Raw genomic sequence first — 288,358 nt, forward strand, 5'->3', positions numbered from 1 at the left:
AACCGAAGGATAAAAACCGATTAGCAAAGTAAAGTATTTAAACAAGATCGCTCGCTAATCGGGTCTTCTCTCTCTTTGACCTCGAAGTAATCCACAAAATCCATTCGAGATACCACAGAACGATTTTACGAAGGATTATACTGCTAGAAAAGGCTTTCTTATGTTGGCTACAGACGAGACACATAGAGAACATGTACTAGATACAAACTACGGATAAGTATTTACATTTAATACACCTACACATATATATATTCTACACACAGACACATATAAATCTTACTGTATATACATACATACTTATGTACGCGTTATTACCGTTATACGAACACAAAGATACTAATTACAAAATAAAAACGTTATTTACTAAACATTTGTTTAACTTAATTACCTAATCAAACCCCTGTTTTATTCTCCTTAATAACAATGACCACATATGTATATATATACACCTATGTACACACATGTTTATATAATTAAACATATACACATATAGAAACATGTTCAAATGCATAATTATATTAAATCCGTATGAGACTAAAAATACATGTGCCTATATATAGCATACATATAAATATATATCTATATTATATATATATGTATATAGAAGGAGTTATATAGTAAATATGTAAAGACAAGAGCACGTTGTTCGTACGAGCGTGTGCACAATGGGTCTCGCCGTTATCGTTGCCCCTACCACGTTGCGACGCGGCAGTAGCTGTTTCCCCCACCACCACTGCAAGCTCGGCACCGAGTGGGCCGGTGGTGGGGAGTGCTGCGCCGCCTCTACCAATCACTTTCCCCTCCCCACCCCTTTTACCTAACATCCTAGTCTTCCTAGTGCTCATCGTCCTCGTAGACGACGCAACGACGACAACGTACAACGAAAACGAAAACGACACACGAAAACGACACACGAAAACGACCAACGACGAACAAGCTTCCGTGCCTCACGGGCTATTTTCAAGCGCGGGAAATAAAGCGCAGTCTGCATTTTTAGCTTAACGGCCGACGGTCAGCAAAGCTCATTTTCGTCTTTCCGACGACGACGTGTCGTACTCGAGTGGTGGGAACATTCCTACTTCTCATTCGTACAATTTTCTGGGCCTTGTTTTTTGTGTTTTGGAATTTTGGCGATTATTTGAGAATGGATATTTGAATTATTATTTAGATTTTATAAGATTTTATTTGATGTCAGTATGTTATTGTTTTTCTTTGCAATAAATATAAATTCATGTAAATCAGTTGTTCCCAAACTTTTTTGGTCCACCCCGACGTTGTCCAGAGACCACCAAATCATTTTTAATCTTCCACAGACTCCCTCGATGATACTGGTGATCCTTGAGGGTCCGTAGGGGGACCACTTTGGGAACCACTGATGTAAATTATCCCCAAAGAAAAATCTTATTATTTGTTATATAAAAACATTAGGAAAGTTGAAGAAATTCTGTAAAACTATACCGGCATATTAATACCATCCAATGTGAAACTTAGGAAAGATGTTATCGCAGATAAAACAACAAGCGGATTTGTAAAGAGATAGAGAGAAAGGAGTTAGAGTTCAGTTTTAACGTAATGTTGGAATTAGTAATAGTAGTAGTAGTAGTAGTATCTAGCAACCATTTCGCACCGTATATAGCAGACATGAAAAGAGAGAAAGATTAGAGTAAAGAGAGAGAGAAAGAGAGAGAGAAACAAAAAGAGAAGGAGAAGGGAAGTAGCAGGGAATGGGTAGTTGGAAACGTGGGGTTAGAGTCGCCACCAAGTGAAGTTCTCGAACGAGCACGACTCTTTAACACGCGTTACGGTGTAATTTCGACGGCAGGGTGTCTCTCTCTCTCTCTTTCTCTCTTTCTCTTTCTCTTCGAACGATATTCCACAGCAACGAGGACGCTGGTCGTCGAGTCTCGAAAGTTTTCGCAATGGTCGGGGTGGTTAAGAGCTCGCCCATTCGAGGTTGGGAGTAAAAGAGATAGAAAAAGGGAGAAAGAGATGGGCTGATGCAGGAAAGTAAAAGGTAGGGGGAGGGGGTGTGGGGGAGGGAGGTTTCGTAGGATGGTTGGGATAGCACGGGGCGACGTTAATGAAGGAAAAATCAAGGAAGACAACGGCAAAGCCAACGACGGGGGTGGCTTGCTTTAATATTTAGATTCAATTACGAAAAGAAAGAAAGGCATCGTTATGCGGCAAATTGTCGGTGAAGGAAGGAGAACCGGCACCAGCAGCGGGAACCCTCTGCGCGAAATCAGGGCCTGGCTGAAAGGGCGGGACTGAGGAGAGTGGTTATAGGGGAGGCTGGAATAAAGGAAGCTTGCAAAAAAAGGCACGTCGTTTAGATCTTCGTAAAAGGGCTCGTAGAATATACCTAAGATTAGTGTCGGTTGAATTACCTAGAAATAAGGAAATAAAAAGATGATGATCACGACGATAATAAGATTTAGAATATTTGATGACTCGTTATACGTTATCTTCGATTATTATTTTTATAATATGTTACAAACGATTAGAGAAACGATTTGTTTCTTCACTTTTGAATGAATCAAACAGATACAAAGCGTCAAAAAAAACAATTGGATGAAAAGTAATCTATAAAACGTTCATTCGATTGGTGATATCGTATAAAGAATAAATCAGAGGTATTGGAAAACCGATGAAAAGCTATTTTCCACGTGTATTTTATCGCGATACGTACGATCAGTTGTTACTCTTAGTGTTAGAAAACGACGATCAAGCTTGGAGAAGCACGAAAAGCTTGCTTCACTTTCGTTCGACGATTATGCATTCGTGCAAGCTCTCGGAATAATCGATTCGATTGGTTCGCGTTACGCTCGGAAGAATCACACATCGGTTAAAGATATTTGGCTCAGGTTTCTTCTTCCTCTTCTTCTTCTTGTCTGTTAGCATGGAAAATCTAAAAGTCTTCGAGAAGTGTCTTTCGACGATGCTTTGTGGATGGAAACGCGCGAATTTTAGCACGTGGCTTTTTCTTGGCGTTAGCCAAATCAACAACAAGGTTAAACCTCTACGTTAGAATTACGAGTTTACGAATCTTTGGCAGCGAGCTTAACAACCAAGGTTGAATCGGCCATGTGCACGCGAGGCCCTAACAGAAACACCCTCCCTCCTCCCACCTCTTCTTCTTTTCCTTCTACTCTTCTCTTTCTATTTAATGCGTGCCACGTGTTACACGAGTTTAACTTCAAATTATCTACCGTTCGTATGTTATTATTTATTCGAGATATTTCAAAGAAACAACATCGGTGTCATTTTTCTTTTTCTTTTCGTCATTCGAATTGTTTCGTTAATATAAAATAATATTTCAGATTATAACAAAATATATATTTATAACATATCATTATTATTTTTCTTATTTTTTATTTTAGATTATTTTTAAGATATTATCTCGAATAGAGATATTTGCGATACGCTGCTCGAATACCTTTTATTACTTATATCGAATAAATAATAAAAAAAAATAAAAAATAGTAAACCGTCGATAAAAAGTAAAATATAAAAATTCGTAAAAGATGTTAGATTTCATTTGTTACGTATGCCTTTCCTTTCCTATCCTACCCTTTCCTTCCTTCCTTCCTTCCTTCCTTCCTTTAGTCGAAGACGGATTGTGCTCGAGGAAATGTCTTGAATATAACCGAGCTTTTTCCACTTACACGCATTCAAAGGAGTCTGGACGGGCGAAATGGCTAAAGGATTGGGGAATGGGAAGGTTAAATTCAGGCCACCCCCGTAAGTATACAGACTGTAATCTATAGCGAAGTTCGCGTTTACACAAATACAAGACACACATACATAGATAGATTATATAGATACCTACTACGTTGTATGCATATATTGTACGCTATGCGCCTATCGATTCGGTTTTTCGGGTGCAGGCCTCGTTTCGGCATTCTACTCCTCCGCACACACACTCACATACACACAAATATACATACAAAAACTCATATATATATATGTACGAGTATAAACGATTACTCGTGATCATATAAATGTATGTACGCGTCTGTGATATCCTATTAAAATCATACACTGGCAATTGAAACGCGAGAAACGATTCTCTTCCTTTGAATTCTTTGAATTCGTTCAACGAGTGACATTTACAAAATGGAACAATCGTGAAAATTTATTATTTGATTATTAATAATCTGGTAAATTATTATTGTTATTATAAAGAACAAATTAGAAATTATCTAATCATAAATTACAGGTATCGATGCGTAAAACAAAACAAATTTACAAACAAAGATACACAATTCCTTTCTTCCGATCATTTTCATGTACACATATCATATGTAGATATATTATATGTACACATATTATATGTACATGTATTGTACATATATATATGTAGATGAAATCAATTTTATAGTTATTTTCCCAGTCACTAAGGTACACGAAATCTTTCCAATATCCAAGTAGATATAACGTAAAGGAGTTCGGTAAAGGTAAGTACTCCGACCGTTACCTTTAATCGAGCAAGATTCTTCCGAATTTCCTCCCTTCCCTTTCCTTCTTCTCCTACTCCTACTCTTCCCCCTTCCCTTCTCTCTTTCTCTCTCTCCTGAGGTAAAAAAATTCTTCCTTCCTTCCTTCTTTACTTACAACTCAATCGTAGATAAGATTTATCGTTCTCCCATCCGTTTCTACTACGAATAGAGAGAGATAGATAGATAGATAAAGAGAGGGAGGGAGAGAGAGAGAGAGATTTGGAGGTTCAAAAAGAAATTCGGCATAAATCCTATCCAAGTTCTTTGCCTCGAAATTTCAACGTCTTGCGGAGGCTCGACGGGAGACGAGAAAAGCGTACCCCACCCCATCCTGCCACTCGAAAATAAGAAAAAAGAAGAAAAAGGAAGACGCGAATACTCGTTCGTTTACCATCAAGAGTATGGTAAGTATACTTATATGCATTATATGTATATAAATACAGGGTGTCCGAGGTTTCTTCGCAATTTCTATATAAATTGTTAACGTATTCTATATTCTATTTAATTAACAGAAGACTAACTCGAATAATAACTCGTCCAATTAGATCGCATAACAACACCCTATATTAGATTTGTATTTGTAGGAGGAGGGGGAGGGAAAAATGTAAAAGAATAAGTTTATGAAACTGCGATAACTAACGCTCGATGTTACAACTGTACAACGAATTAGGGATGCAGTTGTAGAAATGAATAAAAATCTACGAGAACGTCGCGATGTCAGAAACAGCATACCGCATATACTGTGTCAAACTTGTATTCATATATACTCGACAGACATTTTCAACAGTATATTCGAATAATTTTGCAATGTTATATTCATTCGACTTTTGAATAAAACCTACAAATGATTTATATTTGCAATAACACTTTTCTATTATTTTCGAGCAACTATATACCAATAAAATCTCGGACACCCTATAGACAACACGTAGACGCGCGTAAGAGTGCGTTGAAAAGTTCGATGCGAGATTTATGGTGTTCCCGTAGCGAGTAAAAAGCCGGAATAGAAGAAGAAAAGGAAAAATGTAAGAAAAAAGGAAAAAGAAGAAATAAAAGAAGGAGTAGAATAAGAAAAAAAAAGGGTAGAAGGGTGAAGGGTGAAGGGTGAAGGGTGAATCTCAATTCGTTGGAAAGGAAGGAAGGAAGGAAGGAAGGAAAGAAGATGAGCGTCACAGATGGAAAGCAAAGGGTGGTAAGAAAGGGATGAGAAAATAAAAAAAGGAAAAAAGAGAGGGAGAGGGAGAGGGAAGATGGGAAGAGAATGGAGAAGGAAAAATCATAGTGGGCCGGGATAGACTGGGAATATATTTATTAATTTGGCAAGGATCCCGAGTGTATAGCTGCTGGCCCCTTACGTTACTACGTTATGACGCGAACAAAGCGACTCCGCGATTTCTTTATAGGCAATTCCGGGGTCTGCATAGAGTGTTGTAAATATTACAACCTCTCCACCCTACGAGGTCGACCTCTTTCACCCCTTCGAAAGACATTTTCTCTCTTCTTCTATCTATTTATCTCTATCTTTTTTCTTTTTTCTTTTTCTTTTTCTTCTTCTTCTTCCGCTTCTTTTTTTTCTTTATTCTGGAATGTCTCGTTTAACCTCTGCAGTTAATCGCGATAAAAAAATTTGTATTTTTTATATGTAATTTAAAGGGTTATTTTAACTTATAATTTTCTTTAAACAAAAAAAAAATATATATATCTTTGTAATAGAGTTTTACGAGATAATATTAAATAATTTCTAATACGAATAATTTAATATATATAATAATATATATAAAATATTATATATAATAGCCCACCCCCCCTCTTTTCGTAACTTTCTTCTTTGTTTCCTACGATATTTTTCTCTCATTCATTTTGATATTCCTTTTCATAGCGGATGTCGTATCACCCTCTCGAATATCTCTCATCTCTTTTTTCCAGCCACAACCACCTCTCAAATTCTTGTAGAAAGATATACCTAAGTACGTACGTACGTCCATTTCTTTTTCCTTCCTTCTTTTCGACTTTTATGACCGCCTCGAGCAACACACATCGCGACTTCCGGTTGCTCGTTCGTTCGTTCGTTCATTCGTTCGTTCGTTCGGTCGGTTACTTGCACGCTTGCACGCTTCCTTGCTCCCATCCCTTTTTCACTCGGAGAACCCAAATAGAAAAAAAAACTAAGAAGTTACGGGCTTTGTTTGTTTTGGCTATTCGCGACACCACCGAAATGTCCCTCTCTCTCTTTCTCTCTGTTTTTTTTCTCTCCCTTTCTCTCTTTGTCTTTGTCTTTCGCGTTAGTCAAGTTTTAAATTTAGAGCTCTACATTTTCGTACCAACAAAACTATTATTATCCAACACTTGATGATCATTTTCTTTAAACTACGTCGCGTACATATGAATAATACGAAACATCAAAATTATTTGTTTATTTTTTTATTTGTTTATTTGCGAATTTACGATATTAACACCCTGGTATACTATATTTAATTTGTGATAATCTTCCTACCCTTATAACATTTTTATAATTAATAAAATAACTGACGCTTGAATTTATTTCCGAGCTTAATAGTTTTATATTAACAAGAAAAAAAAAAAGAAAAATCAGGTGCGCGTGTGTTCCATCATATCGAACATAGTTAACGACGTAAGCCTATAAATGGAAATTTGTCTTTTGAACAGCTGTCAACGGGTGAAATCGTCGAAGAAATAAATTCTCGTAAACGATACGAAGCGCGAAAAGAAAATGCTTCGTCATAAAAAAAGTTACGACGATCTACTTGTTTACGGTGATATTCTCTCTCTCCCTCTCTCTTCATTTCTATCTCTTTTTATCGTTCTATATTTATCTGAAAAAGAATAAGAAACATATGCGCTATCCTATTTCCTATCTAACTCCTGTATGCTAAGTTTGTGTGTGTGTTTGTGTGTGTGTGTGTTGGAGTATCAAAATTTACATATTAAGTGCACCGGCTCTCTCTTCGTCTTCGTTTGTGGGTCAACAATTGAAAAACGTAAAACGTAAATTAACTTGCTATTAGTTTCCTGACCACGAACAAACTTAGCATAGATTAAATTATCTTACGACAAATTCATCGTATAAAGTAAAAACATACCGAAGAAAATAAGTTATTCTTCTTCGAGTAATTTGTTCTTCTTCGTTTTGCTAAATTATATACCTTATTTTATTTATTTTCTAATTTTCTAATTCATTTTTATCCCATTATTATATACAATTGTATATATAGAAATAATGAAAATAATAAATAATTACAAAATTATCGTCACTTTACCCTAAAATTCATATATTCACTCTACAAACGTGAATTATTTATCCGAGAACATGATCTCGCAGTAGGAGCCCAATAGATTAGAACGTTGCCCCTTTTTCTTTGCCATACTTCTCGACGTATCACAATTCGGAATCGCCTATGTCATCCATTTTCATTCCTTTTCTCTTCTCCTTGGCTGCAACCAAGCTTCGTACAATTTTATACTTCGCGATTATCTCCGACTACTGCTACCACTACTCCTTTTTTCTTTTTTTCTTTTCTTTTTCTTTTTTTTTCGTTCGGATAAGCGGAGAGTAAATTTTTGCGATTTACCCCGATAACGAAACAATCGAATTTAATCTTATAAATAATCTTTCTTCTCCCCTTACCCCCAAACCCCTGTCCCCCCATTATCATTGTCCGTGAACCATTTATGCATATTAAAATATACGGGATGTTTTGAAATTATGTTAAAAAATATGTTCGAAAATATGTTAAAATTTTCTATCTACCTACCCCCCTATAATATTATCGAAATGAGAAAATATCTTTCCCCTTTCCCCGTGTTGCCGAATAAAATAAAAGAAAAAAAGAAAAAGAAAAGGAAAAGAGATAGAGAGAGAAAAGTAAAGTAGAGGATGATAAAAATGGTCGGAATTTCATTCGACAAAAATGCATCTACATTTTCATAACTTTCACGAAGCTCCAACGATTCGATTATTCTACTTTACCCTCGAGCCTTTTCTATTATTCCCAAACGAAACGATAACTTTCGTCTGCTCATATTTATATAAGTATATAAGTATATACGTAAATACGTATGTGTGTGTGCGCGCGCGTGTGTGTGTATGTGGGGTAGACCAAAGGGTACCGAAAAATATCCTTTCAACGTAGATTATTATTATCATTATTATTATTATTATTATCATTATTATTATTATACTAAAGCATCCATTTTTGCTTTCTTTGTATTTCCATAATGCTTATGAAAATGCGAGATATTTCGGAAATAAAATTCATTTCAATACCATTCGTCAGTTTAGTTTGTACGACCCTAATCACAAAATTATCGAATATTAATTAATATGAATTTCATACGCGTGACGAAATAAAAAATAAATGATCGATGTAAAAATGTATAAGACGTGTGTGTATATTATTCGATAAAATCAATCATTTTTGTACGTAATTGTAAGAACAAAATTATCGAATAATAAATATCAATTTGATCGCAAGGAAAAAAGAAAAGAAAAGAAAAGAAAAGAAACGGAAAAGGAAAAAGAATTGATGTTGAAATTTGTAAATTATACGTTTATTTAAGGGTACGATAAACGATGTAATAAGAGTAAAATAGAAGCGTGTTATTCGACGATAAGAACACTTAACTCGCGAGACGGCTTATAACGTTATATTATACATAAGTACATAAATACTTTGATTTAACCCACCCAACGAAAGAGCGATCTTCACAAACGGGGGTTGAAAAAAAAAAGAGGAAAAAAAGGGTAAAAAAGGAGAGAGAAAGAGAGAGAGAGAAAATTCTCACCCACCCATTTCTTGCATGCAACGAATCGAGCACACTGAAGAATGCTGTGGATAAGTGAGTGCCAGTTGCGAATCGCTTTGCGAACTGTGGAAATCACGGCCTGGAAGCACTTACGCCGTTGAAAACCAATTACTTTCCTTTAGCGATTGTCATTCCGCTTCTTTCTTTTTTTTTTTTTCTTTTTTTTTACCCTTACTTTACTTTTTTTCTCTCTCTTATTCAAAGACTACAAACGACGAAACGAATAGGGAAAAAGAAAAAAAGAAAGAACGGGATGATGAAATCTAATTGAATATGCAATTATTTGTACGAATTTTTATGATTGTTTATTCTTTTTAAATGATGTATTCGTATTAAGTAATATAATATGTTAATTATATAATTTGTTTTCAACCCTTTTTTCTTCATTTACGAATCGTACGACGAATTATAATAATAATTATCAAAATCATATTTTGTCGTTTTAAAAAAGAACCCTTTCAAACCTACGAGTCGAATATCGAAACAAATCTATCAAAGAACGTATCGAACGATCTGAAGTACTACACCATGTATATGCACGTGTATGTGTGTGCATTTGAACGCTCTCTAAACTATATACATCACTTTCGTGTTTCGATAATAGAAGATAAGATAAGGACGCGGTTTCAGCAGGAATTCGTCGATTTGCACGAATCAACAAACCACATTTCAACCATTTCGATCAGACCCTTTTACTCGCCTACTTCAACTATTTCCTACGTAGACTAGCAATAACGAGAAGAGCATCGTAGTCGAAATAGACATCATCGCGTATTACATAGACGAATAAGAATCTAACAAAATCATAGTGCATCATAATCTTTCGACAAGATTATCAGTTTCATTGTATACCATTCGGTAACCATTCAGTAACCATTCAGTAACCATTCATTGACATAAACAAAGGTTAGAAATAAAGAAGAAAGGAAGGACACGTTTTAGGTATTAACTACTTTCAATTGAGTAGGGTCTTCGGTAAAAGTGAGGTTACGTCGAAGCTTGCGATGATAGGGAAACTAAAGACGAAATGAAGAAAGGAAGGAAGGAAGGAAGGAAAAGTTTTCGTCCTAGTCGAGCTCGTTAGAAGAATGGGGCTGACACTGTTAGCGAGTGGTCAAGAGGGGCCATAGGTACAAGTTTTTGAGAGAAAGAGAGAGAGAGAGAGAAGAGGGACGCCGGTAGGAGGGATCTGGATCGGAAAGGGTGGTAGAAGGTCGGAGGATGGTAGATGGGCAAGCGTGCGGATGCGACGAGGGTTGCGAGCGACCGACTCGGAGAACGGTGGTGGTGTCGGGGTTGCCGTTGGTACTGGTACTGGGTACGAGTACTGGGTACTGGTGGTGGTGGTGGCCGTGTGGGTTGCTAGTTTGCATAAATTTAGGAAATACAGGGTAGAAAATCGATATCCGCATAGAGATTATAGATGGTGGTTGGTAGGCGCCGCGTAGCCGCAGCCTCCGTCGCGACGGCGTATGCGCTACATGTCTACTCTCTCTCTCTCTTTCTCTCTCTCTCTCGCACTCCCTTTGCCCTTCCATGCCTCTTCTCGACAACACCCACCCTCTCGAGTCCTACCATCCATCTTTCTCTCTCTCTCTCTCTCTCTCTTTCTCGTTGCTACTCCCGCCGCCATCAGCGTCGCCTCCGCTGCCCGAAACGTTCCTGTGTATATACATAGATATATATATATATATATATATATGTATATATATATATTCTCAACTCGGATACTTCTTGCGGGTGTTGGTGGTGCATTCGAGCCATCCTCCTGGCGCCCACCCCTTTCCAACGTACCCCCTCGCTCTTCCCGTTCCTCCTCAACTGTACACTAGCGGTCCTCGTACACGTTTCGCGTCCTACAATCCTTCTCTCTCCCTCTCTATCTCTATCTCTATCTATAGTTCTCGTTTCACGTTACTATCTCCTTTCTCGCCGTCCGTTTCTCTCTTCCCTGCACTGGAATTGAAGTAGTCGATATCGTCCTGCGGCCTGTCTCGAAATTAAGAGAAAACGGCCGACGAGTCGGACCTAAACCCCCTTCCTACCCTCTCCATATTCCTCCAACCCCTCGCTCGTTCTATCTCTTTTACTCGTTCGTCCATGTCTAACACGCCGCGTTATGCTACGGCCTCCTCCTCCCCCTTCTTCACCTTCCCCACCTCCTCCTCCTCCTCTTCTTCTTCTTCATCCCTCGCGTCTCTCGTTTTCCAGTACGTAAGCACGGCTTACTTCTGTACTTCCTCGTCGCGCTCACCAAATTTCCTGACCAACCTTCTCTCCCCCCCCCTTCCTCCTCCTCCTCCTATCTATCCATTCGTTCCCATCCTACGAGGGATGAAACGAAAAAGGGAGGATGCACTTTTCGCGACAACTGGGAAACGCGCGATTCGGTGCAGGGACATTGACGATGCTTCCTTCCTTGTTCCTTTTCTCCTTTAGTTTTCGTTCCTTTCATTGGACACTTTTCAACGTAAAAAAACGTAAAACAAACGACAAAATAAATAATAAAAATGTAGTATTAAAATGATAAGAATTTAAAATGACTTTGTTGTCTTATCAGTACACAATATACTTTTTCATTGTAATTGAAGGAATTCATGAATGAAAATGTCGAATTTGTATTATTTTAAATAAGAAGAAGAAGAATATACAGAAGATAATATACATTATATGCCGATAAAGTTCACAGTCCATGTACTTATTTCTTTTTTATTTCTTTTTTTTCTCTTCCCAATAGGATTCGCAGAGAGACACGTGCAATTCTCGCGCACACGCACACGCACACGCGCGCGCACGCATACAGGTACACGCGTATGCACGGGAAGGAAGATCAACGATGCATCGTAGCAGCACTTGTGATTCACGTGCACAAGCATCACTCTCGTGGCATCACTCGAGAGAATATCAATAAGTTCGGTGTTTTATATCTAAACTGCGAAAAACGTATCGACTCTTTCGATTTTTCTTTCTTTCTTTCTTTCTTCTTTTCCGTTCTTTCTGTTCTTTCTGATGTTTTTTCTTTGTTGTTGTTGTTGTTGTTTTTTTAAACAAGAAAGCTACGTACGTGTACGGTGTAGGCAAAGACGAGAAAGTACGGAGTTACGGTTTTGCGATGCAACGAGATTTTTAGGTCGACTCCGAGCTAACGCGGCGATTGTGCATGAATTTTAAATTTGTCACTTTGTCTCACGTGTCATTCCTTACTTTTTACTTTATTTTATTTTATTTTATTTCCCTATCCTCCTCCCCGCCCCCGTCTTTCTCATTATTAATATTATCTTCCTTTTCTTTTTCTTTTTTGTTGTTTCTTTTGTTAATTTTCACGATTGTTCATAAGTCAGAAAAAGTATAAGCGAGTATTCGAACGGTTAATTATGACCAAAAAAAAGAAAAAAGAAACGAAGCAAATGCTCCTCCCCAAAAAATATATCAAAAATATTATAAAATGAAAAATATAAAATAAAAAAAAAAAAACATCTAAATGTCTAAATGTAAATAAAATGAAAGTTGAATAATTGCTATAAAAACACAGGTAAAAATATATAGACGCGTATAACTCGTGGGATGAGCTCGTTACCGACGTTAGTTTGCATATAAGGCGCGATGTTCGTAAGAATTATGGTCACTGACCTTCCTTCTTCGTTCATAATTTCAAAAGGCCTCCGGATAATGGGAGAACGCCGTTCGTTGGTTCGTTCGTTCGTACGTTCGTTCGACCGAGAAGACTCCGTGGGGCTTCGTGCGTCGCAGATTAAAACGTGGTTCATGTAAAATTCAAACGCTAACACCGATCTTTATGCGAAAGTTCGAGTTATTAATTTATTTCGAAGACGCGGCAAATCTGTGACGCGATTTAAACGATTCTTCGACCTATTCTTCATTGTTTACACCTTCATTTATTTCGTTGGATTAAATAAAAAATAATTAAATAATATTATTATATAATATAATTAATCTTATCAAAATATATAATCGTATAATATAACATAATTACCCTAATCCAATCGTAATACTCAAATGTCCCCTCGTAACGTTTAAATCAAACGAACTTACAAAATTGAAATTAATCGAACATTAAAAAGTTCAACTTTCGACAAACAAAACGATCAAATTTATTTAGAAATAAATAGAAACCAAAGAAAAAGACAAAAGAAAGAAAGATAGGAAGATAATAGTGTAATAAAAACGAAAAAAGCTTTAAATAGAGAATAGTATAATTCTATTATCGAGAAGATATTCCAAATAAGCGTTGTAATACTCTTACATTGGATATCTAAACGAATCTATATCGGTTCATCGTCGTCGTCGTGGTAGTCGTCGTGGTAGTCGTCGTGACTCGACGAAAGTGGAAACGGTTTCAGGGTTAAAAGCCCTGCAGTATCTCGTAATCGGATTGTAAGCCGGGTATAGGAGGATGCGGAAAAGTGTCCGTCGTCCGATCAATTACTTCCGAGTAAAAGAAAACTAGAAATCGAGCGGGACGGGGGGGTTAGGGGATACCTTTTATTGGTTGATCGTACCGATAACCATCGAGGGAAACAAATAATACCAAAAATGAAGATAACGACGACAAAAATATCCCCTTGCCCAGCTTAAAAAAAATCGAAGCGAGTATTTCGCTCGCTCGTTGGCAAAAAAATTGTAAAAAATAAGACAAAAGATTTGGAAACGAAAATACGAATGGGAAGAAACCAAAAAAAAGATAAAAAGAATCGGGGGATGATGATAGATAGCTGAGGGTTATGGGAGAGGGGAGGGGGGAGTATTGGGAGGAAAAGGTAGTTGGTTGTAGTAGAGAAACAAAAAAATAGAAAATAAATAAAAATAGTAAAAAGAAAGAAGAAAGGATTGGGTTGGGTTGCGGTGGTGGGTTCTCGAGTGGGTTCTTTATCCGCACGTAGGACGATATCATCCTGTCGCTATGATATCGATCCTAAACTGCGAATCCTTTCATAAACATAGATAGGTAGATAGATAAATAGATAGATAGATAGATAGATGATCTTCATTCGTAATTTCGGCTCGTTCGGTTCGTTCGATTCGTTCGGAGTTCGTTCAGAATTCTTTCGGTTAGGTTTCGTTGGGTTTCGTTCGTTGATTCGTTCGTTGGTTGGTCGGTTCGTTCGTTCGGCTCGTTCGTTCACTAAATACCGCAGCATCGCGGAATTAAAATATTGATCGAACACCGTCGCGAGGGAGAAATACGAATTGCGGTGGATAGAAGAGAAACTCGATGGGTCCGCTAGCAGCACCGACAGAACCACCAGAACCAGAACCAGAACCACCAGACGACGACGACGACGACGAGCGAACGAATCGAGAGAAAAAACGGACGGAGAGAGGGAGAAAGATGGAATGATAGGAACGAGAGGGGAACAAAAATAAAACAAGCGATTGCGGTCCAGCCGAAAACGCGAATGTCAGTGACTCCGCGAACGAACAACCCTCGACCGAACCAGAACTTCCATCCAAATGCTCCAGGGATTTCGTCGGATCGAGAGAGAAAAGAGAAAAGAGAGAAAAGAAAATGAATGAGAAAGAGAGAGAGAGAGTTTTACAAATCTTCAAAAACCAGTCATCCATCCATCCCTCCCTCCCCCACCTTTCTCTCCACCCTTTCCAACTTTTCCTCCCACTCACCTACCACCACCTCCACCACCACCGCTATCACCCAAAACCATTGTCAACCATCGCCACTACATCACCCAAAACCATTGTCGACCACCACCTAACACCCCCTCCCCCCACTCTTTTTCCCCATAATCTCTTATCTAACTTCCCCTTCTCTTACGCGATAGACTAATTATGCTGAATCGTTTAGATAAAAGCATCGAACGAGGGTTCGGAAGGTTCGGAAAGAAAAAAAAAAGGGGGGGTTCAATTAGATGCGCATGCCTTCGAGCCTTGGTGTTAATTTTCAAAAGAAAACTTCTTTTTATTTTTGGTCTTTTCATGCTTTTTCATTGGACTACTGACTCGACTCCTTCTTACATTCCGCGTGTTTATATTCCCCCGTTTTCTTTCCTTCTTTTCAGATTCTTATCTTTTTCTTTTTTCTCTACTGAAGAATTATCTTTCGCGAATAAACGGAACTTTTTCTTATTTTTCTTCTTCTTATTTTTCATCCCCCTTTATCTTTATCTTCGATGATAATGTTTAAGTTGAGTTGAACGAAACTTTCCATTTCTAACTTCTTTCGATATAATAATTTAACTTTTAACGTTTATACCGCGAGTTTTCGACAAACTTTATTCGAGTAAGATTTTTTTTCCCATTTTTTCCCTTCTTCTTCTTTCCCCCTTCTCATGAGAGAGAGAGAGATATATATATTTTTCGTTATTATTTTAATTCCGATCCTACGATCATAACTTTTCTCCTTCCTTTTATTATTGTTTTAAGTTACTCGAACGAAAATGAATTCGAATAACGATGTTTAATGATTCGATCATTTTTTTTTTTAATAAACTTAATAAATAAATTATATTAATAAATAAAAATACAATAAATTTACGATAATTTATAATTAAATATAAATAGGAACGCGTTTGCGTGCTTTTTTAAAAGAAAAGATTTTCTCGTATTTTTCTTCGGTGTTTTTAGTTTTTAGTGAGGTTCATATTTGTCACGGTATTTAACAGGATATAAAGAAGATCTATATAGTTAACGATAAGGTTGGTTTAAAGAATCAAAGATAAAAAAGAAAAAAACATTGATGCGAGATAAAGAGAGACAAAAAGAGAGAGAGAAGGAGAGAGAGAGAGAGAGAGCTAAAGAGTTTGAGAGACCTAGCACGATGGCACGTCACGAGGTCGCCTACCGCCAAAAATAACTTCAAACCTGATTATTTTTATTCTTAAGCGCGCGATATTAGCGAGAGCCTCGCTACGTGCTCGTTTCGCGTTAGAGTTTTTGCTAAATGATCGAACCGATCATTCTCCTAATCGTACGAAACTACAAAATAAAACAACAAAAGATATATAACATATTTTATATATTATATTATATTATATATATATATAATATAATAAAAAAGAAAAATATAAAGTAATTCTAATACGCAAACACGCGTCACCTCGTTCAACTGTCGATTAACTGAGAGTCTTCTATCTCGCTCTCTCTCTTTCATAATATTTCATCCCTACCGTCACCTAAACAAATTATTTTATTCCCAAACAATTCGAAAAAATCCTAAATTAATTCTAATCGTAAGTAAAATCAATCTTTTTTACCCTCGAGTATGTATTTCTTTGTTCATTTTCTATTTGTAATTTTGTTTTGTCTGTAAATTATTAGAGGGGGAAAAAAAAAGTTACGTTTGAAGGTAATTAACTCACCTGGAGCTCCTCCTTACACTGACGTTCCTCTTCGAGACTCATCCGTTTCTCGTGTTTCTTATAGTAACGCCTCTTGGCGGCTTGTAGATTAAACCACGTGTACGAGAAAGACTTCACGAATGGTAGGAGGGCCTCAATGAATGGATGGAACTCATCCTGCAACGCAAACAACGCGCAAACATCGTTTATACATTTATTTATTTCTTACCTTTCTGAATTTATTTCAATAGAAACGATCGAATCGTTGAAACAAATTTATTATAACCGTGTTCTCTTTGTTTCGTTTCATTTTTCTTTCTTTTTTATTCGACATGCGATTTTCCAAAACAAGATTTCACTCGAATCACCGTATCGTTCATTCTTTCGTACAATTAAAGCGTAATCATATTAAACAGGTTTCTCTAGCATTAGCATAATCTCTCGATAGCATTGCGAATAATTAGATTTCAATATTATTATCGATTTTTAATGCGTGCTTGATTTGGATCGAGAAAAGAAAACATTTAGGAGGGAACGTGTGATTTCATTCGAAGGATTATTGTATAAAATGAAAACAAAGCTTTAGATTAAATCAATTTTTCTCTACTAAAAATAAATAAACGTAGTTTAAATATGAATATCTAAATGTTTCGATTAAAAGTATTCCACGAAGTTTTCGCAAAGAAGCGTACGAGAGAAAAGTTAAAAAAGTTGTACCATAGTTCGAGTACCGTCGGGGGATTTGAATTTCCCGCGCAGGGTTTATCGATAGAGGTTAGGTTTCATCGATGGATAAAATTCGAGAGTGATGCAAGCTTATTCAAATCGTGCGGGAGAAAAATAAGTAAATATAAAGATGAAAGCGTACCAAAAGAAAAATATAAAGAAAATATTGTGGAGGATGAGAAAAAAAAAAGAAAAAAACAAAATGAGGATGAAAGGGATTTAAAAAGGGGATTGGAGGGATGAACAAAAAGATAAAACCATGTAAAATATAATAGACAAGAAAATGTAATAAGAGAAGAAGAAAAAAAAAACACGAGTGCGTGTACTACTTATGTACGCGCGTAAGAAGTTATACTACTTTGGCGTACACGTGAATAATACCCCAAGCCGGCTATGACGCGACTAACTTCATGCCGTTAATTTCATATCGCTGTGCGCGCGCATCGTAAATACCGACGCTAACTTCATTCTGTTAATTTCGCGTCGTTATGCGCGCGCATCGTAAGAAATTAACTCTCGTCATTTTTTCCCCTTAAACGGGCCAAAAGAAGTATAACTTCGATTATAAAGGTAAGGAAAAATAAAATAAAATAAAATAAAATAAAATAAAATAAAAGAAAAGAAAATAAAAGAAAAGAAAAGGAAAGAAAAAAAGTGGTAAAAGCAACGACACCAACCATCGAGTATTCGCAAGCACCGCGACTGTTGTGGCACACTACCGTCTGTCTGTCCCTCCGGTCGTCCGGTTGTCAGAAGCACCGATTCTCGTAGTACCCGTGACGATACTCCTCGTCGCGATACTCCTCCGCCACCCTTTCGCAGATCGATCGTGGCCTCATCTGCACGCGCGAGCGTCAAACACTCGCGGCCGGAATAACGCGTCAAACGTCCCTTTCCTTTCCGTTAACGTTTTTAACGTCCTCGTACGGGACGATTTAACGATCAACGAATATCGTCTCGAATTTTGTTTGATCGACGATTATTATCGATGTACCAAACGAATAACTTTTTATTGATTTTTAACTGGTGATTGGATTCGACGATGAGGGGTGGTCGCGTACACCGATGCACGATTTAGAAAAATCAAATAATAATTATTATTATTTATTGTTATTGTTATTGTTGTATCGTATATAGCACACATTTACGTATATGCATATACAAATGATGCGTGCTATAGATTCTAACTATCGATCGATGATAATCGCGTACACCAATGCACGATTTAGAAAAATCAAATAATAATTATTATTATTATATTGAAAATAATATATATATGTATGTGTGTATGTGATTAATTTTTCTTTATAAAATAATTATCCTTTAAGAATCATATTACAATGAACAAAAACAAAAAGAATAAATATTAATTTAGCCAACATTTATTTCTAAATCGGCACGAACCTCTCGCAAACGATCTAATATAATAAACATTAAAATTGCTTGTATAAAAATTCGCGTCGATTACGAGATAAAATTGATGCGCGAGTATATAGAAAAACAAAAAGAAAAGCAAAAAAAGAATGTAAAAATCGGTAGGAAGTTTCAGGGCAACCCCGATAATTTGACAACTCGAGCAACTCGATTTGTTTGAACGAAGCCAAAAGAGAATCGTGTCGTCGGTGTTCATGTTGCTTTGTCACCGGTTAAACGGCAGCAAAAGCATGCTCGGGAGGTCGAGCCTTTAAGAAGCTCGAAAGTCGAGCAAAGCAATGTGTGTGCACGCGTGCGATCTTTTCTCTCTCTCTCTCTTTTTAACACACACACACATACAAACGCACAAAATTCTCATCGACGACGTATATACACTCGCACAGAGGAACAGAGAAACAGAGAAAGAACGAGAGAAATAGAGAGAGAGAGAAGAGAGAGGAAGAGAGAAGAGAGAGAGAGAGAAGAGAGAGAGAAGGAGAGTGACTATATACGACGTCGTTATTTTCAGACAGCAAGGAAAATCGAAAAACATTAAGAAGCTTCGTGACGACGACGACGACGACGACGACGACGACGATGCTCGTCGACGTCGTCAGAAAAATTCTTCTTCTTCTTCTTCTTTTCTTCTTATTCTTATTCTTATTCTTCTTCTTATTCTACTTCTTCTTCTTCATTTTCATCTTCTTCTTCTTCTTATTCTTCTTATTCTTCTTCGTTTTCTTCTTCTTCTTTTTCACATAAGTTACTCGTACAAAAAAGAATAAAAAAAAACGAGCCAATCGTTCGTTTCTTTATCATAGTTCTTACGGGGTGGCGAGTTACGAAGTTGCAATAAAAGTGTTTTAACCTTCGAACCGAGATGCCATAAGTGAATTTTAACGTTACGAGACAAATATGTGGAGGTGTCTCTCGATCGATTAGATTAATATCTATCGAAAGGTAATATGTAAATTAAACGAAAAGAAATGAAAAGACAAAATTTCGATGAGAGTAAATAAAATCGATCGAAAATTCCGATTTGTTGCGTTGGTCAGCAAAATTACACTTAATACGAAGGTCACTCGTGTTCTCGATGATTCTCTTCTCTTCTCTTCTCTTCTCTTCTCTTTTCTCTTCCTTTCTCTCTTAGGCTGCTAACATTTCGCATCGCACGCGCACGTTTAGATATTCAACGAGAAAGAAAAACAGAAAAAAAGAGAGAAAGAGAAAGAGAAAGATAGTAGCCGAGGTTCAAAAACGATTTCGTGCCACGAATTTCGTCGACGTCTTCTCTCTCCCTCTCTCTTTTCCTCTTTCTCTCACACACATACACATATACACATAAAGAGAGAGACACACACACACACAAACAGGATCTTTTTTAGATCGCTCGGTTAGCCGACGAGGTGTACGATTAACCCCGTTCTTCTTATGCACCTACGAGTAACACGTAAATATCGATCTATCGATCTATCCCAACATTTTTTTTCTATTTCCTTTTCTAACATATACACGCAGACACATAAATATGTACGTGTACAGCGTAGAAATTAAAATGAATAAAAAGAAAGAGAGAGAGAGAGAGAGAGAGAAAGAGACAGTAATAAATGTTACAAAATTCAAATAACGATAAAAATGAAGAACAACGATAACGACAATGACAATAACAATAACAATAAAAAATGAGTATAATAATAAAAAGAAAAAAAACAAGAGAAACGTACCAACGCGCGCGCGAGCACGAAACAACGATTCGATTAGGGTTATCGAATTTACCGGGATCGATGTAACGATCGATCGATCAAAATATTACGCGAAGTATATAACAATGAAAAAGGTAATAATAATAATAATAATAATAATAAAATAATAGGACGGAGAGAGAGCAGCGACACGTTTGGAGAGAATGGGAGTACGACGTCGGTCGTCGCGACGACACTGAGACGCCGGCCGTCGAGACGCGCGTATCTGCTCAGCTTGTGGACGTAAGGGGGACGCGTGCGGGACAAGTCGGACGGCACCAAGCGCGCCGGCCAGGTACTACGGGCACCCCAAACGTTTATTAATAGACTCTGTCCTAGCTTACTAGATTTGCCCTCGAACCAAACCGTTCCGACAGAGAAACAGAGAGAGAGAGAAAGAGAGACAGAGAGAGAGAGACTTCTCACCTCCCCCTCCCCCTCCTCCTCCTCATTCTCCTTCTTCCTCAACACCAAACCCCTCTTTCTTCTTACCCGCTATGCTATAATCTCACACCTTACCTTCCTCCCCTCTGCTAACTTCTTCCTCCCCTTTTCCACCTTCTCTTCCTACTTCATCATCATCGTCTTCTTTCTCTTTTTTTCTTTCTTTATTTATTTATTTATTTATTTTTTATTTGTACTCGTCAATTAATTCGTTGATTGGCTTTTGGTTTCGTTTATCTTTACTTTTAACGTGTTGCATTTCTTTTTCTCTTTGTTTTTTTTTAATATTATTAATAATTACAATATTAATTATATATAATTATATTTTTAATTTGATTCTCGCGCAATCATACAACTCTAATTACCCACCCCCAGGTGTAATTTTTATTCTTTTTATTCTCTTCGCGTATCATTTTTTACTTCTACTTTTTCCCGATGTTATTTTTGTTACGTACGTATATTTTGTAATCATTATTTTAATGTACTTACACGCGTAAATGCTAATATTATTATAAATGTAAGTATTATATAGTATAATATAAATATATACGCGTAAGATTTTTGTAATACTTCATCGATCACGAGAAATTCTTTTAATCTACGTGTTGTGCCAACATAATTACAGTAGTTTTTGATTTCGACACTGTTTGATATTCTTCGAGGGACTCGTTCCAGAACAAATAAACCCGAGTCGTGTATATTCTAGTTCTCCCTTTAATTCATTTTCTCTCCCTCTCTTTCTCTCACGCGCATTCACAATTCTTTTTTCTCTCTATCTCTTTTCTTGTAACGAGTAGAATAAATCATTTTGTACAATTTTTATCGACCACCGAAAAATCGATATTTTCATCGAATTAACATTTAAACGAACGATCGATTATTTTTAACGATTCGAAGCAAATCAATGGAATGTAAAGAGAAAAAAAATAATCTAAATCATTTATAAATGATGAATAAATAAATAAATAATTTAAAAGAATAAAAAAAAGAAAGGAAGAAAAGAAAAATATTTTCTATCGGCGAAGCAATCGATCGTTCGATTCGAGAGTGGACGCGCGTTAAACGGGATGATCGTCCCTAACGAGAAAATCCCAAAGGGTAGGACACCCAAGAGTGGCGACGATTTAGGATGTACCCAAAGAAAAGAAAAAAACTAAGGGGAGAGAACATCTATGAGAAAATTCATTCTTGACACGTTCGAAATCCCACGATAGAGGATTTCCTCTTTTACACATATTACGTACTAAACTACGGTATTCTTAAGGTCCTACTACAAATTTTCATGTTTTTACGTCGAGGAAGGTCTTAAAACAACGACAACAATAAAAGAAGGGAAAAAGAATTAAAAATTGGAAACTCGATAAAATAAAAAAAAAACTGGTGTGTGTACTTATGTACTTATGTACGGGAAGAAGAAAAGAAGACAACTTCATGCCGTAAATTTGAAATCGCTTTGTCGCGCGTCGTAAATACCGACAAACTTCATGGTGTCGTTTTTCCAGACGCTCGGAACAAAATCACTCCCCATTACATTTTCCCAAACGCGCCAAAAGAAGTATAACTTCAATAAAATAAAGAATCATTTAAATTAAAATTGGTGTTAAAAGGACGAAAGATTACTGATTTTCCCTCGATCGAAAATAGAAAGAATAAAGAAAGTAAGAAAGGAAGAAAAATAGATAGATAGATAGATAGATAGATAGATAGAAAGATAGATAGAAAGAGGCAAAAGGGGGCCAAGAAAAAAGAAGGACAAGAAAAAACCATTCGCATTGTTAGTATCAAACAAAGCGTCTCACGGCGCCACGGTAACTCTCTCTCTCTCTCTCACTCACACACACACACACATACAAATCCAAGGACTATATTAAAAAGCAACGTAAAAAAGACAATGTAGGTACTTTCGGTGGGTAGTTTTCGACCCTTTCCTTCCATGCAACGACACGTCTCCTTCAATCTGGAGAATTACTACGATAGAACGTCACGCTTTCGTTGAATAATAGTCTAGAATATCCTTGCATTTAAAAAGGAAGATAGAGAAAAAGATATGAAAGGAGAAAAAATGATAAAGATAATGTACGACAAACCAACCGACCGACCCAACGAAAGAATAAAATAAAAAGAATAAAAAAAAAAAGAAAAAGAAAGAAATAAAGAGAGGGAAAGAAAAATTCTTCGGAGTAAAAATAATCTGTAGAGAATTCGCGAGATAGCCAATGAGAGAGAGAGAGAGAGAGAGAAAGATAAAACGAAGGACGTGTACATTTCGTCTAGTCTCGAATAGTTCTTGGAGCCGGACATGGTCCGAGCGAGTCAAAGAAATGGATGACACATGGAAGGAGGATGGAAGAAACGTTTGCTTTCAAGTGAAAGAAGAGACGTGAGCGACGGAAAACGACCGAGAGAATGAGAATAAGGATGGGAAGAAGAAGAAGAAGAAGAAGAAATAGACAAAAGATAGAATAAGTACGAGACGGAATAAAATTAAATAATAATACTAAAAATATACGAAGAAGAGGAAGAGGAAGGAGATAAAAAAGGTGTAACGAGAGGAAGAATAATAAGAAGAAAAATATTGAAGAAGGTAGAACGAGAAGTGGATAAATAACGGGAAGAAGAAGAAAGTAAGAAAAAAAGGAACATGGGATGAGAAGAAGATGACGAGAATATCGGGACAAGACGGGAAAAGATACAAAAAATGGTGTTTTCAAAGAAGAAGGGCAGATTGAGAAAAAGATAGAAGTAGACGGGATAAGAAAAATAATAATAAGAAGAAGAAGAGGAAGTAAAGGAAGTGAACTGCTACCGAAGAAGGAAGAAAGAAAGAAAAAAAAAATAATAGGAAGAAGAAGAAGAAGAAGAGGAAGAAGAGGAAGTAAAGGAAGTGGACTGCTACTGAAGAAAGAAAGAAAGAAAGAAAGAAAGAAAGAAAAGAAAAGGAAAAAGAAAGAAGGGAGGCGACCACGCGGCTGCTGCCACTGAAGCCGATCGATAGCCAAACTCCTCTTCGTCTGGCGGGACATAACACGGAACGAGAAGCGTAGAAGTTCAACGTAGACGAGGAAGAACCTGGACTATGCATGCTTACAAAGGTAAAATAAGAAAAAGATACTAACAATGAGAAATAAAAGAGAATACAACGGCGAGAGAGAGAAAGAGAGAGAAAATACATCGCGATACGCAACCACCAACGAGGTTTTTCTTATCGGTACACTCATTTCTCTCGAAAGATGCACCCCTATGTTCCACCCCCACCCCCACCACCACCCCACCATTCTTCATCCCAGTAACCCTCTCCTATACTCCACTGTCCTCTTTGCTATCTCCTCTTCTCGTTAGGTTCGATTTTTTTTACCCTACGAAGCAGGTTTCCCTCCCCCCCCACCCCGGCCTTGGTATGTATTTTTCTTTTGTTTATTTTTTTTATTTAAAAAATATGAAAAATATATATTAAAAAATATATATTTGAGATAGAAGTAGAAATAGAATGGAATATGATCATTTAAAAATGATGTACACGTGTATATGAAGTTGGACGCGTGTGTATGTATGCGTGTGCGTATGTTTAATATGAAAACAAGGTAAAGAAAATGATAAATTAGAAAAAATACTATCGGTGTAATCAATTTTTCAATCATTCTTCCCCTCTCCGCCATGGACCATCGACAACTCAAAGTCCAACACACGCGAGAAATATTCTTCCCGTTCGAAACGATCGGAGAGCAAAGATAATTACGTTCCGCGTTCTCCTCCTCCCTCACCCCCTCGGCCCCTCTCATATCCTCCCTCCGTAAACTTCGAAATACGCGTCACCCCAAAAATAAGTGTCCCGTACGAGACGCTAACGAGCGTTCTAACTTTGTCGAAAGACGACAAAGTGAAGATGATGATGATTATTATTATTATTGGTCCGATTATAATTCACATCTACGTAATTCAATTTCGAACTATTTTTTTTCCTCATTTTTTTCGGTGGCAAGTTTAATGGGGTAGGGGAAGGGGAAGTATTTTAGATTTCGATTGAAAAAATTTGGAAAAAAGAAAAAAATATTTTCCACGTTGAAAAAATCGAAATGTTTGATTCCCGCACGCGTGGACACGTGTTTCGCGTATTATATTAATATTGAATAGATTTTTTAAAAGGTATGTTCTTTTTATTTTTTCTTTCCTTTTCTTTTCTTTTCTTTTCTTTTCTTTTCTTTTCTTGAAACCACAGTTCTTCGAGATAATCTTTATATCGCGGGAAAACAGCTGACGAGTTTGACGGAAGCGTTGCGGTGTGAGCTGTGCTACTTCGATCGAAAAACAACGAACGCCACGCGAAATTATCGAGCGTGTTCCTTTAAACGTCCCTACCAAAAACTTACAATTAGATTTTCATATACGTACGCGTATATGTGTTACGTGTTTCGTATTAGAAACACGCTCGATTTGATTTGAAAATTTATTTGAATTTACGAGAATAATTTAAATGCATTATAATAATGAAATATTATTTAATAATTACGAATTAATTTATGATTATAAGAAACTAAAGTAAAATAATCCTGAATACTTTCGACGTAATACGATAACAAGGATGATTACGTAATGTCCCCCGATTGGTTGCCGCAGAGAGATGCGCACTTTCGAGAATCACATTTTCGGCAATCCTCCTCCCCCCGTCGCTGAAACGAAACCCGAACGAAAAGGAAAAAAAAAGGGGGGGGAAAATCGAGCCGATCGACAAAACATTTCAACGAGGATAAAACTCGAAAATCTAAAGAACGAGACATAAAATTTAGAAAATAAAATATCCGACAAGAAATTTCATCGAATATCGAAAATTGCAACGACAGTAATCCCCATTTGAAAAAAATAAAACAAGAAAAACAATCGAACGTGTACTCGTATAAATAAAAAAACAAAAACAAAGAAAAATTGTTAATTTCGTTATATTTATGAATTGATTTAATAATTCATAAAAAATAGAATACGGGTAAGAATCGTTAAAGGGGTTTATTAGGAGCACGAGGATTTGAGTATGGTTGTTGGATGGTAGCGCGGACACGCGGCTCGTGATTCGCACGTGTTCTTCGCAACGAAAGGGATGCAGTGTTACGGAATAATTATCGACATATTCTATTAAATTGTTGCTACGAGATAATAATACTCTAATTCGATAAAATAACAATAATAATAATAATAAAACTAAACAACAGATTATACGAAAAACAAGGAACAAGATACGCAAGATTAAAAACATGAAAGATAAAAAAGTATTTACCAAAAAATATATGAAAAGATGAAAATAAATGAATTATAATAATGTTATAAAAATAATAATGTTAACGCTTTATTGACCGCTCGTAGTTGAGGCTGCCACTCATTAAATACCGACTTAGTCGCGCGTGCATTTACTCCCAGTACCGGCTAATTTTCCAACCGTACGAAAACCGTCGATAGTTAAAAGCCGATTAATAGGCTACCGGTCGATAAGCGTTGACAATCGAAAAGCCGATAAATAGGCTAGCGGTCGAAAAGCGCTGGCAATCGAAAAGCCGAAAAATAGGCTGGCGGTCGACAAAATGTTAATAAAGTTAAAATAAATGAATGAAAAAGATAAAAAAAAGAAAAGTAAAAAATAAAAAAACACACGGAAACACACCTGTCCTACGGAAGGGGCCTGCAGGTAAGTCGAGACATCCGGTTCCACCATGCAGCTCCTCAGGGTATCCGGGATGAACATGAGTAGGTGGGAGGAGGACGGTGGCGGTCCAGGTTGAAGCCGGCTGACAGGAGCTTCTGGTTGAATGAGGAAGTCAGCTAGGATTGAAGATGGTTCCTGCTGACGACGCTCGTAATTTTCGGCGAGTAGCGTCGTGGCCGTCGCGACGCCGCGGCCAAAGCCGCAAAGCGCGCGTGGATCGCGGAATCGACGGAACCGATGGGCGACTGACGGAAGAAAAACCGGGCTACGCGATTAAAAAGAAGAAGAAGAAGAAGAAGAAGACGATGGGAACGGGAACAGCAACGTCCGATAAACGAATCAAATTTGATACACTGACCAGATTGAATTTATTACAAAATGATGATGTCCTGTTTAAATTGACGAAAAATAATAGAACAAGGACAACACCGAGTTGATCGTTAACGATTTCACCACGACAAAGTCTCCTTCTCGTTGTTGTCTTCTTCGTCTTCTTCTTTTCCTCCTCCACCACGACGACGACGACGACGACGAGCACCACCACCACCACCACCACCTTCTCCTCCTCCTCTTTCTCAACGAGTATGCTGTCTCTCAAAACGATCAAATCCGACAGTGTTGGTAATATCCCGGTGAACGACGCACCGTTCTCTTCCCTGTTATTATTGTTGCCACGCTTATGTTTATTCTTCTCGTCAAACTTTTCGGTCTTCCCCTGATAATAATAAACGTTTGTAGTAGTAGTATTAATAGTAATAGTAGTAGTAGCAGTAGTAGTAGTAGTAGTAGTAGTCTGGTGTAAAGTGATGCTGCGTTCCTCCTCCTTGTTATCGTCCTCGTCGTTGGTGAACCTTTGGTTGTCGGGTGGTGGTGGGACACCGCACCCAGGCACACGCATCCTATCTAACGCGAGCCACAACTCCTAACTCTCGACTTAGGCCCTCTCTCTGTTTTCTCGTGCCGCACGCAAGACTCTTTCTCTTTTCTCTCTCTCTCTCTCTCTTCGTTTGTCTATCTCAACCTATGCACCTGTCTCTGTCTTTCTCTATTTCTCCCACCCCACCCCTCTCCTCACTCTCTCTCTCTCTCTCTTACTCCCACTACCCTTCTCCTCCAATGAGTAACCCTTACGTGCGCGAATCTGTCTCTGCTTCCCTCTCTTACTCCCTCCCTAGCCCTTTCTCTATTTATCTCTCTCTTTCTCTTTCTGTTTCTGTTTCTATCTCTCTCTCTCTCTCTCTCTCTTTCTCTATCTATGGTCGTGCTTTCGAGTAGTAAGCTCTGGCTCAACGGTGGCGTCAGCAACGACGGTGACGACTCTTGTTCTCTTCTTCCTCTCAACTCCTTCTCGTTTCCCGTTCCCGATCGGGAGACGCCAGGTCCCAGACTACGCCGACTCCGAGCCACAACCGCTGCGTCGGCGTCGGCGTAAAAAGCACGCGGCGTCGCGCAAGCTCGACGCCGACGCCGCCGCCACCACCACCACCGCCACCTCCACTTCCACTTCTATCACCAATACAACTATAGTCATCGTCGTCATAGTTGTGTCGATGAAAGAAAAAGAAAGAAAGTTGTCCGAGGGATGAAGATGAACAATTTACTTACATCTATGTGTTTGTATATGTTTGTATATGTAAGAGAGAGAAAGATTGAAAGATGCAAAAGAGAAACATATATGTAAGTGTGTGTATGTGTGTGTGTGTAAGAAAGAGAAAGATACGTTAAATGTATATGTGCTTGTGTAACAGAGTGAGAGAGAAAGAGAGAGGGATGAAGAGAAAATACGTAGATGTATATATATATACTACATGTATGTAAGAGAAAGAAAGAGAAAAGAAACGATATCGGTCAAAAGAAAAGCTTCTATTAATCACTAGGAAGAATTATTTTCTTTCCCTTTATCCCTCGGTATGTTGTTATTCGTTCACCGATACCAACGAACGCGATGAGACTCTTTCCTTACCGTTCTTCTTCGTTCCTTCGTGTATTTTTGGGGACTTGCGTGAAGAATTAGACTCGAGTCAACTTCGAAAACCACGAACACTTACTTTTAAAACGAACATCATCACCAATCAAGAAGACCAACATCGGCAACTTTGATTTCATTTCGAAAATGTCTTCTTATATTTTTTTTTTCTTATTTTCTTTTACATACCTACAATTTAAATCGTACGAATCATATTCTCAACTCTGATTGGTCGAATTCTATTCCATGCAAATTAACTTGAACGAAATTTAAAGAAAAATTATGTATATTGCATCTGTTATTATATAAATAATTATTGTTAATGTAAATTGTGTGTTTTTTTGCGTGAAAAATATTTATTTTTGAATAAAACCTGAAAAACGATCAATGAAAATTCGTGATATTAATCGATAATCGCGTTCACAAATCTGATAATGACTCCATCTTGTTTTTTTTAACATTTCTTCGATGATTTATTTCGTACGTATATATCTAATTAACGATAATAATAATTAGCGGAATAAATTTGGAATCGTACGGTATTATTTTTGCTTTTATCAAATACTTGGAAAATTTCTTGGAAAATTCTTCCGTTATATCCACTTACCCTTCTTACGAATTCAAATATGTCCACTGTTAGACGCGCGCTCCATTATAAACTACCTTTTCGCGTATGCGAGACATTCTACTGCAAGTCTTTAGAAAATACGCGAGATTGACAAGTGTAATACTAAGCTTTCTCGCGTGTTGCAAATATCCGTACGTGTCGTGCACGTGTATTTGGTCCTTGTACGTGTCTACTGATACAACGTCACCTTTCAAAGAATGAGAAAGAGAGAGAAAGAAAAGGCGCGAACCGTTTCGAATTATCTTCGGGAGAGTTCGTATTCGGAAAACTCGCGAATCGACACTGACCGAAGTCAACGCCTGATTGGTCACGAGAACCTCTTCTATCTACACCCTTCCACCAATATGGAAATAGGAATCACCTCGAACGTGATGGATTCCACCGTTCGAAAAAGATACCTTTGTACAAAGTGTTGCCTTCTTTAAGGCGTTTCCAAACTCGCGTAATTTTTTACAAATGATCGATAGAAATAATATTATCGATTCACATTCTTTTATTCTTATTTACATTATAGTCGTTGAAATATTATTCGTTATAATAATTAAATAAAATTCATAAAAAATTATATAAAAATAAAGAATTAAGATTAGGAACACGAGTGTTTTACTCTCGTGCGCGTTAAAAAAAGTAACTTGTTATTTTATAATCAAATTAAATAAAAATTTATAAATCATTTTCTTTTCGTCTCTTCTATTATGCTTTTGTTAAAAATATTATCCTCATCTTTTCTTAAATATCCACTATGTGGATCAACGCGTAATAAATTCTATGTGTCTAACAATTAAATAATATACATATTAGATTCATTGATTTAAAAAAATGTGCCTAGTAATATACCTCTTTTAATTTTAAACTCAATGACGTACAAAAAATTATTTGTATACCTTAAAAGTGTACAAAATTTAGAAATAAAAATGAAAATGGTAAAAAGTAGCAATGACAAATGGCGGGAAAAAATGAAATATAGAGAAAATACGTTGGATTAATTGTTATAAGTGGATAATAAATATCCCTTATTACGTTAAATCTTATTTTTCACGCGATATTCAAATGAAAGAATTAATTTTTTCTTTTTTTTTGTCGTCATTGTTAATTACAATAAATACAATTAACGATTTTTGTTAACACTAGTATTTATCGTTTGTATGAAAGTGTGTGTACGTGTATGTATATGCGAGTGTATTTGTGTTATTAGAATAATTATAATTATACAGTCCCTTCATTCTGTTATACTAAATAATGTTTGGCAGTTCATTGACGCTTAGTTAGAATATAATTATCGGTGGACGTTAATTTTCTTTATTGATATTTAAGTATGCTAACGTATCAACACACGTAGTCTTTTTTTTTCTTCAGGATCGTGCGTCAGAGGAACCCGCTCGGTAAATATTATATCTTTCCATTATTTAGTGCAATTTTTCAATCTAACTATGTCATAATTTTCATAATAGCTTCTTCCTCGTCTTTAAACGACGATTACGACAAATACGATACTTAACGGTATAAAATTACAAGTAGTGTACAGAAAGTTGTTTTTTCTTTTTCTTTTTTTTTCTCTTTTTTTTTTATATTAATTAACTAACACGATAATATCTATGTTCAATAATTCTTCTGATAGTAGAAGAAGTTTGGAAGAATGTTTTTTTTTTTTTTTAAATGTTAAATCGATGTCTCTATAATCTAGGAATAATTACCTATTTAAATGTATTATTGTAAAAAATATACAATGCAGGCAGAGACGATGTAACATTCATTGATTCTGAGATTAAACCAGTCTAGAAGAAATCTTCTTTGCAGCTTTGTCTATCGCTTCTTCTTCTTCTTCTTCTTCTTCTTCCAAGAAGCATTTTCTCGAGTTCTTTCTTTTTATTTCATATACATTGATCTATTTTTTTCTTTTTTTTTTCCCCCTTACTCAAAATCCTTTCTTAATTTCCTTCGTTATACAATAAATAACCGATCAAAAGTCTCTCCTTTGATACTTACGCTCAATCTTATGTCAGAATTATCATTTAAATTTCCAAATAAAAATTTGAATTCGATGGGAATTTAGTTTGAATGAAATTGAATCGAAGGTTAAGATATTTTAGTTTGGTGAGAGGGATCATCTTGAATAAATTATTATAACATTCATCATCATTTTCTAATGTTGGTTATCGAAGATAATTTTTTTAACTGCATCCTTTTTTTCACTGCCTTTCGTTTATAGACACTTATCCATAACAATCTGCACTTTGTGGATTAGAACTAAAAATAAAATTACCATTAAAAAAATAATTGATAACATATTAAACAATTATCGTGTTAATATAAAGATAATATATTTTATACCAACCCTCTTCAAAAATTCTTCCGCACAAATACGAGCTCTGGCGTTCATAGAAAGTTTCATTTCACTGATTTCTCTATCAATTTCCTCCATAAAATGAATCACAAAGTCTACTATCTTATGTTTATACATTTGTTCTACATGAATGTTTGTGATAAGAAAACTAATGTCATAACCCTGTTTAAGAAATAAACACAACAAAATTATAATTTTTTCAATAAAATCTAATCGATTGATAACGAATTAAATTGTTCGATAAATTCTACGCAGTTTTTGTCGCCACATTTACTTGGAAAAAAAACTGTGCGAACTTGTCGGAGACAAGGCTAATGTAATTTGAAATATATTTACCTCTATAGGTTTTCTCCTAAGTATCATAAAATGTTCCGCTCTCATGGTCATGAATCTTGTGAAGTTATGACAGAGAATCTTTTCCAGATCGTCCGCTTGTTTAACAGCGATACTTATTCTCATACTATTTATACTTGATTCTATTAATACTTTCTCCTTATCGTTTCTGCTGATCAATATAGGTGTTAACAAAAGTTCTTTGCTCGCTCTTACTTCTACTTCGGGTTTATTGTGCTTCTCTACTATTTGGGAAGAAAAGTTTTCAAGACACATCGCAGCTGTGAGAGTACGTCTCACCGCCATGAGATAAGGTTTCAATGTTCCAGACTGTAACGTAAAGAAACAAATATATTTAAAAAAAAAAAGAACTTAATAAAATTTAACTTAAACATTTATTCAACAATTACGGTTCCATTTACTTTATAACGTTTGTCATATATTTTTTTCTTATAATTATTTCATGTAATATAATGACAATATATAAAGTAGAATAAAGTTATCATAAATAAGAGATACTAAAGGAAACTACATACATCCTGTCTTATTGATAAGGTATATTCTTTTCAGATATACTGCAACATATTTTTTTATCGTTAAAATTTATAAAAAATATCTTACCATTATTACAAAAGGATAACAAACTTTGAATCCTTCTTCTTCCTTATATCCTTATGATTTTTTCAACTATCTCCTCCTTTTACCAAAAATATATGTTAACACGTGAAAAATGACACATTACGTTCCTTACATATCACAGGGTTGGGTTCAGCCGGTTTGATTCTTACAATAAAGGAGTGTTTTCATTGGACATATCGCGCTACTTAAGAAGTCTTTTCCTATTGGTCAGTTTATTTTCGATTGGACGATTCTATCTAAATCGATACACATTTATCGAATTTATTACACATTTTTACAGTAAATTTATTTATAATAATATATATTCATTATTTAATTTATTATTATTTAATAAATGAGGGCTTTTATATTTACGAAAATAAATGAAATATTATTTTCAAGTAATTGCGAACAATGGTTGATATCATTGGAGCGCCATATTTGAAATCGAACCAATACGAAACGTTTGATTGCTCATAAAATAAAAAACCGCTAAAATTCAATTAGTAAATTAGGACATTCACTAAAAAAATTGGTTCTTACAATTAGAAATACAATATTCGTGATACAGATGCTAGTGATATAAATTTGGCACATAATAAAAGGTAAATAATAGTATATAAATAATTATAAATATAGTAAATATATATATGTATAGATTTCTAATACGTTAATAAATATAACAAATATTATAAGGCACAGTCTTATTTGAATTGGTATTATCGTTGATTAATATTTTGAGTATTATATATAGATATTAATTAATATTATTGCAGTATTTTACTAATGCTATTATTATTGCATATAAAATGAGTTTAACATGTTGACTGCTGTGTAGGTCATCGGTTACCTCAACACGACCATTAGTAAAAATACATAATTAGAATAAATATCGATTCTGATAAATTTTTAAATAATACCATTGTTTTTATAAGGGTTTAAAGAAATATATGACGTACAGAGTATGTGAGAATAATTTTTTGTTTACAAAGACAATATACATTTTATTTCGATACATTTCGATGACAATTAGACACAGACACAATTAGACACAGTAGACAAAGAAAATCTAAACAAAAACAATCAACACTTCCTGATTCTTTTTTTAATTCGTGATTACGTCTTTTCTGTATGTAATTGCTTGATAAAATGCAATCTTCAATATCAGAACATTGTACTAAATAACTTTGCCAATTTCATCCTAAAATCAGAAATTAAAACATTTTTCTGAGTTACTTGTCTCTATAACATAATTGAATTTACAACTTAAGTACTTGCTGAAAACAATCCATTTTCAGATTCTTGCAAACAGAGATCAAATTTCGAAGAAAATATATAATATAAAAATTTTCAGAAAATATTAAACAATCTGTTGGAAGTTCTTCGAAGGGGTTTGCGACTATTATAAACTATGAGTAAATGTAATATATTTTTTTCTGGAACTTGATCTCATTGGTCTTTGTACAAGTCTTCTGCAAATAAAATCAATCGCCGTGGTCAGAAATGATTCGTTGCTATAAATTCCTCAATCTTTTCCGTATTTAGGAACAAATAATCATAAAATGGTTTACAGCTCCTCGACGGTCACTGGTGACCTCAACATAAAAAATAAACAAAACACAATTATACAACGCCGTTATCAGTTGTAAACGAAAATTCAACAAAATATACGTCCCATAATAAAAAATTTGTCTAGGCGTGGCAGACAAATCATGTGAAAAGCGCTTGGCAGTGAACGTGTTAAATAAATAAATTATACTACGCTGTACACTATTTCATGTATAATAGCAATAAATATATGATTACACTTACTACGAGTCTATCTTTTGATATTATAATTGTACACAAATCTCACTACTTGATGATTGAAGACCCCTAGTATTCAATATCACTACAACGTTAAATGATCCACTTATACTCTTTAGACCGCTTTATCGCAATCATTAACTGGTTCTGCAGGTGGTTCCTCGATTACTAATTTTTGCAATAGCTTTTTTGTAAATCCAACGATAGACAAAATTAAGAAAAATACAAGACATATGAACGTTGACAAGTCCATTAAGACTTTAATACGTGGATATGATTCCATAGAATGCATATAAATGATCCATGCACCGTGTAAAAAAGTCATATAAGCTCTTAACAATTTCATTTCTGGCCATACAAGTTCTAAGATAATAGCAGATTTTTCCAAAGATTAGCAAAATTAGCAATCAATACTACGGTAATTTTAGAAGATGTTTCATAACCCCAAAAACAATTTTGTTCATTAATGAAAAAAGCTAATAATAATATTATAAGCTTAATAAGCGCTTCGCACCCTTTATTAGTAAACATGCTTTCACATTTCATACAAAATTTAATATCCTTTTTTATGATCTCGCCCTCTTTTTTTTTCAATGAAAAGGAACCTTTGGCATATTCATAGCACCATTTAACTCCAAATCCATAAAAAATACTACAGATTAGAGCATAATACGATAAATTTTCCTTCGAAACCATGTTAAAGCTCGTATCCAGTATACTAATTTAAATATTCGTTGTTTCTGGAATGTAAACAGATATTAATATCAGTCTATACACTTTAATTATTAAATGTTTTCTTTATTACCGTGATTGCACAGTAATTTTGTTCTCTAATCCAATTTTAAGTTTTCTTCAAATTACGTTAAAAAGCAAAACTTTTAGTTCCATTTAAATGTTATTCTTATTTATAGTAAACTTAAGATAAGTGTTTTTTTTTTTTCGATAAAAGAATGATAACTTATTACCACGTGTCTTACAAGGTTATATGCAGCAGGACAAGGAGCACAAAAAAATTGGTATAGAACCTCTACAGCTGAAACAAATGAATAAGTGCATTTAATTGCTAGCTATTTGCTTATTTAAAATCCATAATTGCTAACTTTATTAATAAATTATTTAATTAGTTATTATAATTGAAAATACAATAAACATTTTTTTTTTATTTCTAAATAAAGCAACGTAATTTGCAAGAGCAGAAAAAAATGAATAAGTGCGCTAAACTGCTAACAAATTGCTAATTTAAAATCAATAATTGCTAACTTTACTAATTAATTATTTAATTAAGTTATTAATAATTGAAAATACGAAAACGTTTTTTCTTATTTCTAAGCAGAGCAATGAAGTTTTCTAGTGTTTTTTGTTTTCAATCAATCGCTTACTTTTTGTTTGTCCGGCTGCTCAACTTTATTTTATTAAATATTTTTGATTTATCGTTAATAAGTTGAAATTAATTATTACACTTTGAATAAAAATTATGAAATGGCAACGTCATGAGTGGGAGATATGTTGTACGCATGCGCAGCCACAAATTCAATGCGCATGCGCACTTTGAAAAAATGAAAATAAAGTTGGTATACCTGCGGGGGGATATATTTAAACTTGATTTTCAAAGTAACAACCTATAGGGTAGTGAAAAGAAATAAAAATTTTAATTTACAAAATATTTACCTATTGTTTATACATTATGAACGATTAACCTATTTCTTTTCACTACCCTATAGGTTGTTACTTAATAATTAATTCAATAATTCATTAATAAAGTTAGCAATTATGGGTTTTAAGTTAGCAAATAACTAGAAATTTAATGTACTTATTCATTTTTTTTTTCAGCTGTTGAGGTTCTATGCCAACTTTTTTGTGCTCGGTCAATGCTACCAATGATCAACCCACGCATGAAATATAATACAATTATTTTCAAGTCGTGCCCTTCCTTATCGACACTGCACCGAAATTTTCAAGTCGTGCCCTTCCTTATCGACACTGCACCGAAATTTTCAAGTCGTGTCCTTCTTTATCGACACTGCACCGAAGATAAATACAGTAGCAAAATTTGTCGATAATGTTGCGTGTGACACGAAATGATAAAATACAATTATATCTTCTCTATTTTAATTCTCCTTGATCATCTACAGATAATTTATCGATAATATTATATTTATAAAAGATGACACTACTCACATTTTCAAGGTAACGTTATATACATTTCTATTAAATTAATTTTCATAATTTAAAATTAATCGAAATCGGATTCGTATAAATAATTTCTAATTAAATGAAAATAATTACACATATACGCACAGATGTCCTTTGTAAATACAAAACATTAGAGCATGAATTAAAAAATGAACGGCGTAGCAAACGTTATATTTTTATTAATCTTAATAAAAAGAAATAAAAAATAAATATTATATTAATTAAAACATCGATTATATTTTTAATGCATTGAACTTGAAAAAAAAAATGAAAAAAATTACATCGAAGCGTTATATCGACAATTTGATTGTAATAATTAAAATTTGAAATAGATAATTCTTTAGAAAAATAGAAAACAATGCTAACAATTTGCGAATAATTCTTCCATGGATGTTTCCAAGAATTCAAATAGAGCTTTTCATATTTAGATGTATGTTTCGATTATCATTATGTAAATTGACTCAATACTGTGGTGTGTATTTACTTACTTTGCATAGGACACATGGGTTTATGTTGCGTTTGATCTTTCAAAACATGTGTGCGTACGTGTGTTACTGTATAAATAGAAATTTAGCAATATTGGTGGTAATATTAAAGAAAAAATTAGTATGAAAAAAAACATCTCTCTCTCTCTCTATCGAATACTATAATGAATTTTCAATGAATTAAACTATTTTAACTCCACTTATTCGATCGTACAGTGATTTTTTAAACGGATGCTTGATTTTGATCATTATACTTATATAGTAATTATAATATTAAATTTGAGTTATATTAGGTGTAGAAATTAATTTGATAATAATTTCGAATAAAAATCTTGTAATTCATTTCGATTCAAATACTAATTTAAATGTTATAATATTTAAAAATTATTTATATATTTCTATTAGATTATAATATATCACCGTATTAACGCCTCGTATTAGTGTAATTCTTTTGTTATTTCCATTGTAACCAAAAATATTCACACATACGCACACACATAAAATATATTTACCCAGGTTATAATGTGATCATAGTGTTACACACAAATTTCTTTTATATATAAAATAATATACACATATAAATGTATGTTGCTTGTGGTCATAGATTTTGGTATCGCACTAGAGACTAATACACGGATTATTGCAAGAGGTTTGATCGCATCTGTCATATACAATGCATTATTATTCCATTTCTATACTATATTTCCCTACATCCGATTTCTGCGACGGACATGGCCGTGTACGTTGATACACGTCGGCAAATAATCCCGCAATAGGATTACGTTCTCGACGATGGTCGACAAATGAGAAAATAAGTAGATTTTTTCCTACGAATAAATACCATTCCATTTAATATAGCAATCTTCGAACAACGAATACTAACTAATAATCATTTATATTGCTTAGTAATTTTCAATTTATGACATATCATTGGAATCTGTTCGTTAAATATGACCGATAAATTATTTTTTTTTTCAATATTTAATTAAACAACAAACTTTAGTATTTTATTATCGATAATACTGACATTATATTTGAACGCTCAATAGAATATTAAACAATTAAAACAAGTGTTTATTTGATTAGATAAAAAATACTAAACGATTCGACATTACTAATTGACCAATCCAACGTTACATACATTTTTCTCAACAATTAACAAAGATTTTATTTTATTCTTTTTGAGAATATTTTCTTCATGAAAATTGGAAAGAGTTGTTGCATCGGTAAAAGGAACACAGAGCATATTTTTTCCATTTTCATTTCGACGGGACAGCGAAAGACGACGACGACGACGAAGGAGTAGAAGAAGAAGAAGAAGAAGAAGAAGTAGAAGAAAAAGAAAGAAAAATAGAAAAGGGACGGTAGGATCGGGGGTGCAATTCATATTTGTCCGTAGGCAGCAGCGGAATTGCACCTTTAATCAAGATTTCTACCAATTTGCGAGCGCCGACGGCGCGAAGACAAAGCCTATTGTTGCCGTAACTGGTTGGGGCTTCGAGTGTTCCAACGCAACGACGAAAGAGAGAGAGAGAGAGAGAGAGAGAGATGCGTGTGTATACCGGGTGTACTTTACAATCGTTCTACACGACATGCCCAAAGCAAAAAAAAGAAAAAAGGGAACTCGGAACTAAAGAGAAATACCTAAAAACTAACTTCAACCAATTTTTCGTCAAATTCTTCCGCCGCCAATACCAGAATAAGTTCAGGACAACGATCAAATATTTAAACAATTGGAAACATTAAATATATATGAAATAAAGATAAGTTAAATGATTGTCAAAGATGTAGCGGTTCGTTTGTCGAGAATAAAAATTGAACAAAAGAGATAGGAAGAAAGAGAAGGAATAATAATGGGGGAACTAAAAGAGCGAGTTAAAGAATGTAAGTAAAATAAAGGTAAAGTAGGAAGGCATACATCGAAGAACGGGTACACCCGTTATCCGAAAATGTAAGAGTACGTGTGCCTTCGGTCGTCTCTGTTGGGTTAGGTCCGAGAGAGGGAGAGGAGTACGCGAAGAGAGAAAGAGGGAAAGAGAGAGAGAGAGAGAGAGAAGAGGATTCTGAAGCGGAGGCTGACGCTCAGGGACTGCCAAGCTAGTCGCTTCGCATCCCAGAAGCCTCCTACCCCACCATTTGCTTCCGGCTAAGCCCGTTGCCACCGCGTCCCAAGCAACTTCAAGCCACTCGTACTTCTGTTTGTGTTTGCTAATTGTGAATTGTCTACTTCTTGCCGGTTGGTGCCCTGTGTACGTTTGTTGGGAAGGGATATGCCGAGGAGGAGGAGGAGGAGGAGGAGGAGAAGAGGGTGGAAGAAGAGAAGAAGAAGGAGGAGGAGGAGGACGATGATGACTACGACTACGACGACGACGACGACGAGGAGAAACGCTTGAGAAGGCCCGCGTGGTTCTACGGGAAAGAGAAAGATAGAGAATAATAGAGAAAGATGAACAGACTCGTAGAAGAGAAGGTAGACACGCCGAGTAGAGCTAGGAGGATATCGCCTACGAAATGCCTCAGACCGAGGAAAAGCATCCCCTTGGGATCCCTACTTTCTTCCTTGCACACCTACACCCTTTCCCTACCCCGTTTATCCCCCCGTTTTCCCTTCGCCTAGCTAGTAGTTGTGGTAGCAACCTATCTCTCTCTCTCTCTCTCTTTCTCTTCGTAGTTCACCCCGCAGACACTCGAGTTTACCTCACTAGTCGCTGCTTACACGAGTACCATCCGCCAAGAGGCACCCGCGAGCGAAAGGGTACCAATTTTTAGCCAACCCACCATTTCCCTCGAGCTATCTCGAGCTCTCTCCTCCTCTTCCTGCCACGCGTCTTCCATCTCTTATTCTTTTTCTTTTATTTTATTTCCTTTTTTTCTCCCTCATTTTTCCTTAGAATCATCGTCATATTTTTCTTACCCTTTGAATATCCAGACATCACGATTCTCAAGGGCCACGATTAATATCTCGATTCTATTTTGTTTGTAATCGTTCATCGTTATTACCATTTGTCCTCCTTCCCACCTTCTTCTCCTCCTTCTTCTTCTTCTTCTTCTTCTTATTTTAAGGACAATTTTCGAGCCGATAATAAGACGAATCTCAACGAGGACTCGGTGTCGACTCGTATCATTTTATTGAGAGGAGACCAGACAGAATCTCCAAGGGAAAAGCAACTGAGAGGGAAAGATAGAAACAGAGGGAGGAAGGGCAACGGGAATGGGAAAGGGAAAGGGAGTTATGGGGTGGAGAAAATCTGTTGACTCTACCCTCTACTTTCAAACGAACGTTTCCCGACGTCGAATATATCCCGGTCTGTCTATATATTTCTTTCCTTCTTTTTCTTTCTTCTTTCTTTCTCTCTCTCTCTCTCTTATACAAACGGGGGACATATTGTTTGGTTCAGTAATTCCTCGCGTTATTTCCCGTGTTTGCTTTTTATCATTGTAAACCGATATAGATTGTGTCCGAGGCAAGCAAGTTCCCCAGAGTAGTGGCTGGGGTGGAAGGGAGGGAGAAATTTATTTAAATAAAGAGTACCGGTTTGCAAGAGAGAGAGAGAGAGAGATAGATAGATAGAAATTGATGGAAATAAATAAAAATATAAAAAACAAAGGGAAGAGAAGAAAAAAAATACATGAATGCAGTAGTTCGCGCACGCTGTAAAAGTGAAAAAAACTTTGGAAAACTAAACTTCCAGAGAACGAGACGAATGTTTACATTTTATACTACATATATTATACTATTGTATATTGGGTTGGTAATTGAGTGATTGCGGATTTTTTGATTGGCAATTAAGTGAATAAGAATTTTTTTTGGTTGGTAACTAAGTGAGTGCGGTTATTTTATTAATAATTTGTCGACAACATCTCAATTTCGACAAATGACAAATGACAATTTCTTCCTTCCTAATTTTTATATCCTCTCTCGAACCCCCCCTCCCTCTGATTCTTCCCTCGTAGCTTTAAAATTAGGACAAAAAAACTTGTAATTAAACTCTAGCACACACTCGCGCACGGATATCCATTTAAATATGTTTTTGCGCGTGTATATGTAGGTATGCGTATGAATGGTTCGTTCGTTAAGAAGAAAATAATTTTTACTTAATAATTAAATCATTTCTATAATAATATATATCATAATAATATATTTATATTAAATATATAATATAAATACCAATATTAAAAATATTATATTGGTTGAAAATTGTCTTCTTATTTAATATAATTTTTTTTTATAAATATTCAAATTTCTTTAATTGTTAATTTTGAAAACTTATCTCAAAACCCATTCTCGTATATATTGTATATATTAAATATTATATATACCATTTACGTGAGTATACTCGAGGTGTTTGAATAAGTTGAAGAACAAATACATCCACACGTACGTACGTGTACCTACCTACGTATGTAAGTATAATCCAATTCATCGCGAGCTCCACGTGGATGAGTTTGAATTTAGAAGTTCGAATTGTCTTTCGAGTGGTTGCGTGCGACGCCATAGGTATCGAACACGCTTGTCATATGGCAGGGCACGTGCATCGACGCCAAACTTGTCGCGGGGCAAACAACATAGAATAAAACAAGTCTTTCTCTAAGGGCCGTCTATCTCCAACAAAACTTCCCCATTTGTTAGTGGTGTCACCCTATTAAGAAAAAAAAAAAAAAGTAAAAGAAAAAGACCAATACAATTAGGATGAAAATGTTTAGCTTTAAATGAAATTTTCATCTACTTGCTGATAATTACTTTGATAATTACTAAAATAAAATATTATTCGTTGAATTTGGAAACAAAATTTCATACAACCCGTTCAAATGATATCTAACGTATCACATCTATCTAACGTAACTATTCTTAGAATAATTATTATGCGATTAATTTGGAATTGAACGATCCTACGATTTATTTTGATTACGCGTGCGTGAAGATAATTAAATAAATTATAATTTAATATTATATAGTAGATATATAAATTAGTTAGAACAAATTGATAATGAATAAAAATAAAAATAATATAAAAAAAAACGAACTAAGTATAGTCGAATCAAATAGGGTAGAATGAAGAGATAAAGAAAAGGGGTTAGCGTAATCCAAGGTAAGAAAAGGCGTCGGAGCATTGACTGCGTCCTTGTCAGGGAGTGGGTGTAAGTGAATGAAAGTGGATAGAAGATGGTGGATAGGAAAAAGAAAAAGAAAAAGAAAAATAAGAAAAATAAGAAGAAGGTGTGCTGGAGCCAGAACGAAGTTGGCTGTCTCTGATATCTGTTACCAAAGATCTCTCTCTCTCTCACACACACACACATTTATCTCACTCCGTCGTCTTTAACAGAAGCGAGCAGGTAGAACCCGTGAAAAGGTAACGCGACTACGCCTCGCAACCACCCCCTGAAACCACCCTAAAACCAGCCTTCCCTACTGGCAAAGTATTAAACCAGCAGCAGGAGCAGCACCCTCTAGGAAGGAAGAAACGAATCGGGGGTGGAAAACGCCCTCCGATTGGCGTGGTCGTCGCTAAGCAGAGAGGAGGACATCGCGCAGCCCCATTGGCTCTTCACGAATCCATACTCCCTATTCATTCGCGATCCCATTCGTCGACCTCTCGATTCGAAATCATCTCCTCTTACACCACCCCCCTCCTCCTCATCCTCATCCTCTTCCTACTCTTCGTCCTCTTATTTTTTTTTTATTCCTCTTTATCCTACCCCCCACTCTCTCTCTTTCTCTTTCCGTTTCTGTCCGTTTCTGTCTCTCTCTGTTCATCGGGTACGCAATTCGCCCCTTAGAGCCGCCTTTTCAAAGGCTTTCACCTTTCACCCCGACGTTTCCAAGTAAATATCTTCCTAATAAGCGTACACGCGTTCGCGCGAGTATGTACACACATACATACGTTTAACTCGTTTCCCTATCTATCTGAAATAACAAGATTTAACGAGCAATACTTTCTTTCCTACTCTTAATACTTTTTTTTTCCTTATTCAATGTATAATTCAGAAATAATATACGTTATAGATATATTATTTAAATGTTAATTATTTCATTTTGTATAATAATTTAATTTAAATATTTATCTAAAATGCTTATATGGGTGTTCATACACACGCACATATTTTTTCGAAAAACAATTTGCCTCGCGTATTATACTCGTGCTTCTATGTGTGTGTTCGTTTGTTTGTTTGTTTGTTTGTTTGTTGGTTTGTATGTGTAAATAGAACTGTGATTGGAACAGTTGTAATTTAAGGGTAAAACATGGTTAGAGCACCGTCTGATCGATAATTCGAGAAGAACTGAAAGCAGATAAGATCGGTTACGGTGAATAAAAACAGAGAAAGAGTAACTGTGGCTTCTACGAGATTGTGTCAGAGTTCAGAAGGATCGTAGAAATTCTCATGACGAAAAGGTAGAAATAAAAAAAGAAAAGAAAAAGGAAATAAAAGGTAAGACTTTGGTCGGTTGCCTGCACTTTTGACGTCGGGGCGTTCGGTGTCACCTCGTCGAGTTCATTTCCCAGAAAAACAGACAGACAGACAGACAGCAAGAGAAAGGAGAAAGAAGAAGAACAAACGATGATGGCAAAAGTAAAACAGAGAGAGGTAAAACAGGATAGAGATAGATTGAAGATTGGAAAGAGATGGAACAAGTAAGAGGGTGTCACAGGGCACAGACGGGTGTCGAGCAACCACGGGTGGGCGTGGTCTGCTGTTGTTGATTGCTCCGCCCCTTGCCCCGCCCCATTTGATGTTCCTTCAAATCCTCGGCCTCCCTTTTTACCATCACCACCATCACCACCACCACCACTAGCAGCAGCAACAGCACCAACGACACCAGCGGCAGCGGTTGCTGTGTCAAACAAGCCTGGGGAAAAGCTCGTTTGAGTTCTCGGCAGCGGGCACTGAACACACACCACGTTAAATAGTCGTCGTTTCTCTTCTAAAACCGAACCACCATTTTTCACCGGTTTTTATTTATATTCGTTTGTTATCTTCTGACAAGGATTATATTTTATAAGACAGTATCAGTTCGGATTTTCTTAAAATTAGGGATTCATTTATATATCTGAGATTATTTAAAAGCTCGTTGTTTTCTTTTGGGATTTTTCTGTTCTTTTTTGGTTCTTCTCTGTTTTTTTTCTGTATTTATTATTTCGTATATAAACCGGTGATGTTAAGAAGATTTTACGCGAATCGAATTAGTACGAGTTACTTGTTTCTGTGTAATTAATTTTTCATTCATTTAATTTATTTATTAATTTTTATTATTGTTGTTATATTGATTTTCTTGTTTGTCTTTCGAATATTATCGAGAAGAAGTTTCGTTTTATTTTTTAACGTTTTACTTTTGGAGGAAACTAAATCGATAGAGTGAAATTGTGAGAGAGAGGGAGAGAGAGAGAGAAAGAGAAAAAGAGAAAGAGAGACAGAAGAACGTTTTGAGTTGTTTTCGATAAGTGAAGAAAATCAGAGATGAAAAATCCAAATGGTTTTGAAAATATCGTGCGAGATCGAACGTTGAAATCCTCGTCGTGCTGATCCCGAATGATTTCGAGGATGTCGTGAATCTACGTGCAATTATTTATTAACTATATAATAAGCCATATTAAAAATATCTATTTTTTTTTGTTTCTACGTGAGAAGATATTTGATTGTTCGAGATTTGCTTCTATTTCACTGGGAATCGTCTGAAATTTGAAACATCGTTGGAATCGAGGAAGCGCAACTTTTTAGAAGACGACTTTTTTGGATTGATGAAAGTGTCCGACGTTAGGGGAGAGAGGAATGGTGTTGTGATCACGACGGCGTTGTGCAATCAAAATTCGTCGGATCTTCGCCGGTTCTTCTTTGATTTTGTAAGTACCTTCGAATAGGTATTTTATATTTTTTTTTCCCTTTTTTTTCGTTAGAATAAGCATAGGATTGTTACACATCTATTTGTATAACAATTTTGTATTATTTTTCTATTCCGGATAAACGTTAAAAGAAAAGAAATCGATGAAATATTCGTCAGGGATTTTTTATCACATTTTTTTATCGAGAAAACAAAATTTGTTAAAATCAGAAATGAAGTTCCTATCTAAAAGACATTTTAGATAATTATTTCTCAATAAAAATATTAAAAAACGATGTGATAATAGAATTGAGTATCAAATACAATTGGTATCTGCCCAAAAAACAAATTGAAATTCTTTTCGTTATACAATCCAATACACGCAGTGGATAAAATTATGAAATAAAAAATATAACAAAATATTAATGACGAATTATTCTATCTTTGTTGAATGTTTTTTTGTGAATTATTCTATCGTCGTTTATTTTCTTTTCGCCGATCAGATTTACGTGAATATTATTAGGCTCATATTTGAAAAGAAAAAAAAGTAATAAGTATTTGTACTATGTTGAAATGAATATAATATTTTGTATTCTTGAAATTTAATTTTTATAATTTTGTTCCGACTGTGTACAATGTCGTAAAAAAAAAGAAAATGAAAAAAAAGATGACTTTTCTCTGAAGAATCCTCTGATAAGCTAAATAAGAAGGTTAGCCATTACGAATCTTCAGACACAAAGCTAAAGAAGAATTAAGTGAGAATTATGGGATCACTCAGCTTAGCAAAATTAGCCAGATTTCTTAATTGGATATAACAGGGATTATACGATGGAGTCTCTCCTTGTCCTTAAACCCGAGAAAAAGGAATTAAATCACCCGACGCGTTTGATAAAGTACAATGGCCCAAAAGAAGAGTTCTTGGAATCCTTTACCAATAAGATGAACGAATATTTTTCAATTAATCGACTAGGAACTATTCCTATCACATTCTTTCTCTTTCTTTCTTTCTTTTTTTTTCTAATTAATCATGATTATAATCATTAATAATTATGATTAACAAATTATTGTGATCAAAATATTCTACAATTATCATATGTTCAGAATTATCTAAATTTCCTATATATATAACAATATAATTTACTCAAAATCTTAAATCTCAATCTTAATTTTCTCAAAATTCCTAATACTTTCAATTAACTGTTGAATTTTGAACTCACGCATGTGAAAGTTTCATCAGAAACATTTAAATCCCATCCTACGTTAGGCTAATACAAAACTTTTCTAAAAAACTATTAAAATACTTAATTTTTTTCTCAATGTTTACAAAAGAATCAAATATCAAAACCTAAGAAATAAATAAATAAATAAAAAAAGAAAGAAAGAAAAGAGTAAAACATTTCAAAGAAAAAAAAACACTTAGATCATTATCTTATAAAACCCCATAAAAGAAACCTACGACATATGTATTAGTTATACTTGGTATGGTGTTTCGAAGTATTGTTAATGGAACGGCGGTTCTGTAGTACCACTGGAAATTAGCGAACAATTAGTTCGGTTTGGCGATGTTTTATAAACACGATGCCCATTGACGAGCTATTATTTTGAAGGATTCATCGAACGCACACGGTTAACAAGTTTTCACCTACATTAACACAACACCAAAACATTTTCTATATATTTCATACACACGTACACACATTTATACATAAAACAAAACCATATATGTGTATGCCAACAGACACACACACACACACACATATATATATAAAAATACATAATACAAATGCATATTGAAAAGAATGGTTTTCGAGTACTATGAAAAGTATCAGAGTAGTATTCGGCATATTCGTCATAGTAGTTGCATTTGTTCTTGTCAAGAAGTATACTAAACTCAGGGTAGTAGGCCTTTCGAGTGTGTCGCCTGCTTGAAATAAAAAAAAAAAAATAATAATAATAATAATAATGAAAAGGAAAAAGGGCTGAGGTGAGGGAACGGTTAGAAGAATTTAGGAGGAGGGGTTGGGGAGGGTGGGGTTCTCCTGTTGTAGTGTTTCGTTGCGTTTGAAAGAAGGAGGAAGAAATGGTGGTGGTGAAGAAGAGGAGGGGGGAGGAGGAGGAGGAGGGTTGTTCGTTGAAAGATGGTTTGGGTGTTGCAGCCTCTTGAAAACTCGTACAAACACTTGGAGATAGGGTGTTCGTTTTCTAGGACGATTAATATCCAAATAAGTTCTTCTTATTCTTCTTATTCTTCTTGTTTTTCATCTAATCGATCATTTATCGAACCTATTCGATCATTCTTACGTTATTTATTTGTTAATTGTAACGTTGGGAAGAAAAATGTTAGATTTTGTTCTTTTAATTTGATGACAATCGTGAAATGACGCGAGAAATGGTGGAAAAATTAAAAATAGTATACTAAAAATGAATATAATATAAAATATATATATATAAAAATTAAAATAATATTAAAAATAATATTAAAAATAATATTTAGTTACGTGTAAATAAAAATATATAAAAAAATCAAAAACTAACGTTGAATGTATATTTTAAAAATAAAGAAAAAAGCTATAAAATCGTTAGATCAATTTTATAAAACGTAATCAAATGATTAAATAATAAAGTTAAAAAAAATAAATCGTTCATAACATAAATAAAATATCTTTCTCCTCGCCAAAATATTGGAATAATTCGTAAAAATAAATATTCCGAAAGATCCAGTATAAGTATCATCCGATATAATCCAAATAAGAACGTGCCCGAGAACGATAAAATGAAAAGAGACAAAAATAAAAATAAAAATAAAAATAAAAAGATGTGGCAGAGCGAGCAGACGTTAGCGACGGGTAACGAGGAGGCGTCAAATTTGTCAGGGAACGTTACGAGGGCACCTGACGAATCTACGCAAGCTGAAAAAAAAAAAGAAAAAGAAATAAAACATAAAAAATAAAGTTCGGTTCAATATTTGAAGGAATCGTCACGCGATTACCGTGCTCCTATCGCCGGATCGTGGATCTTTTATTTTTCACGTGTCCGTCAACATTTAAAAGAAGAAGAAGAACAAGAAGAACGAGTAAAAGAAAGAAAGAAAGGAAAAAGAAGAAGGACATTAATTGCAGACGGTTTACTACCACACACACGACCATTCGAAATACGAGCAAATAAATATTTTCAAAAACGAGATATCGGTTTATTGGCTGGAGCAGCCGGTTACACGGAAAGCCTGTTTTATCCTTCCTTTAAAGGTCTAACTTAAACCCAAATTTTATTGACACGTCATCGAACGTGTTTACTTCATTTTGATAATATAAATTTATACGTCACATAACTATAACGAATATTAAACTAAATTCATGAAAGAAGGATTATTTAACACCGATGATACACATATTTTGATACATTATATTTTATTCCAATCTTTACAAACTTTCATTTATCCGTATGTGTGTCTGTGAGTATTTGTTTGTGTGTAAAAAAAAAGAAAAAATAACAGACACATTTTTTATAACGCAACTTGAATTAGTCTCCTGGCCAAATTCGAAATAAATATCATCCTTGGGAGGTACGAAATAAAATCATTTTTTTTTTATTTTCTCTTTTTCAAGAATGATTTTTTTATATTTTTTTGTTTCATAAGATTAGAATACTTTTTAATTCTTTCAATTGGAATCACTTTTGTTAACACTTACAATTAATAATATTTGATTACAAACGCGAATCATTCGTTTTAGTATTCAAATTTGTTTATAAAACAAACCATTTGGAAATTTGTTAGTCAAATATGTTAGTTAGGTGAATAGTTTAGTATGATTTATAAAGTATATGTATGTCATCGTGTTTTTATGAAAAGAAAAGATTTTTCGAAGCGAATAGTACCATCACCATAACTACCATAATCACCACCACCATCCCCACCCTCATTTTCTTCGTTCTCATCGTTTTCTTGTCTCCCTCTTTCTCTTTTTTTCTTTCTTTTTTTTTTCTTTTTCTACTTCTATCTGTTTGAATGTCAGAAACCTAGGTATTATTACGCTACTTGATTTCGCATCGAGCCAGCTGTCTCCGATTATTCGCCATTGAAGAAAAAGTTTCGGGGATTTTCGTTCAAAGGGAAGCCCGCGATCCTCCGCTAATATTTGAGGAGGCCATGCACCATCCTATCCGATCGAACGTTGCATCCTGATTGTCGATATGTTGGTTCATGACCCACCCCGGGGCCTGGATTCTTTTTTTTTTCTTTTTCTTTCTTTTTATCGTGGTTGATTCAACCGTAAAATAAAACGTTAAAGGAAGTTCAAACGAGTTTCATTTTTGGAATATAGTTTCGTGCATATCATGAAATATATCTATTCGAATGGTGTATGATGTAGATATTTGAAAAACATCATCATCGATTATTTATTTATATAATAATTAATAATCAATAAATATTATAAATAATATAATTAAAATTTTAATATGAATTTTTATTTTTATATTTACTTTTATATTTATATTTTTATATTATATTTTATTTTCTATTCTATAAATAGAAATATGAAAAATATATTTTACAAACACATGAATTGATCAGAAAAATGTATCGTACGCAAATTAGAATTGATCATTAAAGAGCACACGATTATAAAACATTTAGTTTTTATTTTTACTTATAGAAAATGCTAGTCAAATTTTGCACCCATCATATTACATAAATATAAAATATTTCTCTGTGCAAAAATTATTTAAATTAAATTAAATTATCTCTAAACAAATTATTAAATATAAAAAATAACAAAAATATTAAAATATAAACCATAATAATAAAAAATAATCCAAGATATGTGTGCAAATAAGATAAATAAATTTACGATCGGATAAAAAATATGAAATACTATCGGTTCATTTTTCGGTACGGGGCTTTATATTCTAGTGACTTTTAGTTTACCCTTTCTGCCTGTTATTTCTTCCTCGAGCTTCCCCCAATAAACCTTAGTCGGCAAGGATCAGCGATGGTTAGTCAGATAACACTTGCAGTGTTACGACGTTTGCACCGGCCCAACTTAGCGAACGAGTAAACGGGGGTGCTGCCGGGGATGGGAGGGAAGGAGGAGGATGGTGGGGGTGGGTGTCGTTTCAAATGAGAAAGCGCGTGTATGCGAGCGTGTAGAAGCTCGTCGAAGCGAGGATGGGGTCGAAGGTGGTTGGTATCTTGTTGGAGGGTGAGAAATACGAGCCGGTTGTGAAGCTTCTCTTTCTTTCTCTCTCTCTTTCTCTTCGTTTGCGTGTACGATCGAATTGAGAATGTGTGTGAGAGAGTGAGAGAGTGAGAGAGGGTGTAAAAGGGGGTTGCCTCGTCTGTTAGCACCCCCTTTTCGCTGTGCTCTTTAAAAAATTAGCTTTCCTACTACGCTGACGATTAGCATCGAATAATTCTTTTATGCTGCCACATCTGAACGATCTCTTATTTTGCGCTGATGATATACCTAAGCTCATCATTTTCAATTCAAATACCTTTATCAATCATATTTGTATTTGTATTTGTATTTATGGATTATTGTATTATAATAACTTTCTTATAATAATTTATTTAACGAATTTATTTTTTGTTTCCTCTTTTTATTAATATAAATAGTTTGTTTAAAATGAAATATTTGGAAAATTGTGCGTGGAAAATTCGTAAATGATCGAGAAAAGGGTTCGTTCAAGGTTCTCGAAAATTCTCTGAATTCTAACCTCGGAATATATAACTACGTATGACTCGTAAAATGTAATTTTGAGGGCAATATCGAAAACATCCTTTTAAGTGGAGTTAATCCGATTTCGTGAGCCGTATGTTCGCGTTATTATTACAAAATAGTTCACATGGTGCACTCAGGTTGGCAGAGGGTCAACGTCGGTTTTATCAAACCCTCGGTGATGTGCACGTAACACGCCCATCGTATATAAAATTAATTATCCTCCGTTTGACCGGTCAATAAAGACTCGATTCGATCATTCCCTCTCTTTCTCTCTTATTTCTACGAACGAGTCAATCCTGATTGGTTCAATAAACGTCACGCATTGTTATAAATTATTCTTAAATAATTATTATTTATTTTTTTAGTTTCTATTTTCTCATTTGTATTTCTCCAAGATTGTCAGAACACGTTTTGACACAATTAATTAAATAATTAATTAATTAATTTATTTATTTATTGTTTATAAAAGAATTTAAATTATTTCCATAAATAATAAATAAAGAAAGAAAATAATCATTCAATTGGATCATATCGATTGACTATAAATAAATAAACCTTGAGACTCGTTAATTGAATGAAATATTATAATTGGTAATAAGTTGAAGCATGGAACACACAGTTAAATTCACGAATGCACTTTTATTGGTCAAATTATACGAGTTTCGGGCAGGTGAACTTGTCCAAGTTATTCTTGTTAAAAAATTTTTAAGTCGTCGTTTATTCGAAATAATTTATTTATTTCTTCGTTTACGATTTTTTTACCTGTCGAGCGTGTTCGTGTTATTCATACAAATTGTTTTCATTATAGAAAATGAAATATCATAATCGCACTTTCAACTTACAAAGGACAATTTTGACAAATATGTATTTTGTATATGGATATTCAATTTTGTACGTATAGGTGCCAACAAGAAATCGGATTTGGGGTGTTGTAGGAGTGTTCAGTCACGCTATGGAAATTATGACGTATTACACGATGGCCATTTCAACGTTGCATGTGGCTGAAGCATGCCGTGACTAATAAGCACGGAGGAAAACCAGCTTAACATACATTAAAGCCCTTTTATCTATGATGTTTGCTACTTACTATGATTCCATTCTAATCCTAAATAAATTCTTCGAATATTTATTCTAATCCGAAACATTTTTTTACTTTTTCTTTTATTTTTATTTCTTTTTGTTTTTTTCTACACACAAGTATTACGATCTTCAATAAAAACAATTTAATTCGAACTAATATAATTATCAATTAACAATAATAATATTTTTTTTATTATTCTACGATATAATAATCTTGAAATTAATTGCGATAAATTATCTTATTATCATCAATATTTTATAAATATAAATTTTTTATATTTGTATAAATTATATTATAATATTATAATATTTTTCTGTACATTTTATATTTTATATTTTTATAAAAATAATTATTGATTTTATTATTATTCTTATAATACAACTTTAAGTACCAATTGTTTTCGTTAGAAAATAAAATTACGGTAGGCAGAAAGGAAGAGGAAAAAAAATCATAGGAAAATACGATAACCCGTAAAAATTCAAGAGAAGCAAAGATATATATATGCATAAAAAATAATTACAGCGTGAAATTCTTTTCACGGTCGGAAAGTCCTCCAGGCCCGATTCGAAGATCGCGTTATCTCGTTCGCCACGAGACTGCTAATTATTCGATGCTTATTCCTGTTATCTCGATTATTTTAATTAACCTACCACTTCGCTGTATGTCCAGGTATGAAACAAGACCACCTACACATATGCATATGTTATACATATAATTACATAAACATATATACACACACATACATACTTAAGTGTATAATATACATGTAATATTATGTAATACGAACAAGAATGGAACAAAAAAAACAAGGTAAATGTAAGAAGGTCTCGTTGATTTGTTATTTTAATCTTTTATCGTACATACCTTTGTAACCTTACTATTATCAAAAAAAAAAAAACAAAACACAGAATGGGATTTCCCCTTTTCATTTTGTTTCATTTTTTTTTTCTTTTTTTTTTTTTCACCCGTGACATATCTCTCGCGTGCCTGTCATCGTCTCGTTGCAACGTCCAAATGCAAGAAGAAAACGCTATTTATTATTATTATTATTATTATTATTATTTTAATCTCACGTTTTGCAACGTATTATGTTAAATGTCATGAAGCCGAGTTCAGATAAACGATCATTAATTATACGAGTACTACTATCGATCTACTTGCATGCAAGTCTATGTACACAAACACACGTGTAATTACATATATTTACATGTATTCGTATAAGTGTATCTATATACCGTGTTAGTGTAGTTAACTTATACGTATGTAGATGTATGTGCGCGTATTAAGAGGTGTTCGTCGTTCATTAACACGCAAATTTTCGCTTTATAAATGCGTGCATTCATACTCTCTCTTGCATTTTAATATATTTTGAATTGATTAATAAATAATTCTTGAATTTTTTAATAATATTTTTATTCGAATAAATATATTATAATCGTATATTTTATTCAAATTATTTAATATAATACTGTAATGTATATATATATATATATTGTTTATGCGTTAAAAAAATTTAGGAAAATCATTAAAAAATACGTCGTCCTACACCTATTGTCCTCATAAGAACCCATGGTCGTCGTGCGATAGGTCGAAAAGTATGTTTCTAACCGATGCTTACCACCAGTTATAAATGTAACAGAAAATAAGAGAAAGAGAAACGGGAATAAGCAGTAAAGAGAGACAGAGAGAGACAGAGAGAGAAGGAGAGAGGGAGAGAGGTGTACGGTAGAGAACGGAAGTTCATGCTTATTCACTGTGAGCAGCACCCGAAAGGGCGACTCTGGGTATAATTTACGTATAAATTAAGCGGAATGAATCAACGGCGAGAGCGATTAATCGCAATGACCTCTTACCGCGATAATAACGACGCTCGTTCTTGTTTACGAGGGCTAAACGAATATATTAGCTTTTTCATTAGCACGCCACGTGGACGTTTCAACGTTAACTATCTCTCTCTCTCTCTTTCTTTTTTTCTTTCTCGATTAGATATCAACAATTAGCCAAGTTGGTTCTTCCAGGTACCAAAATGATGAGAACCTTATAATTATAGCAACAACATCAACAATAGCAACAACAAGTACTACCCTTCTTAATAATCTACTTTCCCAACACCCTTGCAAACCAAATAAATGAGATAAAAAATCCCACTTTTTATACCTTTCAACGATCTTTCTCGATTAGATATCAACAATTAGTCAAGTTGGTTCTTCTAGATTACCAAAATGATGAGAATCTTATAATTATAGCTACAAGAACATCAACAACGACAACGAGTATCACCCTTTTTAATAATCCATTTTCCTAACACCCTTGCAAACGAAATAAATGAGATAAAAAATCCCACTTACAATAATCATCTACTCGACTCAATTATTACATTATACCTTTCAACGATCATTTTCTCAACTATTAAATTATTATGCCACTTACGAGAGAAAACGATAGAACAGAAAAAAAAACATTTTTTCAAATTAAAAGAACGATTAGGTTAATTTCAAGTTCGCACGACTGGATAATAAACTAACGTACGCGTAAAATACAAGATGGCCAATGGCGGACACAGATCAGGGGCCACAGGAAGTGATTCTATTCATGAAAATGCGATTCCCATAGTTCTCCCATGCTCGAACGAGTACCTACTATGTACGGAAGGGGAAGAAAAGCGTACGTGTACTGAGGGTGGCGGGGGTGGCAGGGGGTTGGTTGAGAGGGCTGGATTACACGAAGTAAACAGCCCGTGAAATTACCTTTTAAATATTAGATTATGATTAAATGTGTATCTACCTCGAAGGCATTAAACGTTCGGTACCAACCACCCCCTTCCTCCTGCTTCCCACCCCCCTTACTCCTCCCCCTTTTTCCTCTCTCATCGTCTATCTTTATTCGGACGATTCATAAAGCCAATGGGGGTGGAAGGTGAAGGGGTGGAGGGGGTTAAGTGTGGGGGGGTGGTTTATAATGACGGAGGGAAAACGCGAGAGACAGAAAGAAGCTCGAAAAAGCAGCCCTTCGAAGCTCCAGGACGATATCAATCAGCTCTCGGCATCAGATAAGATTGGTTGCTCAAGAACCGGAGTGCTTGCTTATATTCAAAACTCGGATAAAAAGCTTCGGAGCTTTTTATTCTTTTCGTAGGTTATTTGCATTAGCGCGTATCTCGTTGAAACGATGACGAGCGTAAAATGACAGGCATTAACGAGAGTCCTCGATATTATTCCTGGAAAGGTTTTTACGGCTAGACGTCACACACACACACACATTGTTAATAATTTATTCATTTAAACGTATATTTATAGGTTTAAACGTTGTCGTTGGGATCAATTTAAAATTTGTAACGCGGCAATATTGTTCCGGGTAAATTGTTGTTACGTTTAAATCGTCTTAGTTTTTTTTTATTTGACAATAAAAAAATGTTAGGATACGTTATTTGTTTGAATATAGTATTTGTTATTTCAATATTATATAAAATTCATTTAATGTTCAAATGTAATCGTTTAAATATCTCGAAACAAGAAACATATGACTTAAACCACTTTCATAATTATATATGTGCACTCATTAATATATACATTTATATTTACTTATATATTTTAATTTATTAACATGACATATAAACCGGGGAACAAAGTTAAACATTATTTGCATCCAATTATAATATTTATAAATCTTTTTTCAAGACCACACTTAATATATTCCCGCCAATAATTAAAATGACAAAAAAACAAAACAATACTCCGCGTATCAAAATACCCGATAAATTTGTGTAATATAAAAAAAAAAAATAAAAAAATAAAAAAAAGAATAAAAACGAATAAAATAATAATAACAATAAGAACAATAATAAAAAGCCCAAGAGTTAAGACCCAGGTTTTTGTTAGCGTCTAATTAGTATCGTTAACTCGCACCGGCATCATAAACGCCCGTTGTGGCACCTTCGGGCAATAAATTTGCCAGCTACTCCCCCGTTAGATTTTAAAAGGCTGTACCTTTACGTACGTAAATACGTAAAAGGTGAAGAACCATGATCGTGAATACGTGTGCTCGAGCATTCACGAGACCAGGTAAAAGCAAGCAAGCAAGCAAGCAAGCAAGCAAGCAAGCAAGCAGGCAGGCAGGCAGGTGGTTATATCCGGCCGGTGCTTTCAACTCCGTGTGCATATATATGCATACATATGCATAAAAAAGAATGCTACCCAGTGGTAATACGCTACAAAGTAACACCCCCGCTGCTTCCCCCTGGAATCACCCAAGTCTGGCCCTAACCCTGTCCGATCCATCGTATACCCTACCCACCCTACTACTCCCCCTCATCCTTCTTTTACCTTTTGTTCTTATAAAAACCTCTCGTAAAGCAGCTAAACTTTACAGCGTGAAGCGCAAGCAAGCATATGCATTGCTCACTTAGGAAGATTGATATAAGGTGATACAGTTGCAAACTCGGTTGGCAGTATACTAATCGTTAAAAGTATTACTATGTGTGTGTGCGTGTACGTGTTTATGAGAGAGCGAGTTTTATTTCAGTTTCCGTGTGTGTAGTATGATTGTGTTAAAGAAGAGAAGAGTATATATGTATATGTATGTGTATGTGTATGTGTATATGTATAAGCGATGAAGGTAACGCAACGTGCGTGAACATTCGCAATTAGGCGACAAGACAGAACGACTCTACTCGAGGGGTAATTCCTGTGCGAGTCATGGAGAGAAAATTCAGAGAGAAAGAGAGAGAGAGAGAGAGAGAAAAATTTCGGTTTTTACGATGGGGCACCTTACCCTGAAGGCGCGAAGCGGAAAACGAGTGCTCGGAAAAATATTTATTATCCTATACCGACCCCTCGTCCTACTCTCTTAACGTGTATTCCGTGAATATATTAGATAAATGTAAAACGAAAAAGAAGAACACGGAAAAAGAAAGGTAACTGAGAAGAAGAAGAAAAAAGGAAAGGAAAGGTAAGATGACGATTGAGATTTTTATTTTTGTTTTCTTTCACGATTATGCTAATATCGGGTTTTGCGTGATACAATTTTAATGACTGTATTTAGATGAATTTAAATTGAGAATAATCGACCTATCGAGACGATTCAATTAACAGTAGACGTGTTAAAATGACTGGTTAAAATTGACTCGTCTAACAATTTATACCATCATTTTTACATTCCATTCGAGGTATCATTTTTTATTAAATTAATAAAGAATAAATTATTAATTAAATAAATAATATATAAAACGCGATCGGTCTCGTGTTCCAAGTAATAATTTGAGGATTTCGGTATTACCGTATCGACCAACAAGTAGTTTTCGCGCGAATCATTCCCCCCTTCCCCCTTTCCTTCTTCTTCTTACTTCTCTTCATTCCTGTTTCTATTGGTGCGCGAGAAAGCGACTCCTTCGTACCGTTTAAGGGCCGCGAGAAGCTTCAATTCTCCGGGGAGAGTTTGTCAAGTAAAAGCCACCCCTTCTAACATTGGACCGAAGGGTTCTACCACAATACAAGCAATAACACGTACACCATAGACCAGCCTTCTACGACGCCCAAATCAACCCCTCTGCTATTTCTTCTTCTTCTTCTTCTTCATCCTTGTCGTCGTTCTCGTTGTCGTTGTTGATGATGTTGTTCGTCGTCATCGTCGATTTTCTCACAGTGCCACGCGCACTCACTTACCCTTAATCGAGTAAAGATGATTTCGTCTTAAATAAACTTCTCATTTCTCAACCAGCATCGAGTCGCCGACCAATAGTATTTTACTACCCTTCATCATTCAACCTTCACCCTTCACTCAAACTACTGTTTCCTTATTTTTTTTTTTCTTCAACCAGCATCAACTCACCGACCAATACTATTACAGTTCATCGTTCAACCTTCACCCCCTTCACCCACCACCACCCCTACTGTTTTTCTATTTTTGAAGTTATACTTCTTATTGGGAAAATGCGATGGGAGTGATTTTTTTCCGAGCGACGCCACGAAGTTTGTCGTGTTTTTCTCGACCCCTCGTCACGTTTATCGCATAAACTGTCGAGTGGTCACTTTGATTACACGATCAAACTCCCTCTTCCTTCCTTACTTCTTTCTTGCTTTCTCTTGTTTTCTCTTACTCTCTCACTCTTTCGTTCTCGAGGTAGTCACTTCTCTTCAGACTCTCCCATTCTAGAGTTCAGCGAATTCAATTTGAACCACAAAGGAAACACGCCCGTACCTACTTACGAAATCGTACTCTTACTTATAGCGAAACGCTCAAATTCACAAACTTATCGAATTTTCTGGATCAAGTATGTTTCTTTTTTTTTCCTTTCTTATTCACTTAGCTCGTTTGTTGACCTTTCGATAATGAAAAAAGAAAAATTTAAATCGCAAAAGAAAAAAATCTTATTTACAGCAAAATGCTCAAATTCGCAAACTTATCGAATTTTCTATTGGCTTTTCGATAATTTGCTATTAAAAATTCAAATTCTTATCTACCTTTGGGAAAATGTTCAAATTCAAAAATTTATCATCGATCTTCTTATTAATTTTTTACGTCATAAATCTAAAAAGCATACGAACAAATTCTCACATAATAACGCTTCTCAACAAAACGTACGAATTCGCAAACTCGTCGAGTTTAGCAGGCATCCTAATTATTTAGTCTTCTTCATCTTATTCTTCTCGTTCACTCGGTTCGTTTGTTGACCTTTTGAAAAAAACGTAAGCAACCCTAGTAGAGACACACACACGTACATACGCGTTCTACTCGTAGACGGTTAAAGAAGAAGAAGAAGAAGAGTGAAACAAGGGAAAAAAAGAGAAAGAAAAGGAACAAAAGACCGATTGCGAAAGGCGAGCTGCGACGGTGGGAGGAGTAGACGGTATTATTCATCGTCGAGCGGAAACGCTTGGAAGGTACACCGACTTCCGGCCACGTGTCTACCCACGAAGATGGACCAATCGGGTACTTCGTTCCAAGAGAAGATTCGCCGAGCGCTTTGGCACGCGCCCTACCGATCGAATTATTCAAATGGAATTCACGACGCGAACGCAACGCTTTGCCAGCTGTTGTTCCTTTTACTTTTTAAAACTAACTCGACGATTCCCAATTTTTTCGATGACTATTTTTACGAGAGATCGTAGAAAAAATCCAGGGATGGGGGGACGATTGATCTAACGATTTAATCTTATTGTTTTACTTTTTTTTTTTAATAAAATCTGTTTGGTTTCCTTTTTTCGTCTTTTTAATATTTCGGAATCAGATAAGAATTTGTAATCATTTATTTTTATAGTGTCAATGAATGTAAGATAAGAAACCGTATTAGAATGATACGAAATTATTCAGACAAGAAAATAATAGTTCAAATCTATCTACAAAATAGAAACATTACGATCGACACGAATCAAATCAGATAAAAAGTAATCGATAAAAGAATCGAGTTGAGAATTTAACACCGGATTACTTTTCGGCATTCGAGGGTCGAGTCTTAGCACGTTTAAAAGGTGAACGTTGTTAAAGAATAAAGAAAAAAAAAAAAAGAAAAAAATAAGAAGTACAGTACGGGGGGGGATGACGAGACGATGGCAGGGTGCGAGGGTTACGAACTGCAAGGGCAAGTTGCGACATTTAATGCGTAATATCCTATTTAATCTTCGATGAAAAGCACCGTATGACGGTTTGCCTTGGAATAAAGAAGGTTCCCGATAGAAAGAAAGAAAGAAAGAAAGAAAGAAAAAGTAGAAAAATATATTAAGAAAGGAAGAAAGAACACAGAATAAGAAAATTTAACGGGGGTAGGTAACCAGAAGGAGGAGGAGGAGGAGGAGGAGATGGTTAAGGGCATTCAGACGTCTCGACCACTCGCGAGAATTCAGTTTCTCTGTCTTTTTGTTCCGTCCTTTTCTCTCTTTCCCCAGCAAGATCGGCAGAAAGCCCCTCGAGGGATTGGGGGTGGCAGATGGCAGTCGTCGGACCAGTTCTTTCCAACGCGTTGCCCTAACGGAATGCTGCTCGAGCGGATACCCACTTATTTTCGAACAAGGGACAGAGAAAGATTAAGTGACGTCCAAGAAGTTTTTACCTATATACCCCATAGACCATGGTACGAGGCCAAGTTTTAAGTGTCAACCGGGAGGAAACGGTGATCAATGTCTACTTTAATTTAAGGATTATGCTTTTATACTTAACTTTTAAACGAAACATTCATTTCTTTTCGATTTTTTTATATTATATATTATTATTTACATATTATATTATAATTTATATTACGCACCGTTTAATAGCACATTCAAATGGCGTACCACCGGTATGAATTTCTAAGAACAAATTTCTACGCGTATCGATATTTCTTTAAATATTTTCATTTTATTTTCTCGAAATAATCGATGAGAAAGTTAGCTTGGAAATAGTTTCAATCTTGTAAAGGTGTTCGTGATCGATTGGAAGTACTTTACCCTCTCAAAGGGGTTGCTCGTTCTCTTCCTCCTCGTTCCTCCTCTTCCTTCTTCTTCTTCGACCCTCCAACCCTCTTACTCTATCTCCATCTCTCTTGAAATGGCACGGCTCGTTCCCCGAGGAATATGTTGTTGGCGGATTTGACGTGCTTATCAATAGATCGCGGATGTAATAGACTGCACGCACCCTAAATCGAGCACATAACTGATATCTGATAAGGAACCAATAGTCTGTGACGTGATTTGCATGCGACCATCTCGTTTATTCTTTTACATCGATAATACCACCTTCGCGCGAGGTTTCCATCTTCTTTTTATTCTTTGCAAAATAGTTTCAAGACACGAAGAAACAAAACTTTATCGCTTGACCTAAACTATTTTACGATAAAACGTGTTTTAAAATAACACCCACTAAAGTTCAAACTATTTCTAAATGACACGTTAGTATTATATATCGATACTATTTCTATAAAAATATATCATTTGTGTGCCACTTATTACAGGGATTCGTGAATTCATATTTAATCGAATAAAATTACATATATGAATTTGTCAATAAAATTATGTTTAAAGAATACGTGAAAATTCAATCTTCGTTAATTGATTTTCAGATTTCCGATCCGTTAAAACTTCCAAAACATGTTTCGGATTATTTCTTTTAACATTTGAATTCGATCCGATCGTTTACCAACGGCGATCCGATATCCTTGAATCCGATCGTCTGGGTTGCGTCGGGGCACGCGCCACTCGAGTCGTTTGGTCCCCTTCCCCGCCTTCCTCCACCCCCCGTCTGTGATTCATTCATCTTAAGATGATTTCTGAGGACACGCGGATAAGTATAGCCAAGGTAAACGTAGAATAAGGAGAGGCAAATGGCACGCGAGACTTCCGCTCGCTCGCGCCACCCTTCTCAAGGTAAACCCATGCTTCTGCATTGTCCCACCCGCCCCCCGTTCCCCTTCTCTGCTACGCGCCAAGCTGGTATCGAATTTTCGAACCTATTCTTCTCTATTTCTTTCTTTCCTTCCTTCCTTCCTTCCTTTTTTATTTCTTTATTTCTCGTTAGTCTCGAGTGAATCAACGAGTGAATGAAAAACTACAAGCGGAAGCAGCGTGTTGGTTGACGCCCGCCCCACCACGCACACAAACGCGAGGGTGTTCTTTCCACCTCTTTCTTTCTTTCTTTCTTTATTTCTTTTTTGATTTTTTGCTTTCTTGCTTGCTTGCTTGCTTGCTCGTTTGCTTTTTTTTTATACACCCGAAGAAAAAGAAAAAAAAAACATACAATCCGGGGGGAGTAACCTACCCCGTTTGTTATGCTCATTGTCTATTACCATTGATGGGGTGAGTACGGGGAGACGGGAGGGGGACGATCAAGAAAGTAGATTCTTACGAACACCCCCCACCACCCCTCCCCGTCAGTCTGCATGCCGATTTCCTACCGGACGTTGCGAATCTATGCTTTAACTATTGTTAACCTATTTGATTTTATTTTTTTATTTTTACTTTTTATACTCGGTTCATGCAAGCAAGAGGGAAGAAATGATTGCGAGAAATAATAATAATGATGATGATGATGATTAAAAAAACAAATCGTAAATTGTATTCATTGTTGGATCTCATTGGAATTGGAATTTTTCTAAGAAAAATTGATGTATATATGGTATTTAATTGTTTGCGGTACAGGATTACAGGATTTCAAAGTTCAATTAATATTAAATACCCGCGGTATGATCGGACAAATGGATCAACTTTATCATTGCTATTAATACAAATATATATTCCCATGGAGTTTTCTATGGTTATTCCAAAAGTTCCAAACCTACCACGATAGAAAATGAATGGACCCATGAAGTGACAATGCACAGCTACGATTGTTTTCCTGACTTTTATCCCAATCATTATTTCACCAGCCTATTATACACATACATACGCATACATGTACATATAAACGTCGTTGGTGATCGTTATTATGTTTAGCGAAGGGCAAACGATCTCGAGTTACCCGGCTTTGGGCCTTTGTGCCCAAACGCGAACTATGAACGTCGAAAATGCGAAATGAACGCTCGCAGACGGCATGCAAGCAAGCAAGCAAGCAAGCAAGCAAGCAAGCAAAAGAGACACCCGCTGTTTCTGGACACACGTATGGTAAAAGGCACACGCGTCCTGCCTACTACCAATCATTTTTCCACGAGGTTAGGGTATGTCGTTGAAAAAAGAAAAAGGAAGAAAAAAAGAATCGAGTTAAAACGCGAACTATGAACGTCGAAAATGCGAAATGAACGCTCGCAGACGGCATGCAAGCAAGCAGCAAGCAAGCAAGCAAGCAAGCAAAAGAGACACCCGCTGTTTCTGGACACACGTATGGTAAAAGGCACACGCGTCCTGCCTACTACCTTTTTTCCACGAGGTTAGGGTATGTCGTTGAAAAAAGAAAAAGGAAGAAAAAAAGAATAGAAAAGTCGAAAGCAACCCCCGGCAACCCCCGTTGTTCTTTGGCTAGGAGGAAAGGGAGGGAGGTAGAAAGGGGAGGGGTGAACAACTTATGTCATCAAATATGACTTTGAATTTTTCCAATTATTTTTTCATATAAATATTTAAAAATCATCAAATATTTCAAATATCATAAAATTATAAATAATAAATACAATTTTTAAATAATATATATATGTAATTTTTGATTTATTTAATTTTAATAAAAAAATAATGAATATTTGGCCATTAGTTTGAAAGATTATTAGTATGACATGGTTTATTTTATCGGTAACGCCGTGCTAGTAAAACTCACGGGGTGGTGGTTCGCGTTAAAGAGGAGAAAGAAAAGGAAAGAAAAGGAAAGAAAAGAAAAGAAAAAGAAAAGGAAATGAAAACTGTGATAACGAGAGAGAACTCAAGGTGGCACGGTACCGGGGTTAAAACTGGCAAGAGAAGAGGAATGGAGGAAGAACCCCCTGCGGACTGCGCAGCTGTGAACCTCCCGTTAATTCTGCTGGGTAATACGTGAATTCGAGATATATCGAACTCAGCAGGACTCGTTGCCATTTTGCAAAAGCCGTGCTGGTTGTTGTTAGTCGAGTTTCTCTGACTACCATTTCTCAGACACTTCAATTTCAACCCTTCGTTGCACATCTTCAATTAAATATCATATAATATTTTCCTCTTAACGTTCAACTTTGTTTGAAACGTTTAAAAAAAAAAACAACAAAAGAATCGCTAAAACTATCACCGGTAAACCCATCAAAATTACTGCCTTGCAATTTGTTGTTTATTTCTATATAAATATAATATTTTATTTATTATTATAAATAAGTTATATAAATTAAAATTGCAAATAACGTTGCGATAGTTAAAATTAATTTCAACGAATTACTATTAAGTTACAAATCAAATGTTATTCTCGCTGACAAATATATAATGAAATATTTGGAAGGATCCCACAAATCCGATCATTAAATCCGACTAAATAAAGATCAAAAATCACGCGGTATCAACGTCCAAATATTTAAGTAGTACTCGTTGATCGAAGGAAATGCGTCAACTGGAGGGGTTTGATGCGACATGGTCGAGTTATGGGATCGTGGAAAAGCGAGTGGGGGTTGCGTATTGTGTCTGCCGTCATCCTCAGTCGAGGCTTGGCTTTCCTTACCCCAAATGCTAATTATATGTCAAGCATTCACACGACGTATCACGAAAGGCCGATTGTCGGTGATGGAACAATGCCTGGGGCAAGGCTAATAGGGCTGATCAAGAAACGAGGACAATGTCGGACAATCCTAAACGTCTCACTTTTCTGTATTACCTCTCATCGACAACTTTAATATTTCCATCTCGAGAAATCGACTGTAAACGATAAGGAAAATAACGTTCGGAAAATGTTTCTCGATTTCAATGAGAATTTCTACAATTTCTAGAAGAAATGATTTTTTTTCTCTTCTTTTCTTGAATGTCAGTGTTTAACACGTTTTTATTACAACAAATTCTTAAGATTCTTTCAAATGTTCCATTCGTAATTTACAACAACAACTAAATACAAATACGATAAATTTGTCGAATTTTGAATCTCCTTCCCCCAACCTCACACCGCCCCCAGCCCCATAGAAAATCAAGAAAAAAATTCAACAAACCTAGAAAGTTAGTATTCTCCTGTGTGGCTTATTTTCCTTATCACCACTTAAGGGAGAAAAGCGATAGGCGTCCAAAACGCATGCCGAGATACACACGTAAGAGGTAACCATGATTGATGCTCCCTGTACACGCAAATCCTCTAACAAACCATCCCTCTCTTACAGTGGGTGGGGGCGAAAGAATAAGAGGGAGGTGGGGTTCTCTTCGTTCGAAATTTTCTACAAGCGAGATAGAAATTACTGTTTCTAGTTTATCCTAATATAATTTTCGAATTATTTGTCATTCCATGCAAAACTGATAATTTTGAAAAACGAATTAATTATTCTTCGTTTATACGATCGTTTTGATTGTTCAAATAAATAATTCGAGGATAACTAATATCGATTAAACGATTTTCTTTTTCTATTACAATCGGTTCGGTACTTTCAATTATTCTCGAATCCGATCAGAAATAAATGGACTAGTAAGAGAGAATGAAGTGTCTATCGTTCTGATGAGGATAAAGGGTACGGAGGGAGGGGGAGAGAGGTAATTAGCGAGTTGGCAACGTGACGAGTAAATTTGCAAAGCCATTTCAAGTTCCTTCGAGGTTCTTCGATTTTCTTTAACGTTCCTATCTAATCCCCACGAATGATCATCCTTTAATAGTTTATCGAAGCTGATTGGATTTGTAACAATCCTTGGTAAACTTTGTACATTTTCTGCCAATCATAAAAAGATACGTTTTCTCAAATATTTTCTCTATTTTCATTTATTTCAACAAAATCTTGACTATTACTAAATGTGTCTGCCGAAGTATTCTCAATTACTCAAATTTCTCATTAAATGCAACAACAAATTTCAATTATTGTGACTGTTAGTTATTAAGTAGGGTATTTCCTAGATAGGGGTAGGCACTGGAAAGCCATCATTTTTATTATAAAACCTTAAATTATTTTTCTCAGTATCCTAAATACACACATTACATGATACATGTATCTCAAAATACGTCAAACAATTCATTCATAAAAATAATTAATTCACCTACACAAATGTTAATAATTCCCCCCCCACCACCAGTTAAAAAATCATTACAATACTTTCCAACCGTGTATCCCCGATTACATCATACCAACAATCCAATATTAAAATTACAATGAACCCAAATAATAAAAAGAAAAAAACCAAAAGAACAACATTAACAACGTAAAGGGGAACAAATGAAATGGATGAAATCGGTCGCGTGGGTCGGTCGCACGATCGAATCGGTTCGAATTAAGAAAACAAAATGGTCCCTGCTCGAGCCATGGTCGGCCATGCTTTCGCCGAGATTGAAATAAATTGGTAGAATTGCTGGGTGGCTGCGTACCGCGAGAACAGGGAGCGATACTGATTACGTCGGCCGTTCGTTAAGCACTGTAACAATGCCAACCCCCACCATGTCTCTTGTAGTTACCACCACCTCCCGCCCCCTCCCCCTCCCCCTCCCCATCGTACTCCCCACTCCCCCTTGTACCCTGCATCATCCCTCCCCTGAGGTTCGCACGACCGATAACTGCGCTAGCCAATCGTCTATCGTTCTACCCCACCACTACCAACCTTCTGCGGCTTTACCCTGTGCTTTTTGCTCTTCTCTATTTCTTTTTTTCTTTCTTTTTCATACACACACACACACACACAACACACACACACACATACAGAGATACAATATATATTTATATAGATACACATAGAAACGAAGAAGAGGACGACGACCACAGACGGAAACAGAATAACTATACCCTAAAGGAGGAGGATAATTTTCGGCTCCCAGACTACCAAGCTCAAAGTTAACACTGAAATTCTATTTAAAAACCTAATATATAAATACCAATGATATGTATTATTAGTTTTTCAATAATTTACATTGATACATTTTTTGGTACAAACGTTAGACCAAAAAATTGACACCATGCTTTAAAGAAATAATCCAGAAAAAGATGCGAAGGAAGTTTAGGTAATTGTTGTAAAATGTCGAATATAACAAAAGTTGCGAAGAAGATAGAAGAGGAACGAAAGAAAGAAAGACATGTGTCGAAGTTTTATCCGTTGCATAAAAAAAAAATACAAGAAAGAGGAGTATGGGGTGAGGAATAATCGGGAGCTTTGTTGGTGGTAAATTTTGGACAGTGGTGGTTCGTCGTTCCATGGCGGCCAACGATGTATTCCCTCTCTTTTTCTCTCTCTTTTTGGCTATAGGTCATAGGGGCGTTTCGGGGGTGCGAGGTAGCCGTTTTCCCTCCTCAAATCTCTCTCTCTTTCTCTCTCTCTCGTCTCTCACAGCGGGCTCGCTTTTCCACTTATCGACCCCCACGGTTATTAGGGCTGCCTTTGCCTCCAGGGACAATCGAAGGTAGGTACCCGGCAAATGGGCGGGGCTTGACGAAGGGTCATACCCGTCGCATTCCACCCTGACACCAGTTTCCTGCTTTCTCCAAAGTCGCACCGATCTCTCAGGAAGATGGCGAGAATTCGAACCTTTTGCAGATTGCTTTAGGATTTGTTACTTTGGTATATATATCAAAAGGTAATCTAACATTTCATCCATGTTCTCAATTGCGATCAATCAAAATTAATCGCTTGTCTTGTCAGTTCTAATCGTTGATTTTAATTTCAACAACAACAACAACAAAATATAATATACTGGCATCTTATTCGTTATCTAACAAGCTTTATTTCGTAGCTCGTTGAAAGTTCGATGAAAAAGAAAAAAAAGAAAAGAAAAAGGGGGAAGTGAATTCATCCTAGTCGGATGAATAAGTCTCCGGTATTTCCAGCATGCTCTCTTACACGCTCGACTACCCTCCATCATAAATTTCGTATTGAAGATTAAACAGTAGTAGTTCAGAATCGCAAAAACAGCAGAAGCAAGCGACTACTATATCATGGGAAGGTAGATGAAGAAGAACCCGAACCAATTGAAACCGTCATTCCAAGTCCAAACGTATAACTCGTCATCCGAGGGAGCAAACATTTCTACTTTTCGATGTGCAAACCTTGCTCTTGGAAAGCTTGCTCTTCAACAGTGCTGACCATTTCGCGTCTCATTCAGACGTTGCCATTCATACCCTTTTCTGCCCCCTCCCCATCCCTCATCCTTTATCCTCTCTAACGATTCACATACTTAATGGCTCGGTTAACCTTGCATTTAAACAGCTTCATATACGGGATTCTTAGAACAAATAGTTTGAACTGTCGATTTTCATTAGGATATGAAAAATAAGAATTGCGATAAAGGGGAGGGGGCAGAAGGAGGAGGAGTAACTCGTAAGGAAAAAAAATCTGAAGGATAATAGATGGTGGTAATAGGAATTTGTAGGAACGGTTAAGTAATGTCTATCATGAGACACGTGAATACTAAAGGCAACGTTAGAGTGCGAAACAACGTAGTACTACCGCGAGGATTCCTTTGTGACGCAAAGCTGCTCGACGTTTGCCAGCCCCCATCGTTCAATGCGGAGCGTTCTTTTTTTTATGTCAACACGAGGGCCAATTGAGTGGATATAATAGCGGTACCACATGTTTCACTCGGATTCGCCGACATGTGGGCTATGCTGGTAATGCGTCTCTACACATATACATATACATACATATATTATATGTGTGCTAGCTCGTATGCGCACGCGCGCGAGTGCTTTCACAAACGGGTCCATGCTGGCTGGCTGGCTGGTTGGTTGGATGGTTGGATGGTTGGATGGCTGGTTGGCTGCATAGGGTAAATCGCACGAATAATAAACGACGATCCTCGAAGTCATCTAATTGATCGTCGTGATTTCGCTATTCCCATCTCTCTCTCTCTCTCTCTCTCTTCTATTTACTCGAGCATCAATGCCTGGCACACTTCAGTACGTCCTCGCTCGAGAAACACTAGTTGAATTAGCCAACGAAACGTGGCTGGCTTCCTATTGTAATTTCGGATATATTCCTATGATCGATTAAAGATTTTTCGATGATACGATTTAACGAGGAATCTTCATTTATTCATTTTTCAGGCGTATCATGCAACCATTCTCAACTGGCAACACGATGGCGACGGAGACCCCGACCAGTCTACCACCGGAGAAGGTGAGCTCCCCACCATCCTCTCGGAACTTGACCTTCTCCATAGCGAAGATCATGGAACCGGACAAACGTTTGACCGAACAAGCGAACCCAGCTCAGACGGTTCAAGCAGCGGTGGTCCCACCAGCACCACCACCACCACCACCAACACAACCCCCATCGACGACTACCGCAACACCCACGACCACTCCGGCTGGTATCCTTCATCAGGCATCTTCCCACTTCCCAGCTTTGAGTCAACGTTACTCCGCTCATTTGGAATCGGCGTTCAAAAAATACGTGCCAACGTTGAGGCATCAGAATCTTTATCCCCTCCTCTACTATAATCCGAGTCCTTTGTTAAGGGCCTTTCCAGGTTCGCCAGCTACCACCCCGAGCGTAACCCAAACCTCGCCACCACCGAGTTCTGTTCAGGACACTTACGTTTCCTCGAGGTTTAGCCTGGTCGCGATCTCGCCGGAAAATCAACGCGGCAAAAAGGGTTCCGTTCAAGACACTTCCATTTCCTCGAGGCTTAGCCTCAGGACGATCTCGCCGGAAAGCCAACGGGGAAAGAAAAGTCCTACTCCTCGTAACGAGATCAACGGTACCAACAAACAAAAAACGTTCACCTGTTCCGAGTGCGGAAAAGTTTTCAACGCGCATTACAATCTTACGCGGCACATGCCGGTGCACACGGGTGCACGGCCGTTCGTATGCAAGATATGCGGAAAGGGATTTCGTCAGGCTAGTACTTTGTGCAGGCATAAAATCATTCACACAGCCGAAAAACCACACAAATGTCAGACCTGCGGTAAAGCGTTTAACAGGAGTTCAACATTGAACACGCACACGCGCATACACACCAATTACAAACCGTACAGATGCGAGGTTTGCGGCAAGGGATTTCATCAGAAAGGAAATTACAAGAATCACAGGTTGACGCATAACGACGAGAAAGCTTACAAGTGTACCGTATGCAACAAGGCATTCCATCAGATCTACAATCTTACTTTTCACATGCACACCCACAACGATAAGAAACCATTCTCCTGTAAGATATGCGGCAAAGGATTTTGCAGGAATTTCGATTTGAAGAAACACATGAGAAAATTACACGACACTGGATTACCCGTATTGGCCGGATTGGGTACTTCCAGTCAAAGCCATAATCAACAACCGGGTTACTCGTCGATGCATCAACCACCCGATGGACGTTCCTTCGTCACTCCGTTCCTCTTACCGCCACCAAATTCAACCAGTTATCTCACTAAAATGTTGTGACATAGTGAGAACATTCCTTATCCGAGGAAAACTCAATGCCCATTGATGTTGGCTCCTCCCTGTTACGCCGGAGACATCGCTCAATTGGCTCAACCATCTAAGTGAGAACAAAATCAACCACGTTTACCTGAGACTGACCAAAGTAACAACAACAACAACAACAAGATATAACTAAAAGAATAAACAAAAAGAAGATAAAATATATCCCCGACGATCTTATAAAGAAAAAGATAAAAAAAGATAAACATTCATCTCAGATTTAGGAATAAAATGTCATCCAACACAAATCCCGATTATGGGACGAATGCAGTCCTGCCTGCCTGCCTGCTTGCCCTCCTGAAATTTGGATCAAAGGCGAATTATGTTCCCCGAACATGGTAGACTCTTTTGAACCTAATCGAGTAGAGTGCTGTTCAGGAGACCACTGGGAACGATTACACCTGTTTCGGCTAAAAGACATCTTTGTCATTCTCGCGAGAACTAATTCTAAATCTTTCTTAATCGTTACTGACGGATTTATTGTTCGAGTATTAAACCCTCGAACATTTATCAATTCTCATCGTGCTTATTCAGTGAATAACGTATTGTTCACCTAAACGTTAACACATGATTATGATGATGATTATGATGATGATGATGATAATCATCATTGTTGACAATTAACTCAGTTTCCTGAAAATTAATGAAACACTTCTGTGTGTTTGATCTTGCGTACGTAAAAATAATCTAAATGACAAAAACTTTGTGGGACAAAAATAAAAAGAGGAAACTGATAAATGTATCGAACAAATCAAATGATTATCGATTAAGATCGGTACGCTTCTTATCGATGATTTAACTCGTACCTGTAAATATTTGTATATATTTGTATGTGCAAAGCAAATACATGGATATGGTTTGCGTTAGATTCTACGTGGATGTATATGCGTGTGTCTGTGTGTCTGTGTGTGTGTGTGAATGAACGAATGTGCATAAGAATGAAAAAGTGAGAATATCAAAGAAAATATATGAAATGGATCATCACGTAAATTTGTAATTAAATACTTAGAGCATAATCGTCTGTGACAAAGAAAACACGATTTTCAAAATGATCGTTCGAGAAATACGATTAATTGAAATCAAACACACTCCTTATGGATCTCAAGGCAGGATTAGAAATATAAAGTAAAAAAAAAAGGAAAGGAAATTAAAAAAAAAAAGGAAAGAAAATTACGAATGAAACGTTTGAACGAGGAGGAGGAGGAAGAGGGGGGGGAGAAGGAGGAGCAGCATACGCGAGAAAAAAAAAATTATAAAATCCTCTAGTTATGATATATCATTTAGAAAAAAAAAAAGAAGATATATTAACGAAAAAGAAAAACGGAAAAAAAAGAAAAAAAAGAAAAAAAAAAGAAAAAAAAAACAGAAAAGTGTATAAATTCGGTGTGATAGTAGTTTTTAAGTCGATTCGTAGATAGCTAATGAAATGTTGGATCCTTTAATTATTATCGATCGTTGTAATCATTCATCGTAGAATTACGTCGCGATCGTTTAGGCCAATGTGTAATTTCACGATTACAAACTGGCTCTTTGCAATAGAATCAAGACGAAAAAAAAAAAAAAAGAAAGAGAGAGAGAGAGAGAAAAAAAGAGTATTATTATGATTACGACGAGATCGTGTACCTAATTCTCCCTATTTATGCATTTTTATTTACGTCTTCCGATATTGCATACATACATACATACACACAGGTACATAAATAAATACATAAACACATACGTAATTATATAATAAAATAAAAAAAGAAAAAAAGAAAGAAAGAAAGTGAAACGAAATGAAAAAAAAATAAACGATGTAATACTTCGTCTAATTCGTTAACATTCTTCCTCTTACTATTTACTATTTACTATTTTCTATTTCATTTGATTTCATTTCATTTCGATGATGCAAATTTGCGTTAATTGAACTTACAATTAGAAATTGTGTCAGATCAAAAAAGTGAATAATATGTAACGCATTTATACAATTACGAATTAGATGAATATCGTAAAATATTGTCAAGGACGAGAATAAATTAATTAAATTAACAATGCTGATGATAATGATAATGATGATGATAATGATGAAGAAAAAAAAAAAACAACAAGAAAAAAAAAAGAAGAGAAATTCCACAGAGAGACAAGAAGAAGAAGAAGAAGAAGAAGAAAAAAAAGTAAAAGTAAAAGTAAAATAAAACCTACACACGAAAAAAAGAAATAATATATGTAGATAATCGATAGAGTGTAGATGAAAATGCATATTGTATGTGTTCCCTTGTTGTAAATATGAATATATCCCAATGCAATAAAATTTTAAATGATATCGACCGAACCTGAAAACAAAAATTTCACTTCCCCCCATTTTCGATTATTATTTTAAGCTAATTATCATCCCAACCACCACCCCCACCCCACCACCCAACCCCACACCCTCTCCCCTCAATATATCTATCGGAAAACACAAATTCGCAAACGTTTACCAACACACTAACTCGAATAATCCTTCGCAGTTAAATCATAATAATAGATAGATTCGATCGTTAAACTCAAAGCAAATATTATATATATATATGATACCTAACAAATTTGTCTCCTGTGTATATATACTTACGTTATTATCATGAGAATATATAGAAACGTGAGTAGAGGGAGGAGACAAATCAAAGCAAATATTATATATTAGATATGATACCTGCAAATTTGTCGCCTGTGTATATATACTTACGTATTATATCATTGAGAATATATAGAAACGTGCGTAGTATAGGGAGGGAGACAAAGGGGGTGGTGGAAAAAAACGGGGAATTCATTGAAATTTACACGCTTTCGTTTGGTTATCGTCCGATTTCAACAAATTGAAGAAATTATTCGATTTTCCGTAGGAGTACGAGGACAATGACATATTATTCGTATCGATATTATTCTTCTCTAATGTGGAGAATTATATATTTATTATATTATCGATATAGTTATTAGAAAATATATATGGGTGAGGGGGGAGTGGGGCTGGAGAATACACTTAAAGATAATTGAGAGAGAAAGTGAGAAAGGGTTAAAGCGAATAATCTCTCGGGAACATCATTGCTATCGTCATCGGTTAGTTTCGAAATCGATACTTCACCTTGCGATAAGCGAGAATGAAAGGACCCCTTAAAACACATCGAAATGAAGGAGTAGTAGTGCATGTGAAACTCGATAAGAAAATATGAGAAACTTTCGATCTAATAGATTAATATTATTATTCGAACTTAATGATAGAACCATTTCCAAGCCCGCATGACGTGTGTTACAATATTCTATTTTTATATTACATTTAAAATTTTCGAATATGCTGGAAAGAGAGGAATGTCGTGCTTCTCTGCTGGATATTTTGCAAAAGATATCGTAGGAACCTTCTGATGTATCTCCAGAATCTGTCCTCTATATCCATTAAATCCGAGCTCATCCACTCCCATCCCCCAATCTGTCTCTTATCAAATGGGTGTCGGTCGTTACAGCGCACCCTCTACAGACCGTCACACGAGCTACTACGTGTCAATGAGAGGGATTCCTCTTTTCCAGAGGTCAGCACAACGTATACTACTATCTACTATTTTCTACCCACTACCAACTACTACCCACTACCCACTATCCATTACTACCCCCTACTACCCACCACCCACTATTACCCCCTACTACCTACTACCCCCTACTACCCAACCAACTCAACCTAACGATCTCTTCCAATCGATTTTTCTAGTTTTTCTTTTTTTTTTCTAGTTATTCCGACGAATGAATCTTATCAATTAACGTGATACGCGTATTCGGGTAGATATATATGTTCGATTCTATCGGTTATCCGATTTTATTAGAGATTTGGTTAGTCTCGTTCTTGATTATACGTTCTCGGTGATAGAGAAATAAAATAGATAGTATATAATAGAAATAGAAAGAAATTGGAAGGTTAAGTGAATTTATGACTCGTTTTCTAAATTGATCATTGGTTGGTGTATCTCATCGTTATTATCGGGAGAGAAGAATTTTATAACGAGGATATAAGTTTTATTTGAATTTATTTTCTTCCTACGAAACTTAAAAATTTTGACACGTATGATTACACGTGAATTTATTTTGTTAGAAATGAATTATCGAGAAAGAAAATATTGATCGTTAGACGCTATAATTCTTATTGAAATGAATTAATTAAAATACGTCTCGTCGAAAAACAAAAAACATAAAAAATAGAAAATATAGAAGAGAACAGAAAAAAATGACGGGAATTTGTAATCCCATTAAAAATGAATCATCGAAATATCATCGAAAAAGAAAAATAGATCAAAAAATAAAATGAATTTGTAATCGCGTTAGGAATGAATAATCCCGAAGAAAAAAATCTGATCGTTATCGTATAAAATATAAAGAAAATTTGGTCAGGAAGTTAGAATTCTCAGAGAACGACAATTCCCAGAACCTTTTTCTCTTTTTTCTTTTTTTCGGAAAAGCAGCAGGAAATCCATCAATCCGGTCCGGTCCGGTCCGATCCTATGGTTGAAAGGAAACGTAGGTGTAAAAGTTTGTCTTTAGGTAACGCAGCAGGGGTTGTGTACAAACAAGTATTTAGTCGACGTTTAATAGGAATTATCCTCAACGAGCAGGGACAATTAGGGGTGGATTATTAACACCTGGAAACGGCGTCACGCTGTCTGGCAAATCAACGAGAGGATTTGGTCGAACCACGAAATATCCCTCGTAAAGAAAAAAAAAAATAAAAGAAAAAGGAAAAGGAAGGAAGAAGAAGAAGAAAGTTACGTGCAAAACTTTCCTTTTCCTTCCTTTCTCTCTCTCTCTCTCTCTTTCTTCCTTTCAATATTTCTTCTCTCTCTTTCCATTGGTAATTCTCGATGCAAACTCGGTCTAGCGCGATTCCGCTTTGTGAATTTTGCTCAACGATGAAAGGAAGCAGCGGTCTAATTGTAAGTTGGATTCGAACAACCGTAAAATCCTTTGAACCGTGCCTTCTTTTCGATATCTCGAACGAAGGGAACGATTTCTCGAATGAGAATCTTCTCGAGTAATTTTCTAACGTATTACTTGATCTACTTTTTCTTTCTCACAAAATAATAAGACACCCGATACGAAATGAACGCGCTATTATTATTATTATTATATATAATGAATTATTCAATAATTAATATTTTTTCAATATTTTTACAACATTCTATAAATCCTAATGGATTATATCGAATAAACTATAAAAATTAATATAAACGTAAAACAAAAAACAAATGTATATAATCAAGAGATTCAAGATATCAATTTTTTAATAACTCGCAACAACAACTTTTAATAACTTTTAACTAACTAATATTTAAATACCAAAGTAAATAAAATACCTAGTTAACGTATACGAGAATATTCATATGGGAATAATGTAAAACAGCTAGAATTAGTGAAACTCTTCTTCCATTCGTCGACAAAAAGAGATCAAACAAAATGATCTCGGGAGGATTGGTAAGTACACAAATACGTAATAACGTACAAAATTTCATGGATATATTATCAATCTATTAAACATACTAGCATCGATTATATTGATTTTATTGATAGTCACGACCTGCATAAACAAAAGAAACAAAATTATTCTATTATTACATAATATCCGTAAATATTGTGTTATAAAAAAAAATCTAATTTTATTCGCTATCAAATAAATCAGATAATTTAGATAAAAATATGTTGAAACGATAAGTTAACTAATGAGTTAAGGTATATAATAATTCATAATAATCGCGAATACTGCTATTATATATCCCTAGAGAAAAGAGAGAGAGAAAAAAAGAGAAAAGAGAGACAGAGAGAGAGAGAGAGAGACAGATTGAGAGAGAAATTCACGACAAATGATTGGTTGCCAAGCGCGACAGAGGTAACACATCCCACAGCAGGTTTTGTTCAAACGTGTCTCGATCCTCCCTCGTTCCCGAGCTTCCTGCCCGTTAATATCCTCGTAATTGGTTAAAACCCGTAACTGATGAGCGAACTGTAAGTTATTATGCGAGAAGACCCCTGCTTCTCGCGGCAACGAGGGTTTATGGGATACGGTTCAACACCTCTTCATTACCCTCTTCATCCCTCGATAGAATGCTGCTATCGAGGTGCTCACGCTAGCGTAATGGCATACCCGCCATTGTGTCCTTCAACCATATTCCTATATCCTCTCTGATACATACGAATGAACCCTACGAATGAACCCTACGAATCTCGACTAACTACTACTCACATTTTTCTTCTTTTCTTCGGAGTTTTCTTTTTGTCACACCATAACGTTGTCTAACAAATTATTTGAGCTTATTTGGTTTATCACAGTGATCACTGATATTTCTGATAGTATCAATTTATTTATTTATTTGTTTGTTTAGTTATTTATTAAGCACGATGCCAATAAGCGTGTAAAAAATAATCCGAATTTTTCTCGATTTTATTTATTTGATTTTAATTTCGTTATATTAATTATTAACGAAGTATCGTGAAATACGCGTAACGTGGGTATGCGGGTGATTCGAATGATTATCGAGAAATATTTTCTTTATTTTGCCATTATATTAAATAATTGAATGTATATTAAGGATACAAATTTTTACGTGACAGATAGAAAATATTCAATTTCCAATGACATTCTCGAGAATCAGAATGTATTTCATTAAGAATAAAGGATCAGGTGTCAACCAAGGGAAGTTTCTCCGTCGGACGCTTGTCATTGTATTCGAAAGGATCGTTATGTACGGTTCGACGCCTTCGTAAAAGCCATGGAGTATATGGGGCCCGAGTTCTAAATGATGATTCGGCTCGTTCGTCTCGAGTTATTCGACTAAACGGAATATTTCTACGCGATTGTAAGTACGTTTAACGCGTGTAACATTAAAAAAGAAAAAAAGAGAGAATATAGAAAATGGCTGTTTTTTTAATAAAAAAACGAATATTAGACAAGTATCATAATCGTGAAAATATTTCTTGTCATCTAATTTTTCAATCCTCTACGATACGTTGCGCGTATTTGGAGCATAAGATTACGGTTGGTGATTAAAAATATTTGCAAAATAAATAAATAAATAAAAGAAGAAGAAGAAGAAGAAGAAGAAGAGAAAGTTTGACAAGAGTTAGTACAAAATCTTGGTAAGCTTGATATCTGAGAATAACGAGGTACAGGAATGCAATATTGTTATAATTACGTGTTTTTCCTTCTTCGAGATAGAAAATATGGAGAATACGATAATCAAAGTTTATTGTATCAGGGATGAAGGAAACAAATTGGATGACACAACGTACAAATAAAGATAGAAGAACAAGAGGAAGAACAAGAAGAAGACAGAAATAACTCGAAAGAGAAAGAAGAAAAATCACAGTAAAAAAAAAAATAGAAAGAAAGAGAGAGAAATGAAGAGTTCAAAGTTAGAAGAAACGTCCGGAGAGTGAAAAGAAGAGGTGGTGTAGGGGGAGAAGGGTGGAAGTGGGGTGGGAGTGGGGTGGGGTGGGGTGGGGGATAGGTGAAGAAGTATAAGAAGAAAGTGTTTGAGTGGGTGTGCGAGGGAGTTCTTGCATGCGAACCTAACGAGGAGAGAAACGAAGGAGAAAAGCACGACGTGTACGTATTATAATGACGTCTCCCTCGCTTACGGCTTTGCTACGTTTTCTTTCACCGTAGCCAACCCTCTCGCTCCCACCTACCCCCTGATCTATCCCTTCCCTAGGAACACCACCACCTCTTTTTGGTGCGACTACAGCGAATGTGAAGGACTCCATTTTTCATTCCATGATACTCTCTCTCTCTCTCTCTCTCGATTACCGATTCTCGTTTGCTCGCTTCTCGACGACATCGATTCAGCAATGCTCCACCCCCTACCACCCCAACTTCCTCCTCCTCCATTTTCTCCAGTTCCACCTCTTACTTTGCCTCCTCGACAAGCCATCTTTCCCCATTACCCGTCTCTTGCTTCTTGCTTCTTCTTCTTCTTCTCTACCTTGACGCGAATCAAATGAAAGCATGAAGGGGCTGCTCCCGAACAATAATCACTAACGGGAAAGGTCGTATATATTCTATACCTGTATCTACATTGGAAGAAAAAAAAAGTAGGGAAAAAGTTGCATCGGAGAATGATAGTGTTTCTACTCGTATTCTCGGTAAAGACAATTTTTTTTAACAATCCGACACGAGTACTTTGTAATATCTATTCGAATCTCGTTATGCACATTGTAACGCAACGATAATAATCCATGGTTGTTTCTATAACGTGTCGTCTACAAACAATACCTGATATTTTCTTTTACATCGTATTCCTTCAAAGAAGTAAAACAGGTGAGAGATTGATAAGAATCAACAATTGTTTCGATAGGAATAAATCAAATCGATCATTTGGAAAGAAAATGATCGTATTGGGTTGGCAATTAAGTGATTGTGGATTTTGTCGATAGACATATCACTTTGAATTCAGTTTTTTTTTTTATAATGATAAAAATACAAATGATTTTATTAATAGATTAATAAAAAAAACCAATTAAGAGTAGAATATATAATGATATTTCTGAGAAAAAAAATCCGTCCTAATTTTTTCCCGAAGAAAGAAGATTATTTGAAAAAAAAAAAGGGGCGAGTCAAAATGGGGTCAATGAAATGTGAGAAGATTCGGGTCAGGATAGAAAAAAGGGCCGATGAAGGAAGGAAGGAAGGAAGGAAGGAAAGGGTTTGGGTGCGAGATCACGCACGTACCTTGGGTACTTTTGCTCGTGGGGCGCGACTGTGACTCTTGAGCATCATCAAAAGGGTTACACACCGGGTGGAAAGAGATCGCCGAGGGTGCCGGAGACATTTTCGAATCTGTTTAATCTTGGTACGCGGTGCGTAAGTGAAAGCTATCTCCGTGAATGTGAAATCAAACAAAGCGACAAACAAACTCGTCTCTTCGTCACTTCAACCAAAGAACGGAAAAAGGAAAGCTGTGGTTGGTACGTGGTTGCTTTCTCTCTTCCCTTCGCTCCTTTCACCTCCGACCCCCTCCCCCTGCCATGCCAACCACCCCTTATTCCCCCTATCCCTCTAACCGAACCCCCACCCACCCCCTTTATATATCCCTTTACCACCCCTTTCTCTCACTCTCTTCTCTACTTCAACGAGAAGAGCTTTGATGTGTGTGCACGACACCATCGCATCACACTCCAAGTGTTTATGAGCTGAATCTCGCTCTCATTCTCTCTCTCCTTCCCTCTATCATCCAATCGTTGTGAATGCACAAGCACCAACCACCCCTTCTTAGTGTCTATCTATCTCTTTCTTTCTTTCTTCAATCTACTTTCAGGTCGGATAATTAACCGGCTACCCCTTTACTAACATCCATTGGAAAATCCTCAGCATTAGCACTACCACCAACCAACCAATACGAGGAGGAGGAGGAGGAGGAGGAGGCATCAACAACGTCGAGAAATAAAGCTCGTCGAACCGGAAATAGTCTCAGAACGAGTCTCAGTCGAGTCGGGAGAAGGAATGGACCTCCTCGTTCGAAACGAAAAGGGGAAAGGATCGGGAGGATGGGGAGGAGGAGGGATGGGGGTTTGTCGAATAATTAATTGTCCCTCCAGGAATTTCGTTGCGAACTTAACGACGATACGCTACGAGCTTGCGAATGAAAACTCGCGTTGCCGAAAAAAAATTCTACACTTTCGTCCGAAACTACCAATTATCTCCGCTTTTAGACGGGTTTGCATTCGACGTAGATAAAGAAGAAATGATAAAAACTTTGAAAGAACCGCGCGGACGAATACGAATACGAATACGAAACCATTTTTAGACCCGAATATCAACGCCCGGGGAAATATTTTCTCTCTCTCTCTCGTAAGAGATTTGATTTCCTGCCACACTTTTGATACAATTTCGAGAACTCGATTCTATCCAAAAAAAAAAAAAAGAAAAAAATGTTCTATCCGATAATCCGATATTAGTCCGAAATTTCATTCGTCGATAAAATGAAATGCGTTAAGATATCAAAAATAAAACATCGACGACAACGCGTTGCAAAGAATTCGTTTCGGTAAGCTTACTGACAATAAATTAACGTGACTAACGAATAATATATATATATAAAATATACAAAAATAATCTTCCCAATGAAAATTGCTGATCACGATGACCGGCACGACGCGTATTCGCAGTAACGCCGCGAAAATTCAACTTCAAATAATTGCCGTTGTTATTCGCGGAAAGTTTACGAACGAACGCATGAACGTATGAACGTATGAATAGAACAATCTCGTAAATCTTTTTGCTTATGCACACAGGTAACAACGTTTGAAATCGACGATACATAGGTAATTCGTGGTGACGCAAGGCGTGGACAATTCTCGTCTGGTTTTAGGGGAAACAATGTTTTGGCAGATTATACGTGGAGCTCTGTATATGCCGACCCCACCCCGCCCACGACTTACCACGATTCAATTATTTCGCCGACATGGAAATTACGTATTTACGAGACACCGTGGTCTCGTCTGGTGTACCTCCCCCATCCCCATCCCAACCCTCACCCCTCTCTCTCGTCATTCCCAGTTTGCCGGTGCTACCACCACCATCAACCACCACCAACGCCACCCTCTTCTTTCTCACCCTCCCACCGTCATACACTAAACTATATTTTTCTCTGTACTGTTCTGTTCTGTTCTGTTCTGTTCTGTTCTTTTCTTTTCTTTTCTTGTCCTCCTCATCAGCGGAGGCGGCGGCGGCGGCGGTGGCAGCATTATGAAAAAAAAACGTTCGGCCAGCAGACGAATGAATGACGAACGAATGTGTTTTTCGAAAACTTGTTTCGACAGTGGCGATAATAAGCCTCCCATTGAGATGTTACGAGCAGACCGACCAACAACAGTCGCCATTGTGTCTACCCGTGGGTGCATACCTGCCTCCAACTCGAGCGAACATCCTGGAAATCTTCAATAGGCCCAGCGAAACGATTCAGGAAGCAAGCAAGCAAGCAAGCAAGTTAGCCACCAGGATTCATCATCCTGGACGAGAGATTCTCTTTCCTCCCCTTATATTCCAAAATCGTCTAACGATTTGCCATTATTACGTCGATCATGTCTTTCATAAAGATGAAGAAGAAGATGAAGATGAAAATGACTATCATTCGCAAACAAATATCAACGTTTCGTATGAATACTACGATTAATAGTATTAATTTTTCCTTGTAGTTTATCAATGACACAACGATGGTGAATGCAAAGAAAAAAGACTGCGAAAGGGTATACCATGAAAAAAAAACGTAACGTGAGAAAAAGATCGAGAAACGGATTAAGATTGAATGCATTGCTCAATTGGAAAACTTTCCGGGATTTAACATCAATTAAAAGAAGCAACATAAGTAGAGTATATTATATCCTGATCTATTCGAATTGGTAGCTACTATAGGTTGTTACTATTTCCCCCATAAGAGTTTTCCTTCCTGAATGAGGTTAGCTGCTATACAAATATCCACAAAGCGTAGCCAGTAAGCTAGAAGGAACTGTTCCTTTAAAATCATCGAGAATGAAGGTGAATCCTAAAGGAAGCCGACGAAGTGTTCCTTCTTCTTCTTCTTCTTCTTCTTCTTTCCTTGTTCATCTGACTACCTTTACAAGGACTTCAGGATTAAAGGACTCCGCCTGTAGATATACAACAACAATGACGTGGCAATTCAACGCAACTCGTGTAAAGAAACGCGTTCGATGACAATGGATCCGGTAGCTGAGATTACGAGCAATAAATTGTGTCACGGTTCGTTTCCCTAATTCCCATAATAATCTAATGGATTAACGATTATCTGTTTAGTTCGGCTCGTTTACGTTTCGGCCACGTTTTACTCTCATTCCTACTATACATCCCCCAAAAAAAAAAGAAAAAAGAAATGAACTTTTCAAATCGATTTTCCTAAAACGAATCATCAGATGAAGCAAAAAAAGATCTTATTGAAAATCGTGTCAGAGAGTACAATACTACGAACAAGTGCTAACCATGATCGTTCAATGCGAAATTCTAACGATTTATCTTACCCATTTAGTTTTTTTTCTAATCTTTGATAGAATATTAAGATAATCTTTGATCTTTTTTTTCTCACAATAGAAATGTTTGTCCTTTATAATAAAATTACGGTACTTTTCTATAATATTTTTTTCTAATTTTAATCTTAATTATAGGGGACTTACAGATGAGTAAATCATCTCTCTCGAATCTTTTTTCTTTTTTTTTTTTCTAAATATTATACCCGGTAAACTAATATTTTTCGTCACTGTACACTCGTATCTTTTGTTTTAAATTTAAAATAGCACGAAAATGAATTGGAAAACATTTTAAATTAATCTGACCTCGTTCGAATTATTATTTTGTTTTCTAAAATTAAAAGTGACGGCAATAATTTAGGTGATAAAGTTAACTAATACACCCCCTTCATACGTATATCTTATTGTCAGTTTTTTACCATAGTACGAGATACGATCGAGAGTTTAGGGTGCGATTTAATTTAATGGGGATAAGCGCGTCGTTCCGAAGGGACATCCAGTGAAGATCGAAGGGGGTGAATTGGACGAAGACTGTCGTCGATCGGTATTTAGTGCTTCCTGCGTGTGACACCTATGTACACACATTATATACAAGGCGTACCGATTTACTTCAATGAACTATGGACAATGATGCTTGACAAGTCGGATTTAAAAGACGTTTCGTTCTAAGAAGCACAACGATCACGATTAAAATACAATTAAACTCGATATTTCAAATCGATTAAACAAATTTTACAAACACTCATGTGTATATGCGTGCGCGCGTGTGTGTGTGAATATTATTTATAAAATAATTTATATTAATTCTTTGGTCGATTCGAATTAATAAATAATTTCAAATCAAATCGATACGCAAAAATAATTTCAATCAAAGTATATTATACAAACGCGATATCAATGATTTTTCATCGAGTCTCCTATTAATTAATAATAAAAAGTAATAACAAATCTCGACGCATTATGATTGTTAACCAAATAAAAAAATACAAAAAAAAATGAGAATAAAAAGAAGAAGAAGAAGAAAAATAAAAGTAAGAAAGAAAATAATGAAATAACAGAGTAATCGTTGTGACGATTCTAAGAACCCCCCTAAGCTTTGGTGGTACGACGACGTTTTAAACGATTCCACGAACGCGCACAATAATCCTAAGAGTCTCAATCTTAAATACGTGTCCCTCTCTCTCTCTCTCTCTCTCTTTTTCTCTCATTGTCACGTTGAGAACGTTTCAACGGTAGCTACATCGACGCTGATGAACATCGAGGCGTACTTACTCGTGTAAACGCTCACCCCCGTTGGTAAGCTCTGTGGATCTTTTCAGGGATAAAAAGGAAGGAGCGAGAGAAATGGAAGAAGAAAGGAAGCAAGAAAGGGGGAAAAAAAAGAAAAGGAAAGAAAGAGAAAGAAAGAAAGAGAGAAAGAGAGGGTGGTGCAGAGGAGATGAGAAGGGGGGTAGGGGGTTGTACGTAGAAGAGGGGCAGCAAATGTTTGCATAGACACAAGCCAGACTGGTGAAGCCAGCAGAAATGAAGGATGAGAAGAAAGAAGAAGAAAAAGACAAAGAGAGAAAGAAAGAAAGAAAGGAAGGAAGGAAGAAAGGAAGAGGGACAACAACAACAACAACAACAAAAGTAAAAAACAAAACAAAACGTAGGGTTTATCGTCGATTGCGGGTGCATGTTGGAAGACAGTAGAATCGGTGGGTGTAGTAAAAGGGTGTGTTGTGTTTCTGCGGAAAGAGGGAGGGGGTGGTGGTGGTGGTGGTGGTGGTGTACCACGTACCAACCCACTTTATATTCCTAAAAGCAGAGCTGAAACTCACTAGCTAACTCTCGCTCGATGTACGTGACGTGGGTGGACAGGTTAACGCGTTCGAGGGATTCTGTGTCGGCGTGAAACGCTTAGCGAGATTGCACCCGACAATACGACAATACAGCATGCGTGACACGCCCGACGGGCTTCTCTCTCCTAACGGAGGAGGATTCGGGGGATGGTTCCGGGGGTGCAGACACTGAAATCTCGCCAATTCTACTCTGGGGTACGTTCTACGTACATATGTACATATGTTATATATATATGAATGTGTTTACTTGTCTATAGAGATATATGTGCGCGTGAGAGAGTATTGGATACAGGGATTAAAAACTACGAGTCTCTCAAATAGTCTTTTACTATTTTCTATTAAAAAAGTTTAATCATTATTTTTTATTCTAATTGATTTTTATCTTGTCCGGAAAAGAAAATTATTCAAATAGGTGTCGTAGGAAGTTTGGACGGGTTAAATAATCTTATTGAACGTTATTTATATCTTGTTGAACAGGTTTCATCCCTTTCATTGGGACTTTATCGGCAACTACAAATTTTTTATTATGAATAGAATATAGAATTCATTCATCATAGAAAATTATTTTTTATATTAAGAAAAAAAAAGGAAGACTAAAAAATAAAATTGTCTTTGATTTAGAAAAGAAAAAACGATAAAATATTTGATAATAATTGTTAGTACTTTCCTAGATAAAAATAATCTTTTTGATTCGTTAGAATCTCTTGGAAGATGGAATAAAAAGAAAAAAAGAAAAAAATAAAAGAAAAGAAAATAAAATTGTACAGATAGGAAATCTTTCGAACAAACTCAAGAACCCATGCACTTGCGCACTTTTCCAAGCATTATAATGACGGTATTGTAAGTTACTTTATACACTGGATACACATATGGGTTTGTATACACCATACATATACATATATCTATACACAAAGAGAAAGAAAGATGGTTCAATCCTAGAGAAGGGTGAGGAGGATACTTTGAAGCGGTAACTTTTGTTATATACCCAGGGCCACTTCTTCCTTTTTTTTTTTTGTGTGTTCGAAACAGCTTGCCACTTTGCTTTGAGATGACAGATTAAAAAAAGAAAAAAGAAAGAAAATTATTTTACTTCTAACGTTCGCTGATCATTTCTCTATAAACAATATCGAACACAAGAAGAATATACATAATCTACAAACAAAATAAACTATATGTAACTATATGTGACGTAAAAAATAACGCCTTTTAATTTCTTGTAATGTGTATACATATTAATAAGTCATAAATAAATTTCAGTTGCTGATGAAATACCAATAAAAGGACGTAACGTTCAATTAATTCAAAATTAACGTTCAAGAACCTGTGATATCTATTTTAATATTTTAATTTCTAGACAAGATAAAAATATGTAACATTGATACAATAATTACATCTCTTCGAATACAACAAAAATATAACAATTGTTCTTTTTCATCGATTCACTACCCTCCCCCATCCCCTAAAATTGAATAAAACAGATGATCACAATTTTCATAAATTTCATCCTCCCATGTACGTCATTGAAATACATAAATTTTAGTAAAAAAAAAAATAGAAAAAAGAAAATAGAAAGAGACGAAATGATCGAACAAGAACAGAACGATGACCCACTTCTTCAGTCGATTACAAATCAATATTACGTCGTCTCGAGAACTTTAGTCTCTCTTTCTCTTTTTCTCTCTCTGATTGTCCGTCCGTCCGTCCGTCTGTCTCTCTGACTCTCTGTCTATCTCTCTGTCTGTCTGTACGTCTGTGTATTGGTAAAATAGTTAGGTATAGGTACATATCTACGTCAAAAGCGAGATCGAACTTTTTCAATCTCGATTAATTCCGGCGCAGTGATATTGCCATGACAGGGCCGATTGTCCGCGATTAAAGAGTGCGGAAAACGTGCGCTTGACTGACACGGCAACGCTCGAAAGTAAAAAAGGAACCCTATGAAAATAAAATAGAACGCGGAGTGTGTACCGCGTGACAGGTATCGATGCTTCATAAACACCGCGTATGATTTTCAACACCCCCTCCCCTTTATATCCCCATTCCCCACCCCCTTCCCCCTCTTCCTATTTCTCTCTCTCTCTTTTAACACCCTCCATTTATCAATCAACATCTCGATAACGAATCTCGGTCTCGAAAAATTCCATTTGAAAGGACACGCCACGTGTTTACGTGTGTACGTGTGTGTGTGTACGTGGGGGTGTGCGAGTGCCTGTGTTTTAAGGTGCAAACGATTTCAAAAGGTATTATCATTATTATTTGCATTCGGTTAGTTTTGTTTTGATTTGATCATTCTCTTTGGGGTATTTGAACCGAACGAAAAAGAACCTTGTCGAGTTGGATCTGAATTTTTGTATTGGGTTGAGGAATGCTCAGGTTACGTTACGTAAGTATGATTACTAGATTTTCTTCGTATTCGGGTGTAATTAGTGTAATGAAATATTGTTATTATTATTATTAAGTTGCGCATATAGTTTATTTTGTTTTCAGATTATTTGTTAACGGTTGATACGCGTATTTCGTTTGTAACTTTTTGATCATACTTTTATTATTATATTTGTATCATTTATGGGTTGTATTGTACCGTTTAATATTTTTGTTTATTTTGACAAATGATATCTGTTAACAATGGTGCGTATATTTTATGTAACTTTTTTAATTAGATTTTTTATTATATATTTTGATCATCCACAACATTTTATTTTATTTGGAAAAATGATATCTGTGAACAGTGGATGGTGAGTATATATCGCGTAACATTTTCGATTATATTTTGATCGAATATTTTGTCTTCCATGGGACATTTCGTTTAATATTTTGTTTCTTTTGAAAAAGGACGTCTGATCGAATTTATTTTATTTTCTCTGGTTACACGTATCGATGTTACCCTGACAAATGTATACATCGATTTGCACAACAACAAACCAAAAGTTTCTTGCGTTTTTTAATGAATATTTCCAAAATCAATTTTACAATAACAATACCATTATGCAGTTTCGAATTAAAATTTCAACACAAAAAACGCTTTTGAACTTTTGCTTCACCCTAACACTTACTAAAAAAAAAAACAAATGTAAATGAAAAAATAAAAAGAAGAAAAATAACGTTTGATTGTTATAAACGTATCCCCCCATCTTGTTCTCGTTTTCTTTTTAAAAAATTTCTCGTAGCTAGAGTTGAAAGGTACGTCAAAGGTCCAACATTGGATTTAGTAAGCGCCACGCCAATGGAACGCGAACGGTCCGTAAACGGTTAAACCCAGGCTTAGACGATACGCTACCGTGGGTAAAGATTACGGCCGAACGATTTTCCTGTGGTTCTCGAGAACGTGCGTACACACACAAACACATATACACAACATACATATATATATAAATATACTTACACGTTATTTACATGAATGCGTGAGTACAACGATCCATGTGTCGTCGAGTTAGAGAAGAGATCAACGTTCCGACGTAAAATCTCTCGACGTTTGTAGAAGTGCTCGAGAATATACACGAAACATACATGCAACACACACACATATATATATATATATATATATATATATATATATATATATATATATTCGTATATAAAATAGGTAGATATATATATATATATATATATATATATTTATATGGAAGAGAAATTCTCTGGTGTAATGCTAGCAGGAAAGCTGAGGGTGATTCCCTACGGCGTGAATCCTCAATGACGATGACAAGGGCCGACAGCCTTTCCAAACACAACCTCGTAAACGTCTGTTCGCGTTTCATGCCATACACGAAACTAAAACCTTTGACCCCGAGAATATAGTCCAACCTATACTATATCGAGATTTAACTTTTCAAACTAACATGTATTAGGTGTAGAAATGAATTCGGTGGGTTTGATATTAAATTCATTGCTGTTCGAAATCGACATATCTTTTTTTTCTTTCTTTCTTTTCCTTTTTTCTTTTTTTTTTCGTTCAAGAAGATGGATCAAAGTCATCGAAAATAATATACTAAAAAAAGAAAATAATATACTATATAAAAATGATATACTAAATTTGTTAAAAATATATCGAATAATTAATTGCTATGACTAACATGTTAATATATTCGAATTTATTTTATTTAATTGAAATCCAACATCGAGATTATTATTTAAAAGTTATATTACTTGTAAGTTTTTTTTCTTTTTTGAGGGTTTAATCAAATTCAAAATATTTCCAAAATATTTCCAAGATATTTCCACGATTTTGATTCATCGTTCGGCACGCGAAGAATAAGAGGGTGTGCACATTTCTCTATCTTTCTTTATCTATCAAAGTCACCTACGCATCCTACTCGCTCGAATGCTCCCGTTATTGGATTCTTCCAGTCAATAAACTAAATAATACTACGCTACGTTTCGAGAGAATCATATGAGAATCGAATTAGGAAAAAGAGATTCATATATATTTATATCTTCGATATCGAAAATCTCGTAACAACAAAACTAAATTTATTTTCTATCGTCTGTTTATTACACGCGTGTTTCATAGACGAAACATTATTTTATACTCCAACGATTTCCCCATACGAATTATAATAATAATAATAATAATAATAGTACTTGAGAGTGAAATGAATGTAAAAGATTATTGAGAAAAAAAAGAAGTATATTTAGTATCATCAAATTATTAGATATCTTTCTGATTTTCATGTATAAAACATTTCTTTTATATTATATACTCCAATAAAATAATAATAATAATAATAATTATAAGAATAATAATAAAATTAAATAGAAATGAGAAGAGGAAAGATTCTCAAGGGTTTATTCGATGGTACCATTATTATTATTATTATTGAATCGGGGTGAATGGTTAGATCCGATTTAAGATGGTTTCACGGTCGTAGGTACAACCCTTTTTACAAAAGCTCCCAGGCTCCATTTCCAAAAGTACCGATTACTATGCTGGTCAACAAACGACACAACAACAACAAGATTTGCTTTCGTTGCTACCGTTTGTAAGGCTTAAAGGATACCAGGATTATCTTGTTCTAATACCCACTAATACTTTGCCTTTTCTTCTTTAGGTATTAGAAAGAAAAAATTTACTTACTGTTACATTTTACTTGTTCGACAAAATTTCGGTTTGAAAAATGTGAAAAGGTGGACGAACTAAAGTTTTCTATGTTCCTTTCACATTTATTTAACGTTAGCCTCTTGAAACAGAAATCGAATAGAAATAGAATGTGTAACCCCAAAAGTTTATTTTATTTGAGATAAGTGAACTGTTATGTGAGCTTAAAAATAGATGAAAATGTGTTTATCTTACAATTAGAGATAACATGCAAGATATTAATTAATTTAAATTACTAAATAATAAATTAGTCATTCTGTAAAGCTACAATTGCATTCCAAAATGGTTCAATTAATAACTGTATTGAAAAAGAATAATCTAAAAACTTGATTATATTTATCTCTTAATGAAGTTAAAATGAATCTGGAGTCGTATAAACTAGAAAAACTCAATGGTATTTAAATTATTTTCCAAAGCACTATTTTATAGAAATTTTATCACCTCTCTCTCTCTCTCCTACTTTTTCTATTTCTATTTCTATTTCTATTTCACTGTTATAGTCGATTAACGAGATAGAACGGAAGGAAAGTCGAAAGCTTCGATTTGAGTTTCGCGGTTAGATTTAACGGAGGCATATGTCAATGTTTGCCTTCTGGCACACACGCTTTACGCTCATCTGGTTACTTTGCTTGGTCGGACCCCTCTTTTCGTTCAGATGACCACGAATCGACGACCCCACACAAGAGTAGGAGGAGTAGGAGGAACCCTTCTAGTTTCAAACTACCAAGCGTGAGAGAAATGGGGTATCAAGCGAGCAATGACTTACGTACTACGCTTTTACACGCGTAACATTAATTATGCTATCGGTTTTTATCGAACATTATTATTTCGTCGATACGAATAATTAACAAATAAAATCCCCCATTTAAATTAGATCCAATTTTTCGCGTATTTATCATACAAAATGTTAATGGAATTCATTCGCGCGAATAATTATCGATTTTAATATTTTATTGGCAATTTATACTCATTACTACATTTTTTTTTTACTCACGATTATTACACGTGTAACATTAATTACCCTTTCGACAAAGAAAAATATTCTAGATTTATCTCGTCAATGTTCATGAAATTGTATTAATGAATTTGATTCGCGAATAAATGAAATATTTTACTAGTAATTTTAATTGATTAAAAATCAATTTAATGTTACCTTGATGTTTGGTAAATAAAAAATAAAACTAGACTAACATAAGTCGATTACCTTCTCCGATTACGAAAGAAAGGGCTCCTACGTTGATTACTTGACATCGCGAGACGAAGTACGCAAATAATTGAAAAGCTTGGCATTGTCTTAAGGTGGTGCGCAAAATGCTCCCGTTGAAAGTGAGAACCGTTCAGACGTTGTCGGTCCGTCAAACAGGGTAGAGAGAAGCTTGGTGCGAAATGGTAAAGTTGCGTTGGGTGTCGAAAGCTTTCAGCCAGCGATGGCTTTAATCCCACGTACGAATGATCAAACAAATTTTCAACAATTCTACGAACTACTCATCAAATCTTAATAAAACTCATCAAATATAATATTACAACAAATATTATAATTAGCAAGCAGAAAACAAAATTATTCAAATATTATGTAATATATTTCATAATATATATTATAATTCTTACATAATTTTCTTATAAAATATTAATAAATTATAAAAATATTAAATATTTTGAAAATATATAACCTAAATAACGATCGATAGTATATATAAACGAAATAAAAGTATTTATTTGAAACAAAAAATAAAATAATAATCAATTATTCAATAATAAATATAATATTATCAAAATATAGCCTCTAAATTCTATAAATAATATAAATAACATATAAAATATATCATTAATACACGTTATATAAAACAGATCATTTATTTAAAAAACAATATCAAACGAAATATTCTAATAAAAAGTATAATAGTTTAAATGTTCAGATTCGAGAGTAGTTCGTATTTGTCGGTAGATTTGTAGGAGACAAGGTGTGAATAGAGCGTTCTCGGTAATGAGGAACCTACTGGCCAAGCAGCCAACCATTCTCCGGCCCATCCATCTAGCCAACCCCGTGGTTTCATCCCCCATGCACAACCTCCATCCATTTTCCTAGTATCCCTTCTCGTTTCATCCTCCCATCTCTCATTTCTCAAGCTCTCTCACTCTGACTCAGTCATTCTATACATATATCTATCTCTTTTTATCAACCCTCGAGCCGTTAGTACCTCCAGAGCAACGTACCGTGGGTCCCCCCTTCCCTCCCCCACCCCAGGTGGTTTCTTCGCACCACAGCCTCCATTTTAACCTCTGTTGGTCTTTGCGAGAGGCAAAGGATGTGTTCTCCGCCTCTTCGAAGTAGAACGCATACAAAGTACAACCTACTACTATCTATATACCTACACCTAACAGCCGCCATAGAAAAAGAAGTGAAGAGAAGGCAAGGGAAGGGAAGGGAAGGGTAAGGGAAGGGAAGAGAAAACAGGGACTAGAAGGAAGGAAACTTCTTTTTATCCCTAAAGCATAGAGCTTTAACGAAAAGAGTAACAATTTCCCTTTTTCCCGCGTCCGATAAGATTGTTCGCACTTGGGGGATTGGTAAGCGAGATCGAATCAACCACCTTTCATTCTGATAACCGTCTATATACATTAATACGCATTTACATAGATACACGATGATATTTGGATAGCTAAGAATATCAAAATTGTTTTAAGTAAGTTTGTGTGTTGGGATAATAATGTTTCAGAGAAGATTGAAAAGCTTTAAGCTTCAAAAATAAAAGTAAATTTGATCGAAAAAAAAAAAAACAGAAATTGTTTCTACGTTCGATTGAAAATTTATCAACTCACCTATATTGAATATAAATGAATGTGGAAAGATCCGTTAGTATCGTGCGAGTATAATAAAAAGAAGAAAAAAAGAAGAATAAAAATAAGAGAGAAAGAAGTGGAATAAGATGTTGGAATTTCAAAGGAAACGAGTCTCTCGATTCTTTGGATTCGACGTTAATACGTTCGGTGGCGAGCTTGCAGAAACAGACAGACAGAAAGAAGAAGGAAGGTGGGAGGTGGAGGAGGAATGGGACTAGTGAGGGGGTGGGAATTGGGAGTGTCGGTAGTAGGAGATATCATTGAAAAGGAATTCTTCTCTAAGGGAGTTGTAGGAAGAGAAGAGTCGAGGCACGGGCGTTGCTAAGTTGAAAGGATTCCGCGGATTAAGGCGCGATAACGAGCTTCGCTCGCTCTCCAAAAGCCGGTCCTTAAGAGAATCACGAACCACCACCACCACCACCACTACTACCACTACCAACACCATTACCATGACCATTACCATTACTACAAGGGACACGACACGCAAGAATAAACGTCGGCATCGCAAACGACTCTACCGATTGGCTGATTATCCGGCAAAGTATTACCATTGGGTTTATTGTTTTCTCCATCTGACACTTCAGTAAAAGGAAAGCTAAGAGATACTTCAGAAATCTGAACTGACACCATCCCGTTGTGATACAAACGGAAAAGAGGAAAGATTAAAGTTCACTTATTCTTATTCTTATTCTTATATTTCTTAGTTTTCTTATCGGTTTTACGAATAATATAACGTTATTTGTTTCAAAACTTCATGATATTTCATATAAAAAGATATAAAATACATTAATATTCTCGGTTAATTATTCTTAGCTAGATCGTTCGCAAATGAAATAACTAAAAATCGAATAATACTTTATCATATTCTTTTCTCATCGTACCTTAACTCAACCTACTGCTCGGAAATATCCTCGGTCAAGTAAGAATTATTCATTCAACGACAAGTTTATTTATCTCTCGTACGAAATGTAAAAGAGAAATCAAATCGTCGTCGAATCCCACTCGACTGGAGTGAGTTTAATTTAAAGGGTAAAATCAAAACCACCCTTTCGTAATAATTCCCATCAATTTCTACAACTAATAATAAAAGGGGAATCTTATTCAAAAAAAGAAGAAAAAAAGAAAAACAAAAAAGGAAAAAAGAAGAAGACGAACGATTTGTACGTTCGATTCACCTGTATAAATATAACTCTCGTCGAATTATTATTTTCTCTTGTTACTTCTTTTTTTTCTTTTTTTTCTTTTTCTTATAAAATTAAAAAGAATATCCGAAGGAAAGAAAGCGTTGATTAAATCACTAAAAATATCCTCCCCCTCTCGGTTCATTCTTCTCCATCTCTTCCTCTTCGATGGTACAATGTGTTGACGAAGAAGGACACCCCCCCCACCCCTATCGAAAGACAATGGGCTTCGAGTTTCCTAGCAAGGGCTCTGACTGCCTACTAACTCATATCCACGTCGTGTTACCTATTATCGCGTTAACGGCTAATCGCAGAACAACCCTTGTTCCAACCGAACGAGAATTTCGATATTTTCGAGGGTAAAATAACGAAGAATCATTTCGAGACGCACTTTATCGAGATGTAACGTTTAATTAAATAATAAGAACAAAAATATAAAACAAAGGAAAAAACAAAAAGTAAAGTATTATATTTCTTTGGTCGTAATAATCAACCGTTTATACGATAATGTAAACGTTCTTTATATAATCCTCGATAAAATAATACAAAAAAATAAAACAAATCGCAAAATAAAATATCATTGGACAGAATTAATCGACCCTTATACGACTATAATCGCATTCTCAACGTAACATCTAATAATAAAAAATAAAGTCATTAAAAAATAATGAACGAAACACCCGTAAATCTAGTATTAATATAACGTCTAATATAAATAATACAAAAAAAAGGTAAAAAGAAAATGAAAGAAAAATTTCGTTCGATCAGTTGATTAATCAGCCCTTATACGATAATAGTACGAATTGATGAGAGACTATAGTTCACCCAACTACCCCACCACCCCCTTCCTTGTCTTCTCTTCCACCTTCTCCTACTCCTCCTCTTCTTCCTCCTCCTCCTCCTCCTCTTTCTACTTCTACTTCTTCAACGGTAGACTCTCGAATAGAGGACGAAGGGTAGGACAGATTGTTATACCTAAATAAATCGAGGGATTGTTTGCAGTGGCATCGTTTTACGCATGATGCCGCGCTCGTTCTTTATTCCTTTCTCGATTCTCGAGAGTCGATGCCACTTGAGCGAGCCTCGAGTGTAAGCGAATGCTTACGAACGGGTGCGAGCGAGAGGGGTTGTTGCACGAGTACAGTCATTCGAGGTAAGCTCGATTCTTCTTCTATCTCTCTCTCTCATTCCGACCACCACCACCACCGCCACCACCCTTTTCTCTTCTTTGATCTGTACCGGCAAATCTCTGAAAACTACCCCGATGTCCCTACATACGTGTTTTTATATACAGGGTGAGAACACATTTTCAATGAAATCTTATTCTCAACCATAATTGGAATGATATTTGAATTGTAATTTGAGTATAAACAATATGTAGTACATTTGATACTTGTTTGTTTTTGGGAAAGGGAGGGGAGGAGGGATTATTTTTACAGAATTATTGTATTAATAAAAGTGAGGGATTTGATTTGATTTGTAGGACTAACAATATTGATAGAAATATTTGATCGTTTGATCGTGTTCAAATAAATCACCCTGTATAATTATATAAGTACGTATCATACTATACGCTCTTTCACCCACTTGGACTCGAATTCTACAGAGACTCGCGACCACTCCTCCTCCTCCACCTCCTTCTCGTCTACCTCATCCTCCTCCACGGCATTACTACTCGTCGCGTTATAGTCATCGTCGGCAAAGGAATGACGCCCGCAATGCGCAATTGTCCTTCGCGTTCCACCTCGAACCACTTCAGCAGAGGAAGAAGGAGGTGGAGGGGAAGGAGGTGAACGAGGAGGAACGAGTCGAGTGGCCCACCGTCAAAGCTGCCATGTAAAAGAACGTTGCGTCCTTTCATTTCTTTTTTTTTTTTGTCTTTCCTTCTTGTTCTGTTACTTTTCTTTTTTTGTTTAACTTCGTCCGACTCGTCAAAGAAAACGTTATTGTCTCTAGTTAGGGGAATTCGGACGGTGACTTTGAGATTTCTTAGGGATTTTTCGTCTCTCTCTCTCTTATTCTACCTGTGACGAACGTCTGATGAAAATTATAAAGGAACCTAATTTTTCTTTTTTCGAAATTTATTTATTTGCGATGTTCTATTCGAAGTTATTCATTTTACAACCCTATAAGAATTTTCTACTGCCCCCTTAATTCCTACATCCTATGTATGAACGTGTAAATATAAATAAAAAATTTGATAACTTGAAAGCATCCTATCGAAAAACGCGGACAAATAATTCCGATGTTGTATCAAAACCGTGTTAAAAAAAAAAAAACATTTAAAAAACAATGCGAACAAGTCGTATGAAAATCGCGTAACAATTTTTGCAATACGTTTACAAACATTTACTTCATACGCGTTTCCTAAAGAAAAGAATTATTAAAAAAAGAAGAAAAGAAGAAAAGAAAGAAAGAAAGAAAACAAAGCAAGAAAAGAAAAAGAAAAAACGCGATAGAGACGTAATCACACCTGGGTCCGATTTGAAGGGAGGACAATTAGATGGTGGCGTGGTTCCCGTTGAAAGTTCGCTCGGCCTGTAGGTTCTCCATATTCATGGGAGATCAGCGCGCGTTTAGTCAGGGGGATGCCGGTGAGTTGATCAAAGAAAAGGCTCGACTACGAAAGCAAGCCCGAAGTCCTCACAGCCCCTACGAACCTTCTTTCTCTCTTTATTACTCAAACAACATCGGCCATCGGAACTCTCTCGTTGAATCCGAACGGCTCAACTGTACACTTTTCAAATAATGATCCCGTCATATTGTATACCTTTGCATTTTTGCATTAACGACCTAAGCACGGACCTTTCTTTTAATGTTTCGATATCAACCATGAAGCCAAAGTGGAAGCAACGAATATATTTTTTTCCCTTTTTTCATTCATTCTTTCTTTCTCTCTTTACTTTTCTTTTTTCGACGAATATCAAATTTTTATAGTCTTACCTAGAGAAAATTAAAAGAAACGATTTTATTTTCATTTATTTAGATTGTTTCATAGATAAAAATGGTAGCGTTGTATCCGACGTTGAATAAAACGACTTTATTACTAATATTCCACGTTCATTACAGTATTCTCAACGAGTTGGACAACGAGAGATCCGAGTAATCCGTCGATACTCAAGTTTTAGGTGGAAGGACTGCGTCGACACTTGGATTAAAGTTCAATTAAACGGACTTTTCTACCGTCCATCCGAATAAAACGAGATTGTAAATCTTAAAGAAAGAAGAAGAAGAAAGAGAAGAAAATTTGAGAGGAAATTCGAACGACACGCACACTTTGGCAAAAGAGGCCGCGTGGCGCCATTTAATTACGCCTTGAAAAGGTTGGTAGGTTGGAAGGTCTCTAGATAGACGTAGCACCATCACCACGCCAGCAATAGTAACAGCAACAGCAGCAGCAGCAACGATAAAATGCTCATGGTACGTAGTCAAAGCCGAATGTATACTTACTTCCGTCCTTGCGGGGTTTCGCGAGTATTCCTCCTGGCTTCACCCACCCAGTGCAAACATGAATATGAAAGGTCGAGAGTTGCCCCTTTGGCAAAGCTCAGGACTCCTCTGTCCACCCACCTTTTTTACTGCCACCATCACCATCACCGTCACCACCACCACCACTACTACTACCACAATTACTATCATCAGCATAACAGAGGAGACAGTCATACCACTGCGATCAAATTTCCTCGTCTCTTCTAACCTCGAGAGATTACCGTTATCCTGAAAAAGCCATGGCGACCATCACGCAAATTGAAAGCGTGCCCTCGCCCCTGGGTAAGTCCACCACCACCTATCCCTCCCTCCTCTCTAGCCCTTCTTCAATCACAAGAGCCCGCTCGCGAATCTCTATCTCTTTCCTTTTTTTTCTTTATTTTTTTTTCTTTTCTTTTCTTTCTTTAGCTTTTTCTTTTCACCCTAAATATATAACCACTTTTCGATATAAACTTTGAGCCAGCCCTTTTTACCGAATATTTCAACCCCTCCTAAATTTATACCAAACACCGACTTACGCTTGTTTGAACAACAGACCAAGGATGAAGAAGTCTTTCATAATCGATTTTAAGCTACTTATGTAGATTAGATGAGAAACATCATTTTTTTAGATTTGTATTATAAGAAGATAAAATGTGCAGATGGTATACTTATGAATTTATCTAATCGCTTTTTATTTTCTTGTGTTTCATTTTTAAGATATGTCTAAACGTAATAAAAAATTCAATGAAATAATGTTTCTACGGACTAATTCGTCAATGGTTTACAATGCATCTATGGATAAAACGATTCAATGATAAACAATTCGTCTACTAATAATACTAATACGAAGAAATACTTACAGCCTTGTTTCATTTGCTATTATTTCGATATTGTTCCTTTTGGAACATACTGTAATTAGAAAATTAATTGCTCGATGTGTTGACCTTTCTGGCATAATTACAATTAATTGTCTTAAACTAGTATAGATAATGCAAGTATTGTCGCCCTTGTTTTCTACGAATAAGTCTACAGCGTAACGCCATCTAGTAATGTAATAAAAAACAAAATCTGCAATATCGGTATCTTATCGACGAACAATATAAAATACCGACGTAAGTCGGTAATGTAGAGTATCGATAATAAATATAAACAACACATTATCCTTTGATAATAAATGATAATATATAGTATTTTCCTTGGTAGTATATATAAAATAGTTAAATTGTAATAGATTTTTAAATAATTATAATTAGTTTTTAGTGTATAAAAATATATGTGTGTGCCTTCAGAAATGCATTTAAATAAATATTTTAAAATATAGCAATTTAAAACGATCAAATATAAAAATAATTCAGAGGGTTTGATGATAAATCCAACGATGATCACCTGTAACAAAAAGAAAACTATATTAATTATAGAATCGAATCATGAAATAGCCTAACATATAAGTGGTCCAATTTACAGATGCACTTTTCATTTGAATTCCTTATTTATTTTTATCTAATCTCTATTCATTCTTTGTAAAATAAAATTAAATTTAAACGCGTGATTTTAAATTAAAAAATATAATTAATTAAGAAACAGGAAAAGTACAAATATTATACTAAGTTACTAATAAAAATAATATCCTATTAATTATTATAAAATACTTTTAAACTACGTTATATAGAAAAAAAATATTGCAAATTAAATAAAATACGATCAATGTGAAAGATTTTAAAGATGAAAGAAGAAGAAAAAAATTACTGTAATATTTAATGAACGTTACTCAAACTTTAAAATTTAATAATACGAGAATTGTAATATTTTTGACTCTAACTAACTAAAAACTTGTGCACCTTTTGGACGATTTAGACACAGATTTGGCGTGCCAAGGAGATGGAATGGTCCATCATCTCCAATTACAACTACAAATTATTGACGAGCAAGCAAGTAATATAATAAAATATATAATATGACTAGAAAGCTATTCTCGAAAAGTTCGAACTTGTCGTTGAACCTTTGAAAATAACTCAATAGTCTATGTAGTTGCCCTCTTCAGCCACAATTAAGTGGGGGCCTCTTCGGCAATTAGCCTCTTCGGCATTTAGCCTCTTCTTTCTTCAACCCTGAAAACTGCATTGGACATTTTCAACGTGCAAGAAAGATAAGATATCTCATATCTTTTTTTGCAAATTAACTTTTATTTCGTTATGATTCTAATATGGAATTATGAAAAAATTAATTTATATTTAATGTTAATTATATTCAAGCTCGTATAACTATGGATGAACTTAGAGTTCATTGCATAATATTACACGAGCACATTTAATCAAACGTCCAAGCAGATAATTACAATCGATGACCTAATAACACGTCGCACTTTTAATATCAAATAACAAATTCAATTGAAATTTAATAATGCAACAAATGTAATGCATTTTCTTGCAATATTTCATTTCATTCATTTGTTATATTGAACTATATCAAATATTTTTCATTATAAGAGAAAATCTTAAACTAAGTATCAAATTCATCAAAGTATTTGGCGAGTTTGTTCGAGACTAGCTCGTGTCGAGATAGAATCGATATGAACTGAATCTTTCAAATCGTGGCAAATCCCTTTGATTCATGATACATAAAGAAGATTACAGAACAGTCACAAAATAAATTTACAAAGCAAGCATATTAGAATATAAAAAAAAATTTTTTGTAACAGTTCTGTATAAACCAGGGCGGCGGAATTTCTTTCCTGGGTCCTACCTACTTAAACATTAAAGTTATCACATTCGCTCAAAGAGGGTATGCTACCTGCCTGCCAATTACCCATATTTAAAAAGAGCAATACACATACGTACCCACCCACCCACTCCACGATTCTCTCACATACCACCAGGGTGCAAAAGCCTAAACTAGAGAGCATGCCCCGGGGCCACCTCCGCCACCCTGTTCAAACCACGTTTTCTAAACTTATATTCCTAAAGGGTATCGTACTGATTGCTGTAATCGGCTACCAAGGCTAGTAATTCACATTGCATAAAAAACTACAACAAAAATACAAGTATACACTAGTATATATGCATACTAGTCATATACGAGTATATCAAAGTTTCCACAAATAAATGCCGGTAACTCTACTATGCAAAACGATTGTTAAAAAAAAAAAGTTCGTATCGTACACGTGACTCTACAATGTTATTTTTCTTCAATAACTTTAAAACATAATAAGCGCGGTATTACGTGTCGCGCAAACGATGTACAATGCACACAACCTAAAACGCACACACAGGTGCAACACGTACACCGTGCAACTCACTAGCCACAATGACAGCCGCCAATGGGGGAAAAACTTAAAACTAAACCTATACTAATTGTTTCTCACCTATACGAGTAGCACCTGGGCACAGGCAGATGAGTAACGCAGAGAAAGTGTCGGGGGGAGAAACGGGCAGATTAGTATATTAGAAGCTGAAAACCTTTGATCTAAAAATATGAAAAAACACATATATACATAAGACATATACATTTCCGTTTTATAGAAATTTATTCTAATCTACGCGCTAAGGACTCTACAATTTATTTGATAAATATAACTTTTAATACTTTTAATATCTTTTAATATAATTTTAATATATTAAAAACCTCGGACGACTCATTTCATTAAGTTGGCTGTTCTAATAAAAGAACTGGGCCTTTGAGCCACCACTTAACTGCTAGAATCTATCCGTCGCGAATGAGTTTGTTTTCTTGCTCTTTAATTGTAATATCGAAGTATCGATATATCGAAATAATCGCGATTAGATAAACTAAGTACGGAGCAATGCATGTAAGACATTTATTACATGCTTTTTGGGACGAAACGAGCACAGTCAAAATTAATGCTCGGTTTCGCCACTACTAACCACGAACAAAACAGTAAATAAAAAGAAAGTGCATTAATTGATTGCACTGTAAATTAAATGAATTTAATCGATGAGACAAGAAAACCTATCCGAACTAATATAAATATTACAATACATATACATCTAATATACAATTTTCATGAGTAACTCCTTCGGTTTCGCCACTACTAACCACGACAAAACACGTAATAAAAAAAGAAAGTGCATTAATTGATTGCACTGTAATTAAATGAATTTAACCGATGAGACAAGAAAACCTATCCTGAACTAATATAAAATATACAATACAATATACAATATAATATACAATTTTCATGAGTAACTCCTAGAAAGGAATTACTCATGTGCTCGTCACTAATTTATTTAAATAATTACAACCAGTAACTCGTGCCGATTAGGACCTTTCATCCTCGACATGATTGAGCACCGGAGGGACTTTAAATTTTAACTCACGGCATAAGAAGTTCTACGATGGCTCCAAAACACTCCTACTTCGCAGCAGTATTGTAGAATGCGAGATCGAAGATCCATCGAAGATCCATCGAAGATCCATCGAAGATCCATCGAAGATCCATCGAAGATCCATCGAAGATCCATCGAAGATCCATCGAAGAATTCATTCCACATCTTTGATAAGGTAGAAAGTCCGTCGTCATATCTGTAAAATAAAATAGAACAAAACGATAAGTTATTTGCAATATATCAAATCATATAAAATAAAATCGAATAAAATGTAAATAAAAATAGTACTTACAATGCATTCCAATGGGATGAAATTCATTGCACCATGGCGATGCACCTCGCGTGAATCTAAAAACGCGGTATAACGAAAATAAGAAACTATAGATGAGTTTCTTATCGCGAAACCGAAATTTTATTATACGCGAACAACACTGATTCTAATTCGCGTTGATTTTAATTTTTTTACGCCCGATCACTGATTCTACACAACTAATTCAAAGACTGCTTTGCACAGTCAATGCAAGTAAAAAATCTTCATTGATGCACTGATTCTAATACGCGAACAGTCTGTGCGACTGTTTAAAGATAAAATATAACTTTACTCGAACAAACTCTAATGCAATTACTGCATTGGTCGCAGTTAATTTAATATATAATTTCAAAAATAGTTCGCGAACGACGGAATTGAAATGAAAACGAACGAACGTGCTTCTAATCCGTGATTTTAATTATATTTAACGATACAACACTCCCGTATATTGCTTCGCGCACGATAGCAATGCACGAACACTTGCAACACTTCACAAACACAATTCACAAACACTTCCAACACTGATATATTCCCATGATGATCTGAAACAGAAATAAAACAAAATTATAAAATCATTGTTGTAAGTAAAAAAATTATTATAATTATTGAGAAAGTGTTTAAAATAAAATTGACTTACGTTTATTCTTCATTGATGAATGCACGATGGGTATCCTACCCTTAGGATGACGATGAGCACACGTTTAAACCGAATAAAAGAAACTTACGGAGTTTCTTAACCGAGCAAACGAAACTTTAACATGCGACGATCAACACTGACTTTACTTTCCGATTCTTTTGTATTTTATTTTTACGATGCAACACACGAGTACCTCATTGCCTACGCGCTCGATTGCAATGATGTTCTGAAACAGAAAAAGAAAAAGAACAATTAATATCATCGTTATAAAAAACCATTAAAGTTATCATAGAAACGTTTAATAGGAAAATTACTTACTTTTAGTCTTCATTGATGACTGCAGGATGGGTATCCTACCCTTAGGATGACGATGAATAAAATAAATTAAAAAAAACTCTGAAAAGCTGAAACATACTAAAAAGATTATAGAACAATATATCCTGTGAATCATTCCTGAAGGCATTGCACACTTTTAAAGATATTTTATCATAAAGAATCAATATAAATTCAAGCAATATTAATTGCCTTATCTCACACTTGTATAAAATTACATAAAGTATTTAATATCAGTAAAAATTGTTATAAAAATCGATAACGTTAATATATATAATAGTTTAATACGTCACGTTCGTTAGATCTTAGCTCGTTGAAGGACTGATCAGGAATGAACACGTAACGCGTCCTTCATGTCGAACGTCGGCTGTCTTCGTTTTGTTTTCGGCTGTCTTCGTTTCTTCTGTTCTCACTTCGAGAAATTCCTGGAATATACGTACACATTCGTTATTGCCCGTAGATAGAATATTTGTTTTCTTATTTTTTTCTCTCTCTCTCTCTCTCTCTCTCTCTCTCTCTCTCTCTCTCTCTCACTTTCGTTCTCACTCTTTGTATACATTTCTGATGGTTTAAAAAAAGAATAACGCTTACCTCGATGAATATGAAGATAAAAAAGAGTAAACACAATTGTTAGACTGAGTATATGTATTCCTGCTGGACTCTCTCCTAATGCTCGGTACCTAAAAAAGGAAAAAAAAAAGATTACATTAGTATAACATAAAGAAAATCAAAATATGAGTGTATGTGTACGAGCTACCTATACTTATGAATATGCTTGTATGTGTGTGTATGTACAGGAATCGAATTTATATACGAATACGATCTTGAATAATAATTATGAAAAAATAATTAATTAGAGCATCATTAGAGATGGTAGTAAGTATCGATACCATGAAAAAAGCTGGAAATTAGAAGAAATATTGTTAAGTAACATTGGTGAGATTTGCGGATATCGAGATATATCGATGTTATATCTCAGATATCTATCGAACTTTTCAATATTTCGTTTTGAAAAACTCACGTATGAAAATTGCTTATAGCTATCGTTTGATATATAATAGAAAGGTGTAAATACTTTTCATTACCTGATTAAACGAGATGACGCAGTACGCTGGAACATATACAGCTGACAGAAAATGGCGTTTCCTCACCTTTCCCCTGCATCCCCTTCCGTTGCCACTGCGTTGCCTCTGCTGCGCATCTGCTGCGCGCGGTAGTATGCGCGGTAGTCAACTTTCAAAAAAAGTAGCGAAATCCGTTGACCAATGGCTACTTGAGATTTTGCATTTTTCACCTATTATAGAAAAATATCGAATAGTTAAAATAGGATATAGGAACATAACATTGTCGAAATATACTTTATTAATCCAAACATAAAATTGACATTATAAGTCGATCTCCATAGAAATGATGCCGTTAAAACAAGATATATATATCATTACGTAGAAAAATGCATACCAATGTACATGGAATTTTTTTCTACGCAAATATTCTTTATCCTCGACATTATCGTAATCTTTCGATTATATCATTTGGAAGTCATTTGCTAGAAGAATCTATTAGTATATAGGAAGATTATTTACGTTAAAATATTTTTTAATTACCTGAGATTAACGGAACGACGTAGCATCCGTCATCTCCAGCACCGACGCCGCGAAAAGAAGAAGAATGATCAGCAAAGAGCCCTGATTGGCTGATAATTATTGCAGAGATAAGTGACAATCAAAAATTCCCAATTACCATATAGAAATTTCACGCACACAAGCTTGCCCCGTCATACGTAACTCGGCTTCTTCATGACCACGCTAGTCAAGCTAGATGATAATTTTTTTTAAATAAATAAAAAATTTATTCTATTTTACTATTAAGGTACACGTATCTTGTTAATATTTAAAAATAACGAAAAGAATAAAGACAATATGCACTATAATCCTTATCACAGAACAGAAAAACATACATAATTTATTTATTACATAAATTAATTCAATTTTATCTCAATTATAATTATCTAATTCTAATCTATTAATAATATTCTTATCTAATTTATTTTTTCTATTAGGTGTATACGTTCCTTGTAAATATTAAAAAATAACGAGTAAAATAAAGACCATATACACTAAAAACTTTATCACATGGCAACGTTCTGATTTAAACATTCCTTCAATTTTTGTGTAATTGTTTAAACTAATATACATTTGTTTTAACAACGTCCCTGTGCAATGATACTTTGGAAATAAAATTTTTATCCAGAACATATCACATTAAATTATTTTATATTCAAAGTACGTTAATAAGTATGTAATGTTTAAACCAGTACATATATGTTTAAACAATATAAAATATAAAGAGATTGCATTAGAATATTAAAATAATTGTTAAATAATCAATAGGAATGTCTATTGTTGTCTAAAAGATCGGAATATATGACGTATGTACCGTCCCCTTCGAAATCAACCGTTGAAATGAGACGTTGTCCTCTATGAAAGTACTTTTATTAGATGTTGTTTATATGACTTTGCAAACGTTGCGCCATGTGTATAAAGTGAATCATCCATCTAATCGATAAATTTAGATTCTAACGTTTATGATTTTCGTTTTTATCTATTTCATGTAATTTATTTTACATGCCTCTGCGCAGTGATGACTTCGAGGATAATATTTAGCTGCAATATAAGAAAAGTGCTTAGTGCATTAAAATAATTTTTATACAATTGTTAATATTAAATGAATACTAACTAACAAAGTAACGTGTATAATTAAATTACTTTTTCTGGCATTTCATTAACGTATATGTAATGAAAAAAAAGTACATTTCTCTAAACAATTATACAATTAATATATTCAAACAATTAATAAACAATATACTAATGGTAAATGTGAATTATTAAAGTTTACCATTATGATGGAAAGAAAGCTGGGGTGTTTGCTCGTTTCAGTATCATAAAAAATTGCCTGGATTAATTTAAAATCTTGTAAACTTTTCTTTTATGTATGTAATTGATACACAAACAATAAGAAAGCCTAATCGATGCTGTGCTTCTCAAAATCTCCAATACATGCAAATCTGAAAATCATAAGATTGTATTAGTAAAGTATCAAGCAATTGAAAGAGTCTATCTATATATATGTATGATATTGTATAAGATATCACTCTCTCTTTCTTTCCCCTTCTCATACTTTTTATATTAACATTCTTTATGTTATAAAAAAAAATAGATACTTACACAACAAATATCAAGATAGAAAAGTAAAAGCAATTATTGTACTGACAATGAGTATATGCATTCATATTGTATTCTACCAAATGTTGGAAACCTAAAAAAAGTAAACAAATCATATAAGTATATTAACAAATAACGAAGATAATAAAAACATATAGACTAAAAACTTTATCACATGGCAACGTTCTGATTTAAACATTCCTTCAATTTTGTGTAATTGTTTAAACTACTAACATTATATGTATGTAGAACGAGCTATATATGTATATGTATGATATTTGTATAAAATGTCACTCTCTCTTTCTCTTTCCCCTTCTCATACTTTTTATATTACTATTCTTTATGTTAAAAAGAAAAGAGATAAACTTACCACGACTGATATCATAAAAAAAGTAAAACACAATTATTTTTTGGATCGAAAAGTAAACACAATAGATTGACAATGAATATATGTATTCATGCTGTCTTCTACCAAATGTTTGGAAACCTAAAAAAAAGTATAAATAACATAACATGGTATAATATTAAGAATATTAATATATAAGTGTTTATTCTACGTGTAACACTTCCTTGTTAAAATATTTTAAAAACAACGTGTAGAATAAGGACAATATACACTAGAAAACTTTAAGAAACTGTACAGAAAAAACACAATTGTATAGAAAGAAACCACGTTGTAGATTATTTCTTAAACACAATTGAAATAAGCACTGTAACCATCCTTAAAGATTAAAAATAACAAGAATGTTTCCATATAATACAGAATATGGGAATTTATACTTTCATAGTTGGCATGAGAGATGTCAATTGTTTTGTTTCAATATATTTTATTCTTTAAGGATGGCTATATGCTTTATGTCATTTGTTTTAAAGATTTCTATAACGTGGTTTCTTCTATCTATACGATTATGTTTTCTCTGTGCAATGTGATATCAATTGTTTTAAGAAATATCTACAACGTGATTTCTTTCTATACAATTGTGTTTTTCTGTCTAGAGTGACAAAGTTTTAGTGTATATTGTCTTTATTCTATACATTATTCTTTATATTGACAAGGAAAGTGTTACACGTATAAACAACACTTATATATTTAATTTTCTTTATATTATACCAATGCTATGTTAATTAATCCTTTTTTTTAGGTTTCCAAACATCTGGTAGAATACAGCATGAATACATACACTCATCGTCAGTCTAATTGTGATTACTTTTCTATCTACACATAATTGTGTTACTTTCTATATTGATATTAGTTGTGGTAATTATATCTCTTTTCTTTTATAACATAAAGAAGTTAATTATAAAAAAGTATAAGAAAGAAAAAAGAGAGAGAGAGTGACATCTTATACATGATACTATTATACATATATAGACTCGTTCAGTTTGCTTGATACTTTACTAATAAATATTCTGATTTTCAGGTTTGCAAGTATTGAAGATTGGAAAAGCACAGCATTCTATTAGGCTTTCTTATTGTTTTATGTAATCAAGTACATACAAAAGAAAGAACTTACAAGATGTTAAAATGAAAATGGGCAATTTTTTTATAGTTTTTAAACGAGCAAAACACCTCAACTTTCTTCTATCATAATGTTAAACTTAAATAATTCACATTTTCATTAGTATATTGTTGATTAATTTTTTAAATATATTTGTTGTATAATTGTTTAGAGAAATGTACTTTCTTTTTTCATTTTACATATACGTTAATAAAAGTGAAGAAAAAGAAATTTAGTTCTTACATGTTACTCTCTATTTAGTATTGATTCAATATTTATAATATTATAACTGTAATTTATATATAATAATTACATCTTTATAGTGTAGTTTTATATAAACGATTGCATAAAATTGCATCAACACTAGCATCGATTCATTCATAATTTTATAATGCACTAATGACTTTTCTTATATTGCAGCTAAATTTTACCCTCGAAGCAATCACTGCGCAGGAACAATAAAAAAAATACATAAAAAATGCTAAAAATACGAAACATCGTAACGTTTATATTCTTAAATTTTATTGATTAGATGGATTATTCCTTTTATACACATGCGTAACGTTCGGAGAAAGTCATATAAACAACATTTAATAAAAGTACTTTCATAGAGGACAAACGTCTCGTTTCACGGTGGATTTTCGACGGGGACGGTACATAGATCGTATATTCCTAGCTTTTAGACAACAATAGACATTCCTATCGATTATTTAACAATTTTTAAATATCTGATACACTCTACTTATATTTCAGATTGTTTAAAACATATGTACTGGTTTAAACATTACATACTTATTAACTACTTTGAATATAAAATATTTTAATGTGATATTTTTCTGGAAAAATTTTATTATCCAAAGTATCATTGCACAGTAATGTTAAAACAAATGTATTAGTTTTAAACAATTACATAAAAATTGAAGGAATTTTAAATCAGAAAGTTGCCATGTGATAAAGTTTTTAGAGTATATTGTCTTTTTTTACTCGTTATTTTTTTAATATTACCAAGGAACGTATACACCTAATAGAAAAATAAATTAGATAACAATAATTATTAATTGGATTAGTAATTAGATAATTTATAATTCATAAAATTGATATTTAATTATTGTAATAAATAAACTATGTATGTTTTTCTGTTCTGTGTGATAAGGATATAGTGCATATTGTTTTATTCTTTTCGTTATTTTTTAAATATTAACAAGATACGTGTACCTTAAATAGTAAAATAGAATAAATTTTTATTTATTTAATAAATAAATTATCATATCAAGCTTGACTAGAGTGGTCATGAAGAAAGGCGAGTTACGTACGGTGCGTAAAATACATTTCTATATGGTAATTGGGAATTTCTGATTGGTCATCTTTTTCTTTTGCAATAATTATCAGCCAATCAGGGCTTTTTGTGCTCATTCCTCTTTCTTTTCGCGGCGTCGGTGCTGGAGATCGGACGGATGCTACGTCGTCCCGTTAATCTCAGGTAATTAAAAATATTTTCTAACGTAAATAATCTTCCTCTACTAATAGATTCTTCTAGCAAATGACTTCCAAATGATATAATCGAAGATTACGATAATGTCGAGGATAAAGAATATTTGTGTAGAAAAAAATTCCATGTACATTGGTATGCATTTTCTAGACATTATTTCTATTCTGTATTGTTTTTACGGCATCTTTCTAGATATCGACTTATTATGATCGATTTTTATTGTTTGGCTTAATAAAGTAGTATATTTCGATAAATCGTTATGTTCCTATATATCCTATTTTTGACTATTCGATATTTTTTCTATAATAGATGAAAAAAAAATCAATGCAGCCATGATGCCATCAGAATGTCGCTACGTTTCCTTGCGGGTGGTCCCTTTCGTAATACGTCACTGCCACCTATTGGAATCCTGTCAAGAGTCTATGTTCCAGCGTATTGCATTATCCCTTTTAATTCAGGTAATTGAAAAGTATTTTACACCTTTCTATTATATATCAAACGATAGCTACACACAAGATTTTCATACGTGAGTATTTTTAGAACGAAAATATTAAGGAGTTCGAACGGTATCTGTGACAATATAACATCGATATATCTCGGCGTCCCGCCAATCTCACCAATGTTACTTAACGATATTTCTTGTCTATTTACAGCTTTTTTCATGTATCGAATTACTACCTTCTCTTAATGATGCTCTAATTAATTCTTTTTCATAATTATGTATTCAAAGATCGTATTTCGTGTTAAATTCGATTCCTGTCACATACACACACATACAGGCATATATGCATAAGTATAGGTAGCTCGTACCTACACTCATATATTTGATTTTTCTTTATGTTATACTAATTAATCTTTTTTTTCCTTTTTAGGTACCGCGCATTAGGAGAGAGTCCAGTAGGAACTACTATTCTCAGTCTAACAATTGTGTTTACTCTTTTTTATCTTCATTTTCTCGAGGTACAGCTTTATTCTTTTTTTTTTAAACCATACAGATATGTATAGAAAGAATGAGAACGAAGTGAGGGATAGACGAGAGAGAGAGAGAGAGAGAGTGAGAGAGAATAAGAAAACAAAAGATTCGATCTACAATATCTAGGCAATAACGAATGTTACGTATATTCCAGGAATTTCTCGAGGTGAAAAGAGAAGAAAGACAGCGAACTAAACGAAACAAACGAAAAGACGACAGACGCAAGGACAAAGAGTAACGTGCTCATTCCTGTTCAATCCTTCAACGAGCTAAGATCTAACGAACGTGACGTATTAAACTATTATATATATATATGCAACGTAATCGATTTTTATTAACAATTTTTACTGATATTAAATACTTTATATGTAATTTTATACAAGTAGTGAGATAAAGGCAATTGATATTGCTTGAATTTATATTGATTCTTTATGATAAAATATCTTTAAAAGTGTGCAATGCCTTCAGGAATGATTCACAGGATATATTGTTCTATAATCTTTTTAGTATGTTTCAGCTTTTCAGAGTTTTTCTTTAATTTTATTTTATTCATCGTCATCCTAAGGGTAGGATACCCATCCTGCAGTCATCAATGAAGACTAAAAGTAAGTATATTTTCCTATTAAACGTTTCTATGATAACTTTAATGGTTTTTAATACGACGATGACATTAATTGTTCTTTTTCTTTTTCTGTTTCAGAACATCATTGCAATCGAGCGCGTAGGCAATGAGGTACTCGTGTGTTGCATCGTAAAAATAAAATACAAAAGAATCGGAAAGTAAAGTCAGTGTTGATCGTCGCATGTTAAAGTTTCGTTTGCTCGGTTAAGAAACTCCGTAAGTTTCTTTTATTCGGTTTAAACGTGTGCTCATCGTCATCCTAAGGGTAGGATACCCATCGTGCATTCATCAATGAAGAATAAACGTAAGTCAATTTTTATTTTAAACACTTTCTCAATAATTATAATAATTTTTTTACTTACAACAATGATATTTATAATTTTGTTTTTATTTCTGTTTCAGAACATCATGGGAATATATCAGTGTTGGAAGTGTTTGTGAATTGTGTTTGTGAAGTGTTGCAAGTGTTCGTGCATTGCATCGTGCGCGAAGCAATATACGGGAGTGTTGTATCGTTAAATATAATTAAAATCACGGATTAGAAGCACGTTCGTTCGTTAATTTCAATTCCGTCGCGTTCGCGAACTATTTTTGAAATATATATATTAAATTAACTGCGACCAAGGCAGTAATTGCATTAGAGTTTGTTCGAGTAAAGTTGTATTTTTATCTTTAAACAGTCGCACAGACTGTTCGCGTATTAGAATCAGTGCATCAATGAAGATTTTTCTACTTGCATTGACTGTGTGCAAAGCAGTCTTTGAATTAGTTGTGTAGAATCAGTGATCGGGCGTATAAAATTAAAATCACACGCGAATTAGAATCAGTGTTGTTCGTCGTATAATAAAATTTCGGTTTCGCGATAAGAAACTCATCTATAGTTTCTTATTTTCGTTTATACCGCGTTTTTAGATTCACGCGAGGTGCATCGCCATGGTGCAATTGAATTTCATCCCATTGGAATGCATTGTAAGTATCTATTTTTATTTACATTTTATTCGATTTTATTTATATGATTTTGGATTATATTGCAAATAACTTATCGTTTTGTTCTATTTTATTTTACAGATATGACGACGGACTTTCTACCTTATCAAAGATGTGGAATGAATTCTTCGATGGATCTTCGATGGATCTTCGATGGATCTTCGATGGATCTTCAATGGATCTTCGATGGATCTTCGATGGATCTTCGATGGATCTTCGATACTCGCATTCTACAATACTTGCTGCGAAGTAGGAGTGTTTTGGAGCCATCGTAGAACTTCTTATGCCGTGAGTTAAAATTTAAAGTCCCTCCGGTGCTCAATCATGTCGAGGATGAAAGGTCCTAATCGGCACGAGTTACTGGTTGTAATTATTTAAATAAATTAGTGACGAGCACATGAGTAATTCTTCTTTTAGAATTACTCGTGAAAATTGTATATTGTATTGTATTGTATTGTATATTTTATTAGTTCAGGATAGGTTTTCTTGTCTCACCGGTTAAATTCATTTAATTAACAGTGCAATCAATTAATGCACTTTCTTTTTTATTACGTGTTTTGTTCGTGGTTAGTAGTGACGAAACCGAGCATTAATTTACTCGTTTTCTTCCAGAAAAGCATGTAATAAATGTCTTACATGTATTGCTTCGTACTTAGTTTATCTAATCGCGATTAATTTTGATATATCGATACTTCGATATTACAAATAAATGAGCAAGAAAACAAACTCATTCGCGACGGATAGATTCTAGCAGTTAAGTGGTGGCTCAAAGCCCAGTTCTTTTATTAGAACAGCCAACTTAATGAAAGGAGTCGTCCGAGGTTTTTAAATATATTAAAAGATATTAAAAGATATTAATAGATATTAAAAATCATTATTTATTAAATAAATTGTAGAGTCCTTAGCCGCTTAGATAAATTTTTATAAAAATGTATTTATGTGTTATATATTTATGTGTTTTTAATCATATTTCTTAGATCAGGATTTTCAGCTTCTAATATACTAATCTCCCGTTTCTCCCCCCTATACTTTCTGCGTTCTCATCTATGCGTGTGCCCAGGTGCTACTCGTATGGGTGAGAAACGGTTAGTATAGGTTTAGTTTTAAGTTTTTCCCCCTATTGGCGGCTGTCATTGTGCTAGTGATTGCACGGTGTACGTTGCACCTGTGTGTGCGTTTAGGTGTGTGCATTGTACATCGTTTCGCGACACGTAATACCGCGCTAATTATTTTTTAAAGTTATTGAATAAAAATAACTTGTAGAGTCACGTGTACGATACGAACTTTTTTTTTTTAACAATCATTTTGCATAGTAGAGTTACCGCATTTATTTGTGGAAACTTTGATATACTCGTATATTACTAGTATGCATATATACTAGTGTATACTTGTATTTTTGCTGTAGTTTTTTATGCAATAATCACTAGCCTTGGCAGACGATTACAGCATTGGTACGTACTCCCATAAGTTTAGAAAATACGCGTTTGAACTAGGGTGTCGGAGGTGCCCCGGGGCATGCTCTCTAGTTTAGGCTTTTGCACCCTGGTGGTATGTGAGAGAATCGTGGAGTGAGTGGGTGGGTATGTACGTATGTTTGATCTTTTTAGATATTGCCAATATACAGGCAGGTAGCATACTTAGGTGTGAACATTTATTTAATTTGTAAGTAGGTAGAGACCGGAGAAGTCGTACGTTTGTAATTTTCACTCAGGAGTGGAAAAAATTTCTTCTCCGGATATTATACAAAGTTTCAGCAACCTTTAGATTCATTTATCACTTAAATATTTTTTTTATTTTTTCCATATATTGCTGATACTCTGTACCGCGAAATATAAATCAGTATCGAACGATTCAAAAGTCTTTGCATTTTCTTAAAAATTAATTTTTTTTCGAAGAAGTAAAGATAGCTGAATACGTTGGATACTTACTTAGTATTAAGTATATTAACGCTTTGCTCTTTAGTAATTCCTACTGAATACTTCATTTGTTATATATGTATAGTAAATACAAATTAGAGTAAAGATATAAGATAAAAGTAGTCGAGTAAAACAGTAAGACCATATGATGTATGACAAAGTTCTTGCTTTTGTTTGATATTTTTTAATTTTTTTAATGCAAAGTGTTAATAATAGGTTCATCGATTATATCAAATATCTGTTGAGGCATTCGAGTAAATGTAATTATACGACATGTGGATTTCTTAGGCTGCGATTTTTTAGAAAATGTATTATAAAATGCGCTTAGAAAAAGCCTCACAGCAGCGTTTAGGGCATGAAGAAAGAAGAGGCTTAATGCCGAAGAGGCCCCCACTTAAATGTGGCTGAAGAGGGCAACTACATAAACTATTGAGCTATTTTCAAAGGTTCAACGACAAGTTCGAGCCGATCGAGAATAGTTCTTTAGTCATATTATATATTTTATTATATTACTTGCTTGCTCGTCAATAATTTGTAGTTGTAATTGGAGATGATGGACCATTCCATCTCCTTGGCACGCCAAATCTGTGTCTAAATCGTCCAAAAGGTGCACAAGTTTTTAGTTAGTTAGAGTCAAAAATATTACAATTCTCGTATTATTAAATTTTAAAGTTTGAGTAACGTTCATTAAATATTACAGTAATTTTTTTCTTTTTCTTTCATCTTTAAAATCTTTCACATTGATCGTATTTTATTTAATTTGCAATATTTTTTTTCTATATAACGTAGTTTAAAAGTATTTTATAATAATTAATAGGATATTATTTTTATTAGTAACTTAGTATAATATTTGTACTTTTCCTGTTTCTTAATTAATTATATTTTTTAATTTAAAATCACGCGTTTAAATTTAATTTTATTTTACAAAGAATGAATAGAGATTAGATAAAAATAAATAAGGAATTCAAATGAAAAGTGCATCTGTAAATTGGACCACTTATATGTTAGGCTATTTCATGACTCGATTCTATGATTAATATAGTTTTCTTTTTGTTACAGGTAATCATCGTTGGATTTATCATCAAACCCTCTGAATTATTTTTATATTTGATCGTTTTAAATTGCTATATTTTAAAATATTTATTTAAATGCATTTCTGAAGGCACACACATATATTTTTATACACTAAAAACTAATTATAATTATTTAAAAATCTATTACAATTTAACTATTTTATATATACTACCAAGGAAAATACTATATATTATCATTTATTATCAAAGGATAATGTGTTGTTTATATTTATTATCGATACTCTACATTACCGACTAACGTCGGTATTTTATATTGTTCGTCGATAAGATACCGACATTGCAGAATTTTGTTTTTTAATACATTACTAGATGGCGTTACGCTGTAGACTTATTCGTAGAAAACAAGGGCGACAATACTTGCATTATCTATACTAGTTTAAGACAATTAATTGTAATTATGCCAGAAAGGTCAACACATCAAGCAATTAATTTTCCAACTACAGTATGTTCCAAAAGGAACAATATCGAAATAATAGCAATCTATGTAATTCTGTATTCTTTGGTGGTGTTTTCCATTTAATTTCGTAATTCATATTTTTTCCACAGTTGTCGCTAGTTTCGTACATGCTTCGAGTAAAAGGTAGCGAACATCATTAACAGTATCGCACCGGTTCACAAGAGATATAAAGCTGTTTATTTAAATTAATCGTAACTATTTTATTTTTCTATCGATTTTTTTCAATAAAATAAAGTGAATAAAAATATAATCAATTTTATTAGTTAATTATTAACATTTTTACTTGTCGATACATTTAATTAATAACAATTTAATTTACATATAATAAAAAAAAGCTAATCCTCATTGTCAGTAAATTGTATGACATAGTAACGAAGTTTTGTTCGATGACAACATTTCTAATTACGATAAGCCGTTAAGATCTTGAAAGATAATCTCAATATCGTCGTACGTTTATTTTTTCGTTATACTATTTATAGAAGATGTGCGTGTCAATTAATTTATTAGGCAGAGAAATGTATTTATTTCACCGAGGGATGAACAGTTTCGGTAATTTAAAAATCAAATAATTAAATTTAAATACTATAAATTTGTAATTCTTATAAATAGCATGTGACTAATTCATAGAATAATTTTCTTGACGTCATACATTTCAGGAGTGAAATTAAGAAAATTTCATAAAAGTCCCTTGGCATATTATACTTTGAGAAGAGATGTATTTTCAAACAACAATACTCCACCAAATGTTTTAACTAAAGATCAAGCTAACATATTAGCAGGAAAATTATCTCCAGATGAACGAATCACTCTTATGACTGCTCTGAGCAAATATCAATCACTGGATGAGAAAGCTTCCTATGAAGGCAAATTATTTAATTAAATATATATTTATCTATATAAAAGAATAAAAATTCTATCATATTATTGTGTATCTTCATTTTTTAGCTCAATTAGCAGGTATTCGTTGGAGAAGTAAATTAGGAAGGCCTACTAAATTGCCTAATCTTGGTGAGGTTGATCCTACTGGTACTTATTGTCCTCTCCCTGAGGATTGGCTTCTTCAAAAGTCTGGTAATAATATTAAAAAATTCATTTGAAAACTATTTACAAAAACGTATTCTTAATTTTTATTTTTAATAATTAATTCTATGTACAAACATCATCATCTCTCTGTGATCAATTCTAGTCAATATTTTATGTATGAATTTCATTCAAATAATAGAGTTACAAAAATTTAATATATATTTTACTAATATATATCTATATGTAAGTTTATATATTTATTTCCATATATATCTTTTATCTTTCTTATATATCTTTTAACATACACAAATAATACTCACAACGTGGTCTTACGCATGTTACAAAACATATTCCTCTTTTTTCTAATGGATAGAAAAATATTATAACATTATATTTATAAGTATTTTTATATTAATTTTACAGATTTTAGTGTATCTATGCTTAACTAATGAATTATTTGTATTTTTAATACGTATTTATTCAAATGTATGCATATAGGAAACTAATAATTAGGTTTTTGTTTTTTAATTATTAAATAATTTTCTCTCACATTAAGATGTTATGTTTTATGTATAATCTATTAGATATAACATATTTGTTTTTTACATTAGTAATACTTCTATAATGCAAAGTATGCTATTTGAAAATGGTCATGTAATTTCATTGTATTTTGCTATACATAGAAATTCATCAAATGAAGCAATGTACGTTAATTCTCATAATAAAATGATCACTTTTTTAAAATTATGTGTACTTGATTGATATTAAGCAAATCAATCGTAATATTTATTTTAAAATTTCTTAACAATTACAAAGTTCATTGTAATTGGTAATACTTTATCCCTTATTATTATTACACTATTGTTATGATTAATATTATAAAATATACAGTCTAGTACTCATTTTACTATTCTTAATAAACACAACACGTAACATATTTTTCTTTATATGAAATACCATGCAAAGTTTTTCATAGTCAAAATTGTGCATTATAAAATTGATATTTTTTTTCAAATTACAGCTGAAAGTGATGCAAGACTAAGTAATAAAATCCTTTTAAAAGGTATGCAATGTAATAATGTAAATCTATATAACATATATATACACATATACACACCACATATATTTTAGATTTAAATCAATAATAATGATATAAAAAAATGTTACAGTTGCATTTATAAATAGTATTCCATTCATTGCCTTCGGTTTTCTCGACAATGCCATCATGATAGTTGCTGTATGTATTGAGGATTAATACAATTTATCTGTCCGATATGTAACTTAGAACTTTCAGGGTGACTACATCGAAATGGTTTTGAGCAACAAATTTCCTATCTCAACTATGGCAGCTGCAGCTTTAGGAAATACGGTATCCGATATCATAGGAATCGGATCTACAAATTGGGTAGAAACTTTAGTAGAAAAGGTAGGAATTAAAAGACCGCATTTAACCAACACGCAATCAAAACTGCGAAGAACAAGGATGGCTGTAAATTTAGTAAGTTTTGAATGAAACTTATGTTAGTATTATATTGTATTTGGCATCATTAGTATATTTAACTTTTATAATGATTTAGGGTAGAGTGGTTGGAATTACTATAGGATGTCTACTCGGAATGGTAACGATACCAGCTGTAAACTTTTTCTGTAGTAGGTAAACAATTTTATTGCACTACTGCATTTTAAATCACATGGAAAAATATTTATAAAACTATTGGCACAATTTTATTCAATGGAAAGTCATTTTATGAATCTTAATAGAGATACATGTTTAAGCGATATTTATAAATGTCACAAAATCGTCCCATTTCTGTATTTCAATATCCTTGCTAATATTTAGTATGAATTATATTTATATATATATATATATATATATATAAATATATAGATATGTACGCATGTATAAATATGTATATGTATAAAAACATATATATATTTAAATAAGAAAAATATATATATTTATATATATTTTCTATTTATTAATTATTTAGTAATTAGTTTATTACTTACTGAAGTCACTTGAGGTTCTTTTCTGAAAGGTATGAGAGATAAATGAATATTGTTGAGAAATTATAATTTCCAGATTATTATTACAGAATATATTTATTATGGAGACTTATTATTATAATCTGATTTATACATTGTCTGTAAATTGATACAAAAAATATATATATATCTGTATATCTTTATATGTAACTTTCATAAAATCGCCTATTAAATTATGTAAAGTTTATCTATAGTTTAAGTAAACGAACAGAAAAAAAAATCTATCATTAATTCCAATGTACAAATAATTTTTTTTTGCGTAAATGTTCACAGAAAGTATTAAGATTTTTGTCAAAAAATAATTTCAAAACAAAGAAAAATTCCTAATGTAAATCTTTCTTTTCATTGTACAATTAATATTGTAGAAGAATTACTATTAATAATGAATTTACTTATAATAGAAAATGAGATATCATCGATAAAGTGTACATTATTCATTGGTGCTAATGCTTGCGAATTTAGATGTGTATCTTCGTGAAACCAATTAACAATAGTACGTAACCATTTCCAAGATGTGTTCACTCCTGCATTACTTTTGCATGATTTATCAGATTTTGTAGCATGTATAAAATCCATCGTTGTAAATACATCAGATATCTCAATATCTTGGTTTAGCCTTTCTTTTTCTTCGACCGTATTGACGCTTATGTTTGTTATATTTTCAGTATTTCTTGATATCGTTGAACCAAGTTGTGTACCTGGCAAATGACTGGTAACTATAGCAGATCCCAAAATAGTTACAACTCCAATAGCATATGCTACTAAACAAACAGATGATATATTTATAAATTCATGAACAAGAGATAGCAGTTTAATGGAATCCATGAGACAGCTCAATTCTGTATAAGAAAACCAGCCACGTTTTTGAGCTTCTTTATAGGCAATATCTTTTTCCAGTTCTTGTAGTTTCTTCCAAAAATCTTGATTTTGAACATATACACACCAATCCTATAGAAAATAAATAAAAAAGCATTAACATTATATTATATTCTAAGTATATGCTTTGGGAAACAATAGTATTTCTATTTACAATAGCATTTAAGAACTCTTTTTCCAATTGATTCATCTGCGATAAGCTTAGATTGCTTGATTGAGCCCATTCTTGATTAAAAACTTGATCTTCTTCTCCGTCGTCATTTAAGAATTTAGTAGCTACCATCTATAGAAAAATAAAATAATCTTTATTTAATAAAGAAAATTAATGCGTAACATCTATTTTGCATGTAAAAAAATGAAATATTACCAAAGAAACAAGGAACAGTTTGGAAGGCGCTACTTGATGGAGATACTCCGGATTACAATCTTTTAATTTTTCTATGTATAATAACGCTAAGATCAAAGAACACGGAGAAACACAGGCATTTCTAGAAATTTTACTCGCTTCTTCCACATCTAATCGATCTAACGTATGATTCACACCATTAAAAAGTTCTGCCGCCATTTCTAAAAACATTAATTAAAGAATAAAAAGTGTTAATGACAAATAAAATGAAAATCATAGCAACTAATCAAAAAAGATTCATTACTAACCAGTAACAGGCAAACTGAGGCGATCTGTTACAGGAAATTCAATATAATATAATGATTTAGTAATCCTATTTAAAAAATCATTATGATCTTTGGAACCCTAGAAAAAAATCAATTATATTTATATATGAACAAAGATAAAAGTTAATTAGGAGAAGATAAAACAAAAATAATGCTTACCTTTAATTTAGATGGAATAGACGTTTCTTTGGAATAATTTTTTGTCATATTGAAATATTTGAATAATCTTTAATATTATTGATACTTTCAGATATTGTTATTTTAAAAATAGCTAATTACAAATATCTTTTAGAAAAGATGCGAAATACGATGCGAATAACATACGAAAGGAATAACAAATAGATATATTGTTACGTTATGTTGTGTTATGAATTTAACCATAGAGTTAATGCACTATCAAGGAGATTGTTTTATAACCCTAACCTGTTTAAACCATAACTATATGTATATATATATATAATCACATATCTATAAAAAAAATTTAATACAAAATTCGAAACAAGCATACACTAATGTTTAAAGATGCATTTAAATACTTTAGATTATATGATGCAAAAATGATTCTTTTCAATCCATGTAATCTACTTTTATTTCGTTCTCTGTCGGTAAAGTAGAATGTATGAAAATAATAATAATAATAATAATAATAATACCTTGAGAACATATGACACTGAAGCCAAAAATTTGCATTCGTATTAGATCTAATTAATACTTCGCAAATATAGTTTTAGCTTAAAGATTTAGGCGAATTATACGAATAACACATTTACTTGTTTTAATATGTGAACATATTTATATTATTTTATAGAATTTATATTTTATAGAGAAAGATTTTTTTTATATACAATATATATCTAATTTTATTCTATGAAATCAAAAACGCAATAATTCGGTGAAACGTATTTATTGTACTTTGAATAACAAACAACATTAGAAGATACAGTATACATTGTTTTAATAATGATACAATTTAGTGTAAACCATACAAAGTCCTTATGAGAAAATACAAAATTATTTATTTGTAATGATTAAACAACGATAGTTCTAATAACAAATAACAATTAGAAAGCTTGATAACAAAAATTAGAAAGATAACGATAATTTAAAGTGGTTTAGAAAAATTTCGAAAAAATATCTTAAGAAAGAAAAGAAATTAACTTGTATTATCTTAAACTGTATATATTACATTGTATATTGTATATTGTAGTTGTTGTATTATCCTTATATAATAAAATTAAAATATTATATACATATATTCAGTATTTATATAAACATTTAATTAGTGTGCATTGTAATTGCGTTAGAAAATTCGTTAATATATTTCCAGAAAGCAATTAATTAGGTAAACGTCTATGTACGATGATGAAAAAAAACCTGTAAAATAATGGACTTGTAAGGTAATTTGTGTTGCGTATCATACTAACATAGAATGCAATGCAATGCAGTTGGAAACAATCAAAAGTGATCCGTCACTAAGAAGAAAATGTCTGACCTTAAGAATACGTCACATGATGGCTTCCACTTGGGGAACTTCTCATTGGCTAGTTTCTTTCCGTTGATATCTCATTGTTATGTATTTTTATTCAAAATTCTACGAATTGTCAGCTGATATAACAATGATCGTTAACGATAAGATTCGATAGGAAACTCGATAAGAAATAAAATATTAAATAAAATAAATGAATGTTTTTTTGTTTAAGTTGAATTTAATATAGAGACGTAAGATTTTAGAACATTTGTTAGTCAGTTATAGAAGCTTAACATACATCTATATATGTGAGCTATGGCCTGAGAACAAAGAAAAATAGTTATCAAATTGAACGAAGAAAGAAAGAAATATAACGTATCTCCGAAGAGAGTAAATATTTTGTCTTGAAGATTTTCGAAGATTCGACGATGTTCCCTGTTTCGTTACTCTGCTAGAATTAGATATTACAAAGAGAATAAATAAGCTTGTATATCGTCCAACGTGATAAAATGTATTATTTTTCTTTTCAATTAATTTACTAAAATGAACAACAATACTGTTTTGAAAATGTTTGAAAAAAGCAAACTAATGTAAAAAAGCGTGCAGTAATATGACTACTACGACGATTTGTGATCTCGCATTGCAATTATTATGTGTTAAATGTATGGTAAGCGAAGAGTAAGATTGTATACATGTATATATCTATTTATGCATATGAGAGATGCATATGGGTGTGGGTATATATATGTATTTGGGAGAGATGTAGCATATACAAGCAAGCGCATGCACGAATGACGTAGTAGCTTGGAAAAGAAAAATAAACGATGTTATAGAGAAAATGTTAAGATTGAATTGCGTTAATAGGGTAAATAAAGAGTATTTTCTAATAATTCTATTTCTCTGTTTCTATCTGTTGGAAAACTATTAAAGCAAAACTGCTACCAATTGAACTTCTTGTATGTTTTGTAAACTCGTGCCACTGCGTGCATGCGCAGGTATACACCAATACAAACATGCATTATATATATACATGCACATAAATTCATAGTTAGAGAGAGAGGAATAAATGTGTTAAAATACGTATATAGAGAAACATCCCCTCTACTAGCATTCTCTCCTCCCCTCCTCTCTAGCATCCCTCTCAAGCGTCCAGTATTCGTAGTTCGGAAACGGAAGAGAAAGAAACCTCTTCGGGCCATCGTAGTCTCCTCATACGTTGTCGAAAAGTCTCTCCTCGTTGTCACGCGCTAAAAATAATTTTCTACGACCGTTCGAGGGTATAACATGCCGAAAGAAAAGAAGAATTAGGTCGATAAAAGAGATAACAAATATTATCCTAGAATTGTCATGGAACAGCTAGGAAAAATTGCGGATTATTTACGCGGGTTTAAAATTCCGCTTTTATCATCATCCGAAGAAGAAGCAACAACAGCAACAACAGCAGCAGCAGCAGAAGAAACAACTGCAACAACAGAAACTACAATAGCAGAAACAGAAACTGCAACACCAACACCACCACCACCACCACCACCAACACCATCGACACCAGCAATAACACCAATACCAACACCACCGCCAGAAACAGATAGACCAACAACACCAGCAATAATTGCAACAGCAACATCGTCGTCATCGCCGTTGTCCTGCGATGCGACAAAGATGAGCCTCGAGGCCGATTCTTCAAGGAATTTGGCCGTCCTCGAGAAAAAATATGACCAAGAGTTTCGTAATAATGTTAACGATATTGAGACTCTGAATAAATTCTTCAGAATTTTGGAGAATATCATTTTATGGGAAAACCCTTATAACAGTTTATATACAGTGGGTGTTTATTCTGTAATCTTTTGGTGAGTGACCAATACTTTACTCCTGTGAATACATTTTTTTTTTTAGATTATTGTATATCCATTAATGTGTTTGTTTGCACGCACGCGCCTCTTTCTTTCTCTTTCTCTCTCTCTCCCTCCTTCTCTTTCTTTCTCTTTCTCTTTCTATGCATTTTCTTCTTTCACTCTCACTCACACTACACACACACATACACTACTTCTTTACTTGCTCCTGACTCACTTACTCATACACATACATATACACATACACATACGCATACGCACGCGTGCATGCACATCGATCGTTTTGAATTGCGATCGCTTGTTACATTACTTGCTGACGTACATATGTGTGTACTTACTTACACGCGTATTTCTTCAAATGCAATGTTTGATTATCACATCTATGCACTTGACAATAAAAATTAAAAAATATAACGTAGCATATGTATAGTCCCGAACGTGTACCACTCCTCCATTGTTTCTCATTCTTCTACATTTTATTTATATTTATTTTTTTTTTCAATAAGCTGCATTCGAATTTTAAAAAAATGCATGCAGTAGGTTTTTGCACAAATAATATATTTAAGGTATGCATTCTAATACGTTGTGTTGCACCTACACGTGGTATTTAGGGTGCATAATCACATTTACTTATATCTTTAAATCTATCAATAATTATAATCCATCCTACTTTCTTCTCATAATTTTAACAATTTATATTAATTTTGCTATGCATATATCTATATATTTTTCATAACTAATCCATTGGTTAAATTAAAATAAAGTTTATATGAAAGGCAAGTGTTTACTACTAATTTTTCAGGGGGATAATTTTCCTAGACATCCGAATTTTTGCAGCAGCCAGCATCATTGCACTTTTTATGGTTCTGGGTTTTAAAAATCTGGAAACGCTGACACAAGAAGAGAAGAAGGGAAAATTAGTGTATGTTATTAAGCTTCAAAAATATATACATATGGGTTGTGCATGTGGGAATATTTATTCATTCTTTTTAATTTTATTTTTATTTCTTTTTTTTTATTCCTTGTGATGAATTTTAAGTTATGGATGCTGAAACTAAAAATTCTATATGGACTTTATTAATGTGTATGGTTCAAAGCTTTGGGATTCTTAACAACGCCAGTTTTCGAGAAGCGTTTAAATTAAAAAAGCTTTTACATTTCAAACTATGGAGAAAGTTAGAAGAAGTTATTTTTTAGATGTAGATTAATATTTAAATAGAATATTTGAATGGAGAAAATAATTTGTTTCGATGTTATTTTTCTCTGATACAATTTTTTACAGTCTTTAAGCGTTCCTATTAATATAATATTGAAAAGTTTACGGAAGCGTAAAATGAAATATATTTCTAGATTCAATGTGATTATTTTATTAGATTATTAAAAGATTTCTAATTTTTTTAATCAATATTACAATTTTCCATGCTCTTCTATATTTGAACATTATGCATATTAGATGATCAAACAAATCACATATGCATAATAAATTGTCCATTTTCAGAATCAACATAAACAAGCTTCGCAATATGTTTATAGATCACAACCCAAAGCTGAACAGATTGAAAACATAGGAAGACAAATAAAATACTTATTCCAGAGCATAAAACAACTGCGGGCAGAACAGCCAGGGGCGGTATGTTATCTTTTAATATTTATTACTATAATTTATGTGTTTTTTCATTCGAGTAATAATATTTATACTTATGAAATATGTTTACTGTGTATATAAAAAATATTAAGCAATTTATTTGACGTATTTGAAGATAAAAGCTTATGTTTGTAAGTTGTGTAATAAAATTATAGTTTTGTGCGACTGCTTGTTTCCTATCTCTGACCCTATGGATAATTGGGTGCATTGTGAACGGAGTATTTCTCGCCTATATATTAGGTCTAAGCATTCTAACAGTACCTGCATTATTACTGAAGTTACCTGGAAAAATAACATCACATAGAGGTAAAAAAATATTGAAAATATAATATTACATATTTAATATTAAGTAGTTCTATCTCTTAATAATGCAAGTACTTTATCAAATTGTTATAGAATGGGATAGCGAAGTAGAAGAATTCTTACCTGCAGTAACCGAAGATAGTCTTCAAGTATTAAAAATGGCAGGAGAATCAGGTGATCATTCTCCAACACCATTGAGCAAACAATCAGATAATCAACACGGTATGACTTCTTGCTTTTATATATCAGCAAATGATAGTAAGAATTAAAAAGCTCATTACTATATTTTTCTTTTATTGAATTAACCCAAAGATTTAATAACAAAATTGTATATTTTATTCTTTTCATTACAGAATTTTTTAATGATGATGAAATCATAGATTTTCTAATGCCATCCCACGATGAGAATAGCAGCGATGAAGTTGCCTCAGAATTGGAATTTAGTGACGAAGAGACAGATATAGGTGACATTAAGTTCCAAAGCAAACATTTTGAGAAAAGTTCATCCTCGGAGGAAGAAATAGATATTAGACAAGAAATGCTCAAAGGAAAATTTGATCAAAGTGATGAAAGTGATTATGAATTCGTAATTATTGATAACGAGGGAATTGCAAAGTTAAAAAATGTATGAAGATATCTGAAACGTGGATATATTTCTTTTAAAACTGTGACATACATGCAAAATAAGATAGAAGAATATAATTATGACTTGTACGAGTATTGGCTTGCTTCTTTTTTTTTTATATATATAGAAATCGGAAAAAGTATTTTTGTTATTAAACATTAACACTCTCGCTATTTGCATATATATTTTGTAAAAAATCATTACACATGAAAAGAAAAAAAAATTAATAAAAAAGTTTTAGTAAAATATAACTAAAAGAAATGATTAAAAAGAAAATCATTATTTTTATGCTATGTGTACAGATACATACAACAAAGTATGTATTTTATGTATATACAATAAGGTGTAGATGGAGACCCTTCTGTGATCTAGACTTAACAATGAAACGTTGAATTGATACATACTCAGATACATTTTTTTGATGGTACAGACAAATATTTAAAGATAATATCATATAATAATATAAAGAATTAAAAACAGATAGAATATATATCACACGCTTAAAGTTATATTTTAATTTAATATAAGATTAATCAAATATGTTTTATACAATTTGGAAGATCAATTCTAACTCGTTTTGTTACACGCAAAAAAGTAATTAGAACTAATTTGTCCATTGAAAGATATTTATTAACTCCATATTTCTTAGTAAACAAATCTTCGCAGCATATAATCTCTTATGTGTATTAATAAGAATTAAAGAAAGGAAATTTTCTTTATATGAGAATAGTAAACAAACTGATTCATGTATTTATAAATAATTAATATATTTATCACGGGTGAGCTCCATGAAGCACGTATCATTTTGTAAATTACATATATTGTTTTCTCTTATTTAGGAAAAAGTAATAACGCTGAATATTTATCCAAGAGATGAATAAGTAGATTAAAATCAGTTAACAAGTTTTAAGAATGCGTTTTCGTTTTTGTTGATTAACAATAAGTAAATGAAAAAGAGCTATTTTCAAAATATATATTCGATAACATACATCAAATTACAACATATATTGTATCGTAAGATGGAAAAAGAGAAAAAACAAAAATACTAGTGGCATATAATTAACATTCAATCAATTGCAAACAACCGATGAAATAACATACTATATTACGTTACAACATTTTTCAGTTCAATTTATGCAACAACAAATTTCTTTATTATTTTGTTGACTTGAAAACATTATACATATTATTGAACCGTTTGTTAACTGCTCAATTATAATCTGAGATTAATTCTACGTGTACCTCATTACGATTTTGTTATTAATATTTTTTATATATGACAGGAAATCTCATGTAAATACAATACCAAATATTTCCAATCATGATGGTGTATTGTGTAAATAATAATAATACAATGCTTATCGTAAGCTAGATGGAATTAAATCTTCTAGTTTTTAGAATTCAAGCAACATATGAAAAAAATGAATGACAATTTGTTGAGATAAAATCTAAGACTGAATATAATAATGAGTTATATTTGTAATCGAGTAAAATTATTATTGAAATTCAGATTAGAATTATTTTTCTTTCTAATGATTTTTTATTATTATTATTATTTTCTTTTATTTTATTTTATTTTATTTTTTGCGGTAAAGCAGACGGTAAAGGATTTAATGATACAGTTTTATACTTGCTACTCATCGGTAAATAACTAATTGTTGAGAGATACCATTGATATTGTATTTCTCATTGATCTAAGCGTTTTCTTAAAAAAAAAAAAATTATTCTAATCCTTTTTTATTATACAAATTGTATTATGAAAATTAATCTGAACAATATTGTTTTTAATTTGCTTACTATAAATGTATCGTTTGATAAATTATGTTATTATCTTAACGTATACATTTTATTCCCTAGTATATGAAATCAAGTAGATTAATTAAAAATTTTATTGTAATATTTGGAATAATAATACTTAAAACTGCAAAAGATTGAATAAAAGGAATAAGTGATCTGACAGAATCTATTTTTATACGAAAAAATGTTTATGGCCTATTTAAAATGGTTTCTGTGATAAGATAACAGATTATGATAATTATGTTTCCACAAAAAAAAATGTGTAAACATATTGCGTTGTCTTTAATATTAATTATTAATAACCACAATTATTGACACATCAGTAGTACAATGTGGACATGATAAATTATGTATTTATTCTTTCTTTCGATGAAATATACCATAAAATTGTAGATAATTGGTATTAAATAATAAAATTTTTACACTGATTATCTATAAAAAAATTCCATAATTACAAATTCAAATCTTAATTTGCAAAATCTCTTCTTATATAATTCCTATTTAAATTTTAAGTATATAAAATGCATCATGTCTTGTTTTATTTCTTTTTAATAAAAATTTGTGTTTTTTGTATACACATATAGTTTTTCTAACAGAAGTGTTCAATCGTATGGTATAATTAAATGAGTTACTTTAATTAATCATTTGATAGGTGAACAATCAATATAATTCTCATTCTTTTTAAATTAATATTTCTTTTGTTATATCTTTCTTACTTTCTTATTATCATTTGCAAATAAAAATCAAAATAATAATAATAAAGATGAAAATATAATTATACATAGTTTGTCGATGATTGAGGTGTGTGTCTATAAATAAAATCATTCAATGATTTACAGCGTATCTATGATGTGGTTTGTTAATGAATAATAGTTATATAATACAGTGGGTGATTGGTTAACGAACAAATTGGACAACAAACGAAATGAACACAAGAAATGATGCTGCGTGTAAGATTCATAGAACCTATATGTTACTGCAAAAAAAGAATCTATGATTCATTTATGAACAATTAACTTTTGATAGATTATGTTCATTAATCATTGACCTACCGTATATAACTATTTATACAATTTTGATTATTACAAACAAACTACAATATTACAAATTTTTATAACTTTTTATTCTTGTTTGAATACATTTTCTATATTACACATATCATTATCACAATTTTGTTCTATTTTAATATTATCCGTTTGATTATATTCTTCAGTTTTCTTTGTAGGAGAGACAATCGGTTGAGCTTGTTTACGTTCTGGTAATACTTGAAGGAATGCTTCTTGCCATGTTTTACCTTCTGTTACTTTAAGTAGTATTTCAAATACTAAAAAATTAATTGTACATTGATTATAATTATGTGTATATATATATATTTAAATTAATGTAATTTCCATTACCATGATCAACTGTTAAAACTTTTCTAGCTTTCATTAGGAGAAATTTATCCAACGGTAAGCGACCATGTTTAATCCCACTCTCTATTGCCAAATCATGACACAAACCCTAAACAAAATAATAATAATGAAATTAATTAAAAATATATATATATAAAATAAAGATATTAAAAAATATTAAATTATAAATTACCTTATGACAATTGTGATCGACCAAGCCACCTATAACATATATACAACTGTGATCGAGTCTATCTATCACATTTTCTGATTCGCTAGTAAGATATACAATTTTATCCTTCGGATAAATACTTTTATATGAATCGCATTCAAATTTTACCTGCAATCTACAGATATTTAAGTGTATTTGAAATAAGCATAGAAAGTAGAACAAGTATCGATATACGTACATCCCAATGTTCATATCCGTTATGTTTTTCCATTTCCTTTTTAGATTTGCCGTTAAAACTTGTTAAAGAAAATTGTAAAGGTGCAATAGCTCTTCTGTTTAACGTGTAACACCTTAATATCTGTTTAATCAATTTTGCAATATCTTTATCTATCATTAAATTATCAAATGATAAATCAATTGTAACGGTAAGCTTACAACTACTCTCCGCCATAGTACTTCTTTTTAAAGCTTTTCTAGATGGTCCAAGATCTATATTATTTGCACGAGCAAATGCACGTTTTTCTCTAGCCTTAACTCGTTCTAGTCGTCTACAAATATATAAAATAAAAAAAAGATTTGATTAACACTGCGTCAACAGAAAAATAAATATACAGTTCAACTTAGTTGTACATATTTTTTTCCAAAATTATTAATTTATTTAGAAGATAGAATGAGTACCTTTTTTCAATTTTTTTCTCCAACCATTTCTCGGTTTTTCTTGCCCTCTTTAATTGTCGTTTACTTAAATTTGTTTCTATATGTGAAACCTTATTATTATCAACTATGTTTTCCACATAATCCATGACTTCTTCATCTAATCTATTAATATTTTCAATATTTTCCATATTTTATATTTATATTTAAATTAGGAATTAATTTAAATATATATATTTTCATTTAAATACAATTATTATTATATTATATTATATAAAAACAAACAACAACATATTAAAAATTTAACTTCTGTGCCATAAAATTGGTCTATGAATTTTTCAACATGACACAAATACGCAACGTGATGAATTAAATCGACATCTCGCGGATTTCATGCCCATTCTTAACTGATCGATAGGTCGATCACGAAAATTTTTCAATTAATATTATAAAGGATTAATTTTTTTGTTTTATAATTACAGATTATCCACAATATAAATATATTAGTATATATAAACAAAAATTATATTTTCAATCATTTAACACGTATTTTATTTAAACAGAAAATAATGAATCTTATTTTAGTAATATTTCTATCGCTAAAACAGTGTTCTAATTAATCGATCTATCTTTTTACACAAAGTTTTGTTTTTTATTTACATTATTTATTTATTTAATAATAAAAATGGTTATATTAAAAAATTTCTATTAAATTAAAATGAGAATGTATTTATTTATATTTCATAGAAAATTTTTCATGAAAATTATTATTTATCGAAGAATAAATATTAATTTTGTTCAGACTTCGAGTTGTTAATTACATTTAATAAAGTAGCCGTGATATCTACATTTACTCGAATTTTGTTCATATTTTGATCAACATCATTTGCAACCCGTTGTATTTCTTGCATGCTCTAAAACAAACAAAAATACCACATCCCATCGTTACGTTAACGTCACAAATCAAATGATATTATGGAAATTTATTTTCTGTTAGTAATTATTTTATAATAACCATTTTTATATTCTTATATAGCGTTTTTTTATCCACACGTTTTTGCGGTAATTCATTAAATGATATCGAAGTATTTAAAGTTTCTGAAGTTATGTCACTCATTGTTATAAACACGACAATCAAATAAATAACTGAACTATATTTCAATATAAAACTTTTTGAAACTTAACTATCGAACATTATATTATATCTTAATTTAAAAAAATCATAAGACTTTCCAATCAACGTATAAAATTTTTATGAAGGAAAACTCACGCCATCTATTGTTAAAATAAGTTTCAATTTTGAACACATGTTTTTAGTGAGTTCAAACTAAAAGCGCGTTTCTCGAAACGACCAATAGCATCGGGTAATCGATAATATAGGAATTCGATTGGTCGATCGAAATAAAATTCTTCTTGAATTGGTCGAAAAAAGTTTTTCCATTCGATATTTGTCTCATCGTGGATTAGAAAATCGTACGGAAACGAGAAGGACAAATGATATGGCAGAACACGTGTATAGTTACATTTACTAGCTTTTCTATTTTATAATGTTTGCATGTGTGCGTGTTGTGTGTGAGAAATAGAGAAAGAGAAAGAAATTAAAAAATACTAAGCTTAGTCTGCTATATCTTTCTGTCAAACTACAATGTTCATCGGTGTAACGTATCCGTGTATAATTAATAAGACGAGTCGATGAAAGTAATTACAATTGTGTAAAATGAATAAATGAAATGTCTTTTTGCGAATTTTTACGAAAGATGTGTCATGTGTAAGTTTTATTATTTATTATTTAATATTAGAAAATAATTCTTATCGCGACTAGATGAATTCAAATGATCTCAAACTATTTCGAAGAATATTTCATAGATTATTCCTCCAAGTATTTCCATGTAACCTTTAAAACATTTACTTTTTATATCTTAAATAATTTGCGATAATTATGTATTCTTGTAAATAAATATTCATTCATTCAATTGAATACATTTTCAAGTTACAAATCACGAAGAGTTTTACTTTTTAACTGATTTATATTCTTATAAATATAATATTTTTGATCAAACACACATATATGATGTCAATATTTTTCTTATTGTTATAATAATGAATCGAAGGAATTGAAAATCATACAAATGATAGTAAAATATAATTATAAGCATAACTATGAAACATATAATTAATACGTGGTTGTAATTTCAAATAATTGTAATTGCGATACCTTGTCTAATAAATTTCTAATATTTATTTTATGTTACAGAGGCCCGTAAAATGAAAATAAATTAATGAAATTAATCAAAAGTATGTTGTAAGAATGCCATCGGAAATAAAAAGTATTGACGCTTTAAGTGGCCAAGATGAGGAAAGAGAAAGACCCGCAGAAGAGTTGGCAACGTCTATAAAAGCAAATACGAATAATACTTCATCGAATGTAGATAATAACAAGGAGACTTTTACATCAAATGATAGAACTGAAATAATAGAAGAAGCGGGTAACTCTTCCATATCATTTGATAATCAAATATTACCCGAGAATGGTTCTTCGCAACAAGGATTGGAGATTGAATCTCTCCAAGATAAAATAACAAATAATGTTATTTATACTACGCAAAATCCAAATAAAAAAGAAACTCTACAAACGAATGCGTCATACGTATTAGCATCTAAAGAAAAATATGATGACAAAAGTGAACTTTCCAAAGATGTTAGCATCAATGAGAATGCTATGTACGAGGAACTTGCACGAACTTCAAGTCCAATGCCTGCGTTGTTGTCGCACAAAAATTTAATTAGAAAGAAAATCTTTTTTGCAAGTTCGGACAACGAATATGAAAAATTACAAATTGATCTTGAATCAACGTTTCACGATAGAAATTTAATCCAAGAAAAATGTGTTAATTGGAATCCAAGAAGCGAACAACCAGAAGCTAACAATGAAAGTATATCAACTAGTTTAAATTCCAAAGGAACAAAAGATAACTGTAATGATATGAATGCGGATAAATCGGCACCATTTTCTCATGAATTACCTGATACACATTCGACGTTTGATAATGGCTCAGCAGATGTTAGCAATGCTATGAATTTAATGAAGCTATTAAAACTGCCTAACGATAGTGATAATGATTCTTTATTAGATAGTGCCAGTGGTTTTACTAAGGATAATTCATTTGTGCCAAAACGGTTGTCAAGTCCACTACCTACTCAAACAGACTCGCTTGATTCCCATTATAACTTAATCACTGCTATGAAGCCATTAAGCATACAAGATACTGATAATAAAGAATTGGTCGATGATGTTAATGATACCAATGTATTATGTTTACGTAGAATGAATGGGACACCACAATTACAAGATAGTTTTACAAATTTGCCGCACTGCAGCAATTTTATGATTACCAAGGATAATTTGCAATTAGATGATATTAACCATAAAGACTCATTAGAAAAAGATAAGTACGATGTAAATAATTTAAATAAAATTGATTCATTATCTGCAAATACATCCAAAAGTGATATGCCGGTTGAAAATATGTTAACTGATATGCCTCATAATAATATTATAAAGGGGAAGAAATTATTTAAAATGTCCATTTTGAGAAATGTAGATGAAGCTGCAGCGATTCAGCCAACAGAATTAGAAGAAAATGCTATAGCACTTTTAGAACCATCTGTTTCCAGGCAAGAAACTTTATTAGAAGAAGCACAGAGTTTAGAATTAGATCCTCGTTCTTCAAATAGTAGCGATGGAAGTAATTCTGATACAGAATCTCAACAAGCTATTTCAACTCGTAACAGATCTGCAATGGTATGCTTACAAAATAATATAAATTCTTATGTTGAAAATACAACTATGATATTTTTAAATATTAAATTTTAAGTAAATGGCATGCTATATAAGTTTGTTACTCTATTATTGTCTTTTTTGTAATTATGATATTTAATGTTGATATTTTTACTCCACCTATGAAATATATCAAACTCTAATCTATGTTTTTTCTTTTACAAAAAACAAAACTTGAATTTGCTATTTACATAGATAAATTAGAAGCATGTGGTGTTCTATTTTAGAAATTAACCGAAACTAATGGTATAATAACTAAAGAAGGGGTAGAATATTATCAGCTGTGGCGTAGCACTGCCGGACTTTCACCCCCTGAGTCTTTATACGAAACGCTCTATCCAAATCCCCCACCCCTTCCACCAAGAACAATGAACAAATTCTTGCACAAAAGGAATGCATTGCTACCAGAATTACCAAAAAGGCATCTTTCTAAATACCCCGCGCCTTTGCACCCTTCAGACTGTTTTGGATTTGAGATTGTAGATGTTGACGAAGCATCTAATTTAAAGGTAAAATTTCATTTTATAAACTTTTTATTATTACACACACTTTTTTTTTTACATATTTTAAAGTCTAAAAATTTTATATACGTTTTGTTTGTTGTTTATTACAATTGAACATATTTTTATTTCTATCGTCTCTCTTCACTATTATTAATGCATATGTTTACACAATTATGATGTTTCTAATCATTATTAAATATTGTTTCTTTTGCAAGTGATATTATACAATTTAATTCATTACACAAATTCACAGATTGCTTCTTATATTGTAAAATAATTCTTTTTAGACAAGGACTGCAGTAACCACAAGTATAGCATTGTTAAGTTCACCGAGAACTCATAGATCATTGACAAGACCGGAAACAGGAGGATTATCTAATTCATCGGAGTGTCCTCCAACACCAACCCACCGTCCAAAACCTTTACGACCATTACCAATGTGTCAAACGTCAAATATATCATTATCTTCAGAAGAACCGTTACCACCTTGTAAGAAAATTCGAATATAATATTAATCAAATATATTTAATGTGTATATTGTAAAAATTCTAATACTAATTACATGCAATTGTTTAATTATTCCATATTCTTATTTAAGCATGGGAAGCACGAATAGATAGTCATGGTAGAGTATTCTATATAGATCATATTAATCATACTACAACATGGCAAAGACCTACATTAGCTACTCGAAATACGGGTTGTGATCTTCGAAGACAACAACTTGATAGGCGCTATCAAAGTGTTAGACGTACTATTTCTCGGCCTGATAACATTGATCGTGAGCCTTGTAATCCCAGTACAAATGGAAATCATAGCGAAAATAATGAAAGACAAAATGACAGATCTACTGAGAGAACAGATTCCGAGAATTTTGATATTACAACAATACCACCGGTGCTATTTTTAACAAGACCAGATTTTTTCAATGTCCTTCATACTAATGTCGAAGCTATGGAATTATACAACCGTAATCCAAGTTTAAAGCATATGATTAGTAGAATTAGAAGAGATTCCGCTATATTTCCAAGATATGAACATAACAGAGATTTAGTTACTTTAATTAACTTTTTTGCCGATCCAACAAAAGAACTCCCAAGAGGGTACGAATCGAAACTCGACAGAACAGACAAAGTACGTTAAGTGTATACATATTATTTTTCTTATTTTTTTTAAATTTTCTAACAAATAATTAAAGATTACTTTATATGATTTACCATTACGCACAGCAAGAACAGTTAACTTATATCTTTCAAATTTCTCAAATATTTATATAGATAATATTAATAATATATAAATATGAAGAGAAATGATTTTGAATTTCAGAGATTTTTCATTTGTCATGCAAGAAAGGCTACATCATTTATTGATCCAAGATTACCAACTGAAGCTGCACATCCAAGAATGTTACTGGATGAAGCACCTACACCACCACCCAGACCACAACAATCTGCTATTACGACAACACCAGATATACCTGTAGCTTACAATGACAAAGTCGTGGCCTTTTTAAGACAACCAAATATAATGGATATTCTAAAGGAAAGGCATTCAGCATTAGGACAAAATATAGCATTACGTGAAAAAGTTAATACCATTAGAGTAGAAGGTACCACAGCTTTACAACGACTGGGACATGATGTACCTTTAGCATTATTGTTAAGGTACCGATAAACGATATTTCACAAATTTGCATTTATTATTAAGAATTTTTGTATATTAATACGAATATATATTATTTTCAGTTTGTTCGAGCAAGAAATTATGTCATACGTACCTGGAAATGTTGGAAGATCTCCAATTGGTAGTCCACATGCATCACCAGGTCTAACAAGAGCTTCGGCCAGAGCACCAGCTCCATATAGAAGAGATTTTGAAGCTAAACTTAGAACCTTTTATAGAAAATTAGAAAGCAAAGGATACGGACAAGGACCAGGAAAACTTAAGTAAATGATTTCATCTTATTTTAGAAAGTAATATTTGAATAATGTATTAATTAATTTTTATGTGTTTGTTTAGGTTGCATATTAGGAGAGAACATTTGCTGGAAGATGCTTTTACACGTATAATGGCTGCTACTAAGAAAGATTTGCAAAAGGGCAAATTAGTTGTTATTTTCGATCACGAGGAAGGTTTGGATTATGGCGGTCCATCTCGTGAATTTTTCTTTCATCTATCACGTGAACTTTTTAATCCTTATTACGGATTATTCGAATATTCGGCGAACGATACATACACCGTTCAAGTATCTCCTATGTCAGCATTTGTTGATAACTATCACGATTGGTTTAGATTTTCAGGTAGAGTTTTAGGTTTGGCATTAGTTCATCAATATTTATTGGATGCGTTTTTTACAAGGCCGTTTTACAAGGCACTTTTGAGAATACCAGCTAGCCTAAGCGATCTAGAAAGTTTGGATCAAGAGTTTCATCAAAGTTTAATGTGGATTAAAGAAAGGGATATAAGCATAGAACCGTTGGAATTAACTTTCTCTGTAACTGAAGAACTTTTGGGTCGTGTAGCTGAACGTGAATTAAAGCCAGGTGGAAGAAATATCGCTGTTACGGAAAAAAATAAAAAAGAATATCTCGAAAGGGTTGTACGTTGGCGATTAGAACGTGGCGTCGCTGAACAAATAGAATCACTTGTCCGGGGCTTCTACGAAGTGGTGGATCTTCGATTGGTATCGGTCTTTGATGCACGCGAATTAGAATTAGTAATAGCAGGTGCTGCTGAAATAGATCTTAACGATTGGAGAATGCATACGGAATATAGAAGCGGTTATCACGATGCACATCCTGTGGTAGAATGGTTTTGGAGTAGTATAAGCCGTTTCTCGAACGAACAACGACTTCGATTATTACAATTTGTAACTGGAACTTCGAGCATTCCATACGAAGGATTTGCAGCCTTACGTGGATCTACTGGACCAAGAAAATTTTGTATTGAAAAGTGGGGAAGACCAAACAGTTTACCCAGGTATTTATTATTTCATGATATATATATATATAAATTAATCTATTATAATATACAAAATAATGGTTAGACTTTGTTACAGTTAAAAAATATATGTTTTAACGATAAATTTTTCATTGAATATTTTTTATTTCCAGAGCTCATACTTGCTTTAATCGTTTGGATCTTCCACCATATCCTACACCGGAAATTTTATATGAAAAATTATTATTAGCGGTGGAGGAAACCAATACCTTTGGAATCGAATAAAGCAATGTGATGTAGTTAAATTTACAAATTATAAACAATAGTCTAATATATTGAATCTTATTATAGTATAATGAAGATAATTGAAAACTTTTTCAAATCGCAGCTGAAAGCTTCGTTAAAACAACGTGTTTGAATATTCCAAATTTTGTAAGAGAATTTTTTCTTCTTTTTTAATTTTTCTTTTTTTTTTTTCTACGAAAAGCTATCAAAGATGTATCGATATGTACATAAGTAGATGTATAATCTTGTCTCTTTGTGTAGCAAATATTATTAATAGTGCGTGGTAGAAACATTCTCTCTATTCGTCCATGTTTTCTTTTTTCATATGCGTCTAGTTATTTCCAATATATTTTCTAATTGAGATATCTATACGTTGTATAGCATAATCTTGAAATGAAGTATAGTTATCAATTAACGGTAAAAATATTGCATTTCTGTTAGATATAATCAATATGATATAATAATAATATTAATAATATAATATAATAAAATGTCGTAAGAAGCATGTATTTCTTGGCAGCTGATCTTTTTTAAAAATATTTAAAAAATGAACAGTAATGTTATACGTATTGGTGGCTATCTATGCGAGAGAAAAGTTATGGATGTTTTACGTTTTAAAAGAATATCTTGAATACATGCAAATGTGTATAATGATTAAACTCAAAGCTCCAAAATTGGAAAGTATCCCCACCAAGTGCTATTATCACTTTTCGCTCTATCTTATTCTTATATTTGATAACATTTCGATAAATGAAAATATTAAAATTCAAATGGTATTAAAATGATATACTTTTCCTCTTTTCATTGAATGATACAATTCTCCGATGTTATAAGTGCTTTCCAAAGTTTATTACGAGTTACAATAAAAGTATATAATAAATTTTAAACAAATTTATGAATAGTTCGCAAAATGATGCCTGATAAAAATCACATGAATAATATAACAACAGCTTTTTTATTATTTAAACTTTCCTAGAATTTAAGTATATTGAATTTTCTAGTCTGTATTTCATAATATACTATCAGAAATAGCAATTTTGTGAATCCTATATTTTGCAACATTCCAGATTTACCGGCTTAATTGTAGTATAATTAGAGCGATGTATAATATTTAAAAGAAAACTGGATATATATATATAAGCATGAACTAAGTTAGTATTTACATATTGATTGTGGAATAATAATTTAAAACATGATATTAGATTTAAAATATCTTTATTTAGAAAATATGTAGTATCATTCGGTTATAATTAAAATAGTGATCTATTATTAAAAATTCAACACAACAACACGCTTAAATGTATAATATTTGATTTTGATAATCAAATAATTTATGCGCAATGATACAATTAATAATATTACTGTTTGCATTATTATATAAAATCATATAAAAATTAGAATTGTATATACAGGGTGAGGCAATAATTCTGTCCATTTTGAATATCTCCGTTATTTGTAGATTAGATTTCTTGGTTATCTTCATTTTTTAAAATGAGATAGCCGATGTTATTTAAGGTCAAATATGGTAATCAAATAAACTTTCTTACATTACAGAAGATTTTCGAAATTGTGATGATTGTGTAAATGTAAAATTATAATCTTTGTATCGTTGAAAGACATACACATTTTATTGTCCGTTGATATGCCTTATCAACCCTGACGCAACCCTAACGCAACCCTAACGCAAACCTGACGCAATCCTAACGCAAATGGTTACAATTTCGAGTATCTTCTGTAATCTAAGAAAATTTATTTTATTTGTCGCACCCTGTGTATATATATATATATATATATACCTCTTACAACTTATTTGTTTGAAACTTTTTATCTTGTCTGTATTTCATTGCATGACTAGCAAAATATTTCTAACATATTATAGAAAAAAAAGAGAGAAGAAAATATGTCAATGTTTCTAATGTATAAATTATTTATTTAATAGAAATACTATCAAGTTAACATATTAATAATGCGTATTAAAACTGTGTTAAGTATTTCATAGAATTACTTACTCGTATTGTTCAGGAAGATGTTAAATGATACAACACTTTCTTTTGTTTGTAAGAAACTAGTTGCATATTTAGCCTGAATTATTAAAACTTACATTAGTAGTTTTTCCGAACTAGTCATGTGTAGTACATAAGTGAAAATTTATCACACTACGCACACATATATAGAGAAAGAAAGAGAGAGAAAGAAAGAAATGTTAGTTATAGATATTCATAATATTTCTAATTATTGACTTTCTTCTGAAAAAAGTAGTAGGAAATAAAACTGTACGTGCGCGCTATTATATCATGTTATTAAAATATATTATTAGTTTACACTTTCATTCTTAAAATAATATAATCGTATTGTAAAATACACATAAATATATACACTGTAAAACTTATGCCTGTGATTTGATTGATTGATTGATTGATTGATTAATTAATTAATTAATTGATTGATTGATTCTAAAGCATATACAAATTTGGAAATAAATTTGATATCATGTTGAAAAATAATTAAACATTTAAATTTCTTATCGATCTCTATAATTTGTAGAAAATTATTCCAACTATACAACTTACGCGTAAAAAATATTTTCTTCAGATTACTTAATGATCATTGTGTGTATTGCTTTTTGCATTTTATATCAAATTTTTCTTTTTTTTTTTTATAAGTATTCGTTATACGCATACCTTTTCCAATATTTTAAAATTATTTTTTAATGGAACTTAATTTATCGTTAATAAAAAAGGTGTAGATAACATTGAAAATAATTAAATCTTATGAAATACTTACTTATAGGTACTAGAGATTTCGAGACTCGATTAATGTTAATGATAGAATTTTAATAAGATAAATGAAAGATATCGTATTAGATTAAAACAAATGTTTGTTAAAATTTTTTATTTGTTAATATTGAGATATAATATACATTACCTCTTTCTCATAGAAAATAAAATTAATTTATTATTCTTATTTGTATTAAAAGATCAGATTGTTATCATGACGCAATTAATGCAATATGTATATTTATTGTCTTTCTTTTCATTGTGTTACTGCATAAGGGATGTTACAGAATATAAGTACTTTATAATTTAGCGTTTTACAATATATTTTTTATATATATATATTTTATAAATTTTGTTATATATATGCCTTTTTTTTTTTGGTTGTTGCCAATGATATTTCATTGTAATAAGTGAGATAATTTATACATTTACATGTTATTTAAATATAAATAGATTAATTAGAGAATACAATTTTTTTTAAATTATATATACAGCACATTTATACTATTCATTTTGTAATGAAATTCATTAGTAGAAGCACATCATTTATACATATAAAGAACTATTTTATACTTTTAGAATAATATGATCTCATACAATTCTAATATACTATATACACAAATGATTTTTATCCTACAAAGTGTTAGGGTGTAATAAATATTAGTTAATACTTTATCTTATTTAATTTTTGCAAAATTAATCAGATCCATTTATAAGGAAAGAAAATAATTTAATTGAGCTTACATATTATTTAACGTATTTGTTATAAATCTAACTAAGTTTGTATTCTATATTAAATTCATTGTATAAATTATATCTAAGATTAGTGCAAAATGTAGGATTAAATAATCATTTTTCTAAGTTAATTATAATAGGATTATAAAAACTAATTGATAACAAATCAATTTATTCGAATAACTTCCTTTATAAATAACTCTTTTCTATTAACATTCTTGATATTTTATAAGTTATATATGTATAATCTACTAAAATAATTACTGTTATATGCTATTCTCAATTTTACTCAATATGACTGATGACTTGTCGTGAAATCATAAAAGAAAAAAGTGAAAAAAGTGTCAACCGACAAACCGTTAATAATTATATCATATAACGGTTGTTGGTTTATGTACATATTCGCTTATTTTAACTTAAGATTTCGACTTTCGTAAGAAATATTGCTATGCCATTTATATACAATAATATATTATACATAAGGGAGAGGATTTACAAGTAAGCAAGCGAGAACGTATAAAATTCCAAGAAATATGTTTAACCGAGCTGTTTGTTTAGGCACATTTTGAATCATATGAGGACTTCGAAATTGTTTCTCTATTTTGAATGCGGTTGGTAAAGTAATAATTGGCAATAGGAACCAAACGGAGTATCTTAATGCAAGTACTACTAGAGTTATGTAAGGAGTAAATAATAAAAATGCGTATAAAACGTGTGAAGCTGTGTATCCTATTAAAATAGCTAACGTTACAATTCCTGCTTTTTTGTCACTTTCTAAATCACGTGTATTGTTACTATGTAAAATAGCTTCGGTATTTAACGCAAGTGGTATTGCATAATATATAGTACCTAATTCGACATAGCCCGTTTGAGCCATGAATGCGAATAAAACTGATATAGGACCAAATATTACTAATATAAGTACATCGCCTAATGCAATATATTTTAAACCTATACCACCCGTATAAAGAAATGACGAAGATAAGCCCCCAAAGTATACTAAAGCAAGGTGTTCCATTTTTGCAGGAGATATTGTTGTTAACAAAACAAAACCTATGCATCCGATTGCATATAACAACGCTCCTAATGAAACTAATTCATCTTTAGACAGAAGATGATCTACTAATATTCTGTCGTCACTTTTTCGACTATCCACACCCTTTATATAGTCAAAATAAGTATTTACTACATTACCAGCTCCATGTACAGATATGACTGTACATAATGTTAAAATTAATGATATCCAACTAAAATTTGTTAGACCTATTAAACGGTATGCAAGCGCAGATCCAAGTAGCGTTGGCACCAATGAACCACTTAGAGACCAAGGTCTGAGAGCCAGAAAATATGAGGATAACTTCATCAATGGTGAATTTAATGTTAACGATGTAGACGGAAGGCTGCTTATATTGCTCAACGTAGAACCATCTTCAGATTCCTTTGCAGGAGCTTGAATACCATTGGACATCATGTTTTACATTACACTATAAATTGAATAAACAAATTTTATTGATATTACATCAGATATTTCTTCAAAAGTATAATTATATATTTTTATATATTATTAATTAATCATAAAATAATTAATCTAGTTAATAATCAAATCAATTTTATATTATCTTTTATTTGTCATTAATATAACCTTATTATTTGTTTTTTTTATTGTGATTGATAATTTTTAAATATTATAATATCTTAAACTAAATAACATATTGCATATTGAGCATACACACATATACACACACATATACGCATACATATATATATATATATATATATATATATATACCTCATTGTTTAATATTTAAAGATATATTATTATTAAAATTCAGTTACCTGTTATTCCTCCTTGATAATGCAAAGTAAGGTTAAAATAATTTCCATGGTTTTTTTAATAAATCCAGTATCGTTTCAATACATGATGATCGTTATAATATTCTGATTGATTTAAAAAAAGAAGAAAAACATTCAGTTAGAGAGAACCAGTTGTATTTAAATAATAATATTTTTATATATCTTAAGAGAATGCTGACGTGTTTTCAATAATTCACACGTGGCGCTCTCTTATACAATGTTTTTTTTTAATTTAAATGTACTTAATGTTAAATGAACAAATTTATTTGTAATTTAATTAATACGAAAATTGGTTGATTTAAATTATTAAAAAAATAAATTAATTCTTTTTCTAATTTAAAATGTTAATTCTGAATATATTAATTATTAGATATTTCATTGGTTAATAGAAATAACGTTAGTTTATATATATAGCATATATAAATTGGAATAGGGTCTACGAACTTTGAATAAAATGTTATAAAAGAGTCAACGTTCAGAAAAAAGACGTAATTCCGTTATCATTAAGAAACTGTATGGGATAAACTCTATGTGTGGTCGAGTATCCCTTTCCCATCAATTTTATCATCCCCTCCGTATGAGAGAAACTTTAAAACTCCATTATTTAAAATAACCATAGCAACCAAAGAAACTATCATCATTGGTTGGCCATTTTTTTTTTAATTGATATCATTGGCTCATTATTTGCTGTTAAATGAATATTATTATTGGCTTTCACTTCTACCTCCCTGGCATTATATTGCCACGTGAAAATGGTACCTTTAACCTATGATTATTGTCACGTGATACACATTAATCTAAAATATTCTTATTGACTCGGTAATAATATTTTTAATTAAAATTATACAAATACATACATTCTCTCTCTCAAAAACCTAATTGATATATTTGAATAAATTTGTTATATATATATATATAATGTTTCCAATAGATGCAATTAAAAAACTAACCTAATTTGTGTAGAGAAATTCAAGAAGAATATTATTATTGGCCAACCTGATGGTATGAGTCGCATGGAATTTTATCATGGCGACTGTTCAGGTAAACTTACAAATTTCAGATTTAATTCAATACATTAGCGATTCGTGTGTTTTGTGATTCATCGTTTTAAAGTTAACAGAGTATAGTGCGCGTTAAATTAAATTGAAATTTGATGTGATCGGGAGGTGTCTTTGGTGGAAACCTTTAGTGGCTTTCCGTGAAATATAAGCGGATGATGTCAGTTATCGACGCAAAGTCATGCCACGAGGAAGACAATTCAAATTTGACCGAGGACGATTGGAAAATGCCTGTTGCTTTTCAAAAACCTCGACACACAACAACAATCGAGGGGATCAATTGTGTCACCCAAACTTGGCGTATGAAAGAACGGGTTGGTTCTTTTTTCTTTTTATTATCATTTTTTAAAATTTAAATTACCTTGAGGTTCTTATGAGTACTTCGAACTTTTTACTAAGATAAGATTATTTTAATGTTTATTAATCTTTCAGATGAAAACAGTTAGCGTGGCATTAGTGCTCTGTTTAAATGTTGGTGTGGACCCACCTGATATTGTTAAAACACAACCATGTGCTCGTTTAGAATGTTGGATTGGTAAGTAATTCTATTTAATTTACTTACCATCTGTGTGTGCGTGTGTGACTTTTTCATTATTGTTACACAGTATAAAGTCAATGTTTTAATTATAATATAAGATTTGAAATTGTCATATATAAACATTTACATTTATAATTTCTGCATTACAGATCCATCATCTGTGAGTCCACAAAAAGCTCTTGAAATGATAGGTTCCAATTTACAGAAACAATATGAAAGATGGCAGCCTAGAGCACGTTATAAACAAAGCTTAGATCCTACTGTAGAAGAAGTTAAAAAATTATGTACCTCTTTACGAAGAAATGCTAAAGAAGAAAGGGTTCTTTTTCATTATAATGGACATGGTGTACCTAAACCTACTAGTAATGGTGAAATATGGGTTTTTAATAGGGTTGGTGAACAAATGCTTTTTTAATTATTTTATTACATATCTTTTTGAAAAACGGATTTTCCATCTTCTTTTTACAGACTTACACACAATACATTCCATTGTCGGTGTATGACTTACAAACATGGATGGGAGCACCAAGCATCTACGTATATGATTGTTCAAATGCTGGAATTATCGTTGAATCTTTCCAACAATTTGCTGAACAACATGAAAAAGAATACGAAGTAATATAATGTCTTGTTAAATTCACATTTGCATTTGCATTATAAAAATGTGATACATTTACTTATATGATATTAATTTATATCTTACAGATGGAAAAACAAGCAGTGCAACAAAATTGTGCTACAGGAATTGCTAATTCTACTATCCCGTCTTATAAAAATTGTATTCAATTGGCAGCGTGCGCAGCTAATCAGATTTTACCTATGAATCCAGATCTGCCAGCAGACGTGTTTACATCTTGCCTTACTACACCGATCAAAATTGCTTTACGCTGGTAAGAAAATAAATTTGTTAATATTTTATGATTGTTTTATCTAATATTATGTTCATTTTATTTATTAATGTAATTTTTATTCAGGTTTGTTATGCAAAATACTACGAAATTAATTCCAAAGATATCACTGGATTTAATTGACAAGTAAAATGACTATTTATTTTAATTCACAATTTTGATATTACTTATCGGTCAATCCAATAAAATATATATATTTGTATGTTTTACAGAATTCCAGGTCAATTGACTGATAGAAGAACAATGTTAGGGGAATTAAATTGGATATTTACTGCAATTACAGATACCATAGCATGGAATACGTTACCTAGAGGTACATTCAATATTTATATACTTGTATTACTTTCAAATTATTGATAATAATAATGAGTTTTTAATGAAATATATTTATCTCTTTTGCAGATTTATTCCAAAGGTTATTTAGACAAGATTTGTTAGTTGCTAGTTTGTTTAGAAACTTTTTACTTGCTGAAAGAATACTTCGCTCGTATGATTGTACTCCTGTATCTTGTCCAAAGTTACCACCGACATATCAGGTAAAATTCAACAATTTAATTAACTTAAAAATTCTTTAATTATAAGTTTGGTATACATGAATATATTATCGTTTCTATTTTATTTATAATTTCAGCATCCAATGTGGCAAGCCTGGGATTTGGCACTTGATTTATGTTTAGCACAATTACCACAGATTTTAGAAAACGAAGAACAATTTGTACATTCTCCTTTCTTCGAAGAACAATTAACAGCTTTTCAAGTTTGGCTTACATTGGGTTCGAAAAATCGCAATCCTCCAGAACAACTTCCAATTGTTTTACAGGTGCTTTTGAGTCAAGTACACAGACTCAGAGCATTGGAATTGCTGGGACGTTTTCTTGATCTTGGTCCGTGGGCTGTGAATTTAGCATTGAGCGTTGGAATATTTCCTTATGTTTTAAAATTGCTTCAAAGCAATGCGAAAGAACTCCGACCTTTGCTCGTGTTTATTTGGGCTAAAATTCTTGCAGTGGATAATGTAAGTAATATTTGAAATTATTTGATTATTCTTACATTTTTTATATTTTAATATTAATGTTAATGCATAGCCGTTATTTGAATTGTAGACTTGTCAGGCTGATTTAGTACGAGATGACGGTCATAAATATTTTCTATCCGTTCTGCAAGATACTACAATTTTGGTATAAAATTTTAATATAATTTTTATAGTAACACATATGTAAAAAATACATTTTAATGAATTTATTATCAATTCTATTATGTTACATGGATATATCTTTAGTAAATAATTATATTTTAGCGAGAACACAGAACATTAGCAGCATTCGTGTTGGCCTGTATTGTAAATGATTACCGACCTGGACAAATTGCTGCCAATCATGGAAGTCTTGTATCAATTTGTCTTGAACAATTAGGTGATTCTCATCCTTTGTTACGTCAATGGCTTTGCTTATGTCTTGGAAGACTTTGGCATAACTATGATAAAGCAAGATGGTGTGGAGTAAGAGACATCGCTCATGAAAAACTTTTCATATTGCTACACGATCCTGTTCCTGAGGTTTATTTAAAATCTATTTAAAAAACATTAAATATTATATATTATAAATATTATGATTATTTAATTATGTAGGTAAGGGCTGCTAGTGTTTACGCACTGGGAACTTTTATAAACAGCGTTACAACTCGAAGCGAACACGCAAACAATATTGATCAAATCATTGCTATGACACTTATTAATACTATTTCTCATGACATGTGTCCATTAGTAAGAAAAGTACGTATGTTTTCTTTTTATAATTATTATCCATAATTATATTTGTAATAATTAAAGAAGACAAAAAATTTATCATAAAATTGTATGAATGTATAGGAATTGGTAGTAGCGCTTCAGTGGATGGTTCTACATTTTGAGAATTCATTTGTGACGCTAGCTCTGGCTGAAGAAAATAGTCGAAAAGATTTAATTGTAGAAACATTTTCGCCGTTCAGCGGAATGAGGCGCATTAGTTCAAGAGATCGTTTGAAGCTGCTATCTCCTAATAATATGTACACTGTAGACGTACCCGATGGGCTGGGCCAAGACCGTATAAAAAGAGTTTCTTCTTCATCATCTATTAGTAGCTTAGGTAAAAAGTTTACGTCCTGTGATCATTTTATATAATCAATTGATATCTCACTGTAATAGTTACTTATATTGTTTCATTCGTATACCAGGAAATAATTGGGAGTTCGTGAGGAAACCTTGCGAGTCAATTGGTAATAATAATTAGGAATTCAATTGTGTGTTTTTGATTAAACATTTTTTCTATTATTTTATATGTATATAAAATAGATTTTATATTTATATTTTGAATTTTAATTATTTTATTTGGTGACAATATATTTTGATATTTGTATATTATCATAATATATATCATAATATATATTATGATGATATATATTATAATATATATATATATTATTTTTTTATAATAATCACATATTTTATAATTTTCATTAATTTAGTGCTTTTTTTTTATTATCGTAGGTCACAGTTCTTTGGGAAATTTACCAAGCTTATCTTATGGTAGCGTATACATGAAATTATGGCATGGACTTGGTAATCTTGACAATGATCCTCACCCTGCGGTCGCTTCAATGTCACAAAAAGTAACCAATCATATTCGCAGACAGGTAATGTATATTGATACGATGAAAAGTAATATCTTATTGGAGTATATCGAAAATTAAAATGAAATTTTTCATTTAAAATTTCAGATTAAGGAATCGTCTGTGCCTAAAGAAGTAGTAGAGACTAAAATATCCTCATCGTTGTCCCTTCCACCATCTCCATCAAATCAAACTAGTTATCTAAGGTTAGTGAATATATTTTTATATTTAAGTTTTTATTTGAAAATGTTTTTATTGTTTTTAGTAATAGCAAGGGAGAATCACCGCCAATAGTTAATTCTGGAACAGATTTAATGCGTTCTGCACGAATGTCTTCGCATGGTAATCGTCCAAGGAAACCAGTGCCCATTACAGTAAATATAAAAAATAACTTTTAATTTTTTTTTATACAGAATAGAAAATATAAAAATGAATTAATTTATTATATTTATAAATTTTCTATTGCAAGATATCGGAAGAAGCAGATGAAATATTTGATATTAAAACACCTTTGACTACTTCGCAATTTGTTGAATGGAGTTGTGCACAATTCGCGCAACCTGTTACTTTAAAAAATGAAATTGAATCCGTAAACGATATGGAAAGTAGAGCACATTATGAGCGAGAATGGAGGTAATTTGTGTTATTACAAATAAAATAGTAATTATAATTATATTTTTATTTGAATAATGTAAATTTATGTAATGATTCGTTTAGATATTTACGGAACAAACGACAGAGGCGTGATGCAAAAGAAGAACAGTTAAGAGCAATGCAAAATAGAATAGAATCTCAAGTATTCCATGTGAGATGTTCTCAGTCACCAGATGTTCTTACGTTCCATCCGTTTGAATCACATTTGGCTGTAGCATTGAAGGATTACTTTGGGTAATATTAATAGTTCAGTTTAGTCCAGACCAGTTAACTGGTATTTCTATCAAACAGGAATGTGTGGTCTATAGAATTACACACGATTTAAAAATATATAAGTCATTGTAGAATCTTCCCAAATGAAAGATGTGAACGTTCTTCAAAATACTTTATGATTTACTGTTAAGTAACAAATTACAAAATATATATTAACAGTCATAGAATAATTTAAATATATACTGTGTTTGTCGTAAGGAAAAATCAATTAAACAAATTAATTATTATAATTATCTTGAATACAGTATAGTTAATATATTTGTACAGAGTATGGGATTGTCAAAATGGTGCAAAATTGACATATTACGCCAGTCGTGGTAATAGAACGTCAAGAATTACAACTTTGGAATTTATCAATGCTCATGATGTTACGTTATTAATGGCTGGTTCTGACGATGGTTCAATCAGAGTGTGGAAGAATTATAGCAGCACATTAGGTCGCGATCCTGTATTGCTTACTGCATGGCAAGCATTGTCAGATATTCAGCCATTAGCAAGAACTTCTTCTGGTAAATAATAGATAATTGTATATTACAAATGTAATATATATTTTTGAAGTAATATTACAAAATATTTTTATTTAGCAACAGCAGGATTGATTACTAAGTGGGAGCAAAAGTCTTTAACTTTAGCAGTGACTGGTGATGTTCGTATCGTTAGATTGTGGGACGCAGAAACAGAATTAAAAAAGCAAGACATACCAACGGGTGCTGATTGTTGTATTACGTCTGTCGACGTTGATAATACAGGTGTGTAATTTTTTAGACAATAATAAAAATGTTTTTATATATAGTTCACTAGTATTGGATTGGTCAGTAAATAATGTTAACATTTTCTATATTTTATATTCAAAGAGATGATACAATATCGAATAATTTTCATTGAAAATCAAATGTTTTCAATTGTAGGATCTTTGATGGTATTAGGCTGTGGTGATGGATCAGTTCGACTCTTTGATAGAAGATTGGCTCCATTAGAAGCTAGAATAATGACGTGGAGAGAACATACCGCATGGGTATTGGGAACACATTTGAGAAAATCAGATGGTTTCATATCACAATTATTTACTGGCTCTTCTTCTGGAGATATTAGAATTTTTGACATAAGAAAAAATTCTTCTATAAGTTCTGTACAGATAACACAAGGCATTACAGCATTAACTGTTCATGAAAAAGCTAATGTTTTTGCTTGGTAAGTAAATTATGCATCATTTTGTTAATTTTTTTTTTGATTATTTCTTTATTTTAAATAAATCCACTTGTATATATTGAATTATTATTTTTTAGTGGCTTAACTAATCACTGCATCAGTGTTTATACTACGCTTGGACAACACCTCAATACGATTAAGTTTCACGAAGGTTTTATGGGTACACGAATTAGTCCTGTAAGTTGTCTTAGTTTTCATCCCTATCGTGTGATTTTAGCAGCGGGATGTGTTGATAGTACTATAACTGCGTACGCATCTGAATCAAGAAGATGACTATTAGAGAGAGAATTTCTGTAATATTACTTTTGACAATTTTTCAAATGATATTTCTTGTAATTAATCCCTTATGCTATTACCACGAATTGGATACAAATTGCGAGATAAAAACGCGTTACACTGTTCTCGCATAAAATAGCATAAGGAGTTAATTATTATGATATGAAAAGTACAAAAGGAAAAAAGGAAACAAAAGAAAGAAAGAAAGAAAGAAAGAAAGAGAGAAGGAAAAGGAAAAAATTTTTAAACATAGAATATTTTTTCTATACGAATATATGTTTTGGAATAACAAATAATAAGAAAGGAATTAAATACACAACACCATTTTTTTTCTTCGTTGTTTAGCATACAATTATTCTGTTTATGTATATTTCTCTCTGGGTCTAATAGTATATATATATATAAATATAAAAATTATATTTCAATATGTCTTTCGTAGTCATGAATGAAGAAATAGCGGTTAGCACAACCAAAGTCTCTCTCTCTTGATGATAATTACCAAAGAGAATTGTTGTATAAAGGGTGCAATTTTAGCATCATTTATTGAAATTGAACTTTTTGTGCTCCGTTTAATTAAGAATTTGAAATATGTGTGCGTGCGTAGAACGTAATGAAAGAGGCTGTGCGAATAAGTGTTTGCATACATTTGAAATTAAATATTTAACAGAAATTTTTGCAATTTGTACAGTAACACAAAAAAAAAGTAACTTTAATTGTCGTACCACGTGAAAATGACTTTGGGGAAAAGGAAAAAAAAATATGATAAAAGCTATAATTTATAACATACGAATTTGATATAATTTAAATGAATTTTTATATTTTTAACGAATGATTGTAAGAGATGTGTGACAAATATTAACTTCATTTTTATTAATTGTGTTCTTTGTCACGAAAAGTAAAAAAAAGAAAAGAAAAAGAACACATTCGAGGTGACTACGGATATAATACGATGTGAAACATTTTTGGCTCTAATTTTTTTCTAGTCGCGAATATGTGTCGCATTTTATGCCGATAATGCACAATTCATTTTTCTCGTTTTAAGATTTATTCCAAATTTATTTATATATTTAAATGTACATCACACAATACGCAGATTTATATGTTGAAGAAGAATAAGCAGCAATTTTTGTACTATTATTACGGTTATAGTGCACGACTACAATACATATGAGAGATATTCTACGATCTAAGAAAATTGTTACGTTATTATTATTATTATTATTATTATTATTATTATTATTATTAATATATGATTATCGTCAATGCAATGTAACGTAAATTATTGATACTCGTATAAAGATAAAATGCTTGTGCGTCATATTCGTTAATTAATTAAACTGTATTAATCTAAAAAAAAGAAAAAAGAAAAAAAACAGACATTAGAAAGAAAAAAAGTAGCTGAAAATGTTATAGGAAAAGTATAAAAGAACGAAAAAAAAAAAAGAAAAAAAAGATTGTTTTTGTCGCAGCATAGTTTTCATAAGCATAACGTTGTACGCCCAGGTATAATAATAAATAAGGAAAAAAATTAAAATATATCGGCAGATATAAATCTATAATTAATATATATTACTATTAAATATTTTGACATCTGAAAATGGATGACAAAGTGCTTAGGATTAATGCACGCGAAAAACGTTAAATGAACGAGATATAAACGAAACTATTAATATGAGTCATTATTTTTAAGTTAAAAAAACCATAACTTAATCGATAAAGTGTTCTACATGTCTTTCATAAGTAGAACGATCATCAGAAATGTATTCGAATGATTACATTATTTTCAATGTAATTTCTTCAGTCTTCGAAAATGTCTGTAAAAGTGTAAAAGTAAATAATGCTGACTGTTTAATGTACTTAATCGAAACGATGGATTTGTGGATCGGTTGTCATCGATCACATTATACAATTATTAAGACACACATACATACAAATACAAACGTATAGGCAAAGTTAAACCTCAAAGAAACAAGCCTAGAAAATAATTTCTGTCTGTATTATAAAATACTATAAACAGTCGACTATCGCTTCTAATTAATTAGCAATAATTGTCAGATATATTCTGTACATGTGGTAATTGTTACAGAGGATAGAAAAACGAGGTAGTAAATTCCATGTACACTTGCTTCGTTCTGTATTGTCTTTTGTATATAATTGCCTGATAATAAATACACAATAATGTTAAATCAAAATACAATGATAGATAATATATATATTTTTTTGTTTATTTTAAATATAATTTTTTTCAATGAAATGTTCGTCATAGATAAACGTGAATATTTAAAGTATGTAAATTTGTCACAGAGTAATAGGTATAATAATAATAATAATAAATAAGATAATGTAGCGAGATTATGATGATGATGATGATGATGATGATGATGGTATCTGATGATGATAACATTATTTGTATTAATATTATTAATACAAATAGAGATGTGCAAGAAATGTTGGATAGTACCTTGTCCTTTTTTTTTTTACAATGAACAATGAGACTTAAGTATCAGTCTTATCACTTAATTTGACTGTATAGAGTCGCTATGCTTGCAGTGTATACGAAGGAAGCTACAATGATAAATCAAAGCATGTTTACCGGAACATATTTAACTTACGTTTTCCTTTAATCTTATCGTCTTTTCATTCTGAAAAGATCCCTAAAACCTGTCTTATGTATTACAGCATCCGATTTTTTCAGATAAGTATAATAATATACAGGCCAATGACCTTTATTTTTATTCATGATGTTTGTACATTTTTTTCGGTGTGTACAACATATTAGTATAATTATATTATAAAACTTTTAGGACACATTATTTCATGAATTTTAATTTAATTTTATTATAAATTGTATTAAATGTTAATTATAGTTTTTAATTCGTTCAAATTTGTAATTGATTTTTATCATATGGTGACGTACAAATATCAAATTGATTAAATATATATACGAAATCAGATAATATTTGAGAGGGAATAATTCAATTAATGAGATAGTGGTAAAGAATGATAACGTTATTACTTTAGTTTAATCATACGTTAATCTTGAAATTATTATCATTTGATTGTACAAGCATGAAGGAATGATTACAGGCATATGTTACTAGCAAGTTATCTGTGATTTATAGTAAATAATACAATACGCGATTAATTTTTTTTTCTATTATATAATATTGTCGTACATAAATGTAATTCAATTTTCGTGCGCGTAATTTCGAAAAGAAAATGTGCGTTTTGAAGAAATTCATTTAAATATAATTGCGAGTTTCATATACAAAATATTGGCAAAGTTAAATTTTCAAAAGTATGCAAACATTTATTTGTATTTATTTATTATTCAGTATTTATATTTATTTATTTATTTGATATTATAAATATTATTTTTTTCCCGATGATCTTTTTCCATTCATGTTTTCTTTCACGAAGATTTCAAACTAAACGCACGAGAAGAGTGGTTTTGTAAAAAGAAAAAAAAGAAATGACTATAAGGGCCACATTATGTTTTAAAAAGATGATCGAAAGACTTAACAAAGATACTAATGAAATAAAATCAATACTAATACGTCTGTATGAGAGACATCATAATTTTATAAAATTAAAACAATATCATTGACGATTAAATACGAATCATTTATTTCTTTTACGGTAATACATTTAACGCGCAAATATATTGGCGATTTATAAATGAAAGAAATCGTAATTTAAAGATAATAGCAATTATAAAAAACATGACATAAAAATGCAATTAATCGTACAATTAAAAAACAAAATGAAAAAGAAACGGCGCGAACATCTTTATTATCTTCTAAATAATAATATTAATTATTCTTATGTCATTGTGCGAATTCAGTAGTTTATCTGAAAGAAATAAAAAAAGAAAAAGAAATCTCCCCCTTGAGATTTCAGTTCCGTCGTAAAGAATTTCTTATTTCTTATCGATTGGGATATTTAAATGCGATAAAGATATTGCAAAGGATGAATGATCTCTTATATTAGAAAATTTCACGAGAAAAATCATTTTGTGTTGAGAATTTTTATTAATACAAATATATAAGTTATTTATATATATAAAAATATATAAGAGAGATTCATTTTATATATTATATATAATAAAATAAAATATATATATATATATTATATAAATATAATATATTTTATAATATATACATATAAATATTTATTATATATAAATTATATTATTATATTTATTATATTATTATATTATTTATATTATATTAATTATATTATTATATTTATATGTATACATATATAAAAATATATCTTCAAAGATATATTTCGAAGATACATTGCGAAAATATACTTCGATATCGATATATTCGATATATTCGATATATTCGAAGGGCGTTCTAGGCACTTGCTGTCCAATCAAAATGCGCACGTGCGGCCCGCATTAGCGAAGCAGCAACGAAGCGCAGACGCATTCTTCGACCGCCGCGAACCGCCGTTGTCGCACAGTTTTCCTTTGGATCTCGAAGGAGTTGGTTGTTTTTCTCCTTGTGATTTACCCTTTCTCTCTCTTTCTCTCTCTCTCTCTCTCATTCTCATTCTCGTTCTCTTTCTTTGCACACTCTCTAACTCTTTCGCTATTTTTTTTTTTTTTTCATTTCAATCCTTTATATCTTCTAACCATTTTTGCCTGTTGCAAATCTCAAGAGGAGGAGAATTTTTATTCCATTTGACCTTGAACGGAAAAGAAATTTTTATAAAGAATTGCGATAGGTACATATACACACACATATATATATATATATATACATATGGATACACACACGCGAGCATATATATTACACACACGTACGTATTACACACACGAATGATATTTCGCATCGCGTTCGCGCGTACTCTTCTTATTCTCAATCTCAATAAAATACGCACACGTGCGCAAACTCGCCCGTACGCGCGCGCGCGCGCGCACTAACTAACTTAACTAACAAGAGTACACACACAGAGATAAATATTAAGCTCGTAAATCATAGAAAGTAAAAACGTGAATAAGAAATATATCTAATTAATGTGGATTGTTGTAACTAGTATTATTATTATTATTATCATCATTATCATTATTATTACAACCATAAGAAGAAAATCTTTGAAGGAAATAAAAGATGGATCGTACGTCAAAGTTACTTTTACGAAAGGTCATCATCGATTTTGTCTGCTTACTTATCGGTAAGTGTGATTTCAGATTATTTATCTTAAATTTTAGATAAAAATTGTATATTATATCTTCTAAATGAATTTTATTAGCTGTATAACAAACTAGAAATAATAATAGTGATTTATTACAAGAGTAATAGTAGTAGTTTGAAGTACAATGAACGATGATTGCATTACGTCAAACGGAATGACAGATCGTGACAGATTAAAGCACTCCGTTAGGCGGTACGTTTGATTTCCAACCACCTTCTCAGAGCTTTTTTTAACTTTACAATTAAACCTATTGAAAATATATTTTTAATAGAGTGAGAATAATTCTTCGGAATGTTGTTTATTTGAAATACTTCGGTGGAAGCACGTTGAGAACGGGCAGCAACTGTTGTTGCACTTGTTCAAAGAATCCAAGATATCCGCGAATTCTTCTTCTTCTTCTTCTTCTTCTTTGAAAGAAAAAAGGAAGAAAAAGATATGAATTGTTTATTTTTTCTATCTCTCTTGCTTTGTTTCTTTATCTTTTTACGTGGGTATCATACTAAACGTTTAGTTTTCTACTTTCCACGCCCAAGAAACCGATGAATTCGGTCGTGATTAACTCGGCAATGATTCCTGGAAACATCCTTGCTTGTTTGCTTGCTTGCTTTCTTGCTTTCTTGCTTTCTAGCTTTCGCATAAAGTCCCCCACTTCTAGTTCCCAACAATTTACGCAATCTTTCGAGGTCATTGAAAGGAAGGATCGTCAATTTGCTATACAAATAATAAATTCACCTTCACCAACGTTGCATATCCAGTTTTGAATACATTATCATATGTTAATCGTTTATTATTTATTTATTTATTTATTTATTTATTAATATTTTATTGAACCTAGAGCCCCTAAGCTTCCTAAAGGACCATTAATTATAGTGTAATACAATATAATATATAGATAAAACAAAACGGAAATTAAAATGATGTAATTATTATTAAATTTATCATTATAATAGTAATAACGCACAAAATGTAGATAAAAGTATACTGGTTCTATAATAGTAGTATAGTAGTTTGGCTCAAACCAACAAATATATGGTTAAAAACAAATTATTATTATTATTATTATTATTATTAATTATTTGTCATAGATAATTTTGATTAAGAAACCATTGACACATTAATATTCTGTTAACATTTGTTTTATTATTCTTTTGTATTATTATCTCGAAGAAAATGATTTGCATGTGTACCAAATACATTATGCCTTTTACTTTTCATTTGTTTTTGTCATTCTAATTAGTATCGTTGCTATGATTTCTTAAGAAATAATAGAACACCATTTTTGTCTTCTAGCTTTATTCATTTCACTTAAAATGATTTAAAATTCACTTAAAATTAATTTGACAATATACTCGTGTTGCAAAACGTAATATTATGTACGTTTGTTTTTTCGTATGAATAGACAATGTTTTGTTTGTATGTGTGTGTGTGTGTTTGTACATAAATTTACAGGTTACTTTAACGAGTTGATGTAATTTCGTGTAATACACCTGAATAGAAAGTACGACGAGTGGGATTTAAAAATCTCTGAATGGGGGAAAAAAAAATAAGAAAAAAAGGAAACATTTTAACATAAATTAGTTCGGAAAGTTTAAATGACGTTTCGGTCTACTTTTTATAATGAAAAGTATCTTACGTAAATATTATTTCTACTTTCATCGATCTAATCCAAAGAAAGATGACATAGTTTCATTGTGAATAAAACGACACGCCTCTGAGAGTTACCAAGCCCTATTATTGTTTCTCTTATCTATAAATAAACAATTATTGTTAAATGTCAATTGAATAGAATGCTATTTAAAAAAAATAAAAAAAAGAAACATTAATAAATACATCATTGTATTTTATTTTAAAATATGTTTCAAAAATGTTCAATAAAAACTCGTATATAAATGAAATTGAATTATTAAGAGAAATTTTTAATCGTGTTTGTTCAATATTTAATTACAATCATTTTGAATCCAAACGTAATTAAAAACACACCTGCTACGTGGAAAAATGAAATAACTTTTCATGACTCATATGTGTTATTTTTGTTATTAGTTAAATTGATAAATAAAATATATATCAAGATATGATAAAAATATATTTTTAAAAATGAATAACAGTACTGAGAAAGATTATTTAATTGTATATTACTCGAAATTTATTAATCAGTCAGTTAAAGATATTATCTCGCAAAAAAGATATAAAATTGAAGTGATTATGATCGTTATTTCGTCTCTTAATTTTTTTCTTTTCTAATCGAGTATAGTTAAGGTTGGTAGTCGATGACAAATAACACACATAATTTTTCAATTCACCTGAATAATCATACTAATTTTACTAAACGTAGGTTTTATTACGATGACGTGTGATATTTATTTCAGGCACCTGAGACAATCGTTAACTTCTTACGTGGGTGGCTTATTATGTCACTCATTGAATATACACACACACACACACACACACACATGTATAAACATCCTCGGTACACGATTATATATTATCTTTGTTGTTTAAACGGATAGGAAAAAATGAAGAAGGTGAATTCATCAGCGTGAAATAAACGGTTATGTTATTATAGAGTATGTGATCCATACCTTGACATAATATCGAAGTATTATTTATTTATAATTAACGTACAACAATAATATTCTATTGTGTTTTATATCCGGTCGTCCCAAATATTTGTCATTCGTTTTTTTAACTACAGTAGAGAAAAAAAAAATATAATATGGAACAGAGTTGAATTGTTTATATTATAGTTGTCGTTAGTAAAATAATATTAAATAAAAATAAAAGAAACTTTTTCTGACGATAAAAAAAAATGTTTAAATTATTTTTCTTTTTTTTTTGTTTCTTTTTTTTCATTACACGAACACTCGTACATTTGAATGCACGAACAATTACGTATATGTGTAAAATATAATTTATGACGTATAGTTTAACTATTACATAGAGTGTGGTTAAAGAGTTAATCATTAAAAATTGATTAAATGATCGATCAATTTTCCGGTAGCGTTTTTACTTGAAATAATAATCGAATAATAAAATAATCGGTTATCGTTTAATTTGAAAATTTCAACACACGGTTGGATACATATGTTATATACCTATGTATTTACGAAGGATTTATTTTAAGCATTTCAACTATTACTAGAGTTTCGTAGAACTTGATAGCACGTAACGCATCAGCGTAAATAGTACATACAATTCTTTAAACTGCATATCTTTAGAAGATTGCACGCATTGGAATCACTGAAAACATGCTGATTCGAAGTATGCGATCTCTTTGTCATCTCATTATTTATCTTTCTCGATTAACATTTAATTAACTAACAACGCCAATTATCATGGACATACACATATATATATATATATATATTTAGCATAGATAAAAAATTATTTACACAACGGGTTGGAATATTTCCAATAATCAACATAATCTCATTAACATTTCGTTAGCATACGAGTAATCATTAATTATTATTTTTTTTTTTTAATAAATAATATATTTGAAAAAACAATTCTTATCAATAATTCTATATCTCAATATTATAATTTATATTATAATTATTATATAATTAATTGAATAATATAATAATTATCAAAAAAATATTATAACAAAATAATTAATAAATTTATTTTAATTAATTTATTATACTTAACAAAATTCTATATCAATATTATAATTTGTAATATTAACGTAATTGTTATAAGCGTCAAAATTATTTAAATAATAATTTATAAAGTGTAGATAACAAATTGTAATTGCAAATTATTCATAGAAGAGAGAAAGAGTGAGATTTAATAAGAGATAATCTTTGAGTTTGACTATAACTGTGTAAATTAAAGCAGACCAGCATTTACAATGAAGATCCTACCGAGTTCACACTATTCATCAATGGGTATACGCGTTAAACGCTTATTTCTTTGCTGAACTCACACACAATGATCATCTCTCCCTTTGAGACGTCGTTAGGATGGATGACGAGAACCTGCTCGACCCTTTCAGAAAAGAAAAAAAAGAAAAAAAAAAAAAAAGAAAAGGAAGGAAGAAAGAAAGTATAAAAGGAAAGAAATAAGAGAGTCAATTCATTGGAATCCGAGAAACACATTAGTTGGCTCGTAAAATTTGAACGTTTCATTGAAGATTCGTATTAGAATTTTATTGGTAATTTGTATGATCTAATTTATGTTTACCGACTACTGTATTATGCACTCTATTGCATTTAAACTTCCCTCTCTCTCTCTCTCTTTTTCTATGATTATTTATTATACTTGTTTCTCCTGTTAAACTGGAATATGATAAAGATATAAGAAGAAGAAGAAGAATAAAAAGAAGAAGTTGGCGATGAAAGATGACGTATGGTGTTATTTCTATCGCGTTATCGATAGCATTACACTATGGAACGGCTTTTTCCTATTATGGGAAGACACATAGATATACATCATAATTTTCTACTTTTTTTTTTTCTAATGAAATTTTTTATAAGTGAAATAATTTATATATATATATGTGTGTGTGTGAATTAAACATACACAATATTATTTTTTTCTTTTTTATTGTCTCATGCATTCGATGACAATTTTACACAATTTTTTTTTCTTATTATATTTATCTTTGCGTTTTATGATAATTTGCGTTCATAAATAAAACATTCTTTTCTTTTTTTTTTAAATAATATCGCATCGAATATAAATTTTTTGTCACGTTCGTTAGATGTAATAAATTATATCATTCTGAAAATGATATTAAATGCAAAACGAGAATTAAAAGCGTAGAAAAAGTCTACTAACCAATGAGGAAATATCAACAACAACAACGAATAAATACGCAATAACAATTAATCTCGCGTGTCGTAATTTTTTTATTATTTTTATATTTTATCTGTTAGAGTTAAAACGAGAAGTGAGGTATTACGCAGTTTAAAAAATTTCTAAATTTAACAACTTCGTCAAATGCGCGATTATGCAAATAACATAACTACTGAGATATTCTTGCATATTTTTATTTATTTTTTACAAATTTTCTTCTTTTATTTTTTTGTTTCTCCTCGCATTTATAACTACGAAGAAATAAAATTACATAGTCGATACCCGTACGACTACGTAGTACGAATATTACCAACCCCATAAATATATGCGTGTCTCATGCAAAACCATTCGATCGGGGACCATAATTTCGCAACGTTTACTTCTCATTTTGTATCTTTTTCTTTGACCATAATTACCATACCAGGTAATAACCGAGGATGCTGATGTATGCAGATCGTTACGAACTGACATAATGATTAAACCAATGCAAATTTCTTACCTGGAAATATATCAGGTGAAACTTGTTGCAGGTGTAAAAAAAAAAATGAGAAGAGAAAAATAAAATTAGAAAGCAAAACATAATTATATGTGAAATCACAAATTTTCTAAAACAAAATCAACATTTTATTACGATTATTTTCCTAACATTTATTATGATAATTTTCCTAACATTTATTATGATAATTTTCCTAAAACATTTGTATATCCTTATGGGAATGTTTTGTTATAGTTGGCCTAGCGGTTTTAATGTTCTTCCTCTTTGGTAAGCCATACAAACGTGGGTTTTTCTGCAACGATGAATCATTGATGCATCCATATCATTCATCTACGGTTACTAGTGCCATGCTTTATGTCACTGGGCTCCTTCTTCCTATATGCACGGTGAGTCACCTGTATTAATCGCTATTTCTTAAATATATAAAGATAGTACACGAATCAGTGATTTATCTGATACCATTATCATTATAATTATTTATTTATATTTTATATTATAATATATATATATATATAACATACTGTTATAATATACCATTTTATAATATACCATTTTATAATATACCATTATTTATGACAGTTGGAAATATGTAATAAAATAAAGTGAAGGTTGAGTAAACGAAGAAAAGAAAAAAAAAAGAAGAATATAAGCCAAAAACGTGTTTAAACGATAAAAATAGATAGATTATATTTTTTACCGGCTGAAATATTTTATTATTTCTACGATAATAAATATATTTGACCTTTCTCATAAAATAAAATTCTTCAAATAGTTGGAATGGATATAAAAGATGGTATGTCTAGATTTGTAAGAATCCGAAGAAGAGAAAGAAAAAAAAAAAAAGGTTTATTTCTGTCCGTCGTTCCGAACTTTACCGTCTTCTTCATAGCAAAAAAAAAATCTTTAATCTCTTTTGACGTGTAAAGAAATAGAGACTCAGGTTATTCTACTCTCCGGTGGTGCCGGAGGGGGGAGGTGGGGATGAGGAGGAGGAGGGTTGAGGGAAAAGATGAAAGAAGGTCGACGTCTTTGGATAGGCAGGTAAAATTTCTCCGAGCTGCAGTTATATTTCATTGAAACGATTGTTGGTGCACGATCACCACCACCATTGGCTCGTATCACCTGGTCTATCCATTTACTTCAAGTTTGACCGGTTAACCCACTTTAGGTATACGGATGTAGCCTTTTACATCGGTGGAGATTCACACAAAAGGGTAGAGAAAGAGAGAGAAAGGAATAAATAAATAAATAAAGAATAAAAAGAGAGACAAAAGTATTATTACTTAGATTTGATTTCATCTTTTATCATCCATTTTAAAAGATTTTATTTTTGTATCGTTTAAATACGATGCAATTACTGTTAACTATCTTATCGATCGGTTACTTAAAGTAATATCTTTTCTTTTTTTTATTTACTCGTAGATGATTGCAGGTGAGTACTTGTATAGAAGAAAATATTCTACCGAATCTTCGAAGGTACTTTTTGGATACACCATTCCACCTTGGCTTTGGATGGCTTACATTAAGGTACATTTTTTTTCTTTTGTAAAAAATATTTTGATTTTTTTTTCTCGTATTTCAACTAATAGACAAGAAAGATAGATTAGAAATACGGAAGTTATAATTATAGAAAGATAAATGAAGAAAAATTAATACCGATAAGAGAATACACGCAGTTATTTATTTTTTTTTTAACAAGTATAACATTATATAATAATTATCTTCGCGTAAATATTACATAATAATATTTGTGTGTTGAATTTTAATGGCTAATTAGTCATAGAAACCATTGGATTATGAGTTATTCAACATTGAATTAAAAATAATGCTAATTCACGTTCTCTCGTTTTTACGAACGTGCTACTGTAATCTAATCTAATACGAAGAACGGTGGATAGGATATAAAAAGCGTAATTATAATTTTTATACACACAGAACAAACGAACTATTTATATTGACACTATTCTTAATATTTTTACAATGTACACTTTTCAACGCGTTTCAATTTCCAATTTGGTTCTTATCTCAATCTAATTTATTTCTATTTTTCTTTTCTAAACCGTTTGTATATTTATAATTGACTGATTGGTTCGTTACGTTGAAGAATATGACGTGTTTTACATTTTCAAATGAATAAACTGAATGTTAAACTAAATGAAAATAAATTCAAATATATATTTGTCAAGCCTAATTAAAACTTTAACAATAAGACAAATACAATATTAAAACAATATTAAATATCCAATTAATTTCTACTATTTAATATGACTCATACGAACTCACACATAATAATCAAGATTTATTCTTTAACATGACGTATATATTTTTCAGGTCGGAACTTTCGGATTTGGTGCTGCTACGACAGTTTTGGTAACGGACATTGCCAAATACACGATTGGTCGTTTGAGACCACATTTTCTAACTCTCTGCGTACCGGACGTTAATTGTTCTTTACCTGAAAATCAATACAGATACGTAGAAAATTTTTCTTGCACCGCACATGGAATTTCATCGAAATTACTTAAAGAGATGAGGTAAACAAAATAACAGGAAATTTTATCGAGTATAAAATTAAATCAAATAAATTAAATGACACAGTAGTCTCTCGTAGAGACAATTATATTGTTTTCCTTTTGATAATTAATTTTATAGAATTTAATCGAACACAATCAGTTACGTTACATGCATTGCATTAAATACACTTAAACGTTTTATAAATTATCTACGAATAATATTTTTCAGATTATCCTTTCCATCGGGACACTCTTCCTTTTCAGCTTACACGATGATCTACCTTGCCGTAAGTTATTTGAAACCTGTGATCGGTTATCTTACCTGAGAAAAACATATTATGTAAAAAGATTAATACGATCGTTTACCATTGTTTTCCTTCTATCTTTTTCTTGCAGATTTATTTACAACTTAGAATTACATGGAAAGGTAGCAAATTACTGAAACATCTACTCCAACTGATATGCATCTCAATGGCGTGGTTTACTGCAATGTCGAGAGTTTCCAATTATAAGCATCATTGGAGTGATGTTTTAGCTGGCTCATCTATCGGCACTATTGTTGCTCTCATTGTGGTAGGTATTTTTCTTTAAAAACTATTTTCAATGTTAACCACAGAACTCTAATTTATTTCATTGATTTTTATTTTATATATTCTTCTTTTTTATTTTTATATTTACTATAAAACCAAATTTATTCATTGTTAATTAAAATCAAAGATTCAATTCAAAAGTATCGTTTATGTCAAAAATACAAATATGTAAGATAATAATAAATGTAGATTTAATAATATAATATGTAAGATATAATAATAATATATAAATTTGTAAAAGTATGATTTATATCAAACCAGAACCCTAATAAAATTGTATATTTTTTGTAGGTATTCTGCATATCGGATCTTTTCGAAGAAAGACAAAGTAGCTGTCGAATGGAAAAACAACAACCAACAGGGGACTACGAAGCAACAGAAGCTGGTACGCAGGTGAATAATGGCAATGCTAATCACAATCGTTGACCTAACGAGATCATTTGTCGCTGATCGCAACAAGGCCATGACTGTCTTCTAGTTGTCTCCGGGAAGCTAGTGTGCTCTCGGGAAAATGAAACGTCGAATTTGCTAGTGTCGGCCTTGATGATGCAACAACCATCATCCTTTGGGACCTTTTAGTTCAACTGCCTTACAACTTGGATTACACATTTGATGCAGTTATTATCTCTCATCTGGAAGGCCTTTTCTCTAACTCAGACTTTCTTTCTCCATCTCTCTTCTTCTTCTTCTTCATCTTCTTCTTCTTGTTCTTCTTTTCTTTCTTCTTCCTCGCTGAATGCAACACATGCCAATCGGATAAGATAAAAAGCTGCTAAAGGTCTCCTCTTGCGAAGATTCATCCATCATTCAATCCATCCTCGGTTTTCTCTCCGTACAATTAACTCCAGTTTAACTTCGCATCATAAACAAATAAGATCGGGTATGAGAGAATTTTATTTGAAATTACAATTATTCTTTCATGAAAAAAAAACTTTTGTTATCTTGTTGTATTGCTTACGCTTTTTAGATCATCAAAGGTTTTTTTTTGTTTGAAATGATCTCGTATAATCTGTGCAACGTTCCGTCTCGTCTTTGTTTCTGTTCGTAAATTAGCGTTCGTTACGATCGTTTGAATAAATTTGTTCCTTTATATATATATATTGTAAACGTCGATAAAACGTAGAAATATTTTCTATGTAACATGTTGCACGCTAATTATTGAATCTTTTATCAAATTAGATAGTCGTACTCGTTTAGTTATGATCTTTCGTACACAATTGTGATGTTCTATAATGTTTTTTTAATTTTGTTTCTTTTTTTTTTCTTTTTTATTTATTTATGTTATTCACGTAAAAGCTTTCTAGCTTCTTCGGCAAAAAAAAGAAAAAATAAAACAAGCAAGCATTCGAATTGATAACATATTAAAGATAAAATGTCTTCGTTTTATGATTAAAAGGTTGTTAGCAACTTAAGAGAAGAGGCTGAAGACATATTACTGGACAGAGATTGTAACTACGTGCGTACCTATTAATAAGAAGTTGACAGGACTGAATGAATATTGATTTCAGCCAATATACATATTATAACATATATATATATATGTATACATTTACTTCTTGTTAATTTTTATTTATTTAAAAAAGACCACAGTGTTTTTCGATTAATCTAACTGTGACTCTATAATTTGTAAAACAATTAATGTATTTTCCCCTGTATTAGTGTAAATATTTTTTTAGAAAAAAGAAAAAAAAAGGGACAATACGATGATGACCTTAGAGAAAATTTGTTCAATCGTGTCAATTAAAATAAATAATATAAAATATATATATATATATATATTTTATTTTCTTTTTTTTCAATAATATTTAAAAAAAAAATCGTTGGTATTATTAGTATTTTATTAGAATTATGTGATCTACGTATTACAGTACATAGATGTGTATTAAATACACATACGATTCATGCTACTTAAAATAACGAAAAGAAAAAATATATATACACATTAAAAAAAATGGTGCTTTAGATTCATTATATATATATATATATAAATTTATACAGCTATGTTGCTGTATTCTTATATCTGAAAGTATTTCTTAATTAGATTAGAATCCTATGTATATGTAAGAAAATTCTCTATATTTGCATACATTGTAAAAGAAATGTTTTATTTATTTCATAAATATTTTTATGTAGAAAATAGAATTTAGATTTACACATATGCATTTGATATTTATAATATAAATTATTAAGTTTATAAATTATAAAAAAGAAAAAAAGAAAAGAAAAGAAAAGAAAAGGCTCTATATTTCTTCTACTACTACTACTATATTACTACAACTATTACTACTAGAAGTAGAAGATGATGTTATTTCGGATGACTGTTTAATTAACATCCGTAATATCCTAGGCTCTAATTTTTGTTAATTTATGTTTATTTATATTAGACAAATTGTAAACACTGTATTGTTATTTCCATGATTTATAAGTAGTAAGTTTACTTATATAATACATCACGTTATATGTGAATTTTCTATCAAATGTTTACAATCAATAATAATTTACAATTGGAAGTGTCGATAAATAATTATAATTATAAGAAAAAAAGAAGAATTATTGGAAAGAATTACGATGCCTTTGTAATTTCGTTGAAAACAGAATTTGTGTACTACTTCTGAATATTATATTACAATGCTAATACATTAAACTAGGGCTTCTCAAGGTTTAGACCCGTTATGCAATCGCTAATTTTGGAACTCGTAGATATTTTAGCAAAACTAAACAATTTTATCTACCAAAAATTAATTCAAAACCGGTTTGCCAACGCTGCAATATCTTTACAGTATATCTGTGAATTTATGATAAAGAATGAGAAGATAGCATGCAGTTTATATACCCAGAGTCGCAAAAATATATAAAGTGGAGTCGCCAAGTAGAAAATTTTGAGAAGTCCTGCACTTCAAATACTTCAATAACACACTTCAATAACGACAATTATATTCGTAATGAAAATTAGTAATGTAATATTAGATATAGCACTGAATTCAAATTGAAGTAACTGTGCACGAGAGACCAATGTAATATATTTCATTGATATATTTATTCTTAAACTTATCGTACATATTTCGAAACAGTTTGTAACGCGAATTCATAAAGAGAGAATAACATTATCTACATTATTGAATGATGTAGGAAATTAAAAAAGAAAAAAAAACAAAAACAAAAAAAAAGAAGAAGAAAAAGAAGTAATAGCAAATACAAATGAAGTTTTATCTACATAACGACAATCTTTAATTTCATGATATGCTGCCTTGATGTCCACCATAGATCTCATATAAGTATCTAATAAAAATACAAACAATTGAACAATTTTTTTTTATTCCTATTATTTTATTCCCATGAAAATTTACTATAACATTTTATATAACAAGAGGAAAGCAAAAAATAAATAAAAACACGCGAAAAAAGGGAAGTAAATACACGAACAACCTTTGCAATTGGAATGGTTTTCTAGTTTTTTTTCTGGTTGGTTAAATGAAACGCTTGTTGTTGAGGTATCACCGCTGCTGTTGAAATGCAGAATCAATGTTTGTTGGTGGTCTTGGTGAAAAATATTTCAAGGATTTTCTCTTAATTAATTTAAGATTCTTACCTCGTCATATTTTCAATCTAATTTAAAGAAAACCTATGCCATACTCCTTTAAAGATCTTAATTAACAAAAAGTAACGAATGAGAGCACATATATACAAAAAAAAATAATGTTATTGAATATAAATCATTGATGAAAGCATGTTGGCCGTCTTTTTTTTCTTTTTTCTTTTTTTTTTTAGAATTATATTATTTAATCCAAAGGACAGAGTATAATATTTGCATTTATTACACAAATTGGAAAAACCACATTTGAACGAATTAATAAGTTAATTATTATCATTGAAATAAAATACTCTAAAGAATAACAAATGCGTTTGTTTAATTAGAAACTCTCGCGGAATAAGAGGAACGTAATTAGAAAAGTTATACTAAAAACAGTAAAAAATACAATTATTTTTAGAAGAAATACAATGTTCAATTTATTCTATGATTTCTAGTAGCAATAATTTTCTCTGACAATATCCAATAAAGGAGTCCAATAATAATAATAATAATAATAATAATAATAATAATAATAATAATAATGATAATAATAATAATAATGATAATAATAATAATAATAATGATAATAATAATAATAATAATAACATAACTGTGTATTGAATTTGTTTTTGCGCGTATTATTGATATTGTCTTTTCGATGTGTTTACAAATTTAATGTCTGTTCAACTGTAAACTTTATTTCGTTAGATTTCAAGAAAAAAATTACACGATTTTAACATCACATTTCGAATGATTAATATTAAAATGATATTAATTAGCGATCATTACTATTAGTTAAAAGTTAGTTATAATTATTAATACTAATAGTGTACAACCATACATTACATGGGGCAGAACAGCATTTTTTTTTTATTATGAAATCTTGTAGTTAGGCTCATCGTTTCCATCAATAATTCCCATTCGATTTTTGGAACATTCGCTCCCTTATTTGCAAATTCACTCACTCATTCGCACACATTTCTTACTTGCTTACATGCATCTTTCTTTCTCTCTTGCTTGCTTGCTTGCTTGCTTGCTCGCTTGCTCGCTCGCTCACTCTCTCCCTCCCTCACTCTCCCTCTCTTACAACATTTCTCTTTTAAACACTACATTTTCTCAACAGCGATATCCATGGTATTATTTCCATATAAACTATCGAACCGGTTACAACGTATCGCCAATTAGTTGAAGTGCAATATATTACATTTTACACCCTATGTATTTTCTTATGAGAAATTAAACTTCTTACTACTTAAATATGAATCTTACACATTAATCTTACCCATATATAACTTAGTTCAATTTCCTATATTACGTTTTTATTTATCTTTTTGTTGTTGTTGTTGTTTGTTTGTTTGTTTGAAAATTATTGTAAAGCTCAGCATCTTCATCAAGATCCTTTTATCTCAAACGAAATAAACTTCAAGAGTGTGGATATATAATTGAAAATAATTCTTGATAATTACATCGTGATAATTATACGTATATACATATATACGTGTGTACCTTATAATATTATATATACGTTGATTTATATACGTCTCTCATCATCATCATCATCATCATCATCATCATCATCATCAGTAGATCTTGAACGAAGATAAAGCATGACTGCTTAGGATATCTCCGATTTTGAATAATAAGCCAATAATTATAAGGGCTGTGTTCTATAATATATCGTAGATAGGCAGGGCAAAACATTTACGATGAAGTTTTATAATATGTAAAAACAGTATTCAAATTACAGTTTATGCAAATCCAAATCCTTCGCTGCATTCGTGAATCGCCTTGAGTAAATTCGTGCGTAATTTGTCGTATGTCTCATATACAGGCAAATCCAATTGATTGAAACTATAATTCAAATATAATTTATTTATATAAATAATTTTAAATAAATGACTTTCTTTTTTTGTGTTAAATTACATGATTGCATAATCGAATACTAACCATGTATGAGCAGATGGTAATCTATCCGTAGATCTGTCCTCCCGATGAATTTGGAACTTTTGTACACCATTCATTCCTTCTAATGCAGCAAAACCTTGTAAAGGTACTTTAGAAGTTCCAGTAACAAATTGTAAAAATTTAGCTCTATCGGCTTGATCGAATCCACGTAACGCACGCCAAAACCATTGGATCTATTAAACACAAAATATATTTATTAATTAAAACACATTCATGAATTGTAATAAATATACAAACTTACAATATAAATATGAATATTAATTATTATACCTGCAGGGACGTGGCACTGTATTTGTGGTATTCAGTGTTTGCTTTTAAATCTTCGATATCTACATTAGGCAATCCACTGATTAATAATTCCAGTTCCTGTTCATTAAATATGGAAATCAGTCTCTTCGGTATAATATCATAAAAGCCTTCCAGGAACGCAGTTAATCTATAAGAATAGAATAAAATATAATATATAATAATAAGCAAATATTATTATAAAAATTCATTATAATAAAAATTATTATATTTATAATAATACTCACTGTTTACGAATTGCTCTAGTCATTTTCATCTGACATACTAGCCTAATATATTCAAGTTTTGTTTCCTCTGTAACTACTATGTTACGACCATTTGGTATTAAATCTCGAACGTCGTTAACACCAAACTCATTTACCTAAAAACATTTTTCAAGTTTAATATATATTTTTTTTAAAAAAATATATATACTTTATTTTATATAAATTAAATGATTATTTACTTCTGTTGAGAATGTTAACTCGTAACCAAGATCAGCAATAGTGTGTTCGGTGAGATAAACAAGTCCTTTGTAAAAACTGTAATCTTCGCTTTCCATATCTGTATGTTTTACAAGAATTCCAAGTATATGTTTGTAAAAACTACGTGTGAAGTAACATTCCAACAATTTATTATCGTAAATAGCCTTAGCTGTAAAAAAAAGAATGTAATTGTTTTCAGGCATCCTAAAGTAGTTGAACCAAAGAAATAACACACAGTCATGGTTAATATTAGTCTGGATGCTGCATTGGGTTGTGGCAAATGTATTTCTATTATCCGACCATGGTGGTAAACAATCTGAGAGGCAGGGTCTGTGTCATAGCTATTCATCCCCAAGCTGCACCAACAGTTTGTAGGTCGGTATCCCAAACATTTATATCTTTTGTATTTTTTTTTAAGAAACCATATTGTTTTTAATTTGATCTTCTCATTTTTCAGACATACCTTAGAGCTTTTAATCTCCTTAGCAAAAAGTTTCCCAGGATATTTGTGCCAATCAAATCTAAGGAATCTGAAGATAGAGATAAACAATAAGAAAAAGTCTCTTGGCAGTAATAAAGATGAAAGTATTTCGAAATCTAAGTTCCGCATCAAAGTAGGAACAAGCCGATATTCCTGATTTTGGGATATGCTGTTAAAACTCGATTCATGTGTTCTAAAAAAGGAAAATCGTTGCAAGAACTCACTCAATTCTAACTTGGGCCTGGATTTAGATACACCAATGACGACGTTTGAAGCATCTCCATTTGGTCAATTAATTTCAATTGCTAAATTGGTCGGTTATTAAACGAAGTAGTCAATTAATGACAAACTATTGCGACTTCTCTTTTGATCTCCATTGGATTGACTGAGTCATTTATCGTCGACCAAGAAGGTAATAAACTATAAAAAACTGAATTGAATAAAGAACAGAGTGTCGCTGCACCAGTAAGGACATTGAGATTGGCTGTACAAGTATTAACCCAGTAAACGTTGAAGAATGGCCTGGAAGATGCTACAGCACTGTTGCTAATTTCGCACTGTCCAGACCCAACTAGACATGGTACAGATTATTATAAATTTTAATATTAGATATATAATTATGAAAAATTAGTGTCTTCTAATTTATCTTTCTATTTTCTATTATATTTCCCATTATTTCGAATAGATACTGAATTTACTCTTAGAAGGACGCAATGGACATTGGCAATATGGTCTGTGAACACCTAAATGATTTAATGACAGAACTTAAAGTTTTTAAATCGCGACCTGAGCATAAGAATTCTATCGAAGAACAACCATCGACTATTCTGTGGAGGTGGACGTGGAATTCTTTTCGGACAGGTAAGTAATTTTATTTTTCTTTTTTTTTCACAATTCTTACATTATTAATTTTCGCTTTTTATATATATATTTCGAGATTAAAATTTGTAATATTTATTTGAAGATTTACCAATGAAATGTGATTGTAACGGCGCCAAGTAAGTCAAAGCTGGAGCGATCTCCATTCCATCGATGGCTGCTCTTGTCAGTAAGACCTCTAGTCAGGCATTCTTTTTAAGAATACTTAAAGTAATTGCCAGATTACGGGATCGTGCGTTTAGCAACATACAAAGAAAGCAGGTATATATCAATTTACTAATGCTATAATTGTATAATCTTTATGTAATAAAAATTCTATAATTACATTTCAAACATATGTATTCTAATTTTATTTAACTTACCAGTACGTGGAGTAGTTGTCTTGTTATGTTCCGAATTAACAGCGTTACTACTTTGCACCGTGTCCATAGGAACATCTGCACAAGAATTATCATCTGCTGAAACATGGCACGATAAAGTATAATCTAATAATAAACAAAATAATAATAATAATAATAATGGAATCTATTGAATGTAACTATAAGTTGATATATCACCTGTTCCTTGATTTTGACTGGAAGTTGCTGCCGCGTCCGTTGTAGGAGCAGCAGTAGTAGATGATGTTGCTGATGTTGTTGCTGGTGTTGCTGATGTTGCTGCTGCTGCTGTTGCAGCTGCTAATTGATTTACTTAATATAGGAAAATAAAAGAAGAAAAATTATACTTTGTTAAAAACAAGAGATGCAAATTTTTAAAAATTATATAAATTACTATAAAAAATTTAATATAATTATATATTATTAAATTGATATATACCTGCTTTCTTTGTATTTGCTAAACGCACAGATTCCCGTATCTGTACAATTACTTTAAGTATTCTTAAAAAGAATGCCTGACTAGAGGTCTTACTGACAAGAGCAGCCATCGATGGTAATTGGAGATCGCTTCCAGCTTTGACTTTACTTGGCGCCGTTACAATCACATTTTCATTGGTAAATCTTCAAATAAATATTACAAATTTTAATCTTCGAAATATATATATAAAAAGCGAAAATTAATAATGTAAGAATTGTGAAAAAAAAAGAAAAATAAAAATTACTTACCTGTCCAAAAGAATTCCACGTCCACCTCCACCAGAACTAGTCGATGGTTGTTCTTCGATAGAATTTCTTCTGCTCAGTTCGCGATTTAAAACTTTAAGTTCTGTCATTAAATCATTTATGTGTTCACAGACCATATTTGCCAATTCCATTGCTCCTTCTAAGAGTAAATTCAGTATCTATTCGAAATAATGGGAAATAATAGAAAATAGAAAGATAAATTAGAAGAACATAATTTTTCATAAATAATTATATATAATATATATTAAAATTTATAATAATACTGTACCAATTGTCTAGTTGGGTCTGGACAGTGCGATAAATTAAGCAACAGTGCTGTAGCATCTTCCAGGCCTTCTTCAGAACAACTTTTACTGGTTAATACTTGTACAGCCAATCTCAAATGTCCTTCTGGTGCAGCGACACTCTGTTCTTTATTCAATTCAGTTTTTTTATTTTTATTACCTTCTTGTCGACGATATAAATTAACTTCAGTCAATCCAATGGAGATCAAAGAAAGAAGTCGCAATAGTTTGTCAGTTAATTGACTACTTCGTTTAATAACCGACCAATTTAGCATTGAAATTAATTGACCAAATGGAGATGCTTCAAACGTCGTCATTGTATGTTCTAAATCCATGCCCAAGTTAGAATTTGAGTGAGTTCTTGCAACAGATTTTCCTTTTTTAGAAGCACATGAATCTAGTTTTAACAGCATATCCCAAAAATCAGGAATATCGCTTTTTCCTACTTTTGATGCGGACTTAGATTTCGAAATACTTTCATCTTTATTACTGCCAAGATCTTTTTCTTTATTGTTATCTCTATCTTCAGATTCCTTAGATTTGATTGGCACAAAATATCCTGGGAAACTTTTTGCTAAGGAGATTAAAAGCTCTAAGGTATGTCTAGAAAAATGAGAAGATCAAATTAAAAACAAATATGTTTCTTTAAAAAAAAATACAAAAGATATAAATGTTTGGTATACCGACCTACAAACTGTTGGTGCAGCTTGTGGATGAATAGCTATTACACTACCCTGCCTCTCAGATTTTTTACCACCATGTCTGATAATATGAAATACATTTGCCCTACAACCCAATGCAGCATCCATACTAATATTTAACCATGACTGTGTGTTATTTCTTTGTTCAACTACTTTAGGATGCCTGAAAACAATTACATTCTCAATTTGTTTCATATACTTTTATGGAAGTATATATGCCTGATAGGAAAATAACAAAAATCATTTCTTTACCAATAGTCTGATGAAGTGGCAGGAGGAGGCAAGCTTTTTCTTTTGAATTTTCCACTGAAATCTGTAAGTATATCTCTAGATTCGTCATTACTTCTCTCCATGATACTAAGTAAGGCTTTAACTACCCATTCTCTTGTACTGCCATGATAACAAAGATTTCTTATCACTCTGTGAAGTCTGAGTGTATTAATTTTAGGTTCATCGACAAATAGCAAGACCAACAAACATGCCATCGATTCGTGATCAAGTAATTGCCTTCCTCTTAAACGTAATCCTGCTCCTTGATGTGTTATAGCAGTATCTCCTCGAGGATTCCATGATCCCCATTGAGCTCTCTGTGGTACTGCATGAATGGCATATCGCGCACCACCTCCTCTACCTACTCAAAATATATTATATTGGTTAAATATTATTAAACGCAGTTTTTTCTTAAAATGAAATATTATATTTCTTGAAATCTTCAATAGATTAATTTGAATAATTAAACGTAAGATATATAATTACCTCCAGCGGAACTTCTCAATATGCTCGATAAAGCGTTATTCCCTTGACTAACATGACTAAGAAATCTCTCCTGCATCATATGTCGATTACGAGCTTCCCATTCTCTGCGCAAATTTTGCGCTTCTTGAGCTAAATCTGGAGGTAGAACAGATATTTGCGATTCTTCCATATCCGTAAGGATCTATAAGAGAATAAATCAAATAAAAAATAATAGCATATAACGATATAATTTCCTAATTTAATTATATAAAATTAATCAAATGGTAATAAATTTACTAACTGCTTGTCGCAAGGAAGGTTGTAAATTTTGGAAGAATGCTGCGGCATCGACAGGATCTTCCGGATTTGCCGAAGCAGCCGCATGTCTTTGTTGTTCCAACCTTTGTTGGGCAAGAACTTCTTCTTGAATGGCTGGTGGTAACGCAGCTAAAAATTCTGGATTTACTTCAACCGGTCCTGTTAGTTCTTCTGCTGCCGAAGCTTGAGCGCGTTGTCTTATGCGCTGTAATCTGCGTAATAAAGTAAATTATATATATATGATACTACTACTACTATTTATATTTAATTAATGATATTCATGTAATTAATAAATCATTCATTTTCACTTACCTCAATTGTTCTGCTATTACTTCATCACGCATATCTTCTGGTAAAGCAGCTAAGAAGGATGGATCCACACCATCTGGCAACTGCTGTTCTTGCGATGGTTGTTGTGATTGTTGTTGTTGGCTTGATGTTTCTGGATGCGTGCTTTCTGATGTAGAAGAAGTTGGATCTTGACTGACGATATTTGCACTAGGTAATAAATCAAGAATGTTTTACAATGTATATACAATGATCACAAAGATAATATACAAAATAAATATAATATAATATCAATCTTTGATTCTACTTACTTTCGTTCTACAGCGGATGGGCTATCATCGGTTAACAGACGTCTAATCCAATCAGCTGAATCACTACTCTCTCTTGAAAGATCTTCATTAACTTCTTGATTAAAATCTACTAATACAGGCGTAGGTGTACACTCTGGCATTTCGTTAGATGCTTCAGTAGGATTTTCCGATTGTCCTATTAGATAAAATATAATATATTAATAAAATTCTCAATCAGAATTATTAATTATAAATATTTTATATTACAAACTAACAATGATGAACATAGTATATTTACTTAGCCTCGAAACTTCAGAAGCACAAGGAGCGAGAACAGAATCAACGATACTTTCAGCAAGCTCTAATGTAGGATTCCAATTAGTAGTATTTCGTGGGTCTCTAGTTTCTGTAGATTGTTCTTCTGGTGGTGGAGGAGGTCGTGGTCTTTCTTCGTCATCCTGTACCGTAACTTCCATTTCTCCAGTTACATCTAAATATGTATAATAATAAACATTTATTAAATGATACAAATACTCAATATGTTTTAACTATAAAATACATAATAATATTATTTTACATATAATACGCGAGATGTGCTTTTAAGCTTACCAATAATATCTTCATCAGGTATGCATTCCTGTCTTCTAGTTTCGACAGTAGCTTCTGTGGCTGTAACAAGTATTGTGTCATCCCTTTGAGACGTTGATGCCAAGCTTCTCTGTTCTTCTGTTGGAATTGTTGTTGACGGGCCAGCTGAAGATACGAAATCATTATCTATTTATGTGTTTTAGAAGAAAATGTTATTCATACTAATTCATCCTATTTCCACTTACATTCGATAGTCTTTGGACTTTCCTTTTCTTCCTTGCCATCTCTCTCATTTTCCCTTTCTGAACCATGCTGCTTCTTACGTTTTTCTTTTCTTTCAGCTAATTCGGCATTTCTATGTTTCTCAAGACTAGGTATCATTTTATGTACAACACCTTTTTCCATGGAAAATAAAATGTTATAATGAAACAAGACGTATTACAAATTTATATGTGTATTTCCATATTTGAACAGATTCTCACCAACACAACAATCCGGCTGAGAATCTCCATCTAATAATTTGCTTTCTTCAATCCACCAATGTAATGCAGTAGGAATGTTATTTAGGGTTGCAGCTAAACTTGGCCCAAATAAGTAACCTGATTGATCCTATAATTAATTTGTTGTGTCATTAATAAGATAATCAATCTCATATTAATATTGTATTTTTCATATATACGTTTGATCTTACTACAAAGTCAATTTGTTCTTCTTCTTGATTAGTAAATATACCAAGGCCATTGTCCATTACAACAACACGCGTGTCTCTAAAGCTAGAAGCTAAAACTTGACTGGCCGATAAAGGAAGAGTCTGTGAAGTTGGGCCTAAAAGTCTGTTAAAATAAAAATAATTAATTAAACAATACTAAATATGTGTGTGTGTGTGTGCTCGTTAAAGGGTTACTGGACTATAAAAGTACCTTTGTAATATTACAGGAGGATTAGGATTACGAGAATTAGATAGTTGCAAATATTGGTATCGGCGATGTCGAAGTACTCGTTGAGCTCTAGGATTTCCACTTTCAAAACTACCTTGAGTTATTAATATTGGATGTGAACTTATTCCTAAAATCAGAATAAATATATTTTTTGTAATGAAACACGTAAACACATAAGATAAACATCAGAGATTAATATTAAATAAAAGATTTATATAGCGGATTAAGAATTCGGATAGAATTTCAACTCGCCATTGCCTTCAGAAAACGAAGGTGGTTCTTCAAATAAACCAAGCGGTAGAGGAAAACTTGTATTCCAGGATAGACCAGGTCGAGTTGAAATAGGTGTAGACGAGACAGTATTTACATTATCTTGATTATCAAGATTATGCTGTATCATGACAACATTGCCACCATCACGTTCTGCAGAGGGAAACATACGAAAGACACCACTACCTTCTCCAACATCTTCATACAATTCTATTCCATCTTCCTCATAATTTGACGAACCTTCTTCTTCTTCTTCTTCCTCTTCCTCATTTTCCTCGCCTAGAAAAATAAATAAAAAATGTAATTTAGATTTATATTAAATTTATTATTGATAAAATGATTGAATTATATCGAAACTACAGATATCTATTTACAAATATCTATTTACAAATAATTAACGTGTTTCTTACCTTCATCTTCCTCTTCTTCCTCTTCGTCTTCGTCGTCTTGGACTTCGTCTTCGTTATCATCCGACTGATTACTATCGGAATCTGAATCAGAGCTCATAAGATCTTCCTATAAAGATAATATTAATAATTATTAAAAAAATAGTAGAAAAAAAATAAAATAATAAAAATAACGAAAGAAGAAAAGCGATGTTACTCTTACGGTGGTGTCACGTGTTGGATCAAAATCTCCTTCCGCGTCACGCATCGCTAAACTTTCATCATCAATATCCATCGGTCTATGCGATCGAGACGATTGTTCTTCTGCCACAGTAGAACCATCTCTGGAAAACAGCACACTGCTTGATTATAAGCATTGCACAAGAATTAATTTATTATCTGGGTTTCTTAATAATTCATATAATAACAAATGTATAAAATATATTTTTCAGTTAAACACTGTTCATATATTTGAATAAAATCATATATTATTACCTTTCAAGAAGTTGATCCATGATATCTTCCAAAGCAGCTTCATCTCCCTCTTCGTGCACATGACTTTCGGAAGTTGGTTCTAAGCTTTCTGCTGTTACTGAAATATCATGCTCGGTGTTTTCCGCATCTTCGATGGTTTCCTCGCCGACAGCATGAGTAGTTTCCGAAGTTGTAGTACCAGTTTGTTCTCCGATCGGTTCCTCATGAACAGTTCTATTTTTTGGCTTGGTAAATTTATTAATACCACCTGGCATTGGTTGGTTAATTATACGAGATAACGTTTCGAGAGGTTTCAAAGCCGCATTAATAGTACCAGCCATATGTGGGCTCGAAAGATCGAGACTATGTGGAATTTTAGCTAAGTCGGTTATGATACCTTTCTTAAGCATAATTCTAACAATATAATTGACATTATTATATTGATGAATTTTTAACGATGCTCTTAGCTGTGGCGTTAGCGGACAACTATCAATCATGGTAGAAATCAAACCGATTAATAATTGCAATTGTGAATGTTTTTCCCCGCTCTCTGGAAGTGCTAATGTTCGTGTCAATGCAGCTTTTACTTCGGTTACTAATGTCGTCTGTACATCAGGTGAATGATTACATGATGCTATTGCTGCTATTAGCGTACGTGCCATGTTATTACATTGACGATCACTGGAATTTTCTGGTAACATTGGCAAAAGTTTATCGAGCAGAAATGCAAGAGCTGTAGTATCTTCAGTAACTAATTCACTCTGACCTGCTCTATATACATGTTCAGTAATAAGACTAACTATTGCACCGTAAGATCTAACAGCATCAGCTAATGTCTTTAATATCGCAGACTTGGCTAATAATGGCTTCTTCGCTTCTTCTGATTCAGCTTTACCATTATTGCTCACATCTGTATATATTTTAAGAGGTATTATTTGTGATACTTGATCGTCATCGTCAAGCGGATCGTTCGTTGAGATCGCATTACTTCTGAGTACATCGCGTCTTGAAGATGAGGAAGATGCATTGCCAGTTGCCGTGGTTGAATGTGTCGTCTTTTTTTCAGGACTTCCAGTTGGTGTTGCAGATCCATCATCGGGTAATATAGGAACCGGTTTGATTAATGCATTCAAAAGATCGCGAACAACACCAATAGAAACTTCTTCTATCATTGGTAATGCTGGAGAATGAGTAGGAGGCAAAGCTTTGACGACTAATCTGCTATCAATGTCATCCCCTATAATAATATATATTTTGTTGTATATAAATAAAATCGTCTCTCTAATCAATTTTGCATCTTTCGAATTACAAAAAGAGAGTCTAATACTTACTTTTTAATACATTAATATCAACCCTAAGAATATTTTCACAAACTTCTCTGTAAACTTCTGGATTGCGACATACCGCACTGCTTATTTGACGAGTCATAAACAAAATTTCTTTGTATGCAGGAGGAATATTACTTTGTGTTCGCGTGCGTATGACCTAATTAGAAATAATAAGATTAGAAATATACTAAAAAAATCTCAAATGATTTAACACACGTTTCATATTATTTAATTAATGAGGGGAAAATATATAAATAATACCTTTTCCATAGCAAGACGTAAAATACGTGGTTCTTCTAATGTATGTCTTATAAGAAGTGTACTAAGATTGATACATCCGATGAAGGTACTAGACTGAGTCATTTCAAGAAGCAATTTGACACCACCCTCGCGTGCAAATACTTCTGCATTCTTATAATCCCTCGTTAAACGCAAACATACTTTCATCAAGGCGTGAAGCGTATCGCGATCAACTGGGATAGCTAATAACTTTACACAAGCACTGAAAAATATTATTAATAAATCGTTAATATTTCTTGCAATGCCTCTGTTAATGAAATTATTCATTGAAAAAAAAAATGAAATAAAATTTAGAACTTACCGTACGATACTTGGTGCTATACTAGGATCTAAACCTTGTACAACAGTATTACGTTTTTCTTCGACTGGACTATCATCGGTATCCATATTAGAATCAGAACCAGAACCACCATCTTCGTTTGTACCACTGTTGAAGTTAAAACCCATAGTAATTGGTCTTCTATTGTCACTTTCCTCATTTACTTGAGTCATGCATGAAAATGTTATTAAGTAACGACGTCTGCTACATGTTATACGCACATTGGGCTCACCAGCCCAGTATGCCTCATTAATAATTCTATTATTCATTGGCGAATAAAGAGTCCATTTTCCGGTACTTAAATCGAACCACTTCCACATACAATTTGTAACCTAGTGAAACAATTGATTAGAAATATTTCCACATAAAATAAGTGTCTTTTTTTATTTATTTATATTTTATCGTATCATCTAATTACCTTGTGCATTAGTTGTTTTCTTTTTGTAAGAGTTCCAACTTTTTCTAAACGATCTATTAGCAATAATAAAGGCGCGAGCCATTTAGGAGTTTTGACGCAAACTGCACCATCTTTACTTTCCTTTACGATCTTGTTCTTATTGGCTGTAAGCGGTCCTTCGCTCATTACAAGTAGCTTCACAAGTTTGTCTAACATAACGCACTCCTCAACAATTCGAGCACAAGGAACCCGCATTTCTTGGAAAGTACCCTATAATAATTTGAATGATAAAAAAACAAACAAAGAATACAGACGAAAGCAAACAAAAGGAAGATCAATAAATCAATAATATTTATATACCAACCTCGAAAAATAATGTATAGAGATAAATACGTCTTGATACTTTATTAGCTTCCTCGCACTCTACTAATCTTGTTCCAGCATTTTCATCTTGACTTTTAGTAATGTCGATTAAATAATCGACTAAGTCACCAATCTATCACACGAATTATTGTTAATATTAATTAGAAATTTATTTCAATAAGTATTCCTTATCATTAAATAGATATATACATTACCTCTCGTATTAATTGACGTAACATATTATCTCGCCACTCATCCCCATTTCGTTTAGTAATGGTTACCAATAAATCACAAATTCTATATACTGTATCAGGCATAAGATCCAAAAGATTAAGACACTGCGCTAGAGCATTACGAGTGAATTCATCTATGCTCTCCGTTAATGTTGTCTCTCTGTTGTCAGATTCTTCAGGTCCTGGTGTTTTTAATGTATCGGTATCAGCGAATGCCATAGCAAGAACTTGTGATATATCTTCATCTTCGGTTAATTCTAATTCCATAGTAACGACACGATTTGGATCACTCGATGGAGCATCCTAATTATAAACATACACAACAATAATCAAATAATTGTTCCTTTTTAATTCTATACAGATAATTAATAAATTATGCTAAATCTTACAGGTCTTCGCAAAGTAGCAGGATTTGCAAGTAAATATTCCGTTGCTTGTTCAACAGTCATTGTATGTAATAAAGCTTCGATGCAATGCGCTCTACTAAAACCCATATCCATCAATTGCCTCAAATGTTCCAAATTAACATCGGCTTCTGGTTCATCTCGTCTATCTGATATTGTTCCAGTTCTACTAACAGAACTGGTGTTACCACTACCACTAGCTGATACACTTTCGTTATTTTTTTCTCTTTCAGATCGTTCCTGAGGATTTTATTAAATTATTGAGAGATATAGATCATTCGTTTTATTATTTAAATATAACAATCACATCGATATATTATCTTCTTCAATATTTTACATCATTTACCTTAATTATTTTTTCACCACGTAATATATGCCGCAAGATCGATAATATAGATTCGGTCATACGAGCTCCATAATTTTTTAATGGCTTTTTACCCCACATAAGCATCACAGCTTTAAATGCTTTCTGTAATAAATCAAACGTTCCATGATAAAAATTTCAGGAAAACCATATAAAACGTGTAAATAGTTAGTAACTTAAGTAATATTACCTTATGAATATCTGTGAGATATTTTATTGGATCGAATACCTCATACCTATCATACATTCCTGTACATTTAGAAGATACTACATGAGGTGAATCTAAAATTGCTTTAGGATTCACCATTTTCTCAAGAAGCATAAGCCAAGCATCTAAAAACTCTCCAGTTCCATCAGGTAAATTAGGATGCTCTAATCCTTCAGTTAATGGAAATTGTGTACCTCCTGACAATGCCCATTGGAAAGTACTGAAATTATAAAATGAAAATTATAATATTAAATATTTTTATTATATTTATATTTATAAATTCATTGCATTCCGATTATACTTACAAGAAGAACGCATTTTGTCCACCCAAATGGACAAACTTTTGAAGCATCAAATGATATGGATGTCTCTTTTCGTCGAATAACATTGGAGATGTAAATCCCACGGAACATATTAAGAATGTCAATTGGAATTTTGGAATTGGCGATGGGGGTAATATTTCCCAAGACAGACCACGCGTTAACAAACAATTCAAAGCAGTCGCAACACTTCTTGCTGCTTGGGAAGGAAGAGCAGGAGTCAAAGGCATTTGTTGTCCTCTTCTTTGCCTTATAGGTGAACCCATGCAAAGCTTTAAAAAATAATTTCATTATAATATATAACATTTATATAATTATAATAATATATATTAAATTTACAAAAAAAAGATTAATTAAACAATACCTTAACAAGTAGACCAAATAATTCAGCGAGTGCTCTGCCTAATCTCGATGATGCGCCTAATAATGGCTTAATGAATTTCAGTTGATGAGCATTAGGTGAGGTCCTTCCAGCACTTGTACTTGGCTTATCATCAATCTATAAATTTTGCCAATATTTTAATGTTATAATACTTACGTTTTGTTTTGTTTTGTTTTTCCTATGATCTATGTTCATCAATTTATAATTACCTCCATGGGTATAGGTGGAGGATCAGTGCTGAGTGCTTCCATTGCAGTTGTCATTCCATTACTGCCTATATCAGTGGAAGAGCCAGCACCAGACCATGTAGAACTTTCACCCTCAGTCTAAAATAATAACATTAATGTTACAAATTTGTTAATATACCAAAGTATACTGTTAACTTACTCTTAATTCAGGTGGTATTAATTTGTCCATGTCTTCTTTTCCAAAATCGCAACCAGCCGGTATAATATCTTCGCTGCATAATGCAAGTAATAAAGTACTTTCCCAAACGAGAGACATGTACAACTTAGATAAGCCTTTTAAAACTGTTAAACCTAGGTCAGATCCCCAATGATTCATAGATAAATTTCGAATCTCGCTTTGACTCGTTCGACAAACGTGAACAAACATTACAATATATCCATGAGCTGCGTTCATAGCGTGCAACAATGGAGTAGCTGTATCACTTGTGAAAGCAGTTTCAAGATTCGGAGCTGAAGCCAATTCGTGTAATAAAACAGAACCAGCAGGTGATTGCATGTTACTACAAAGAGGTTTTAATAAATTCAAAACTTCATTTAATTGTGACAATCCTGTTTTAAGAACCAAAGGTTCATGAGCCAAGTTCTATAAATAAAAATGACAAATTATAAATAAAAGATTTGAATTATTAATAATTAATTATTAATGTTTAATATTTTAATGTATTTTTTACTCAACATACCAAAATACTTTTGCATACTGAAGCTACTGCTTGAGCTGCTTGAGCAACAGGATAATCTACGGGTAAATTTGGTAATCCTAGAATGGAAAGAAGTGGTACTAGTCCTTTTTGCGCAACGAATTCTCTGCAATGATCATCCGTTGAGTTGTTACTCAATATTGCATCGACAAACTTCATAACATTTTGAATATAATCGACCAAAGCAATAGGTGTTTTTTCTCTTGGTTGAGGTGGTGGTCCAGGTTGTGCAGGAGATGGAGATGGTTGTTCTTCTCGTTGAGGATGAGAGCTAGTACTAGCTTCTTCTTCATCCTCTTCTTCTTCGTCACTACTACTACCTCCGCCACCACCGCTACCACCTGCCGAATCTCCGACACCAACGCCAACTGATTGGCCTGAAGATTGACGATTTCCACATCCAGAATTTGACGGAGAATTATCTGATTTACTAACACCCCGCCAACATATGTATCGTGGATCGCAACCAAGTACGCAAAGTTCTTCCAGCAACTATGTATATCAAATATTTTATATATTTTATATATTTTAATTCATTATCATTTATATAATATATTTATCTTTATTATAATGACATGATAATAATAATAATGTACCTTAATAATTGCAGAAATAGCATCAACCTTTAAGCTTGGCTGATGTCTCATTAATTCATCCATAGCATTACCTAAATTAGAAGCTGTATCACCAAGTGGATCGGCGCTTTTACGCCTCCGCATAGCTGATAAATAAACTGGTGAGAGAAGTACTTTGAATAATCGTTCAAAGGGACGGCGTTTGACAAATGACTCAAGACCACGTTGATTCAAACAAAGTGCACTAAATACATTGGGTAATGATCCTAACACTTCTCTAGTTGCTGGTACCTAAATATAAAAAGATCATTATACATTTTTATATTTACAAATTTCAATGAATAACTTCATTACATTTATCGCGTTCAATAAAAATCATTTATAAATACAAGTAGTACTCTTACTTCTTTAATAAGAAGAGCATGTAATACAACATCTGTTAAACCATTATCCTGTAATGATGAGAGTAATGATGGTTCTTGGAAAACGTACACTGTTACAACATCGGTTGCAAGTAAAAACAATGAAGGACCATAATATTCAGAATTGCTTATAATATGTCTCAGAGATGATGGTAAAGTCCCTTCCATAACATGTCGAATACTATCAGAGAAAGCTGCATCTTGAATAGCTTTTTTAAGAAAATTTAACATAGATTTTAAAAGTGCAGCACGTTGTAACAAACAAGTTTTTCCAGTCTTTGCAGCGGAATAATCGGGCAATTGTTCATTTTTCTCATCTGCTTTATTACTCATATTTTCATCTTCTGAAATTTCCATTGGATTTAATGATTCATCACGTTCCTCAAATGTATCATTTATCCGACGTGACGAAGTTTCTCCTTCTCTGTCTATGGGTCTTTCTTGTACAGTTTGTGGATTTTCTTCATAAAGTTGTGGTTCTATTTCAAATGGTTGTTCTTTTCTGCATACATTAACTTCCATATCAAGTCGATTAATAAAGCTACCCAAACCACCATGAGCTTGAAATCCTTGCATATCAATATTTGCGATCAAATCTATTACACGAACAGCTCTAGTACCAAACTGTAAATAAAAATGTTACAAATCTTTAATAAAAATTAAAAAAAGATTTATGTTACATCATTTGAAAGAATGTTTTAAATAAACAATACTTAAATTATTAGGTACTTTTATATTTTACATACCGTTATATGTTCAAGTTCACTTCCAGGCCAATTAATTATTTTAAGAAGACTTTCCATCATACCGCAACTGACAAGAGCTTCTGCTCCTGCTTCGTAACTAGCAAGATGAAATAAAAAGCTGAATAAAGCCGTTGCCAGTGGCAATGGAAATGGTTGTCCATCTGCTTGCGGTGATGTTAATGTTGTTATGCAAGTGCGAATAAGAACCGGTAAAAAGCCATGATATGAACTGGCGCCAGTCACATCGATGATCATATTTAATCTTGAACCAGGTTTTCTATAAAAATAAAAAAAGGATATGAAATATGCATAACTTGTAAAAATATACAAATATATGAAAATATTCATGAAATTAATACGTACTTTGGAAAATGTGGATTACGATCCAAATGTATAATACTAGTTAGGGTACGTAATGCTGCAGCCCGAATTTCAACAAGATGGGGGAGTGGCAACTCAAGTAATTCAACTAATTCCTCAAGAAGTCCAGCATGTAAGAGACTGTGTGCATTTTCTTGCAATGCATTGCTATATACTAATACAGATAATGCTTGAAGACGAGCTTGAACACATTGCAAACGCCTACGATAATCTGAGAAACTATGGGCCAGTCTAACATGTGTCAATAAAGCCATCTGAAAATGTTAATAGAAATAAATTATTTGAAAATCATAAACTGGGATATTATCCTGTAAGTACTGATAATAACAAAATATACCTGACGATCCTGGGGTACATTATAAGTATTCAATAAGCTATTCATTATTTCCGCTGGCGTTTTACCAAGTTTATCTACAGTTTCTATATGTATATACGTTGCATAATTTGTTTGACCAATCTTTTTTACACTATTTGATGTAATTGCACTTTCTGCTACAGTTGGATTTTCAGCATAGAATTCAAAATGTAACGTTGTAGCACTCGGTGGGAATGGCTAAATGAAATAACAGTAAAACATTTAAAAAATATTGAAAACTAATGTTATTATTTACATTAGACTCATGAAATTAATGTGTATACCTTTTCTGGGAATTCCTTACAACAAGCTGCTAATCCAAAACCATTTTCTTTACCACCCCAACTCTATAAAATTGAATAAAATCATATTAAAGTAATTATCACCATCGCATAATCATTATGACAAATTATTTATCTGATATATATTAATACTCGATCATACTAACCTCTGCTAGATGATTGAGTCTGCTAAGAAGTGCTTGACGTTTGTCACTATTTAAACGAGTAATAAAATTACTACGTTTACTGAACATATATAAAAGATTTAATACGCCAAGAACCACATGCATATCACAACTTGACAATAATGTTATTAGATGTTCCATACTGTTATACAGATGCCGTGAAAATGAATGTTCAATTAACAACGTAGTAAAATGGAGAACCCATAGAAGTAATTCTTTTGCCTGCAAAAAAAAAATTACTCGCTTTATCTTTATCCTCGTAAAGAAAAAAAACAACAGAAATACATTATACATTTCTAGTATCGAATATACCTCTGCATTTTGAGGCAAGTCACACGCCAATTCCCATGGATTATCTGAGCTTCTTGCCGTAGCTTCCTCTAAAATACTATCGCTGAGATCCAAGACATCGATCCAATGAAATAGTTCACATTTTCCAAAAGTCCATGCGTCTATTTGTTTAAGCTCCTCTAACAGTTCCGCATGAGAGCAAGACCGTAATTTACTTATGAGGGCTTGACACTCGGCTGGCTATAAATTAATATCAATTTTATTTAACAAAACATGTGTCTTCTCTCAAAAGCTATTATTTCTTCAATTTCTTTTTCACTTAAAAAGAAATTATTTTATAGATGAGTATTATTACATCATCTATTTATATAATTCTTTATCTTTTATTTTCTTTATGTTGCACACAAACATACACATACATATACACTCAAAGACAATTTTTTTTGCAAGAATAAATTTTTATCTCTTTCATCATATTACTGCATAATTTACATGACATTATAAAAAAGTATTTAGAATCAACTATTTCCTATTCTTTACAGAAATTGATATTAAAAGTAACCTAGATAATACTAAATAAATAAAATTTACTTACAACTTCCGAGGTGCACTTTTTCAATCTGCTTCTGTCGATCTTCATTTTAATATAATTTTTGCAAAATCTAATATCTGAAATAAACAAAAGTACATTTGTACATCTCTTAATACTATAAAAAAAAATATAAGAATCAAATAAGATACTCCTTTTTTTCTCCCACGTTTAATTGGTAGAAAATTAATTAAACCATTTCAAATTACTTTATTAACAAAGTGCATATATGCATCATAATATAATTTCTAATTACGAACTTTCACCTATATCTATGAAAAAGAAAAGAAAAAACTGTTAAATGCTTGTTGGTGTTATAAGACGATACTGAGGCAAAAATTCGAACGATGACTAATTTTTTATCTTGTTTTTTTTCTTTTTTTTTTAGTTATACTTAATATCGTCTACATTTTTTCGTAATATCAAGAAAATTCTTATTAGTAAAATCACGAACCGTGTCATTTTGCAAAGTCATCTGTAACATTGTCATAACCTAGCTAACATACGAAAATATATAAGATAAACAGTGGAACCATCTAACTATCATCCTTTGGACTATCATACGTTTGACAAACGCCAATTATAAAAAATTTGGTTTTAGACCGTAACGATGTTCTCTCGCATGACAACAAGGAAAGCAATTTCGTACTCTCTCTTTCCTCTTTTCTACCCCCTTCTTCGTGTACATACTCGTTCTCTCTTTCTCTCTCTCTCTCTCTTTTTCTCTTTCTATCTTTCTCTCTTTCTCTCTCTTTCTATCTGTCTGCCTTTGTCTATCTATCTATCTATCTATCTATCTTCGTTCCTCTTTCTATTCTTTCTTCATTTATCACTAGATCTTTAACACTATATTTCTATCTCTATCTCTTTCCAACGAGGAATAATATAACGAATGAACAACACAATCAGAGGACGTTGTCTTCTCTCACCTAACTTTTAATCTCGTCGATGACACCGACTCCTACTCGTATCGTATCTCTCTCGTTTTTATTAACGCTTTCAACGTTCTTGCAAAGATTATGATGTGACACGTGCATCGCGCTCGTAACGACTGTAGAGGAAGAAGATTTTCACCGCAACCAATGGCCTCCTCCTGAAGCACCCTATGGTGCTAACCTGATCATCCACTACCACCACTACCACATTACCACACAACTACCACCACCTCCCTTATATTATTATCCTTTTTCCACGACGTACTACTGCTCTTCAATTCGAAATATCGACGAAGAAATAAGTGTGGAGGAGAAGAAGACGATGATGATGAAGAAGAAGAAGAAGATGGCAGAAGTAGAAGAAGAAGAAGAATAAGAAGAAGAAGGGCAAATAGAAAGAAAGAAAGAAAGAAAGAACGGAAAAAAAACTAACTATAACGGAAAAAAGAAAGCCTCGATGGATAATAAATGTTTCAGTTTGATGATAAGTTCGTTTGACTTAACGTCATTTATACGATTTTATTATCGTATTTCTCTATCATTATAATGTATATATAATATACGAAATAAAATTGAAAACGTCGTCGATTATTCAAACGCACCGATTTTCCTCTATCGTTGAGCACCAATTGCACTGTCGATTACCGCCATTTTACTGAAGCATTCCACGAAGGATAACCGTTTCTTGTTTCCCGTCCTCTCCCCGAGCCTCTCTCGCACTTACAGAATATCTTAATTCGTTCTACAAAAAATGATTATTTCTCTACACTACACTGTATTCTCAAAAATTACTGTACGTGTTATTGCGTCTTGAATACACTACCGCACTGGGAGGAGGGGGAGAATGACTCGCTCTCGTGGCGTACAAATCTTATACTTAATACGATCACAACAGTACACACGCGCACAAGCTTCCAAAGTGCCTTCAAGCACAGACTAATCGCCGCCAAGCTGTGCAAAGAGTGTTTTAATCAACTATAACGGTTCGTTCATCACACCGTAGACGTAGAATATACTATTTCGGGAACATTCTTCGTAGAGGCCAGCCGCTGTACGATATACTTCAAATTTTTCCCCTATAAATAACTAGGGACATTTCATTAATCGGAAAATGATTTCTTTTATTTGAACTCTCATGTAGTCGATTAAAAGAAATATCATTTATTTTCAATTCATCTAATCATTTTTATTATTAAAAGTTTCATTAATTTTTTATTGAATAATGTAAATTGTTTTAAAATTTATTAGATTTAAATGATCGTTTTTTTGTAAATAGTCCTTAGCCAATGAAAATCAAGTTCCGCGAGTGGTGCATTGTTGATATACTAAGGAATCTTCAAGTACGATCGCGTTCTTATAATTCATTGGTTTAAGGTTGGTATCCTTGTGACGTATCCATGTTGTTTACGTCATTTCCGTTAAAATAGCGATTAGTTGTAATACTTGCGATAGCGTCCATTTTCTTTCGGCCATCTTACGTATATTATCGCGATATTGTGCGTTGAATTTATTTTTGTATTAGAATAGAAAAAAATTGAAATCCCTTAAATATAATAAATATATATATATATATAAAGACACACACGCATATATATATATATATGCATATATAAATATAAAAAAAAATATAAAAATCTTATAAAACAAACACCGTACGTTTTCTAATTCTAAACTATAGTTTTCATTTTCGCATACTCTACTCGCGTCGTCTATAATATTTATTTGTCGTGTGCTAATGCGTGGAATTTCAGAAAATTCTCCAACTCGCGCAATGGCGGAGGAATTGGATGTCGAAGCGATGCTGGAAGCGCCATATAGAAAAGGGGTAAGAAAACATTATTCCGAGGCTAAACGGTCTTTTATTTTTCTCTATATATATATACATATATCAATCTATCTTGTGTTCGAATTCCCGATTTGTTCTTCTCCTATTATAATTTCATTGTGTTGATGCAGTACGGTGCGTTCGTATTTTGAGCGTATTCGTCGTCTGTTAAGATTAAAAAAAAATAAGATTAATAATCTCTTTTTCTCTCTCTTTCTCTCTTTCTCTCTATATATATATAAATTTATATATATACATATATATCCTACTCCTCTCTCAATATATACATGTAGAACAAAGTACATCCTTGACTGATTCTATTCTATTGATCAATACCTCCATTTTTTGTACTTATAGATGGTACGTAACATGTACCCTCGCGCTCGTAGGATGTTCGGCAGCGAGTTCCTAGAATGCACTTGAAATACGAGGTATTAAGACAAGTCATCACTAACATCATTTCTCTACTTCTTTTATTTTATTTTGATGAAACATAATTTTGTTAATAATTAGGATGTAGCTAGTATCGCTATGGTCAAGTACTGCATTTTCAGGGAAGGAAGATTCTATATACATATTAATGATTTTTCAATATAATATTTAATATATTTAATATATTTAATATATTTACAATATTTAATATTATATATATATATATATATATATATATATAATTTTTTGTTGTCGTTGTTTTTTTCCAAAAATGTATAGATAATATATTATAATATATATATATATACAAACTATGGTTACTTAGCGATATACGACTTATGCCGAAGACGCACTGGTACAGAAACAATTTCTTACTTCGATAGGTGGATATCTATTTTCCTTGAGACACATTTTGTTCAATGTTCATTCTTTTTTCTTTACTTTCATACGTTATTGATAATTTATTTGTTCTTATTATTCATCTACATAATTATCTATCGACATACAACAGTTGATTACAGTATAAAACATCATTCATAGTTTATTTAAATTATATTAGATCTTTTATCATATATATATTATAAAAATCAGCATATGCCAAGTTTATTCCGGTCTCTGGTTATTAACACGTTCCGTGCCATGTGCATCACCGGTGGTACACGTAGTCATATTTATTTAATGCGCTAAACATCAAATGGCCTGAACGACAAGTCAGGCAATAATGGCTTGGCACGGAACGTGTTAACTGGTGTCTGAGGAAAACTTATTTTATTGTCTCTCTGTTATCTCTTCTTTTAGTCAAATTTAAATGATTAACATTAAATGAAAAGAAATGAAGATATAGCAAGGTATATATTTTGTATTATTAATACCGTACTCAATGAAATATTCAAAAACTATATGTTCATTATGGTGTAATTGTATTGTTGTATATTAGTAAATATATATGTCTTACTTTTATTAGTATGGAAATTATTTTTTCTATCTTTTTCTATCTCTTTTTTCTTCTTTTCTTTTCTTTTCTTTTATATAAAAATATTTCATAAAATTATATACATTGTTTATTATCATTGATTATTGCTCCTTGTATAAGGATACTATATATATGTATTATTGTAATATATACAGTATACCAAACCACAATATTTCGTATTTCATAAAGATACAAAATCGTGTATTCACATACTAAAACTATCTTATATAAATTTGATAAAACTTTAGAATCAATTCAATGGCCATTTAACATATTCCGTGCCAAGTTATTTTTGCCTGACTTGTCGTTCAAGCCATTTGATGTTTAGCACATTAAATAAATATAACTACGTGTACCACGTGTTAATCATATAAATATATTTGAAACTTATATCTTTATTCTATTAATTTTTCAAAAGTTGCATAGCAGCGTTCACATGTGAATACACGTAGAGTAGTGTGGTCTTGGTATTAGAAATATTTTCATATAATATTACCTTGTACAGCGAGACATAAACACATGGTAAACTGGTGTGTAATGAAAAATGTAAAAGATAGAGTAATGCACAGATGAACATGTTTTCAGAAAATACACATTCATAATAATGTTATCGTCTATTTAAAAAAAAAAAAAAATAAACAATACACGCAAAGGTCTTATTTTTAAATTGAGAAGTTCTCTCTATAAGTTATATATATTTTATTTCAATATCTTGATCTCTAATCTAAAAAATAACTTTTTAATATTAATTAATATATCAATATGATACAAAAGTGTAACGCAGGAATGACCATTAATCATTTATATATTTCATCGTGGAGTAGCTATTATATTAAGCATGCAAGGGCTTTAGGCTAGCAATTAGGGTTCACATCACGTGTTACATTAAAAACGTACTGTCTTTGATGAGGGCTCTCTTTTACAGAAGAAAAAGGATGTGTGGTTGGCCATTGGTAGTTTAAGACCAAGGCATGCTCAACCCAAGATTGCAATGCTTTCCTAAAACCCGATAAAACTATTGGTAAGTCTGAGCAAGGTGTATGCGAACGACTCGCAACACTAAGCTCACCCCGTCTCTCTTGTTCTCTATTGCTATCCCCCTATCTCAGCCGCCCTGAGACCGCTAAAGTCTGCCTGGAAAAGACAAAAGAGCACAAGAGTTGTACCACCATCCGGCAATCATCTTTATATTCGCAAAATTTCGTGCTCTCAAGGGAGAATGAATTATCAACGTTTCCATTACTAGCAAAAAGTCAACTTAATGTTACATTTAAGTTTTTATAGCTACTGTCTCAATTCAAAATGTTGTTGAACATGCACAAAACTCATTATTATGAAACCTACTAACGTTCAATGATTTGCTTTTTGTCCCCTTGTTCGCGCGACCCTGCCACATCGGCTGGCTGGCATGGCATTCAACTGTTTGCTGTTCGTAGGAGCAGGACTCCTCATCCAAAGACAAGTCCTCCAAGGAAAATGAGTCTAGTCGCAAATCATCCGGGTGAGTTTTACAAAATATCTTTTTTATCATCACTATTATTATCATTATTATTATACCATCATTTTTTACACTTTTATACTAATTTTCTTAAATACTTTGTACGTAAGGTATAGTAAAAAGTATTTTCTTTTACGTATATCTATGTTACTTTTAACATCAATTTTTTTTTTTTAAGATGGCCAATTAGCGCATCTTAATAATATAAGTTTTTATTACGGCATGTAAAATGAATAGGTTCTCTTTTAAAAATTATTATAGTAAAAGTGAAAAAAAAAATAAAAAAGTATTCTTTTCGACACAAATTATTCAGCAGATCACAAGTTTAATTAATGCAATATTAAAGATGAATATAAACTTATCTTAGCAATGGCCATTTGAAGTTATATTCTCTTTGTTATAGAATCCATTCAATTAGTGTAAATGCGGTTATTTTGATAATTCCAAAGGTTAGTCTTCTAAATGGTAAGTACATAGGACCAAGAATAATTGAAGATAAATTTATTTACAGTAAGTGGTCATTTGTATTTGAACTAAAAGAAAAAAAGAAAGAAAGCAAAAAAAAAAAATAAATAAATAAATAAATATTTAAGACACAAATCGAATCTCAATTTTATTGTAGGAACAATACAATGTTTCCATCCAAAAAGATAATAATTTTATTTATAAAAGTATTATTCATAAATATTGCTATATTTAACCCCTTGCACTATAACAACGCGTTAGAAACTTGTGGATATGATTTACAGCCCAAATATAAGAAACACAGATTCTACTCGTTGTAAATCTTACGGACCAAACATAGGAAGCAGGAAATAATGCATTAAATATATAGCACATAATTCTGTGTATTAAATCATAGTGCAAGGAGTTAATTATATTATTCATAATAAATTCCTTAAAAGAAAAAGAAAACTTAAATTCAAAGATATGAAAATATGAATATATAAAATTACCATATATTTAAGATTCCATTTTTTCTACGTTTTAATTCACATAGTATCCTTTATTGCGAAGAGATAAAGCAGAATATTGTACATATATATATACATGAAAAATAAATTCATCATTTACTATCATAAGTGTGTTGTATATTTTATTCATAGATAATTAAACACATATATATTTATTAATATATATATATAAATTAAGAAATATTTGAAATAAGAGAGAATAATATAGAATATAAAAATAATTAAATATTTAATTTATTGTATACGCAAAGAGAGAGACACATGTTATCTCATTAAATATCATGTTTGCATATTATACTTCTCTCCCCCTAATTCTGATGTTTCTGTTTTTAGGAAAAGCAAACACCGTTCTCGTTCCCGTTCACGATCTCGCGACCGCCGAGACAACAAAGACCGCCGTGATCGGGACAGGGACAGAGACAGGGACAGAGACAGAGACAGAGATAGAGACAGGGATCGTGACAGGGATAGAGACAGGGATCGTGACAGGGATCGTGACAGGGATCGTGAACGTAGACGAAGATCCCGATCGAGAGATAGGCGGGATCGTGACCGAGACAGAGATGGGGATAGAGACCGTGACCGAGATCGAAGAGACAGAGACAGAAGAAGAAAAAGATCTCTTACACCTATCACATTACCTAGAGCTCGACCACCTTTTGGTAAAGGTGTTAGTCCTCTTGGCATGTAAGTATTTTCATTAGAATCAAATTTCATTGAAGTTTTCAATAAGAATTTAACACTTTATTGATCGCTCGTAGTTGAGCAATCGAAAAGCCAATTAATAGGCTAGCGGTCGTAAAGCGCTGGCAATCGAAAAGCCGATAAATAGACTAGCGGTCGATAAAGTGTTATAAGTTAGAGTAATATTTTCTTTTAAATCAATTATTTGATAGAGAAATTATTTTTTTAGTAGAAACGATGATCTGACACCCGAGGAAAGAGATGCTCGAACAGTATTCTGTATGCAACTGAGTCAACGGATACGTGCACGTGACTTGGAAGAATTTTTCTCTAGTGTTGGCAAAGTTCAAGATGTTAGACTGATTACATGTAACAAAACTAGACGATTCAAAGGAATTGCATATGTCGAATTTAAAGATCCTGAAAGCGTTACACTTGTAAGCTATTTTTTTTGTGATTTGATAATTTTATTTAATGTTTTTAATATTTCTTATTATTTTTATTTAGGCGCTTGGATTATCAGGTCAAAAGTTACTTGGCGTTCCTATAGTAGTACAACACACTCAAGCAGAGAAAAATCGGATGGGTAATTCTATGCCAAATTTAATGCCCAAAGGACAAACAGGACCTATGAGATTATATGTAGGTTCTCTTCACTTCAATATAACAGAAGAAATGCTTCGTGGTATTTTTGAACCGTTTGGAAAAATTGATAACATTCAATTAATCATGGATCCTGAAACTGGTAGAAGTAAAGGTTATGGCTTTTTAACGGTAAGTTTTATTTGCGTGCAAACCGTATTATAAATTTATATCTCTTAATTTATATCTCTTAATTTATATTAATTAACTCATACAAATATATTTACAGTTTAGAAATGCGGACGATGCTAAGAAAGCATTAGAACAATTAAATGGTTTTGAGCTAGCTGGTAGACCAATGAAAGTTGGAAATGTAACAGAACGCACTGATTTAATTCAAGGTCCCTCACTTTTAGATACTGATGAATTAGATCGAAGCGGTATCGACCTTGGTGCAACTGGCAGGTAAATTTATAGCGAAACAAAAATATATATGCATTGCATTATTTAATATCATTGTTGTGTTTTCATAAATATATGTTCTTATACATTTAATTAAATTATTCAATGCTCATTTTATAGATTACAATTAATGTTCAAATTGGCCGAGGGTACTGGTCTTGAAATACCTCCAGCAGCAGCTAATGCATTAAATATGGCACCTGTTATCTCTGCTCCACCACCACCACCGCAAGCTGCACCACCAATAGCCACACAATGTTTCATGCTATCAAACATGTTTGATCCACAAAAGTAAGTATATTTTATAACTATACATTGATTAATACACGAACAATTTGTAGAAGTTTAAGAATAAAGAAAAAAAATAAGTTAAACGTTTATTTAATAATTGTACGAAGCATACATAAGTAGATCCAGTTGGAGCACTTACTTTTACTGGAGGAACAGATATGCAAGATTAAATAAATATACCATTTTTATATCGCTACATAAATATAATGTTAGTGATAGAATGGGTTATCTAACATTAAAACTTTTAAAATAAACGTGAATGTGTATCTATTTTATTTTTAAATCATTCTCTATAAAAAAAAAAAAAAGAAAACAAAAATCTAATATTAATATGTTTCTGTTACAGTGAAACAAATCCAAATTGGGCAAAAGAAATACGTGATGATGTAATAGAAGAATGTAATAAACATGGGGGTGTACTACACGTATATGTGGATCAAGCATCACCACAAGGAAATGTTTATGTTAAATGTCCATCAATAGCAACGGCAGTTGCTGCAGTCAATTCATTACACGGCCGGTGGTTTGCTGGTCGTGTTATAACTGCAGCTTATGTACCAGTTGTAAATTACCATTCTCTCTTCCCAGATGCTATGACTGCTATTCAATTATTGGTCCCAACTGCACCTCGGCGGGGAATATGATCTCAAATGAATCAGACCACTTAAAATGTACATTTTTTGGTAGCATTACAATAACTGTGCTGATATCCTTCTTCTACTCCTTCTCCTCTCTTTCTCATTCTCCTTTTCCTCCATTTTCTCTTTCCCTTACAAACAAACCCCGCTTAAGAAAAAAAAAAGAAAAAAAAAAGAAATAGAAAAGAACAAAAAAGAAAACGTTTTTTAATATTCTTCAGTATATTAAATTAAGTATCATTTGTGTTTAATCACTTGCAGCACTGGCCATAAAAAAATTCACCGATGCGTGCCATGCACGTCGTTTTTGTTTCTGTAATAATTTCATGACTACGTACATACCACGTCGTTGGGGATTCTGTGACAAAAGCATTACGACGTGCGTGACACGTTTTTCCAGAGCAAGTGGTTATTAACTGTATAATATTTTTGTGCACAACTAGTTCTCTCATATTTTAAAAATCTTTAATATCTAAGGATCATATATTTCATTTATTATTATTATTATTTTTATTTTGTTACTAGTAACCAACAGCTGTGTACAGAATAATAGGATTTAATAAAAAAAAAAAAAAACTTGTACGTATTATTACGTTAATCTGGAAAAATATAGCATTTAAATTTAAAAATCAACACAATGTTAAGTTGTATATCATCAATCGTCTCACCATATTATACCAACCCCAATGATGATAGATTTTCAAGTAATAATGAAGATTATTAAAAAAAAAAAAAGGTTTGGCGAGATGAAAGTGATAAATCATAATCGATGTATATTATTCTGGTCAAAAGTTATTCTGGTCATTATACGTCATTGTAGAAAATCATTTGTGGAGATTTCCAAATTATCGTGTTAAGTATGTGAATAATATATATGTATACATAAACATATTCTCTGATAAAGTATTATTCTATATACGAATTTAGAAAATTATTATTAATCAAAGTTAAGTAAGTTATTATATATATTAGTAGAATTTACATAATTATTATATTAAGAATTTATAATGAAAGACAAAATCTGCCTTTGAAAGATTGAATCTTCGCAAATTTTATATGACCAACTGATATAGGAAAAAAAAAAATACAATAAATAATCTCTATACATAGTACAATTCTATATGGATGTTCATACATGTAAAAAAAGAAAAAAAAAAGACGCAACGTATTTTAACAGTATAAAAAGTAATATTTATCGCTCATATTGTAAGTATCAGTAAATTTTTCAAAAATTTGCTTATATAAAATACAGTTATATTATCGTTAAACTATGTATTAGTAGTGTTGTTTTTTAATTGGATAGAATTTTATTTAATTATTATGCATACTTGCAAACGTATACATTAAATAATGAGTTCGATGTTAATTAGACAAGTTAATGGCTTCAATATTTTGTCGATATAATTAAGTCATGATTAAATCATGTAATTCATGTAAATATGTAATAGTCAAAAATGCTTCGACTTATTAAAGATTATACTTTCAAATATAAATAAATTTTTATAAATGATATATATATATATTACATTAATATTTTCATGTTATAAAAATACTCCTTTCTTTTTTAAAAATGTTAATGTGAACATTTTTTAAATTAATAAAATATTATAAGATAATCATATTGGTTTAAATATACTTTACATAATTCAATTTAAAATTCTACTTTTGTGTATGTATTTTTTGTTTAAATATTTGTATATCTTATATTATTTTATGATCAAATAATTTATTAATTACGTAATATAAAAAAATAACTTATTTTACTTTAACAATTTAACAATTCATATATTTAATTTAAATTTCGCGCGAATAAAAATGGCGCATCAAGTAGCCAATAACCACCGTACTTGCAGCACTCCATTGCATGATACAAAATTTACCATTTTTACATACAATTAGTCTTCCTATATCACATTTTACTTTAAGGTTAAACATAAATCAAATTGTGAAAATATATTTTGAAATTCTCTTAAGAATATTTATAAAATAAATAAAAATTTATTTACTGTAATATCACGTTTATAATTGTCATATGTTATAATCATAGCATGCACATATTTATAAACATATTTACATGATACATGACATATTAACATATATATATATGCATAGAAGGAAAAGAAGTATACAAAGTAAATACTGTATATTATCTGTAGGTTATTTTATTAAGGTATTCCCTTTATTTTTTTAATATAATATTATCTTTTAAAAATATCTATATATTCTATTATAATTGTATTACATAATACTCTGTTTGTTTTCATTTGTAAATTCATTTGTAAATTATAAATAACCTACATTATTTTTTAAGAATGTATTTGTTTATCTCGTTTATTTGATTACAGCAACGATGTCTGGAGAACAATTTTCTTTAATATGGAATAGTTTTCCAAGAAATTTATCTTCCGGTTTATATACTTCATTCATTGACGAGCAGCTTGTCGATGTAACTTTGACAGCCGAAGGACAAATTTTAAGAGCACATAAATTGATATTATCAGTTTGTAGTAGTTACTTCAATAGACTTTTTAAGGTAAATCATAAATGAAACAAATATTAATGACAAAAGTTTTCCTATATTGATTACTATTAATACAATTTCTTAGATACTTCTAATAATATATTTATATCGTAGGAAAATTCTTGTAAACATCCAATTGTAATATTAAAAGATGTCAATTATCGTGACTTATTTGCCATACTTCAATTCATGTATCAAGGAGAAGTTAGTATTAAGCAAGAGGATATTAGTAATTTTTTAAAAGTAGCTGAAATATTACAAATAAAAGGATTAACTAAAGAAAGAAAGGAGGTACGTTGTTATCCTAATTAATCCCTTGCACTATGATTTAGCATGCTGGGTTGCATGACATTTGGTGCTATACTTTTTGCTTTTTATATTTGACCTATAAGATTTGCTACGAGTCGGACTCATGTTTCTTATGTTCGAGTCTTAAAGTGTATCATGAGTCTCACCTGTTATTATAAAGTAAAAGGGATTAAATATTACATCAATAAACTTATCGTTCCTTGGTTTTAGAAAAAAGACAAAAAGTTGGATGATAACAATGAGAAATCAGATTGTTATTTTGAAGATATTTATCAGTGCAATAAATTAACAGAATCTTTGAGCGATAAAGAGGTACAAAAAGAAAATACTATTCTTCCTTCCTCGGATTCTGTAATACAGAATTTAGATATTATGGAAAGAAATGTAACTAATGAAATTCCATATTCAAACAATGTTATTTCTAATACGGATTGTAATTCTGAAAGAGCATTATTTATTGAATCATCTAACGATCAGACTGCAAAGGAACCTCTTGACTGTAAAAATGTTATTTCTAATACAGATTGTAATTCTGAAAGCGCATTATTTATTGAATCGTCTAATGATCAGACTGCAAATGAACCTTTTGACTGCACTTCTAACATAAATCACGAGGAAGAAATGCAATATGAATCCTCTAATTATATGGCTGATACGGATGTAAAACCGATGCATAAATCAGATACACCAAATAATGTGTTTTGTAATATTGAGAATATAGAAAAATCAGGTAACAAAATAAAATTATTTACAATTATGCTGCAATTCAAATTGATATTATATATGATTTATTTAAATTGTGAGATAAATGAATTAGATGCTTGAAAGTAATTTCATTTAATATTACAGGTTCAGAATCAGATACGCAATTAAAATCTGCTGATGAATCTCTTGGTATGTGTTTCAACTTGGTGTATGTAAAATTTCTATGCGCAATAATTCTATTATTTTTTCCCTATTGGAAAAAAAAAAAGAAAAAAGTATTTAATATCTTGACTGTATATTAATTCTAAAATTTTTACTGTACACTTTTAAGAATAATTAAATTCATAATTGATTTAATAAATTCTCTTTTTGAATTAACAAAATCTTATAGACTGTTATACGTAATATTATTATTTTTACATGTGTCTAATGAATATGTATAAATGTACTAGGTATAACTAATACAGTGATCGAAGAACATAACAACTTGAGATATGACGCAGCTAATTGTGGCAAAAAGCATGGATATAAAAGAGGTAATCGTAGTAATACGTTGTCACCAGAAACAATATTACGAATAGTTTCAGAAATAAGACCAATATTTCACATGGAAAAGGGTAAATTAGTGCAGACTTATTCATGTCCTAAGTGCCTTCGTAACTTTACACGTAGAGAAAATTTAAAATTACATGTTCGTTTTATACATGGTCCACTGGAAAGTCTTACGTGTAAGCTTTGTGGTAATAAATATAAAAACAGCAACAGCTTGCGTGTACACTCTTACCTTTATCATAATTCTAAAAGGAATAAACATAATAAATCGCTTGTAAATGATAGTATATAGGAATGGAGAAGATTACACATATTTTTTATATACTACGATAATTATAATAATAACTATTATTAAGATATATATATATATTAACTATTATTATATATATATATATATATATATATATATATCTTAATAATAGTTATTATTCTTAATAATATAATCTTAATAATATAATTAAATATATAATATATATATATATCTAGTTATATTATAGGAATTATTATAATTGTTACTTAAACTTGTTATACAATTCTATTATAAATATTTCATTACTATTCGTATTTAGTAATAATAAATTTATATAGAAATAAAAGATGATATGTATATTTTCAGTTTTTCACCCTACTAGCATTAACAATTTATTTATTTTAATTTCTCTTTAAAGACATTTTAAATATAATGTGAGTTATACTATAATAAAATGTACAAAATAATAAACAATTATTTATAAAGATTACAATTTTATTAATTACATTGTGTTTTTTCTTATTGCTAAATATAATGTATATATTACTATTTATTTATAATATAATCTGTATTAATAGTATTTTATATAGAACAAAAACATTACTTTATACGTATATGAATATAAATATATATGAATTAGTATTGGCACTGGGTCAGTAGGATTTACAAATCGTATACGATGTTATACGATGTGATACGAAGTTATACGATGTTATACGATCAAATCATTGACATGTAACATAACCTATACGATATTATGTATGTATACAAAGTGTATTTAATATTAAATAACAATTTTTATTTAATTATTGTAAACTACTAAGTAATCTGTTATAGACTTAAAATAATAATGAGTGATTCCGAGGATGAAAATTATGCTACTTTTGGAACAGCTTTAGAACCACTGGATGAAGGTATTATAAATAATTGAATATTTTGTTGTAAATGTCAAATATTTTGGTATAATATCTTAATTGATTGAACGTTGAACGAATTTTACAGAAAATTTACCAAGGAAAAAAGCTGTTACCATAGAAGATCAATATGCTTATGATGCTCAAGGTAGACGTAGATTTCACGGTGCATTCACCGGTGGTTTTTCTGCGGGATACTTTAATACTGTTGGAACTCGCGATGGATGGAAACCGCAGCAATTTAAATCTTCCAGAGGTACTAAAGCGAAAGCAGTCGCGCAGCAACCAGAAGATTTTATGGATGATGAAGATGTAAGCATATTTGGCATAGCACCGAAAGGTATTAGAGCCAATAGTGATTACGAACATCATGAACAAAAAGGTATTAAAAGAGGAAGAGCTGAAATGATTAATAATAAATTCCTGTCATATAATCCTGTATTGAAAGAACTATTGAGGCCTGTTAGGTAAGCGTTTATTCAAATTGATTATACAAATTTTATATGTGTGTATGCATTAACGTTATTTTAATACGATGTACAAATTATAGAGAAACAGTTGGTATTGCTCTTTTAAAGAAAATGGGATGGAAACCAGGACAAGGTATAGGAAATAGGGTAACGAAAAAAGAGAAGATCAAAGCAAAACAACAAATAGAAAAAGTTAAAATATATGGCTGTTCGTTGCCCAAAAACGAAGAAAAAGAAATCGATAGTAATAATGATTCCGATGATGAAAATCTTGATATTACTTTTGCTCCTGATGATTACGAGCCTTTTAGGTAAATATTATAATTCATAATTATATATTTTTAATAGATTTTATTATACTAAATATTTGTACTTTATAGGTCTAAAGGAAAAGATAATTATTTTGGTATTGGATACAGTGGATTAAACAGACAAAACGTTTTATCTAATCAGGTAAATGAAGAAAGTAATTATCAAAGCAATAATAAAAATCTTCCAATATTTGGGCACGCATTTGGAGTTGGTGCTTTTGAAGCAGACGATGAGGATATTTATGAAAAAGAAGATATGTCTCGATACGATTCAGTACTAGGACCAGAACGTAAAAAAAGTAAAACGAGATGGTCAAAGGAAAATATTTCAAATGACAAGGAAAGTAATTCCGTAGAGGGATTTGTGCAAGCAAAAGATAAATTAAATAGTAGGAAGACTTTTGCACCACCTTCACTTCCAAAAGACTATCGTGCAATTCATCTTACAAGAAAGAGTCGCTTTTATCCTCCAATTCCTCATCAATCATTTAATGAAAAGAGAAAGAATCTTAATGTTACAAAAAGAGCTAAAATCTTGGAAGATGTTAGTTTCACTGATAAAGTAATTCAAGGACAAGTTAATACACCTGCAGAAATATTATCTTCTACAATTCCTACGTCTAGTTCTAATGTAATGTCAGAATCATCTAATTCATTAGAACAAAAAGTAGAAGTTAGTAAAAAAATAGTTGAAAGACCTAAAGCGCAAGGGAATAATGTATGGGTGGATAAATTAAATGCAAAAATGTTTGTGAGTGGTGGTATTACAGGTAGAGAACAAATCACTTCAGGATTATTAAATTTACCAACTAATTTAAACAGTTCCTCTACATTTGCCGATGTAGAGGCAGTTAATAATCAAATTAATAAAAGTTCGTGCTTAAAAGTAAATAATATGTGTAAATCGGATAGCATAGAACAACTTTCTATAATTAAATTAGAAAAAGATCCGGAGCTTACTGAATCCGAACAATCATCTAAATCGATTAAAAAAGTACCAAGTAATGATAATAAAAATGAGTTAAATAAATCTACATTAAATTTAACTGATGCTTTGGAACAACAAAAAGAAGAAGCTGCTAGAATGGAAATGTTTGGGAAATTAACTCGAGATATAATTGAATGGCAACCTGCAAGTATCGTATGTAAAAGATTTAATATTCCTGAACCACGAAGTTGTGGCATGCAAATTAAAATAGAAAAGAAAGCGAAGTATTCTGTATTTGATTCATTAGATTTCGATGTATCCTCAAGATTTTCAAAAGTAACGGAAATATTTCCCAAAGACATAGATAATAAGGCATCTACTTCTTCCTATGGAAATGAATTCATCAAAAGTGATGCGTCTAAATCTCCCACATATTATAAGACTTCTGTCGAAACTCAAGAACCACAAGTAGTGTCAGAAAAAATGAAGAACTTTGAAGCTTCGTATGAAAAAGTATTTGGCAAAACAGTCGAGGAGATACCTTCAACTAAATTCTTAAAAAATAATACTGAAGAGGAATTTATTAATGAAGAAAATAAAATACTAAATATGGAACAAACTAAAGTTTCGAAGGATGCTGAAAAATCTGAAGATGAAGAGACCGTTACAATTAATAAATATCATTCGGAAGAAAAGAAAGATCTTTTCAGAGCAATATTTCTTAGCAGCAGTGACGAATCAGAGACAGAAACAGAAGAAAAGATAGATAACGAAGTAGTAAAGTCTGTGTTGATAGGTGACTCATCGAATGAAATTAACGTAGCAAGAAATACATCACCTCCTAGAGGTATTTTTGCGAAATTAGATCTCGAAGATCTTGTGAAAAAATCAACTGTCAGTACAGAAGACACTGAGAGTAATATCAAAGAGAAAGAAGCAACTTTGCCTTCTCAAGAACCGCAGACCATCGTTGAACAAAATAATAAAGATAAAACCTGTGATATACCTCAAATGCCAATACCAGAAACAGTGTACGGTCCGATGCTTCCTTCGAGATTGATCAAAGACGGCAATGCTATGGCAGATTCCAGTGGAAGTATAGAATTTTCCAGACCCATTTTTAAAAGTGTCATAGTACCAAAAACTGCAGAGGAATTTGAAGGAAAGTGGGTTGAGTTGCACAAAACAAAGAAATTGAAAAAAATGAAAAAGAAACACAAGCACAAAGAACACAAAAGTTCTAAAAGTAAAAAAAAATCTAAAAAGCATAAACGTTAATTAAAAAGAGACCTTTGAAAAGACTTGAAAGCTTCTTAGCTTTTATTTATTTTTTGTGTTATATATTAGATAATCCATATTATATATTAGTAATTGTTATATATATAAATATACTGCATCATGTTTCTCTCATAGAATTGAATGCTATCGGTGGTCATTTAGAGAATAGAACAATTTTGTATTATTTCAAAATAATATAACAATGTAATTAACTATATAATTTAATTTAACGAATTTAAATGATAATACATTTCTCCAATTAATGCCGAAGCTTTTTAAATAGAAACAGTCGCTGAAAATAATCAAATAGATTTCTATCTTTATAATAAAGATGTACATACAATGCTTTCGATGTTACTTCAAACAATTTAAATATATAATATTATACAAATTTGTTGTCATTTTTTAAATTAAAATTAGAGTACATTTAAACAGCAATTATATATACATACATATAAATAATCCTAAATATAATTTAAAAATTGTTTTCATTATTTTTTAGAGTAACTTAAAATGAGAGTACAATTAATCATTCAAATGAATTTATTTGTTTAATTGTTGTATGGTATATTATAGTATTGCCGAAATGATTATGATTTTACAGTATTTTAAATAACCCGCGTGTGTCACTTTAGTGTATATTTGCGTTTACAGAGGCGCACAAATTTGCGATCTTTTTGAGGATTGAGGATCCATGCTAAAATTTCATTATTCTATGATAATGAATGGGCGCTATATAAAAGGTTACTGTTATGTATAATATACATCATTTTAAATTATTTTAGGAGGGGTTGAAATAATTAGTATTATAATACTAAATCTTTCATGTATATATACAAGCCAATAAAGCGGACATTAAATATATTCAAAATAAACTACTACAAATCGAAAGGTTAGACCTCTCTTATCATGTATCAAAAAATGAATCTCGAAATAGAATATTTATCGGAAGAACATTTGACTGGCTTTGAAAATTATAAAGTAAGTAATTAATAAACGATTTATCCTAACGATTATTTATATATATATTTTTTTTCTTTTTTTCTTTTATATAATTTGTTTACATTTATAATGAAATACAAATATATATTAAATAAAAGCATTGTCATTGTGTGATAGAAAATATTCTAATAATTATGATCAATTAAAATAATTAAGTAGCAAATGAAGATGTATTTTTCTGCGTTATAATGATTATTTTTTTTTGTTTATAATTTGTTTATATTTATAATGAAATATAAATATTATATTATATAAAAGCAGTAAATCATTATAATAAGAAAATATTCTAATAGTTATGATCAATCAACATAACTAAATAGTGAATGAAGATGCATTTTTATGCATTATTATTTTCTTATTGTCATAATTATTTATTGTATTAGAGTATTATATGATAGTATACTTTGTATCAATACTTACATATATATATTTATATTTATATGTTTAACAACTTTTTATTATATATATATCTACACACATATATACATGTTTACATTTATTTTTTCAGTATAGCTCATTGGATACAAGCCCATTGAGTGTATATGTTATGCATCCATTTTGGAACAAAGTTGTAGAGGTATACATTTTATATTTATAAATAATCATATAATAATAATAATAATAATAATTTATGTATCAACACTATATATGTTATATTTCTATTATTTTTTCAGTATTGTCCAAAATGGGTAGCACCAAACGTATTAACATTTTCTGGATTTCTTTTTACCGTATTAAACTTTGTGGTATTTGCATCATTTGATTATTATTTTTATGCATCGAGTGACGATCATTCTCAATATTCGCCTATACCTTGTTGGGTGTTTGCAATAGCTGCATTTAATATCTTTATGGCATACACGCTTGGTAAGTAAATAATTATGCTACATTTCCAAAATATAATATAAGAAATTTAGTTAATAATTTAGTAAGTTTAATTATTCTAACGATATAGGATTTATACAATAATTTTTGTTATGTTTAGATGGTATTGACGGAAAACAAGCAAGACGTACACAAACTTCTGGGCCTTTGGGTGAATTATTTGATCATGGTTTGGACAGTTGGACGGCAATGTTAATCACTGTTTGTATGTACTCAGTTTTTGGAAGGACAGATCATAGTGTTTCCCCGTTACGAATGTATTTCATACTTTGGAATGTATTTGTTAATTTTTATTTAAGTCACTGGGAGAAATACAATACGGGTGTGCTATTCCTTCCTTGGGGATATGACGCATCTATGTTGGTTGGTTGTGTTTATTAATAATCATTAATAATTAGATTTTATAATATTAATATTATTATTCGTGATAATTAATTATATTTTAATCAAATCTTAGGCAACTGTCTTGGTATTTATCTTGACCAGCATAGGAGGTCACGAAGCATGGAAATTTTATTTGCCAGGAGGAATATCAGCGGGAATAATGTTTGAAATGTTATTATATGTCAGTGCTCTTGTATCGAATTTACCAGTTGTATTGTGGAACATATACAAGTTGGTATAATTATACCTTATCATGATTTTATTACAAATGATTAACATTAACTTATTAATTGTAACATGTATATTATTATTATTATTATTAGGTCGTACAGAGATAAGACAGGAAAAATGCGAACATTTCCGGAAGCAATAAGACCATTGGTGCCTTTGGTATTGTTATTTATGATCTCTACACTTTGGATATTGTTCTCCCAACAAGATATATTGGAAAAGGATCCTCGTATAATATATTTTGCCATTGGCACTATTTTTTCTAATATATGTGTAAGTTAATATTAACACTTTATCGATCGCTAGCCTATTTATCGGCTTTTGGATTGCCAGCGCTTATCGACCGCTAGCCTATTAATCGGCTTTTAGCTATCGACGGTTTTCGTACAGTTGGAAAATTAGCAGATTACTGGGAGTAAATGCGCGCACGATTAAGCCGGTACTTAGTGAGTGGCAGCCTCAACTACGAGCAGTCAATAAAGTGTTAAATAATAGTTTTACGTAGAGTAAAACAAAATATTATTTTTAATCAAATGTATCGTAGTGCAATCAAATAGGATTTTATAAACATTTATTTTAAGGAATTGAAAAATATATTATTTCTTATGTATTACAGTGCCGCTTAATTGTCTCTCAAATGAGCAATACTAGATGTGAAATATTACCATGGATATTGTTACCGGTAACAGTAGCAGCTATTCTTTCATTTGTCTTGCCTGAAATGAATCTGAAATCTATGTACTTCGTAGCAATTTTTTCCTTGCTTGCCCACATTCACTACGGTACCTGCGTGGTATGTTTACCTTGTTTATTTTTTTTCAATTACATTATTGGAGTTTTAGGATGATTTAATAAATGGATAATGAATATATTAATATTAGGTGCGCCAAATGTGCCGTCATTTTCGTATTCAAACATTCCATATAAAAAACCATTCTGATTGACTACTCGTGGATGATAATATCTGTTAAAAATAAAGAGAGCAACAGAAAGGACAAGAGGCAATAATTGGAAATAAACGAATAAAAAAAGGAAAAGAAGATATTCGGAAACGGAACGTTAGTAAAAAAAAAACAACATACGAAAATCATAGATCAAATAATAACTCACTTGTATAGGAAACCAAAGTAAATTATAAGTCTAATATTATTACTACTATGTAACTAGTCTAAATTTTAAGCATACACACATACAGACATACACACAAAACACTCCTTTACTTGAAACCTGACAAATGATGTCATATTTATTTCAAATATGTCATCCATTCCTTGAAGTAATGGAGATTACAAACAAATTGCCTTTAATAATTTATTGATGATTTATTTCATACGTCGTTATTTAATTAAACTATAGTTTTTAACTGAACTTTATCTATACGTGAGAATATATTATATTCATTTGTATATTTGTTCATTTTAGTACACGCATGCATTAAATGTGCTTTTTGGTCTTTTATACATATTATTCCTTGTATGTTTTGTATCAATAGCTATCAATATACTTTCTTATGCATATATTTTGGAAAATACGTTTAAGATACATATTAAAAAATAATCATATTTCGCTATTGTAATAGTACTGAAAATCTGAATAGCAGAATACATAAACACGATTAATTTATTTAAAAATAATTAAGACACCAGTTAAAGGATTAATTTAGAAACAAAATTTTAATTATTTCTTTACATACAAGGAAAATAAACAAAATAAAAACAAATAAAAGTAATTAAAAAAAAAATCTTTGAATACATTAATCTTGAACCACGTACATAGATATTGATAAAAAGAAAATGTTACTTATGATATTGTATAAATATAAATGTATTCATTCTCTAAAGTTAAATTGTGTGTACTTTTGCATATTGAAAAAAAAAAAAGGAAAACAAATGTGTATTTATTATTCACGCGGTGTATTACATTTAATAATATCATTTTTACAATTGCAGAAATGATCATTATTTTTGTTTAGTATATAACACAATAGCACATTTCTCTCATGACGCCGTAATTATCTTTACGAATTCTATTTCAGATGAATTAATTAATTAACAACAATTATAATACATGCGATCAGAATAAGCAATATTTTTAAAGTAAAAATGTGTATAATGTAAATATAGACAAAAAATATATGCAAACGTTGAAAAAACTTCACAAATACGATCCCTTACGTTTTTATATACAATTTATTACAATAATAACATAACATAATTTGTCATTCTTTTCTTTAATGATATAAATTTATTTTAAAATTAATACATTTGTATGAGTCAAAATTCGATGAAAATTGATCAAATTTCAATGAATAAAAGTCAGGTTTCCTGGGCCATTAGATTATACTGAATATTTAAATGATTAATCACTGAAACGTGACTGCTAAAATATATGATATCATTTGTTAAACTATTTAAAACCTAATTTAATGTATTCGTTCTTTACACTTTCTCGATCTTTTGGAATTGGAAGATAAGGTTTAACGTTGTTTCTTCTACGATCAGCCACTACTTTTTGCTAAAATATACAAATGTTATTTAATGTACAATTAGATTTAACGAAAAGTTTATTTGAAAAATTATAATATACGATAAATGTTTTTTTTTTTTTTTAAATAAAATTACCCAAAAGCCTTGACAATTACGATAATTTTCGAAGTACGCTTTGCAAGCATCGTGAACATAATTGTTATCATCCAAGCATTTTAAAGATAAATTCTGTTCCTAATAATTACACATAATAATGTATAATGTTTAGTTCATAACAAATAAAACATTTTATCATTGCACAAAAGATACCTTTACACATGGATTCGTCTCTTCATGATTACGTCGAAGTTTATGATCCTTTACTCTTTTAATTGTTGAAACATTCATTTCTTTATCCTTCAAATTACTCATTTTTTTTTTAAATTAATCATACAATTTTCAATCAAATTATATTATCCTTTTAAGATTTGACATCTTAATTTTTAATATTTAACCATTACAATTTATCAAATTAATGTAATTTTTTAATTTCTTTTCAAATGACACAAATTTATATAAAAATAAAATACACAGTTACGTGTCACGCGTTTATAACAAATTTCTTACATTTATAACATTATTTTATTTTTTGTAGTACAATTTAGATATTAATAGAATATTTCATATTGGCAATTTGTTTTTATTGTTATTAATATAAGAAACAATATATATATATACGAAATTAATGAATAAAATATTGTGTACAATTGTAAAAAATATTACAGATAAGAATAAATATTGAACATAATGAAAATGTTTAGATTAATTAATAGATTATAAAACAATATATCTAGTACATATAAACGTGCTGTAAATAACCCATACGTTCATCGTCATAAAATAAACTACTTAAGACTATTCACAACCCTTTAATTTGAAATATTTGCGACTTTAGCGACATATGTGGATAAAATACGAACTAAAAGTAAAAGAGGGGATCCGTGTTCCTCCCACTACAAATTTTCCATATCAATAAATAAACTTGTGTAGATTAAGACAATCAGTATAGTGTGAGATAAATTATTAATGTTAGTAGGATGAACTGATATTCTTCAGTATCTTATGTTTATACATTTCTTTGATAATAACATGTTTGATAGTCTAGATATGATAATTCTCAAAAGAACTTTATTTTCACTGAAAAGAATTCTCTTGAAAACAGCTGTTCTTTTGACAATAATTTATGTACTAAAAAAAATATGTTTCCAAAATTAAAAAACATGATCTTATAGCAAAAAGTTTCATTTATAAAATAAGACCATGTTTATTAAAATCGGTCAAATATTACGTCTGAATTAATTATCAGAGTAAACGTTGTTTTCCATATGCTTATGCAGGGGAGTTAAAATCTTAAATGTGACAAATAATATATATTGTTTATTTAATAAATGATAGTATTAACTTTAAATAGATTAAATATAAAAAAAATATAATTTTTGGTAGACAACATTTGAATGTAGTATTTAACAAAAATAAAAATAAAAGAAAAGAAAATATGAATTGCAGTTAAAGATTTTTGAAGCATTAGCTCATCTTTTTAAGATTCGATATCGTAATCCGCGTACGTAAGGTAATGCGCATGCGTAGAAGGAAGAAACAGTATCATCTAAAGTTATATAGAAAAGAGGTGAATGCAGTGTGGTGAGAGGTGTAGGTAAAGAGTTGAGTGGAGTCGAGTGTGTTGCGAGGAAGTGGTATTGGTTGTTGTACTTGTGCTTACATTAGTTCGATGTGGGTTGGAAGTAGTACGTAGTGTATCTGTGTCTTTTCATAGGTTACCATTTATGGTAATCTAAATTGCAACGAAAAGTATATTCTTCTTTTTATTTTGTGATGTTTTAAGACTAGATTGAAAACAACAACTATTAAGTAAGGATCTGAAATATTCATTATATTTCATTTTTATTTAAACAAATTGTGTTTTGACAACTTGTTTATAGTTCATCTATAACTAACAGTTTACTTTAAAACCATACGTATTACAAATCAAGGATATCTATCAGGATATATATATAAGAATAAAAAGTGAATAAACTAAATTTTCAGAAACAAACATGTCTTACATATTTGCACAAGAAAAGACAGGATATTATGACTATACATTGAAAGAATTATTAATCAATGTTATCGAGTAATAACTCATAAAAGTTTTTATGGGAATATCTTTGTTCTTTTTTTTTTTATTTCTATTTAAAGCTGGCATTAATATCACATTTTCTTTTATTCTTTTTATACTATATAATTATCATTAATAATTGTTACTTTTATCTTTTGATTAATGACATATGTATACACGTTTACAGAATATAACGATTATTTATTATTTATTTAATTTATTTTATTTTAATTATTTGTTTATTTATATTTTGTAAAATTCAATTGTTTATTATACTTGTATGAGAAATTTTTCTTTTTCTCTCGTGGTTTTTTAATTTTTATTATTTTTTTTCTTTTGTTAATTATAAATTATTAAATTACATTTATATATTTTAGCGAGAAGTATCATATAACTCATCAAATATTTTATCATATTTTGACCAAACCTATTACAGAGAACTTACACTGAGTCACACAGGAGACACTGACTCAATGAGTTAATAATAGAACTTATGCTTCTTAGAAGTAACAAGTCAGTTTGTTTAAATTATAATTGGTATCACAGCCAGATTTAACACATTTTGTAATAAAAAACTATGCCAAAACTTAATTATTATTTTAAATGTATTTTTAATTGTGTTTGTTCATTTCATATTTTATTCTTTTATATAACATGAAACATAAATCCCTGTCTGTACAGGATGTTGTTTTCCAATCAAATGGTGTCAATGTATTCTATACACGAAAATAAGAAAAAAGTGTTATATAAATATAAGTCATTTAAAGTTTTATTAAAAATTTATGATGTAAATTATAAATGTTCACATTTACTCTACAACAGAATTGTCTCTAAATTTCTAGTTGATTACATTCACATTTTGTTATTCTTATCTATGATGTTTATTATTGCTAAGTGATTTAGAGAATACCAATCGATATTAGTTTTCTTTAAATTTCCTTGCGGAATACTATTGATCAATTGTTGAAAATATTTTCAGACCAAGAATACATAGACATTCATTACGTGCACACTTTGTGCGATGGACATACTCGGACTGTTCTAAAAGGTATCAACGTAGATTTCCTAGTAGAAGAGTCAAGCATCGCTTAGTGTTTACGAATGTACATTCACAATAATATAAAACAGGTTTATTTTGCTCTACAGTCATGTTAGATTTGTATTTGCGTAGGTGATCGACACTTTGAACAAGAAACTAGGTGATTTACAATTTGTGTCATAACTTTTGATGAAGCTTTAAATGGCTTATGCTTATATAACATTTTTGTTCTTATTTTTGTCGCATAGAATAATACGCTGATATCATTTGATTAGAAAAACTTTAAATATCTTGTATACTGATATCAATAATTTTTGTAGAAATTTTTAACTCAGAGAAGTTACATTTTATCGATTAAATTTCTCTTCCTAAATAATTAATATTATTTTTAGGAATGTTCGTCAGTTTAAGATGGGTCATAGCAATATCGATATGGATTTCTATAGTCATAGCAAATTATACACCTCCAGAAAGACTGACAGGAATGAACCCATGTATCAGTAAACAAACGTGTCATGAGTGCGTACAGACTCCACACTGCGCTTGGTGCGCTGCTCCTGTAAGTAATTTTATATAAATTTTAAATATTTACATTAATATTAATAGTTAAATCCCCCAATAACATGATATGCTTTTTACAGAGGTTTCCTGAAAAGAGGTGTTTTCTTCCTAACATAAACACCAAAATACTAATAACATGTCCAGAGAAATATACATGGAATCCGGACAATGTTTTTAGTATGGTGAGACACCGTAATTTAACCAAAGGAGGTTATTCGATCGGTGGTAATGCTGGCATCGAAGGTCATGGTTCTTTCGAACAAACTTCTTCCACTAATTATTCTAGCACAAGTTCTACACATTTTCAAGGAAGTTCGAGTAGTAGTAGCAGCAGTAGTAGTAGTAGTAAGCGACAAGATGCTGTGCAAATGTGGCCTCAGGAAGTGAATTTAAAACTTAGAATAAGTGAGATATATAATTCATATTTTTATATAATTCTGTTTTATTATTTAATATAGAATATATTCATAGCTGATTAAAATAATTATTTCAGACGAGGCCTATAGGATGTCGTTTGCATATTCACAAGCTGAAGATTATCCAGTTGATCTGTACTATCTTATGGATTTAAGTAAATCCATGGAAGATGATAAGAAAAAATTATCTGACTTAGGTCAGTTACTCGTAGAAAGTATGAGTAAAATTACAAGCAATTTTCGTTTGGGTTTTGGTAGTTTCGTTGATAAAGTAGTAATGCCCTATGTAAACACAATGCCAAAATTGTGAGTTTCTTTAGATATAAATAGAATGTTACTTGAGCTATGGTAATGATTGAAAATAACTATTATATGTATTTGTTTTTTTTATTTCTTCTAGCCTCGTTGAGCCATGCGATGGATGCGCAGCACCGTACGGATATAAAAACATCATGAGATTGTCGCAAGATACAAGACATTTTGCTGTAAGAAAACGGTTCATTTACAATTTAAAATTTCAAACTGAAACTTGTGATACACAATTCATTATCTTTTTTAATTACAGGGTTTAGTAAGAAATGCATCTGTTTCCGGTAATTTGGATGCACCCGAAGGTGGATTCGATGCAATTATGCAAGCTATCGTTTGTAGAAATCAAATTGGTTGGCGAGAAAAGGCTCGTAGATTGTTAGTATTTTCAACAGATGCTGGTTTTCATTATGCAGGTGATGGGAAATTAGGTGGAATTGTTAAACCAAATGACGGAATATGTCATCTTGATTATAACGGTCTTTATACTCATTCGTCGCTTCAAGATTATCCAAGTATATCGCAAATTAATTTAAAAGTTAAACAAAACGCTATTAATATTATATGGGCGGTTACTGAAGAACAAATCAACGTATACAAAAAGTTAACGAAACACGTGGAAGGATCATTTGCAGGAAAATTGTCGGATGATTCGAGTAATGTAGTGGAATTGATTCGGGAACAATATAATGCTATTTCTAGTTCAGTAGAAATGAAAGATACTGCCAGTAGTGCAGTGAAAGTTAAATATTTTTCGAGTTGTTTAGGCTCGGGACCGGCTGTCGAAACTTCTAAATGCGATGGATTGAAAGTTGGTACAAAAGTAGAATTTATCGCTGAAATTGAAGTTACTAGTTGTCCCGCTAACAGATCTGAATGGAAACAGAAATTTGATATTTATCCAGTAAGTATCGTAAAGAATTTCATAACAAATAAATTGTTTTAATTAGATTTACATGAGTATAATATTATGAACATTTGTAGGTTGGTATCAATGAAACATTAACGGTCAATTTAGAAATGTTATGTGATTGCGAATGCGAACGAGATGGTCCTATGTATGAACCAATGTCTCCTGAATGTAATGGTGTTGGTACGTTGAATTGTGGGGTCTGTGATTGTTACGATGGATTCTTTGGAAAACGTTGCGAATGCAGTCCACATCAAGAAATGAGTGGATTCGAGAAACATTTTCAATCTTGTAGACCAGATAACACGTCTCTGGTTGATTGTTCGGGAAGAGGTACTTGTGCGTGTGGTCAATGCGAATGCGAAGAAAGAGAGAATCCTGAAGAAGTAAGTAATCAAAATGTCAACTAATATATTATAGGATATATGTTAAACAAATTGTTTAAATATTTAATATAATATTTTCTTTTATTTAGATAATATCAGGTCGTTTTTGCGAGTGCGACAATTTTTCATGCGATCGCGATCAAGGATTTCTTTGTTCAAATCATGGAACATGCGAATGCGGGCAATGCGTTTGCAATGCTGGTTGGTCTGGACCATCCTGTAGTTGTAGATCTTCAAATGATTCCTGTATAGCACCGGGAACTACTAATGGTATACTTTGTTCGGGACATGTAAGTAAAATGATTCATTTTATTTGAACTAAATGTAATTATCGTTTAATCTCTACTATTATTATCTTATTTAATTATTTCTATTTGTTAAGGGCGATTGTATTTGTGGTGAATGTATTTGTCACGAGGAAGGTAACACAAGGTACTCGGGTAAATATTGTAACAAATGCCCGACATGTCCTAGTAGATGCGAGGAACTCAAAAGTTGCGTACAATGTCAGATGTATGGAACTGGAAATTACAGTAATCCCGAAGAATGTGCTAAAAATTGTCGAGAATTTGTTCCCGAACCTGTAGAAAATGTTATCGGTGATGTTGATAACGATGAAGTTATGTGTTATGGTACAGACGAAGATGACTGCAAATACAACTTTGTTTATTATTATAATGAGACGAATTGTTTGAAAGTGCGCGCACAAGCAGAAAGAGAGTGTCCTCCTCGAGTAAACATGCTTGGAATAGTATTAGGAGTTATAGCTGCAATTGTTTTAATCGGTTTAGCTTTATTGTTATTGTGGAAATTGTTAACAACGATACACGACAGAAGAGAATTTGCTAAATTTGAAAAGGAAAGAATGTTGGCCAAGTGGGATACGGTAAATTATATAATATTTATATATTAGATTGTTCTCAATAAGTTCATGGAGTTTTTTCTTAGTAAATAAACGGCAAAATTCCCCATGGACTTATCAGACAACTTAATACATTGTTTATAAAAATAAACAAATAATTAGTTTTTTAATTTTATAGAATGAAATTGATCTAATAGATTTCGTTTTGTTTTTTTACAGGGAGAAAATCCTATTTATAAGCAAGCAACATCAACTTTCAAAAATCCAACATACGCTGGAAAATAAAACTATCCTAGATCCCCATGACATGACGAAGAATAACAAGTGTTCATAATATTATTTTGTTAGCATTTATATATAGAAGAATGTTATTATGCGATATTCGAGCCTGCATTAATATTGCAACATTAGTTTATTTGTCATCATAAGTTAATACATATAATTAATTTAATATTCAATAATATTAAAATAGTCAATTAAGTTTACGTATAATAATTGCCATAATACATACGCGCGTTATGAGTGTGTACAAATTTTATATATGAAGATTTTCTGCGTGAGAGAGAGAGAGAGAGAGAGAGAGAGAGAGAGAGAGAGAGAGAGAGAGAGAGAGAGAGAGAGAGAGTGCGCCTGTAAAATTGTGTGCTATTGCATACACAAATGACTTAAAGTTTGTATAAAATAGGAGAGCTATATATATACACATATACGTAGGTTCATAGTTATATGCAAGAATTTTGAAATTCAAATCGCTTTGTAATAATCATTTTTAATGATGACTTTTACATCTAATTGTAAGTGCCTTTTATGTTATATTTAAAAAAATTAGTAATACTAAAATTAATGTGTCTTTTATGCTAACAAGGATACTTACGAAAAATAATGATGCTATTATACATAATTTATATATTTAACAATTTAGAATCTCTTTATAAACATGGAGACAATTTCTAAACTCATTCTCGATGTCTAGCCTGATAATTATGCTAGAAGAAATCAATTTTTGAGATACTCTTAACGAAGAATTAAACAATGCCTTGTACTGATTATATACTTGATATTTTTTATGTAATATGTTAAGTTTTATCATGAAAAAACAATACAAATATCTTTGTATTAATGAATCAATGTAAAAGTGTATGAAATAATAAAAGATTATAATGAATTAAATAGAAGATACGTACAAAATTATTAATTTATAATTATTTATAATACAGTAGATTAAAGCAAAGAATACAGAATTATATAAAAGTTTACAAGTCCACTTTTCGAGTAAATAAAATTATCTTATTGTTAGTACCCTGATAACCAGTGGACGAAAATAGATACTTAAAGTGATGAAGATATAATACTATTAAACTATACAGAATTCTTTGATCGTATATGATAGTATATGATAGTATATGATAAATTCTTTGATAGTATATATAGTATATTTATATTGTAATAGTATTTTAAATAATTATAATTAATTTTTTGTGTATAAACATGTGTGTGCCTTCAGAAATGCCTTTATACATATTTATTTTAAAAAGTAGCCATTATAGGAGATAAGTAGAAGAAAATAAAAACGAGCAGATGATATATCCAACGATGATCACCTGTAACAAAAAGAAAACTACATTAATCATACAATCAAGTCATGAAATAGCCTAACATAGAAGTGGTCCAATTCACAGATGCATTTTTCATTTGAATTCCTTATTTATTTTTATCTAATCTCTATTCATTCTTTGTAAAATAAAATTAAATTTAAACGCGTGATTTTACATTAAAAAATAGAATTAATTAAGAAACGGGAAAAGTACAAATATTCTAATAAGTTACTAATAAAAATAATTTAAAACTACGTTATATACAAAAGAAAAATTGCAAATTTAATAAAGTACAATCTCAGTAAAATATCTTAAAAAAGAAACAAGAAAAAAGAAATGACTGTAATATTTACCGAACGTTAATTAAACTTTAAAATTTAATAATACAAGAATTGTAATATTTTTGACTCTAACTAATTAAAAACTTGTGCACCTTTTGGACGATTTAGACACAGATTTAGCGTGCCAAGGAGATGGAATGGTCCATCATCTCCAATTACAACTAAAAATTATTGACGAGCAAGCAAGTAATATAATAATATATAAAATATGACTAGAGAACTATTCTCGATAGATTCGAACTTGTCGTTGAACCTTTGAAAATAGCTCAATAGTCTATGTAGTTGCCCTCTTCAGCCACATTTAAGTGGGGGCCTCTTCGGCATTAGCCTCTTCTTTCTTCATGCCCTAAACGCTGCTGTGAGGCTTTTTCTAAGCGCATTTTATAATACATTTTCTAAAAAATCGCAGTCTAAAGAAATCCACAAACCGTACAATTACATTTACTCGAATGCCTCAACAGATATTTGATATAATCGATGAACCTATTATTAACACTTTGCATTTAAAAAATTAAAAAATATCAAACAAAAGCAAGAGCTTTGTCATACATTATATGGTCTTACTGTTTTACTCGACTACTTTTATCTTTTATCTTTTCTATAATTTGTATTTACGATACATATATAACAAATGAAGTATTCAGTAGGAATTACTAAGAGCAAAGCGTTAAATACTTAATACTAAGTAAGTATCCAACGTATTCAGCTATCTTTACTTTTTCGAAAAAAATTAATTTTTAAGAAAATGCAAAGACTTTTGAATCGTTCGATACTGATTATATTTCGCGGTACAGAGTATCAGCAATATATGGAAAAAATAAAAGAAATATTTAAGTGATAAATGAATCTAAAGGTTGCTGAAACTTTGTATAATATCCGGAGAAGAAATTTTTTCCACTCCTGAGTGAAAATTACAAACGTACGACTTCTCCGGTCTCTACCTACTTACAAATTAAATAAACGTTCACACCTAAGTATGCTACCTGCCTGTATATTGGCAATATCTAAAAAGATCAAACATACGTACATACCCACCCACTCACTCCACGATTCTCTCACATACCACCAGGGTGCAAAAGCCTAAACTAGAGAGCATGCCCCGGGGCACCTCCGACACCCTAGTTCAACCACGTTTTCTAAACTTATGGGAGTACGTACCAATTGCTGTAATCGACTGCCAAGGCTAATGATTATTGCAAATATGACTAAATCAAAAATACTGGTACATACTAGTATATATCAGCATACTAATATTATACAAGTATTGTCATATTTCCACAAATAAATGTGGGAAGTCTACTATTCAAAACGATACGAAAAAAAAAAATAAGAAAAATTTAATATAAATAGAAAAATACAACCATGTGTATTTTTCATATCACACCTAACTCTAGGTGTGCTATACTAAGTAGTATTCTAAGTGATAAATAATGCATTAATTAAAAATTATCTGAACGATGTACATTACACACTACCTAAACGCACATACAGGTGTAAAGTACATCGTGCAATCACTAACACAATGACAGCCGCCAATAGGGGGAACAACTTAAAACTAAACCTATACTAACCGTTCTCACCCATACGAGTAGCACCTGGGCACACGCATAGATGAGAATGCAGAAAGTATGGGGGGAGAAACGAAACGGAGATTAGGAATCTGATAGAGCTGAAAATCCTGATTATAGAAATAGGATTAGACACATAAATATATAACACATAAATACATTGTAATAAAAATGCATCTAAGCAACGTACAGGACTCTAAATTTATTTAAATAATGACTTTAATATCTATTAATATCTTTTAATATCTTTTAAATATATTTAAAAACCGCGACGACTCCTTTCTTAAGTTGGTTGTTCTAATAAAAGAACGTGGGCTTTGAGCCACCACTTAACTGCCTAGAATCTATCTATCTTTATATCTTTTAATATATTTAAAAACCTCGGACGACTCCTTTCATTAAGTTGGTTGTTCTAATAAAAGAACTGGGCTTTGAGCCACCACTTAACTGCTAGATCTATCCGTCGCGAATGAGTTTGTCTTCTTGCTCATTTATTATCATCTCGAAGTATCGATATATCAAAATTAATCGCGATTAGATAAACTAAGTACGAGCAATGCATGTTAGACATTTATTACATGCTTTCTAACGAAACCGAGTAAATAATGCTCGATTTCATCCTACTACCACGAACAAAACAAGTAATAAAAAAGAAAAGTGCATTATTAATTGCTTATTAATTAATGAATTTAACCTGGTGATGAGACAAGAAAACCTATCCTGAACTAATAAAATATACAATACAACAATACAAAAATAATATACAATTTTCATGAGTAACTTAAAGAAGAATTACTCATGTGCTCGTCACTAATTTATGTGAATAATTACAACCAGTAACTCGTGCCGATTGGACCTTTCATCCTCGACCTGATTGAGCACCGGAGGGACTTTAAATTTTAACTCACTGCGTAAGAAGTTCTACGATGGCTCCAAAACACTCCTACTTTCGCAGCAAGTATTTAGTCTGACGATCGAACGGTCCTCGGTTTGGTATGAGATATCCACCGAAGATCCATCGAAGATCCATCGAAGATCCATCGAAGATCCATCGAAGATCCATCGAAGATCCATCGAAGAATTCATTCCACATCTTTGATAAGGTAGAAAGTCCGTCGTCATATCTGTAAATAAAATAGAACAAAACGATAAGTTATTGCAATATAATCTAAATCATATAATAAAATCGAATAAAATGTAAATAAAATAGATACTTACAATGCATTCCAATGGGATGAATTCAATTGCACCATGGCGATGCACCTCGCGTGAATCTAAAAACGCGGTTATAACGAAAATAAGAAACTATAGATGAGTTTCTTATCGCGAAACCGAAATTTTTATTTACGACGAACAACACTGATTCTAATTCGCGTTGATTTTAATTTATTTTACGCCCGAGCTTTGCACACAGTCAATGCAAGTAAAAAATCTTCATTGATGCACTGATTCTAATACGCGAACAGTCGTGCGACTGTTTAAAGATAAAAATAACTTTACTACTCGAACAAACTCTAATGGCAATTACGGCCTTGGTCGCAGTAATTTAATATATAATTTCAAAAATAGTTCGCGAACGCGACGAATGAATGAAACGAACGAACGTGCTTCTAACCGTGATTTTTAAATTATATGTAACGATACAACAAATCCGTATATTGCTTCGCGCACGATGAATGCACGACACTTGCAACACTTCACAACACAATTTCACAAACACGATCCAACACTGAGATATTGCCCATGATGATCTGAAACAGAAATAAAAACAAAATTATAAATATCATTGTTGTAAGTAAAAATATTATAATTATTGAGAAAGTGTTTAAATAAAATTGACTTACGTTTTATTCTTCATTGATGAAGCACGATGGGTATCCGACCTTAGGATGACGAGAGCACCGTTAAACCGAATAAAAGAAACTTACGGAGTTTCTTAACCGAGCAAACGAAAACTTTACATGCGACGATCAACACTGACTTTACTTTCCGATTCTTTTGTATTTTATTTTTACGATGCAACACACGAGTACCTCATTGCCTACGCGCTCGATTGCAATGATGTTCTGAACAGAAAAAGAAAAAGAAAATTAATATCATCGTTATAATAAAAAACATTAAAGTTATCATAGAAACGTTAATAGGAAAATAGACTTACTTTAAGTCTTCAGATGACTGCAGGATGGGTATCCTACCCTTAGGATGACGATGAATAAAATAAAATTAAAGAAAACTCTGAAAGCTGAAACATACTAAAAAAGATTATAGAACAAATATATCCTGAATCATTCCTGAAGGCATTGCACACTTTTAAAGATATTTTAGAGAAGAATCAATATAAATTCAAGCAATATCAGTAAAAATTGTTAATAAAAAATCGATAACGTTATTATATATAGATAAGTAGTTAATACGTCACGTCGTTAGATCTTATTGTTAGCTCGTTGAAGGAAAGATCTGGAATGAACACGTAATCGCGTCCTTCATGTCGAAACGGTCGGCGGTCTTCGTTTTTGTTTTCGGCTGTCTTCCGTTTCTTCTGTTCTCGCTTCGAGAAATTACTGGAATATACGTAACAACGTTATTGCCCGTAGATAGAATATTTTTTCTTATTTTCTCTCGCTCTCGTCTCTCACTTTCGTTATCACGCTTTGTATACATTCTGTAGGTTTAAAAAAAAAGAATAACGCTTACAAATAGAAAGATGAAGAAAAAAGATAAAACAATGTTAGACTGGTATAGTGGCCTGCTGGACTGCCTAATGGCTCGGTACCTAAAAAGAAAAAAAAAGATTACATTAGTAGAACAAAAAAAATCAAATATATGAGTGTATGGTACGAGCTACCTTAATAGGAGCATATATGCCTGTATGTGTGTGTATGTGACAGGAATCGAATTTAATACGAAATACGATCTTTGAATACAGAATTATGAAAATATTAAGTAGGAGCATCAGAGAGAGGTAGTAATATCGATACCAATGAAAAAAGCTGGAAATTAGAAGAAATATTGTTAAGTACAGTTGGTGAGATTTGGCGGGATTCGAGATATAATCGATGTTTAAATTCTCACAAATTTCTTACGAACTTTTTAATATGTCGTTTTGAAAACATTCACGTAATGAAAATCTTATGTGGAACTATCGTTATATGTAAGAGAAAGGTGGAAAATATTTTCATTACCTGAATTAAAAGGATACGCAGTATGCTGGAACATATACAGCTGACAGAAAATGGCGTTCCTCTACCTTTTACCCCTGCGCCCCTGCCGTTGCCACTGCGTTGCCTCTGCTGCGCACTGCTGCGCGCGGTAGTTGCGCGGTAGTGCAACTTTCAAAAAAGTAGCGAAATCCGTTGACCAATGGCTAATTGAGATTTCCATTTTTTTCCATCTATTATAGAAAAATACGAATAGTTAAAAATAGGATATAGGAACTAAAAAAATTGTCGAAATAGATACTTTATTAATCCAAACAATCAAAATTGAACATTATAAGTCGATATCCATAGAAATGAGTGCCGGAAAAACAAGATATATAGATCATTGCGTAGAAAAATGCATACCAATGTACATGGAATTTTTTTCTACGCAAATATTCTTATCCTCGACATTATCGTAATCTTTCGATTATAACATTTGGAAGTCATTTGCTAGAAGAATCTATAGTATATAGGAAGATTATTTACGTTAGAAAATATTTTTAATTACCTGAGATTAACGGGACGACGTAGCATCCGTCCGATCTCCAGCACCGACGCCGCGAAAAGAAAGAGGAATGATCAGCAAAGAGCCCTGATGGGCTGGATATATTGCAAAAAGAAAAAGAGACCAATCAGAAATTCCCAATTACCAATAGAAATGTATTTTACGCACACGTAGTAACTCGCCTTCTTCATGACCACTCTAGTCAAGCTGTTTATGATAATTTATTTATTAAATAATAAAAAATTTATTCATTTACTATTTAGGTACACGTATCTTGTTAATATTTAAAAAATAACGAAAAGAATAAAGACAAATGCACTATGATCCTTATCACACAGAACAGAAAAACATACATAATTTATTTATTACATAATTAAATATCAATTTTATGAATTATATAATTATTTAATTATTAATCCAATTAATAATTATATCTTATATAATTTTATGTTTTTCTATTAAGTGTATACGTTCCTTCCGTTTATAATATTTAAAAAATAAGAATAATCAAAGAGGTTATACACTAAAAACCGCACAGCAGACGTAGTCGTAGCAAAAGAAACCTCGTTGGCAGATATTTTAAAACAATTGACCATACAGCATTGTAGCCATCCTTCAAGAATTAAAATAAACAAGAGTTTTCCATAGCAAACAGAGTATGGGAATTTTACTTTCATCGTTGGCATGAGAGATGTCAATTGTTTTTGTTTCAATTTTTTATTCTTAAAGGATGGCTACAGTGCCTTAAGTCAATGGTTTTAAAGATTTCTATAACGATGTTTTCATTCTATAAGATGCGTTTTCCTCTGGCATGCGATGTCAATTGTTTTAAAATATCTACAACGTAGTTCTTTCTATAGGATTGTGTTTCTCTGTGCAATGTGACAAAGTTTTAGTGTATATTATGTTATTCATACATTATTTGTTTAAATATTAACAAGGAACTTGCTATAAGTATACAAAAAACTCATAAATTTAATTTTCTTTATATATACCAATGGCTATGTTATTTTATACTTGTTTTAGGTTTCCAAACTTTGGTAGAATACCATGAATACACATACTCATTGTTAGTCTAATGTGTTTACTTTTCTATCTAAATAATAATTGTTTTTACTTTTCTATATTGATGTCAGTTGTGGTAAGTTTATGTCTTTTCTTTTAACATAAAGAAAGAATATCAAAAGTAGAAGAAGGGGAAAAAGAGAGAGAGAGTGACATCTTATAACAATATCGTACATAACATATAAGACTCGTTCAGTGGCTTGATACTTACTAATACAATCCTTGATTTTCAGATTGCAAGTATTTAAAGATCTGGAAAAGTACAAGCAATCTATTAGGCGTCTTATTGTTTTGTGTATCAAGTACACATACATAAAAGAAGAGTTTAGAAGATTTTAAAATGAATAAGGCAATCATTTATGGTTTTTAAATGAACAAACACAGCTTTCTTCTATCAAATGGTAAACTTAAATAATTCACATTTTTCATTAGTATATTGTTTATTAATTTTGTAAATATATTTGTGTTATAATTGTTTAGAGAAATGTACTTTCTTTTTCATTTACATATACGTTTTAAATGTGAGAAAAAGGAATTCAATTCTTACATGTTACTCTATTAGTTAGCATTAATCAATATTTACAATAAAAGAGAGTGTAATTATATAGATAATTACATCTTTATAATGTTTTTTATAAATAATTGCATAAAAATTACATAGACACAGATCGATTAATTAATAATTTTATAATGCACTAAGCACTTTTCTTATGTTGCAGCCATATAATGCACTAATGCACTTTTCTTATGTTGCAGCCAAGCCATTTTACCCTCGAAGCATCACTGGCGCAGAGCACTAAAATAATTACACAAAAATTAAAAGAATACGAAAATAAGAACGTTACAATCTTAAATATTACGTATTAGATGTATGGACACCCTTTATACACATGCGCAACGTTAGGAAAGTCAAATAAACAACGTTTAATAAAAGTACTTTCATAGAGAGGACAGAGCTCATTTCAACGGTGGATTTCGAAGGGGATGGTACATAGATCGTATATAGCTTTTAGACAACAATAGACATTCCTATCGATTATTAACAATTTTTTAATAGATGTATGACACCCTTTATACACATGCGCACGTTAGGAAAGTCAAATAAACAACGTTTAATAAAAGTACTTTCATAGGAGCGCGAGCTCATTTCACACGGTGGATTTCGAGGGGCTGGTACATAGATCGTATATTCAGCTTTTAGACAACAATAGACATTCCTATCGATTATTTAACAATTTTTAAATATTCTGATACACTCTACTTATATTTCAGATTGTTTAAACACAATGTACGGTTTAAACATTACATACTTATTACTATACTTGAACATAAAATAATTTTAATGTGATATTTTTTGGACACAATTTTATTATCCAAAGAATCATTGCACAGTAATGTTAAACACAAATGTATATAGTTTAACAATTACATAAACATTGAATGGATGTTTAAATCAGAACGTTGCCATGTGATAAAGTTATTAGTGTATGTCTTATTTTACTCGTATTTTTTTAATATTACCAAGGACGTATACACCTAATAGAAAAGTAAACTTAGATAACAATTAATTATTCATTAGATTAGTACTTAGATAATTATAATAATTCATAACATTATATTTAATTATTGTAATAAATAATTTATGATGTTTTCTGTTCTGTGTGATAAGGATCATAGTGCATATTGTCTTTATTCTTTCGTATTTTTTAAATATTAACAAGCTACGTGTACCTTAAATAGTAAATAGAATAAATTTTTATTTATTTAAAATAAAATTCATATTCAAGCTTGACTAGAAGTGGTCATAAAGAAAGGCGAGTTACGTACGGTGCGTAAAATACATTTCGTATGATAATTGGGAATTTCTGATGGTCACTTTTTCTTTTGCAATAATATCAGCCAATCAGGGCTTTTGCTGATTATTTCTCTTTCTTTCGCGACGTCTGGTGCTGGAGATCGGAGATGCTACGTCGTCCCGTTAATCTCAGGTAATTAAAAATATTTTCTAACGTAAATAATCTTCCTATATTCCTAATAGATTCTTCTAGCAATGACTCAAATGATATAATCGAAAGACTTACGATAATGTCGAGGATAAAGAATATTTGCGTAGAAAAAAATTCCTGTACATTGGTAGCATTTTTTCTACGCAATAATATTATATCTGTTTACGGCATCATTTTATGGATATCGACTTATAATGATTAATTTGATTGTTTGGATTAATTAAGTATATAATTTCGACAATGTTATGTTCCTACATCCTATTTTTAAATATTCGATATTTTTATTCGTACTTTTTGAAAGTCGACTACCGCGCATACTACCGCGCGCAGCAGATGCGCAGCAGAGGCAACGCAGTTGCAACGGAAGGGGCGCAGGGGAAAGGTAGAGGAAACGCCATTTTCTGTCAGCTGTATATGTTCCACGTACTACGTCATTCCGTTTAATCCAGGTAATTAAAAAATTACACCTTCCTGTTATATATCAAACATAGCACATACAAGATTTTCATACGTGAGTGTTTTCAAACGAAATAGAAAAGTTCGAACGATATCTGTGACAATGAAATCGATATATCTCGGCGTCCCGCCAATCTCACCAATGTTACTTAACAATATTCTTCTAATTTCCAGCTTTTTTCATGGTATCGAATTACTACCATCTCTAATGATGCTCTATTAATTTTCATAATTATGTATTCAAAGATCGTATTTCGTATTAAATTCGATTCCTGTAACATACACACACATACAGGCATATATCATAGTATAGGTAGCTCGTACACATACACTCATATATTGATTTTCTTATGTTATACTAATGTAATCTTTTTTTTCCTTTTTTAGGTACCGAGCATTAGGAGAGTCCAGCAGGAATACATATACTCAGTCTAACAATTGTGTTACTCTTTTTTATCTTCATATTCATCGAGGTAAGCGTTATTCTTTTTTTAAACCATACAGAAATGTATACAAGAGTGAGAACGAAAGTGAGGAGAGAGAGAGAGAGAGAAATAAGAAAACAAAATATTCTATCTACGGGCAATAACGAATGTGTACGTATATTCCAGGAATTTCTCGAAGTGAGAACAGAAGAAACGAAGACAGCCGAAAACAAAACGAAGACAGCCGAACGTTCGACATGAAGGACGCGATTATATATATATAACGTTATCGATTTTTATTAACAATTTTTTACTGATATTAAATACTTTATATGTAATTTTGAACAAGTATGTAGAGATAAATGTCATTAATATTGCTTTAAATTTATATTTATTCTTTATGAAAAAATATCTTTAAAGTGTGCAATGCTTCAGGAATGATTCACATTGAGTCTATTGTTCTATCATCTTTTTTTAGGGGGTGATTTTTCATGCTTTGTCAGAGTTTTTTTTAATTTTATTTTATTCATCGTCATCCTAAGAGAGTAGGATACCCTCCTGCAGTCATCAATGAAGACTAAAAGTAAAGTATATTTTCCTATTAACGTTTCTATGATAACTTTAATGGGTTTTTTTAATACGACGATATTAATTGTTCTTTTTCTTTTTCTGTTTCAGAACATCATTGCAATCGAGCGCGTAGGCAATGAGGTACTCGTGTGTTGCATCGTAAAAATAAAATAAAAAGAATCGAAAGTAAAGTCAGTGTTGATCGTCGCATGTTAAAGTTTCGTTTGCTCGGTTAAGAAACTCCGTAAGTTTCTTTTATTCGGTTTAAAACGTGTGCTCATCGTCATCCTAAGGGTAGGATACCCATCGTGCATTCATCAATGAAGAAAAACGTAAGTCAATTTTTATTTAAACACTTCTCAATAATTATAATAATTTTTTACTTACAACAATGATATTTATAATTTTGTTTTTATTTCTGTTTCAGATCATCATGGGAATATATCAGTGTTGGAAGTGTTTGTGAATTGTGTTTGTGAAGTGTTGCAAGTGTTCGTGCATTGCTATCGTGCGCGAAGCAATATACGGGAGTGTTGTATCGTTAAATATAATTAAAATCACGGATTAGAAGCACGTTCGTTCGTTTTCATTTCAATTCGTCGCGTGTTCGCGAACTATTTTTGAAATATATATTAAATTAACTGCGACCAAGGCAGTAATTGCATTAGAGTTTGTTCGAGTAAAGTTGTATTTTATCTTTAAACAGTCGCACAGACTGTTCGCGTATTAGAATCAGTGCATCAATGAAGATTTTTCTACTTGCATTGACTGTGTGCAAAGCAGTCTTTGAATTAGTTGTGTAGAATCAGTGATCGGGCGTATAAAATTAAAATCAACACGCGAATTAGAATCAGTGTTGTTCGCCGTATAATAAAATTTCGGTTTCGCGATAAGAAACTCATCTATAGTTTCTTATTTTCGTTTATACCGCGTTTTTAGATTCACGCGAGGTGCATCGCCATGGTGCAATTGAATTTCATCCCATTGGAATGCATTGTAAGTATCTATTTTTATTTACATTTTATTCGATTTTATTTATATGATTTTAGATTATATTGCAGAAAAATTATCGTTTTGTTCTATTTTATTTTACAGATATGACGACGGACTTTCTACCTTATCAAAGATGTGGAATGAACTTCGATGGATCTTCGATGGATCTTGATGGATCTTCGATGGATCTTCGGTGGATCTTCGATGGATCTTCGATGGATCTTCGATGGATCTTCGATGGATCTTCGATGGATCTTCGATGGATCTTCGATACTCGCATTCTACAATACTTGCTGCGAAGTAGGAGTGTTTTGGAGCCATCGTAGAACTTCTTATGCCGTGAGTTAAAATTTAAAGTCCCTCCGGTGCTCAATCATGTCGAGGATGAAAGGTCCTAATCGGCACGAGTTACTGGTTGTAATTATTTAAATAAATTAGTGACGAGCACATGAGTAATTCCTTTCTAGGAGTTACTCATGAAAATTGTATATTTATTGTATATTGTATTGTATATTTTATATTAGTTCAGGATAGGTTTTCTTGTCTCATCGGTTAAATTCATTTAATTAACAGTGCAATCAATTAATGCACTTTCTTTTTTATTACGTGTTTTGTTCGTGGTTAGTAGTGATGAAATCGAGCATTTTACTCGTTTTCGTCCACAAAAGCATGTAATAAATGTCTTACATGCATTGCTCCGTACTTAGTTTATCTAATCGCGATTAATTTTGATATATCGATACTTCGATATTACAAATAAATGAGCAAGAAGACAAACTCATTCGCGACGGATAGATTCTAGCAGTTAAGTGGTGGCTCAAAGCCCAGTTCTTTTATTAGAACAGCCAACTTAATGAAAGGAGTCGTCCGAGGTTTTTAAATATATTAAAATATATTAAAAGATATTGAAAGATATTAAAAGTTAATATTTATCAAATAAATTGTAGAGTCCTTAGCCGCTTAGATAAATTTTTATAAAAATGTATTTATGTCTTATGTATATATGTGTTATTAATCATATTTTTTAGATCAGGATTTTCAGCTTCTAATATACTAATCTCCCGTTTCTCCCCCCTATACTTTCTGCGTTCTCATCTATGCGTGTGCCCAGGTGCTACTCGTATGGGTGAGAAACGGTTAGTATAGGTTTAGTTTTAAGTTTTTCCCCCTATTGGCGGCTGTCATTGTGCTAGTGATTGCACGTGTACGTTGCACCTGTGTGTGCGTTTAGGTGTGTGCATTGTACATCGTTTCGCGACACGTAATATCGCGCTAATTATTTTTTAAAGTTATTGAATAAAATAACTTGTAGAGTCACGTGTACGATACGAACTTTTTTTTTTTAACATCGTTTTGCATAGTAGAGTTACCGCATTTATTGTGGAAACTTTGATATACTCGTATATTACTAGTATGCATATATACTAGTGTATACTTGTATTTTTGCTGTAGTTTTTTATGCAATAATCACTAGCCTTGGCAGACGATTACAGCATTGGTACGTACTCCCAAATACGCGTTTGAACTAGGGTGTCGGAGGTGCCCCGGGGCATGCTCTCTAGTTTAGGCTTTTGCACCCTGGTGGTATGTGAGAGAATCGTGGAGTGGGTGGGTGGGTACGTATGTGTATTTGCTCTTTTTAAATATGGGTAATTGGCAGGCAGGTAGCATATTTCTCTGAGCGAATGTGAAAACTTTAATTTTAAGTAGGTAGGATCCAGGAGGACACTAGGCTTGCTTCCACTCCGGAGTGGAAATTCCGCCTCCTGGTTTATACAGAATTGTTACAAAAATTTTTTTTTTTATTCATTCCATTATGCTTCCTTTGTAAATGTATTTTGTAACGCTTCTGTAATTTTTATTATGTATCATGAGATTCAAAGGAATTTGCAACGATTTGAAAGATTCATTTCTATTTCGGTCCTATCTCGAAGGAGATAGAGTCGAACAAACAAGCAAATACTTTGATCCATTTGATACTTAGTTTTAAGTATTATATTATTAGCACTTCGCACAATCGCGATTTTCTCCATTAGAAATATTTGATATAATTCAATATAACGAATGAATGAAATGAAAATATTGCAAGAAAATGCATAACATTTGTTGCATTATTTATTTCAATTCTATTTTATTTTTTGATATTAAAAGTGCGATGTGTTATTAGGTCATCGATTATTGTCTGCTTGGACATTCGTTTAATTGTGCTCGTGTATATATCAATCAACTATGAGTTATTGATAGTTCACGAGCTTTACTATAATGGACAGAGAATGTATATTCATTTTTTAATAATTGAGAATTAGAATAGTAACATAATACGAGTTAATTTGTAAAAATAGTATGAAAGATCTTATCTCTCTCGCTCGTAGAAAATGTCCAATGCAGTTTTCAGGGAATGAAGAAAGAAGAGGCTAAATGCCGAAGAGGCTAATGCCGAAGAGGCCCCCACTTAATTGTGGCTGAAGAGGGCAACTACATAGACTATTGAGCTATTTTCATAGGTTCAACATCAAGTTCGAACCTATCGAGAATAGTTCTCTAGTCATATTTTATATTTTATTATATTACTTGCTTGCTCGTCATTAATTTGTAGTTGTAATTGGAGATGATGGACCATTCCATCTCCTTGGCACACCAATTCTGTGTCTAAATCGTCCAAAAGGTGCACAAGTTTTTAGTTAGTTAGAGTCAAAAATATTACAATTCTCGTATTATTAAATTTTAAAGTTTGAATAATGTTCAATAAATATTACAGTCATTTTTTTTTCTTGTTTCGTTTTTAAAATTTTGTACTTTGATTGTATTATATTAAATTTGCAATTTTTCTTTTGTATATAACGTTGTTTAAAAGCATTTTATAATAATTAATAGTATATAATTTTTTTATTAGTAACTTATAATAATATTTGTACTTTTCCTGTTTCTTAATTATATTTTTTTTAATCTAAAATCACGCGTTTAAATTTAATTTCATTTTACAAACGGTAAATAGAGATTGGATAAAAATAAATAGGGAATTCAAATGAAAAATGCATCTGTGAATTGGACCACTTCTATGTTAGGCTATTTCATGACTTGATTGTATGATTAATGTAGTTTTCTTTTTGTTACAGGTGATCATCGTTGGATTTAACAACAAATCTTGCAGATATTTTTCTTTTTGAACGCTATGATTACTTTTTAAAATATATGTATTTTGTATATTATATTAATATGCATTTCTGAAGGCACACACAAATACTAAATATGATATATACATTGTTATTTTAAATTGTATAACAAATATAGATGTAAGTATTTAGGAAAATGTACCAAAGATTTGGCATATTGCTTTTAAGAAAATAATTATCAAATTTACATTAATATTTTAAATACGTAGGAAAGGAAATTTACGATTTTCTAAGAGTTTCATAGTCAATCATACTTTCTTTTATCAATCTAATGATTTCGTTTTTTCTTATTCTTTATTATTGAATTTTAATTTTAATCGTAAAACATAGTTGACCCAGGAAACGTAGTCCTTAGCGCGCGTAGACCTCTAATATAAAATTATTATTAAAATAGATTAAATTACAGATGTGACTCGATTAGAAAATTTACGCAAAACGTTACCATCGGTTTCCGTGGTGTAGTGGTTATCACATCCGCCTAACACGCGGAAGGTCCCCGGTTCGATCCCGGGCGGAAACATTTTTTTTTTATTTTTTTTATTCGTCTATTGAAAAATTATTTTTTTAATAATTAAAGATATTCTCATTTTCGTTTAATACTTTTGCGACGCTTAAAATTAATTATATTCATAATTATTTTTATTTAATAATAAGAATATAAAGCATTATTGTAAGAATTTGAAGAAAGATTAGAAGAGACCCTACAAGCGGTTTCCGTGGTGTAGTGGTTATCACATCCGCCTAACACGCGGAAGGTCCCCGGTTCGATCCCGGGCGGAAACATTTTTTTAATTTTCTTTTTACTTTATTAATTATTTAATGTTTAATTTTTTTTTTTGTATTTATCGGATATCGCAATAAGTTTTCATAAATATAAATATTAGATATAATTTTTTTGATTAATTTTTAATATTCATTTCTCATTATCAGTATATCTATACGATTTTTAATGCTTCTCTGATGGTAATCACTACACTTACCGACGTAACTAACGTTCTTATCAAACATCGGTAACAAAGTTCTTATCAAAAGTCGGTAATAAAGTTTTTCTTAAAAGTCGGTAATAAAGTTTTTCTTAAAAGTCGGTAACAAAGATCAAAATTATAGTTCGTATTATTTCGAAATCGTATAAAAGGTGCTACAAATTCCGTGTATCTAATGTAATATCGATGTAACTCAATGCTAAACTTGCGAGCTGTATCTTAGCGTAACCAAGGAATCGAAGCCTAAGTATTTTCAAGCTTGATTTCACTCTCGACAAGTTACTTGCATTAATCCAATTTACGTGTAACAATTGCATCTTTATAATACTTGGAGCAAATTTATTTACGTAAGAGAATCGCAAGGTCAGTAAATGAATCAGATTATTTCACGTAATATTAATTAAAAAAATCTTTTCGCGACATAAAATAAAGATTTGATAAGAAATAAACGTAGAACAATGAATTAAAGCGTTAAAAACACTTTGCATTTTTGTATTCGTTATAATGTTAACTCGCAAGTAGGAGAAACTCTCTCCCCGCAGGTGAAATGATCAAAGTTCGGAGGGTTTGCTCGTCGGCTGTCGACGTCAATTTGGAGTTAATATGTCAGAAGGAAAGTACGGGATCGGCTCAGAGTCGTCTTTGATCTCGACGCCCTCTATAAACTTCTCCTATTCTTGCTACTGTTTCCTTCTCTTCGTTCGTTAATCGTGACGGTTGTCCGGCACCTTCCGAAAACTCACCCTTACAGTCACACGAAAACGACGTAATCGGAGGGATTGCTAAATCCAATTTTATTGTTTGCCCGCTTAGGACTGCTCGAATTACTCTCTCTCTTTCTCTCTCTCTCTCTCTCTTTCTTTCTTTCTTTCTCAATCGAGAGAGAAAGAGAAACCATTACGTACACGATTTTAATCGGTTATGCGATTATTATCTGCCAAGGGAGTTACGCTTTCATTTCGTATTCTCAATCACTAATTATTAGAAATAGGAAGATAGAAATCATCATTTATAAAAACCTACTCATCTTATTTCATTGAAAATTTGTCCTTCGTTTTTATTACTTTTTCATATTTTTATTGTCACTCATCATATATGCAGGTGTACGTGTACACGCATAGAGCACAAGTCAAAAGATTAGGTTACTTTCGTAGGCTCGAGTTAGTTCTCTTCTCGTTTATTTATAATAAAATCTCAATACAATCAATAATGGAGGAGTGAGGGAGTGAACGAGTACGTTCAAAGGAAGAAAAGAAAAATGTGTCACAACAGATTTTGCAATATAACACACGTATGGCGTTCGACCAAAAGTCGTAGATCATTTCGTCGGTTAGAGAAAAGGGGGAGGAGAGGAGAGAAGGAGGAGTAGGAAGAGAGGTGTGCTGCGAGCTGCACATTATAACGGGGACATAATGGTGTACCAATGTGTACATATTCTCCTCCGGGGACACAGAATGTGCTTTGGTGTTTGGTCTCCATTAATATCGGATCGACTCGATGGTTATACTGCAGTCCACCACCATCTCTTCTGTATCATCTCTCGGTATCATCTCTCTTTCTCTTTTTTTTTCTTTTTTTTTTTTTATAGAGCCATATGTCTCCGATGCATCGCAACCCCGTCCTCCTGGTGGTACGCTCATTTGTCAGCACACAATCTGCCATCGTTTGCGATTTGATGTTTGTAGTCAAAACACGTGGACAATATTTTTGCAAAATTACGAGCACCGTTGCGGGAACAAATTTCAGCCCTCCTATCATTCATCTTTTTTTTCTTTTTTTCTTTTTTTTTTTTATTGAAGGGAAAAGTACCTGCGTCTCGCGTTGACGAACTATACGCCGTAAACACGTTGCAAATCATTGATTCGTTTTATATTGCGTAGTAGATGCAATTTATTATTTTATCAATCGCTCGGTTTAAAAACTCTTTTTCGATTTTGTTATTTTATTTGATTTTATATTATTTATTTATTTTTCTTTTTTTGTTTTTTTTTGTATTGTTAGAAATATATTTCGTCACGTCATAGAAATAGGAGAAACGGTAAGGACTTTATTTAATCTAGAGGAAGGAAGACAGTCGATGCAGAAAAATGAAACGATCTTGTAGATATTAGGGGTTGTTGAATAAGCCGAAGGGTTCCCGATTCCGTGTCCTTCGGGTGCATTTAAAAAGATCATGGGATATAGAACAATGTAGGGCCTTTTATCCTATTCTATCAGTTTCCTTGTCCTTTTTTTCCTTTTTTACTACGAAAAAGAAAATAAAAAAAAATATATTAATTCAATCTCGGTTTCCCTATTATATTTCTTCCACATTTTCCACTTAACGAATTTCGTAAACTTTGATTTATATATTTTAACGATTTTTGTTATTAATTATATAAAACTCTCTTTGCGAGAGAGAGAGAGAGAGAGACAATGAACATTTGATTTTTTCGTAGAAATAATTTTCGTCAAATAAAAATAAGACGAAGAAAAAATATGCTTATCGTATTTGCGAGAAGGGTGACGCATGGAGAAGGAAAAAAAAGAAAAGGGGGGTGCGTGGAAGCGCGAAATAGCGCGGGACTTTTTGGAGTGGGGGGTGGGGAGAAAAAGATCCAGACAAACCTCCCTTTTTTGGGTTTGGGGTTGCGTATAATATCAATGGACGATGACTGGGTGCCGATGATCGCGTCACATTAGCAGTCAAGCGTTCTATGAGCGACTACCACCACCATTCTTCCTACGAATTTAATACACGCATACGAACCCCCTGCATACGAACACAAGGACATATACACACACACACATATATACACATTTGTTATATTATATCGCAGTATAACCCCTAGAGTAGTGGTACGTTGGTTCGATGTAAAATAAACGATATCTAATTACAACCGAGATCCATTTATGTAGCGCGAATTTCGAAGGGCTCTGAAGGTACTGCTTCTTCCGCATAATTGGATAACGAAATTATGCCTTCAGACAAATGTACATATCGTAGATCAAGAATAGAAGATATATTATTATTATTATTATTATATATTTTGTTTTTTCAAAGATCTACGTATTTTTTCATCATTTTTTCATTTTACAATACATCGATGTAAATACTTTATGCGATAGTTACGGGAAATAAACGAAAAATATTCTTTTCACGACTTAAGATAGTTTTCGTAATTATCTCGACAATCGATATATAATTTCTTTTATCCATATCTAGATTCATTTCTTATAGTTTCATTACACGTGTAAGAAACTTTGGTATATTACATCGCGAAACTTTTGACCGCGTTCGACGCGAAAATATATACATATATATATCATCCACAGATGATACACACTCGCACACGCACACATACAATATATCATTTTTTTTTTTTTTTAAAATCCTCGTCGATGTATCGATTATTCTGACATTCTGACAGGTTACTCGTAATGCACAGCGCGTTTCGTTGGTTGCATATTTCTTTTCCGTTTTTATTCTCTTGTTGTTTTATATCTCTACTTTTTTTTTTTCTTTTTTTCTTGTTTTTTTTTTTTTATATATTTCTCTATTCCTTTTTTTTGTTATACCTATCGTGCTTTTTTTTTTTTTTGTTCCTGGCTCACCAGGCTGCCAAATGGGTGAGAGGGAGGGGGGAGAGAGAGAGGAAGAATGGCAGGGGGAAGGGGAGGGGGTAGGAGGGTGAAGGGGGGTTTCGCGCTGTGGGTGTTCCCAGCGATGATTAATTAGCGTTTGATGAATATGTATGAGGGAAAGGCAACTCTGATACGTACGCCCGCATAGGATAGTTACGAGAACCCAGAGAGAATGAAACAGAGAGAGAAAGAGAGAGAGAGAGAGAGAGAGAGACGAAGAGTCGAGGTCGAGCATCCCTTCGTGCGTTACAATAACGTTCAATCCCCCTACGGTATACCTCGTTTCGATCCCTACCCGGTTTCTCTCTCTCTCTTTCTCTCTCTTTCACCCTTTCTCTCTCTTTTTCCGTTTTTGTCTCTTTGTTTTTTTACTGTCTCTGTCTCTCTCATTGTTTCTGTATTTTCCATTCTCTCTCTCTCTCTCTCTCTCTTTATGTATAAAATATATATATAAAATATATGCATATATTTGTATGTCATTCTCTTTCTGTCCCTTTTTCCTTTTGTCTCTCTCTCTCTCTTTCTTTCTTTCTTTCTCTTTCTATTTTTTCTTCTTATTTTCTTTCTCTCTCTCTCTCTTACCTTTCTCGAATTGTCTTTCATTTTCTTTTTTTCTTATTTTTTTTTTTTAAAATGTCTTCCTTTCTCTCTCTCTTTCTCTTTCTCTCTTTCTCTCTCTATTTCTCTCTCTATTTCCATTTCTCTCCATTTTAGCTCAACGGCATTCACGGGGAGAGTCCTTCGTGAGATGTTTAACAATGCGTTTCTCCATTGCGAGATGACGTCGCTTACTATTCCACCGTGTGATATACGTCCGAGCGATAAAAGCGCACAACCACCATAACCCACCCCCCATCGAAAAAGTCGCGTTCGCGAAAGATTAGCGGAGAAAGGGGGGGATGGAAAGAGAAAAGGTTACGAACGAATTACGCGACACAGTTTGATAGAACGAACTAACCAACGAAAGGAAGGAATATTTATTGATCCTTGGAAAGAAACGACATGATTTTCCCTTTTTTGATATTTAAGAACGAATACGGAAAATGGTATTCCATTTTTGTTATTTATAATATATGAAATAATTTATCAGATTTGATTTTACACGTTGACAAATTAAATTTGAGATACATGTTGTAAATCGTTGATTAATTTAATTACTAAACACTTTGTAAATTATTGAGAAAAGTACATGGTAGAGTCATTTAAATTATTATGACGAATTTTATTTCATAGACACATTCGTTTATCTTCATTTTTCACATCCTTTTAATATTTCTTTTCCACTTACTTATTATAATTCTTCTTTTTTTTCTTATTTTTAACGTTTTTAATCAACCTTTCGCGATTTTATTTTTGTATAAAAAAAATGGAAAACATTGTGGAACACGTAGGTATAGAAGCATTCGTTAAATGGTTCCTCTCTTCTCTTTTCTCTTTCCCTCTCTCTCTGAACGTTTCTAAATGGTCAAAATATCATCCGAGAGGGCGGTCGGATGAGAGAGAGGCATATCAGAGGGGTAGAAGGAGGCATGGGGGTTTAGATTTTGGCTGAAAGGCCAACGCGCGTTCGGATTGTTCGCGCGCGAGCAGAACAATGCAAACAATGGCCGGGGACCACCGGGTATGCTGCGGTGAGCCTCCGGCTTACGCGACCGAATACAATTACATTATGAACTCGATTACCATTTAAATGGAAACAAACGTGAAATGCTAAAATACACCACCAACGTTGTCCCCCTCTTCCTCCTCCTCTTCCTCCTCTTCCTCCTCCTCTTCCTCCTCCTCTTCCTCCTCTTCCTCCTCCTCTTCCTCCTCCACTTCTAGCTCCACTTTTCTCCTCCTACACCACCCATCGTAGCTCATCGTGAACCTAGTCCCGATTCACCCCGCACCCCCAACCCCACCCCCACCCACCCTTCTCAATATTTATCGAGTTATGTTTGGATCTATCTATTTTGCCATATCGACATAGCAAACTATCGTTTCTTGATCATCATGATGCAAATCGTGAGAATGCATTTACAATGATTTCGTAGGATTCGTCCTTGTGGGAAAGTTCGAAAGGTTTCTATGTTAGTCACTGTATATGTGTATGAATGTGTATGAGGGAGAGTGAGAGAGAGAGAGAATGTAACGCAAATACAATACTTCTTTTTTCAATCCTATCAACATATTCATTTAACATTCATAACGCTCAAATATCTCTAGTTAGAAGTATGAATTTATTTTTCTTCTTTTGTAATAAATTTGTTTTATTTCTTTCTTTTTTTTTCGGTTAGTTTTTATATAAAAGATGCAAATAATTGTGCGTGCAATTTTTTCGCGAAAAGAAGCAGTAACGGAACACAAGGTTTATAAATCGAGGATATAACAGGAACGGGTCACCCGCTCATACCCTTCGTCTCGGAATTCTAACGATCGAGCACTTAATTCCTTAATGAAGCGCGTCAGGAGGGTGATGCGTCTCGTATAAAATGGCGCACTTGTGCACTGATTTCACGGGCCACCTGTCGCACCACTGGTGCAAGACCACCCCATTGCTTTCCTCCTATCGGTCACGCAGAGTGTTAGGCATTTATTCTCACAGTTGAGAACTCGACTAAATCTCTTTTAAGAGAATACGACGACAATCGAAGGAAATTCGAATTTTTCATCCACGCCATCTTTGATTCTTAAATTAACCAATTCAAATATTTGTGTGACCATTAATTATGAAAGTGGTCTAACGATAAGTGAAAATTTACAAAGAAAAATATGAGTTTATTATCTCATACCATAGATTATTTCTAAATTAAATTAATTCGATATAATTTTTCACGATATTATCAACAATAAACAATTAGATAGTTTTTGTTATTTCAAATATTATATAGAATTCATTTAATGAAATGTAATCCTTTTTAAATATCTCGAAACAAGAAATACATATGACTTAGACCACTTTCATAATTATGAGCACATTTAATAATTGCATAAATTATAAATACGATATCACATAAATACTATAGATAAATATTTTAAATGAATCATTTAGAAAAAACAAAAAAAAAACAAGAGAAAGATTTTAAATATCCTGAGCAAGAAAAAAAGTGATACTCGTGATAGGTGTAACATCAAAGAGTCATCGATCTTGCCCTAGGTCGGCCAAGTTGCACCCTTCGAGATAGGACCCGAAAAAAAAAAAAAGAAACAAAGTCGAGTAGAGATAGAGAAAACGAATGATAGGTAGTAAAAGGTAGGCGTGTAGAGAACTGTCAAAGCTCGTTCCTTATTTCTCGAGCTGAAGAATCGAACATACGGGCTGGTAGACAATGGGAAGGAGGGAGTGTCCTTTATATATATATATGTGGTCAATGTATATGAATGTGTGTATATGTATGAGTATCTGTACATGTGTGTGTAGGAGAAAGAGAGAGAGGTGTTTCGACAAAGGCTGACCAAAGGCAGGGACATTCAAATGGTAATCGGGCTCGCGTCTAACGTACATACGTACACTGGACCCTTCCTCTTCCCTTTTCGAAGGGATCTTCTCTCTCTCTCTCTCTCTCTCTCTCTTTCCTTTCTGTTCTGGCACCCTCTAGGTTAGTGTCTACACCCCGCACATTCGCACCAGAATCAAACCAAATATTGGCAATATCATCCCTTCGGTATTGTCCTCGGCTAGCTGGCTCCTCCAAGAGCATGCTGGGAAACGATGTACATTTGAATGCACGATTCCATTGCCCCGAAACGGAATATCGGCTCGAAGATATTAGAGGATTACCGTTTAAACCGAGAATTCTAGCTATATCCTACTACCTACGAGGTGTTACAACTTCAACTCATATTTTGGACATTATTTTCGAAATTTGGAATAAGAAGATCACGATGAACGGGATTCTTCTTGAGAATATATTATAAGAGAAACGTTGAATTTTTTTTTCTACGATACGGTGATAAAGAATTTGTCAAATATACTAAACAAATTTCATATTTTTTCATTGCTGAAAATATATTTTTATATGAATCATTTCATGGTATTCACGCAAAGTTAATATTTTTAAAATTAAATGAACGTTTTGTATAATTCGTAGATTTTATTGTATTTTCATAGAGAAGAACACGTGTTAGAATTTCAACAATGATGAAAGGATTCAAATTCCGTGCTTAATTTTTTAAATCATCGTTCGTTATATTGACGATAACGATCGCTATTATTATTATCATTCGTTAAATAAATAAATAAATAAATAAATAAATAAATAAATAAATAAATAAAAATATAAAAAAATTGTATGTTATATTTTCGAATTGGAATCTTGGTTGAATCCTATTCTGGTGTATCTAGCAATACAGGATCGTCGTGTTGATTCAGGGTGTGCACGAACCACGCACGTGGCTGTTAGTTCGTTGTAGGCGTACGCAAAGCTCCCGCAACCCGAACTTCAGCACGCGCCGCGATTACGCGATTACGCGATTACGCGTGTCGACGAGCTATCGTTGGCCCTTTCGCGAGAGATGTTAAGGGCGGTGAAGGTAAAAGAAGAAGAAAGAGGTTCACGGCTGATCTCTCTTATATGGGCAATGACGTGGAAGATTTCTCCGATCGAGGAGAGTCACCGTTCCCTCATTTTCTCGCCCCCCTCTCCCTTCCCTTATTTTACTTTTTTTTTGATTCTTCTCCTACTCATCCCAGTAAACGCATCTGTCGGATTTTCTTTCCAAAGTAACATCGAGTTTTTTCCCTTATTTTTCGATTTATATTATATTATTCGTCGGGATATTTGATATCAAAATATTTGTACACATTGTTTTGTTTGTGTTTCCTTGCAATGATTAATAATTATCCACTGTAATTTTTTCTTGTTGAGAATTTTTGAGTTATCTTTCATCTGACATTTCATTGGTTAACAATTATGATCGAAAATTAATTTCGTGATATAGTAGGACATGTAAAGTATTCGTTTATACGATATATAAATTATTGTCATGAATTTTAAATGTAAAAGTATCTCTCGAAATAGGTCCCACGTTATTCTGTTACACTCTGTACATGTTCGAGATAGTAAAACCAGAAATAAATCAAATCGGAATTAACCTAGAATGAATCTAGAAAAGTATAATTATAATGTATAGGATAATGACCAATCGATAAATTGCGAATACACTCTTGAAACAAAACAATTGTTTCGAGTTTCGTTAAAAATAGGATGATTCAAATAAATGTGAATTGCATCGCGATAATCCAATAAAAAGATTGGAGAAAAGGGACAGTGAAAATTTCATTTAAACGTATGTGACTCGTAGGTATTATAGGTACTAGTTAGACAGGAATATATTAGAGATCTAGGCGGGATTTGACGTGTCGCATCGCGAGGTCACCAAAGTAGCAGCGTGGCAAGAATTACCCAGGGTGCTGAACGGGGGATTGATGCATGTTACCGCACGAGCCGACACGTGCCATCGTCTCGCTTTATACAAACAGCATTATGCACGCTTGTGCTAACATAAATTACTGCGGGTTTAATATTGGACGTCAGCGTTGCCCATGGCCGACCACCTCCTGAGAGAGCAAAATACGTTAAATGCGGGGAACCAACTAACCGTGTGTGTAATGTGCCCTTCATTCACATTCATTCATTCCTTCCTTCCTTTCCTTCCTTACTTTTGATACGAAATTTCTATACTTTGAGAAAACAGGTGAAATAATCTACCTTTTCCTTTTCTTGGTAGTCACTAATCGAAACTTTTTATCATTTTTATTTCATTATTTTCATCACATAAATTTCATATATTTAATTTAATTATTTATTTATTTTTATATTTTTTGATGTACATATAATATTTATTTTTATACTTATCTTTATTATTATGTATCTTTTATAATTTAATTATTTGTTTAATTATATTTATTTTTTGTTTTTTCTTTATGTAACAATGAGTTATTCCCGTAAATTTTTGAATAAACGAATATTTATTTGTTATTCTTTATTTTAATTTTATCATATGTGTATATTTAAACAGCCTGTTTACGATTAAAACGATTCAATAATCCAGGAAGTGTTTGCGGAGTAATTACAAATCGTTTCGATAAACGCACTTATTCACATTATTAATCATTTTTCATTGATTTTTAAATGAGGTAAAATATATATATACATGAACATAAATAGAAATTAATAGTAATGTAAAAAAGTATATAAAAGAATTTCGATCGTTAATGATTAATCGAATTAACGTTAAAACAGTTACTGTTCGTATTATTCGATAATTATAGTTGGATTATCTTTAAAAAAAAAACAAAAGAAAAACACGAATTTCTGTAACAGAGCAATCATTATCTTTCTATGAGTATTACAGATACTTTAAAAGTTTAAAAACCGATCGAGTTAAGGAGAGACTTCCGGTGAAAAGCTAAAGATCAAAAGAAATTTCACCCCAATTCCGATCCTAATTCATTCATGAGGGAACCAAGTTAATTCATGTAGAAGGTCTGTGTCCTATCATTCTCTGTAGGGTGTCCACTTATCGAGACCGTTTGTTCTTTCTTCTTCTTCTTCCTCTTCTTCCTCTTGTTTCTTCTGTTCCTCTTGTTGGTTTGAGAAGCGCGAAGCACTTATGTTGGGCCTCCTAAGACCACATAAAGTCACTTACAAGCAACTCTCTCGCCTTTTAGGATTCCGCTGAAAGAGCTTATTGTGAAATTCGAGATTTACCACGAATGATATCATTCAGACGTAAATTTTTCGATAGTTTCCATCCTCGAACATTTCTTTCCCCTTCTTCCCCGATTTCATCAGGATACTTAAATATTTCTCCTATATTTAGATATTGGAATTGATTTATATTTTTTATTTCATTGCGAACAATTATCGTTAAAAGTTTAAAATTGCAACGTACGATTCAGATAAAATATCGCATTAACAAACGTGTAATAATATTTTATATCATTCTAAATTGATCGATACTGATTAGATTTCGATGTAAATCAATAAGTTATTTGAAATTTTTATCCGACAGTTGTTTAATATCTAAATTATCCAGATTAAACTAAACATTAGGTAATTTAAATCGGCATCCATTGAAACGATCGCAAATCGTCGATTAAATTCTTGCAACAAAACAGGATCGGGCAACGTAAATAGATCGTAATCTTGCGTCAATAGTGTTTTCGATATCGCTACATTCACAATAGAGCCGGGTATGTTTGAAGCGATAATGATCTTATCGTTTTTTGGGGTTATGGGGGTCAGTCAGTCGTCGTAATCAAGGATTTATCGATCGTAGTTGGCAAATATGGTAGCCCAAGCGTATTACGTGCGGAATCCTTATCCGGTACCGGATGTCTCTCGAGAGGGTTTTTGGACAACTCGTGGACCTGTACTTGGTAATAAAGTTTTACCTAACTACAGAGACTGGGATCTGAAGTTAACTCCTTACGAACGTCTCTTTGCTCATCATACTTTGAATAGCATAAGGAAGGATTGTCGATTGGTCAGACCGCAGGTAATCGAAACTTTTGAATCATGAATGGTACACGTGGCATGGAACGTGTTAACAAACGAATGAGAAGTATCGGTAAATATTGTTTGATTTAATAGGATTAACACACTCGTGATTGATTTTTAGGTACCGAACGATTCCTTGGATTTGGCATTGAACAGCGTTTACGTTCACAGCAAGGATACTTTAGTTCCAAAGATGTATACTATCATGCAACCGGAAACTCTTGGACAAGAGACCTGGCGAGTTCTCAAAAATGAAATTAAGGTTTGTAATTGGATGATTGAAAATGATCGTCTAATCGGTACAATTTCATTGGACACGAATTTTCATTATAGATCATACCTAAGAAACCAATATTACCCGTCGAACAAAAACGAAAAGTGATCATAACCGGTAATATCTTAGAATCTTCGACGAAGGAACGGACTTTGGGTGAACCATTGAAATGTTATCGCGGTTCGGTCACCGAGAATAGGATTCATCCTAGCAGCGTGAAATTAGCTATCGAGGGTCCTCACACGGATCAATCGAATCCCGGTTACAGTCGTAAAATTGACGGAACTTTTTACAATATTTAAAGATGGATTTTCGAGAATTACAAAGTGAGAGAGAGAGATATTTGAGCTTTTATATATATCGACAAATCGTGTTAAGCCATCTGACCACCCCGTATTTTCAAGAATAGCCACTCGGATTTGCTTCTTTCCACTGAACAGAGTACACCGAATGAAATGTTTGATGGTCCACAAATCGATGCTCTTAAAACGAGATAATCGATAATCCAGATTATCTAGGTGTCTTTGCATTGTCGGAATTAGCCCAAACGTACGATGTAAAATAAATATAATCATCATCTATGATAAAGGGAAACTCTTCTCGCTTCTTGGCGATATTATCCCCTAGTTTGATAGCAACATGCTATCAGATAGATAGATAGATAGATAGATAGATAATGTTTAATATTATTAAATTGATTAATAATGCACACACACATACACACACGTATAGACGAACGAAGATAATTCGAAATTAATCGATCGGAGAGAGAGAGAGAGAGACGATGGGGGTTAATTTCGTAGGTTAATTCGAAAGTAGGTTGACCGAAGATCGTAGTTTTTCAAGAGACAAGCTTGCGGGTAAACAACTACCACATATATATAAATGTTCCTATGTGTGTGTATGTATGTATGTAGATATATAAAGAGAGGATACGTGAGTCAGTGCAAAGGACGTTCTCACTGCTCTGGTTGGAAGCAAGCGAAGGGACAGAATGTCCCATTACGCGGGTAATCCTTGTTTGTAATAAAGCAGCGCCCCACTGCCAAGCAGGCAGGCAGGCATAGCACACCCTGCCTGCCACCCTGTGCGAGAGAAGGGCAACCCTTGTGCGATGTAGCAAGCAAAGGCACGAAGGACGAGAAGGAGCAGGAGGAGCAGGAGGAGGAGGAACAACCATCTCGGCACGCATATGCTCCTCATGGAATATCATTTACGTTTCAAGCCCCCTCCCCCCTCTCAGACGTCTATCTTGCCCCCGTTTGACCTCTTTCCCTTCAACTAACTCTCCCTCTCTCTTTCTCTTTATCTATCTATCTCTCTTTCTTTTTTCTCTTTCTTTCTCTCTATCATTTCTCCCTCGCTTACAGTAGGCGTCCGATCCTTATACGTGCACCTAATCCTTCCATGATTGCCATCGCGCGGACCGCCTCGAAATTCGCCTTGACTCGAAAGCATTCTTCTCACCACAAGCCCTTCTTCTTTTTTTTCTTTTTTTTATTCTCTTTTGTCGGCCCTTTTTATCTCCTCCTTACCGTTCTCCAATTTTTACTTCAATTTTTCGAAGATCTCTTTCTTTCTCAATCTATTTTTTTTTCTAATTTTTAACTTATTCGACACGCGTGTGTCTATTCGAATTTGATGTATTTTTTATTTCGTTTGTTTTATTAAGTCTTCTATATTTGATTTATTTATTTATGAGGGTGGGGGAGATGAGACTAAAATGGAATTGTATTTTCTTATTTAAAAATTGACTGCTCATCGGTACTAATTACTACGATAAATAAAGTTGTTCACGTACGGTAAAGGTAGAGAGTAATTCTTTGTTGGATTACTCGACGTCGTGTGTCCATCGACGAGAATCCCACCAACCAACCACCCACCTTTCCCTTTCCCTTCTTTCTACTCTTGAGTAGGACTCTCTCTCTCTCTCTCTCTATCTCTTTTTGTTTCTGTTTCTGTTTCTGTTTCTCTTAGTGGGACTAGAACAACGAAGGATCTCCAACGATTGTGTGGGACGAACCCGACGGGCCAAGCAATTACTTGGCTGAGCGGTTTTATTTCTATTTAATTCTTATTTAATTTACTTTTTACGGTTACTCCTTCTTCCTCTCTCTCTCTCTCTCTCTCTATCTCACCATCTCTCTTTCTCCTTTCCTTTTTACCACGGTTAACGAAATAGAAGATTTCTACTATCGTTTCTTTTCGTTTACCTTTTTTTCTTTTTCTTCTTCTCTCTCTTTCGTCCCTTCAACGAGAACGATCGATTCTTTCGTTAAAAAAAAAAAATAAAAAAAAGAAAGAGAAAAGAGCCTCGAGTTTAATTACAATTTTCCTTGTTTTTTTTTTCTTTTTCTTTTTCTTTTTATTTATTAACAGACATCAACACGTTATTAGCTTCTTCGAACTTGATTCCTTTTTCTTTTCTTTTTTTCTTTAATTCATTTTATTTTCTTACTAAATATTTGTATATGGTGTGGGATATATTTTTTATGTAATGTACGATAATTACGTGTAATGGTTTCTTAAAAAAAAACACTTTTAACTTAATTAAAATATTTGTTTTTATTTTTTACTTATTAACAGACATATCAACGCGTGATTTAGTTTGTTCGTTATTGATTTTCTCTTTTTATTTTATTTTCTTTCTAAATTTGCGACAGGGGAAATATATTTTATATTTAATATACAATAAAGTATATTTGTTAGAGTTTTTAATTAAATTAATACGTTATAGTATATTTTTTATATAATATACGATAATTACGTGTAATGGTTTCTTAAAAAAAAAACACTTTTAATTTAATTAAAATATTTGTTTTTATTTTTTACTTATTAACAGACATATCAACGCGTGATTTAGTTTGCTCGTTATTGATTTTCTCTTTTTATTTTATTTTTATTTCTAAATTTTAATAGGGGAAATATATTTTCTATATAATATGCAATATAGTATATTTGTTATAATTTGTTGGAAATCTTTGGTAGAATCAGGACAAGTCCGTTGAAAATGTGTTTCTACGTGAGTCGGATAGCTCGCACACAGTCGTGGCTGATCCACCCGGGATGAACTCGTTATTCCACTTAACTTGTTACGTTGTATTTATCAGTAGAGGACACACACTGGCGTTGGTGACATCGAGCCAAACCTCTCCTCCTGGCGGGTGGGCCATCTCTTTCATGCTGACGATTTGAAATAGTATTTTAGAACAGAAGATATTTTGAAGTACGCTTCGCGAATTCGAAATCATTTCAAATTATCTTATTTCTTTTATGATTTTTCTTGTTTCTTTTTTTTTTCTCTCTTTCTTTATTTATTTTTCATTTGAAAGGTAAGAAGTTTCTCTCGAGTAACTCGATTTCTAAATAAAGGAAATAAATCACAAACGTATACAAGGTGTCAACATTTAATTGTGTTAAATCGTAACGATTATGGCATTATTATTATTATTATAAAATGTAGAGTCATTCTTTGAAGAAACATCGAAGAAATGAGAAGGAGTGAAACGTTGTACGTGCTTAATAAAATAGCGAAAGGATCGTGCCAAGAGAGATCCTGGAACTACCAACTACCTACCCTTCAATAATATAACGGATCTATAGGGGTGTGGGATGGTTAACGAAAGCTTATTTTTTCATTTCTTCTTCAATAGGATTTTTTTTCTCTCTCTCTCTATCTTCTTTTTCTTTCTTTTTACTCGATGTAACCCCGTTAGAGTGTTTGTTCGATATTTTAAAGTTATTTCAAAACAACTCGTCTCGCGAAGAGGGTGACAACTCGGACCAGTCGTCTGTGGTGTCTCATGGGAAACAAAGAACGAGAGAAAGAATAAACGAAAGAAAGAACGAATGAAGTATTTTCTTTGCGAGCGTGCCGAGATTATTTTTCGATCGACCTTTTTGACGACAGACATTTTTTCTTTTTCCGCTTTATCTTTTATTATTTTTTTAAACTGTCTAGCGGAAAGTACGAAAGAAAAGGAAGAATTAGTGGAAGAAGAGATGGCCAAAAAAATGTTGGGAAGCTAAGGTCAAGCCGGAAGATTATGGTTACAGCCCTGCGAAAGTGTGTGTGTGTGTGAGAGAGAGAGAGAGAGAGAAGGGGATGTTGGGTCACGTTAATTAGGGAATTCTAATTATAGTGAATACGTAGGAACGGAGCGAGCGTGCCATGGCAGAAGCCTCGAGGATCAAAATGCAGCCCTCCGCGAACGAGCCAAGATTACCTTCGAGGGTCCTCCACGTCCCTTTTGCTACCGAGCAGCAGGGCCAACTTGCCTGCTCAACATAGACATAGAACATAGAACATAGACATAGAACATAGACATAGAACACAGACACGATTCTCTCTAGCTACTTCAGATATCACCTAAAATAACATCGACCTGAGAACCCTTAGTATACTTACGTATAGTATACGTATAACAAATGGATTAGTATTTTGGTGTATCGTAGATAATCCTACAGTCTCGGATCGTTCAGCAAGTTATCTCGATTATTACTCTCGATTATTTTCTTAATTCGTTATTGTCAAGCTTTTTCTATTCTTTTATTTCTCTTTTATTTATTTATTACCCTTTTTTTTTTATTTTCTTAACAATTTTAAATCGATCTTTCATCATTCCTTTTTCTTTTCGAATTAATAATTATTACTCTCTATTAAAATAATTATATAATATTATATTATATATACATATAATTATTAGCTTATTAATAATTATTAAAATATATTAATAATTATATTATTAAAACGTAATAATATTATTATGTTTTATAATTATTATTTTATATTTATATTTTATTTAAATTAATATATTTTTTAATAATTAGGTATATATATATATATATAATTAATACATCTTTATATATATATAATATTAAATTTATATAGAAATTTCGATAAGAAAATCTTGATATTCATGCAAGAATATTTGTCGCATTAAAGAATTACAAATATGTATAAGAACATCCCCGGAATATAAGATGTGCTCTAGTATGTTCAAGTTTAAACAATCGTATGTTGTTTTCTAAGGGTGAACGAGAAGTGGGTTTCTAGTTTTCTGTTTGCTGAGAAATCGTAGATCGTCCACTTAAGTGTTACGTACGGGAACGAGAGCAAATATCGTCTACGGATTCGCCAGAGATCGAGATACGTGACAGGAGGACGATATACTTGGTTACAAGCCCCTCCCTCCCACCCTCTCATATTCATCCTCTTCCAGCCCTGTACTTTACCCCTCATACCCTTACCCTTTAGACACGAGCAACCCCTAGAACCAACCCCCCTTTCCCATTCTTCAACCCCTCCAAGTTTTCGCAACAACCTCGAACGTGGACCACTTTCTGCTTGCTGGCTTCTCCCCCCCTCCCCCCCTTCTACACCTTCTCCTCCTCCTCCTCCTCCATCCTATTTTTCTCTTGTTCTTGTTCTACACGTGGGAACGAAGGCACGCGTCTCTCCACTTCGTTGAAAAACGTTTTTTTCTGCAAACTCAGTCAGTTAGTTCTGATCTGAAAGAGGGTTGGTTGGTTGGTTGGTTGGTTGGTTGCTGTTTTTGCTTTAGATTCCTTTCGAACGTGTCTGTATTTCTCAACGGTGTTTGTTTCGCGTATTTTCGGATACTTTCCTTTCCGAGGAGTAGGTACTTACTACTGGGAACTCATGAATATTCACACACCCCCTACTGTGTATAATAAAAGTCGTTTAAGTAGTATTATACTTTTTCATGGATATAATTTTAAATATTGTCGAGGGGGAGAGAGAGGTAGAGAGTGAGAGAGAGAGGGTGGAAGGAATTTTGTTTTTAAATAAAATGCACTAAATGTATATTTTACATTTGTTTTATAATTTATTTTACTTTAATGTATAGGTGTATATATATATATGGTAGTGATTATAAAGATTATTAAGATTTTTCAAATAAGTTTAGTTTAAGTATATTATTAAAATGTATATTTTTTGCTATTTGTTTTGTTTACGATTTATTTTTTTTTTTTTAACATACAGGTATATAATAATTATTTGAAAAGTTATCGTTTTAAAATTAGATTAAAAATTTGCGATTAAAATATACTTCTTTGATCCGAATAAAAAGAAAATATTTCTAAATCTTGAGAATTATAATTTTATTGTCAGTTTTTTAAAGAGAAAAAAAGAAAAGAAAAGGGAGAAAGAATTTTGATGAAAATAATCTCATATTTTACCCGTTGACAAATGTATTCTATCATATCCTGTTAAGAATAGGAGATATGAATATGTGTGCGTGTGTGTGTGTATATGAAGTATAACACATATATATATATATTTAGGTAACAATTACAAAGTGAGTGACGTTTGTGTTTCCTCGAGGCATGTTACACACAAGGGTTGACGTCCGTTTTCTTATCTGACGATTTCGTGCTTAGCGAAACAAGTCGACTATAAAGGACAAAAGGGAAAATGGTAGGAAAAGTTGAGTAAAAGGAACGAAGAGGAAAAAAAAAGGGGAAAGAAAAAAAGAAAGAAAACGGGAGAGAAAATTTCGTGCCTGAAAAAAAAAGATTTTTCTCTTTCACTTCCTCCCTCTTTTATTTTTCTTTTTTTATTATCTTTCTAGTTTTTTTAATCCAATTTTTGTATTCCTTCGTCGATCGGACGGGTAAAAAGTCGTCGTCTATGGGGAATAAAAAAAAGAAAAAAAAAAGAGAAAACCAAAGCAGACGATGAAAAATAAAATAAATAACAATGGGGGGAAAAATTCGAATTCGAAAGTAAAAATAGAGAGAGAAAGAAATGTGAAAATGATTTTATTGTCCATCTTCTTGTAATATATTTTTACTGTGTTTGCATTTATTTATTGTGTAAAATAAAATAAAATAAAATAAAATAAAAAAAAGAAAAAAATAGAAAAAAATGTATATTCAGGTCTGATTATACGTTCCAATTCTAAACAATAATAAAAAGATTCTATCAGATCTGAAGAAAAGATGTCTCCCTGTGTAATCTTCGGTCTCTGTGAAGTGAAGTGGCACCGTATATCGTAACTCGTACCGCCTCTCTTCATCGGTAAATTTAATCTTATCATTTACATCGTCACACTCGTCGTTCTCTTCTGTTTATCGAGAGAGAGAAAGAGAGAGTACCAACCATATGAAAAAGTTCATAGTTGTGAACGGTACAACCGGTGATCAAACACGTGAGAAGAGGGAAATCATTCTTTCTCTTTCTCTCACCTTTCCCCCCACCCCACCCCACCACACCTCCCTCATTTCCTCTCTCTGTGTCTCTCTGTCGACATGTTTTATGAGTACTATAATATTTAACTACGATCGATGAGACAAATTTTCAACAATCTATACTAATATTTTTTCAAATTATCCTTTACCATATCTCTAATTCAGATATATACTTATACACATATATATAAAGTATATTTATATGTGTATATATGTGTGTGCGTGTGTTGTGTAATACATGGGTTTACGAGGGAACGAAAATAATGCATTAAATTTTTGTATTATTTGGAAAAATCATTTTTTTTTCTTTTCATATGCGACACGGGTGCTTCGATGCAACAACTTAACGTTTTATAGATTTTTAAAGAAACTTTTTTTTTGATTTGACCGTGTTTGAGAAAGCGAAAGGAACGTAACGAGTATAGAAGAGAAATTTCGTTCTTTCTTTATTCTTTTTTTTTTTCTTGATGCAGGTAAAAATAAATAAAAAAAAGAATTGCTAAAGAGCAATTACGCGATAACGGATTCTTCTAACAATCAATGGAAGAATTTACGCGGTAAGAGAAAGAGTTTGAGAGAAAGAAAGAGAGTGTTGTGTGTGTCTGTGTGTGTGTGAGAGAGAAAGAGAGAGAATATTTACAGACGACTAAGATCGCGCTTGCACTTTAATCGTTTCTCGTATTTGCGTGAACCCAAAAGTGCGATAGCGCGTCGGGAGAGGCCGTTTGCTTGTTCTGAACAACACACGATAACGTTTTATGACCTGCCAGTCATCCTCGAGACGAACCTGGCCTCTCTCTCTCTCTTTTTTCCTCTCTTTCGAACGCTCAAAACGCTATCGTTCTTGACAAACTGACGCAAATTCATCGTCACAACGTGAAAATGATCTCGCCGAAAGTTTACCCGCTTCGTGGTTACTCACTTCTCGATATCGAAACCTTTTTGTAAAGCAAATTTGCCGCTATCGAATAAAAAGAAAAAAGAACAAATAAAATGGTAGTAATAATAATAATAATAAAAAATGAAAAAAGAAGGTAAAGAAATGGTTCGTAATTTCAAACGACGTTACAACATTTATTGTCTGTTTTTTTTTCTTCTTTATATAATAATTAATTAATATAATAATCAATATTAATTAATAAATTATATATAATAATATAATTATAATAATTAAATAAAATATAAAAATTATATGTGTACCACCGGTGGTACACGTGGCCTGAAGATCAAGTTTAACGTGTACCACCGGTGATACACATGGCACGGAACGTGTTAATATATCCTTCCCTTTCTCTCTCACTCTCTCAATGAACCGAACATGAGTTCGACAAAATTATGATAAAAAAAGTATTGAAAGTCTCGAATATGATATCTTAGTTTGCAATTATATCGATGCGAAAATCAAGATGATTTTGATAAACGACGTTGATGTTGTCAGAGGGTAGGAACATGGCTATACCCTTTTACCAAACCCAACTCCACCGGAGTACCTACACCAACTACTACCACCACTACTGTTAAAGGGATGAAAGTTTAAGGAAAGCAAGGAACCGCGTGGTACGGTTCGCATGCCACGTAGAAAGGAAGCGAAGCATGAGCCTCTTCTTTTCGCGAAAAGGTGGCCTCCTTTACGCTTCTCACTGAATTTATACATGTGTGTGTGTATGTGTAAGCGAGAAATAGACAGAAAGAGAGAGAGAAAGGAGAGAATTGGCGGTGTAGGTATGTGTGTGTGTGTGAATCGAAAAAGAAAGGGGTGGAGAAGATCGTTCATCATTTCATTGCCAAGAGACGAATATTCATAGACTACATGCCGCCCTCCCATCCCTCATCGTGTATACATATGTACGTTTATGTGTATGTGTTAAGTGTATGTGTACGTGTATATGTAGGTGGAAAAGAAAGAGAGAGAGAAAGAGAGAGAGAGTGGAAGGGTGTCGGTGATATATGACGGCCAGAGCACGTGCCTCGTTTCACACCTTCTTACAATCTTTGTCCGACGGTGCTTTTTTTCGTGGAAGGAACTTATCTTTATGTCGGTTCTCGAGTAGTTAGGTTATGGTCGTATCTCTTTCTCTTTTTCTTGTTCTTTTTCTTTTTCTTTCTTTCTTTTCTCGAGTTATCATCATTACGCGCGACCTTCCCTACGATTTTAACTCGAATACGATACGCCGTTGATGAATTTATTTTCTTTCTTTTTTTTTTTTTTGGAAATAAGAACACTATCTTTTTGTTTAGTCTTCCTTTTTAAAAATAGGTTGAATTATATTTGACGTAATTCGAATCATGCTCGTTTGAATTTTTTTTTTTATTATTTCCCCTCGTTGGAATTTATATTTTTATTTTTTTTGATATATTATTTTTTTGAATACGTGCTTATAATCAGTGTCTCGTAATGAACCGTTAAAATTTCATTTGTTTCGTTTTATTTATTTTTCAAGACACAAACACACGCACGCACGCTTACCACATGCGTGCGCAAAGGTTCTTTCTTCTTATTCGTAGAAAAACGTGTTTCACGTTAGGATGTTGTTGTTGTTGTTGGATCGGTGTTGCGTTTACGCAACATTTTAGGTAATTATTTTAAACGAAAAGCTTTAGCGGTTAATCCGTAGCGGAACACCACCACCACGGGAAAACAATTTGCGATATGACCTAAGCCCGTTATAAGTTATGCGCTGGTTTTAGGTCGAGCGAATACGCCAAAGCGTGGTGTCGCGTGGTTACGTGGAACGTAACAACGTAAAACACGCTTTTCCGGTCATTATTGTCTCGCGGAGAGAGATTATTAGTTTGCGAAGGCTTCCTGGATATTATAAAAGCATTCGTATGAGAAGCAACCTCGCTTTAAAGCTCTTATTTTGATATACGTATTTATTTAATATTCGACTTAATCGGCTATCTTTTCTTTTTTATTATTTTTCTCTTTTTTTTTTGGTTTTTTATTCGCGTGATCTCGAGTAAAAAGAATAATTTTGTTGAAACGTCTAATTATTATTATTATTGTTATTTGAACGAATAGAATATTTTTCTTACATTCGATTAATTTTATATTAGAAAAATACAAATTTACAAATCGAAAGAAAGAAAATGTACGTGTGCGTCGGACCGACGGCTGTTTTATTACCAACGCAGCTTGCTCCATTATTATTTCAATAATTTTATCGAACAAAATTGAAACCTTAATCAAATCCACTATCCAAAAGAATTTCCTTAAGATAATAATATTAAATCAATGTTATTTTTTCAATCGGATTCGTGACAATTTCCTATATAACAATTCCTATAATACAATCGTTCAAAGATTTTTCAATCACACTTCTGTTCTATCTAATTCTCTTTAATAATACGTCACTAAAGTTCCATCGATAATTTGACAACGGGAATGATAACAAAAAATCAGAATAATAATCTCTAATGTAGAAAGATATCTTCTTTAAATGAGAGAATTCAAATGTCTTTAAAAGAAAATCAGTTGGCACACGATCGAGTCATAGGGGACTCGTTTTTCTTCCAGTTGATTCGTCGATGACGATGCGACGACGACGGACAACGATGACGATGACGAAAACGATGAAGAAAAAAATGATGAAATTAGGGTAGTATTGAAAAATAACGGGAGCAACGTGTCGTCGGAAGCAGTGTGTGCAACGGTCGACCTCCTACGCACTGCATTCACCGGAGAAAGAGAAGAGAAGAGTGAAGAGGTGAAGAAGAGAGGGTGTGGAGGGGAGAGGAGAGGCTGCCATGTTCGAACGACGACGGAGGCGCCGCCCCAGGCTGGCCATCCGATTGGTTGGAATATTCACGTGACCGTACGCGAGCTTTTTGAGTGGTGGGGGGCTTATCTGGCGTCTTTTTCCAACACACGCGCGTACAACTTCTCTCTTTCCGATCGTATACTTTTATATATGTGTGTGTGTGTTTGATACGTACGTATGTATGAGTCTTTTTCTAGTGTGTAGGCTTTTGCCGAGATACACAAATACACGGAGAAAGGTAAAATAACGCCTACATCGGAGAGAAAGAGAGAGAGAAAGAAAGAGTTTGTGTGAAGATGCGCGCGCGAGGGCAACCTACTCGATTTCTCAGGGCCGAATCGAAAGGAGGGAACGTTTTCTCACAAGGTGGATGGATAACTAACTCGGACGATGTCTCGTCTTCTTTTACTTTGCTTTTTCTTTTTCTTTTTCTTTTTTTTTCCTTTTTCTTTCTTTCTTTCTTTCTTTTTTCCAGTTCCTCTTGTTCGTCTTCTTCTACTTGTTCGCGTAACGGAGTCGGTCTTTCGGTCTTCCCGGTGGAAAAGTCATGCCATTGGAAAGATCTTTTCCTTTTCTTTCTTCGAATTTATTGCTACCGGGTAACAACGGACCTTCACAGTTACGAGATCGTATCCTGTCGTTTCCTTCGAAACTACGACCAACTTGTGATTCTTACTTTTTCTTATTCTTTTTCTTATTCCTCTTCTTCTTCTTCTTCTATTTCTACTTTTACTTCTTCTTTAAAATGCTCGACCAAATCTAACATAAAAAGAAACACAGCGTCTGACATTTTTCTTCTTTTCCAAATCACCTTAGATCGAGAAGAAGCAAACAAGCAAACAAGTAAGCAAGCATACATACGTATATACTACAGATTCCGATCCGGTAACGCATTTCTTTCGCAATTCTTATTCTACAAATCGAAATTGAAATGTAAAATTGCAAAAGAAAGAAAGAAAGAAAGAAAGATAGTCGATCGGCGCGCTTGTTCGACGCGTACAAATTTTACGAGCCGATAAAAAGGAGATTTCTCTTTGATCCGTAAGAAAGAGTAACGCGAAGAGTAAGAAAGAAAGAGAGAGAGAGAGAGATACACTGACAAATATTTGTTTGTTCGTTTATTACTTTTCAATCCAGACACACAATTTTCTTTATATTTTTTATTCTTTTATTCTTTTTTCTTTTTTTTTTTTTGGAACGTCTCGTCTCGTCAACGTTTCGATAACGTCGATTGTTTTTTAATACCCATAGAGACACAAAACACACGCATACATAGGACACGTTTGTATACGTGTATATAAACGCAAATACATCTATAGATTACATACGCGTGATATGTATATATGTGTAGGTGAATATAATTTTACCTCGTGATCTTATAACATGTAGATACAACATAATCCAAAAAATGCCATGGTACGCTTCATTTTTGTCGTTTACGCGGCCGCTATTATCACCGGTGACGTTTAAACGTAGCCGAGAGCTCGCGTTCGTACCGTTCCGTTTTCATTAGGATTAGTCACGTACGGTGTGCTTCGAACATTTGCCAATAATAAAAAAAAAAGAGAGAGAGAGAGAGAGAAAAATATTAAAAGAGAGCCGCTTATCTCGCACACCTCTCTTCATCCTAGCACGTAATCCTCAACGATCTACGTATGGGTATTAATCTATCCATAACGCATCGAAATAACGATCGTTTGCTATCGTAATGAGTGAACAAATTTCTTCTCTCACTCTCACTCACTCTCTCATTCTCTCACTCTCTGTCTCTTTATCTTTTTCCTTTCCTTTTTTTATTTTATTTTTTATTTTATTTTATTTTATTTTATTCGTTTGTTTGGAAATAGGAAATATTTGAATTGTAATTGTAATAATAACGTTTTATTTTATTTTGCTTGATTTGTAGACAAATTTTAGATTTTTGTGTAAGATAATTTATTAGATAATTTTCTTATGATGCATAGATTTCATTGTCTTATAAGAATCGAAGTGAATTAGTAAATTTATACTTTTCTTCGTTTTTAAAGATATCGTTTTATTATTAGTTTGAAATAGAACATTTTTTTACCATTGTTAAACCAATTTTGATAACTTCGTCAAGTGTGCCCAATTAATAGTTGGAACGCAGGAATAATCTTCGATTCTATTTTCGGTGATTTGTAGAGACTCGAGATTTATCAGATAATTTATTCGATATAATCTTTGTGCGATGGGTAGATTTGATTGTCTTGTAAGCATCGTGTTTTAATATATTGAAAAATGTTTATGTGTTAGTAGTTTATAAAATGAAAGATTCGTTGATCGTTCTCGTTGATTATCTTCGATCATAATTGGAGAAATTTTTAATCATGTTCTCTCGGAGAGAAAATAATTGAGTAAGTACACTTGCATGTAGAATATGAGGGAAAAATACGATTATAAAAGTATGTAAGTATGTATACTCACTTATATCTAATAACTATAGCTAAAAGGTTAAAGAGGGAAGGAGGAGGTAAGGGAGGAGGGAAGGGAGGAGGGAAGAAAGGGAAGGAAGGAAGGAAGGAAGCCGCGATAAATGTGGCTGGAGACTTCTTTGTGATTGAAAATTGATGGAGTGGAATCAGGAGGGTTGAAGGAGGTCGCTTGAGTTAGGGAAAGAGAATGTTAAGCTCGTCGTCCATTTATCAAAATACGCAAAACGTTCCAGCCAATGTTTTACGCGTGGACGAAAAAAAAATGATAAGTTTCATTATTTTACGAAATATTCAAATATACAAAAATGAAACGCTAATTTCGATTGTCGTCGACGCAAATCTACGACGTTTCTAATTTTCTATCATCTTTCATTCTTCCTTTCTTTTTTTTTTATCTTACATTCCGTAAGAATTATTATACAAAATTTTGCGATAGGAAAAAAATAGAAAAAAAAACGTGACAGGAAATTTTAACTGTGGATTTGTTATATCGATTCGATGATCGATTTTATTTTCAATAATAATAAATAAATAAATAAAAGTGTTTCGAGAGTCTCGTCAACAATCTTCACGTTTGAAATTATCAATCTTCTTTCTTCTTTTCATTAGCATTTATTCCGTGAAAATAATTATAGAAAATTTTGTAATAGAAAAAAAAAGAAAAAAAAAAAATGAAAAAAATGATGAAAAAATTTAGAGAGGGGGGAGAAAAAATGAGAAGATGGATCTATCATCGGACTCGAAGATCGAGCCGATCGAAAGGTCGTTAACGAGATCGTCGAGTTTAATGCCGGTAAGCCGGTAACCACCGTCGTCGAAAGAAACCCAACCAAGTAGTCAGCCAAGTTTTCGCCTATTTTCCGTCCATCTTAAATAGGATTAACCTTAAACTGGGAATAATCCTTTTCCCCGTATAATCAAGGCCTCGCGAACGGTACTTTAACAAAACTTTATCTATCAATCATCATCTCGCGATCTTTATCGATCAAAAATTCTTTTTTCATCGATAGGATTCAAAAGAAAATCCATAATGGAGTACAAATTAATACAATTTCTTGTATATATTTTCTCAACTTCTTCAACCGATACCCTTTTCCCACGTACAATCGAACAATTCGTTTAAAAACCTTCATAGGAAAATTAATTTTATTTTTTTTTTTCAATTCGTGCGTTTAAAAAATAATTTGTAATTCAAGCTTTCTAATCAGTAAAATATAAATTCCAATTTTTATATTGATCATAAATAAAATAATACGGAATCTAAATTTCTTCTTTATCATATTAAATAATATGATTATTAATTTAATTATATATTATATTTAAATAACAAATATTAATTGCTTATTACATAAAAATAACAACAACGAGTAAAATTCGATAACGATGAGTTGAAATAATATATCCTTGAAAAAGAAAATGCAAAAGATAGAAAAAAAAAGAAAGAAAGAACAGAGAAAAAGAAAAATAAAAAATGATAGCGTACGTACTAATAACCATCGTTTCGTTCCATCGGCAAATTTTTAATAAGACACGAAACGTTTCTTGATAGAGCTCGGCTCGTAGATCACACATCTACATAGTAAAACACACACACGATACACATACACATACACATATACACGACAAATATATACATATATATATTATGCTTTGTCCCCGTTTTCAACCCCACTCTGAACAAAACTACCCCCTCTAGGTATGAAGGAGAAACACGAGGGGGTGTAATCCGCTCCGCCCAGCCACGTGACTACCACCGAAGGGTTGCGTCTACGTACACTTGGAACTCACAGGTCTCGTGTTCACCCCTCCAGAGGGTTGAAAGAGGGCTGCCCGAGTTTCTAACAAGCTTCTCTCTCTCTCTCTCTCTCTCTCTGTCTATCTGTCTCTCTCTCTCTCTGTCTGTCTGTCTATCTGTCTGTCTCTTTCTCTCTCTCTGTTTTGTCTATCTTTGTTTCTCTCCTAGTTGTTGTTCTTGTTGTTCTTTTTGCTCTTATGGTAGCTCGGCGACGGCTTCTCGACGACTTTATGCCTCATAAAAATGATATAAAATTTGTAAAGACGTAAGAACGCGCGGCGTGCGTTACGGGAAGGAAGCTGCTTCTTCGTCTTCTATGGAGTCTACAAGACGACAGTGTGGGATGAAGAAAGAGAGAGAAAGAGAGAGAAGAAAGGTAGGAAATCGAACTTAGGTAAATCCCTTTGTAGGTACATATTCTCATACTACTACTACTACTACTACTACTACTACTACTACTACTACTACATCATTCGTTCAAAGTTGAGATGATTTTCACAATAGGATGATAAAGTTCCTTTAAGAGGTCAAACAGAATTGATCAAATTCTTTCCAAGTGGACATCCCCATCCATTTATAATATTTATATATGTGTGTATTGTACGTGTCCGTGTATGTCTCTGTGTGTTTGTATTTTTTTTAAGGGGTTGTACGCAATTGCGAGGCTCGAAAAAGACGTATTTTCATGAATTTTTTTATAGAAACACTTTTTATTTCTCAAAGAAAAGTGATGGTAATTGAAATAGAGCCAACTTTGAGAATACAATAGCGCGTCGATTATGTAAAAATATGAATCTGCACCGCTCCTGTAGATGATTTCCTGAACGTCCTCTAAAAAAAGACGTTTGTCGGTGATCTTCATTTTGGCGGTTTGGATTATTGAAATTAAAAAATATGGTGGATTCTTTTAAAGGATAGATTAATGCAGGTATTAAAACCAAGGAATAATAAAAATTTTGATTTTTGACAGAATGGCTATGTCTATTTGAAAAAATGTTGTTGCTTTTGACTAAAATTTTCGCTATAAATTGTTACAAAAAAATAGTAATAAATTTTTTAAAAATTGTTCCTTATACTTAATACCCGAGGAATATATCTAAGAAGATTGTGTAAAAATTCGAAACCGATCGGTTAAGCCGTTTTTGAAAAATCGAGATCACCGACTTTGAAAATACCGTTTTGAGAAAAACGCGTTTAAAGTTTCAAAGATACGTTTACACATAGTTAAAAATTGTTGTTTGCAGCTTACATGAAGCGAAGAATATTTGTCGGATCGATTTGAAATTTTCAGAGAATATACTTAAATATATGTACGTTCCGAAAATGGAAAAAAAAAAAAAATCGATTTTTTTTAAATTCTAATTGCGTATAACCCCTTAAGAGAAAGCTTCTTTAGAATCGTTTGCGATTAGAAACTCGATGAAAGAAATATTGTTTTTATAATTTTTCATAGAATAAAGTTTTGAAAGAAGAGATTAACGTATTTAATATCACACATGACTCACGTATCTCACGTTCGATAGAGAAAACAAATGCGTATTGGTGTTGTAAATTATACGTCGGCATTAACTGCGTAGAAGATTGTTAATCTATCGATCTGGATTTTTTTTCTTCGCCTCTTCTCCTCCTCTCCCCCACCCTCCCACTCCCCCCTCTCGACATTCTCCATCCCTTTCTCGTTCTGTCTATTATTTTTTTTTTATTTTTTTCTAAGGGACTTTTTTTACGATAAGAGTTGTAATTTGTTCTCGAGACAACTTTCATATCTTTTAATTAACACACTTCGATAGTATACGTTTTCTTTGTGTTTTTAGTTGAAATCAATCGAATATTAGAATTTTTGTTATTTGTTTTTTTGTAATTTTATTTATGTTTATTGTAGGGTGAAAGTAGGTAGGTACAGGCGAGAAAGTGAAATATACGAAAGATAAGGGATGCGTTTCATGTTTGCGAGATTAGCGTGCAATAAAACGTTGCTGAGAGATTGGTATCGTTCGGAGGAAAACGATAAAAGTATCGACCAGTCGAAATCGATTGCTTTTTAACCCCGCCGTACGTTGACACTCATCTTTACCTTCTTCTTCTTCTTCTTCAGTTTGTTAAGGAAAAAGAAAATTCTCATTGGTAATAAAAAATTAATGATAAGGATTTAAAATGTGAGAGATTGATAGATTTTTTTTTATTTAATTTTCTCGATTATTTACATGCAAAATAATATATTATAATATAATAAAATAAATCTAATATAATAATTCTATTTATTTTTTTATTATTATTATGTTTATCTTTTTTATATTTTAATTAATTTATTTATTTATATTTATATATTATTTTATTAATCAATATTATATTTATATTATTTTTATATTATCTTTATCTTTCAATATTTCTTCTGGTTATTTAACAATGGCTAATGTTTGAATAAACAAATAAACAAATAATAATATATTAGGTTGGTGTAAAAATAATGACCATTTCTAAACTAGATTCCATATTTAGAAATAGCCATTATTTTTGCACCAATTAATAATTTAATATAATAATATAATATAATATAAAATAATATATATTTAATATAATATCTAGCATTACAAAGAGTCACTGTTTAACTTCACTTCAGACTCAATTTATAATTCACTCTTTTAGTATTCTTTTAAACTGACCAGAACTCTCACATTTTTTCTCTTCACAAGAGAAAGAGAGAGAGAGAGAGAGAGAGAGAGAGAGAGAGATAAAGGGAGAACAGGTTTATTCAAAAGAACCTTATCTCTCTCTCTCTCTCTCACTGTTCTATCATCGATAGAAATATTTCTTTTCCTCTCTCTTCTCTCTTACTCTCTCTCTTTTTCTCTCTTTTTCTCTCTTTTTCTCTCTTTTTCTCTCTCTTGTTCGAAAACGATATTACGGACGAATATCGATTGTTTGCGCGCGGTTTTACTATCGCTAATAAAACACGACACGACTCGTCGTGTCGGTGAGTCGAACCGATTGATCTTTTAGCCTCATAGAAATCGTTCTTTTAGTAAGGATAACGTTCTCCTTTTAAGTCTGCCGATCGTTTCGATATATATGGGAGAAAATATTCGTCAAAAAAAAAAGAAAAAAAAAAGGAAAAGAAGAGAACGTAGAAAATAAAATGGAAGAATACGAGCGAAGTAAAGGAAAAGTGGTATTCGTACCAGTCGTTGCATTCTTGCATCTATGCACTCGTGCGAAAATTTCAAACCACTCGATCGTAGAATTTGGTTGAAAAGTTTTGTTAGAGTTACGCACGACGTTACAATTTCTTTCTACAATTTTTGTCTGAGTTAATAGTTCGGTTTAATTATTTGTATCAGTCGTTGCATTCTTGCATCTATGCACTCGTGCGAAAATTTCAAACTGCTCGATGACGGAATTTGTACGGAAAATTAGATTACAGTCAAACGATGCAGAATTTTCTTTTCCAAATTTGATCAAAGCTAAATTTCGAATCAATTATATTAAAAACATCCAGTGTAATTAAACATATCTTGTTGTCGTTTTAATTCATTCAATTTGTTTTCGTTTGCATTTGATAAACTAAATAGAAAAAATTTACAAATTATCGTTAAAATCAAATTTACAAACATTCATTAATTACACTTAATATGTTCATTTAAAAAAAGAAAAATATAATATAATAACAAAAGTAACAAGAGTACCGAAAAGAAGACGAAAAAATTGGTGCACGACGCGTGCAATGCATGACGAGTTTTACGAGCCATTTTGTAAAAGTCCAGGGCATCGAGTACGCGAAATGGCCGCAACGTTTTGGTATGCCACACTTAAACATCCGCATATTGCAAGCTAGCTAACAAACAAACATATATATTCGCGTATCTGAACGTTAAACGCGCGAGCACTGTTCGTATCTGATAAACGTCTGTCTTATCCTTTTATAGCAGCCCAGTAATAACTTAGTTTATGGATAATATCACGTCGATGTGTCGAGCAAACGGCGAGTATAAATAATCTTATAAATGTATATCTATGTACTAACGTATTTACGTGTATATAGAATATACATATGTGTGTGTGTTTAGGTGTATACTCATACACACGTACACGTTTTTAACAAAGTGACGTTACGGGCAATTAGAATTTCGAAAGTTAATTAGATACCGAGTCTCGTGGTATTAACTCGTCGTAAAAGCAATCTCGTTGCTTATTTTTTTGATACTTCTTATTCCTTATTTTATATTTCACATCTTCAGCTTTCGCAACATGGTACATACATGTAAGTAAATAATGAAATTAATAAGTAAGTATACATTGAGATAAATATATATATAGATAGATAGATATATCTATCTATTTAACTAACATCTGTCGAAGTTGTCACGTAATTATTTACACTTACACTTATATATGTGATAATTTATTACCAAAAGTAATCAATGGGATAGATGATGATCAACATCTACTCGTGATGTCATCAATTTGTCTATTTTCGTAATTATTTTAATATACATTTACTTACACATCTTACGTTTCTATTAAATTATTATCAAAAGTAATCGATCAATTATATTACTGTATCATGAATTTTTCAAACAATTTCATAATCTTTCATAGCAAATTATTAACACTAGATTTACTAGATACCAGTCAAAATGACTTGCAATTTTAATTTTAAATTCTCACTGCACGTAACATCAAAAGTATAGAGTATCGTATACCGATATTCAAATAAGAAAGAATAAATCGTGACATATACCTATTACTCTATGATAAAAGTCTCACATTTATTGCAATGTAGACAAATCAAAAAAGAAAGAAAGAAAGAAAGAAAGAAGAGACACAGAAAGACAGAGAGAACAGTAGATAATCCCTCGATCAACGAATTACGTTAACTACGAGATCGTATTAGATCGAGGACGATACATCTCTGTCTTTCACTCTCTTTTAGGGGATAGAGGAAGAGAATATAATGCGCATAGTCGTGGTTGCTGGTGTTGCTGGTGCTGGTGCTGGTGGTGCATCGAGAGTTTCAAAAATCAGGAAACACCCGGGGAGAGACTCTTCCATCTCTTGTTGGAATCACCTCCGTTCTGTTTCATCCTTCCCCAACCCCCACTCCAGCTACACCTCCCCTTCCCTATTTCCCTCTCTCTCTATCACCCTCTCTCTCGGTTGGTCTTTCTCTCCCCTTCTCTTTGAGTTCCCCCACCCCTTCTCTTTGAGTTCCCCTCCCCTTCTCTTTGAGTTCCCCTCCCTGTAGGAAGTTGTCACGTATAGAACGTTTCCAGCCCCCCACTCCGTGGATGCGCGCGGGGAAGTCAAACGCACACAGAGACGCCCATAGCAAGTCTTTGGTAGGCGTGGCCATCCTTGTCATTTGTCTCTTCTTTTCCCCCGGTGCGTTAGAGGGTTCCAAGGGATGGCGTTTCGTTTTCCTCCAACTTGACGTATGTACTCTCCGCCACGTTTTCTATCTCTTTATCTTTATCTTTATCTCTATCCTTTTCTTTCTTTCTGTCTTTCTTTTTTTATTTCTCTTCAGTGTTACACAAGCTTTCCTACTCCTACTCTTACTTTTACTCCTATTCTTCTTCTTCTTCTTCCTCTTCCTCTTCCTCTTCTTCTTCTTAGAAAACTGGGAGTGCTTTTACAAATGTAAGAGCGTGTTGGTTTCGTTTCCGGATATTTTTATATGTGTGTTTGTTGTCCAGCAATAAGAGAGAAAGAGAGGGGATGAATAGAAAGACTCTTCTATCTCTTTCTTTATTTCTGATACCTTTTTGATATTATTATCCTTGAGAGCGTATGTCATCAATTCGTATCTTCCTTTTCTTTTTTATGATTGTACTTGTTATAAATCGTGATAGTGTTTTACATTAGGATGTTTGAGAGATCTAATAATCTTTGATTTGAAAAGATAGTTTTGATAGTTTGAAATCGGTGATAATAATAAAGAAGACAAAAATATGAATTGAAATGATTTATAAGATTATTTTAGAGATGATCATTTATTAAAGTATAAAGTATGAACAAAAGTGAGAAAGAGAAGATACGTGTAAGAAGTAAGTTAAGTAAGTAAGTATATAAGTAAGTAAGTAAGTAAGTAGGTACTACGTACGTCATTGACAAGCCAACCGATAACTTTCCAAGTTCACGGTGGTCGTTCTCAAGAGAAAGGACAGAAAATCCAATGAAAAATAAGAATAAGAAGAAGTAGAATAAGTAGAAGTAGAAGAGGGCAAGTAGTAGAGTAGAGTAGTAGTAGTAGTAGTAGTATATACATGGCATGTAAAAAGTAGTCAAAGAATAAGAATAAGTCTTACGCGTGCGTCAGACGCGTGGAAAAGTAGAAGAAGTAGAAGAATAAGAAGAAGAAATCATCTCGTCGTGGGTAGAGATCTCGCTCGCGCGAGTTAGATTAGAAGTTTCGGGGTGGGGGTGGGTTGTCTGGGAGGTGGGGCAAAATAGGGGTTTTCGGAATGGTGTGGAAGAGCGTTGAACGAGTTGGTAGTGGGGATAGTCGGGAAGGAGGGAGAAAGATAGTCGAAAGACAGGGTGCGTGGGAGAGGGGGAAGAAGAAGAAGGAACGTGTGGCGCTGCTGAGCGAGATAGGGGTGGACGAGGGGTGGGGTGGGGGTTGGTGTCCCATTCGTTTGGTGGAGGGGAGTAAGAGCAAGCGAGCCAGGGAGAGGCGCAGTCAGACAGTCAGGCAGGCCGCCCGGCAAGCAAGGAAGGCAGGCAAGCAGGCAAGCAGGCAGGCAGGCAGGCAGGCAGGTAGTTCAGCACAGAGCCAAGACCACTAGATCCGTTCGGCTTTAGGACTTAGAGACTTAAGCCGGCAGGCAGTCCGAAAGGCTCAACCGGCTAAGCCTCGCGGACCCACCTACCTTCCTACGGACCTACGGACCTACCTACGACGACGCGGACACTACACGTTCCATCTACTACGAAAACCCCGGGTATACTATCGCGACACTAGCTACCGTGCCTTTTCCTTTCCTTTCCTTTCCTTTATTATTTACTTTCTCATTTTTGTTTCTTCCGTTCCGATACCTCAAATTACTTCATTTTCCTATCAATCCATCCTTCTTCTTCTTCTTCTTCTATTCTTCTTCCTCTTGATCGAGTTGACACGAATGATTGTGCGTTCAATTTTCGATACCAATTCATCTACTCTAGTGTCACTTCATGGTTTCTTGATTTACCTAATTTTGTTCCTTCCTTATCTATTCAACTTATTTATCATTTATCTTTGACACACGTTTATTCCTTCTTCTTATTGTTCTTCTTCTTCTTCTTCTTCTTCTTCTTCTCTATATTAACTTACGTAACGCGCGTAACGCGGGTGCTTGTTATCCGACATCTCGAGGAAGATATATCATGGTGATCGTTTAAAGGAATAGAGTGAGTTGTTGAGTATATGATGGTGCTCGTGAGATAAAGATATAAATATATATATTCCAAGAATTAACAAGAGGAATAGACACTAAATTTCATTCGGTGTATTATCCAACTGCTGCTTATGAAGATAATCCCTGCTTGGAAAATTTCAAATGGGAATAAACTGATTGGATAAATAATAAGCAAAGTATCACATTCGTTCGTGTTATTTTATCCGATTGTATCGACAAACAAAGAAACAAAACCGCACAAACAAAGTAAATAATCGAGCAAGACGACGAATCAAACACGCAAAATCTCGAATCGATTCATCAACATCATCATCAACATCATCGTCGTCGTCGTCGTCGTCGTCGTCGTCCGTCGGCCGTCGGTGCCAGGAAACATCAACAATTCCGTCGGTGTTAATTTCGCTTAGAAAATGAGTCAACAGTTCTGAAAGTTAAGTGCCGACGGGGTGAATCCAACAAAGATTCATTCGATTCCCATTCAAATTGTAGAAGAAAAAAAGGTACAGAGTACGGTACACTGATCGTACGCACGATTGTGTGTACAATAAAAAGAAAATAAAAAAAACCAAAAACACGTGAAAAAAGAAAGAAAGAAACTAAATAAATCTCGTCCTAACGGCGGGATCAAAGTCAAAGTTGATTGGCCGCATAAAGTCGGCCGAATTATTCGTCGCGAAAGTTGGTGAAAAGGGCCAACACGACGTTAACCTTCTACAGCATGGAGCGCGGGGGCGGAGGCGGGGGGAGCCTCGAGCTCGCCGGCGGGGGCGGAGGAGGAGGCGGAGGAGGCGCCGGAAACGCGGAACTCTGCCTCCAAGATCTCGTCACCAACAACGCTAGTCTATCCGTTCAACATCATCAGCACGCTGCTGCGGCAGCATCCATGGCTGGACTGCACGGTGATCATCTTCAAGGTAGCATGCATCATCACGACATTCATGGTAATTCCCATCACGATGCGACTACTACCATGCTACACAATTCTAGTCATCAGTTGCATCACGAACCGTTGGAGAAACTTAAACGTGGTGAGTCGTTAACAGTACTACTTCATATTTTGTTTTTTAAAAGGGTCCAGGGGGCAGGGGGCAGAGGGCAGGGGGTGTAAATCCGTCTACATACGAAAAGGTTTCTTTTTATCGAAAAATTGTAAACAAATCGACGAACACTGCAATCCTATAACATTTGTTTCTTAAAAGAGGCAGGGGGCTGATCATAGGGGGCTGGGAACAGGGGACTAGGGACTGGAGGCAGAGGGCAGGGGGTGTAAATCCATCTACATACCAAAAGGTTTCTTTTTATCGAAAAATTGTTAAACTAATCGACAAACACTGCAATCCCATAACGTTTCCATAACGTGCAACACTTTGTCAATGAGAACTTTGTACAAAGGGTTGCAGTTTTTGGAGACTAATTTCTTAATTTTGTTTGTATCGTTAATGCGTTAGGTGGGGTGGGGTTTGTTGAGGAGGGGGGGGGGTAAAGGTCGTTCGAACAAGTTCGTCGTTTCTCACCAAAGTGACAGATTGTCGGAGGACGCGTTAAAGATAACGGGAGATAATCCAGATAAGGTATTTTTACTTTTAATACCACGTCTTCTTTTTCTTCTCTTTTTTTTTTCTTCTCTCTTTCTTTCTCTTTCTCTCATTTTTAAGATCATTCGTTGTTCTTACTTCCGCGTGTGTCCGCGAATTTTCTAAGGTTTTGTGTTTTTCTTTTAATTTGTCTGACAACAATTAATCCGTCAATCTCGAAATCGATAGGAATTTTTCATTCGATTTGGAAAGAAAGGAAAGAATGAAAAAAAACAAAAACAAAACAATTTTATATCTCTACACAACAATATCTTTTTTGTTTTTGTTTTGTTTTCTTTTCAAATAAAAATCTTCGACGGGATGAATAAATTTCATTGTTCGATCGGATTTGAGGTCTTAATTATCGATTAAAGTCGTTAATCATCGTGTTTTCTTTTTTTTTGTATCAATCGATTCAAACAGATATCGAATTGCAATCTTCTCGTAAGAAACGTCGTCCGTCATTTGCGCTTTAATTTTTGTTAATTCTCGATATTATCAAACGTCACGTTTATTCGACGTTAACCGATAAGTAGCCGTCGGTGTTGGTTTTCCGGATCGCGAAATGTATTTTCTTGGACTCTTTGTTGCTGACTAAGCAGATTTTTCAGATTCAATATTCAACAAAGAGTATCGGTATCGTGCAATATCGGGGGAGGGGGAAGGGGGTTGGTACAATTTGAGAAAATAGGAAAATTTATTACATTTTCTTTTTCGGTTTTAATTCAATGCAAATTTCATTTGAATGAATTAATTGTACGTAATTTTTCGAATTTGAAAATTGTACTCGAGTGATATCTAAACGAGACCTAACCTATAGATGATAAGTAAAAATAAGAGTGTAATAATATCACAGCAACGTTACATATTATTCTCTTCATTTCGACTCGACACATTCGACGATGGTTATCTGGCGACGATTACAAACTTACCGTACTACAAACAGAGATAATATGTATATGTTTTTGATGGTGAAAATAGATTGCAGTAGTTTACTGCCCATCAATTTCAGGGACAAAATATTCGTGTATAAAAATAGAATAGAAAAATAAAATAAAACGGGAAGAAAGATTCGTTAACAGTCATTCAATATTTCGATCGGTCGATCGTCGAGAATGATTTTAAATCCGATCAAAATCATACGAACCAAATTTTTATTGAGTTTGATTGAGTTAATTTCATACTTTTATTTGTTAGACGAATAATTACTTTACTATATACACACACACACACAGTTAATTAATATTACTGAGTTATCTACTTTCTCGTCTCCATCATCATCATCATCATCTTATTCGTGTTAGACGTTAAAGCGAAGTTTCTCGTGCGATAAAACAACGTCGTCGTAGGCCTTGTATTATTTTTTTCTCTCTTGTCAGGTGCGAGACGACGGAGACGACCAACGATGAGATAAAAAAATTTTCGTACGAATAGCACCACGATAAGGAGGCCACCACACCCATAGTCGTGTGTGTGTTATTCCACAAACTGGAGATACCAACTTGAAGATAATCAAAAGTATAAAAAAGAAAAGAAAAGAAAAGAAAAGAAAAAAAAGGGGGGCCGAATCTTGTCGCGTTTACTTCAACCGTTTTAAAATAAAAATTCATCGAGAAGCGTCGATCAAATTGGTTAATGTTTTCCAACGATTGATTTCGATCTTCGAACCATCGGGGAAAAAATTGCAGGTTTGTCGTCGGGTATCCTGTTTTTTTTCTTCGGGTTACATTTATATCTACTCCGAGAAAAATATTGTTCGATCTTATTGAGAAACTCAGCTAGTCAGGGACGAAGACGATCTCGGCAGTAGCGCCACCACCTGTTTTGTGATTCATTAACTCACCGGCTTATCGGGATAAGGCAGACTTATCCTGGGGCTCGAACCCGACACTGCGGCTAAAGCCGATCTTATTCCAATGGCATCCCACCTATCCCCGTTTCAGTTTCAGCTTTCGAGGAAGACCCCTTTAGTCTCCCTCCTCCCCCCCAATCTCCTCTCCTCATCTCACCTCTTCTATCCCTACACCTACTCGTCTCCCCCCCCTACTACCACCAACCCTTACACCTTCTTTTTACCAACAACTTCTTTAAACCGCGGATCCTACATCGTTTCAACTTACCGCCGGCTAAATCAACGACTTCTTTACTTTCCTTTACACTCGTTCATCTAATTATTTTCATCTTGACAACCAATGGCATCTACACACCTATCCCCGTTGCAGTCAAATCAACAATTTGTTCACCTAATTATTTTCTTCTCGACAAATGAGATAAAAAGAAATAAAGAGATCGGTTCGTTCGACGATTGATCATCGTTAACTGATATGATATGAAAATCCGATCGGCAGATCGAACCCTTTTTCTCTGCGAAATCCGTTGAGAAAATAAGTTTGGTGATCGTGCCAGGGACAATATTTTGTCAACAGGCTGGCATACGGTATCTAAGGGTCTTCGATTAGATGAAAGAGAGACAGAGAGAGTCAGAGAGAGAGACAGAAGCAACCCCCGTTGTCATTAACTACCCCTTTATTGTGTATAACGCGGTTGGCGCCTTGCGATCGGTCGGCAGATGCGCCAAAGTCAACCCTTGGCTGGCCCAGACTAATGGTGTTGACAAATTGCTTGGCTAGCCACATCCCAAGATCCCAAGGGATCGCAGGGATAGTTATTTTCCTACCACTAAACTTACAACTTCTTCTACGGTGGCCTATCGGTATCCGATCTAATATTTTCAGCTCTGACTCTTTCTCTCTGTTTCATTTATCTTTTGGAAATTCAAAATATCAAACGTATTACAAAAATTATCTCATGGAATAGTTTTTTTTTCCAACATTTTTGTTAACGGCCCTGTTGTACGCCGTGATTTCGCGTTCACGAGTTTTTCTTCTTCTTCTTCTTCTTCTTCTTTTTTTTTCTTTTTCTTCGTAGATCGTTTTACAGCTGCCGCGGTGAATGTATTTAACATGAAAAAACCCGAACACGATTTTTCCGAGACTCGATTTTCTCGATCACACCGTGCCGATCGAGTTTGTTCTTTTAACACACGTGCTACTCTTATTTTCAACCGCACCACCGTGCCTGGGATCAACATAGAAATGAACTGATTTCCTTCCCATTATCTCAGCTGCCGGTCCGATCCGTGTTACTCCTCTTCCTCCTCCTCCTCCTCCTCTTCCTCGTCCTTCACGTGTTCTTTTTTTTTCATTCCCCCCTGTCTTTACCTCACTAACGCGATTTTGTGTACTCAGTCGTGTGAATTCTTTTCACGTGTGTGATCCGTTGGTGTAACATTTTCTCTTATTTTAAGTGTGAGAATTGAACAAATTCAAAAGACATCGAGAAAAGATGATCAAAAAAAAAAAAGTTGAAGAAGAAATTTGAAAAAGAAAAATAAAAAATATAAATGGGAATAAGTACGTGAGAATTAGTATTTTCTTTAGGAGTATCCAACAGCTTCCTGTTATTTGTTGCCCTTTTTTATATATATAAAGTTACATAAATTATATAAATTATTATATAAATATATACATATTATATTATTTATTATATACATATATTTATTATTATATTATATACATATATTATATATTATATTATATACATATATATTATATATTATATATTATATTTTATTTTTTTTTTATTTATATTTATATTTTATTTTATCCTAACAAATCCCATAAAATAATATTTTCTATTTCATTTTTTACTTATCTCAAAACGATGACAAAAGTATTATGGAAATTGGTCAGGAATGTTATCCTCTTGTTCAAACGTTACGGAAAGAAGTATAGAATGGAAAATTAAAATAGAAAAAAAAACAAAAAAAAAAATAGAACCCAATAGCGCCGGACTGTCTGGAGTTTTCAAAACTCGCAGAATGCACCCCGCAGACTTGTCTAAAATATCCTTGTCAATGGTGTAAAAGGGAAAAACGAATGATAGAAAGAAAGAAAGAGAGAGAAAAAATATCCATGGGGCGCTTTCTTCCTTCTCGTATTACTTATCGTTTCCATGTGAAGAACCCCATCTTGTGTTCCTAGCATCAAGTTGAAACTAAACAAATTGCTTGACAAGTTTTAACGAGCCATGTCCGACCAATAAGCATTTTTAAATTTTCCCGACGAGTTCATCTACACACACACACAAACATATTAACGAATATATAAATACAAATAAAGAGATCAATTTGAAAGAAGAAAAAATTAGGGAGAGTATTATTTGAAGTTTCTATTTATTAAATTAGAAACAAATAATTCATACAAATGAATGCATTAAAATATATATTAAAATAATAATTGGATTATAATTTTCAATGCAAATTGTGAAATATCAATGGGGAAATGGGTTGCTACTATGTTACAAATTTTTTATTAATTACAATTTAAATAATTATATTAAATAATATCTTATATTATAATAATATAATAATATCTATAATTATTAATAATATATATATTTTTTTTTTTTTATTTTATCGTAATAAATCCTATAATATAAAAATAATTAGATAATTAAAATTAGATTAGAAATAAAGATAGGATAATTATGATCGTTTAGAACACACACATATATTTCTAATCGTTAGTCAGAAATTTTGAAATAGAAATACTTTTTTCTTTTCTTTTTTTTTCTTTCTTAGTTTTTAGAAAGTTTCCGTTGTATCAGAGGTCCTAGACAGTCGTGACGTTTAGCTTTACTAATAAACGACTTCCTAAGGAAGCCAAGGATTAGAAGATTAGACGGTACGAGCAGCAAGCGCGGTAGTTTCGAATTTTCTCGCAGGTGCTCCTGGATACGGTGCTCGTACTTTAAACTTCCCACTTACCCCACCCAAAATCCTCCCCCAACCTCCCCCAACGTCGCCAAACCTTCCCAAACCCTCCCAACCTCACCAAGCCCTCCCAATTCCCTCAATTCCTCCCTCGTGTTCTTCTTCTTCCTCTTTTTCTTCTTTTTCTTCTTTTTCTTCTTCTTCTTCCTTCTCTTTATCTTCTTTTTCGTGTTAGGGGAAGGGAACTGTTCGCTTTTAATAATTATTGGCTCCACGGCTGTGATCGTCCATCATCTGAGAAAACTCCTCGAAAAAGGCAGGGCATACGTGACACACTTTGCCTCTGTTACGACCCTTACAGTGGATACGTGTTCGTATTAGGGTAAAACATGTTGAATACTGATCAGACATATCTTTTCTTTCTTTTTTTTGGGTCCTTTTTCCTTTACAATATTCTCTTTGATAATTATTATCGTCATCCAATAATTGTCGCAGTTCAAATTCGTGTTCACATTGTTTGCGTTGAATGTATGCAAGAATCTGATAATTGAATTAATATATTTAAATATTTTTTTTAAATATTAAATATAATATATATATATAATTAATTTAATATAATTGTATATTTTTATTTTTAATAGTAAAATTTATTTTAACGTCGAATAGAAATTTACTATCATTAATTTTAACAATATTTAAATATTGTTTTAAAATATTATATATAATATATATAATATAATATATAATATATTTTTTATATATAATATAATTGCATATTTATTTTTAATACTAAAATTTATTCCAATGTCGAATAGAAATTTACTATCATTAATTTTAACAATATTAAAATAATTTTAATATTAAACTTACAAATTACTTTTGTTTGGCTACCGTTTGTTTTAATGTTATTATTTATTTTTCTTGTGTTTCTTTTTTTAAATAATAAATATTTTCTTATCCGAGAATCGTTAGAAAATTATCATATTTCAGAGTCATTAAGAATTATTCGTAAAATTTCTAATCGTAGTTTGTTTTCTTTCTTTCTTTCTTTTTCTTTTTTTTTTCTTTTTTTTCTCCTGGGTGCACAACGCAACAACGATAAAGACATTCGCAAGAGTTATGGGAATTTGCAGGGATAAGAAATTTCTTCGAGTGACTAATTTCGTGCGAGCTTTGCTGTAAGAACGCAGCTGCTTGATATGGATATTTTAGCGACCCTTTGCTAACCCTCTTCTTCTTCTTCTTCTTCGTGTCACGGTCCACTAAACACCCACGTATTCATATATATATATACTCATATAATTTCATACCACGTGTAACTTTATTCATGATCGAGTATTACCTTCTCATTGGGCAGGGTCAACGATTATTAAAATTATTTTCAATTTTTACTTGGCATGTTGTTAAGAAACATTTATCATCAAATCCATTTATCATATATATAAAAATTATTAGCATATAATGACGTGTTAAAAAGATATCACTTTTTCATACTTTATTTAGTAGAATTAACTATTAATTTATTATTACCAAATATTATCACATACATTACTATCCTACATATATAAAATCTAATTGAAACGATACGTATACCATATAAACATTTCCAATTATTTCTTACCTTATAATATAATTATTAAGTGATATGAATATTGAAAAAAAAAACTGGCGTGTGTACTTATGTACGCACGTAAGAAGTTATACTTCTTTGCCGTACCAAAACGAACATAACCTCAATAACCTCAAAAATAACTTAAAAAAAAACTTCAAAGAAAAATAATTATTATTATATATATAAGAAAGAATAAAAAAAACTGGTGTGTGTACTTATGTACGCACGTAAGAAGTTATACTTCTTTGGCGTACCGAAACGAATATAACCTCAAAAATAACTTGAAAAAAATATTGGATTGGAAGTATGAGAACATATAAGCAACTAATTATTATTATTTATTTATTTAACAAAAAAAAAAGAAAGAAAACATATTTTCAATCGGTCTACACTAAATATAAAGGAGATATATCGAAATATTTTATGCGTCAACTGTCATGGCGCGGTGATAGAACTACTTCCCGCTCGATCATTTAAGTCAAGCAGCGCTGAGTACGATTGGTACTTGGATGGGTGACCCGTTTGAGAAAAAAAAAAGAGGAAGAAGAAGAAAAGACAACTTCATGCTGTAAATTTGAAATCACTTTGCCGCGCTTCGTAAAAATACCGACAAACTTCGTAGTGTCGCTCGGAAAAAAATTCGCGCCAAAAGAAGTATAACCTCAAAAAGAAAAAAACAAAACAAAAAGAAAGAAGAAAATTGGTAGCAAATAAAAAGTCGTTCGATCGGTGAGCAAGAACCGATGATGGGGAAACTAAATGGGAACGGTTAGGGAACCGAAAGATACGGAAAGAGAAAGAGAAAAAGAGAAAGAGAGAGAGATGGAAGTTTTGGTTTGGTTCATTCGCGGTGCACAGCAGCCGCACGGATAAAATCCGTAAGGATTAGCGTACCCACTAATATATCCAACGAGAATGTAAAAACGCGCCGAAGCAGCTGAGATATTCGTTAGTCTCCCTTCAACTATCTGTATTTGTGTTCTATCTCTGAATATACGTCTGCCTGCCTGCCTGCCTGCGTGCATACGTTCAAGCAACTTGCTCAAGTGAATTAGTGAGTTAGTGAATAAGTGAGTGAGTGAGTGAGTGAGTGAGTGAGTGAGTGAATAAGAAAGAAAGAAAGATAGAGAAACGGTTTGTCTTTGGCATAAAATAACCCCAAGAGACTGGCTAAAAGTAATAAATTTGTGAATTACAACCTGTCCCTCTGTCCCTCTGTCCGTCCGTCCGTTTGTTTCTCTCTCTTTCTCTCTCATTCTGTCATTCCCTTTCATTCCCTTTCGTACTCTTTTTCTTTATTTATTTATCATCCTTCTCACTCGAACGACCATCCCAATCCCTCCTCCCCGCACTCCCCTTTTGTCCCCCGTTCAACAAACGTGTACGCACTTTCGTGATGCTGTTGCCTTCCTTCGAAAAAACCACATGTGCGAAGAAATGCAACGAGACACCACCAACACCAACACCAACACCACACGCCACCCTCCTCGTGGAAAATCCTACGTGAGAAAGGGACTACTACTTCTGTCGTCCTACCCAACCAAACTTTTTTCCCTTTTCATGGTTTTATTTTTCTTTTACTCGAGAGTTGAAAATTCTCTGTCGAAAATCGTGTCAAACCCGCGTGTCACGTCGAGAGAATGGATTTATTTTTATTTTTTTTTTTTGTTTGTCGAGATTTCATTTGATACGCGAAGAAATCAATTGGGTCTCGATTTTTATTTTTTTTAATCATTTTTATATATTTTTTGGGGAATACTTAAATTTGAAAATGATTGATATATGTAAAATATTTTTGAAAACCGTGTCGAGAAAATGAAAATATCGGAAATAAGATTCTCATTTCGTGGATACTTCAATTTGTATATTATTTTATTATCCACATTATCTTTTTTTTTTGTTTTTGTTCCTAAGAACAAAAGTATACTAATTTCTTTCTGATAAAAAAAAACAAAAAATACGATTATTTCGCAATAATTTGAAATATTCCTTTCCGCTTTCTTTCTTTTCTTCTTTTCTTCTTTTCTTTTTTAATCATCATTCAAATCAGATCAAAAATTTCAATATATCATCGCGATAAGAGAAATAAAATTTGCGTTAACATTTTTATCATCGAATTCGTACATGGCATTTTATTTGATTTCGTTGTATCGTATTTTAATTTTCATTTCTTTTTTTTTTTCTTTTTTTTACAACGTGTTTGAGACAATCGGAATCAGTCAGATATCGGAAAGAAATTTGCGATCGTATCTCGAAAAGATTAGTTAAGATAAAAACGATTATTCGAATTCGATGATATCTTTTATTCTGTCGCGACATTTGTTAATAATTCGATGACTTTTGCATTCCCACGTTTTCCTTTGTTGTTACAACCATTTTCAACTGGTCCGAATTTTATATCAAGAGGGTGTTAAAATATATATATAAGGAAATGAGACAACAACACTATGCACCCTAATAAATTTTCCTACTACGAGAGAAGGAAGAGTAGAAGAGGTGGCTCGCACGAAATAGCTTCGCACGGATCACTATGCTAGATTATGCGATTAACTCTAATCTTAAAATAATATACAAGCCTTTGAAAGAGAATAAGATAGTCTTAGGATTTCTATGCTCTCGGCTTTTAGTTTTATATTTCGTCAAAACAATACGAAATTGATGATTTCAAATAAATGATCATTTGAAATAATTTTTGTTTATTAAAAAAAACTTAGCTTCACATTTTCACCTACAATTATTTTTTATCTTGAAATAATTTTTGTTTATTAAAAAACAGCTTTACATTTTCACCTCCAATTATTTTTCATCTTAAAATAATTTTTGTTCTTTTTTTTTGTAACTTTGTTTCGCAGTTTTACAACTCCGATATTCCCTCACTTTTTATTTCTTTCTTCTTTTTTAATTTTTCTTTTCGATTAAAGTAGAGAAAATATTTATAAACATTGAACGTAAATAATATTGATTTAGATAGGAGATAAATCGAAGGTAAATATAAAAAAATACAGAATATCAATGTAATATGTCGAACTAGTTCGTACATTTTCTCGGTGTTCTTGTCAGATAAATCGGTTAAAGTTATACCTTTGAGAAAACGTGAATCTTCTTTGTCGGATAACATCAAGAAAGATGACGTGTCTTCTTTTATACTCGTAGGTTCGTTCTTACAAACAAGCCGACAGTGTAACATCTTGTAATATATGTGTCGTTCAACATAATCGATCTGTTTGTGTGTTCAAATGTTTGAAGTCCTAAGATCGGGGATCTAAGTCGTCCTATTCATATTTGCGAAATGATAGCGGGACTTCCTACATCTTTCCCATACAACTTCATTTTATGTATTCATATTTCTCTTTTTCTTTTTTATTTATTTTTTTTATTATTATTCCAAATACGAGATTATTCAAATTGATTTTCGTAGTTGACTTACACAACAATTTGTTCGTTTTTATTAGTATGGCTAAATAAATATTCACCATAAGAATACACAACTTTATTATTCTTGCAAAAAAAAATTATAAATTAAAATTGTATTCGTAAAAGATTAAACAAAAAAAAAACAAAAACATTCGATCGAACGATAATCCCCCGCACGAATATATTTTTTCCCAAACTAAAAACAACAAAAATTAACTTCTTCCATCTTTTTCTAAATACGTACGCTCGTTAGGGGTACGATGAAAGAAAGTAAGAAAGCAAAAAAAAAATAAAACAATAAAAGAAAAAAGAAAAAGAAGAATGAAAGAATGAGAATGAGTTGGCGGTATCGAGGAAGAATGACATGAGCGTCTTCGAGCGGTCGGCTAAATGTCGTAGCAATAAATCAGAACGAGTTATGCGCCGACTAATTGTGAACCTCCTCTTTTCCCTCCCCTTTCCCGCCCCCGTCGAGACCAAATATAACTAAACGGAGGGAAACTAAACGAGCGGGACGATTAACTTCTCAAGCAGCTTGTGCTTGGATGCTTGTGACAGTCCTCCTATCTCTGTCTCTCTCTCTCTCACCTTCCCCCTCCACTTCCCCCCACTTATTCTGTTTTCCTTGTAATATCACGGTCGGCCCGGACCAGCCCGGGCCCCAAAACAGCCACGGAAAGAGAAAAATGTCTTTTATTTTCTTCTGACAACCTTCCATTCCCCCCTCCATTCCCTCCCCTACCCTTCTCTCTGTCTCTTTTTCTCTTATGCCGAGAAGTAGATAAATAATCGAGGTACAAGCTCGGATCGTAATTTTGAAACGTTTCTCGTCCAATCTGTGTTTCCGCATTAAACGTTTCGTTTTCCAGGTTTCTTGTTTTTCTCTCGAGCACGATAAAACAAATGAATATTATTTTATTGCAAATTGACATTTTGTTTTATAGTAATAATATGAAAGTGTTAGTGGGGTAAATGATTTTAATTTGTATATCATTGAAAGATGAAAGAATGATGATGATGATGATGTGTAGATTTGTGCGGGGGCGTATGAATGTAAACAAAAAAATATCTACGGGTGTTCTTTGGCGGGTTTTGATGTTTTGCGGGTTATTATACGGTACTTATACGTTCCGATGGTTTAAGAAACAAGTTAGAATTATCGACTAACTTCGCGTTGTTAATTTCGTGGTCGCTGTGCGCGCGCATCGTAAGTACCGCGGCTAACTTCATCCCGTTCACTTTCGCGTCGGTGTGCGCGCGCATAACCGTGAAAGCGCGCCAAAAGAAGTATAAAACTTTGAAAAAGGTTGTAGAAGAAAAAGAAAAAGAAAAAGAAGAAGAAGAAGAAGAAGACCTTGCAAGAAATTGTGAATTATGAATTTCAGTATGGGCGCAGAGTGATTTCCGAGATGAAACGAACGGTGGTTTGGCAAGGCTCGATTCAACGGGTCACGGGGCACATACACCGGGTGGAAGCAATCCTGGTACACCTGGTGTCACTTCGACGATGACACAGTCAGGAGGATTTTCAACGGCTCAACCGAGATCACGAACAAATACCACGCACAGGCCGAACATACAAAAAGGTTTGTTTCGGTTAACTCTTGACGATTATTGCCTGTTTTCTTCTTTGTGATCCCCCTTCCCCCTTCACCCCGTCTTCCCCCATGGTTTTAGAAGAAGACAGAAAACAGAGATTTTGCGTTAGACACATTTCAAGTTATAAAGATCCTCGACGAGTATTTGTTCTGACGATTATTGTACGTGGGTATGCTTCTGAAGGAAGATGTAATTTGGTGTCCTACTCGTCATTTTCAATCTTAAGAGAAGTTTGGGAAAAAAAAAAGAAAAAGAAAATGAAAAGAGAGACGACTGAATTGGAAGATCAGTCTTCTACTTCTTCTACTTATTCTCTCTTTTACTTTTCCTTGAAGAATCTCAAGCTCGTGTTCGTTTGCACGTTTGTTCGGCACTTAGCCCGATTCTCTGTCTCTTTCTTTCTTTCATTCTCTATCTCTACTAGCCGTCCTTTTAAATCCCAGCAAATTGAAATATCCCTCGGAGCCTTGCGAGGGACTTTCCACAGCTTTCTCTGTTACTCTTACTCTTACTATTTCTCTTTCTCTTTCTGGTTAACAACAAACACTGGGGTGGTGGGGGTAAGGGGTGGGGCTGGGGATGAGACAGATCTCTCACTTCGCACTTTATAATCCCGAGTACCAACTCTTCTTCGAGTCCAGCACGTTCCGGAGAAAGGGAAGGAGGGAATAGGTGGAGATTACTGAACGCATTCTCTTTCCTAAAGTTTTATCTCTTCAAGATAGACAATGAAAGAAAGAAATAAAAAGAGTGAGAGAGAGAGAGATGGCAACTGTTCAACGTGTCATGACGTTGAATGTTTAGGGTCTCTGTTTTTTTCTTCGACACTTTACTTCTTCTTTCTCCATTTTTATTTGTTATTTATCCAAATTGATTTTGGTTTCGAGAACAGATTGTCGATCAAAATTATTCGATAAATAATTAACTTTCCTTTTTTAAATTTTGTTTTCGATTAGTTCGTGTCATTTATCTAGGAAACGTTTTATTTAACCACTTTTCTGATGTCAACAGCACCTATCTTCATTTTACGTGTTCACGTTACTTGATTTTAGTCATCTAAAACAATAATTAACAATACAACGTTTGCTAGGTTGTTTTTATTGTTGTTGTTGATTAATATAGTGGATTTATTTATAATTCGTGAAAATATCGGTCAAGTTCGGGTCAGTTAATTCGAGTTAAAGTTTGAAAAAAAAGTTAGAGTAGCACATAGATTCCTAGGTGAAAGATAGTTAACGTGCACTGATAGCGGTACTCTTTGAGAAGGGAACCAATCAATCACGTGCCTGTCAATTCGAGCAAGGAAGTTCGGAGGGAAGTTCGGAGGGATGAAATACCCTCACCTGTCACTGTCGCAATCATGACTCACACACAAACACACACATATGTAAAGAGGACCCGCCTTCTTCTCTTCTCCTCTTCTTTCTAATCTGAGGAAAGAGGGAGGGAAGGTATCATACTGTCGAGGTAGAGATTACCGGTCAAACGATTGACGTGATCTATGATCGTTACTTTAGATCCTACCAGCAGACCTTATCTTATTGTTAGATCGTATTATTTTTCCTTTTACCCCTATTTTCTACCAAATTCCTTTGCTGGAATTTTAAGAAATTCCGTTCATTCTTTTTCAATGAAATTTAATTGATATTTGTTTAATAATTGAAGATTATTGGTGTAAGGTTTATGATAGAATTGATTATTAAATCTTATATTAAAGAAATATGAAAACGTGTTAGACCCTTGACAAAATAAAAAATAAAAATAAAAAGGGGAACGTGTGAAACGTGTTAATATTAAAAGAATATGAAGCCAGAACACTTTCAGGTATTGGACTAACAGAAGTTAAACACGAGTTGGGTGCCGGTGGTGGTGTCGTATCTCCCGATGGTGTTGTTGGAGTGAACGACACGGATGACAAGGACGGTAAGAAGAACAAACGTCAAAGACGACAGAGAACACACTTCACGTCTCAACAACTTCAGGATTTGGAGGCCACGTTTATGAGAAACCGATATCCGGATATGTCCATGAGAGAAGAAATTGCGTTGTGGACGCACTTGACGGAAGCTCGAGTCAGGGTAAGCCCGATGATCTTCAAACACGAATTCCATTCTCATAATCGAACTATTGAATCATGATTTCGATCGATGAGATATTTAAACATGTACACTTACACACCTACATATTATGTAGTATGCATGTGTAATATAAAACGATACGATCTTCGTTCGATTTCGTGGAATCCCGATTATGTTATCATGATATATATATAACAAGTATTTATTAATCCTGGTAACAAACAAAAAAATAGATTAAAACAGTTCGAGTACTTCCTGAATATTTTGTTCTTTTTTCTAATCGCGTGACAATCTACGGTTAGTATATTAATTCTATAACTCATTGTCAATAAATAAGAGCTGAAGTATTATATCTCGCGTGGGTTCACAGAAATAAGGGTCTAACCTAAGAACGGTACAATGGGTTGCATTGAGGCGTGAAGTAGTAGTCAGTCACAGTATCGATTACAACGACAACAGGGGAATATTTTTCCGAGTTTTTACCAAGGCCACGTTAGAGTAGGTAAGAAACGGGAGGGGTCTCCTCCTCTAGGCCCTAAAAGCAAGCAACCAACACGCTTGTAGGAATTTTCTATGATTTTTTTCTCGATGACTGGACAAACCATTCGAACAATGAGTTTTTCTTTTTAGGGAAAAAATATAGAAAAGGTGTTCTTGTTGTGTAAGGGTTGTTAGTAGTAGCTTGAAGAAAAATAAGAGTCCAAGTTGCCGGTCACGTGTTTTACGGGAGTTGGACGACGTTGAGACGGAAGATTGGTGGGGGATGGTAAGGGAAGAGGGGGTGGGGATAGGACAAAGGGGGTGTAGGATGGGTTTGCGCGAGCCACGAGGGAGGCTTTGCACGAGTAAGCCCTCGTGGATTTATAGAAGCACACATAGCATGCTACGGTGTTCCCGCCAGAGTCCTCCACACGGCATGTACCAAAATGCTGCTGCAGAATCCCAGGAGCGTGCACCGTGTGGCATCGTTCGTTCGTTCGCAAACTGTAACGCCTCTGGGACGTTTCTCATTCTGAAAGCTTCATATCCTACCTTTCCTCTGTTACTCTCTGCAAAAGCAAGATTCTTGCTATCTTCTATATATATACACACACACACACACATATATATATGTATAGAAAGCTTCACGGGATGATATTCCTATCCATTTAAATAGAAATTTCAAAACTAACTAAACGGTTCATAAAACATTAGAATTGTAATCATAGTTTCTGCTAGGTGTTGAAATATATTTTACAAATATATCTCATACGCATATCTCCATGTATGAATTGGTATTTATATTCTTCGAGTATTTTAGCAAAGCACGTATCACTGTAAGAATCGTCAGCCATCTTAGTCGGTCTCTCCCTTGGCCAATCCCTCGAGTGGTTAGGTCGAATCGAGAGAGAGAGAGAGAGAGAACGTGGGTGTGGAATCCATAAGCGGATGAGAAATCCATCTAGCGAAAAAATGGGGGAGCCGAAAGCATGCCAACGCGAGGATAGAAAAGGACAGAGGTAGTGGGCAAGCAGGAGGAAGAGAGAGAAGTACAGGTTCGGTGGTGGTACTGCTACTGCTACTACTACTACTGGTGCTGCTGCTGCTGAGCTAGGTACAGTTATCTACAAAGAGGCAGGCGTATGTTTCGGTCGGTGGCAGCAGAGCGCGGCTGTCCGAGATAATCCGCCGGTGATTAAGACCATAAATCCATCGGCGGATTAGTATAGTTGCACCAGCGCACACTAGGACGCGAGTTCGTCTGGTGTCGTAGTCGAAGCCTGTGTGCAACGCAGTTTCCACAGGCTGGACCAACCAACAACCATCCAAATACACTAACACTAATTCCCGTTATGTATATACGCGTTACGTGGATGCAGAGAAGTGTATGCGTCAGATACACATAACGCAAAGCACCTGATACTTGTACCTGTATAGGCTGTACGTGTTACCCTGTATACCACCAGGGTATAGGTTAGCTGAGTGAGCGAGCGAGTGAGAGAGATAGATAAAGGTAGAAACAGAGCTTACACGCCATAGGAATGGGAAATGGGACGGCACCGAATATAGGTGGACGCACTAACCGGTATGAGAGTGAGGATTACCGAGTGTCATCCGTATTCGGCCGGGTTAGCGGCTGTCAGCGGCCAATGCCACCATCGCTATATATCAATTATTACCTTTGCCATCGCGTAGCCTCTCTTCTCGCACGGTCTGCGGTATGCCTCGGCTCGATCGTCGATTTCCATTGACCATGCAAACGCAATCTACGCGAGAGCACTATACAGAACGCAAGCGGCTACTTCAGAATCCTCGGGGATTCCCGTTGATCGGCACCAACTGCTTACTCAGTCGATAAGCGCGAGCACGTTCAACAGATTTGAGGTTGATAATTATTTTATTGGAAAATCTGATTATTCGAAATATAATCTCTCGCGATATCGGATGTTTTAGAATTTAGAATAATTGATAACTATAAACAAGGCATATTTCTTTTTTGTTTTGCTATACTTAACACCGAAAAGAATTTTTATTGCGAGGATGTTTAAGAAATGGGAATACCAAGAGGTTATAAATTTTGGTTCAACTGTTTACTCGGTCGATAAGTGCAAGCACGTTCAACAGATTTGAGGTTAATCATTATTTTATAGGAAAATCTGATTAGTCCAAATACAATCTTACGATGTGAGAATATTTTGATGAATTTAGAATCGACAACGAACAACAATAAACGAGTCATTCCTTTTGTTTAGCTGTACTTCCACCGAAAAGAATTTTTATTGCGGGGGTGTCCGAAAAAACGGGAGATTTCCGATCTGACGGGAATACCAGGAGGTTGTAAATTTTGGTGGAAGTTAATACCACCGGCTGCTTCGTGAACGCGAAGTGGAAAACGTCGAAGGGCGAGCGTAGCTAAAGCGACGTGTTCCAATGGTGGATTAGTGGGATCGAATATTAACTCTATCTCTTTCTCTCTCTCTCTCTCTCTCTCATTCTCTCATTTCTAAATACACAATTTCAATCCTTGTTTTCGTTAATACTCTTAAAACAAACAAAAATCATATTCGATATTTCATTGTTTCCAACTAATCGATGAACAATCTCTTAAAATCATTTAAAAACGATACAAACAATAAATAATTTCGTCGTATAAGCGCACGCATACATACTCGTAATATTGTTGTAACTCATATCATTCATAAAAACAAAGCTAACATAATCGCGAATATTTAAGATCGATCGATCGATCGATCAATCCAACTTCCGTCGACTGATATTTCTTCGATAATCCGATCATTCCTCACGGTCAATGATCTTTTTTTTTTTCAATTTTTTCTTTTGATATTTCTCGATAAAAATGGAACTCTTGTCCTTAGAATTTTTCATCGACTAAATCAAAAATAATGAATGGTCAAAAGTCACAAAGTATAAATATACTTTGAGATGATCAATAGGATCTTTAACGAGCCGTGACTATTCCTAAATGACGATTAAACGAAGAAGTAACTTGAGAGGAAAAGAAAGAGAGTAATTAAAGAGAGACAGTTAGAGAGAGAGAGAGAGAGAGAGAGAGAGTGAGAGTGAATGAGAGTGAGAGAGAGAGAGAGTATTAAAAATCACGTTTTCCGCTTGAGCTCATAATCTCGTATAATCTTTTGCAAAGTTGTTAATACTCGCGGCTTACGGGTGTTAATTTAATATCCATACAGGTACGCCAACATTGAATATCCGAATCCCAGTGGCTGCGGGCTGTACGGGCCACTAGCACACCGATAAAAAAATCCATAAAACTGGTCGTGCGCGCGAGCGCGCACCGAAAGAAAGAGTGAGTGAGTGAGTGAGTGAGTGAGTGAATGAGTGAGTGAGAGAGAAACAGAGTACCGTATTCTCCTCCTCCTCCACCTCCACCTCCTCCACCTCCACCTCCTCCACCTCCTCCTCCTCCTCCATCTCCTATTTCTCCTACTCTTCCTCGGTCTCATATGCCGTTCGTAACGTTCAACGCCCTCCACCACCACCACCATCACCACCATCACCACCCCCACAGTCACCCTTTAATACACGTTCGATCGTATTCCTCCTCCTCCTCCTCCTCCTCCTCCTTCTCATCCTCCTGTTCTTCCTCTTCTCGCGGGTTTTCCACGATTCGAGTTCGAGTTCGGTTCTTTCTTTCTTGCTTTCTTTCTTTCTTTTTTCTTTTTTTTTATTATTGTTTTTTCCTTCCCTACTCACAGAGATCGATTTTTCCTCACCTTTTTCCTTTAAACATTGAAATCCTCTAAAGGTTCTCGATGGACAGACAATTCGTCGTATGCATTGTTTTATATACAGGATTTCACCAGAACACTAGGACCAATTTGATTGGCTAATGATGATTACTATAAGAATCGTTATAGGGATACTTTGTTTGTACAATGAAACATGGATTTTCTATCGACGAACTATTTTAATTCGTTGAAAAAGATAGATGGGTTGATTTTGTTCTCCTCAGATTATCGCGAAACGATATGGAAACAAACGATCTGACTGATTTCCTTTTTTTCTGTTTTTTTTTTTATTTGCAAGATTTAATATACTCACGGTTCAAAGTAGATTTTTTTTTCTGAAAAAAAAATTGCCTAGAATAGGTGAATGTAGGTTCTAGGAATCGGGGAAAATGGGGTTCCTTTTCTCAATTACGTGAAAATGCTTTCAAACCGTTTACCCAAAGTCTTCTTTTCCCCTATAAGAAAATAGTTTCTACTCGTTTGGACTACTTCCAAAACTTATTGTATTGCATAGTATAGGTGTACATATATATATAGTAAAAAAAAATAACAAAAACTGGTATGTGTACTTATGTACGTATATACGTATATAACTTCATAACCTCAAAAATAACTTCAAAAAAATAACGGAAGAAGAAGAAGAAGAGAAAAGAAGACGACTTCATGCCGTAAATTTGAAATTGCTTTCCCGCGCATCGTAAATAACCGACAAACTTCGTGGTGTCGCTCGGAAAAAAATCAACTCCCCCATCGCATTTTCCCAAACGCGCCAAAAAGTATAACCTCAAAAAAGAAAAAAATCGTCATGCGTCTAAGGAACATTTTGCGCATTACTTTAAAAAACATATCGGATGAAGTTATCATACTCTCTTAGATAGGAAGTCTGTAGAAAAAGTCTCGGGAAGAGATACTTTGAAAGAAATGACCGTAATACGTCGTATTGTCCGAATGCACTCTCCAACCGGCCATTTTCCAAGCACGTGACGAATTTTCTTTCGTATCCACTCTCGATTCCTCTTCTATCTTTTCTTTCCTTTCTTTCTTTCTTTCTTTCTTTCTTTCCTGGTTTATTCGTATGCATCCGAGTTTGCGCTATTTTACATCCGCACCAATGCGATATACGGAAGAAGTTTTACTTCAACCCCACAAGCAAACCACCAACCAACCCACCAACCAACCAGCTAGACATGGACTATTCTAGTTGATCCATCTAGACGTTATAGTGAGATTTATGGAGACTCTACATGAATTGCTGAAGACCAAGAACTCTGTTTTGAAGATCGTATAAGAGATCAAATTTATGAGAATGTTTTCAACGTAAGAATATTAAACAGTCTTATTCAACTGGTTCGATATTTTTCTTTGACTCTTTTTACACTCGAGACATTTGTTTGCGACTGCTTGGATAACAATATGTAGATTAGATTATTCTTTTGTTAAATATTGATATTATCTTTTCATCCGTTCCGTTTAACTTGCTTTTCTTCTAAACCTTTTTTTTCTTTTTCTTTTTCATTTTCATTCATTCCGTTTAACTTGCTTTTCTTCTAAACTTCTTTTTGTTTTCTTTTTTCTTTCATTTCATTTTTTCTTTCATTCATTTAATTCATATTTTCGTTCTCGTGTTTTTTTTTTTTAAAGATTAGTCGGATCGTTTAATTTCTTTTGTTTCTTTTCGTCTATAAATTGAAAAATTTACGTTCGAGATGAAAAGATATATTTTTTTTTTTATTGATAAGAGAGATCTCGATAAGCGTTGAAAATAAGTGTCAGTTGAAATTGGGTACGGGTATAGTTTAAAAGCTACGTCAAGAACTCCACTTATTCCGGATAAAACGAGGAGATGAAGAAAATCCTCAGGAAGCCCCGGCAAAATCCGCGGCCATCCTTCACGGAATTTGTTTTTAATGATGCTTAGGAGCTTTCCAAGTCTGTAAAGGAACATCCTCCGGATCTCTCTGCGAACAGATCTTTCGACGAATTTTTTCTTTTTTTCTTTTTTTTATTTTTCACTCGACACTATTTTTCACGACCGCCGACAAAATTCAATGATTTCATTTTTTTCTTTTTCAACGAAATGTGCAACCGATCATTTAAACAAATACACACGCGTTCATACAAATAATTTATTCGTTTACAGAATATATATCGCATCTCATAAACGAAAAAATCATATTCCCAGATTTATGAATATTCAGTTTGAAGAAAAAAAAAAAAGAATCCTTGCAAATCCCTACAAAATAATATCCTCGAGTACAGAGTTTCGCCAAATATATTTTTAATGAAGCAGCATATCGCGGTTTCTATCTTTGCAATATACATTTTTTCTTTACAAAATTATCTTCCCAAAATATTGAACCTCCCCTCATTTCCCTCCCAGGTCCTCTCTCCTAATCCTCTTTTAGGTTATTCTCGAAAAAATATACATACAGGAATGAAACTGATGTACTATACATATTTCCTAAAAGAAATGTCGTTATAATACCATGGAGAAAGAAAAACACGTGCACAAATGCACGTATAAAAGAGGAGACTTATCACGTATATGTGCACATACACAACATACACATACACATACACATACAAATACAAATACGTGATATGTCAGCTTCTCTCTCTCACACTCTCTTTCTTTCTCTTTTTTATACATATGTGTACGTGTATGTGTATGTGCGTGTGTATGTGCGTGCTTGCGCGTAGATCTGAAGTTTGTGGTGTGCGCATACGTCGCTAGAAATGGAGGGATGGTGGATAATATAATGATGGCGTCGCTCGACGAGGAGGGGCGGGGCTACGAGGGGATCAATATTATCCTCCTCCTCCTCCTCCTCCTCCTCTTTCTCCTCGTTCTCCTACTCATCCTCTTTCTCTTTCTACATCCAGCAGGAGCAGCAGCAGCAGCAGCAGTCGTCCCTTCCTGTTCCCCTCCAACCACCATTCTCAACTTCACCCTCCAATCTTCTCTCTTCTTCTACTTCCTCCTCTTCTTCCTCTTCTTCCTCTTCTTCTTTCACTCACTCCCTGTCTTTCTCTCTCTTTTCATGTCTTACGAT

At 32.7% G+C, this 288,358-nt stretch overlaps 20 protein-coding genes, 2 long non-coding RNA genes, 2 other non-coding genes and 1 pseudogene across 47 annotated transcripts in view; 16 read left to right on the forward strand and 9 right to left on the reverse strand.

Annotated features, from left to right (window-relative positions):
- The window catches only part of LOC122518538 (nuclear factor 1 X-type), a 59,488-nt gene extending 32,709 nt beyond the window's left edge, over window positions 1–26,779 (reverse strand). The window contains exons 1-3 of one of the 5 annotated variants that reach the window (XM_043637524.1): window positions 26,609–26,674; window positions 18,040–18,385; window positions 16,658–16,813 (exon numbers count right to left, since the gene is read on the reverse strand). In XM_043637524.1, the coding sequence (XP_043493459.1) occupies window positions 16,658–16,813; window positions 18,040–18,042 (159 nt within the window). In that variant the 5' untranslated portion in view covers window positions 18,043–18,385; window positions 26,609–26,674. Of the gene's footprint in view, window positions 1–16,657; window positions 16,814–18,039; window positions 18,386–20,138; window positions 20,370–20,499; window positions 20,830–26,608 lie in introns of those variants that run through there. The other 4 variants (XM_043637523.1, XM_043637521.1, XM_043637522.1 and 1 more) reach the window with 4 other exon arrangements.
- A 3,442-nt stretch (window positions 26,780–30,221) lies between these two features.
- Window positions 30,222–32,722, reverse strand: LOC122518539 (actin-related protein 2/3 complex subunit 4). The gene is made up of 4 exons (XM_043637526.1): window positions 32,543–32,722; window positions 31,925–32,251; window positions 31,580–31,750; window positions 30,222–31,491 (listed from the first exon to the last, which is right to left on the reverse strand). Exons 1-4 carry the CDS (start codon window positions 32,543–32,545, stop codon window positions 31,486–31,488), a joined length of 507 nt encoding a protein of 168 aa, XP_043493461.1. The 5' UTR covers window positions 32,546–32,722; the 3' UTR covers window positions 30,222–31,485.
- A 793-nt stretch (window positions 32,723–33,515) lies between these two features.
- LOC122518564 lies at window positions 33,516–35,764 on the reverse strand (annotated as a pseudogene).
- An 8,328-nt stretch (window positions 35,765–44,092) lies between these two features.
- LOC122518527 (fez family zinc finger protein erm-like) lies at window positions 44,093–70,707 on the forward strand. 2 transcript variants are annotated; one of them, XM_043637507.1, is made up of 2 exons: window positions 44,093–44,861; window positions 68,193–70,707. In XM_043637507.1, exon 2 carries the CDS (start codon window positions 68,200–68,202, stop codon window positions 69,523–69,525), a length of 1,326 nt encoding a protein of 441 aa, XP_043493442.1. In that variant the 5' UTR covers window positions 44,093–44,861; window positions 68,193–68,199; the 3' UTR covers window positions 69,526–70,707. The 2 variants fall into 2 exon arrangements, with proteins under 2 accessions (XP_043493442.1, XP_043493443.1); XM_043637508.1 differs by lacking the exon at window positions 44,093–44,861 and adding an exon at window positions 66,439–66,727.
- A 43,453-nt stretch (window positions 70,708–114,160) lies between these two features.
- Window positions 114,161–116,700, forward strand: LOC122518507. The gene is made up of 7 exons (XM_043637482.1): window positions 114,161–114,447; window positions 114,555–114,761; window positions 114,844–114,969; window positions 115,943–115,984; window positions 116,091–116,158; window positions 116,216–116,419; window positions 116,499–116,700. The coding sequence occupies exons 1-7, from the start codon at window positions 114,381–114,383 to the stop codon at window positions 116,577–116,579; spliced, it is 795 nt and encodes a 264-aa protein (XP_043493417.1). The 5' UTR covers window positions 114,161–114,380; the 3' UTR covers window positions 116,580–116,700.
- A 327-nt stretch (window positions 116,701–117,027) lies between these two features.
- Window positions 117,028–119,129, reverse strand: LOC122518579 (protein CNPPD1). The gene is made up of 7 exons (XM_043637590.1): window positions 119,024–119,129; window positions 118,675–118,938; window positions 118,498–118,594; window positions 118,211–118,410; window positions 117,998–118,126; window positions 117,397–117,915; window positions 117,028–117,066 (listed from the first exon to the last, which is right to left on the reverse strand). The coding sequence occupies exons 2-7, from the start codon at window positions 118,720–118,722 to the stop codon at window positions 117,028–117,030; spliced, it is 1,032 nt and encodes a 343-aa protein (XP_043493525.1). The 5' UTR covers window positions 118,723–118,938; window positions 119,024–119,129.
- A 641-nt stretch (window positions 119,130–119,770) lies between these two features.
- On the reverse strand, window positions 119,771–120,094 carry LOC122518495. Its single transcript, XR_006304087.1, has 2 exons — window positions 120,008–120,094; window positions 119,771–119,889 (listed from the first exon to the last, which is right to left on the reverse strand). It is a non-coding gene; the product is annotated as an uncharacterized LOC122518495 (long non-coding RNA).
- LOC122518494 lies at window positions 119,882–124,495 on the forward strand. The gene is made up of 6 exons (XM_043637453.1): window positions 119,882–121,830; window positions 122,636–122,755; window positions 123,367–123,463; window positions 123,634–123,784; window positions 123,875–124,003; window positions 124,135–124,495. The coding sequence occupies exons 1-6, from the start codon at window positions 121,331–121,333 to the stop codon at window positions 124,410–124,412; spliced, it is 1,275 nt and encodes a 424-aa protein (XP_043493388.1). The 5' UTR covers window positions 119,882–121,330; the 3' UTR covers window positions 124,413–124,495.
- A 2,814-nt stretch (window positions 124,496–127,309) lies between these two features.
- On the reverse strand, window positions 127,310–129,633 carry LOC122518497 (tRNA methyltransferase 10 homolog A). 5 transcript variants are annotated; one of them, XM_043637457.1, is made up of 7 exons: window positions 129,439–129,633; window positions 129,245–129,337; window positions 128,448–128,588; window positions 128,008–128,317; window positions 127,791–127,937; window positions 127,601–127,706; window positions 127,310–127,527 (listed from the first exon to the last, which is right to left on the reverse strand). In XM_043637457.1, exons 3-7 carry the CDS (start codon window positions 128,570–128,572, stop codon window positions 127,325–127,327), a joined length of 891 nt encoding a protein of 296 aa, XP_043493392.1. In that variant the 5' UTR covers window positions 128,573–128,588; window positions 129,245–129,337; window positions 129,439–129,633; the 3' UTR covers window positions 127,310–127,324. The 5 variants fall into 5 exon arrangements, with proteins under 5 accessions (XP_043493392.1, XP_043493395.1, XP_043493394.1 ...); XM_043637460.1 differs by lacking the exon at window positions 129,245–129,337 and having other exon boundaries at window positions 129,477–129,633; XM_043637459.1 differs by lacking the exon at window positions 129,245–129,337.
- A 252-nt stretch (window positions 129,634–129,885) lies between these two features.
- On the forward strand, window positions 129,886–136,930 carry LOC122518496 (E3 ubiquitin-protein ligase HECW2). 2 transcript variants are annotated; one of them, XM_043637454.1, is made up of 9 exons: window positions 129,886–130,191; window positions 130,678–132,225; window positions 132,489–132,770; window positions 133,052–133,253; window positions 133,363–133,898; window positions 134,091–134,428; window positions 134,510–134,710; window positions 134,784–135,743; window positions 135,878–136,930. In XM_043637454.1, the coding sequence occupies exons 2-9, from the start codon at window positions 130,732–130,734 to the stop codon at window positions 135,987–135,989; spliced, it is 4,125 nt and encodes a 1,374-aa protein (XP_043493389.1). In that variant the 5' UTR covers window positions 129,886–130,191; window positions 130,678–130,731; the 3' UTR covers window positions 135,990–136,930. The 2 variants fall into 2 exon arrangements, with proteins under 2 accessions (XP_043493389.1, XP_043493390.1); XM_043637455.1 differs by lacking the exon at window positions 132,489–132,770.
- A 3,029-nt stretch (window positions 136,931–139,959) lies between these two features.
- Window positions 139,960–141,517, reverse strand: LOC122518503 (ubiA prenyltransferase domain-containing protein 1 homolog). Of its 2 annotated transcripts, none has more exons than XM_043637472.1 (2): window positions 141,338–141,517; window positions 139,960–140,985 (listed from the first exon to the last, which is right to left on the reverse strand). In XM_043637472.1, exon 2 carries the CDS (start codon window positions 140,970–140,972, stop codon window positions 139,974–139,976), a length of 999 nt encoding a protein of 332 aa, XP_043493407.1. In that variant the 5' UTR covers window positions 140,973–140,985; window positions 141,338–141,517; the 3' UTR covers window positions 139,960–139,973. The 2 variants fall into 2 exon arrangements, with proteins under 2 accessions (XP_043493407.1, XP_043493408.1); XM_043637473.1 differs by lacking the exon at window positions 141,338–141,517 and adding an exon at window positions 141,144–141,248.
- Window positions 141,518–142,089: 572 nt separating this feature from the next.
- LOC122518522 (regulatory-associated protein of mTOR) lies at window positions 142,090–149,143 on the forward strand. Of its 4 annotated transcripts, none has more exons than XM_043637496.1 (25): window positions 142,090–142,174; window positions 142,319–142,396; window positions 142,469–142,727; window positions 142,846–142,948; window positions 143,101–143,342; window positions 143,420–143,566; window positions 143,657–143,841; window positions 143,926–143,985; window positions 144,072–144,172; window positions 144,262–144,395; window positions 144,491–144,874; window positions 144,963–145,037; window positions 145,157–145,414; window positions 145,487–145,630; window positions 145,727–145,982; window positions 146,071–146,112; window positions 146,384–146,529; window positions 146,614–146,711; window positions 146,771–146,879; window positions 146,975–147,138; window positions 147,223–147,393; window positions 147,700–147,941; window positions 148,017–148,181; window positions 148,341–148,623; window positions 148,719–149,143. In XM_043637496.1, exons 3-25 carry the CDS (start codon window positions 142,569–142,571, stop codon window positions 148,912–148,914), a joined length of 3,864 nt encoding a protein of 1,287 aa, XP_043493431.1. In that variant the 5' UTR covers window positions 142,090–142,174; window positions 142,319–142,396; window positions 142,469–142,568; the 3' UTR covers window positions 148,915–149,143. The 4 variants fall into 4 exon arrangements, with proteins under 4 accessions (XP_043493431.1, XP_043493432.1, XP_043493435.1 ...); XM_043637497.1 differs by having other exon boundaries at window positions 142,522–142,727; XM_043637499.1 differs by lacking the exon at window positions 142,090–142,174 and having other exon boundaries at window positions 142,261–142,396; window positions 142,522–142,727.
- Window positions 149,144–153,697: 4,554 nt separating this feature from the next.
- On the forward strand, window positions 153,698–164,441 carry LOC122518589 (putative phosphatidate phosphatase). 2 transcript variants are annotated; one of them, XM_043637604.1, is made up of 8 exons: window positions 153,698–154,101; window positions 159,650–159,801; window positions 160,838–160,942; window positions 161,747–161,949; window positions 162,158–162,215; window positions 162,325–162,501; window positions 162,810–162,911; window positions 162,997–164,441. In XM_043637604.1, exons 1-8 carry the CDS (start codon window positions 154,038–154,040, stop codon window positions 163,012–163,014), a joined length of 879 nt encoding a protein of 292 aa, XP_043493539.1. In that variant the 5' UTR covers window positions 153,698–154,037; the 3' UTR covers window positions 163,015–164,441. The 2 variants fall into 2 exon arrangements, with proteins under 2 accessions (XP_043493539.1, XP_043493538.1); XM_043637603.1 differs by having other exon boundaries at window positions 163,915–164,441.
- Window positions 164,442–167,789: 3,348 nt separating this feature from the next.
- LOC122518623 (E3 ubiquitin-protein ligase HUWE1) lies at window positions 167,790–187,930 on the reverse strand. Its single transcript, XM_043637671.1, has 52 exons — window positions 187,504–187,930; window positions 185,973–186,046; window positions 185,399–185,617; window positions 185,069–185,308; window positions 184,905–184,967; window positions 184,603–184,818; window positions 184,248–184,519; window positions 183,885–184,161; window positions 183,121–183,762; window positions 182,738–183,007; window positions 182,124–182,633; window positions 181,583–182,026; window positions 181,405–181,521; window positions 181,178–181,312; window positions 180,799–181,085; window positions 180,476–180,713; window positions 180,268–180,390; window positions 179,907–180,161; window positions 179,500–179,820; window positions 179,286–179,417; window positions 178,943–179,191; window positions 178,507–178,856; window positions 178,167–178,407; window positions 177,909–178,062; window positions 176,599–177,814; window positions 176,321–176,465; window positions 176,128–176,233; window positions 175,700–175,996; window positions 175,430–175,574; window positions 175,201–175,342; window positions 174,992–175,118; window positions 174,755–174,904; window positions 174,531–174,674; window positions 174,220–174,411; window positions 173,943–174,117; window positions 173,656–173,841; window positions 173,327–173,555; window positions 173,047–173,227; window positions 172,543–172,924; window positions 172,277–172,453; window positions 171,574–172,192; window positions 171,288–171,463; window positions 171,001–171,182; window positions 170,742–170,873; window positions 170,547–170,642; window positions 169,656–169,876; window positions 169,541–169,610; window positions 168,806–168,993; window positions 168,588–168,721; window positions 168,325–168,490; window positions 168,037–168,227; window positions 167,790–167,940 (listed from the first exon to the last, which is right to left on the reverse strand). Exons 2-52 carry the CDS (start codon window positions 186,015–186,017, stop codon window positions 167,838–167,840), a joined length of 12,072 nt encoding a protein of 4,023 aa, XP_043493606.1. The 5' UTR covers window positions 186,018–186,046; window positions 187,504–187,930; the 3' UTR covers window positions 167,790–167,837.
- Window positions 169,157–169,316, forward strand: LOC122518591. The gene is made up of 2 exons (XR_006304113.1): window positions 169,157–169,199; window positions 169,282–169,316. It is a non-coding gene; the product is annotated as an uncharacterized LOC122518591 (long non-coding RNA).
- Window positions 187,931–188,311: 381 nt separating the features above from the next.
- LOC122518590 (RNA-binding protein 39) lies at window positions 188,312–195,331 on the forward strand. Of its 5 annotated transcripts, XM_043637609.1 has the most exons (10): window positions 188,537–188,553; window positions 188,653–188,726; window positions 189,084–189,157; window positions 191,568–191,632; window positions 192,937–193,290; window positions 193,517–193,724; window positions 193,795–194,061; window positions 194,159–194,334; window positions 194,452–194,622; window positions 194,969–195,331. In XM_043637609.1, the coding sequence occupies exons 3-10, from the start codon at window positions 189,140–189,142 to the stop codon at window positions 195,264–195,266; spliced, it is 1,557 nt and encodes a 518-aa protein (XP_043493544.1). In that variant the 5' UTR covers window positions 188,537–188,553; window positions 188,653–188,726; window positions 189,084–189,139; the 3' UTR covers window positions 195,267–195,331. The 5 variants fall into 5 exon arrangements, with proteins under 5 accessions (XP_043493543.1, XP_043493541.1, XP_043493540.1 ...); XM_043637608.1 differs by lacking the exons at window positions 188,537–188,553; window positions 189,084–189,157 and adding an exon at window positions 188,312–188,397; XM_043637607.1 differs by lacking the exon at window positions 189,084–189,157 and having other exon boundaries at window positions 188,513–188,553.
- A 1,844-nt stretch (window positions 195,332–197,175) lies between these two features.
- LOC122518502 (GDNF-inducible zinc finger protein 1-like) lies at window positions 197,176–199,697 on the forward strand. 4 transcript variants are annotated; one of them, XM_043637469.1, is made up of 7 exons: window positions 197,176–197,392; window positions 197,606–197,793; window positions 197,896–198,072; window positions 198,301–198,820; window positions 198,940–198,984; window positions 199,248–199,331; window positions 199,383–199,697. In XM_043637469.1, the coding sequence occupies exons 1-7, from the start codon at window positions 197,335–197,337 to the stop codon at window positions 199,637–199,639; spliced, it is 1,329 nt and encodes a 442-aa protein (XP_043493404.1). In that variant the 5' UTR covers window positions 197,176–197,334; the 3' UTR covers window positions 199,640–199,697. The 4 variants fall into 4 exon arrangements, with proteins under 4 accessions (XP_043493404.1, XP_043493403.1, XP_043493405.1 ...); XM_043637468.1 differs by having other exon boundaries at window positions 199,248–199,697; XM_043637470.1 differs by having other exon boundaries at window positions 197,177–197,430; window positions 199,248–199,697.
- A 558-nt stretch (window positions 199,698–200,255) lies between these two features.
- LOC122518554 (G patch domain-containing protein 1 homolog) lies at window positions 200,256–203,855 on the forward strand. 2 transcript variants are annotated; one of them, XM_043637550.1, is made up of 5 exons: window positions 200,256–200,356; window positions 200,435–200,511; window positions 200,600–200,978; window positions 201,062–201,292; window positions 201,362–203,855. In XM_043637550.1, exons 2-5 carry the CDS (start codon window positions 200,448–200,450, stop codon window positions 203,496–203,498), a joined length of 2,811 nt encoding a protein of 936 aa, XP_043493485.1. In that variant the 5' UTR covers window positions 200,256–200,356; window positions 200,435–200,447; the 3' UTR covers window positions 203,499–203,855. The 2 variants fall into 2 exon arrangements, with proteins under 2 accessions (XP_043493485.1, XP_043493484.1); XM_043637549.1 differs by having other exon boundaries at window positions 200,305–200,511.
- Window positions 203,856–204,079: 224 nt separating this feature from the next.
- LOC122518555 (ethanolaminephosphotransferase 1-like) lies at window positions 204,080–207,529 on the forward strand. The gene is made up of 8 exons (XM_043637551.1): window positions 204,080–204,479; window positions 205,009–205,077; window positions 205,175–205,367; window positions 205,486–205,748; window positions 205,843–206,000; window positions 206,093–206,273; window positions 206,617–206,793; window positions 206,882–207,529. The coding sequence occupies exons 1-8, from the start codon at window positions 204,408–204,410 to the stop codon at window positions 206,942–206,944; spliced, it is 1,176 nt and encodes a 391-aa protein (XP_043493486.1). The 5' UTR covers window positions 204,080–204,407; the 3' UTR covers window positions 206,945–207,529.
- A 710-nt stretch (window positions 207,530–208,239) lies between these two features.
- Window positions 208,240–208,942, reverse strand: LOC122518556 (coiled-coil-helix-coiled-coil-helix domain-containing protein 7). Its single transcript, XM_043637552.1, has 3 exons — window positions 208,796–208,942; window positions 208,622–208,720; window positions 208,240–208,514 (listed from the first exon to the last, which is right to left on the reverse strand). The coding sequence occupies exons 1-3, from the start codon at window positions 208,895–208,897 to the stop codon at window positions 208,407–208,409; spliced, it is 309 nt and encodes a 102-aa protein (XP_043493487.1). The 5' UTR covers window positions 208,898–208,942; the 3' UTR covers window positions 208,240–208,406.
- A 1,213-nt stretch (window positions 208,943–210,155) lies between these two features.
- LOC122518563 (integrin beta-PS) lies at window positions 210,156–215,694 on the forward strand. Its single transcript, XM_043637569.1, has 10 exons — window positions 210,156–210,394; window positions 212,073–212,239; window positions 212,322–212,646; window positions 212,735–212,963; window positions 213,058–213,142; window positions 213,223–213,870; window positions 213,951–214,262; window positions 214,352–214,552; window positions 214,645–215,148; window positions 215,344–215,694. Exons 2-10 carry the CDS (start codon window positions 212,075–212,077, stop codon window positions 215,407–215,409), a joined length of 2,535 nt encoding a protein of 844 aa, XP_043493504.1. The 5' UTR covers window positions 210,156–210,394; window positions 212,073–212,074; the 3' UTR covers window positions 215,410–215,694.
- A 15,774-nt stretch (window positions 215,695–231,468) lies between these two features.
- Trnav-aac lies at window positions 231,469–231,541 on the forward strand. The gene has a single exon. It is a non-coding gene; the product is annotated as a tRNA-Val (tRNA).
- A 190-nt stretch (window positions 231,542–231,731) lies between these two features.
- On the forward strand, window positions 231,732–231,804 carry Trnav-aac. Its single transcript has one exon. It is a non-coding gene; the product is annotated as a tRNA-Val (tRNA).
- Window positions 231,805–242,903: 11,099 nt separating this feature from the next.
- On the forward strand, window positions 242,904–243,691 carry LOC122518624. Its single transcript, XM_043637672.1, has 3 exons — window positions 242,904–243,113; window positions 243,237–243,377; window positions 243,449–243,691. The coding sequence occupies exons 1-3, from the start codon at window positions 242,904–242,906 to the stop codon at window positions 243,689–243,691; spliced, it is 594 nt and encodes a 197-aa protein (XP_043493607.1).
- Window positions 243,692–265,616: 21,925 nt separating this feature from the next.
- LOC122518578 (pituitary homeobox x) overlaps window positions 265,617–288,358 on the forward strand; it is a 27,980-nt gene continuing 5,238 nt past the window's right edge. Inside the window, 3 exon segments of the mRNA XM_043637589.1 lie at window positions 265,617–267,032; window positions 278,767–278,967; window positions 280,805–281,058. Coding sequence (XP_043493524.1) covers window positions 266,726–267,032; window positions 278,767–278,967; window positions 280,805–281,058 — 762 coding nt within the window. The 5' untranslated portion in view covers window positions 265,617–266,725.

The sequence above is a fragment of the Polistes fuscatus genome, unplaced genomic scaffold (genome assembly GCF_010416935.1).
Source record: "Polistes fuscatus isolate 324 unplaced genomic scaffold, CU_Pfus_HIC Scaffold25, whole genome shotgun sequence".
NCBI classification, from domain to species: domain Eukaryota; kingdom Metazoa; phylum Arthropoda; class Insecta; order Hymenoptera; family Vespidae; genus Polistes; species Polistes fuscatus.

Excerpts from the sequence above, each read along its gene's own strand:
- LOC122518539 (XM_043637526.1), bottom strand. Across the intron at positions 31,751-31,924 it reads TTAGGAGAAAACCTATAGAG|GGTTATGACATTAGTTTTCT; the intron begins GTAAATATATTT and ends TTTCTTAAACAG.
- LOC122518527 (XM_043637507.1), top strand. The coding sequence starts at position 68,200 with ATGCAACCATTCTCAACTGGCAACACGATGGCGACGGAGACCCCGACC.
- LOC122518507 (XM_043637482.1), top strand. The coding sequence starts at position 114,381 with ATGTGCGTGTCAATTAATTTATTAGGCAGAGAAATGTATTTATTTCAC. Across the intron at positions 115,985-116,090 it reads TAATAAAATCCTTTTAAAAG|TTGCATTTATAAATAGTATT; the intron begins GTATGCAATGTA and ends AAAATGTTACAG. Across the intron at positions 116,420-116,498 it reads CAAGGATGGCTGTAAATTTA|GGTAGAGTGGTTGGAATTAC; the intron begins GTAAGTTTTGAA and ends ATAATGATTTAG.
- LOC122518579 (XM_043637590.1), bottom strand. The coding sequence starts at position 118,722 with ATGACAAAAAATTATTCCAAAGAAACGTCTATTCCATCTAAATTAAAG. Across the intron at positions 118,595-118,674 it reads CTATTCCATCTAAATTAAAG|GGTTCCAAAGATCATAATGA; the intron begins GTAAGCATTATT and ends ATTTTTTTCTAG. Across the intron at positions 117,067-117,396 it reads CATTAGCACCAATGAATAAT|ACAATGTATAAATCAGATTA; the intron begins GTACACTTTATC and ends ATCAATTTACAG.
- LOC122518494 (XM_043637453.1), top strand. The coding sequence starts at position 121,331 with ATGGAACAGCTAGGAAAAATTGCGGATTATTTACGCGGGTTTAAAATT. Across the intron at positions 121,831-122,635 it reads GTTTATTCTGTAATCTTTTG|GGGGATAATTTTCCTAGACA; the intron begins GTGAGTGACCAA and ends CTAATTTTTCAG. Across the intron at positions 122,756-123,366 it reads GAGAAGAAGGGAAAATTAGT|ATCACAACCCAAAGCTGAAC; the intron begins GTATGTTATTAA and ends ATATGTTTATAG.
- LOC122518497 (XM_043637456.1), bottom strand. The coding sequence starts at position 128,614 with ATGGAAAATATTGAAAATATTAATAGATTAGATGAAGAAGTCATGGAT. Across the intron at positions 128,318-128,447 it reads GAGAAAAAAATTGAAAAAAG|ACGACTAGAACGAGTTAAGG; the intron begins GTACTCATTCTA and ends ATATATTTGTAG. Across the intron at positions 127,707-127,790 it reads TCGATCACAATTGTCATAAG|GGTTTGTGTCATGATTTGGC; the intron begins GTAATTTATAAT and ends TATTTTGTTTAG.
- LOC122518496 (XM_043637454.1), top strand. The coding sequence starts at position 130,732 with ATGCCATCGGAAATAAAAAGTATTGACGCTTTAAGTGGCCAAGATGAG. Across the intron at positions 133,254-133,362 it reads AGAAGAACCGTTACCACCTT|CATGGGAAGCACGAATAGAT; the intron begins GTAAGAAAATTC and ends TTCTTATTTAAG. Across the intron at positions 134,429-134,509 it reads CCTTTAGCATTATTGTTAAG|TTTGTTCGAGCAAGAAATTA; the intron begins GTACCGATAAAC and ends TATTATTTTCAG.
- LOC122518503 (XM_043637472.1), bottom strand. The coding sequence starts at position 140,972 with ATGATGTCCAATGGTATTCAAGCTCCTGCAAAGGAATCTGAAGATGGT.
- LOC122518522 (XM_043637496.1), top strand. The coding sequence starts at position 142,569 with ATGATGTCAGTTATCGACGCAAAGTCATGCCACGAGGAAGACAATTCA. Across the intron at positions 143,567-143,656 it reads AACATGAAAAAGAATACGAA|ATGGAAAAACAAGCAGTGCA; the intron begins GTAATATAATGT and ends TATATCTTACAG. Across the intron at positions 144,396-144,490 it reads AGTTACCACCGACATATCAG|CATCCAATGTGGCAAGCCTG; the intron begins GTAAAATTCAAC and ends TTATAATTTCAG.
- LOC122518589 (XM_043637603.1), top strand. The coding sequence starts at position 154,038 with ATGGATCGTACGTCAAAGTTACTTTTACGAAAGGTCATCATCGATTTT. Across the intron at positions 154,102-159,649 it reads TTTTGTCTGCTTACTTATCG|TTGGCCTAGCGGTTTTAATG; the intron begins GTAAGTGTGATT and ends GTTTTGTTATAG. Across the intron at positions 161,950-162,157 it reads AAATTACTTAAAGAGATGAG|ATTATCCTTTCCATCGGGAC; the intron begins GTAAACAAAATA and ends AATATTTTTCAG.
- LOC122518623 (XM_043637671.1), bottom strand. The coding sequence starts at position 186,017 with ATGAAGATCGACAGAAGCAGATTGAAAAAGTGCACCTCGGAAGTT. Across the intron at positions 176,234-176,320 it reads CACGTGACACCACCGTAAGA|GAAGATCTTATGAGCTCTGA; the intron begins GTAACATCGCTT and ends TTATCTTTATAG. Across the intron at positions 172,193-172,276 it reads GCTGCACCAACAGTTTGTAG|ACATACCTTAGAGCTTTTAA; the intron begins GTCGGTATACCA and ends TCATTTTTCTAG.
- LOC122518590 (XM_043637605.1), top strand. The coding sequence starts at position 188,637 with ATGCGTGGAATTTCAGAAAATTCTCCAACTCGCGCAATGGCGGAGGAA. Across the intron at positions 188,727-191,567 it reads AAGCGCCATATAGAAAAGGG|GAGCAGGACTCCTCATCCAA; the intron begins GTAAGAAAACAT and ends TGCTGTTCGTAG. Across the intron at positions 193,725-193,794 it reads ATCCTGAAAGCGTTACACTT|GCGCTTGGATTATCAGGTCA; the intron begins GTAAGCTATTTT and ends ATTTTTATTTAG.
- LOC122518502 (XM_043637468.1), top strand. The coding sequence starts at position 197,335 with ATGATACATGACATATTAACATATATATATATGCATAGAAGGAAAAGA. Across the intron at positions 198,073-198,300 it reads TAACTAAAGAAAGAAAGGAG|AAAAAAGACAAAAAGTTGGA; the intron begins GTACGTTGTTAT and ends CCTTGGTTTTAG. Across the intron at positions 198,985-199,247 it reads ATCTGCTGATGAATCTCTTG|GTATAACTAATACAGTGATC; the intron begins GTATGTGTTTCA and ends TAAATGTACTAG.
- LOC122518554 (XM_043637550.1), top strand. The coding sequence starts at position 200,448 with ATGAGTGATTCCGAGGATGAAAATTATGCTACTTTTGGAACAGCTTTA. Across the intron at positions 200,512-200,599 it reads TTTAGAACCACTGGATGAAG|AAAATTTACCAAGGAAAAAA; the intron begins GTATTATAAATA and ends CGAATTTTACAG. Across the intron at positions 201,293-201,361 it reads GATGATTACGAGCCTTTTAG|GTCTAAAGGAAAAGATAATT; the intron begins GTAAATATTATA and ends TGTACTTTATAG.
- LOC122518555 (XM_043637551.1), top strand. The coding sequence starts at position 204,408 with ATGTATCAAAAAATGAATCTCGAAATAGAATATTTATCGGAAGAACAT. Across the intron at positions 204,480-205,008 it reads CTGGCTTTGAAAATTATAAA|TATAGCTCATTGGATACAAG; the intron begins GTAAGTAATTAA and ends TTATTTTTTCAG. Across the intron at positions 206,274-206,616 it reads CTATTTTTTCTAATATATGT|TGCCGCTTAATTGTCTCTCA; the intron begins GTAAGTTAATAT and ends TATGTATTACAG.
- LOC122518556 (XM_043637552.1), bottom strand. The coding sequence starts at position 208,897 with ATGAGTAATTTGAAGGATAAAGAAATGAATGTTTCAACAATTAAAAGA. Across the intron at positions 208,721-208,795 it reads AGACGAATCCATGTGTAAAG|GAACAGAATTTATCTTTAAA; the intron begins GTATCTTTTGTG and ends TGTAATTATTAG. Across the intron at positions 208,515-208,621 it reads GTAATTGTCAAGGCTTTTGG|CAAAAAGTAGTGGCTGATCG; the intron begins GTAATTTTATTT and ends TGTATATTTTAG.
- LOC122518563 (XM_043637569.1), top strand. The coding sequence starts at position 212,075 with ATGTTCGTCAGTTTAAGATGGGTCATAGCAATATCGATATGGATTTCT. Across the intron at positions 212,964-213,057 it reads GTAAACACAATGCCAAAATT|CCTCGTTGAGCCATGCGATG; the intron begins GTGAGTTTCTTT and ends TATTTCTTCTAG. Across the intron at positions 213,143-213,222 it reads AAGATACAAGACATTTTGCT|GGTTTAGTAAGAAATGCATC; the intron begins GTAAGAAAACGG and ends TTTTAATTACAG.
- LOC122518624 (XM_043637672.1), top strand. The coding sequence starts at position 242,904 with ATGGTAGCCCAAGCGTATTACGTGCGGAATCCTTATCCGGTACCGGAT. Across the intron at positions 243,114-243,236 it reads GTCGATTGGTCAGACCGCAG|GTACCGAACGATTCCTTGGA; the intron begins GTAATCGAAACT and ends ATTGATTTTTAG. Across the intron at positions 243,378-243,448 it reads TTCTCAAAAATGAAATTAAG|ATCATACCTAAGAAACCAAT; the intron begins GTTTGTAATTGG and ends TTTTCATTATAG.